Source organism: Bradysia coprophila, assembly GCF_014529535.1.
Source record: "Bradysia coprophila strain Holo2 chromosome X unlocalized genomic scaffold, BU_Bcop_v1 contig_12, whole genome shotgun sequence".
Taxonomy (NCBI): domain Eukaryota; kingdom Metazoa; phylum Arthropoda; class Insecta; order Diptera; family Sciaridae; genus Bradysia; species Bradysia coprophila.
This window is the reverse complement of record NW_023503293.1, coordinates 7,111,935-7,353,376: the sequence shown is the minus strand read 5'-3', so window position 1 is coordinate 7,353,376 and position 241,442 is coordinate 7,111,935. Positions and strand designations below refer to the sequence as shown.

At 34.9% G+C, this 241,442-nt stretch overlaps 15 protein-coding genes and 2 long non-coding RNA genes across 49 annotated transcripts; 9 read left to right on the top strand and 8 right to left on the bottom strand.

Annotated features, from left to right (window-relative positions):
- Nucleotides 1-6,222: 6,222 nt before the first annotated feature.
- On the top strand, nucleotides 6,223-14,342 carry LOC119067419 (dihydropyrimidine dehydrogenase [NADP(+)]). 2 transcript variants are annotated; one of them, XM_037170389.1, is made up of 17 exons: nucleotides 6,223-6,569; nucleotides 8,373-8,466; nucleotides 8,538-8,648; nucleotides 10,486-10,818; nucleotides 10,886-11,070; nucleotides 11,144-11,678; nucleotides 11,740-11,872; nucleotides 11,932-12,116; nucleotides 12,173-12,379; nucleotides 12,444-12,608; nucleotides 12,667-12,819; nucleotides 12,875-12,995; nucleotides 13,056-13,318; nucleotides 13,414-13,602; nucleotides 13,663-13,750; nucleotides 13,805-13,944; nucleotides 14,016-14,342. In XM_037170389.1, the coding sequence occupies exons 2-17, from the start codon at nucleotides 8,425-8,427 to the stop codon at nucleotides 14,241-14,243; spliced, it is 3,078 nt and encodes a 1,025-aa protein (XP_037026284.1). In that variant the 5' UTR covers nucleotides 6,223-6,569; nucleotides 8,373-8,424; the 3' UTR covers nucleotides 14,244-14,342. The 2 variants fall into 2 exon arrangements, with proteins under 2 accessions (XP_037026284.1, XP_037026285.1); XM_037170390.1 differs by lacking the exon at nucleotides 6,223-6,569 and adding an exon at nucleotides 8,077-8,250.
- Nucleotides 14,343-16,497: 2,155 nt separating this feature from the next.
- On the bottom strand, nucleotides 16,498-40,566 carry LOC119067412 (active breakpoint cluster region-related protein). 3 transcript variants are annotated; one of them, XM_037170360.1, is made up of 14 exons: nucleotides 40,023-40,565; nucleotides 29,111-29,598; nucleotides 21,489-21,799; nucleotides 20,916-21,408; nucleotides 20,714-20,840; nucleotides 20,551-20,646; nucleotides 20,078-20,467; nucleotides 19,901-20,020; nucleotides 19,323-19,829; nucleotides 18,849-19,235; nucleotides 18,615-18,784; nucleotides 18,402-18,541; nucleotides 18,067-18,316; nucleotides 16,498-17,992 (listed from the first exon to the last, which is right to left on the bottom strand). In XM_037170360.1, exons 1-14 carry the CDS (start codon nucleotides 40,287-40,289, stop codon nucleotides 17,812-17,814), a joined length of 3,927 nt encoding a protein of 1,308 aa, XP_037026255.1. In that variant the 5' UTR covers nucleotides 40,290-40,565; the 3' UTR covers nucleotides 16,498-17,811. The 3 variants fall into 3 exon arrangements, with proteins under 3 accessions (XP_037026255.1, XP_037026256.1, XP_037026257.1); XM_037170361.1 differs by lacking the exon at nucleotides 40,023-40,565 and adding an exon at nucleotides 31,158-31,536; XM_037170362.1 differs by lacking the exons at nucleotides 16,498-17,992; nucleotides 18,067-18,316; nucleotides 18,402-18,541 and having other exon boundaries at nucleotides 18,611-18,784; nucleotides 40,023-40,566.
- A 1,490-nt stretch (nucleotides 40,567-42,056) lies between these two features.
- LOC119067413 (zinc finger protein Xfin-like) lies at nucleotides 42,057-43,630 on the top strand. 4 transcript variants are annotated; one of them, XM_037170366.1, is made up of 7 exons: nucleotides 42,100-42,161; nucleotides 42,220-42,242; nucleotides 42,300-42,505; nucleotides 42,570-42,774; nucleotides 42,831-43,121; nucleotides 43,181-43,347; nucleotides 43,409-43,630. In XM_037170366.1, exons 3-7 carry the CDS (start codon nucleotides 42,327-42,329, stop codon nucleotides 43,596-43,598), a joined length of 1,032 nt encoding a protein of 343 aa, XP_037026261.1. In that variant the 5' UTR covers nucleotides 42,100-42,161; nucleotides 42,220-42,242; nucleotides 42,300-42,326; the 3' UTR covers nucleotides 43,599-43,630. The 4 variants fall into 4 exon arrangements, with proteins under 4 accessions (XP_037026259.1, XP_037026258.1, XP_037026261.1 ...); XM_037170364.1 differs by having other exon boundaries at nucleotides 42,057-42,145; nucleotides 42,220-42,505; XM_037170363.1 differs by having other exon boundaries at nucleotides 42,090-42,161; nucleotides 42,220-42,505.
- Nucleotides 43,631-43,834: 204 nt separating this feature from the next.
- LOC119067410 (zinc finger protein 227-like) lies at nucleotides 43,835-45,910 on the bottom strand. Its single transcript, XM_037170357.1, has 6 exons — nucleotides 45,532-45,910; nucleotides 45,364-45,438; nucleotides 45,139-45,285; nucleotides 44,846-45,074; nucleotides 44,518-44,717; nucleotides 43,835-44,458 (listed from the first exon to the last, which is right to left on the bottom strand). Exons 1-6 carry the CDS (start codon nucleotides 45,797-45,799, stop codon nucleotides 43,869-43,871), a joined length of 1,509 nt encoding a protein of 502 aa, XP_037026252.1. The 5' UTR covers nucleotides 45,800-45,910; the 3' UTR covers nucleotides 43,835-43,868.
- Nucleotides 45,911-46,171: 261 nt separating this feature from the next.
- On the top strand, nucleotides 46,172-47,066 carry LOC119067411 (anaphase-promoting complex subunit 10). The gene is made up of 3 exons (XM_037170358.1): nucleotides 46,172-46,399; nucleotides 46,500-46,736; nucleotides 46,798-47,066. Exons 1-3 carry the CDS (start codon nucleotides 46,291-46,293, stop codon nucleotides 47,007-47,009), a joined length of 558 nt encoding a protein of 185 aa, XP_037026253.1. The 5' UTR covers nucleotides 46,172-46,290; the 3' UTR covers nucleotides 47,010-47,066.
- Nucleotides 47,067-55,316: 8,250 nt separating this feature from the next.
- Nucleotides 55,317-60,388, bottom strand: LOC119067408 (carbohydrate sulfotransferase 3-like). 2 transcript variants are annotated; one of them, XM_037170356.1, is made up of 2 exons: nucleotides 59,755-60,388; nucleotides 55,317-59,673 (listed from the first exon to the last, which is right to left on the bottom strand). In XM_037170356.1, the coding sequence occupies exons 1-2, from the start codon at nucleotides 59,876-59,878 to the stop codon at nucleotides 58,631-58,633; spliced, it is 1,167 nt and encodes a 388-aa protein (XP_037026251.1). In that variant the 5' UTR covers nucleotides 59,879-60,388; the 3' UTR covers nucleotides 55,317-58,630. The 2 variants fall into 2 exon arrangements, with proteins under 2 accessions (XP_037026251.1, XP_037026250.1); XM_037170355.1 differs by having other exon boundaries at nucleotides 55,317-60,388.
- Nucleotides 60,389-60,503: 115 nt separating this feature from the next.
- LOC119067407 (zinc finger protein 490-like) lies at nucleotides 60,504-65,776 on the top strand. Of its 2 annotated transcripts, none has more exons than XM_037170353.1 (10): nucleotides 60,504-61,228; nucleotides 61,283-61,478; nucleotides 61,532-61,680; nucleotides 61,738-62,207; nucleotides 62,266-62,572; nucleotides 62,630-62,782; nucleotides 62,846-62,951; nucleotides 64,941-65,044; nucleotides 65,115-65,559; nucleotides 65,644-65,776. In XM_037170353.1, the coding sequence occupies exons 1-10, from the start codon at nucleotides 60,775-60,777 to the stop codon at nucleotides 65,720-65,722; spliced, it is 2,463 nt and encodes an 820-aa protein (XP_037026248.1). In that variant the 5' UTR covers nucleotides 60,504-60,774; the 3' UTR covers nucleotides 65,723-65,776. The 2 variants fall into 2 exon arrangements, with proteins under 2 accessions (XP_037026248.1, XP_037026249.1); XM_037170354.1 differs by having other exon boundaries at nucleotides 60,674-61,228; nucleotides 61,741-62,207.
- A 23,394-nt stretch (nucleotides 65,777-89,170) lies between these two features.
- LOC119067405 (cholecystokinin receptor-like) lies at nucleotides 89,171-145,883 on the top strand. Its single transcript, XM_037170351.1, has 7 exons — nucleotides 89,171-89,465; nucleotides 119,547-120,091; nucleotides 123,939-123,998; nucleotides 124,078-124,215; nucleotides 137,810-138,013; nucleotides 140,034-140,241; nucleotides 145,061-145,883. The coding sequence occupies exons 2-7, from the start codon at nucleotides 119,737-119,739 to the stop codon at nucleotides 145,398-145,400; spliced, it is 1,305 nt and encodes a 434-aa protein (XP_037026246.1). The 5' UTR covers nucleotides 89,171-89,465; nucleotides 119,547-119,736; the 3' UTR covers nucleotides 145,401-145,883.
- LOC119067406 lies at nucleotides 126,305-127,294 on the bottom strand. The gene is made up of 4 exons (XM_037170352.1): nucleotides 127,137-127,294; nucleotides 126,861-127,073; nucleotides 126,579-126,803; nucleotides 126,305-126,516 (listed from the first exon to the last, which is right to left on the bottom strand). The coding sequence occupies exons 1-4, from the start codon at nucleotides 127,219-127,221 to the stop codon at nucleotides 126,329-126,331; spliced, it is 711 nt and encodes a 236-aa protein (XP_037026247.1). The 5' UTR covers nucleotides 127,222-127,294; the 3' UTR covers nucleotides 126,305-126,328.
- A 12,776-nt stretch (nucleotides 145,884-158,659) lies between the features above and the next one.
- Nucleotides 158,660-189,699, top strand: LOC119067403. The gene is made up of 4 exons (XR_005085938.1): nucleotides 158,660-158,816; nucleotides 170,706-170,713; nucleotides 182,035-182,044; nucleotides 189,681-189,699. It is a non-coding gene; the product is annotated as an uncharacterized LOC119067403 (long non-coding RNA).
- On the top strand, nucleotides 158,946-163,079 carry LOC119067399 (DNA ligase 4). The gene is made up of 12 exons (XM_037170344.1): nucleotides 158,946-159,102; nucleotides 159,171-159,329; nucleotides 159,390-159,684; nucleotides 159,773-160,511; nucleotides 160,573-160,699; nucleotides 160,755-160,872; nucleotides 160,939-161,147; nucleotides 161,210-161,347; nucleotides 161,592-161,747; nucleotides 162,127-162,256; nucleotides 162,318-162,601; nucleotides 162,673-163,079. The coding sequence occupies exons 1-12, from the start codon at nucleotides 159,085-159,087 to the stop codon at nucleotides 163,039-163,041; spliced, it is 2,742 nt and encodes a 913-aa protein (XP_037026239.1). The 5' UTR covers nucleotides 158,946-159,084; the 3' UTR covers nucleotides 163,042-163,079.
- Nucleotides 173,209-183,206, bottom strand: LOC119067402. Of its 2 annotated transcripts, XM_037170349.1 has the most exons (4): nucleotides 182,368-183,206; nucleotides 179,792-180,005; nucleotides 179,572-179,728; nucleotides 173,209-173,670 (listed from the first exon to the last, which is right to left on the bottom strand). In XM_037170349.1, the coding sequence occupies exons 2-4, from the start codon at nucleotides 180,002-180,004 to the stop codon at nucleotides 173,258-173,260; spliced, it is 783 nt and encodes a 260-aa protein (XP_037026244.1). In that variant the 5' UTR covers nucleotide 180,005; nucleotides 182,368-183,206; the 3' UTR covers nucleotides 173,209-173,257. The 2 variants fall into 2 exon arrangements, with proteins under 2 accessions (XP_037026244.1, XP_037026245.1); XM_037170350.1 differs by lacking the exon at nucleotides 182,368-183,206 and having other exon boundaries at nucleotides 179,792-180,072.
- On the bottom strand, nucleotides 183,972-186,793 carry LOC119067401. The gene is made up of 8 exons (XM_037170347.1): nucleotides 186,465-186,793; nucleotides 186,263-186,399; nucleotides 185,959-186,201; nucleotides 185,712-185,877; nucleotides 185,075-185,244; nucleotides 184,705-185,010; nucleotides 184,470-184,632; nucleotides 183,972-184,399 (listed from the first exon to the last, which is right to left on the bottom strand). The coding sequence occupies exons 1-8, from the start codon at nucleotides 186,707-186,709 to the stop codon at nucleotides 184,078-184,080; spliced, it is 1,752 nt and encodes a 583-aa protein (XP_037026242.1). The 5' UTR covers nucleotides 186,710-186,793; the 3' UTR covers nucleotides 183,972-184,077.
- Nucleotides 189,700-191,303: 1,604 nt separating the features above from the next.
- Nucleotides 191,304-201,526, bottom strand: LOC119067400 (synaptotagmin-12). Of its 2 annotated transcripts, XM_037170345.1 has the most exons (10): nucleotides 201,312-201,526; nucleotides 199,545-199,870; nucleotides 196,300-196,507; nucleotides 196,012-196,235; nucleotides 195,167-195,948; nucleotides 195,011-195,068; nucleotides 193,692-193,836; nucleotides 193,109-193,238; nucleotides 192,817-193,034; nucleotides 191,304-192,725 (listed from the first exon to the last, which is right to left on the bottom strand). In XM_037170345.1, exons 3-10 carry the CDS (start codon nucleotides 196,471-196,473, stop codon nucleotides 192,399-192,401), a joined length of 2,058 nt encoding a protein of 685 aa, XP_037026240.1. In that variant the 5' UTR covers nucleotides 196,474-196,507; nucleotides 199,545-199,870; nucleotides 201,312-201,526; the 3' UTR covers nucleotides 191,304-192,398. The 2 variants fall into 2 exon arrangements, with proteins under 2 accessions (XP_037026240.1, XP_037026241.1); XM_037170346.1 differs by lacking the exon at nucleotides 201,312-201,526 and having other exon boundaries at nucleotides 199,545-199,873.
- On the top strand, nucleotides 196,773-204,364 carry LOC119067404. The gene is made up of 3 exons (XR_005085939.1): nucleotides 196,773-196,782; nucleotides 203,991-204,005; nucleotides 204,070-204,364. It is a non-coding gene; the product is annotated as an uncharacterized LOC119067404 (long non-coding RNA).
- Nucleotides 204,365-205,461: 1,097 nt separating this feature from the next.
- Nucleotides 205,462-208,584, top strand: LOC119067398 (nucleoporin Gle1). Of its 2 annotated transcripts, XM_037170343.1 has the most exons (8): nucleotides 205,462-205,613; nucleotides 205,647-206,011; nucleotides 206,154-207,104; nucleotides 207,224-207,304; nucleotides 207,373-207,482; nucleotides 207,540-207,724; nucleotides 207,809-207,961; nucleotides 208,395-208,584. In XM_037170343.1, exons 1-8 carry the CDS (start codon nucleotides 205,565-205,567, stop codon nucleotides 208,487-208,489), a joined length of 1,989 nt encoding a protein of 662 aa, XP_037026238.1. In that variant the 5' UTR covers nucleotides 205,462-205,564; the 3' UTR covers nucleotides 208,490-208,584. The 2 variants fall into 2 exon arrangements, with proteins under 2 accessions (XP_037026238.1, XP_037026237.1); XM_037170342.1 differs by having other exon boundaries at nucleotides 205,462-206,011.
- A 2,795-nt stretch (nucleotides 208,585-211,379) lies between these two features.
- Nucleotides 211,380-227,795, bottom strand: LOC119067396 (troponin I). 22 transcript variants are annotated; one of them, XR_005085933.1, is made up of 12 exons: nucleotides 227,640-227,795; nucleotides 224,862-224,903; nucleotides 224,104-224,337; nucleotides 223,872-224,000; nucleotides 223,673-223,796; nucleotides 219,645-219,745; nucleotides 214,867-214,910; nucleotides 214,665-214,806; nucleotides 214,315-214,519; nucleotides 213,789-213,830; nucleotides 211,660-211,696; nucleotides 211,380-211,594 (listed from the first exon to the last, which is right to left on the bottom strand). XR_005085933.1 is itself a non-coding variant. In XM_037170329.1 (11 exons), the coding sequence occupies exons 2-11, from the start codon at nucleotides 224,874-224,876 to the stop codon at nucleotides 211,590-211,592; spliced, it is 873 nt and encodes a 290-aa protein (XP_037026224.1). In that variant the 5' UTR covers nucleotides 224,877-224,903; nucleotides 227,640-227,794; the 3' UTR covers nucleotides 211,418-211,589. The 22 variants fall into 22 exon arrangements, 15 of the variants coding, with proteins under 15 accessions (XP_037026224.1, XP_037026231.1, XP_037026230.1 ...); XR_005085934.1 differs by lacking the exon at nucleotides 219,645-219,745 and adding an exon at nucleotides 221,231-221,331 and having other exon boundaries at nucleotides 211,416-211,594; XR_005085935.1 differs by lacking the exon at nucleotides 219,645-219,745 and adding an exon at nucleotides 220,156-220,256 and having other exon boundaries at nucleotides 211,416-211,594.
- Between the last annotated feature and the right edge of the window lie 13,647 nt (nucleotides 227,796-241,442).

The window sequence follows — 241,442 nt, the reverse complement described above, 5'->3', positions numbered from 1 at the left end:
GGATTTCAAGTTTAAAATCTCCTTTGTAGATTTAGATGCCTAATGCTCAAAACAAACGAGGCATTCAAAACGTGTTTTGGTCCTATTTTTCATGACGAAATTTTCGAAACTGTCAAATGAAGTTAGAACTTTTTCTATTCAAAATCGCGATTGCTGCATCTGTCAATGAAAACTATGACCAAAACACGTTTTCAATGCCTCGTTTGTTTTGAGCATAAAGTATAGTTTCCACTTAAAAAGAGAACTCCGTTTAGCCTCCGTTTACATGACAGTTGTAAAATAGAACAAAAGAACTGTCACGCAAACGGAGTGAAAATTGAGTTTATTTCAATTTTTTACTCCGTTTACTTGACAGTTCCTTTGTTCTATTTTAATTTTACAACTGTCATGTAAACGGAGGCTAAACGGAGTGCTCTTTTTAAGTGGAAACTATACTTAAGCCAGCTCACCATTCGGTCAACTGTCACTTTGGTCCTGGTTTCACTTAGAAAAGTAACGCAGTTAAAAGGCACGGCCACTTAGTTGATATTGTAGCCTACATTCGTGCGTTTCGATGATTTCTTTCAAAAATGTGCAACCTTTATTTCCAGCAGAAGCCTGTTAGATTTTTTAAAAGCCAATTCATTTCTGCTGGAAATAAAGGTCGTACTTTTGTGAAAAAGGATTTTTGTAAAAAGATATCATCGAAAATAAAATACGAAATGTAGACTACAATTTTAGCTAAGTACCGATGTCTATTAACAAAAAAGCTCTGATCAGATGGACATTTTTTATTATGGTTTTTTTAGCCAAAGTTTAGATCTTGGAGGGAACATAATTTTGTTTTCTTCGAATAATGAGTACTTGTCTGATAGGTATGACGGAGAAACCTATTTTGGGATGATCACTTTAATGAGATCCCTTCGTTGATCACTTGTAATCAACTATAAAAAACAAGAAAATAAATTTTTATAATAAAAAAGAAAAGAACTAAAAATAGAAGAAGAAGAAGAGGAAGATGAAAAGTGTTATACGAATAAATATAAATTAATTTTAGTGTTAAAAAGAATTATTATTAAAAAATGGAAGAAAACTATAGATGAAAATATATTATATATTCTCTGAATCTCTTAGAAATATTTATACATATTATTTTTACAGCATAAAACATACATAAAATAAAATGAAAAAAAAACTAAGTAAAAATTATAAAATTGTGTAAAGATAATGTTGAAAGTGTTTAAAGAAAAAACCAGAATTATACGAAAAGAAAATACAATAAAAATGAGAAAAAGTTTTATTTTTTACATATTTAAGATAATGTTTTAAAACAAAGCTAAAAATTGTGTTAATCTTATTAATTAATTTTTAAAAAACTGAAAACTAAAATTAACAAAAGGAGAAAAAAATAGAAAAACGAAGAAGTACATGGAGAAGAGCTTTAATTTTCGTGAGTTGTCTTGTGAAACTTTGCTTAACCTTTTTTTTGTGTAGAGATTTCATTCGAATACCATTTCAAAGACTAGACCGATGACTGCTACCGCTAAAATGAAGTTCATCATTCGTGATGTGAATTCCATTTTCGATGAGTTATTACCAGGGATTATTTTTGGAAACTTTTATTCGGAAAAATTCCATAAATTCTAGGAAATTTCTGAAATACATTTTAGAATGTTTTCCACAATTTTTCAAGTTTTTCAGAATTACAATTCACACAAATAAACCCGGGTTATTACAGACATAAAAACAATACTAATAGCAGACATCCTTTCCCTAAAAAAACCTTTAAAAAATTAAGTTCAAGAATTTTTTGCCTCTAAGAACGGCGAGCAATTTGTGCTAATTTTTCCGTATTGGATGTCTGTACAGTATCAATGGGAAATAGATTATGTCAACGCTCAAATATGTACTAAAATATTCAACGTAGTCCTAATTTCACTCTTACAAAGTTTCTGTAAAGGAAAATACAATTTGCGGGCACCTGTAAATGGCGATCTTAATTACCGTCTAGCTATTCATAGACGCTTACAAATAGTCAGGTGATCAGGGTACCAAAGTACATGCCACATTAATGTAATACCCGTTGTCCTAACTGAGACCGACGAGAGAGTTAGCAACAATGATCTATAAATCTGTGAGAAAAATTATGGAATCAGCGCAGCGAGAAGGGAATTCGCTGAACACATGACCTTTTTTTCGAAAATTTTCAAGAATTTCAAGAATACAAATAAGGGACTATACGTGAGAGCATACTCCGTACTTCGGAGTATTCGCTTCGAACTGTCATTTACTTGGCAAAAGATTTTTGATTTTTGAGTTCATGAAAAGTAACACAAAAATTTGAGACTTTTCTTTGTGGGTCAATGTTTTTCCTGGCTTAATGTGAACCAACATTTTCTTCCAGTTTTTTGTTGTTTTCATTGCATATATGCAAAAAGTAATGCGGATAAAATATACCGAATTTGAAAATTGACCAACAAGAGTTGTCTTCGTTTCACCGTGACACCTTCACGTTAGAAATTTTTTTTGGTGTTATATAACCTTGACTGCAAATAAAACAAAACATCCATCGTTTTAACGATCTTAAGCTCATTTTAAATGCAAAAAAAATCGTATGCAGATTGGAGGAGCTTTTATTTGCATACTTGTCAACATACACTCACAGAATTTTGAAAACCGACACATTTTCTGTTTTGTGGTTTACTGGTTTTTGTGAATTTTGCATGTATTTTTATATGGAGAGATCAGACATTCAAGTAAAACTCAGAAACAGAAGATGTGTCGGTTTTAAAAATTCCGTGCGTGTAATGAATAAAACAAAAAGCCTGAATAGATCATTGTTACAGCAGCTGTGCAAAATATAAAAAGAAAATGTCGAAGACGAAGTCCAATGGAAATAAGACCATTGGATACTTGAAATATAATTATCGCGTGCATAAAAGCCAGGACATCTTTAAAAGAGAGTTTTGATCTCTATGCATTTTTTTATTAGAAAAAGTTTATAAAACTCAAAACGAAAATTAAAAGAAAAAAATTAATTATGAGAAGAAAAGCTATAAGCTTTTCAAATCTAAAAGATTTTCAAAGCTAAAAGCTGAAAGCTTTTCAAAGCTATAAACTTTTTAAAACTTAAAGCTTTTCAAAGCTAAAAAACTTATCAAAGCTTAGATTGTCTTAATTTCAATAGCCTCATTTAAAAAAAACGATCCTCATGCGTTTTTCTTTACCTAAATGAACCGTTACACCGTTACAATTATTGTTTTTTAATTATTATTTTTTTCAACTGTACATAATGAAAATATTATTATTTAAATGTTGCCTAGAATATAAATTATATATGAAAAAAGGAAGGAAAAAAAACTAATTTTTACACTACTGACACATTCCAAAATGACATTAATTTTTTAATTAATATTTTATTAAAATCGCATATGTAACAAGAAAAAAAAAACAAAACTAAAACAAAAAAAAAACTAAAAACAATAAAGAAGGGAAAATGATGTTGTAATTTATTGAAAGCAAATGGTTCTTTTTATTTTTCATTTTATATATCTCGTTAAGTTTACACATAAAATAAAGTTTTTAAATTTAATTTAATACAAACAAAAACAACAGAAAAATAGAAAAACATTTTTTTATACCTAAGTTAAATGAAATCATCTTTTTTTTATAAAAATTAAAAAAAATATATATTTATATTTCTTCGCTGTTAAAAAAGAAAAGAAAATCTATGTTGACCTTTTTATGATGTGACAGAATAGAATTTTTGTTGTATAATCGAACAATTGGTAAAAAAAAGTCATTGGAAGTTGACAAAATTGAAAACATTATATGAACACAGAGACACAGATGGTAAAAAACAAGAAAACTAAATTTAATAAAAAAATGAAAATTACTATTAGAGGCTTTGTTTGTTAGTAACAACAAAATATATTAAATATTATAAAATAAAATTGAAGTTTTTCTCTTCAAATCATACTCGCACGTTATTAAGCGGGCGCGACGCAAGTCTGATAAACCGAAATAGTAAATTATGCCACTGAGTAATAATATATATTACACACTTGTCACGAAGAAGTCGAGACTGTTAGTGACAAGTGTGTACTCTATTTTACTATGCTGGTGCATGTAATAAGGCTATTACATGTATAGGCAATAGCTTTTACATCACTCGCATAGTAAAACGTTATACTACACACGGGAAATAAAGTGATATCTCGTATCATGATGAGTAAAAGTACCTCGGGCTACCGCCCTCGGATACTTTTTCTCATCTGGATACGAGATATCACTTTACTTCCCTTGCATAGTAATGTACTATTATCACATAAGCGAAAACGAGACAACAACATAGACCTGAAGTGAAATTTTTGAATTATTCTTCTAGTTACGTAATTTTCCGTAATCCGGACACCGCGCGCATGTGATAAAAGCTTTTTTTGGCACTAGATGTATAGATTGTCACTCGAGGCTGTAGACCGAGTGTGACAGTGCACATCTAGTGCCTAATTTTTTTATAAGCCGAGAAAAATTTCACTTTGCTGTTAATAACAGACGTACTTTAAAATATCCTTTACTCTCGCCAAAACACCATATTGCATTTGTGACCTTGCCTTTAAAAAGTTTTCTAGAGCTTTAATCTTCGTTTTTGTTCTTCTGAATATTCAAAAATTTTCAACCAAAAGAAGCTCAAAGCTCTCAAAAGCTTAACGCGGCCGTGCAACCCACAGAAATAATTCAATTCCTGACGACATTTTTGGAAATTTGTATTGAGATGGAAGTGTGTAGCGCGCAGGCAAGATAATCAAAAATTACTCTAGACTGCTGCGAATAAAATCATCCAAACGAATCTCATATTTGGACTGTGTTATACTCACATCAATTGCTACAGTGGAAAGCACTTCATAACGTAATTCCACCGTTTGCATATGAGGACAGCCCAAATTTGTATGATGGAAATTGAGTTGTCAAATAGTCGGTGGCCTCGAAGAGAAAAACCAAATTGGCTGTTAAACAGTATCCGAGAGAATCAGAAGCCTTTTTGGGGTTCCATTGTGACAAGAAAATATTTCTTTGAATCCATGAAGCATTTTTCTCAAAATGGCATATTGAAACTTGAATGGTTGGTTATTTTGTGAATGTGTACTGCAGTGGGGTGTATCAGATTTTAGTCAAATAGATTTCTAAAGTAAACCAAAGGGAAGTTTCTTCGGAATCTAATTCTGCTAATTCGGTTCATTCAAGTGAATTTTAACATGATAGGCAGGACGGACAAGAAAACCGCAAAGTTCTATTTTTAAATATTTAAAAGAAAGTTTGAACATCAAAAACACTTCATTACAATTATGGGAATGCAGAGCCTATTTTGAGGAGTTTAATTCTTAAAAATTCCTAAATTTGCAAATTAAAAAAGGCCATGGTTCAATGCGGTGCTCTTGATATTCACATCTTAAATGTTTTTAGAAACCCCATGACTCTTTCCAATGTTATCTTCGTGAACTCCTCGTTTTGTATTTCTTCCTAAAATTCTCGCCAAAGTTTTCTCTCTAACAAAACCTGTAACGATTAATTATGAAATCAAACTAATCAGAAATTTAAAAAAAGTCGACAAACGTGTTTTTACATTGAGTCTAGTTCTACTACTCAACCGTTAGAAGTAGTACGTTTCCAAAAGCCCTTCATAGATGTCATCAGTCGTTCTATTTTTCTGAACGATATAACACTAAATTTCAAATTCATGTCCGTTAAACAAATTCCACACAGTGGTTTCTCTCTCGCACTCGCATCTCGCATCCCAGTTTCAGTGGATGTAATATACCGATTAGATATGACCACAGCTCTCCTTGGTTCGATTGTATTCCACTCTGTCAAATTTCGTTTGTAGCGGACGCACCTATCACAAACAAACAGAGCAATGGATGGGGAGATAATATTGCTCATTGACGATGATAAGAAAATGTTTTCAACATATATGAGTGTCCACAACATCTACAGTTAGTCGAACGTTCCTTTGTTGTCTTATATAAACTGTCACTATTAAACTATTGACCCATACGACAATTCTTATCAATTTGAAAAGGGAAAACAGAACAACAAATCATTGATCACTCTAAATAATATTCGCATCAGATCCCCACTCATTTAATATATAGAAGGTTCGTCGAAGATATGTTGATAAAAAAAAGAAACAAGTTAGAATCTACGCTGTATGATGAATGAATATCGAAATTAATTTTTCTCATTTAGTTTAGTGTAGAGGCTTCCAGTGTGTTGATCTACGTCTTCTATTTAAAAAAAATTAACTGAACAATTAAAAAAAAAACGGAAAAATAAACTTCGTAATTTACAGTTTCATTGAAATTGAAAATTCGCATTTTTTTATCGAGTTGTGGCGGCTAACACAGCCATTATTTATGTGTAATAAAAATTAAGTGTTCGTGTTACATCAACAAATTGATTGATAATTTCAATTCGTGCTCAATACTTATATTCGATTTGCATAGCAGTACATGCCATTTCGTCATAATATATCAACAGCCTTAGCTATTATATTTCAACGCAGATAAATTGTTGTTCAGAAATCAGACCAGGTGATAACATATTCGTTACTGTTGCTAATTCATGTTTGAGATAATCATTATTATATACCCGTGTGGGCACGATCTTTTCGTAGGATTTTTGTCTTTTACGTATACAACGAAGACTCTCATACACCAATTTATTGATGGTCTACATTGGAAAGCTGAGAGTCCTCTTTAGAAATAAATGAAATATTTGCGATTTCGACAGAAAATTAATTTTTTGTATTTTTGCGAATATTAGATGAGACATCTGGAGATAGATAACGTAATGCTAAAATCTCCATTATCAAGACCTCACCTTCCCTTGTCACGCAGAATGTATTGGACTTTAAAAAAATGGTATGGACTATCGCGCCAGCCGTAGAGTCCCCTCTTGCGCTGCGCAATTGATGACCAGCCTTTATATAATTTTTGGTACTAATAAATGTTGACCAGTCCTACTCCTTAGCGAACAAAGAATTGGAGTCAAAAATCTTTCGTTAGAATTGACTGGAACAAATCTCACTTCATCTGAAATCAAAAACATTGTTGTCTATGAAGATAATCAGCAACATTGTGTGTATGTATAACGTCAGAGGTGATAATGAATGCTTTCCTTTAATTTCGATTTCATTTCTCACATTGAACTTCAGAATTTTCATTATTACAAAGTTAATGACATTTCATGTGTGAAATAGGGTGAAGCGATTTAAAAATTAAAATTAAACATTCGCGAACAGGTCTGAAAAATTCTTATAAAGACAATTTATTTTCCACTTCCAGTTTTGGGTCAGTACGACGTCACTTTTATCAAATATGGATAGTTGAATAAAAATGATTTAGTCAGAAAATATTTCATTTTTTTATACGGACCATAATGTCTTCGAATCATTTTTTTTTAAATAATTCCATCGTGTTTCGTAATCTAGGGGAGACGCAGTTTTTCCAGACCTATCCCGTTCGCAAGATTTTAAAAATTTACGAAATCGCTCCGCCCTAGCATAATTTGCGAGAGAAGAAACGGTTATCGTCGCTTAATTTTGTAACTGTTGAAAAACTTCTGATATGCTATCAGCAAGGCTATCATACATGGAGTAGAACTTTGACCTAAACACAACAACTTTCGATTTTGTTTTAGGTTTGTTGGTCAAAAAATTATTAACGCAGATTAACATTAGTGTAGCTTTGTGGGGTAGAATATTTACTGCGACCGGAGACCTCTCATAATTTAGTGCGGAACATTGTATATCTTATACCATATGAATGAGTTATGTGTCTGGGTGGTTATCAACAAACAGGACACTAAATTGATATAGTTATACGTCATTGCCACACCAATTTTAGGTCTTTTTTTGACTGGCTCCTAAAATACTTAACACAATTACATGTTAAGCACAGTAGAATCGGCCAAAACACAACGACCTAGTCTATCTCCAGCATTAGTTTTATTCTCTCCACCATCTACAAAATATTAGCGAGAACTTCTCACGATCTTGTGCTTTCGTTAAAAGCAAACTATCAACGCTCTTAAGTAAATTCGTTACACTCCACACTGCATGTATTCTTAATCGGTTCGAAATGAATTCTGAATCGATTCGGCGAAGATATACCAGCGCTAATCAAGAATTTTTGTCGGTGTTACTTACATATTACAGTCTGCTCATGTTGTTATTGAGAAATGATACGTAGAACTCGTAAATGTTCCGCCAAGGTCAGAGCTCAATCAAAACATTAGTTTTTGGTAAACACATCCACATACTTACGCACAAATATTTCGGAAACGAATCTTAAACCTCTTTTCGGTAATCGCATGAATTTATTACTTGTTTTCAGTGTGTTCCAGTGAATTTCAGACACATAATACACATACAGCTACAACATCGCTATGTCGAATTATCTTATCAGTAAAGAATTACCTGATATTGAGGTAGATTTGCTTGTTAAGCCGTCGATGACGACAGAAAAGAACAATAATAATCTCATGTTAAATGTTTACAGAATCTGTTGGCTCTAAATCCTCGAGTACAAACTAAAGGGTCGTTGGTGCCATCAATTGTTACCAAAGAGAATAAGAAATTTTGGAAACGAAATGCAGACAAATCATGTCAGGTTTGGAAATTTTTAATTTTTTTAATTATTTTTATCTACTGTATGGTCAGAGTCGATTCGTAGTGTTCTTAACTTCAATAGCCATTTTTCGATTCCCCTATCACAGCCTTGTCACCGAACTCTGTATCACGTTCCACGGTTCGAAACGTATATTACTTTTGCATGAGCATCGATTCGAAATAAAATTTCATTTTGCGAATGGACGGATCGCAGGGCTTATTACCAAAAAGATCCAGGTTCGAATCCCGTGTCAGACAATTCCACATGGAATTTTTCTATCGATTATATAGCACTGGTAACGTCCTAAAGTTCACTCTAGCTTCATAATTTGGGTAGTTGCAATGTGTTTGATGGCTGCAACGATATACACACTGAATGACTCGTATTTTGTCACCCAAATGCGATCAATTTGTTTGCATAGTGCCTTGCCTACCTACATTTACTCACAGAGTATTTGCATAGTTCGAGGCGTGGTTCGGAAGTCACGTTAAGATGCACAGATGCTTTCCTGAAAAGCAAAAATTTGGGCGTTTTTTAATTACTGGATTTTAGTTTACTTTTGATTACATGTTTCCACCAGAATTCATTTTCAAAAATGTACGACCGCAATAAGGACCACGAATGTATTAGCTTTCAAAAGAAAATACATTTGGCTGTAGCAGTTTGACTAGCGCTGAGAAATCTGAGCAGTTTATGAAAATTTCATTAAACTGCTCACGTTTCTCATAGCCGGTCGAACGACATCAACCAAAACTAATTTTTATTAAAAGTTTAAACATTCGTGGTCGTTATTGCGGTCGTGCATTTTACAAAAGGTATCATCAAAAATGAAATCCAAGACACGCAAATGTATAGGTTACGATTTTAGCTAAGTACCGATGCCTCTTAAGTCGGTGGTCCAGCATTTAGACATGAACATTTAAATATCTGAAGAAAATTCATGTCTAAATGTCCCTGTCGTTCCATGTAAAGAAAGTTATTCAGAATTGCCAGAGATTTACAAATTTTTCAGAAATTAAATTCCAAATAGTAAGCCCTGCGTTACGTAGCACCAGAATAAAAAATGTTTCAATTTTTCAACAATTATCAGTAACTTTGACCTAAGCGAGAAAAAAAGCGTCGATAACGACAATTTGATGCCAAAATTATCAACGCGGTTATTTGTTTGGTTGAGAAATTGTTGCTTTACAGCTCATTTATTAAAATTAATTATTGCAACGATGACATTTGACACGTTTCATCTCGCAAGAAGTCTACACAAACTAACAAACTAACAGCTTAGTAATTTAACGATTTCGATGCTCAGAATGTCCAAAAATTGATAATTCATAAAAGTTTCGCGCTGTAAAATAACACCAACTAGGGTAGACCTACCAGAGCTTCTGCTTTAATACTAGCTACATCCGTCGAAAGCCTTACCTCTCATAATTCGTGCACTTCTTTCCATGAAAAATCAATTGCATAACAGGGGAAACAAGTTTAAAAGTCACGATTTCGGGTGTTTATTGACTGGCACGGATGGATGCACGTAAACTCTACTTTTCAACTTGTTATCCCTTGTTATGTAAGTGACTAACTAGTGTTAAAATATCGCGATTTTGTTTTCAAGGCTTTTTTAGCGAATTCAATTGCAGCACTCGCCTCCGGCTCGATCATTTTAGAATGCGTTAGAAAAATAACTATTATCTCTTTTAATTGAGGGCTGCTGGATGCATAACAGACAATTTATAATCATCCCATCTTTGTCAAGATATTTCTTCTTCTGATTCCTCGATAAATAATTTTTGAAACATTCATGGAAGCCATTCCACTAATCTGAAGTCTCCCAAAAATACAGTCATGTACGCCACTGAAAAACGACTTTTCCGATATAAAACACACGACCTTATCGGAACGTGGTGCCCTAAAAGAAGCCAATCGATGTTTGAAGTGTGCTGATGCCCCATGCCAGAAATCGTGTCCCACTCAGTTGGACGTTAAAAGTTTCATCACCAGCATTGCAAACAAAAATTACTATGGCGCTGCAAAGGCCATTTTCTCCGACAATCCATTAGGTCTTACTTGTGGCATGGTTTGCCCGACTAGTGATTTGTGCGTTGGCGGATGTAATTTGCAAGCGTCTGAAGAGGGTGCCATAAACATTGGCGGACTGCAGCAGTATGCTACTGAGGTACTGAACGCCACAGAGAGTTAGAATTGATCGACATTTAAAAAATATTTTGATTGAATCACAATAGGTTTTCAAGCAAATGGGAGTGAAACAGATTGTGCCACCGAATCAGAAACCACTAGCCAATCCGAACAAAAAAATTGCCTTACTGGGTGGTGGTCCTGCATCATTGTCATGTGCAACGTTTCTCGCTCGTTTCGGCTACAAGGACATTACAATTTACGAAAAAAGGAACTACTTCGGCGGTTTGAGGTATGAGGATCGATGATCGTATTTTATATCGACAAGACGAAGCTCACAACTGACAACAATTCCGATTGTTTAGCTCGTCGGAGATTCCAGAATTTCGGCTTCCATTCGAAGTAGTCAATTTTGAGATTGATCTGGTGAAAGATCTTGGCGTAAAATTTGAAACCGGACGCAGTTTATCCAAGACTGACCTGACGATAAACAGTCTACTGAAAAATGGACATGACGCTATCTTTCTTGGCATTGGACTACCAGAACCAACCATTGCTCCAATATTCAAAGGCTTAGGTCAACAAAATGGTTTCTTTACATCGAAAGACTTTCTGCCAATGGTGTCGAGCGGCAGTAAACCTGGATTGTGTGCGTGTAAAGCTTCTGCTCCGCAATTACCGTCACTGCATGGAAATGTTATTGTACTGGGTGCTGGTGATACAGCATTCGATTGTGCTACATCGGCTTTACGGTGCGGTGCAAGGAAAGTGTTTGTCGTATTTAGGAAAGGCAGTTCTAATATTCGTGCCGTTCCCGAAGAGGTGGAACTTGCCAGAGAAGAGAAGTGTGAGTTTATTCCGTTTATGTCACCGACCAAGGTTATCCTGAAGGAGAATCGGGTAAATGCAAATCTAGAGTTCATCTAGTCAGAGATGTAAAGGCCGTTTATTACTTTACCAGATAGCGTATGTTGAGTTCTGCCGTACGGAAGAGACAGAGTCCGGAAAATGGATAGAAGATACCGAACAAACGACTAAGTTGAAAGCAAATTTTGTGATCTCAGCATTTGGATCCCGTTTAAGTGATAAAGACAGTGAGGATACAGACGGAAACTGTTTGAAGCACGTACTGATATTTAAACTACATTTTCAGTCATCGATGCCCTATCACCTGTGCCACTGGACTCATACAATTTGCCGAAAATCAATAGTAAAACCCAACAGACCGAACTGAGTCAAGTATTTTGTGGTGGAGATTTAGCGGGAGTGGCGGATACTACTGTCGAATCGGTCAATGATGGTAAAACTGCCGCTTGGTATATGCATTGCTACCTACAGGTAAAAGAGTTCGTGTGTGAATATTTCGCACAAACAATAATTGTCTTTTCTATCAGGGTCTATCGTACGAACTGCCACCCGAAATGCCATTATTCCACACTGAAATCGATTCCGTTGACATATCGGTGGAGCTGTGCGGAATTAAATTTGAAAATCCATTCGGATTGGCATCGGCACCACCGACTACATCTGCTGCGATGATACGCCGTGCCTTCGAACAAGGTTGGGGATTTGCCGTTACTAAAACGTTTGGCCTCGACAAGGTAAGTTGGCAGATCAGTTTTTTTTTTCTCATGACTTTCTCGCTGAACACCAACGTTGCCTTAGTTCATGGTCACAAACGTATCGCCCCGAATCGTGAGAGGAGTCACTTCCGGTCCGAATTATGGACCACAACAGGGTGCATTTTTGAACATTGAACTCATATCGGAAAAGTGTTGTGATTATTGGCTGACTAGCATTGCCGAATTGCGTAGGGATTTCCCAACGAAGGTAATAACAGACACGACAACTTTATTGAGGTGAAAAATTACATTGTTGATCCTCGTAGGTCATTATAGCGAGCATAATGTGCACTTATGACAAAGACGATTGGGTTGAGTTATCAACAAAAGCTCAAAAGGCTGGCGCACATGCATTGGAACTGAATTTGTCGTGTCCGCATGGTATGGGAGAGTCTGGTATGGGATTGGCTTGTGGTCAGGTAATCGGCTTAGTCAAATATTCAACAAACATCCAAATCAACGATTTAATTAAAGGATCCGGTTCTTGTTAAAAATATCTCGTTATGGGTCCGGGAAGCCGTTCAAATTCCATTTTTCGTTAAGTTAACACCAAATATAACGGAAATCGTTACAATCGCCAAAGCTGCTTACGAAGGTTTGTGTGGGTGTGTGTGAAACGAACGAGAAACATTTTTTAATTAAAAAAAAACTCCAGGAAAGGCTGACGGTGTTTCGGCAATTAATACCGTTCAAGGATTGATGTCGTTACGTTCAGACGGCACGCCATGGCCGGCAGTTGGAGCGGATAAACGAACAACGTACGGTGGTGTTTCCGGCAACGCAACCAGACCGCAAGCATTGAAAGCCATTTCGTCGGTAGCTAATAAAATTCCAGGCTTCCCGATTCTTGGTATCGGAGGCATTGATTCCGCCGAAAGTGCCCTACAATTTTTGCAATGTGGTGCTACCGTTCTACAGGTATGCGTTTTTTGAAACCTAATTCCGCAGGAACTACGGATTTTATACCTGCTTCACTCTCCTGTACACCTTTCAAATCGAATTTCACTCAACAGGTTTGCTCGGCCGTGCAAAACCAAGATTTCACTCTCATCCAGGACTACTGTAACGGGTTGAAAGCTCTTTTATATCTGAAAGCAAATCCACCACCATACAATCCACACCTTTGGGATGGTCAATCGCCTCCAATAGGAAAAATTCAAAGGGGAAAACCGGTGGTTCAACTGAAAGACGATGATGGAAAGGTAAAAATCAATCTTTTTCTTACTTAGTAACATTCCTCACTAGTCCATTTATTGGTGTAGCCGATTCTACATTTTGGTAAATTCAAAGAGAAACGCGATGAAATTACGTCGCAAATGCTGACTGCTGAGGGACCGATGTGGAACAAAAGTGAGTTTGGCTTTGTTTTAGTACGAGTGAGTTAGATCAAAATTCCAATTTCAGACAACATTACCAATGGAACGTTGAACGGGAACTCGAAACCGGCTCCATCCGTTAAGGATATCATTGGATTGTCACTTCCGCACATTGGTACCTATAAAAATTTGGACAATGAAAAGCAAGTGGTCGCTCTTATTGATGATGTATGTCTATGATAACTGATCCGACTTGAATGTTAAAACCAGCACGCTCTAACATTCACATCCATTTTCAGGATCTGTGTATCAATTGCGGAAAATGTTACATGGCATGCGCTGATTCCGGCTATCAAGCGATTACATTTGACGCCCAGACTCATCTGCCACATATAACCGACGACTGTACCGGATGCAATTTGTGCTTGTCGGTGTGTCCGATCATCGATTGTATAAGCATGGTACCAAAGACAATTCCGCATGTAATTAAGCGAGGCATTAAACCGGTGCACGCTTTGTGTCAATGAAAAGTTTTGTTTTGTCGATTTTTCTTATTGAAAATGCCGTAAAGCATTCGTGCCCATCGTGGCATTCATTTTTCGATTAATAAATTTGATTTTGGATTACTGGCATAGACTTTCATTCACTTAGCGACTTCTGATCAGCACAGTACCTTATGCAGATGATTATATTGTCATGGGATTGGGGTGAGTAAGTTTTCCACTTTAAAAACATATTCCGTTAAGCATTCGACGATCGAGAACTTTCGTCAAGTGTGGTGTGTCACCCGCGTATCTGTATCTGCGTGACCTCCCCAAAGTATACAGCCTTGGGTAAATATTCATGAAATGTCATAGCAGTGAGGTTGCAGTGGAATAGAGCGCTGGAGTTATTATGTCTACGACGAAATGTACCAGAAAGGTAATAATCGAATTAATTTTACACAAAAATCTATTACATTTGAACTTTAGTTTCTAAACAGCACTTCCCTATGTACTACAACGTGAGTAAATCGGTGAAATGTTTCTATTTTTTGGTCATTCCACTTGAATTCTACCGAACAAAATATTACTTCAAAAAACCCTTTTTTAACCTGTTACAGACGCCAAACATTTGGCCAGTATTATCTGGTCTATTACTTCCAAAGATAAAAGTAATTTTAATCTGATGATTTCAAATCTTGTACTTCAATTTTTTTAACAAAAATTTAACCATATAAAGGACCATATTACCCAGAGCTTGTCATTATTTTTGTCGTCATTATCGATAACAGATGATATAGCCGTATTTGACAGGTTAACTCACGCCAAAAAAATTTTTTTAGCAACTAAAGCTCTTAAAATTTAAGCTAAAACTACTAACATAGGAGGATTTTAAAGTGTCTGTATTAAATTATCAAACGAGAGCTTTTCTTGGAGCATTTCAATTAGGTTAAAATATCGCGGTTCGACATGCGAAAAACGATTCGATTTCCCACACTTCGTGTTGAGCATCTTTATTATATGAAAAAGTGAATCAAAATCATCAAAATTTAATGGGTTTTCATATTTTAATTATCCCGAAATTTTGACACAAGAAACAGTGACTTTTTCGGATAAATTTTTATTACTTTTGGCTGAAGATTTTTCGAACAACTAATTAACATAAGAATTTGCAAATCACATTACTAGCATTTGTAATGCTTATTTTTATGAATTCAATCTAAAATACGCGTGGAAAGTGATTATTTGTGTGAAATTATGTGTAATAAATACGGATCGTGCAAATCGTGAAAATTAACAATTCAATTCAGCCTATAAAACGATAGTGTTTTTGAACTCAAACAAAGTGATAACCAGCATTTTCCACACAAATTTGTGATTTTCATTTTTTGTTTTAAAACCTTTGAGAACATGATGTGTCGAACCACAATTTTTGCCATACTGCCGAACCACTATTCAAAACGTCGAAACCGGATTTCGATTAAAACCTTAATAATTAACTGAAATTAACATTAAAATTAACATAATTAGGCTAGTTTCGTAGAAAATTAATTTTCCCCATGATCCAAAATAATTCCCGCGCATATATCTACCAAGAAACGGCAACAATTGAGTTGAAACTCAGATTTTCAAAAATTTTGTCGAACCGCGATATTTTCCTTACAGTCTTTTCTCTCCTTCGGGTCGGCCTGTAACACCCCACTTATCAAATAACAACGTGGAACCTCCTAAGTACAATGCTTTACGTGATTAGGCAATGTAAATGAAAATGAAACATGCCGTAATACGTAAAGATATTTACGAAAACAGCTCTCTTTGCATCGGTCTATAGGAAATTAAGCATTATTTTGCTTATTTCTGTCATTTCTCCATAAACTCGTTATGGAGAAATGAGAGAAATTGAAGAAATAAGAATAGTACATTTCGTACCTAGGACTAAAAGTCTTTTTTAGCGTGTGAGAAGTTTCCAGACAGAGCTGAAGGCGAGGTCTGGAATCGAATACGATGTCGATACTTTTGAATGTTAAAAACTGTGTGAAAATTCCGAAAAATTCTTAAACAGTTCATAAATTCCGAAAAAAAAATCAGATTTTTTTTCCAAATTTTCAGACCGAAACTTCCCAAATAGGGAGCCTTACTAACCAAGCCATTACAAACGATTCTCAAAAGGCTAAACTTCTCGAAGCTGAGGCGATAACTTAACAAACGAAAACAAGGTTAAACGAGAAGATCAAACCCAGAAAATATTTTTTTCTTGGGTTGTAGGTTACAGGTCATGAAAAAAGAAGATTTTTTGATGTTTTTTGTTTTGTAATTTTTATTTCTTATGTATTCTCATAGACTTTTAAATTAATTATTGTATAAAGTATTTAATGACTACGTCTACAGCTAGGTAATGTTTTAATATCTACGAACGAATTGTAATGAACGTCCTACTTGACAATAATATTTTTTTATTTTCTTTTCCTTCTTCTGCTCCTTTCTATCCTTTTTTGTTATTTATTTAAAAAAAAAATCCTTAATCAAAATCAATAAATAAATATTCGATTTACATTTCAAAGTACACAATCAACAAACGAAAAGCTTTAAATGACATAATAAAAAAACGAATGTACAAAGCCTGGCGGCGACTTAAGATGGATAAACGAAAAAAAAGGGTATACGTATACCACACAAACATTGTCCGTTCCCGTACACACCATCAACTATTATTATCATTATCATCAGCAAAAATACTATCAAAACTTAAAAGTCACAATTTGCATGCTCCTTGAAACAAAACACAGACATTTCCACACAGTCCAGTCAATCGAGAAAAAAAAACGGAAAATTCATAAAACCAAACAATTGTCCATCTCTTTCCATCCATAGCCCAAGGCAGAGCCAATTTTTTTTTTTTTATTACTTTTAAACTTTGCTATTTACGCAGTGTTGGAGTACTGAGTGTTCTTAATGGATGACAACACAAAAACTCGTGTGTGTCTGCACTGAAACTGATTTTGCATTAAGAAAAAAGGAATTCCCATTGTTAGTCATCGGGTCATCCGAAAAACTGTTTGCTTTTTTGCATGCCGGGCCGACAAAAATATTTTGCCGGATCCTTCGAATTTAATTTATAAAATCACTCAGATGCAGCTGGAGTGACGCGCACGAATTTTTGTGGTAGTCTGTCTCATCATTCACACCTTAATTAGTTACAGTGACCAGTTAAGTCGAGCCTGACTTCACTAAAATAAGATTTCTGTAAATCAGAAACCGTTGCAATGTCATAAACGGCCAACGAAACACTGAAAAGAGTTTATTTTCGAGCCGATAAAGTACATCAAGGGTTACTTAACACGAGCAAGCATCCCATATGTGGGATACCACACAAAAACAACACAATCGAAGCTGTTCACAGCTAAAAATTTCGCTGTCTTTCGGCACACAACAAGTGCCACGAAGAAAAAAAAAACGCAAATTAAAATGTCCAAAAATTGGCCGACTGTCCCGGGCGGGATCGATCTCTCTCACTAACATATTTTATGTTCATCGATGAAATGTACGTTTTTGTTTTACTTTAATTGGCTTACCTAATGTCTAAAAAAAATGAAAAATGAAAAACTGATTTAACCTATTTCTTAGCTGAGAGGAAGCAGTATAAAATTCCAGCCTGAGCCATCACATCCACTGTGCTCGATTCCAGGCCGTCTTTGTGTTTGCCGGTGTGCGGACCCGGTCGCAGCAGAGTCGGGCCGAAAACCATGGCCAAATTGTGCAAAGACATTTTATTTTCAGCTTCCTGCTGATGAACTCTGTAAGGATGTAAGGAACGATGTTAGTGCATTTGGTGATACACCGAACATCGGACAGCAGCAGAATATTCTACCTAATCAAATGGTCCAATATGAAGTTGATTGATTCGCGATTCGGTTCGGGCAGTTCGGCAAATGCACGTTGCAGGTCGTCGATGCGTCCGGTTTCGTTAAAATTACTGTATTTGTTGTAAATATCAAAAAGTTTTGGATATAGAAGGTCCGTAAATAAGGCCTCGGGAAGTTCACGTAAATATGATTTCAAGATTCCTGTAACCGAATGGATGTCCACTTCTTTGAGCAATTGTTCGGCTTCGTAATTGTCTGCGTGGGAGTGAAACAGAGAAAAAGAAAATTGATGAAATTAAGTCATCGACACATTTAGTACGCAGTGCCATTTTCAACATACTCGTCTCGAATGATTTCTTCAATTTAGCCAAATCCGATGCTGAACCACTGACCCGATACACTCCGATCTCGTACATACCGCGACGTTCCACTTCTCTGATACATGCGCTTATGATGAATGGAATGTTTCGCTTTTCACGTCTGAAATTCGACAAGATTTTTGAATTATGCAAAAGCTCCAATGGGCTCTACGGTCGTCCGACCAATGGCTTACTTTAAAACCTGTTGCATTTTGGCCCCAAAGAGTGCACCTGGCTTTGATGTTGGCACACGACGTAATGATACTTCACCCGGCACGAAACGAATCGACGAACTCAGAGTCAATGAGTCGGACAATTTAACGGGCATGCTGAATACGCTCTCTTTCAGCCACTTTCGGCTCAGCTGAAATGTTGAAGGTCGAACGATAAAAGCCACTCTCGCGATTAAGAAAACAGACGACACTCACTTGAATGACATGCTTGGCACGTAATATTTGTCTACCGCTGTGATCTTCGTACAGCAAAAATCGAACATTTTGACTGCCCTCCAATTCAACGATGAACGATTCATTCCACACCGGATTGGCACTGCGACAAACTAATTTCGTCTTGGCCTTGCGGAAATAATGTCCGTACGAATCGACTTCTACGCATATGAAAAAATCGGCCGCACTTTCCAGGCCCGTTACTCCGTGCAAGGTCAGATGTAGATCACCGACCAATAGACTCTCGTCGCGGCTATTTCGTAGCAAATAGGAACCCATTTCCGTTTTCATCATTGTTTGACAGGCGGCTATCCAAGCTTGTAGATCGTAGATGCTGACCGGCTGGGCACCAGGCAAATTACACGATTGCTGTTTTGTGAGAATAACAATGAGACAAGAGAGACGTAAATTAGTTTCACATCTGCTGGATTGATGTAACAAGCAAAACGGCTTTACCTGCAACGACATAATACTTTCAATCCACTGTGTCCGTTCGAAATCCGAACTGAGGAAGAATGTCCACGTCTTATTCTTCGCCTTGTCACCGATGCGAAATACTAAATTCGGCGACGCCAATACCAACTGGGCTTCGATGTCGTACAATTTCTTCTTATGCTTGTCGCCCGCTCTCGAACCGTACGACTTTTGCTTCTTTTCATCCTTCTCCTCCATGATGATCTGATCGCGTACGATGCAAGCCTGCGATTTCAGGTGCAATATATTGACGGGACTGTTTTCTTTGGGATCGACCGCTGCCTCTTCGTACAGAAACACAGGAATGATGTCCTTCAATGCGATGAACCATTTCAGCTCGTATTCGAACCGGTCACGACCGCTTGATTTGTATTTTGCACACGCAATCACATCATTGAACAGAAACAGATGACGCAGTTTTCGATTGCCTTCGGCCAGTTCAACAATAAACGAGTTCTTGATCAGGCGACGCAGTGCTTTGTCTTCAGACTGGAAGGAAACGGTTTTTAGTTGCTTCATTGACCGATCAACAAGCTGTGTAGATTTTGCATTCAACTTACGGGAATCATGTTTTTCGTTGGAACAAAATTGAATTCGGACAAAAAGTTGCGGATCATCTTCTGAGATTGTTTTAACGGCAAATAGTCGGGATGGGTTTGTGGCGTTTCGTTAAGTAAATCCTGCGAAACAATTTATGTCAATTTTTCAGTTCATCAGCACCTCCATCATCAACTCACCTGCAGAACAAGCGCATTTTTCTGCACCCGGGCCACCGGTTTGTGCAACAAATCTTCCAACGTCAACGACTGTTCATTTTGCGAATTCAAAATGATATTCGAAACGATCTCCTTGAACTGTTGATTGTTCGAACCGCACTTTTTCACCGTGTCAATGGCTCTGCCATAATTGTGCAAAAATGCCCCATACAAATTGATGTGACCAGCCAGTTCTCGGAACGTTTCACCCACTAATATATCACCCACTTGGGACACTTTCTGTCGCAAAGCGCTCAAAAATCGAGTATGCACGGTGTAGAGTTCATCGATTTTGAAAAACATTGTCTGGAATTCCTCTTCAGATATCACAGGCTGGGACGTAGTTAATGTCGCTTTGATAGCTTTCATATACTAAACAGGTGAGAGAGAAGAAAAGGAATGGATTTGAAGGAATGTATCATTCGCCGACGATGGCTGATTGGCGATTCACTTACTTGCATCATTTTATTGAGACATTCAACGTACAGTGTCTCACTTGCTATTATACTGGTAATTATGTGTCTAATTAAAGTACTTCTATTGCCTTCGCCCTGTGGTAAATAAACAAAAATCTGGTGTAAACGGATTGCGCTCAACGACGGATCCAATAACATTTACCGATAATTTTCTTAACATTCCCGGTGTTGACGGTTGCTCATCATGGGATATAGCGCGCATTAGCGCTGGAGTGTCGGATGTTTCTCCGTCGCTATCAATCGAACTGCTCCTAGTTTCATGACTTTGCCTGCACAAAAACAATCAACAAAAGCAATGTGTCAACACGGATTCATTAGCAACAGAAACAAGAGAGTCCACTTACGACAAAAAATAGTCAATGTTCACGTAATTGGAGCTTCGTCCTGGAGATTCTGGTTCTGTGAGAATGCTTGTTTGGCTGCTGAAATTCTTAGGATTTGAGGGTAATGGTAACGTACTGCCAACATTCGATACATCATCACGACTCGATGTCGATCCGGTTCCACCAGCTTGTATATACACATAATCGCCGTCACCGTTGTCCATCGGAACGGTATCGTAGTACGGTTCGTGTTCCACATTCAAACCCACTTTCATACTGTCGGACGACAACGACGAAATGGACTCGTAACTTTTCATTCGTTCCGATATCAGTCCATGCGACGTTAACGACTCTTTGGAGCCAACATTTTCGTTGGCTTTATTGTTTGCCTTACCCAAACTACCAGTAGGACTGTCGGTGCTCTTGTCCGTGCCGAATTTGTTTAAACTACCCGTTGGTGATGAATTCGATGCAGCCTTTCCTGTCGATCCGGTCGGACTATGAGTTCGCTTAACTGAAAAGCCAAACGAAAAACGATTATGAAATCGAAGAACCTATAAGTGGCGCTTCAGTGGAGAAGACAGGAATACTCACTAGCATCGGGTCGGCGATTTTTCTCCAAACTTTCAGCCTTAATAACCTTTCGACCAAACTCGTCAGCCAATTCGGACGAAATGGAATGCATTCCGACATCCGGTGCGGTTCGACGGTACGCCGATGTAACTTTAACATCTAGTGCATCCGATGATTTTTGTCGTAATATTTCCGATGGTTTTATGTTACGCTCCAATGAACTGGATGGGCTGTCTGAGTCTTTCAATTGTTGTGGTGTGTTGGAGGAGGATACGGTTGGTACGGTTGGCGGTTCGACTGGTGCCGCTCTACGAATGTATTTCGGTGGCGGTCTGAAAGAGATTTAAGGGTTTTGTTTCGGTTTATTTGTCGTTTGTGATTTGCTTGCAATACGGCCACCAAGGCAAAGGGTAAAAATTCAAATAAGACTAACTTCCAGGCATCATCGACAATAATGTTCCACTTACATACAATGAACAGCTAAACTTTAAGAATGGAAAGTAGGAAACTGAATTGAAATTGGAAAGTGGAGAGAAGAACTTTCGACAGATCTTCAGTTGCGAGCACTTTTTCACAGAGCTTTTTAGACCATGGTAGTGAAAGTGGTTATTTTATCAAGAAGTGTGCACTGTCTACAAGTAAATCGAAAATCCCATTCGCAACTCAAGTCATTTCAATTTAAATTATTAAAATTAACTTTAGTTCGCTGTCCTTAATAATCGTTCGGTTATACGGTATGCACAACCTTCAGCTTTTGCAAGCTCAGTTAATTGTATTTTTCTCGATACGCTTGAGTGTGCTATGAAAAATTATTAATTAAAAGAAAAAATTGCTTTGTCATTAAATGGAACTGAATCCAGTCGCTAAAATGGAAATAAAATTGAAAATAACAAAAATGTCGAAACGTTCCCATCGTTCTTGACCTATGCAAAGTTTTTGTAGCCCGATGCAAATGGCTAGACAACATTTTCTCCGAGTCAGTGACAATGTGAATTAAAAGTTTTTAATTTGAGAACATCCACTACCAATTGACTCAGACTTTAGGCTTAAATAATTTTCACAAAAGTATCAAAAACATTTTTTGCCAATAAAAAAAAGAACACTAACAGGGGTCAAGTGAGTTCGTCATATGCATTATTAACGAAACTGTAACCAACTCATCCTGTAGAGATAGTAAAAAGTGCAATGCCTGCAATCTGTTCTGCAGCAACAACATTTTTTTTTTAATTTGTGTGCTTAGTCACACCTGACTTTCATTGTATAACCAGAAATGTCTAGTCCACAACACACACAAAAAAAAAACTCCATTTTCATAGCAAGCACATAACGTTAAGTTAGAGTTTCGTATATGAATAATTTATCGCCGTTTTTTATCCAGTTTTGTTTACAAAATATCAATATGTTGTTATATAACCGGTCTGAACCAACACTGCAAATGAATACCGAAAACATGACTGCATAGATAAACTGAATGCACCAATCTTTTCCCCATTTGACGGTTAATATATAGTGCAAATATAGCGTAAAATACGGAAAGGTCAACAAATTAATTGGTTAGAAAATACGGTTCAACTTATTCCGAGAGAAGAAACCAGTTGAAAACGCAGCACCAGATCGCTGCAGTGTTCGCCCCGTACGATTGCGTTCGTAGGCCTGAGTGTTATGCTTATAACGCATGTACGAAATCTTTTCTTCTTTCGATACACACATCAGGCAGGGATCTGGTTCGGGAATTTCAGTGCTGAGAAATTTTTAAAATTCCGAATAATTCTGGAATTTCTTCAGAATTTTGCCGAATTTTCAGAGCTAAACAAGAAAGCCCTGATACCATGTGCCCCCGAAAAGTTCATTTTTTCTGACAAAAGCTTTTCCCACTTGTGAAACTCTACGAATGAACCGCAAAGAATGCAGTTACGAGTTCGAAAACCTATGGGTATTTTTCCCTCCTGATTCTAAATCCAGAAAAAATAAATTTCTAGGACGTCTGGATCAGGAGATAGACCCGGTTCTAGGTTAGATGAGAATTACACTAGTGTGAGAGTGACAACAATATTTGTCTCACTCACACCAGTTCAATTCCCATTTAACTTAAAATAGGTCTAGCTCCTGATCCAGACGTCTTAGAAATTTATTTTTTCGGGAATCAGGAGGGAAAAATACCCATAGGTTTTCGAACTCGTAACTGCAACGTACGGGGTGTCCACCAAACGAAAATTCATTTCCAATTAAAAATGATTTTTTCGTAGTTCATTCGTGGAAACACCTCTCACAACTAAGCCTCCAGTTGCCTTTATATGGAGACGTTTCACCAACATCAACCTGATCGGAATTCTATCAAGTGTTACCAACGATAAATAAGCCTAATAGCCCCAGTACTACAGTACGGCGAGCTCCGAAACGATATGCAATGACGTCGAACAAGAATATCTACATCGCAACCGACATCCAATGTCAATACAATTTAACGAACATGAAGATGTCATTTAATTTTCCATTAACAAATTCTGATGATCGTCTCTCGTGAGTCATTTTTCTCTTTCAATTCGAAGACGCAGATTTGTTCTAAATAATTATGAATGCAGCACAAAGCATAAACGTTCAGGTCGTTGGTGTATAATATGAATGAGAATATCATAAAAAGAAAACAAAATTCTCGATAAAAAGACTCGGAGTATAATTGGAAATTTAAAAGACGAACAAAAAAAGTCCAATAAAATGAACAAAACGACTGGGTGGAATCACTTGTTAACAAGACGGGGAAAAAATCCTCCGCAATCAATGACCTCGAAGGACTGATCGATTTATTTTGTCGAATTTTCTGTAGCAATTCATTGTGACCATCATAATCACTCAAAATGGGGTCACATGTTACCGTCATTGCAATTAGATTAGCTTGATAATTATTATCAAATTACCCATACCCATCATAACCGCCAAAGCCATAATGATGATGCGGTTCAGATCATGTGCACATCAAATTTTGCATATTTTTTTCGGATGATGTCTAATCGGAAAACTGTGAAATATGATTTTAGCATATTCGAAATTTTAAATGCAGGTCCGTAATGGCAGCCCAGTTTTCAATATTATTCACATTTTTATAATGAGGTTGCAAACGTCGAGACATTTTCGGATTTTATTGGTTGAATTTTTATGAATGGCTTCAAATCACTTTGATTTACGATGACTTTTGAATGAATTAACGAAATGAAATGACAAATTAAAAATGAAAGCGGAAACAACACACAGTTTCAGTTCAGTTTAATGGATTGTTATATTGAATCCATATTATGGATATATAAAGCCTTCCCTGAGATGAATGATAATCGTTGTTATTGACGACGACTTTATGATGAATTGAGACACGTGTGGGCACTGTAGGTATGAGTATATATAGACGATGAAAATACGACATTGAGATATTTGCACATTTCTTTATTACGTGATGTTGGCAGCGAATATATTTTCTTTCTGTTATTTGATCTGATTTTCTGGATGCCTTGAAAAGTTGTATCGATTTTGTGATGTTATAATTGGAAAAGGCAGTGGTAGAATTGTATTACTATTTTCCGTGCCATTATTGGCAGACCGGAATCTAGTGAGAATTTGTATAAACGTCGACGAATACAAGTTGAACAGCCGGAGTTTGCATTTTTCCAGGGCTGCGCCAGTCGTGTTTTCTTTTGTAAAATTTCCAGAGCCAAAATTTCTTATGTCGTTCAAAACCAAAGTTGTTCATTTCAACTCTGCCAACATTTTTTCCAAATTTTCAAATTTATTCTGTGCACCAGGTACTTTGCCCAGGCCTATTTTAAGGAATTTAATTTCCAAAAATTTCCGAAAATTTCACAAATTTCACAAAAATTCTTAAAATTTCCAAATTTTGTTTTCTGTTAGATCTCGTTCCGAAGTAATCAATTAAGCTCAAAGACATGAAAAACAACTAAAAAAGGCAGTAAAACAACATTTACAATGCAATCTGTTGTGTTTTTAGATGAAATGACGAAATAGTGATGGAAAAATTTGAGAATTTTTGGAAATTTATTTTCCTTAAAATGGGCCCTGACTTTGACTGAACCCGCGCGTAACGGTAAGTTTATGATAAGCGCGGGTTCAGTCAAAACTTTGACTTTGAACGTCATAAGAAATTTCCATAATTGGTTAGAACAGTTGAACCTCGGTTTGCCAGGAAAACGTTTAAAAATTTCAACATTTAGGTTGAATGGAAACTAACGATTGCATGTAAATAGCAACAACGGAAATATTGGTTTTATGTTTGAATCTGAGAGTATTTGCAATTTAATTCTACCACTGTGGTCAACTAAATACCTATCCAATTTATCAATAAAAATGACAGGCAAGCCAGCGATAAATTTATGTTCAAAATTATCGTTAAGGTACAACGAAGGTCAAGTGGTGTTAACAATTACAGGTAGCGAGTGTTTTGAATTATAAAGTTTTGTTATTGAATGGAAATTGAGTTTACGAATTATGTATACTTGCTGGCGCCGCGGATGGTTTTTTGTTCGTATTCTCTTAGCCAAGCCAATATGAAATTCAAAGTCATTTGCCTTGTAACAAACTTTTAATCGAACTCAAGCTTCCCAGCACCCCATGGTAATCCAACACTGAGAATGGGTGTGTAGAGCGTAGTATCAATTCGGAAACAGAGTGAACAAAAATGTTTACTTGGTGCTGTTGTTATAATAATGGTGTTCTAGTCAGTCAAAGCTTTGCATTCTAGTTTAAAATATTCATAATTTTCAGCAAGAATCAAGTTAGCAAACGTAGTTGATTTGCAAACGTTGATTGTAGTAAAAGACAGCTCTGGAACACCACGCTTTATGATTTTATATAACCATCTGTTGTCACATGAAGTAATAGATTCACTAATTGTCTAACCAAAGAAAATTGCATGGCAACAAAAATAAAATTGCAAAATGATACTTTCGCTCAGTCGCCAGCTACTGGTTGCTAATAAACTACGCTAATCTTTCGATTTTGTGTCAAAAATCAGAATACGAGAATAAAAGGTGCGAAAGTAGGGACACCCAGAAAAAGCAGTTTGTGTATTGTTCACACAAGAGTCTTTAGAATATTATTCGTTCAAAGATGAGCGAACGACTTTTTTCCCAGGGCCTTTCCCCAAATAATTCATCAGACGTTTTGATGACTTTCGATTGCTCCAAGTACGGACGACTTTCATGGCCACATCAATAGATGCGAAACTTTTTTGATGTTTTCGTCGGGAATTCCAATGTTTAATCAAAATCAGTCCTAAAACTTGAGTTTTTCATCGAATACAGAATTGGACATTTAAGCAAATAATACAACATTTTGTACAACAATTTCAATGTCACATTATAAGAAAGTAATCGAACATCATCGACGCGTAAATACAGATACCGCTGATAAATCGGCTCATGAATAGTTGATTCTGATAATGTCCAATAAAATTTTTGAACTGTAAACCGATATTTATAATCCATCGATAACTTTCGATTTCTTTACTCGACTCGATGAATTTTTTGGTAGACCGCAGATTAGCAGATTTTTTCGTTTTTGTTGGGGTAAAATTCCATAGTACATACTGTGTAATACCGGTAATATCTTTCAGCTCATTTCTGACAATACCACAAAATGTCTTAGAACAAATATATTTATTAGTTGAAATGAAAAAACCGTCTTTCTGCGGATTGCCGTACCGTGTCATAATTTCATGATCTGGAATTTTGATTACCCACCCCAAAGCCAGTCAAATAAATCGACAAACATTTTAAGTGCAAATTAAACCGATTTCTGGGATACAATTGGAAATTCCAGACTTGTTCTGCTCGTTCCAAAGTTTTTATTTTTTTATTTTAAATAAAATCAGATTTTAATTAATTTAATTAAAGAAGTGGACGCGCGTTCACAAACACAATGGAAAAATGTACGATATACGTAACACCCAAAAAATACCCAATATAAATTTATCAAGTCGGCTGTCTGTAGAAAAAAGGCGAGAGAGAGAGAGATAACTTTACGTTTACGCTATGTGGTATGATGGTATTTAGCTCGATGATATTCAAGAGTCGATAAGTAAATGTACTGTGATTCATTCACAAATATTTTGGTTGAGCGAACCAAATTACAACAACAACAAGAAAATAATGTTAAGATCAACACGCCTAACCAGTTTACATTATTACTTTATCAAATTGACTCAACATGGAATTATTCAATTAATTTCGTTGCAAATTGTTATAAAATGCTCTTAACGAAAGCAAAAAAAAAAAAAATATGGAAAAAGGAGGAGTGAAGAGAGAAGGGAAAGATCATTACTTCACTCTTAATCTAATTAATAAAATCATATTAATTACCCGATGAGTTAAAAAAAAAGAAATGTTCGACAAAAGTGAGTAATTGATCGCGTGAAGCAGTTTCATTTTAATTCTTTTAAATGAACTTATGATTTCTATCGAGCATGAGAGCATACATACCATAACTTACATTATATTCAGTCGATTCAGTCACTGTTTGAATCAAAAATAATATTTATTTTTTTCTTTCTTTTCTTTGAATTTACATATGGTGCTACGATGAATATTTTATATTTTTACACTAAAAGCAAACGTTAATGAACTTTTAACGTAAAGGAAATCATAATGAACAACAAAACAATGAAGTTAACTATCATATGTACGTTGTGGTATCACATTTCTTCCGAGTTTATCGTTGCCTCGAATGGTAATATTAACGAATATTTATGCGCGTAATATTAGCCGTACATAAGAAACACACCATTTTCAGTTGAAACGTACAACGAAAGGTATAACATTTTCCGTTCCGATAATGTGATAGTAACTAAGGAATCTTCATTGATTTTTAGCCATTAAATGGAATGGCGGTGTACATCTCAATATCCGTTACGATGTCGGTTTTGGGAGGAAATTACGGTGTGTGCGTATAAAAGGCAATGAAAATTAATTTTCTACCTTTTTCGGTTGAACATTTTACGGGATTAAGGAGAGATTCTAACTATTCTAACTACACTCAATCTGCTGTTATGTTATGTTATGTTATGTTATGTTATGTTTTACCAAAACAAACTTGCCCGCCTGGACAATAAAAGACACAGATGCTAACATGGAGTGGAAAACTGTTTGCAAGTATTTGTTTCGCCGTCTAATGACCTGCATTCAGCCGAATATTTCTCAACTCCAAAGTTTAGTTGTGAAATCGGTTGAATGCGAATCATTAGAGTCTAAACAAACGCAGGCGAGATGTTAAATCGAATTGCGTTGGTCAGTTGAACAATGCAATTTGTGGTTATTCTGTTAACAATTCAGGAAATTTGTTGCGAATTTCGTGTTATTATGTTGTCATTGAGGTCGGGCAGTAGCAAGTATGCAATGGTGTCATTCCATCGGACTGACTCCAGAAAGCAGGAAGGAGACAAACTCATTTCCTCTTCAAATGAATTTACTTGTAAGGCTTCGCAACTAAGGCTACCACAAACATCTACAGGTGTTGTTGCTAATCTTTCAACGATTTGTAAAACTATCGACTTGCACGCCAAAGAAGGTGTTGCGAATCCAGTCCCTCCAAAATGGTTTAACTTAACTCAGTTTAATCAAAATTATCCAATTCACACTACTTACCGAGGCGGTACTTTTTTCCTTGCTTCAAGCACGGCGGCCAATGGTTGCGAAACTATTTTGTCCTTTTCCTTTTCCTTTTTCTCATCACCATCGTTAACAATGTCTTTTTCACTGTCGTTATCTAAAATTTTCTTTTCTTCCAACAATTCACTGCACACATTCTCTTTCACCTCGATCACCGTCACAAAATGTGACGGTGTTGTCACTGTTTTATTGTCACTGTGATGACTGTTTCGCCGGTTCGGCGATTCTTGATCACCACTTTTCACATTGTTTTCCGGCAATTCACTAACACATCGTCGCAAATTCGATGACAATTCGTTGATACACTGATTCAGTGCACCATCTTTGCGTAATTGCATCAAAACAGACTTTTCATTTTCAATATCTTTGATATCATCGTCAGTGCTGACTGATGAGCCATTGGCTTTTTTAGCGGCAGATTTTTCAGTTGCATCAGTTGAATGTTCTGGTGAGATCAAAGTGTTCTGAAAAGATTAGAAAAAAATATGGAAATTAATACAGCAGGTCGGAACGGAGTACAAAAAGTGTTGTAATAAATGGGCCGACGTGATCCCACAGCTACAAAAATGACAAACCTAGGACATCAATCAATTTTGAGCATAAATTCAAAGTCTTTTTCACTCAAAATCAAATCCGACAAGGTAAATAATGTAGCAACAATTAACAATTCCGACCAATTTGTTAGTTCGGTTTTGTCGAGGTATACACGGGACATGGTGTATACCACCATAATTCTTGGTTTATGAATAATTTCCGTACATAACATTTTGCTTCTACAGAATGTCTATCCATCTATCGCCCCGTTTCAAACGTTCAAAATTAATTAAAATTGCCTGTGATATGGAGTGGCTGCTTCAGTTGAATATGTAAACAGTCAGGAGATGTGTCTATATATTGTGTTAGCCAACGTGAATCGAACACATTTTTTTTGTTCAAATTTCATTCTGTCACGGATGTATGAGCAAATTTAATTTTGTGTCAATGAAATCTGTTCGAATTAATGTTGACCGACGACCGACTGTATAGTAGAATAGTCTCTTGCAGCAGATTGTGCATTCGATTTATTTTATTTTTTGTTTACTTTCGGGAAATAGATTGAAAATTCTTCTAGATGTAGCGGACACACGTAGATGCAACCAATCAAGCAACAACGGTGTGATAGTGTGTTGAGCAAAATGTCATTGAACAATACAGAACACAGATATTTGAATGGTATGAACCACAGAAAATATCGGCATGTTTCGAGTGCGTTTTTGTAAGCTTCGAGGTGCAATATTTATTTAAGTCTACAATGGCTATAGATGTACAATGATATTAAAAAGGGTCAAATTAATTGTACACAATGAGCAATGTGTGGTGCTGTTTTTTTTTTGTTCTGTTGTAAATTGTCTGCAACTTAGTTGAAATAATAATGTTTCAGTCGCTTGGCAAAGCAAATAGATAACAAATTTTCTAGCATATACACTATTCGTTTGTTTATAGTAATACAGTTTGGAATTTATTTAATTTTTTTTATTCTTCTTTGGTTCGTTGCTTTAATGGGTTTTGTTAATTATTGTGGTATTGTAAAAGTTTATCTCTTGCAATGCACTGCATTATCAATTAAAATATTAATAATTCACTTAAGTCGACGTTTTATTGTTATCAGCACAGAGTATCCAGTTCGTTCGTTTTTTTTTTAAATTCTATTTCGTTTGTAAAATTTATAGAAATTTGTAATGGTTGAGGTATTTTCTGTATAATATAAAAAAAAAAACAGCAACGAATGAATTGAACAGCACACTTGTGATGTACATCGATTAAATAAAAAAGAAAAGTTACGGCGTACATGGCAAAAACAATAAGATATCCCAACAAAGTGGATTTTATTTTTATTAATGAATTGAATGTTCAGGCTTCACGAAAACATTCAGTTACTGTTTGGTGTCCATTGAATGATTTTCTTTTTTCCGTCGATTTATCTATCGAAAATTCTTATCGGAATTCACAAAAATGATAACAATCAAAATAGAGTTGTGTGTACCCTTTTCTTCCATATTTTCAGCTTATCGGAAAATGACGCCATTCTACACGTTTAGACCATTTGAATATGAGAACACCACTTTGTTCGCGGTTACCACAGTGCTCAGTGTTAACCAGTGTTGGTACGAATTTTTGTTCTTCTTCTTTTTTTTTCTCGTTCTTTTTTGTTTTGGTTTTATTTTAAATGACTACCGTTCTACAAATGCATTCAAGCATCATTTACGAATCGAACACAAGAGAACAAAAATAAAAATTTAAAAATGAAAATGAACAGCAAAATCATTGAAAGATCGTTAGTAAGTAGAACCCGATATATATTTATTATGCAACGTTTGAAGCCCGTTTCGTTTAGATTATTGAAATAATTTTTCACCAGTTTTGATTCCAATAAGTTAACACGTCGAATGCCGATAAAAACTGATTCAATTTGAGAATGGAAAAAAATATTTTTTTTTTCGTTGATTAGATAATTGGTGTGATGCTATCGCGAGCTGGTGTTGATAGCGACAAAGATAATAGAGTATATATGATGTGAGTAGAGGGCGCTGGAAGAATGTACTGCATTATAGCCGGTGGACATTACTCACACTTTTTTTGGGTGATATAGATAAGGCTACATTTACTGAGAGATATGGTTTGGAAAACAAATTCAAAGCGATCGATGTAGGTGAATGCAGAATTTCAATTTGTGATAGTTATCGACTCGTAATTGCAGTGGATGTCCAAGTTCAAAAGTGGGTGGAAAGAAAATATCGAAAGAAAATCTTCGAAAACGATAATCTCAAGTACATTCGTTCGTGTTTTTCGTTTAACGAAAAAGGATTATTGAAATACCGAATGACAGAGTTTGTTTTCGTTCGAATAAAAAAGTGAAGTGGGGACAACGTAGAAGTGCAATCAATTGATCGACAAATTTACGTTCATCAAAACATGTACTTAGGGTGGGTCGATTTTACCTACTTTAAAATCCACCAGTGGCTTGTGTAGCTGGAAGAAACTAAACTTGTTGTCATCGTTACTTTGTCGTTTCCGCACACAAGCCATGCTTGTTTCGATTATACGACTCAGAAAATTTAATTCCCACAATCTTAAGCGGCAGATATTATCACTAAAGCGTCCAAATTTGACCATGGTTAATTCAGTATTAATGCTAGGAGCAGTACATGTCTCTGGGTACAATGAAGTCAGGGTCGAAATGTTTTGATTTTTGAATTTTTTATTATATTCTGTTAATTCCAGGAGCAGTGCCACTGTATGTGGATTTTAAAGTTGGTAAAATTGACTCACCCTAATGTACGTGTTCGTAATTGTCCCAATCTATATCGAGGTTATAAACTTGAACATTTTCTTGTTCGAAGAAGTTAGATTTTTAGCAGATTGAGTAGAAAAGCATGCAACAAAACTGAAACAAAAATTAATAGGTCGAATCCGTTGTACACATGTTAATTCAACAAAATCAGTTTATTCTTTCACATGTGTTATTCCTCGGACTGTAACACCACTGTAACCTTTTACCAATAACAATATGCGATAAATTGATCTGAAACATTTTGTAAACAAAACAAAACCAAAATGAAAAGGAAATCAATTTTGATTCGGTATTTTGAATGCAAAATTTTTTATTTCATCCACATTATGAATGGTGTCGTTTGCGTAATTCTTTTACATAATTTCTTTTGAAGCAGCATATGCAAACAAAACATCTTTTATATTAGAGAAGTTATATTAAATAACAAGCTGTCGGTGTTATATGTGTGTGTCTGTCCAACGAATTTTTCTTTGTTTTTGGATTTTAATATCAAATTTTTCAATGTTCGAGAATTAAAAGAAAATGTCAAAAAACAATTGATAAATTGATTCACAGACATTGATGATTGCATCTGTGCACCAGTTCTTGATTCTGCAACTTACAAAGTCGATTCAATTTAGATAGAAATTGGAAAGACTTTTCAAAACTTTTCGAAGAAATGAATTTGGTATTTTGGCTTTTTATAGAACGGATTGTGGACAACACGGATCAATCAATAAATATTGTGTTCATGTGTTCACTCAATTTTTCAATTGCTATCTAGGTGTATGTTTTGTAACAGAGTCCGGACAATGTCTGTATCGGATCAATTAGTATATTTTGGATCAGTTACTGATCATCAGTTCGCATTTTTCTGAACACGCTATCTTCATCTCAGGTTTTGTTTGTCACTAAATTACTGTGTGAAATTCCGATCAATTGAAGTTTCTAAATCACGTCGGTGCGATAGCAGTAAGCGCATTCAAGGTTTAATCTCCAAACAGGTCAAATTCACCTTTTAAATTGAACCGGAAATTGATCTTTTTAGAGATTGAATAGTTTGAATACGATCACTACAACTGCCGATACGATAAAAGGACAGCTAAGAGTAGTTGATAACGAATCATGCTAATAATGAGAGGTTAATTTTGAATGATATGCGTTTGACTTGACGCTAGATTCTGTAGAAAGTGGTCACTGTATACGTTTCCAAAATCTTTTGAAGAAAATAGATTTGGAAAAACAAATTAAAAAACTGATAAAATTTCGATCTGTGGAAATTTTTCCTTAAAAATTACGGAAAGACTGGGAATGAAAGCAAGACAATCTTGAAAGTGACCTGTAAATGCTGCCATAATATTGTATTTTACTGTACACACCACATCGATTTACATATGGCCTGAAAATCACTGGTATAAAATTGGAAGACTGTGTAATTACAACTCGAACACATCGTTAATGTATGGACTTTTATGAAATCTAAATTCAATTCACGCATTATATACATAGTTTGCAGTGCTTTTGTGAATAAGGTATGCAAATGTAACTTGTGTGTATGGTGTGTATGGTGTACCATGGCATAAAATATTTAACCAGACTTTCTTATTGTAACAAAATATTTTTTAGTTAATGATAATGAACGCCATTTGTAATTTGATAAATTTGCTTTGCATTAACTAAACTGGTAATGTCAGAAAAGAGAAAATCTCACGAAAATATATCAAGAATTCAACTGTGTATTGACTCTCATTCATCAACGAACGCTAAATGAAAATACTAACCGTGGAATGATGGACAAATTTAAATCCAAAAAATTTGTTTGATTGAGAAACTTCAAAAATGCCATCTTCGTTCAATTATCGATGTAATTTACAGTGAAAAAAAAAATGTTTTCGGCTAATAAAATCGAAAAACGTTTAGCGTGTCCAATGCGGACTGACCATATGGCTTCCTAATTAATTTTAAATGAATCAATCAAGCAAAGTTAGATAAAAAATCACTTCAAGTGAGAAAGTCTACGATTTCAAAAATCATCAATAATTTCAAGCGATCAGACGATTCAAACTTTTCAAACAATGAGTCAACGATTATCTGTTGTACGAAACAATGTTCTTGCTACTTTGCCATTAGCACTTCTGAATATCTGATAAGCGAATAAAACCCCAACTTTAGCTTTAAGCTTGGTGATGACTGTTAAAGTTTTCCAAACAAATTGTTGGAGCAACTGAATTGAACTATAGAAATCTGTATTCCACGTTCATAAATCCCATCAGTCGGTTGTGATGCTTTTTAGATGGTCAGAGTTCATGAATGAGTTAGATAATCCCGGCCTCAAGATTTGCAATATTTTTGTATGCTAACAGAGGAAGTATTTCTACCAATTAAGCTGATTTCAAGCTTTCGTTGAGTTGTCTTCCGTATCAATTTAAAACACAATACTCATCATGATTGATAATGTGGAGTATATTGGATCGGGATCATATAAAATGGCGAGAGTTACATTTCGGCAATGCTTCACTAAATCGCACTGGTGAGCCTGAACAATTCAGGGCTGTTCAGATCAGCTGGGTTGTCTGCATGTTATATGTTTTACTTTCCTTCTCTTTGTACAGTTGCCCTGAAGTCAAAGTATTCAAGCTTAGTCGAAAAATTGTATTTTAATGAAAAAAATTACGGACAGATCACCAGGTCGTCGTTTCAGATAAACCTGATCTGAACAAAGACCTGAAAACTTCTGACCTGACTTGTCATAAATTATTTATTTCAGTCACTGTAACAAATCATGAATAATGAAACATTTATCAATGGTTTGATTAGTTGAAAACGCAGAATACAAAACCACCGGCTCAGCTAATTTTTTTTTTAGTGATATAACGGTGCAAATATGCCATAAACAAATACAAAAAATATTTTTTATAAGGAAAAAAATAATAATGAATTATTGGTCTATGCTGACTTGTATTAGATTTGCATACATTCTAATCATATTAAGTAGACTACACACTTCCCACCCACGCAACGGCGAGGTCAAAATCAGGTTTACACAACTGCAACTTTAATTAACAAAATTCTTCAACATTGTACTCCGCACATAGAGACATTTGTATTTTCATTTATGTATCAATACAGTCATACGGGTATAGCAGCAAAGACACCACAGTGATGACAGAATAGAATTTATTTTAGTTTACATTTACATGACTTTACCATGTGGAAAATGAAGAAAGTTTTTGCATTTAAACTGGTAAGGGGCTGTCCACAAATGACGTCACACTATTTTAAAGGTTTTTTTCGACACTTCTCTCATCATGCAAAAATGGTCCAAATTTGTAAGAATCGCCACGTTTCCTTGAACTCCACTCCTTCCCTTCGCGTAATTTCATTTTTGTGAACCGTCCCCAATAAATAATCGAAAGAAAATTTTTTGGAAAAGTTAATAACCTCCGGACCTGGCATGTCACTACAACTGAACGTCTAAAAACGTCTTTCGATTCTGTGTGTAAGTTTGAAATTATCGTGTCGCTATTTTAGCGTTAGAATTTCGATAAACCGATATACAAATCGATATGAATACAAAATATGGTTTCGATGTGTCGACATGATGTAGAACACTTCCGTAGTGTGTCATCTTTATGTTTTTCTTTATGTCTTCAGATCGATTTTTAAAAGAAATTTCTTTTTTAAGCTTATCGGAACCTGTGGTATCTGCTCGAAATGAGGATTGTTTGCCCGGTTAATAGATTGTATTAAACATCCTGGCATGAGAAGAATATTTAGTCGAGACACTGAAAAAGGGACAGAAGGTGAACGAAAAGGTACGAATTGTATTTTTTTACAAAAGGAAAAAGTTTTTTTTTGCTAATAGTTACCGTTATCAACCAGGATAGAGGGTAGAAAAACGAACGGAAACAGAAAAATGAATATGGATGACTATAGAATTTCTTGTCATCGAATATCCTACATCGAGTGAATTAAATTCCGAATATATTTCAGATCTGAAGAAAAAAACGAAAGAAAATTTAATGAAGAACGTGCCATTTCCGAGGTGTCGTGGACAATGTGCAATAATCCAGTTCTCGACACCCTACACAATTCCTTGGATTACGGTCGACGTTCTTTGGAAAACTGTTTTTAGCTGAACTATATGTACTGTAATACAGTACTACTGTATGCATGTACACGCTGATTATGCATGTAAATTTCTTTTAATGTTCAAACGAATGGTGCAGTGTAGTACTAGTGCGATGGGGTTTTCGGGATGTAAGAGAGGTTTGCGAATTTATTTTAGGCGAAAATGCACGTCTTTGATTTGTAAATTGAATTTGAGAAGGTGAATAACGTTGTGCTAGCTATACTCAGCGGATTTAATGATAAAATCCAACCTAAAAAGTACTTTGAAACTAAATGTCAAACCGAAAATGTTGCGAAGGGTTTCACGGTTTCTTATTGATTTTAATTTCAATTTGTTTGCTTTAATGAGATTAGATACATTGTCTGTATCACGAATCGAGGCCCGTTCCAGAACAACAACAGCTGTAACATTGTCATATGATCATTATCTATTATGTATTTTCGTCAATTTCTCTTCGACCCCCCTGAGTTTGAATATATTTCCGAATACAAAAGTATCGAAATGTAAATTCTCTGCAAGATATCGGTGGCAGGTAGAGGATTTTTTTTTTACACAATAGTCAAAAGTCGTTTCTAATCGGGTGCAAACATGTAAACAGGTAGAATCGACATTCGAGTGCCACAACACATCGAAATCTGTAACAAGATTGTTACCCAAAATCATAGCGCGGACGGTGCGTGAATAATATGCAAAACTATACTTCGGATTCAAAATATAAATTCAATTAAAAGAGCGAAAAAAGTGCTAACTGTTTTTCGTTCGATTGACAATCTCTCATTGTGTTGAGCTTAATTTAAAAAAAATCAATTTTATGAGCACTCGATACGCACATGTGCATTCGACTTGAATGATCATCGAGTAGATGCCTATGTCTGTGATGGTGAACGGTGATCTTAAATTCACCATAAAATTGTTGTTATTAATGCATGTAACAAAAATTAAGCGGAGATTTTCTATAACATTTCTACATTACGAACAAAAAAAAATTAAATTCCAATTTTTGCTGGTTGAGTTTAAATTCATTGCCGTCGTCGTCGTCTTCATTCAACATTTTTATATTATTATATACAACATCGTCTGGTTGAAACATTTTATGCAACATTTAAACCCAATGAATGCGTACAATTTTCAACAACGAGACATTGTCGATATGATTGTCTCGCTATTTAACAATGGAATTTATAAATTTATAACACTTTTCGAGATTGAATTAAAATCAACAACAACAACAACAGCAGCACAATCGATATTCCCGTTGCTTTGACGAAAAATTATCACAAATGATCAGATCGAAAGTTTGAAATTGTCAATTCGTCGATGTATTTAATGCATTTGCATTTACAGTGATTTGTATTTTGCAATGAAGTGTGTAGGTAAAAGGTAGTGTACGAACTATGTAATAGTTTATTTCTCAACGCATGCTAAAAGGTTTTTTTAAGTGAATGAAAGGTTATGAGCGAATCGAATTCGCTAAAAAAAATACTTTTTTTTAATAGGGAGGGAAAATCGATTTTCCGTCCCTAGGGAAAAAGACCTCCTTCGTAAAAGAAAACGTCAAACTCGGGAAATAATTTGATATTTCGTATCACGATGAGTAAAAGCACCTCGGGCTAAATCCATCGGACACTTTTATTCATCTGGATACGAAATATCAAATTACTTCCCTTGTATAGTAATATACTATAGCATAAGTAAGTTAGGAACAACATTTTTCCTTAACAACGCTAGAAATACGCGACGAAGTCGCAATATTTCAACACTAGTTAGGAAATAGTTGTTACTATACAAGGGAGGTTATTTGTTATATCGTATCTGGATGAGTAAAATTATCTGAGCGCGGTAAAGAGTCTTCCCTAGGTGCGGATCACAATTATGATTATTATTTAAGGTTCTATTTCAGAGGACTTTCGGTTTCTAGGGAAAAATCTTTCCATCCTTCGTAAAGGAAAATCTCATACTACACTCGGGAAATAATTTGATGTTTCGTTTCACGATGAGTAAAAGTACCTCGGGCTAAAGCCTTCGGACACTTTTACTCATCTGGATACGAAATATCAAATTCCTTTCCTTGTATTGTAATAAACTATAAACTTTTACGACTCATCAGCTACGATCATGTAGGCAAAGGCTAACATGGGTTATGTGGGTTGTCTATGTCAATCTAAGTGCGAAACATCACTCACTTTGAAAAATGACAATTTTACACTAAAATGGGAGAAATGTGGAGGATATATGTCCTATATGCATGAGTTGTAATAATTTCCGTTACTCGTCAGAGTAGCGGATTAGAAACAAATTTCATTTAAAGAATTATTTCTACACATGCATGTGGAGATTCTTTCAAAATGATGTCTTCCACTGTAGATGATATCGACAACCCGTTACCTATGTTTCCCCGTAACTAAATCACCTCAGCTAACCGATGACACCATATTCCTCGTCACCTGTAGGAGGCAATCAGGTAACAACATTGCACTTTTTCGGTTTTCTGAGACCACTGCGACACAGGAACCGGATTTTTTTTTCAAAGTAGTTTCAGATTCAATGGTTTCAATTCCTGTCTGGACACATAAAAGAGATTCTACTAGACAATCGGCCCAGCTAAGGTAGGGTTCTTTTCAAAAAAGAATCCCTCACAGCCAAATTTATTCCCAAAGAAACCAGTTGCTCTATCCGGCGGCTCAGTTGTATTTTGACGATTTTCTGACTAAATAAGTATGTCGCCTATTGGCCGAAAGATATTTAAAGCGAACGACATCTCATTTGAATTTTATTGCTTTAACTTCAATGGTTTCTAATCCAACTTATGCGATTGGTTCCACATGCAAATGCGTAACATTTGTACTAAAAGCTCATGTGGAATGAATTGGATTGAACTAGCGCACTCACAATGAATGGAATTTATAATTTCTTCACTGTGATTTTCAAAATAAGAAAAATTGAGCAAAGACCTGTGTGTCACACTGTTGTTGTTGCAAATTGACTTTAAACAACAACCGTGTTTATAGTGACATTAAAATATGTTTGGCCTGTAATTCAACTGATGGGCAAATATATGGTTTGAAACACTTGCATTCATTACACTCATGTTAACGTTTGTGTCTACTCTATGGGAAAAAAATGAAAATTTCTTCCAGCACTTTTTCCAGACGTGCAAATAATTTTTTTTATTTATTTTTGTTTGTAAAAACAACAGTAAATATCCCAACACATACAATGTTTATTGTAAAAACAACCAGACCCATATATCCGTGTCCATATCGATGAGTGAAAAGAAATAGATAAAGTACCTCTTTGTGTAAGAGAGGAGAAAAAAATCGTCTACTTGTCTTGCCAAGAAGACATGCGATGTCAAGTTTATTATTTACAGTATACACACACCGCAGTTGTAAAAAAAATGAAAAATAATGAGAGAGAGAAAGAAAAAAATTGGTCAATTCACTCACCTCTTTGGTCTTGTCTAAATTTTGGGATGGTATCGGAATTGGATTGACTGCATCGCCTCCCGATTCACGATATTTTTCAACATCACTCAATAGCCGTTCCAAATATTCCACATACAGTGTTTCCTGTTCCAATTCCCTGGTCAGATCAGTTATCTTTTGTTTATGTCTGTCTAAACTAGCCCGAACATCCTGTTCCCATGCGTCTGACAGTGAACTTTGCGGGAACCGTTGCACCCACATTCGTTGGAAATCACTAAAAACACTCATAGTTTTCGATGTCGTCACAGTTTTGTTGTTTGCATTTCTGATTGTTACACAAACACATACGATAAGTTCAATTGTTTCATTTAGACAAAAATAGTGTTCGGTCTGTCCACTTATGTGTACAAATAATGTACGAACTACGGCAATCGATTTAACACTCAAATTAATAATTTTGTATTTCCAGCCGGATGGTTTGGAGTTGCCTTTTTAAACGCACAAAATATAAAACTTTCTATGGGCTGGAACGATTTCGGAATGGCGAATGATTACAGTGATCATATATTTTGACAAAACATATCTTCACTGGCAGTGTTGCTAGCTGCAAGCCGTCTTTATATTTACCGGTGCGGCATACTGAATCGCTTGAAATTAAATGAAATAAAGAATTGAGTATTATGAAAGTGACGTTAGGATACACACAATTCCAAAAATTCCACTAAAATTCACTTCAATCCTTGGAAAGATGTAAGTTAGAATCAGGTTGTTGAACTGTGAGGATCTTGAGATTGATTAAACTAAAATCTCTGAAAGGAAAGGTCAGAGAATTTAAATCGAGAGATTTTTGACATTATGCGAGATAGATCGGCATTCTGCTTTGGCTATCTAGGCTGTCTACATTTCAGCAATGAATGTACATACCAGGTATGGCCTATTCTTCAAAACCTGTCGATTTATCTTGAACATACTCATTATTTTTGTCAAAATAATATGAAAATGGGTGCGTTAGAATCCGCTTTTAAAATTGTTCTTTCCTCCCAGGTAACGTTTGCAGAACATATAAATTTTGAACTTTTTACATATGCAAGCAATGATTTATCTCGTCTAATGGCAAATTTTCTGTTCAATTTCTTTTATGCCAAAGTGGTAGCAATGGCAGTGGCTTACCTAGTACAGTAATTCTCAGTTCTTTCATACTTGGAATCAGCTTGATTACTTCAAACTGGAAATTAGTCAGGAAACAGCAATCATTTATAATTTATTTTGATATGTTGTTGAAGGATTATCTTCCTAAAATAGGTTTATTTTAGGAAGATAATCCTTCAACAACATATGAAAAAAAAACGCAATTTTTTATTTTTAAAACTGAAATGAAAATCCACAAAATTCACATAAAATTTAAAGCAGCAACAACAACAATCGGCTATGTTATGACATGGCTCCGATGTGCCTTTGTAATTATTTATATGTGTTAGTAAATGAAAGTTCTAAAAAAGAGACAGTCTCCTGACAGTCTCTTGACAGCCTTTTTGAATATTGAAAAATATTGTAAAAGTTTTGGCAGAATAAAATTTGCTTTCATGTTGGCGTTAGACAAGTCAAGCCATGGTCTCATTAATAGAGTGTTAGATGTGTTATGTGGCGAGATAGAAAGTACATTGGAATGACAGTTGGCTTCTATGGCAGAAAATGTCAGAAAGTTACATACACAGGCCTACCAACTTATCATTTTTCTGGGTGAAAGAGAAAGAGATATTTTGACAAGTACCCCAAGGCAAGTTATAATAAACTGGTCTTCGGTCCTCTCGCTCTCAACGTAAGATGTTGAAAGAGAAGCAAATACTTTGACAAGTACCACAAGGCAAGTTATTATGACTCACGCACCAACACACTCACGCCTATTACAGTAAAATGTGTTTCAAAATAGACCAATGCGCAAGCGGTTGAAAGATACGAAATTGTATTTTTCATAAAGTCTACTGGCTGTAGGAGAATCAAAAAATTGAAATTTCCGTCATATTTACATACAACAAGCGCACCAAGCCAACAACACTGTCCACTGGTAGATTCATGAACTGGCAACTCTGAAAACTTTGACTGACATTTGATTGATTTTTTTTTCTGCTCGAATCGCTTCAATCGTAAGGTTACCCTATGGTTATTATTTCGTCGAAAGATTTGAAAAAAATTGTTTCTTAACTTCTTTGATTGCTAGCTAAGCTATACTCTGTCGTGCGGGTACTGAATTTAGCTTATGACAACATAGAGTATGGTCAGATAACTTTGACATTACAGGCGAAATTTTGTTCCTTATAAACTACAATGAAGAAATCAGTTGAATCAGTCACAAAGCCCGCAAAAAATACGGTAAAAAATGAAGCAGTTAACAGAGCCCAAGGCCACTCGATTGATAAGAAGAGTAACGACAAGAAAAAGCTTTACAAATGTGTTTTGTGTGAAGAGAAATTTTCCGAACACAGCTTCATGATCGAACATTTCAGGTAAAGTGGTCATCTTAAATTCCATATACTGTTTCGAGGTTCGATTGAATCGTTTTATCGATAGAAAACACGGTGAACGGAAACAAATTGGAACATTTTCAGAGGCAAAAATTCCGATCAAAGATCAATCGTCGGATCTGATCCAATGTGAATGGTGCACCGAGGTGTTTGTCACCATATCCAAGGCCATTGAGCACAAATTCCGAAAGCATCGTTACGAGAGTACAAACTACTTTTGCTCCGATTGTGGCAAACTTTTCCCGCTCAAGGTAAGTTCAAGGCGATTACCTAGAATCCGTTAAGACAAAATGTGAAATTCGTGCAGGTGGCATTGGAACAGCACAATCAAGTTGAGCACAAGAAACCGCAAACACAACGAACCGACAATGACAAAAATCGCTCGTTTCTCTGCAAATTCTGTGCGGTGTCATTTTCCACTTTGGAAGCGGTAAAATTCCACGAGAATGGAGCCCATCAAATGGAACAGCGACTGCAAAATATCATAATTCTACCTCCTGCGTCCAAGAAAGTCAAACTCAACAATCAGGGTGAAGTTACCACTTTGTACTACTGTCATCTGTGTGGCAACGAGTACATGGTCAAGTTTAATTTAATGGTAAGGGCTACTGCTCAGGATGTATGGAAGTTGAATTTTTACACAATTCTGAATTTTAGAAACATCTGGACGTGTGTCACACAGTCGAAGAAAAATCGACTACTCCTACCGATGGCATTATCAAATGTCGTGCGTGTGAAGCGATCTTTTACAACAGCAAAGCCTACAATGTACATAACTTTCATCACAAGCCGGATGATTTATATGTGACGAGCGAGGAGCAGAGGTATACGTTTCTAGCAGTGCCACAGTTAATTACAGTTCATAACGAAAATTTTTTGTTGCAGACAAAAAGTTGTCAATCGAGTCGATCAGGATTTCGACATAAGCAGAGTGCCGCCATCTTTACCTGCCGTACTCAAACCGATTTCACTCAAGAGACTCGCTCGTATTCCTCCAAAACACAGTCCAATAACAAATAAAATGAAGAGAAACGATAGTTCACACGCAACGAAAAGTGTCGACAGCGTGGACTAAAATGACTGAAAAATAAATTTTTAAATGAAAAGGTAAAGAACGCCCGAACCTGTTTTCATTGAAAGGGCGCTGGTTGTGTATGGAATAGTTAGAGAATCTATGCAATTCTAATGGAGGGAACGGTTCAGTTTATAAGCGTTAGACCACCGAAAGCTTTGAAAAATCTGTAGGACATTGGATGCCATCCAGGAGGTCGTACAGTCGTTACGTAGGTGACGTCCAAGACAAATAGACGGTTGAGTATAAAAATAAGATTCTTTCCCGTTTTATTCATGGATCAACAGTTGTCGTGTCTACTGTCTGAACTACTTGCCCACCATCATCCTTAGCGATCAATTTTTCCGCCATCTTTCTGGCATATTTCTTCGGAATCTCAAAGATGCTATGCCTATCCGCCAAATGTTTACCGAATCTCCAGCGATGCGTAAACGCCATGTTGCAATGATCGCATTGAAACGGCTTTCCTGTGTGCAGCAACATATGCGACAATAGGCTCGCATAATGAGTTATGCCCCGGTTGCACACGTCGCACGTGTACGCCTTTTTCTCCAGATGGGACAGTTGGTGCACTTTCAGGTGCTGGAGCGTAAAGTAGCTTTTATCACATTGGTTGCATGCATATTTTTTCACCCCTTGATGCGCTCGCGTCAAATGATATTTCAGATTTGTGGAGGTGATGAATTGTTTGCCGCATAGGCTGCATTCAAAGTCTTTGCCCAGGTGGAGTTTCTTATGGTTTTTGTACGACTGCTCGTAGATGAATGATTTTTTGCACGTTTCCACTTCACATTGGTATTTGCGAATGTTCAGGTGATAGTTAATGTGCTCCTCCAGGGATCGTTTGCCCAGAAATTTTCGATCTAAAATCAAGAATTGGATTCCCAACAGTTCGAACAGTTTGATTTGCATCAGAAATTACCACACAATTCGCACTGATAAAATTTGATTTTGCCAATGGACGGATCGTGGTGGAACATGTGCTTTTGATATCCATTTTCATTTTTGGCATTGAATGATTTACCGCAAATCGGACATAGCCGTGGTTCGGATTGCTTTTCCCGCCGTTTTCTGGTGACTGGTGGGATTTGTGAGTGGGCATTTTGGATGTGTGATTTTAAGCTGAAGCGGAGCGGTAAATTGAAAGATTTTGTAACGGAAGAGACTCACTTGCTGCCGGTTCAATCGGTAAAAGATCGTACCGACAACAGGTATTTATAGTTGTAACTTCGGCCTGAAACACAACTTACAATTTCGACGATGTGAACGCCTCACCGCAATCCAAACATTTGAAATCTTTCCGTTTTTCAGAATTCTTCAATTTCAATCTACTTCGATGATTCGATGCAAGTTTTATCCGTCTCTCCACACTCCTTTTCGATTTCGTTTCCTTTCTTTTAGCTACGTCATTGTTGCCTGCAACATCTTCGATCTCTTCAATTGGATTCGTCACGTCCAGTTCAGGTATCTTGTTCTCGCCTGTTTGTTCGAAAAAAAAATGATTGAAATCTCTAGATGACCGAAAAGTGACCATACAACATACCGATTTCATCTCTCTGTTCTTCAATCCATACTTCGATATGCTGAGCCATCATCTCCGATTCATCTTTGATTGGTTCGTTGGTCATGCCATTACTACGTTCGTTCGAATGGTTGACACCGATGTGAATGTTTAAGTTGCATTCGAGTCCTTCATTAGAAACAGAAGGAAATTGAGAAATTGGTGCCAATAGTTCAGAAAACAAAAACTGATCAACGACCGACTCACTGAACGATGACTCGCAATGGTTGCATTTAAATTTGAAAAGATCGGGCGGTGTCTGTTCTTCTCTGCAAATAAATTCTGAAATGGAAATGAGACCAAATTGTACTACAACGTGTCGTCCGGATTGTTAACTCATCAGCCACAAAACGTCTGTATGTGACCGTAACCAACCGTTCGTCATCAACATTAATTTATCCCAGTTCCTTTGGCACGATTTCCGAAATTCGTACGATTCAGTTAGCCGGCGTGAACACGGTCTGCATATCTTTGATGCCGATATCATATCATCTTTGAGGCGGTACGTGTCAGGCGGTACACCAATAACATCAAACAAAATCTTCCACAGGAAAGTGTCAGTTCGAGCACATTTGTCGAACAGGCCGAGGACACTATCATCGGTTTTTACAAGACAAACGCAACATAACACATATTCACTCATCTTACATCTAATTTAGGCTCTAAACATTTGGTTCGACGGGTTCGACTAAAATATTGTCGCTTTAACCAAAAACAAAGTACACAAAAACTGGCATTTAAAAAAGGAATAACATACAGCGATGACAGTCACACGTTGCGCGATGAGTCGCCGCAAAATTACATTGTTGATGTCGTTGCTGTCAAAGGATTTACCATTCTGGTGACGTAACGTTATTGTTGAACAAAGCATCCCTTCACTCTTTCAAATAAGTCTTGTCGTTCTTTGTCAGCCATACAGGCCGCTAAAGGTCCTAAAGTTTATTGCCTCGAGTAAAACGACAACATACAGTTCTACCTTTATCCCTGAAATACCAACTTTACCAGCTCTTGGACAATTTGGCTGGCAACACTGAAACTGACCGCTCACACCGTTTCAAAAATTAACGTAAAACGTAAACATTGGCAGGATTTGTGTCTAATTTATACCCAAAACAAATCGTGAATTTACCACAAATGAGTGCAAAAACTGGTGGTGATGAAGATCCGGTGAATGAGGAGCGTGCCGGGATCGTTCGAGAAGTGGGGTCGCAAGCCGTTTGGAGTCTGTCGTCATGCAAACCAGGTACATACCGGCTAAAACATTCATTTCGCTGTCGTCTGTTCATGTTTATTCCGGTAGCAAACGAGAACAATTCTTTTTTTGATTTACATAAAATGTCCAGGTTTTGGAGTCGAACAATTGCGTGATAATTGTATGGACACGTACTGGCAATCGGACGGTCAATTACCGCATCTTGTCAACATACAATTTCAACGAAAAACTACAATAAACCAGATTTACATCTACACCGACTACAAGCTGGACGAAAGTTATACCCCAAGCAAAATTTCAATTCGATCGGGAACGCACTTCAACGACCTGCAAGAAATCGAAATTGTCGAACTGAATGAGCCGGCAGGTTTGTGAATAGCTCACTGTTTGCTTGACTGTATTTAATTCGCTTTATCCGCCATAATCAGGCTGGGTGGTGATTCCCATCGAAGATATTCGAGAGCAACCGATACGTACGTTCATGATTCAAATAGCCGTCATATCGAATCATCAGAATGGTCGTGATACTCACATGAGACAGATTAAAATTCATTCACCGATCGAAGGTCGAAATTATTTACTAGAGGAATATGGTCCATTCTCGACGCTAGAGTTTCAACAGTACCGAACTTTGCGATGAAACGAATGTCTAAGTCTAAGTAGAATTTTAATTTAATAAATTTACATTCGGAACGAATGACTGGTCCAATTTATTGTTAATATCATCGTCATGGTACTGCAGTTATTTCTACACAAAGTGGTCTCCGAATTTACAAAATTTAACAGGTTGCCGGTTGTTGCGACTCATCAACTTTAGGCACACCGGAAAGTGCTAAGGGAGTCGAGGAATACCTCCAAATAAATTTCTAAAAATAAAATATTTGACTTTTGATTTTTATAAATTTATTTGGAGGTATTCCTCGACTCCATTAGCACTTTCCGGCGTGCCTAAAGTGCCTGCTCGATCATTATCCACTACGTGTTAATTATGTTCGAGTAAAGCTGCAAGAACTTCCATACCAAGGAACTGGAAAGATGAAGATCTTAAAGGACATTTTAAGACATTGTTCTACAAAGCGCTATTGCAAGGTGTAGACAAAAAGAATTGAAGGAAGTTTTTAGTGACAGCATTGATAATAAGCGATGAGATCTGGTAAGAACTTTGCATAGATATTTGTGTATAACTTTGCTTCAGCTGTTTTACCAGTACGTCCACTCCTACACTTCACATTAGGGCGTTCTGTTATAACATTAGGGCCTTTTGAGTCGAGGAAATAAGTTTAATCACGTAACCGCACACATGAAATAGTTATTTGTCTACCTCTGCAAAAAAAAGGAAATTCTACCTCGAGCGATTCGCAAGCCTCACTCTTCTCTGGCCATAAATTTCCCATTTTTTTGCATCGGTTAACCTTATTTTTTTCGACTCAAAAAGCTCTAATAATATGTCTGATGACAATAGAGTAAGGAATTTTTTCTCTGATTATTCGTTCGTCGAGCGAGTCGCCACCGATCGGCAATGGGTTTTGAATTTTTATTTTTACAAGTTGGCGACATGCATTGGTACATCGGAAAATCCGTGCTGCCATCTACATAAAAAAACGCATTCTATGCGAGCTAACCTTCTATTCTGGCGAGATTTGTATATTTTCAGACCTTTCTCTTCAGATGGGGAGAAAATATAATTGTCATTCCCTGAAGAAAAGTTAAACCCACCATGCGTTCATCTCCAAACTCGTGTTGGAATATCGTATTTTATTCCAAAAAAAGCGCAACTGAATTCTAAATATATAACACTAATGATTGTAACAACTAAGAAAACCGGCACTATGAAAAATCGACCCGTACAATTTCATCTGTTACAAAATCGTCCAATCCAATATCATTTCTTCCAATATCGTTCTTTCCAATATCGTTCTGTCCAATATTGTTCACGGTATAATTTCATTCTGTCCATTATCTTTATGTCCAATATATTTCTGTCCAATATCGTCAACCGTCCAATTTCATTCTGTCCAATATCTTTCTGTCCAACATCGTTCTATCCAATATTGTTCACGATCCAATTTCATTCTGTCCATTATCTTTCTTTCCAATATCTTTCTGTCCAATATCGTTCACGGTCCAATTTCATTCAGTCCAATATCGTTCTGTCGAATATCTTTCTGTCCAAGTTCGTTCTGTCCAATTTCTTTCAGTCCAACATCGTCAAGTCGCATTTTGTTGGACTGAATAATATTGGACTATATTGAACGAAAAGATATTGGACTGAAAGATATTGGACAGTAAGATATTGGAGAGAATGAAATTGGACAGAATGATATTGGACAGAAAGACATTGGACAGGAAGATATTGGACTTAAGGTTAGTAAGTCTGTACATACTTTTGGCTATTTGTGTGCAAGCGATATTATCGTTCAAGAAACAATATTATCATTTCTGATATTATATTATCACCCGTGAAACAATATTATCGTCCGGGCGACGATAATATCATATTAGAAGACAATAATATCGTTTTCTGTAACAATATTATCGTCCCTGCAACGATATTATCGTCCATGAAACGATATTATCGCCGCTGCAACGATAATACACTCGGAGATTTTTCCCGTCACCTTATCAACCAGTGATTAACCAATTTAAAAATTGTAAGTCATTTGCTAATGCAAATGCAAATGGTGAATCAATTAAGAACGGTCATTTATTATTCATATGCTCTTTGTATCATCTAGGCCCAAAACAATTTCGTGGAATGGAAAATTTTAACTCCAAAAATGTCATCCAAAAAAGTGCACCACAGATAACAGATGATTCTGTCTGAAGATATCTCTATTAGTGAATTACAGAATCTATCCTATGGTCTCCCCAACATCTGTCATCTGTGATGAAATTTTTTGGATGACATTTTTGGAGTTAAAATTTTCCAGTTCTTTTGTAATTCACGACAGAAGTACTGGACTTGCGTCACGGCCCCTTACTACAGTGCGGCATATCTGTCCAATTTCATTTTGTCCAATATCTTTCTGTCCAATATCATTCTGTTCAATAGTGAACACAGCGATTGCTTTGGACAGAAAGATATTGGACAGAATGATATTGGACAGAATGAAATTTTACAGAATGAAATTGGACAGAATGATATTGGACAGAATGATATTGGACTGGAAGATATTGGACAGAACGATATTGGACAGAATGAAATTGGACGGTTGACGATATTGGACTGTACGATATTGGACAGAACGATATTGGACAAAATGAAATTGGACCGCGAACGATATTGGACAGAAAGTTATTGTAAAGAAAGATAATGGACAGAATGAAATTGGACGGTTGACGATATTGTGCAGAAAGATATTGGAGAGAAAGATATTGGATAGAACAATATTGGACGGTTGACGATATTGGACAGAACGATATTGGACAAAAAGATATTGGACTGTAGCAGTTAACGATATTGGTCTGGACGAAAATATACAGAACGAAATTGGACTGGGACTAAATTGTACAATGTGTACGATATTGGACGGGTCGATTTTGCGGGTCACCTAAGAAAACCATCACGATCTGCCGTCCATCATTTTTCAAAGTTTTGGTTTGATTTATCGACCCGTAAAAACTTCACAAGATAGGTATCCACACTCCGCACTACTTACATTAAGGGAGTATTCCAAGGAGCTGTCTAAAAGATATTTTCATATTGTTGGATCATCAGACATGATTTTACTGATGAAATTACCCCTCCAATATAATCCATTTACAAGTTCCAAGTGTGTTGACTGTATAGATGATAAATCATCAATCCATGCTAAAAGGGACCAGGTACAAAAGCAAAGAGTGTAATAATTTTCAATCCGTTTATTCATTTGAAAAGTGTGTGATAATTAACTCAAAAAGAAAGATTTGTTTGTAACACAAATTACTTTCAACTTAAATATAAATAAAAACAAATAATTTAAACAGACGCTTTTCTTGTGTGGTATTGGTATACCATTAAAATATAATTACAATAAATAAAAAAACAAAACATTTTATATCAAATCGTTGATCAAACCAAGCTGATTTGTTTTTCTTTTTTCTCGAATAGGAAATTAATAATTTTTTTAAATTTTTTTTTGCCATTCAGATACGAAATGATCACATAATAGCTTGGACGTTTAATGTTGTAATTGATGCATCTCATTCAGTTCTACAATAGTTATTTATAGCGTCAATTAGTGTCTAAAAGGACGTATATAAATCATGAATATTTGATTCAGACCCGGTGCATAATACCACTGCGGGACCAAAATAAGCCACTTTTTGACTTGACCGTTAACAAATCTGTTCTTGTGCCTGTTCTTGGAGTGCGTTGGCGGGCAGGTTGTTCATTTCGACAATTTGATGAATCAGTTTTCATCCGAGTGATAAGAAATTGTGACAGAAAATGTACTAATGTTACAGATATTCGTATGGCATGCCGCACTCTTGATGATATCATGGCAGTTTGAGCATACAGAAAATATACCTATCATCATGATTATCATTGTCATGATGATGTGGTGAATTCTTTTACGTACGTAGATGTAAAATCACATGAAATTCCGGTGTGTTCGATCATTTTCCAGTCCGTTCGTCTGATTTCTATGAAAAATTCAATTCACTGTGCTGAATTTGGATTTATTGCATTTAGCCTGAAGGTGACATACCGCTCAATTTACCGATAGTGGTTAACAACGCCGTTGGTCATCGAAACTGTTGTTTTCATTATTCGTTTCACACAATCAGAGAAGAAAACCTGAAAGCCTGTTACGGCTATCATCTGTTATCGACAATTTCTACAGGAATAAGCAACAAGCACTGACTAATACAGTCTTTTATAACAAAGTCATGTTCAAAACAATTGAAGTAGAAGATTTGAAATCATTCATTTGAAAATACTTAGGTCCGGTAAAAAAACTGCTGATATGCTTGCCGTCCATGAAAGGTCAAAATCATGTAATGAGGAAATGAGTTTTGTATCTGAATTGCAAAAGTTTTATGTAACACTTTGTATATAAACTAGTTATCATGCCCAACCTCGCGGTAAGCGATCAACTGTCTTCGTACAAAATTTGTCATGAAAATTATACTATTTTAGTATGAGCTTAATGCAGCTTGTGGAAATTATAAATTGGAAAATTGCACTCCTTACATGTTCACACTTTGGAATTGCAATTTATTAAATTATTATTTAGTTTACACCATCCACACAAGTAGTTGTAGTTATTTTAATATTCGATTCGCTTAAATAATCTAAATTGTAGTAGTTTTTGTTTAATATTCTAGGTAGCTTAAAACGACAGAAAGGCACTAAATACTTTCTTCAATTTTTCATATTTCTCATTATTTATTTCTTCTTAAAACAATCGCTATGACTTCTACGGGTCTACTATAGGGCACATGTTTTTATATATTTCATTATTCCATTGAACGAAAAGGATTAAAATCATGCACGCGATCAATAACTGAAAGGCATGGAATATCCGGAAGTCAAAACTCTCTTTAAAAATGTTATGTTTACGATACATTTGATATTTTATAAGTTTACTTTTAATTGAAAGAAGTTTTTTTTTCATTTTTTTTTATTAAATATAAATTGAGATTATTATCGGGTAGCGATTCGAAGAGAAATTTTTATTTTTATTACGAACAATGAACGTTGTGTTAGACTTCAAAATCCGCTACTAATTTTACTGATATTATTGTATGAGAAAACTTCGGTTCAAAGTAAGAAAAACAATAGAAACACCAAACCCCATTTCATTTATTAATTGAGCGACAAAATGGTGGCAATAGCTTTGTGTAATATTATTCTCTCTTCGAGACGTGTCGGTTTGTTTTATCTATCGTTTCGAACCTACCAAGAGAAGTTTTACAAATATTCTTATTATTATAGCCTAATGTTTACCCAAGAGTGAGCCATAATTCGATTAGTAGATAGATTACATTTTAAAGCGAAAATTATCAACAAAATAATTAACATAAATGTATGAAGAAAACAAAATATTGGATAACATGAACGAAGTAAGACATTATGATTGATCTGTTTAAACTTTTCGAACTACAGGGAACGTTATCGAAATTTAGACACTAACTTGTTCAGCTGTTTTTCAGCTGGTACGTACGTATGTAGTATTGGTAATACCGTATAAAGACGTACAAACAGTTTTGTTTGTATGATTACATCGTCTGGAAAATAGATGAACCAATTCATGTCTAAATTTCACTGGCGTCCCCTGTAGTTGCAAAAGTGTAAAATATTCGAATATTCAAGTTGGAAGTTAGTCACAGTAATAATGTCCAATTAAGGATGTAGGTCATTTTAATCGCGAAACTCCGAGGAAATGAAAAACCACCGGAAATTTCTTTGGGTAATGAATCATTTCCGTGCACTGCCGTGTTGTGCTGCGAGTAGAAAATTAAGAAAGAACTGCTGAAATTAGTCACCTGAGTTTCGTCATTTCATTATTGTGCATTTGGACTTTGATTGCTTTCGGTCCAATTGAGCTAGAATTGGTTTAGGGTATCGATAAATGTAAATCAAAGAATGATACCAGACATCGTAGTGGAATTGAACGACTGCAGTAATGTTTTTCATTAATTTAATTTAAATTTCTGAAACGATGTAGTCACATCAATGAATGTGTACAATACCATCGTTGATTGTAGAACTACAGAGAATCTTATCTACACAAGCGAATACTAAATAAATATAGTCGTAAAAAGGAATGAATTTCAAATTACAACCTAAGAATATTTGAACTTAAATCATTGCATGCAGAGAAAATAATGTCGACGGTAGACTTCACGTGGTCAAAGGACCAGGTTATCCATATTCATCCTCATGCGCCTTCTGACTTTGACTTCTACTTCTAATGTTCCTATGAAGCAGGCGAATTTTGACCTAGAACGCCTTCGATGTATCTACCGGCCAATCCGTCAATTTACAGAAATGTGGGCTAGTTGAAAATTTTGCGAGTTTTGGAAGTTTCGAAAGCCCGTTTTACAGTAAAGATTATTGAAATTCTCCAATTTTATCCGATACTTTCAAAGATAATTGATTTTTTCATTTCATTTTTGCTGAAGTTTTCTATACAAATCAAATTATGCATGCAGTCGCAGCGAAGATTGAGTTGTTGTGTAATGTAGTGTACTTCTTTTCATCTGTATCGCGGTAAGCTGTTTAAGATGTAGACAACAAAAATCTCGTCGTGCATATTTTTACGAAAACTCAGATAACGAAATTGTGTCAATTTGTGCTTTCAAGCACAGCTGACACAATTACTGTGCTTAAGGAATTCTTGTTTTTATCGATCGAATCTAAAATTTGCGCATAGTAGGAAAATCGAAAATTATTTTTGATTAAAATAACTGCAGAAATTTCCATCGGTTAGGAGAGCTAATACACGTCGAACAAAATCTTCACTCTGGGCTCGCATGACAAAATCGAATATTGTGCGAAGTAGAATATCGTTTCATTGATGTTTACGTTTCTGCTATTCAGTTACGATGTTTATTGCGGCACTAATGAGTTAATCAATGTCCTCAAAACCAATTATTTTTAATCAAATTTGAAACGATAATTCCATTGTACTGTTTTTGAACTTTTGAGTAGCAACACTACATAATGGACACTTAAAATATAATTGTTGTTGTATGGAAAACAGGGCCTACTTTTTGGAAACTAATTTCTTGAATTTCTTGAAATTTCTCGAATTTTCTCGATTTTCTTAAAATTTCTCGAATTCGAGAAATTCGAGAAACTTCAAGAAACTCGAGAAATTAGTTTCTTGAAATTTCTTGAATTTCTCGAAGTTTCCCGAATTTCTTGAATTTCTCGAAGTTTCTTGAATTTCTCAAAGTTTCTTGAATTTCTCGATTTTCTCTAAAAGTTTCTAAAAAGTAGGCCCTGATGGAAAATGATATTGCGACATTGTCTTGGACGTTATGTTGTAGATAGACATGTCGTCTGGTGTGCTCTATAACAAAAGTGTATGTAGGACAATAATTTGGATTTAAATAATGTGAAGGGATTGTCAACCAATGCGCCAAACTAATTTTTTATCTGGCAGTTTGCAAACTCACGGTACCACTTTCATTGATATGTCTCGTAAAGCGCAACGGACTTTGTCGATGAATACAGACGATGTTTAATGAAGTAAAATATTTTGTATGACGAGCTAACACTGAAATAAGCGATGAATAAACCAAAAATTTAAATCGAAAGAAGTAGTGGACTCGGTAAATTATGCTGGTGTGATATGTTTGCTCTTATTGTAACAGGTCACATACTTAATTAATTCGAAACGAAACACCCCTAGCCACGTCCCACATTAAGCGAACTATCACTTTTAATTATTAAAGATTTTGCGGTTGTGTTGTTGTTGTATTGCTGATCCAAAAAACTAATTATGTTTAAGTCTGTCGATATCCATTTTTTTCCATATCAGACCTCTTTTCTAGTTATGTAAAATGACACCAAATTATGAAAATTCAAAAACTATGAAAGGTGTCAACGAAAATTCCAGCAAAGCAATTCTGCCCATATGCGGGTTTTCATACGAGCTTTCATTTAATGGGTTTTTAGCATAGGTTTTCATTTATTTATTTTTTATTTTAATTACTTTGTGCTGGTTAAGAGTTTTCGCATACATGGAAAACAGTTATGTCACCAAATGTGTGTATAACTGAATGTCAACAATTATAATAAATTGTATTACTTGTCAACGAAGTAATGCAAATTAGTCTTTTGTTTTCATTAATTAGCGCGGTATTCATAGTTGCAAATGTCGATAAAAGTTTTTCTGTTTCTGTAACTTCGTCTACTTTAACTATTATTAAAAAACCAACATAAAAAACGACATTCGGGCTTATCTCCACGATATCTATGTCTTGCAGTGACAATAATTGTAAATAGTTTCAGAAATTTATTAGCTTTAAAATCCTCAATAAATCCCGTAGTCTCCAGCCTAATTGTCTACATAATTCCAGACAATGGCAATAAACGAACCATTGTAGAATATAGAAGCAAAAATAAACCCACTTCAGCGGTAACACTGACACCCCATGTATCTGCATAGCTACGACCGTTTCGCAGCTGGAGTATATTTTTTTCATTTTGCTAAAAGATTCAATATTACGGCACAATGCACAAAGAACGAATTTTACAGCATTTTTAATCTCTCCGATTGAAATCTTCGCTGTTTGTAGAGAATTGTATTTTTAACCATGGTTAATGGCACCAGTTACGAGTGCCTTTTTTGTCTCTCTCACACGCAGAGTTGTACCATTCGTTTTTCTCTTTCAGCGCTCGTAACGCGAGAGGGTTCGTAATCGGTGCCCTTACGCTACGTCATGTTTAACTTTGAGTTTTTGTTTTGCTAAAGAAAAGATATCCCTAATTGATGACACATTAAGATTCTGATTGGGTCTTTTTTCACTGAGTTTTTTTTACAAAGAATGTTGTGACAAAATGAGCATAATTTCTTAACAATATTTTCTGGTGCGTAACTAAACTGTTTTTTTTTAAGTTTGCTTGAGTGAAATTTAAAAGGTGACAGTACCCTTGAAATAAGCTAGTGAACGTGTTACAAGACTTATACTCAAAGTTGACCTCACTTCACATTGTGCTTTATAACGGCCTCTGTATTGCAAAACACTCTGCAGAATCTAATGATTAAGCGCTTAAGTCATAGTTTTGTTAGGATTTCTTTCCGTGTTAGGAAAGGTCTTTATTTCGAGAATGTTCTGTTCGTCATAAATTGTACAAATGTTCGCCATGGATTCTAACGGAACGAAAACAAAAAACCAAAATAGTTTTTCGATCAAAGCTCAGTTTTACCTTGATGATTTGCCACGGTAATGTGCTGTAAGGTCGTTCAACGATAAAATACACTCTCGTCAATATTTATACGATTGTTTGTTCAATTCAAATATATAACGTCATCAATCAAATAAAATTTACGAAAAAAAAGCAACAACTGAAATCATATACCATTAGACAATCATCACCGCGACCATCGCGACATTAAAATAACAACAACAACACTTCGTTTTTATCAAGCGAAATATTCAAGTTTTATTCTATCATCCGAAAGAGTTGATAATTGTCGTCGCGAAGCTGTTGATAATAACAAGAATTTTACCATTTGACATTAAAAACAACCAGATTTTCAATGTAGACATGAAACTCTACCTTGAACAACAAAAAGATGATCTAAAAGAAAGTTAAAAACTAATTTTCTAACGACATCATCGGAACTGCGGATTAGTTTTTTCACGTTCCACGTTGACGCATACAACTCTCTGGTTAACTTTAATTAGGGAAAATAATCTAATTTTGTTTCAGATATTAATGCGGCCCATGAGAGCGTATATGTCGTCGTAACACTGTCGTAACGAACACGTAGAGGAAAAAAATAATTAAATTAATTAGAGTTCCGACTTGATTGTTAGAAGAAATAGAAAATTAGTTTTTGATGACAAGATATTTCAGCCGTATCGAAATGTAACTGACAGGCATGTACGCTTCTAGCTAGCAAACTTTTTCTTTTTCCAGCAAATATTTGATCAGCAAGTCTATTAAATTGTCACAGTAATAGCGGACTTATTTCAGGCAAACATATAGCAACGCCAAAGACACCTTATTTAATTTTTTTCTTTTGTTATACTGTCACACTTGACACGAGAACAAAAGAAAAATTTGAAATAGATCTCTTTTGCGTTGCTATGTGTAGCTAGAGGAAGTGTTTTCAGTGCGTAGTTTTAATCATTTCCTTCGATTGGCGAATCTTAAAAGTGGAAAATGATACACTAAAAAAGGTCACACTTTAAAGGTATTTTTGATGTGTCTTCAAAGATTTCAATCGACATAATTGTTTTGCTATGAGACGTATTTTAAAAGGCATATTGCAATCTGAGGTCGATGAATTGGTGTGAGTTGGTACACGGAAAGAACTAAAAATACTGATGCCAACGTATAAAAGTTTAGGTACGATTGAGGTTTACGTTTGAAACTCAAATTTTATGTCTCGTGCGAAGAATGTAAAGCGTACATTTGTATATTTTCATCACAATACTCGTATAATTTGCGACTCATTCGCCGATATGACGAAAAATTGTACGACTTACTGTAGCAATGCGAAAGAGACCTAATTCAAATATTTCTTTTGTTATATTGTCGCACTTGCCAGAAAAGGAAAAGAAAAATTAGAATTATGATTCCTTCGTGTCGCTATAGGTAGCGATAAATGTACGTCGAAAAGTTACCGAACAAGATAACAATAGATATAACAACAAAGGAACAATATACATTTCTATTGTTCTTTTGTTTGATCTATTGTTTGCATGTCCGGCGACTTTTAACTACACTGCACATATTCATAGTACGAAGAATTTGAGTCTCATAAGTCAATCCTACATCTGACATGTTACATCGGTATTTTCGGTAAAGTCTTATCTTTAGGACATTAGTAAAGGATCTCAAGAAAGTTGTGGCTTTAACGTACATTTTGTGGAAGAAAATATCTGTAGTCGTAGTCGTAGCACTTTGCCTTAGGGAATACACTGAATTTACATCACTAACACTAGAGGAAGTATCTCCCTCCAGTGTGTCCGATGACCTTGAAAAATACGTTTGATGACCGTATCCACTTATAAGTCTGTCGACTGAAAGCAAAAACTTTCAAATAAAATTGTGATGAAATGGTCAGCATATTGCTGAGAGAAACTAATAAATTTTACTAAGAAGAGAATAAATTTGCGGACGCACAGTATAATGCAACCCAATTGAAAAATAAAAATTACAAAAAATAAAAACGGAAAACGAAAAGTATTATTAAAGTAGAGAACATAAAAAATCACAGCATTTTTTAGTATAAACTTAAAAAAAGATAAAATTATAGACAAAAGAAATAATAATTTTTTTGTTTTGTTTTTCTTCTCCTTCTTTTCTCTCCCTCTATCTATCTCTCTCATCTTTTTTTTTCTTTCTTTTTGTATGTCTAATATGCAAATTCGATAATATAAAACTTATGAGAATAATCGTGACTGGCTCATAAACTAATACATTCAATTGCATTTTGTCTTTTGTTTCTTTGCTTGTTGTTTTGTTTTTGTTTCGCTAAGAAGCCTTATATGTCATGATCTGCTCTAATTTAGGCACTAGTAACATTATTGAATTTTCATTTAAATAAATTAAATCACCGTTTCCTTACCAACTATCAGCACATCAAGGCTTCACGAAAACGGAAACGATAAAATTGGATTGAATAACTTATCCTCGTACAATTGCTGGTCATCCATTTTCTTATACCGCCACAGTTCCATTGCTTTCGTACAACTATTCTGAATCGTTTCGATTTCCTCAAACGTCAAATCGCGCATCCAATGGAACGGTGCCGATTTCGAGTCACGGAACGTCGACGACACGCCACCGATGTTGTTCCGGGTGTGCGTGTCCAAAAATTCCTCCACCATCGGATCCAGCGGCAGTCCGTAAAAATTCAATATTTCTTCGGTCATTTTGAACGGATCCAGTGACAGATCCTCGTACCGAACGGCTTTGAAATTTTGCGGATACTTTTTCGACAGAATTTCGGCCGCATAGTAATCGGATACCATGTCTTTGCATAAAATGTGAGCTTGATCGCAATCGGAATTGCCCGGGCACCAGTCCCGATGCTTACGTGATTGCATAGTACCGCGCGGATCACGTATCAACAGCACGATGCGCACATTCAAATGCGGATCGTTGAGCAACTGTTCGGCTAGGGCCAACCGAAGTCGTACGACTTTCATGCTTTGTAGTGGAAAAAGTTTACAGAATGGCGTCAGGAAATTAGGATCCCAACAGTGTTGCGGATACAAGCGGCAATACTTCCACAACCGAGTGTTGTGCGTGAACAGGTAGTCATGTTCGGCGCCAAAGTCTAAATAATCCTTCATGTCAGTGTAGTTACATTTCAGCAACTGCTTCAAATTATAAATGGCCCGTTTCGCATGCGGTGCGCCACGAACCTGGATAATATCAAAATCCAGCAACGGTTCGTAGTGATAATAATTGCCCGGCATTGCGTTCAGAATATCGCCCAGGAACGTTGAGCCCGATCGCCAAGTGGTGATGATGACACTCCGGAATGGTATGCCATTGGTTTCGGGTGTTAGAGCTGCCAGATTCTCACTATCCCGAGGATATTCGAAAAATTCCATTTCTTCGACAATTTTTTGCCGTTGAGCATTCAGTATGTCAGCAATGGTCACAGTCATATTGTACGTTGGTACTGTCGATTCAAAATTTTTGTTACTGTTATGCGTAGCTAAATGCTTATTCGACTTTGACAGCCTGTATCCCTGTTTATCACCTGGTTTGTAGTATTCCGTGGCATAGTAGCTATTTGATGCGAATCGTTGACTGGCGAATATTAGCAAAATACACAATAGACTTATCGCGAACACCCCGATTAAATTGAATCTCGGTGTCATCATTATTTCTACGGTTAATTAATTATACACCACAATCACACACGTTCCGAACACAAATTTTTGTAAATTTAATTTCGTTTGTTTGCTGTGAGATTCTGAATATTTTTTTTTGTTTAACTTGTTCGTACGCAACGAAACTGGTTTCTTAAGTTTTCTGCACAAACACGAATCTAGGACAACATTCGTCTTTCGCATTTATCGTCGATGCATTGCAGTATTATATTTTACATTACGAATATCAGAAGATGTTCCAATTTTTCTTTTTGCTATCCTTCAAGCGCATTCAATCCATGACTCTATTTTAAATATACATCGATGGTATCGACTCCCGACAATAGTCAACGTTTTAACGGGACGCAAAATATAAATAAAAATGCACAAAAGTCTCTGTTTTTTTTTATGTAATGATGTGTAGACGAATTTTAATGTTGGAATGTTTTGTACAAAAAAAACACACACTTTTCAACGAAACGATATACACACAGAGCGCTTACGGTCAGAGGAAAAATGCATACTGTCAAAATATAATGGAATTTTAACTTCAAAAGGTATGTTTCGATGCAGTGTTGCCAGCGTTGCGGTGTGCGAAAAATGATTGATTCCGTTTTTGGAAGTTTTTGAGTTAATCTGTTTGAGAGTCTAGCGAATGTGTCTAGCAGATTTTTTAATGGCACCCAGTCCAGTAATTTGCAACCGATGTTCATCTTTGAGTCAATTTTTCAATGACTAGATAAATGATTTACACTTGTGAACGCTCTCTTCAAAACATGACAGAGGTTTGAGCGACACATCTCTCAAATGAATTCTTTGAACAGTCCCCCAAAAGTCAAAACAAGTCAACTCAAAGTAGAGTCCGTCAATAATAAATTTTTAACAATAACAACCAAGTGTTATCTATCATGAATTCATATTTCACCGACGAAGAAACATTGATATTGTTGAAATTAGTTCACACAAAGGACTTGCAAGACAAATTCAATTCAAACAAAAAGAGACATCGCAAGGTCTGGGAAGAAATCGCCAAGATTCTGGAAAAACAAGGCATCCGAAAATCGGCCGCAAAATGTCAAAATCGTTACGAAAACACGAAGCGAACGTACAATACGATCAAACGGAATCATATCGGTCCACAGAAACCGAATTATCCGTACTGGGACTTTTGGGAATCGATTCTGGGTGAAAAGCGAGACATGCCCTTTGGTGCATTCGACGAACACCACGAAACTTATTTACGACTTAAGGAGGCTAGAGACGATGGTGATGCTGTTCCGCCGGACTGGGAACATTGGTCGAAATACGATGAATATTATAAACAAAAGAGACTTACTGCAGAATCGGATCTGGTTCAGAGTGGTAATGTTTCACGCAAAAGAGTGATGATCTGACACTGATAGCTTTTGCTTTCAGACAACGCCAAGTGTACACAGCTCTCACAAACTTTCACCGACGCAGAAACAGACGAATTGCTGTTAATAATGGGAGAACGAGCTACTAGGCAAATGTTCGTCAATCATCGAAAGAAGCACCGGATCGCCTGGAATTACATTTTAAAATGTCTGAAGAAGAGGGGAATTCATAAGACCGCCGAGAAAGTGAAAAATAGGTAGTTCTGTCCTTACCCGATGAACCCGATCTGAGTGCTTTTCTTGTTGCTAGATTCGAAAATCTCAAGAGAAAATACATGCACTACAAAAAGAGCTTAACCAGCTCCATGGATCCACCGGACTGGCGTTATTGGAATGTCTTTGAAGAATATATGGCCAGTAGATCGAGTCCATCAGACTCGGATTTTATGGCCGATGACGGTTAGTTCCATAAATTCTCCTTAAGATTGTCACGTTTCGACTTATAAAACCAAATAGCGACCGATGCGGATGAAGATGCTGAAGAAATGGAAACGGAAACTGATGATGTTGATGAAGCGATAACCACCAAGGAAGGTTTCCAGCCGGTAGAAACTTCGATCCACGCGGAATCGACCAACAATCAAATCGAGCCGGAATCGAGTGATAGTCGAACCGACGTTAACTGTGGTCGACAACAAATATTTTGTCGATTCTGTCTGCAATCGATGTGTAACACAAGCATCAGTTTATTCAGTCCATTAAACGCAAATATTCGCATCAACGAAGCATTGGCCATATGTTGCGGCCTGGAAATTTTCCAACAGCAAGACTCGTCAACTGTAAACGAAATTTGCTTAGACTGTGTACAACAACTGCAAACTTCATACAATTTTCGTAAATTATGCTGGGCATCGCAATTCGAATTGAAGATGACCAATCGAAAGCAAACCGATCGAAATGATGGCACAGCGAGTCCTTGTCGCCGAGTAAGAGGATGAAGTGTTCGATAGTTCCGATCGAAATGAGTTTTCAATGTCGTTTTAGCTCTTGCCAGATAGCATCAAGAATCCGGCCCGACCACATACATCTGCAGCAAATCAATCGCATTTTGAAAATGACGGAACAGCGGATAGTATTAGCACATCACCTCAATTTGAGATGACCTACGAATTTGTCGATACAGATCCCATTCACAGTGATGACTCAGCTCCTCAATGTGTTGACGAAAAAGACAGTGTGACGGAGCCGGACAATAGTGAAATCACAGACTTGGGGAAACATAAAAAGGGGGAGACTAACCGAGTCGAAAAACTGAAAAATTTCAAATGCTCACTTTGTATGAAGAAGTTCCGTAAGTTGTTCGTGAAGAACAGACAACGGCACATTTCATTTTCAATAATTTTTCCAGCGAACATTGAGTACATTAAGAAGCACCTGGTCAAAATGCATTCACTGATAGCCGAAAGCCAAAACTTTAAAAACCATTTGGAACTGAGCAACTGCGATTCGGACGATGAGCTGGATGATAATGTCAAATGCTACGTTTGCGGAAAGAGCTATGGTTGGTATCAGAACAAAATGCGGGGGTGAATTAGATGAACATCAAAGACTTTATGTATTTTAGTCAAGCGAGAGTACCTGAAGAAACATTTGAAGCTGATCCACAACATAACTGATGCCGACTACAATGTGTACGATAGAATCGATGAAGAAAATAAAACGAAAAAGCCGTGAGTACAGTTATTCGTAGTCATTAGTGCATGTCAGTTCCTCATGCCTCTAAAGATCAACGTTATCTACCGTCTTACACCTTGAGATAGAATAGAGAGTCTACAAATTGCCGGCATCGTATTCGGTGCTTGACTTCGGTTCATTCTTTCTCTTTCTCGTCGACGACTGTTCGCTTCCACGTGACTTTGGGCCTGCCCCTTTTCCGTGTTCCCTGCGGGTTCCAGTCCAGTGCGGTTTTCGCGATGCTTCCCGCAGGGCGTCGAATTGTGTGGCCGATCCAACGTTTGATCATTACTTTCATTTTCTCGAATTTGGTTTGGTTCCACAAGTCGATGTTTGAAATCTTTTCTGCCCAGCGTATTCTCAGAATTCCTCTAATGAATCGATTGACGGAGACTTGTATTTTGTTCTCGATTATCGATGTCATCTTCCAGCCGTTCGCAGCCGTTGAATAATACTGAGATGCAATTTGATTTGAAGAATTTCATCTTTTCTCGTTAGTTGTCTAGAGACTTTGAACCTCTAATGATGCCCCCATATTATTACATAATGTTAGTAGGTCTAGTGTATTTCTCACCCGTAATACTCATAGAAAATTCAAATTGGCAACAAAATGAACTATGAAATTTCATTTGCCATCTTGGATTGCTACTTCCATTTTAACACCTTGTTTTACAGGCCTGCACTAGGCCTGTCATGTTGTGAGTATATTTAGTCGATAGACTTCATCATTAATTCTCCGACTCATTTCTGACTCATCATTTGATTCGATTGACTCTCGAGAGACCGTTTACAATAAACAAGAACATTACACGCATATTAATCTTCCAATCTCGGCCTTTACTTACTAATTTGCGACGCAATTAAATTTGCTTACGGATGGTTACTCTTTGCGGGTCCTAACAAACGTTAAAGTCATTTGTTTAAAGATTGTTGGCCTTAGGTCAAAATTTTAAAAGCCCCAATCCGTTCGCGTTTCCCTTTCACATTTAAATGGAATCTCAGCTGCTAAATAACATTGCACAGCAGCAACGAAAGTGATATATTCGTTGCTAACGTTAACACATAAGATTGTGTAGTAACAGGAATATTCGCTTCTTTTATTTTGTATATGATGATCTTGAGCTTGACCAGAATTTGATGAATGGCTTCGCAGGTAGATTAACAATTAGAAAGTAACATCCAATGTCTAGGTCGGATGGACAATCTTTCTTCAGGGCCTATTCAAAAAGGTCCTATATCAAGAGCACAACTACATATCAGTCAAATATCAGTAAGGGCACATCGTGAAAGCTATGTCTATTCAATGAATGTACATACCAGGTATGGCCGATTCTTCAAAATCGGTCGATTTATCTTGAACGTATTCATTATTCATGTCAAAATAATATGAAAATGAGTGCGTTTGAATCTGTTTCTAAAATCTTTATCTCCTCAGCGGTGACATGAGACCATACCTGGAAGTTTATTTTGCCATTATTTCCATTCCTAAGACAAAAGATACTTGTTCTGTCGCCTTTATTTTTCAGCGTTGCCAGAGTTTGCCAGCTGAAAAGAGAAGTTGTAGAAAAGCCAAATTAGCGTGAAGATGAAAGTATTTGGTCTTACGTTAGGGACGTGGGACGTTAGTGAAATTTAGATGGTAAAAAACTTGTTTATACGGGTGAAATAGTTACCTGCACGCGTGAGGTAGTGATAAACCGTATGCAACGACTTATTCATGTTCAAATTGCACTGTTCTGTAAATTTAAAAAGAAATAGGGTTGTGGTGTCTGACGAGTCAAGCTATTAAATTGTTGACTTATTTATTACGACAGGCTTTTCAATAACAGTTTTTATTTTCAAATTTCGTTCATCTTGCACCAATGTCTTCGATTTGAATAAATGCTGACCTTTCCGCCTATTTTTTCTGTTCTGTCCCGTTGTCTGTTCTGCAAGTTTTCCGTCTTTTATCTCATTTATTAATTTAAGAACTTAAATATTCCTAGCTTATTATGCCACTCCTGCGGCGAATCCTTCGTACTAAAGCACATCTTCAAAAAACATGTCGAGCACCATGAGAGAGGCAGTTTGTTGTCTTGTGACTACTGTGGTAAGTTAAACTTTTATCGGTGCTGTTCCTCACATAATACCCATAATACCATTCAACTCTCACGTTACAGATATAAAATTGGTGGACAAAGCAGCCCTACAACGGCACATGATTTTGCATACCGGTCAACGGAATCACAAATGCATTTTCTGTGCCAAAGGATTTTTTACTCGAGTATCGCAAAAGCGTCACGAACACAACGTCCACACCAAGGAGAAATCGCACATTTGTCAGTATTGTGACAAAAAGTTTGTAATGTGGAAATTTCTGGAACGTCATCTGAACACACATACGGCGCAAATTGTCTATCAGTGTGATCAGTGCGATAAAAAATATCTGAACAAAAATCATTTGCGAGTGCACAAGTTTCGGCACGCCAAGGAGCCACCATTTAAGTGTTCCGTTTGCTCGAAGGCATATTTTGATCGGTCCGCTCTGAAGAAGCACAATTACGTGCATATTGGAAATCCGTATCAGTGCACGCACTGCGACAGAAGTTTTGATAGGCGTGATAAGTAAGTGAGATTGGAGGCAGATAAGACCTGGGTTCCTTTTTCATATTTTTCTATTTCGTTTACTAACGTTTACTAACATTTTAGAATGAATAATCACATGCAGAAGGTTCATGGCGCACTTTTAAGTCAAAATCAAGAAATTGCCGAACAAAAAATTAGTTAGACTCCCGAAGTGTTGAGTTTAATAAATTAAAAACGTTTCACCACCATACAGCAAGCTTGAGTTTTCCTTTCTCTATCTCTACAGTAAACAGGATGTAGTGATTTTCAACTTGATTTTAATTAAAACCTCAAGCCCAGCTGGCCCTATGTACGTTTTCATGAAGAATTACGATAAGCCAAAAAAAAACACCTTCTGCTCGATATTTGGTAAATATAGCTCTGGTTCCGCCATTCAACCAGATCATGGTCGACAACGGTTCCATTCCTTTATAAAAATAAAGGGAAAAAATGTCAGAGTAATTACTGGTCAATTTCACAAATTACTAACAACTCGTGCACACAATTATTGGGACTTCTACATAAATAGTAGTCATAATACCATATTAATCCAAAACAATCTATCGCATATGTGTCTTTGCTTTTGAAGAACTTTTGAGAGCTTTTAACTCCTTTTGTTTTTCACTGAAAAAATCCAATGGTATCCAAAGGTAGCTCAAAGCTTTCCAAAGCACACATACAATGCGATACGTTGTTAACACAGGAGTTGAGTATTCCAGTTCGTTATAACACAATTGTGGTCCGTAGTCTCAACTGTTCGAAAACTGTGCTTACTGTTCGAACTGGAACAGGAACAGTCTGTATGAGGCAAAGAAAAGCTTCTTCTATCGGTCAATTTTTTGCTACTGTTTCCAATATTTATGTTCGACACATAGTTTCAGCCATGATGGAACGATCTTGTATAAACCTTGCAGCAAAGCGAAGAAGTTGCAGAAAATGTATGAGCTTTCTGCCATTTTTTTGTTAGGTTTTAGAACCTTCTATTGACACTATATTCAGCTAACGCCACAACGACTGAATGGATTTTGGATATGCACAACTCCATGTTACTTTTACTTGACAGTTCTTTATCCTTAACTATTTTATCTCCATTGATTGAGTCTGAATTTTGAAAACAATCATCGCATGTAAGTCGTTTTGTATATTTTCGAACATAAAAAGGTCGATTCTTTAGCTGCTAAATACATAAATTGCTACTAGTTTTAAGGATCAATGACAGGCCGCAGAAGTGATTGAAAATAACGGTAACGGTATCATCTGTTAACTATAGCAACGACAAAAATAAATGGAGAACTCAGACATTGACGTTTTATAGCAAAAATGTGTCTAAACAAAAGAAGTAAAAGATTCTGGATCCATCTGTTCGAAAATACTTAGATCGAGAATGGCTAATCCGTTCAGCTTGCTATTTGTGTCTATCGAGAAGATTCCGTAATTGTTCCGCAGTCACTACATATTTTACTGGCGCCATAAAAACTGTCGAATAATATCGAATGCAGAGTCAGCGGGCTAAATTGCTAGTTAGGCACAATAGATTAAATAATTGTGTTCATTTCGCAATAAAATTATTCCGTCTACGAGGACGGTACTCGTTTCAGTAATGAAAATGACCCAATTTCTCGATTACCATTACTTTTTACGTACGGCTAAAGCCAAAATGTAAAGTACTCGAAAACGAAACGAAAGACGAAAAACAGCAGATTTTCGTTTGATGGCATTCAGTTCTTATTTTTTTCTTCTCTTTCAGGGGGCTTTGTTAAAATACAAAGTTCCTTTAGTTGGAAACCAAACCAAACATAATGAAACGGAAAAGCAAACTTTGTTCATTAGATTCTATAAAGAATTTTGTTCTTTACTTTTCATCCGGAATACCTACGCAAGTCCCATTTTTATGGCAGAGTAGCAAATTAATTCTATTATATCGCCGGTTGGTATTTTTGCTCGTAACATAAGTACTTTTTAAGTACTAATATAGGAATTGGAATGATGATGTCTTAAACGTCGGAGTGGAGTTGTATTATGTTGGAGGAGATCACTTTTTTTTCTGCTTGCACAGGTTTTTCAACGAATGGATGATAATAATGTAGTTCACTTAATATCCGATGAACATACACATTTCTCTCATTTTATGCGAAAGAAACTTTTGTCAATTGCTGGCTGGTATATAATTAATTTGACAATTTTTGATGGCGTTCAGTGTCGTTACGTAGAAGATTGTTCGTCTTTTTTATTTCGATAAATTTTGGTAAAATTTGTCAATTTTTTAAAAGACGAAATTTTACCGAAAACATTAGGCCATTCGGCACTGTGGTGGAATGCACTGATGGATACACAATTAGTTTGTAAGAAATTAGTAGTATAAAGGCTCACAGCGTCTCTGAAACACGGTGTTAATGTGATAGCGTTACCACAACCATAGCACTGCTCCTAGCATTAACACTTGTATTTTATTTCAGACGTCAAAAAGGAGCAGTATTATACCACCACAGAGCTACACCTCGTTTTTGAAAACCCAAAAAAATTACACACACAAATCTAAAAGGCACTTCGGGAAGTCACAGTATGGTGAGGAATACTTTAACGGAATTATGATCTCAATACCAGAATTCAAAAATCTTAAGGAATTGTAAGGAATTTCGTGATTTAAATTCCCTAAATTAGGCCCTGCAGTATGGCTCGTCCTGCACCTTGACCTTAATGTGTTGCATTACATCACTCCTTAAGTATTACATTTCATTACGTAGGAAGCAAAGTAGTCCGAAATCGGATAAAAGAAAATTTCGTTCTTATAGTCATAATTGCAAGTGGTCGTGGGGCCATTCGAACAACAATCAGCGATTTTTTTCTGTGAATCCGTCCCAAGACTATCGTGCATGAACATATTTAGCGTTTCTTTTGTTAAAATGACAGAATAAATATGGTATCTCCGTGCAATAAACAATAAACTAAATGACTTCCTCTTTCGCTTTTCATGAGAAATTACCGTCAATTTCCCCAGCCGATTTTCATTTTCTTTGCTTTTTTTCATTTTGCCAAAAGGCCTATACACGTATACAACGTTCACTACTTTGTTTATAACTTATGTTATCAATGGTTTAAAACCGAGTCATCCAAATCTCATCGCAACAGATACTTTGTATAAAGTTTTTATTTTATTATTCCGTAAAAAAATTTCCACGGAAAAATTATTCATGACTGCGAACGTCTGTATCAATTATATAGACGGCTGGTAGGTCGGATTGAGGGTATTGCACTGAATAACTTGAAGATTTACATTTGTTTTGCTGCCGAATGTGCTGAGTACTACATAAAAATGGATTCTTAGTTATCAATCCAACCGCCAACAGTCGACATTCTATAAGAAAAAATGCTGAATGTCGAATTGTTACAACTAAATTAAAATCAATCCAAACAAACACCCACTCACTATAAGAATGTAGGATCATGTTACTTATATGCAGGTTACTTAAGAAGAACGAAAGGAATATCAAATTCTATAAGCCACCATAATTTTTGGCGAGCAGAAAAGTTTTCATTCATGATAATGTTTACTGGTTGATTTATATCCATCCGAAACACTCGAATATAAAAGTCGAAAATGTACACCGTCATTTTCCGGATAATACAATAATTTTACACGCGAACGTGTTGTTTATAGCTGGAAGAACATAACTTTTCTTTTATTATTATACTTATAAGTATACACACATTTACGACACATATCTTCCCCTTATAAACGCAACTTTGGTTAATACATTTAAATAGAGACCGGGGTAGACGGAAACCGTAAAGAGAATTCGATTTTCTCTTATGATTGAATTGAGTAATCAGAGATTATTATTGGGAAACAAATAACTCAATAAAAGCGATGCGTTTCAACTATTTAGACCTTTGTAGCAAAATTCCCGAGCTGAGGGTAGAGAAAAAATATTTGTTTTTAAATTTGTGGAGGAACATTACTTTACTGTGCAAATGTGTATGTGTAGAGTTAGGATTTAGGTAGTGTGCAAAAACGATTTGAGCAGGGTTGTAACAAATCGGAACGGGTGATTATCCTGAATATCGATAATTCTATGGAGTAACCTTTCATAGACCGCAAGAATATCACACCACTAAAAAATCGAGGTTCTTAATTATTTCCTTCCATCTTAGTATATTAGCCATTAGCAGTAAACTCAAAAAGTCGTAAGAAAGTTTTTACTGCACCTATAAACTCCACCGATGCTGAAGGAAAATGATGATGATATGACAAGGACTTGTTTTGCGAAATCATTTTCCCATATTTTCCTTATTTTCCCAAAAATATTTATGGAAATATGGTGATTTGAGGATAGGGATTGGCTAGCGAGAATCGCGAAATGAAATTGAAAAATTTGAATTTTTAGGAAATTTCAAAATTTTTCGATCCACTTTATGATTGCGAAAATTCGTCGAAATTTGGCATAAGAGCACTTTAGTAAGAGAGGTATGCAGATGTATGGTTTGTTCACCCTAACCAACACGTGCGAAATTTCCACGAATTTTCGCGGGCGTAAAATGGATCTGAAAATGGTGAAACTAATTTATTTGGAGTAGCCTTCCTTAAGACAATGGTGGTCTAAACCAGAAAGAAAAAAATATCACAAGTCGATGTGAAATACCCTAATTGAACGAACTTATTCTATTTTTCATGTGTCGGGGCCGAAAATGAGGGAGCTTTGAGATTTTTCTCTGGTTTTCGACCCCTTACATGAATTTTTTTTGTGTATCTGTTTTGGACGATTGTTTTTAGGCACTTTCGCACTTCGTTCGGGCTACAACTCGCGAAATTGCCTAAAAACAATCGTCCAAAACAGATACACAAATAACTATTGAACTAAATAAAAAATGGATGTGAAACCTTCAACACTTAGAGCTTAAAAAGTTGTGTTGATTCACGTGCAAATATGGGTCAAATACATAGATATTTGAATTGATATTCTTACGATATTTTTTTGGTCCTTGCGACCAAATTGTATTGGAATAATGCCGCTTATTAAATGCCGATCGATCAAATGTCAACTAATAATTTATTTAAGAAACAACAAGCGCACCTGATGCTGGAGTAAATTAATACTTGAAAAATGTTGTATCTCTACCTCGCGCATTTTTCTTATATTGATATAAGACAAGATTGCAGGATTAAAATTGTCAAATCTATAATGCACTTCTCCCATAACTTTAATCCCATTCGATGTTGTGTTTGTGCTCATGTCTTATTTGAAGCAATATTTGTTTTAAGCTATGCAACTGGATAAAGAGAGCTACCTTTTGTTTACTTAATCTTCCTTTTCCTTTCCTTTCGTTCTTCAAATATTGAAAGTCTATGCACGAGTTCGTTTATGTTCGCTCATGAATTTTATCATCCCTATGCAATATAAATAGTAATCGAAATCATAATATTGCCAATTGTAGATGTATGGTTGTGGTGCACTCGTCATCGGTTCCTTCTTTTTCTTTTTTTTTCTATCGCTGGAAATTGCACCTGAGCTGAGCAATATTTTGTTCACTTTATCTGTTTCTATAAGCTCTGTGCACAATGCTTTGAATATAATTTATGAATTAAGATACAGTGTTGGTGCACACTGAATAGAGAGATAAAATAAAATATCTGAAATTATGGGAGAAATTTTATTGAAACATTTGAGTCTAGACTATTTATTCGGTGGTTTAGCACAACTACAGGGATGTGTTATGTCGTCATTGCTTTGTGAGAACCAATAATTTAGCTAACACTTGTCTCACCTAGTGGATGTAGAAACGATTCGTAGATTCACACAAACAATTATTTTCAGCACAGCTGAACATTTTTTTTTTGAAGCGAGACAAGTACAGATGTGTAGCAGTATAGACTTACAACTAAAATGCATTTAATTCAGCTGAGCAGGGCATCATTCTCATCTATCTTGTACATATTATAGCTCAATAGATAATAATACGGTTCAACAGTACAATAGTACTGTTCAACTACCACGAAAAATGTACTGATATACTGAACAAATTCAGGACAAGTACCGAACATAGCAGTACAATGTACATCTTAGCTGCACTTAGTGTGGTCAGTATGTAAAATGTACATACTTATATGCGGAACATACTATTCAGCTGTCTTGTAAAATAGTTCTGCACAGCTAACATCCTCAAAAAAAAAAATCCGTGTTCGTTTAGATTTTAGAAAATACCCTAAAATGTTTGTAGCCACACAAGTATACATCTAAAACAACGCATTTTTCAACTACGTAAAAGGTGAACTCGCACACGATTTTTCGATACCAAAATATTGTAAAAGGAGTCATTAAGTCGATGACATGGCTAAAAAGCATTTGTAGCAATAAACTTGCGTCTGCAAGAGCAAGTTCACCTTTTACGTAGTTTAAAAGTGCGTTCTTTTGGCACCGTGTGTCAGATTACCCGATACCGTTGAAATAGACACGAAAATTCGTTTAGCAACATCAGCTAGATCGTTAGACCAGCATAATCTATCTTGGAACCTATCCTCAGGAATCCATTCTCCACCAAACAATTTTTTTTCTAAAAATCTGTTAAGAAACTCAAGTTATCGTGTTAACAAAGAGTTAAAAAGGCTTGTTTTGAGACCTATTCGCAGATGGTTGAACTGATACCACTCATTTTCGAACTTTTCCTGAGAATTTTAATGGGTCATAGATTAAAAAAAAAGTTTTTGAAAATCGAGTTAGAGGTGCTCTAGCTATCGTGCTAACAAAGAGGAAAAAAGTGGTACATTTAAAGTTGTAAAACTCATGACTTACAGTCCAGGGAATAAATCAATAAATCATTACCAATAAAAATACTCTTGAGAAGTTCAGACAGTCAAGGAATATGACCCACCCAACACGAGGACCTATTTAACTATGAATTCGGCAGCGGTCTAATCTGCTGTATTGAAGATGTTCAAGAAACGAACATGAATTGATTTGCTAAAAATTGCCAAAATTTTCCAAAATTTGCTAAAAAAACATTTTTTTTAAAGTTTAGCAAATTTTGGAAATTTTTAGCAAATCAATTTTCAAAATATCCAAATTTCCAAATTTCCAAAATAAAAGGTTTTATGTCTTGACAACTGACATCCCATGAAAATATTGGACCAGATTAGAGGTGTTCGGACAGCTTAAAACGGTCCACCTGCTCTTGATAGGATCATCAAAAATATTTCGTGGAAATATTGCTGGAAACAAGACACAGAACTCAAACTCATTTTATTGTTAGATTATTGTTGGATTATTGTGTGATCCAATTGTTTATGATAAATGCTTGAACAAAAACAATTGCTCCAAAAACCACTTGAACGAAAAAGTAAGATGCTGTAGAGGTATTTTTAGACGATGGTTTCAACACTGATGACATTGAATTTTTGACGAAACTTTTCAAATGCAGATTTTTTACATTCCTATTTCTGTTTGAGATGGGGGTTTTCTTTCATAAATATTATGTAGGTAGTGGCTGTATAGCTGTAGCATTGATCAACTTATCCGTTAGATAGAAAATTCTGACACTAGCCTAACTTCGTACACTGTCTCTTACATCTTCACACTCAACTTCTTTTATAGAAATCAAACGCAAGTTTGAAATGAGTTACAAATACCTCATTGGAAAATGTAAAGCAGCAAACAATTGCCCAACAACTAAATTTTCAAGTTGCGTTATCCAAGGGTGTCTGTGTCGGATGATTTATGCTCGTCTCGATAAACTTTTTATTTTCCATATTTTTCGATCAACTTGTTTTCGAAAAGGGAAAGACCATATTGTTACAGAATTACAAAATATCAAGATTATCGACCAATCTGGAAACCATTCTACTTTCTCTCCTTTCTCTCTATATAACCGATATACAGTCAAAATTCGCTGTAACTTCTATCATTTTGTGGTGAACTAGGTAACATGTATATTTGATGCATAATGGCACAATATTTGTTGTGAGATTAATTGTGCGTAAAAATTTTATGTTTCCCAAATTGTCTGTACATCACCAGACTGAAAATATATTGCGGTGTATATTTTATTAACGTAACAATATTTCGATAAGATAATTCGTTTTGTGTTTCCATAAAAAGGATTTCCCTTTATTTGCATGAAATTAATTTCTAATGAAAGAGTTTGTCCAATTACCTATTACTTACATTACCTTGATTTATTACGGTATTTATTCAAGATGTAGAGCTGTACGATATATTTAAGCGAATCAGATTTTTTTTTGTTTATTTCGAACTCACGTCGAAATGTTTTCTATGGTGGAAAATGAACAAACACTGCCCATAGATCGGTTCTATTCGATATCGATTGTTTCTTAAACTGGACTGTGTATATGGTGTCTTTATGGCAAGTCCTGTTTTGTAACGGCGATTCAGACGATATTCGGAATTCGGAAAAATAATACCAACCATGTCAATCCGAAGCGAAGCTCGTGTCATAAGATCAAAACCGGTCATCCTGAAATCTATTCTTACATTTTCGCAGACGGTAAGAATATCAGCAGTTTTACTATCACATCTAAGCATTTTCAAGATTTTAATTTTAAATCTATTACTTCATTTTTTTGAACTTTTGCTAAGAACTCTGATCTGGTCGTTTGTTTGTTTATGTCGTTCGTTTGTTATCGATAACAGATGATAGCCGTCCGTAACAAATGTCTGCGGTAAGTCTACTGAAGCTCGTTTTGTGAGCAGAAAATTTTCTGATGGTTTTCGAAAGCTCTGAACGGAATAGATGCTTAAAATGCGATGGGCGGTGTTTTTTCAGCTAGTTCGGATTAATTGTAGTAACATAAGCTTTGTGTTTGTATAATACTTTCCACAATGATACCAGACACACCATACGTTAGTGTTTTTGAAGACGTTCGGTAAGCGACCTGTTCATCATCATTTTTCGAAAACTTTGTTAATCATGACTGCGATAATTGTCAAATAATACACTGTATGAAAATGACCGCAGATGAACACTGACATAAATTGAAAAATTTTATTCGCAAAAAATATAGGGCTACTAGATTATTCAAGTCCCAAGTCAAATCAGCGCTCCTGCCTGGTTAACTTTACTCTGTCGTGATATTACTAAACAAAACGACTATTATAAGGCAAGAACACAAGCTGAACTTTCGTTGCATATACTCATATGTGAGGATAAGATGAGATTTAACGATCATCTTTGCAAAAAGAAACGAGCGAACTTTCCGGACCAAGTAAGAGCTTTCCGTGAACCTAATTTGACCGTGACCAAAAGGATCGACTTAACCATACCTGATTTCGATTCAACCCAAACTTAAGAAACCTAAATTATTGATTGTTCGTAGATTGCGTTCACTTAATTTATATTTATCAAATTACTTCACATTAATTAAGGTCATGCCAGTTTCAACTTTACGCAAGAGAGATCAATAGAAAATCGAAATAGGTCAGGTCAATTGGTCAATCTAGGTCTTCGATTTTCCGAAATTGTTTTTGTACGAGAACATCCGCAACTTTATACAAATAGGTAAGCTACATAATCGAAATGACATCGCATTGGAGATTATGTCACAGTAAGGGCATATGTCTGTATCCAGGAGAATGATGAAGGCGATATGGAAGGTTACATAAACAGTTACATGAGGAAAGTAAACGAATAATTTTCAAAATATCTTACACATCTAACAATGGTTTTGTATTCCAAATAACAGTTTCAGCTGTGTTATTGTGCGGTAAACCAGGCCTGTAACTTTACGTCTATATTCCCCGCAACCATTTAATTTATATAATATAACATACATTCCGTTTATTTATATAAATAAAGAGATAAAATGTTTGCTGGTTCAGTTTTGGTGTACGGCAGAAAAGCGTCGGAGAATTTTGAATTCTTCAGCGAGAATAATTACGTGTTCAACTGAATGATATAACACGACATCCGAACCATAATAGGGTCAAATATGTCCGATGTTAAAATTTATTTTTATTTTATTTTTTTCATTTTTTTTTATTAAAAAAGGTGAAACGGTACAGTGAAATGGTTCTTAAATAATTAGAAACTTTTTACAGTGTTTTCGAACGGGCATAACTTTTTAGCAATCCAATTATTAGTTACTACGTGACATCGTATAGACCAGATTATAATACCACCACTGCTGAATGAAACAGTTATTGATATATGGAAATTAGAGGTCTGATAAAATAAAGTTATAGATTTAAGGCGTTTTCGGCGTGTTTTTCCCTTTATGTTCGTTTAATTTATTTCTTGGAACAGAACGTGCAACATTTTTTATTGGTTCTGTGTGGCTTCTTCTATTATATATACGTTCCTCCGTAGTTCAGTTGTTTTCTGGATCATTCAAGTGTTATTAAAACAAATATTAGTTATTCGTGCTTCGGTCAAAGTTTTGGTTTTGTTGTTGTTGTCGAAGGTTTTAATAGAATGGAAAAATCCTTTTTCGGTCCTTTTTCTCGCATTTTTGATTACATTTCCTTCGTCTGAGCGGAATTTCACCTTTACACATACCGTTTTCCATGTTTTTGGTAATAAAAGGGAAGTCTGCGATGATTTTATTAATTTATCATTTATGGCTAGACGTTTAATGAATTAATTGTGATCTTCTTATCAATATTAACTAACGCTAAGGGCGCTAATGACCGATTTTATCAAAACTGTGATAGATTTTAATGTAGAATGTTATTGACAGCGAAGACTAAAGCGATCGATCGGCTATGGTTGATGTCAACCTTGTAAAGCCAAAAATTATATCTATAAAGTAAATGGTTTTGCAGGCATCAACTGGTTAGAAATAGTTCAATGAAAAGAAGTAATAGATTCAATAAATTACAATAATGAAGGTCAAATAATCACTGTAATTGGAGTCCTAACCACTCTCATTGACCTGAAAATGTTTTTGTCGTGAGACCACATGTAGTAACTTTCAAATGACACCAATCCTAAGTTTTGATTCGAAAAAAAATTTAATTTTGGCAACATTTAGAGCTGCTGTAATTTGAATGAGTAAGGTTTTCAAAGGCAAAAATTATAAAAAAAAATCTCCAGTGATTTTGAGTCAAAGCAATTTTTTGAGAGGCTACACTCCAATGAATGTGTTGATATAAACTAATAAAAAAATGGCCTAGCGATCTGCTTGAAACTAGTCACAGATTATTTCTTACCGCTTTTACCTAACCGACTTTTTACTTGATTAACAAATCATTAGGAAACCGCTGCCTGTAGAGACGTTACAATTTTTTTTCAGTACTTCATTCTTTTCCCTCTATTTTATGCTGAAACAACTTCACCCTGATAAAATAACGAAGAAATGTCATAGCAGTGAAGTTGGTTCCAAAAAAAATTAGAGCGTCTGAATTAGTAACTTTGTGACAAAATGTACTAGAAATGTACAAAAAAAACTATTAAATTTGAGATTCAGTTTTCAAACAGCATCATCCTACTTATGTTATATTATATTGTTTGCTACCGTAGCGGGTACGTCTGCGGCTCTGTTTAATCTCTTTTATTTACTTAGCTAACACGTAAAAAAATGCTTGCCATCAATTGAAAAATTGATTATTGAAAATACACTTGAAAAAATGTACCATCATGGGCACCAAGAAGAATAGTATGGATAAGTATTCTTTGCATAATTAATTCAACCCCTAGCCCAATTAATCAATCTCCGTTTTTCTTATTTCGTTTGAAAACGTTCGGTACTGTTGCCACATATACATTTTCTTTCCGGAATCCAAGCAAATCGACACTTATAGATAAAATTGTTGTGTACCAGAAATTCAATGTGAATACATTAAAGAAACGGCCTGCAAATTAAAAATGTAAATTTTCTGTACGAAGAAACTCTTTTAGTTTATCAGTGAGAACTTCGTTAATGATTTTCATTTAATGTTTTTTAGATTGTGTAAAAGAAAAATGAACTCCCATTATTTACTGGGTCGACTGTGCGGAGACCGACAAAAATTTTCAATTCGATTGCGAGACATAGCGTAGAAATGAATATTTATGGTCAGTGTAATAATTTGGAATCGCTACACCCAAAAATGTACTTTAGAAACGTTCAAATTGTTTGGAGGGTCCACTTTTGCCGGAACCTTCTTTGCGAAATGTTTGATGCAATATTTAATTATCTCCAATCTAACCATCGTTTTAATTCTACTCACTACTTTCATCGTTTTTTTACTGGTTGCACTTTGCAGCCTTTTTTTCGCTTTTAATAAAGAAAATGATAACTACTTTCATTGACTTCACTAACTGTCTTTTTACTATATTACATTACGCGTATGTATTAAGCGAATTATTAAGCAGTAAACCTTTTTCACATCAGACGCGCATATAGAATCAAATATAACTTATCATCGTGCCACCTGATAAAAGACTCAAAGAACTAATTAATACTTTTCATAACTGAAAATTACAAATTCAGCTTTTGATGGAAATGACAAAACGGGTGTACGCTAAATCCGCTTCGATACAGCCGAGTTGTTGTCAATTTGGCTTGGTAAAATGTATTTTTAACTTTCTTTACCCGTACCACCACTTTTCTCCTCCTTCAACATTCTATTGACATTTTTCGTAATGTTACTGCTTCAACAACTTCCCTTAAATTAATTGCAAATAATTAGAGCAAACGAACTGAGCGTTGGCTATGAACTTAAATTGATTTGGATTGAACGGGCAGAATGTCCATGGAATTTTGCAAACTCTTGCATCCTGTTTTCTCATACTGGAGAGTCAGTGGAACAATTTAAAGCTAGTATTTTGGGTTTGAAATGTTTATTCGGTGATTCGTCTTCCTTTATTGCCTTAGTTGTTTTTAGAATATTAGTTAAGTCTATTAGAAGACAAGTTGCAAAGTTTCGTTTGAATTAATACTGTCTAGAGAAAAAAATCTTTTACTTCATTGGTTTTAACATATACATTTTGTTCCATAGGATCACGCGCGGAATACCTGTTTGTCGTTGCGGTTCATAACAAATGTTAGAACAGAGGAAAACGAGGGCCAAACGAGACATTTTAAGGTCTGAAAAAAGTAGGAAATTCACGCCGTAAGTGTGCCTAAAATTTGAATTTCAAGTGAACGAGTCGATGAAAAAGTAAACCGAAAAATATAAGTATAGGTTTTCAATAATATGTCATCATCATTGGTAAAGGATTCCTGGTCAGCGACAACAGCGACTCCGATTTCGAACAATCCACCATGGCTCCACCACAGCCATCAACATCATCGGCTGTAAAGTAGGGTGTAGCGGTTTTTACAAAATGTCGTAGTTCTTTTAAGGCTCAGCCGGAAATCCACTCATTTTATCCATCGGATCATTTTATGAGAGAAAAAAAAAATTCAAACTTTAATTTTGTGCTGCCGCCAGATCGATTTTCGAAAATTTCGTCGTTTTCGGTCCACGTCACATATATCGATTTTTTACGGTGGGCTCAGTGTACATAAAAAGTTGAGTCAACATGGTGATCTAATCTCCAGGCTTCACAGATTATTTTATAAAAAAGATCAAGTCTAAGAAATATTTTTTGAGTTCATGACTGATTGTCAAAGTTCCCCGATGGTGATTTTGAGACTTTAATCTCGCCACAAAATTTGATGAAAATGTGCAAAAATGTGAATTAAACTTTAAATATGCTAAATGGACCGCGGTGAGTCAAATACAACATCTGATTTGATTTGGGACACCTAAATTTGATATTTACCTAACAAAAAGTTGGGTTTTCGGTACATGGTGGCGAAAGTCGAATTACCTCAAATCAATTATTTTTTACGGCTACACCCTACTGTAAAGGAATGGCTGGTGAAAATGACAAGGGAGTTTAAGAAATCTGGTCGTAGTTGTCAGCCACGGCATGCAGTGACGACGCGCCCAATCGGTAAGCGGTCTTTGTAATTCAATCCATTCCGTAAAAATTTACTAAAATCTTTACATTTTCCGAATTACAAAACCACACCGATTAGATACGGATGACGACTTCGTTGATAATGAAGAGACAAGGAAGTTTAAGGAGATAAAGCGAGCCGCTTTCCATAAAGAGGTCCCGGAAAAGAATAAAAAGAAACGCAGATTATTATCGACTTCAAACTTCATAGACGTTTCTTCACAGTCTAAATCTTTGAATTCAAATTGTAACCAGTCCATTGCCAGTACGTCGATTGCAAGTCATCGACCATCCGCGAATCGTGTCACAGTGCCACAACCGTCTTTCGAGAAAATTTACGACGTTCTCTTCAATTTATGCAAAAATACGATGTCGACACAGAATTCGAGGAATGGTCTCAGAACGCGTGGAATTTCATCGTCGACACGTTCCAAACGAACTTCAGGACGAACATTACGACTCATTTGTATAAGCGACTTCGAAACGAGTTCCACTTCATGTTGCGCAACGGCAAAAAGAACAAGGAAGTGCGTGGGACCTTTCCCTTGGGAAGGACAATCGTAAAATTTTTGGTGACCAGGCCTACCACACAATGAATCTTAAAAATGTTCGGTGCTAAGCAATTTAACGATCAAAGTTAACGAGCAACATTAAATGTTTAATGAAATTGTTTTAGAGAACTAAGGATTTCAGTAAGATGTTCAGTGTGTGAAATTGATAGAGAGTAGTCGGACGCAGTCTTAAGTTGTTTCCTATCATCAATTAAACCTTATGTTAACGGACTAGTTTTAAACTAGACATTTTTAAGCTTAAATTACTTTCCTAAAGTAAACGAATTTGTAAGAAAATCGAGTTGGATTTGATTTGTGAAAGATATTGCTTAAGAAACTAGTCGAGAGATCACAGTTCGTTTTCAACATTCTTAAAAATGATCAACTGGAGTTCGGTATTTGGAGTGGTATTCGTACCACCGGGTATGGTACGTCTGCGACATTGGATTCCCGAATTGATTACGAATCGGAGCCAATGCGTCATCCAAAAATGGTAAAAACGCAAACGGAAATAAGGTGAAACCGAAAATCCGAAGCAGCGAAACCACTAAAAGCAACGAAAGTCAAACCTGAAAATCGGGGCGTCATCGGAAAAAAATCGAAACAGGAAAAATCGTGAAATAGACTATAGAGGCAATACTTACCAAACATGGTAGTCTACCTCTATGCCAAATATATAGAGGCAATACATTATGCAAAACTAAAGAATTTCATCGCAACACGATTTCCATCAAAAACACTTTGCCATAGACACAAAATCGTCGTATGACGTGGTGGAAGACCTTCCACAATCCAACAAATGCAAATACGAATGACGATAACGATTCCGGATCAACAATTTTCATCGGCAGATGCTTGCTCAACGCCATTGTAAACACTGTAAAAGGTCACATGCAGGCAACAAACCACTTGTTTGTTACATCAAACAATTTACAAACGAATATTTCTCGACAAAGAACTGCAGTCGATGCTACAATGAGCTACACACAGTTGAGTCATCGAAGAAATGGCTTAAATTATGCCATAATTGCAAGCCGGCCGATGATATTACATGTTGGCAAATGTTGCAAGTAACAATGAAAACCAACGCAGGCAAAAAAGGGTGGAATGGAGACCAAAGGCAAAGACCTCCCATACCGTCCGTAACATATGCTCAAAACACAACCGAAACCCAAGACAAGTTGTGGTTGAACTGTGACACGAACGGATCACGGAACATGCTGCATTTTGGACTGGGTCTCTATGGCGAATGCGTAAACATTAACATTTCGAAGAACGCGGCATTTAATCGGTCAAAACAAAATTAAACGAAGTGTGCAGCAAAAAAAAAAAACAAATAAATCAAGAAGAACACGGCGGTCTTCTGGGTAGTAATCAATTTGATTTTTGCCCGCAATGGCCGTTCCCGAGGCCGATAAAAACAATATACATCAGGGGTTTTTAATATGAAAAGCCCTGTATAGCTCATTGAAGAGGTTTTCTTTCTTTGGTATTTCGACTAAGAATTGTTAAAAACAGATTAAATGGGAACAATTATAGAGTTCAAAAGTCGTCGTAATAAAGGGTCACGAAGTGTAAATATCACAAACGAATAACTAAATCGAACAGAATCTTGAACTCTTGTTGACATTTCTGCAAAAAAAGAGGAGTGAAAGATAAAACCTTCCATACATTTTAGGTTGACACAATAAATCAATCCATCTTTTGACTTTGGGCTATTGATGTTTCCAGGCTTTATTAAATATAAAAGTGTGAAAAAAAAAATCCGTTTTGTTATGCTCAAGCTGTTCATATTTCACTTGCCTATTAATAATTACATTATATGAAATAATAAAAAATCTTGTAAAAGATATATACACCCGTTCAATTTTGAACACGAATGCACAGCCTTGACAGAAAGTAACGTGTTTCCGTTCCTTCGTTTAAAGTTGTTTCTAATGGAGTAAAGATATGATTTATATCACTGGGAGAGCAAATAAATCTTTGCGGAGTTTCTTCGGGTTTTTTTTTCTTCATGAACCTAAACCGAAAATGCCATTGTCTGTTTATGCGTTGATTTCAAAGCTATGAAAATATTGAAGGAACGTGAGCGAATTTTATGTGGATATATTGAAATACATTTTGAATTTATTGTCGTTTCGCATTACATAAATCAATGTATGAGTGAGTGTATATGGCTGTAAAATATAGGGAAATAAATACATAACCGCAGTTTAACATTCCATTGAGGTTTCTGGGCTTGATTGAAATTCTTGATATAAATTGAAATTATTAGCACATATTCCACACGTCATAATGGAAGTCACTTGATTTTTTTCAGGAATTTTCGGTAAGGAGGTTACGTAGCCACTTTCTTTCGCCCTTTGATACAGAAACCTAAATACGTTGATGAAATTAATGTAATAAAGCACAAATAAATTGTGGAAAATATTAAATTTACTCAATAGCAATGGTTTTGAAGTCATATGCAAGGTTATGGAAGAACAGGTTGATACACCCACATAGGCACACAAATTTTGACAATTTAGACAAGTTTTGTTAATAAACAGATTGTAACTGATTGCCATTCTAGTAAAAATGAAAATCTCCAAATCTTGCTGTATGTTGCTTAAAAATAACCCGGAAGCGAGTTGTAATTTCAACGTGTATAGACGAGTTTCCGTTGAGTAACAGTAGATTACTGTACCAGTGAAGGAATTTGATATCTCGTATCCAGATGAGTAAACGACCCGAGGTATATCAAATTCTTTCACTAGTACCACACCATCCCTCACTAGTAAAGTAAAAAAACATAGCTAACGCCGACCCGTACGAAACACCTATTCGTATCAAAAGCTTTTCACGTGAAACTCTTTATTTCTCTTACTTCATACTCTTCTCTACTGCAAAGCTATTCGCCCCTTAAAATCACTTACATTATCCACTCTTTGCCTTGTTATCATATAGAAATAAATTGCCGGAGGTAATATAGACAGCCCCGTACGAAGTCAACTTTCATAAATTCCTATTTAAACAGCTATATACCGCTATATTTACCTATATTTTCCTATAAACAAACATTTCATAGATGAATATGCTATTATATAGCTTTATATGCCTGTATATAGCTCAATATAGGTATATATATATATATATAGATGTCCATTTATGGAATGCCTGAAACACCACACACACTTAACCAAGTACTTCTATGTTAACAGAAACTCTCTAAGTACCATTTTTCCCAAGATATGTCACTTTTAATAAAATTCAATATGGCCGCCGGCAGCCATTTTGTTAGGAGACCGGAAATAGTACCGACGCTTTACATTCGTTAATACCTTTCAAACAAAATAAAATTCATGAAATTCGGTCAAAATTTACTCGAGATATTGACAAAATACTTCACGTTCACTGTACGGCCGAGTAGCCGGATAAGAGCTCACTCCAAGAGACCTAGCTCACGCTCAGATGAACCTAATTTCAATTTCTTTTTTTTTCACTGATTGGTACGGTCAATATCTATCTATTGAAGCGAAAGTAGTCGAAATCGGTTCAAATTTGGCCAACCTATAAGCAAAAACTGCGTCGAATTTCAACAGTGACAATATTTGTAAATTAATTTTATAAGCTTTGAAAGAAAACAAATTCACTCATAAAAAATTCCAACTTTTCAAAACGCGACCCTGATTTCAACCATTTTTATCCTTACCAAAATTACGTGTCCTTTTAGAGGGGATTGCAATGACATTCCACATAAAATTCTCAGATTTAGTCCGGAAAATTACATACAAGGGTGACGCTTTTAAGCATGAAACGGTCTCCTATCTAAAGTGGAAAAAATATTTTCAATTATCCAACTTCGGCAGAACTCAGAGGTAAATCTAAAAATTCAATTTTTTGCCTTCGAATATTATGTTGGTATTTAGAGAGAAAAAGTTGAAAACACTGAATTATGATGTGTCCGGATGTGATTTAATGAAATTTAAACATTTAAGTATTTTTTATATGAAAGCTTCACCGTACAATTTTTCGATTACAAGCCCCAATTAAAATAATTTTAACTTACGGTAGACTAAACTTAAACTCCTGTAAAATTAACCTGCAATTACACTCTGAAATGGAAATGTTAAATTACCGTAAATCGTAAATCTGAATGAGTGAGAAGTTGTACTCAAAAAACAGTTTCGCACATGAACGTAAACAATTTCGAGTATTTTCCTAGAATCGGTTTAATAAAAACTCCATTATGGAGCGTGTCGACTGATAACTGCCATTACATTTAATTTAGCATTCATCCATGTTAACACTGTTCACTCTGTAATATTATCGTACAACAAAAATGATGACATATCCTAATAGCAGCGAGTGGAAATTCTGAAGTTGATTCAGCACTTTCTTCTTCGTATACAACACTTAAACAGTATGGATGGACGAATCATAAAGCATTTTCACTTGATTTTAATAAAGCAGCTCTTCGCCAAAATGATTATTATAGTCTACCGACCTGGTGGATTCCATATGCATAACTTGGCAAATATATATTTTTCCTTTGCTATGCCATCTTTTCTGTGGCAAAACGGAAAGGTGATGTCGTAATAATTCGCTGTTTGTGTTTAATTATTTTGCAAAAATTGAAAAATTGTGAGACATTTCATACGTTTCCTTTTTATATTTAATTAAGTGGAAAACGAGATGGAACTTTAGACTATTCAAATATTTGTAATTCATATCCGGCGTATGCATGCTCTGCATTTTAATTCGGCTTTCATAAATATGCAAAGTTTTCCCTAGTAAATTGTAAATGGTGATTTCCCAGAGGCACTGTCGATGTGTGTGTATCCCCTCATTGAAATTAATATTGTGTCGTCAATATATCACCTGTAGTTCTGCTCGCAACATTCCACTTGCCAATTCATTGAATTTACATATTCGATTTAGATGTTTTTTAATGTAAGATTTTAAGGCTCGTGTCTCTTGTTTGTCACAAAACAGCCGAAATGGAATTGATTGCAAAACCATGTAGACTGGCTCTGTTGTAGACCGATAAATCATCTGTTTATGTTGGAAGCGTCTGGTAATTGAACAATGGAACTTTATTTTCGAACTGAATTCATTTCGCTGGCTTTACTTCATTGTTGTCTCATTTCTTTTTATTAGAGATAGTAATTTAGATTTTAACTTGTCATCTGTTATCGACAGGACAGGAATGAACGAAAGCTCTGACTAATGCGGTCTTATATAGTAAATGACACATTTAAAAAAAATGAAGTAAAAGATTTGAATTCAATATATTGATAATACTTAAATCAAATGAAGTAATAGATTCGATAGAAAAACTGCTGGTGTCCTTGCCGTTTAACAAATAAAATTATCTGAATCTCAATATTGCAGTAAACGTCAGTGAAACTTATACATAAATTCGCTTCAGTAGCTGTTTATCAACCACTTCACTCATACAAGGTGAAAATACGACTTTTCGTTGCTCAGTAGAGAGTAAGTACATAGTCTATGCCCTCCAAGAGCCAGACACAAAATGGCTAAAGAATAGCAGATTTAAAGTGAAACTGGGCAGGAGAATGAAAGATGATAGTTGTACTAAAATCATACACTGTAGACCATTCACAACAAGACCTAAATAAGATTTAGGATAGGCATGCATCCATAGAATATTTGCTGCAAACCCCTGGAAATGCAATTTTGAGCTTGCTAATTTCGTTGCATTGGTTGTCTACACAAGCAATACAAGATCAAGGAATTGCTAATTTCGAGTTTTATATTGAAAAACAAAATTTTTGGATGCTTCAAACTATTACTGAAAGAACAAGAACATGAATTGAAAGTCATATTTTTGTAACTTTAACTTACTACTGCAAATACTTACCAGCTTCGTAACATAGTCCCGATTCGTCATTACTATACCACACAAATTAACTTTTGTAAAACTGCATCAAAAGTATACATTTCTGCCGTTTCCCATTACATACCTCTATCAAAGTTTTCCGAAATACGTATTATTACACAGCACAGAGCATTACATCTACTGCTGGTTCATAAAGTTCCGAAACTTAATAGAAACATCCGTTCAACAATACAAACTCTCCTCCAGTTGGTATACATAAATTTAATTGAAAGTCGTGCCAAAATGCAATTTTGTGTATTACGTTTCGACAAAAATAACTTTTTAAGAAATAAATAAATTTCCTTCCACTTTACCGTTTTAATACGATCGTTGTCGAAACAATTTTTTTTCACTTTCCATTAAGATTGTTGTGAAAAATTGCGGTAACCACAGTAATTGCAACTTGCAAAAGAAAGAAATGAGAAGACGAAGACGAAGCCAATTTCGATATGTTCTTGATGAACAGACAATTTTCGTTCAATGAAAAACCAATTTCAAGCAAATCATTTATCTCACTTTACTGCACGAGTCGAAAGAGATATTGGTGCTGTTGGCACATTTTTATTTTTATTAATAACATAAAATGTGTACACATTGGCTGAGAGCTTTTGATAAAAATCAATCTACAATACCTTACCAAGAAATGAAACAAAAACAACAACAAAAAATTGAGAATTAATCGAATTACATGCTTAACATGCTTATTACGTTGATTTTTAAATAAATTATTTTGCACACGAAAAAAAAAATTGAATTAATTAGACATTGCGTCTGGCTAAATCGTACGACTAATCGTTTTTCTCTCACCCACGAACCAATTGTGTTGATTAACCCTTCTTTTGATATTTTCACCACAGACTCGACTCTCTGTCATGTAATTCACAAATTTAAACGTTTTAAAGTGCCAACGGCTTTCTCATATCTTCATTGCTGCGAATGTTTGTGATATAAATTGAAATTATTAACAATCTTTTTTCCTACGTTTTTTTTTTGGTTTCCTCATTGCCACCAACGTAATGTTGAAAATGTATAACCCGGCGGTACGGCGGGTTTGAAAATATATACCTTCGAAAAGCATGGGTAAGCATGTTTTTCCGACACTTAACTATATGTGAATAGAAAATACTTGAGATACCGTTACGGAAAATAATACACCCAATCCGAGAATACATATATCGACGAAATAGATTCTCTTTACAATTGAAGCGTTAACTATTCGTAAAATAGGAAAGGTACGGTGTACAAATGGCTTCTGTTAATCATGTATATATATAGGCAAACTTGACAATACGACCAGCAACTAATTGATTAAATTTTTCTTGCTTTGACTTTGTAAATTTTAATGAATGACATGATCTAACAAATATATCGTTAATTCGACCTTAGTAAATTGGGCACGAATTATGTAGTACTAGTATCCGAGCAGATGAAAAAAAACAGTTTCAATCACTCAAAAACAGTTAAGTCCTCTTTTATAAGATTTTTTATAATAGTAGGACGACCAAAGCTTCTATCACGCTACAACTTTTAAGAAAGTTTTTGGGTCCAGGGAAATAGTATCGGGCAGTGGTCCCTTAATGTTGAAATCGAAAATTTTATCAGCTTCATCTCGTACCTCTCCCTATTTTACCGAGGTTCCAAACAAAACATTTTTATATTTTATTTCGATGCCGAACGTTATTCAAAGCATTTTGGCATAATACAAATTCAGTCATTATTTAGATAATACTTCGGAAGAGAGTTGTAACTGCTATTCGGAGGTTGATGAGATCACAGTGAGTTTCTTCTATAGAGATTGATGACTTGTTTTCGTTGTGTGAGTAGAAACATACAAGAGAAACAATTTCAATACGTAGCTCTTATCAGTGAAGCCTCCAAATTTGACGTCTGTTAATTCAGTGTTAATGCTACGAGCAGAGCACAGTGCTTTGATAAATCACATTAACTAATCATTTTGTAGTGTATTCCAGTTCTAACAGTTAGCACAGTTTTCGAACAGTGGAGACTGCAGAGCACAATATAGTGTGTCAAAGCGAACAGTTATCACAGTTTTCGAACAGCAGAGGCTGTGAGTTCAAGTTTTTAATATAGTGTTCCAGTTCGTTATAACACAATTGCGGTCCGCGATCTTAACTCTTTATAACTGTGCTAACTCTTCGAACTGGAAATTTTTATATCAAATAAGCTCTATTTTCGAACAGATGATGCCAACATTGTGCCAGCATTGTGTTATTTATTTATTTATTCCGATGTCTTTAAAAACATTTAACATTCACATTGCAAAGAGCAAAGGTAGCAAATACCACAGGTGATCATATCTCAACAGGAAAATTTTCCAACCAGGTGATTATAATGAACTCGAAGTTCGAGTCTCGAACACTCTGGAAGTTGTGTGCAGAACAACTTTTCGGAAAGAAGAAGTGGTCGTTCAGCATCCCAAAAACCGAAAACTTCATTTCTATAGCAATACTTCATATTATTGGCAAATCAATTCTTGTTCACCGATTTTGTGGTTGCTATTAATAATATCCAAGCCACTACATCATTTCGTCATGGTTATAGGTTCGTGTCGTTCAATCTCCTATATACTAAAAAGTTTGATCACTCTTGAGAGTATAGTTCAGATATTTATATACTTGTTGCCATAACAGCATAAATTAGTTAGTTAAAGAATGTCCATTATTTATCTTGGTAAAAAAAAAAGAAGAAAAGAAAAACAAATTCCATTCGGGAACCATATTATATCAAAAGTAATAAAAATGACCTCGTTGCCTTTGTCCGATCATTATATGTATGTACAACTACGGCGAAAAGGAATATGACTATCAATAAGGTGGAAGGTTGCTGTTTTCATTCCTTTAGCAAATGAAATAAAAACATTTTCTTATAAAAATGAGAAGACAATTTCGAAACTCACCTGTTGTGTTAGATGTTTACTTTTTTTTCCTATTTCCGTTCTTTACACCTTAACTTACACACCCTTATACGTATTTAATACCGTCCCCAACATATGGTCGTACATAAACACCTATAATGTATAACTCAGTGTCAATTATTCCAATTTATTATGAGAGAAACAAACCGTCCTACCACTTAAGAAAAAAACATCCAAAGTACCGAAATTCTTGAATCATTCAAAAAAAAAAACACCCGAACCGTAGGGCTTGTAGGAGAAAAACCATTTTCATTCACAAATTTCATATAATACAACTCTTGTATACGTGAGAGTCAGTTTACGTCTATTACCTCTTCTCCAGTTTCTTTCACTTCAACATTGTGCTTTCCATTTCAGTTGTGCGGCAACCGTTAAACATACAACAACCAGCTCTCCACGGATTGAGAAAAGTTTTTATTTGTTTTAACTAAAAGCTGAATATAGATTCCTCGTTCATATAAATAAATAAATTGATCCTTGAATCTGACGCAAAATAATTTCAGTAAAAGTGTTGAGACATAAAGTGGACTGAGACTACAAATTAAATTCGACATTTTTCATATCGAATGTTATCTGATTTTAACTGAAGAAGAGGATAATATAAAAAAAAACCTTCGTGAAAGTTTAACGTCCATTTATTTGAACGAAACTCCAATTTTAATTGGTGAGCATTAATTACATTCGCTTAGCTTTTATGGCAAGAAAAAAAAAATAATTATTTTATCCGGTGGTTGTTTTAGTCAACGTCTAAATTTATGACAGAAACTGATGAAGCCGACTTTTGTTATAATGAACTTGTTGAATTGACCTAGAGGTATTTTGTTATGGCCTTTCGGAATAACAAGTATGAGGGTGGCGTCATTAGGAGCATGTAGAGAAAAGCTTTTAAAAATTTAATAAGCCGCTTACTTTTAATAAGAACGGAAACGACGTGTAAATGTCGGGGGAAAGTAACAGTAGATTATGTCCGCATTTCAAAAATGTTTATTTTGACGAGTGGGCCCAACCCAACGGGAGGTCAAAATAAACATTTAGAGAAGCATATAATGTACTATACTGTATTTTATGTTATTAAGCACAGGGGCTTATAGTGACAATAATTTCACTAACTTTCACGGAATTTGGTGAAATTTGTTGAAAGTTTTCCGCAATATCAGTCTTAATTGTCTCACAATTTTTCGAAGTTTTATTTTTAAGACATTGAACGTCCAATGCATCGTTCGATGGTTTGGCTACCATGAAACGCATATTGATTACAAAACTCACTGACGCGAGTTTCCCACAAAAATTCACGGGGTTTTATGGAAGTGATCTCGTAAGTTTTTGAGATCGGCGGGACGAGATGGTGTCTCTAGATACTTTAGGGAAAGACTTGAAAGTTAAAATTTTCTTTTTATCTTCGTTAACGTTCAAATTTGAATAAGACGAAAGGTCTGGCACTCCTTATTTTCCTGTAAATTTAAAAGCTGCCGATCCAAAATTGCCCAAAGTTTCGACTGCAAAAGGTACGAAGGAGACGTAATTCGCCATAGTCCTTGTTTTTCTCGAATTGTCCTAAATGTCTTAAAATCTATTGCTTTTTTAAATTTGTGGGTTTATTGTAATATTTTGAATATTCTGAAAGCTTCAAAGGTTTTAAATTTTCCTACACATCCGCACAAAGCACAATCCAGCATAGAGAAATGTAGAGTAGATGTTTTGAACTTTCATTTTCACTAGGGCATGATTTGATTGTATGTGTCAATGACGAAAATGTAAAAGTTTCCATTTAAGTTCACATGGAAAATTCTGTGTGAAATGAACTTCGAGTGAGACTTACCATAATTACTTTAACTTTGAGACTTGATATCGTACAAATGCAAGGGAATGGATAAAAACAGCATAGCGAAAACTCCCACTTAATCAGCCCCAGGAGTATAACAGAAATTTAGCTAAAATCTCTTATATTTTCCCTCAAAACATCTCAATTCAATGCCCATACAAAATCTTGCTAACCAAAATGTAATTTAATCTCTGGTTTACTGACAAAAATCTCCGGGGAACTGTTGTGAAGAAATGGTTTGCAAAAATTATCATCAATACGGATGTTGAAGCTTCCGTTTTCAGTTCGATCGAATGTGATTATATCAATACTGACATGCAATGCTCTGTATTACATCTAAATATACATTTTTCCATTTCAATATGGATGTACTCCGTGAACTCGTTTGCATTTATGACATATTTATTGTAAGAATGATTACATTTTGTAGAATTTAATCTTAAGTGCTTCGTAGAGCTAATCTCAACGTTATTCAATTCGGATTGTGGTGAATCAAATCGCATAACGTCGGAATTGTACAATATAATAATCCCGATGCGCCTCAACTGACTTTTAATAAAAATAAAAAATGTGGAAAAAGTGGAATTGTAGGAGGCTAATGCTAATCGCCTGTGCTGACTTTTAGTCACTTCGGTTTCAGATATTTTAGCTCGTCTCTACGAGATACTGGTCTTTAACGTTTAACGTGATAACAGGATCCATTTAGGTCAGCATACTACCAATATTATCTGTAAATTTCCCCTTATCGTTGATAAATTAAGATACTAGATCTCATTTTCCAGTGAGATTCATATCCCATGATTGAATTTACAAAAAAAACCTTTCGATTTTCGAAACAAATAGACTGTTCTAAGAGCACAAACGTTTATTCTGTATTCTGTATAGAAACCGTGCCTATTTTCAGGATTTTAATTCCAAAAAATTCTCAAATAAATTCTTTGATAGCATTTTAATTTAGTAATTTTTTAAGATTTTTTTTTTGTTAAATCCCTAAAAATAGGCCCTGTCTTCAAATAGCACAAATGTAGTAGGTACCCCCAGAGAGTGAACAAGGTTTCAAAATCACGCGCAAGTTATCGAACTTCGTAGTGTTAAGCAAACGTGTTAACCATTGCCATTGAATGCGTATAGTATAAAAACAGAATTCAATTCTGTTTAATTTTTAAGTACTAGGTCCCACCTTATGGGAATAAAACTTTTATTGTCTATACACTAGCTGAATACAAAATGTTACAACGTATCATCAAACAATAAACAGAAGGTCCCACTGTTGAAGTTATCAAAATACGTTGAACCATTCCTATATTTTAAGTGCTAAACTCCATTCTTTACATGAAGAGTGACGCTGTAACGATTTCAAAACGAGTGTAAAAAGAAGCAAAATAAAATCTAAGGCATAGGATACAACCAATGAAAGTCTAGAACAGGTATGGTCGATCGGCGAATTCGTCTTAAACGCACTCACATTTTATGTCAAAATAATATGAAAATGAGTGCGTTTAAGTACGAAAATCAAATTTTTCTGTCCTCCGGGCGGACAATAAACCATACCTGTTTTATTCTTTCATTGGATACAACAAAAATATTTGGCATTTTTAACTCTACTGCAAAACAGAAAACTCATTCAAAATCACTACTCAGTCAAGGGACCTGACCCACCCAAGATCCCTAGTTACATTAGTCTGGTGAAATTTGGAAAAAGAAAAATTCAATCGAAATATTTCACTAGAAAATGTACATCTACGAATTTGGCGTCAGAAATTTTATTCCTCGTCGACTCAAACCAAAATTTCCAAAAATTATTCAGATGAACTCATGCCACAAAAAAAGCAGTCAAAAACTCTTTTTGAATGACTCCTAGATAATTAGTCAAATGTTGTTCATTTCCCAACTTAACCCCTGGAATTTTATTACTCGTCAATCGAGGCCAAATTTTGTGAAAATCCGTTTGTGATTACTCACGTTATCGTGCCATCAAGCGTTACATACATTTCAGTATTTCCCGTTCTTTGCCAACACTTCACTTATCTCACAAAGTGAGAATTTCAATGCCTATTTTCTAACGTAAGACCCTTGATGACTTTACAGTCAAGGGAATAATCAAAAATGCAAAAACGTCTTCTATATGATCTGGATCACGACGCACTAATGCATCATGTATCCTATAATAGCAAAGTTTCAGAAACTTAGTTTCTGAGTGCTTTCGCTGTTCTCTTTTTGGGAAAATGGTGCAGACGCACGGGCCTGATACTATTCACGCTATTCTTCATTTTTTAAATGCTGCTATTCACAGAGTGTCCGACCCGTGTGCAGACGATTATTTTTATAAAGTGTAGTGTAATGTGAAGACCATTGCAGACTATGTCTTTATTCCCCTTTCAATAAAGGTTAAGTATCTCAAACGAACTCAGTGCAATATTGGTCAAATTGCTTCTTCTACTTGATTTGTGTGACATTGAAATCTTAACTTGCAACGCGTTTTCTGACACACATTAACATTGTCATATTAACATTTATTTTATGCGTCGCACTAAACCCCGACACGTATGGGGAGGATTTCTCAACGTCGATTTCTAGCTTTACCTGAATTCGAAATTGTTCATAGCACCATATAACGTCAAATGAGCAACCATAACAAAGTGTGAACCAATGAGCATCAAATGGATCTAATATAATGTTTAACTGCAGCCTAAAAAATACTTGATAAGGGTTAATACAACAATATAACCTAAATCACACCGTCTCCACCGACCGACCATTATACTCGTAAAACTCAAATTAAACGAAAATTATTGTGCAATTTCTCCAGATCCTTTTAAATACACACAAAAAGCAAGCTACACATTTACCACTCAATTTTCGTTGTTTGTTCAACGAATCTGGTAATTGTACAACAAAGTAAAACCCCAAATTTTTGTTTTACATCCAGACATTATACACCAGCCACCGTGCATATATAGGTTTTTACTGTGGTTTTTACTTTGTATGACATTTTATGTCAACTGGAAAAACCACGTCGTAATCAAAAAAGAGAAAAAAAGGGAAAAAAAGTTGTGAAAATCAACAGAACAATGGTTGCACTGAAACAGAATTGGTTACAAAATGTACAACATGTAGCAAAAATAGATGAAAGTACAAAAGCATAAAATGGAATGCTTCAACACAACACAACATAATATATGAGCAAATCCTATTAAGTTAATTTACATATAATAAGATACATTTGTATTTTCTCTCTTTATTAGCTAATCGAGAGGGGTGGAAGCAGATAAAAAGCAACCGCCATTCAAATAATTTCGTAATTAATTTCTTGAAATTATGTAAATATTAATTTTTACACACAATATCATATCGCTCTCTCGCTCGCTCTCACTCACTCTTGGAAAATATAAATATATTTTCGGTAAATAAAACAACAACCTTCCTTACAAAATATTAGGCGATAAATTCGGTGTTGTGTATTATACAAAATATTTATTGTTATAGATCTTAATAAGGTTTTTATAGATTATGGGCTTTGATGCTGTTGAAAGGCGTACGTAATGTTTATAGATAGGAAAGATTTCAAATATTTATCTCATACTCGTAATTAATATAATAAACAAAAAGGAAAATGTTAAGTAGGGTAGGCAGTTCGGGGAAAAAAGCGAGTGAAATCAAAAGAGGACTTTCTCGACTTCGAAGGAGGACGAAAAGGGACTGTCATAAATTCTTTTTTCCTACATTACACATACATATTTGTTACACAACAGTCGACCTCATCGATACCCTACGTTAAGGTGTGGTGTTTTGCTAAAATATCAGCTTACTAACAACGTTCTGACACACACTGATATTTTATTCCTTTTGTTTATGTCGTCGCATCATCATTTTTGTAGTATTCAACAAATTCAATCACATCATTTCATCCGTAGTGTTGCTGACAGGATATTAATTGAGTTATCTAAACGTCTTTGCGATACAGTTTTTTTAGTTCAAGCAACGCACTTCAAGCAAAAGTGCTATTAATGACAGCTGCCAAATAGAGTACTATTTTGTATGAAATTTTATTCCCCCTCTTTTTACAGTGTAAAATTTTGTAACGAGCACTGTCAAGTTTCAGTACCCTATTTAGAGTACCACTTTTGCTTGAAGTGCGTTGGTTCAAGCAAAAGTGCTATTAATGACAGCTGCCAAATAGAGCTGCCGACACTCGCGAAATTTAGAAAACCGACGCATTTTCTGTTTCGTGGTTTACTGTTTTTTTGTGAATTTTGCATGTATTTTGTATTTGTATGAAACACAAAATGTGTCGGTTTTCAAAATTCCGTTTGTGTAATTTGTATGAAAAAATTTTCCAGATTTTTTTACAGTGCCAAAATTTGTTCGATACATTGTCCAGTTTCAATACCCCATTTAGAGAGCCACTCATGCTTGCTTGAAGTGCGTTGGTTCGGAACACATTTGAGATTTTTTAGAGTTTTAAAAGTCATGTTCGCAGTCAACAAAATGTTTCCAGTTTCCAGGTTATGATATTTTGGCACAAAATTTGAAAATAATTCAAATTTCACGCCAAAATATCATAGAGGGGGAAGAACTTAAGAGGCACCGGTACTTTGACGAAAAGCATACATTAGGGCGGTTTTTAAATACTGGATTTTAGTTTACTTTTGATGACATCTTTCCACCAGAATCCTTTTTCAAAAATGTACGACCGCAATTTCGACCACGAATGTGTTAGCTTGCAACAGAAAGTAGTTTTGGTTGCAGCAATTTGATCAGCTCGGAGAACAATGCACAGTTTATGAAAATTTCATTGAACTGTTCATGGTCGGAATTGCGGTCGTACATTTTTCAAAAAGGAATCTGATGAAAAGATATCATCAAAAATGAAATATGAGGCACACAAATGTAGGCTACAATTTTAGCTAAGTGCCGGTGCCTCTTAATTGACTGGGAACATCGATGACTTAAAACTCTGATAAATCTAAATTGTGCTTTTTAAAGATGTGATTTAGATATTTTGTTAAGGCGAAATGACGATGAAACTGTGTTACAATGTCGAACTGTTGTTACCCATTGACTCAATTACTGTGCAGAAGATAACGTTGCATCCAACAAAGTTAGAAGCATTTTCAATTTAAATAAATTCGACAAGTTCCATCCAGAGTCGCTCATATTCTTAGACTTCATTTCGCACTTTCCGACGAAATTTACCTTCCACAGACTAAAGACAACAACATAAAAATGTGGCAGCAACTGTAAGCTGGAATACACAAAAGAAGAGTACTTTTTGGTCGCTAGCAATGCTGGTACAAAGAGTAGATAAAAAACTAGTAAGATTTAGAATGTAGTCTTAATTTCTGATAAACATGAGTATAATGCTGTATGGGATTGAGGTGAATTTACTGTTGGACAAATAATTGGTCAAATATATTGCCGGAAACCAATGTTCACTGTGATATGGAAAATTCGTTTAACGGTAGCTACTCATTAGGGAAAAACCATTACAGGCATTTAATTTACCGTATTAAGCAATAATCGTAACGTTATATTAACCTTCTCGCAGACGACAAGCATACATCACTAATGAAGTTGTAGTGTCTGTTACTTCTTTTGATTTTAGTTTATTTTTACCACATTCAGTGAAAATCTATTACTTCAATTGTTCTAACATAAGTAATAAGTTGGAACAGCAAGAGTGTATCTACTATTTTTGTTATCGATGTCATATTCGTCTGAAAAAGCCCCGATTTTTTCGTTCTCAAAATGAAATCCAGAGCATTTGTCTATGTTAATATTACCACATGTTGTGTACGTTTGCTATGCGCTTACGTTTTGCACATAAATTCTGTCAAATAAGTAAATATTTGTGCCATTTATAGTACAATATTCTAATTAGTTTGAAAACGGTTTCGTTCACGGGACACAAAATTCCTTAATCTTCGTATTCAGTTTTGTTATCTTTTCCACTAAGATTCGCGCGTAGATACATATCCTTGTTTGGCTACACATTATAAACACAAAAACGTTTTGAGGATATGTTGTCGGCAAAGCATAATTACAACAAAATCAACAAATTTTAAGTTTCCCGCTTTCGCTTTCCATGGAGGGTTTCAATATGTGTAATAAAATATGTCTGTCGATGGGTGGAAAATGGTTTTGTTTTCGTTGTAAAGCCCAACGAAATCTATTGTTTGGAGATATAGGATATTCATTGGGCGTTTCGAAAATCATCTTCCTTTTTGCGAAAATGTTTTCCTGATTTCTCGACGACCCTGCAATAAAATTGCAAAATTACGAAATCCGCACAAGCATTTTAGAAAATTCAACATTGGTTAAGTCACACATAATCGCTTTCACATATAGACCGGGTGTCTTTTGGTTAATATCGCAACAGCTTTTTTTTAGCGACGTACAAAGTACATTCTGTTTGATATGCTATGTCGTTTGTAATATTGGTGAATTTAAATCCCGCAGTAAGGATGACACTTTTGTGGTGACCAGCAAAAAATAGTGTGTCTTTCAGCAGTAATTATGCAAGTCCTACAGTGCAGGACACGTTGTTCGTAACTAGAAATCGGTTGATATGGTTGAGTATTTTCGCTGGAAACGTGTTTGTCGAATTTCTAATTACATTGCGGATAATTTATTCAAAAATAAAATATTTTTCGGCTGTAGGTTCACATATGGCACTGTTGGTATGGCATGGGGCCGCCACTGTGTAGCTGGCCTGTTTTTATTCACTGTAAAGCTGTTTAGTAAGTAATACGATATGATATATCCTACTATGTCTTCGTACTACGCTACGAAATAACAGTTTTCCAAATTTTGGGTTCGACGATTAAATTAAATGTGTCGACATTGACTACACAGTTTAAAGGCAAAGCGATACATGAGAATGTGATCCGTTTGTAAACTGTAATTTTATTCATACAAAATCGAATAGCCTTTACCTTACCAGACATATTGGATTGGTGGATAAGGATGTGAATGTTACAGAGAGAAGTTCAATTTGGCCCGATTTGCCCTCTAACATTTCGTGGCGAAGTATTAAATGCTTATTACCAGTTAGATATGTTCGGTTACTCTGAACAAATTTGATATATGCATTAGAATAATATGTTTTATATAATACAGCACTGTACCGTGTAAGTATGGTAGTATATATTATAGTAAATGGTATGGTATGGTATGCCTATTTAGTGGTCGAAACGGTTTTGCTGAATTTATTATGAATGTAAATTTTGTAACATGAACACGATTATGCTGATTTTCTTTAACAACATAATCTATGGCTTAGAAAGCGTTTCGGCAATTAATTCAGAATTATAAGATGATTTATAGCTACTTAGAGCTTTTACGCTTCAATGCAGACAAAGTATTGTTGACGCTCGAAATTACAAGAGCTCTGCGGGTGTAATGAAACTCACATCGACCATGATATTGACCCCATGGAATATGATTCAATTTGTATTCCGAATGTAATGTACATATAGTTGGTTCAATTATTGTGTCATCAGAATTTTTTTCTTCCTTTCTTCATTCTGTGGCCATGCTACGATAAGATTTCATTATTATATTCACAGACAGAGATAATTCGGCCATAATTTTTGCATTGAAATGACAAGGAATTCGGTAGCGATTTTAATAAAATCATTTTATGGAAGAAATAGTTTTACGGGGGAAATGTAAATAATGTTTCTTTTATGTGATAAACAGTGTCATTGAACGTGTATTATAGAAATACAAAATTTTAACAATGGCAGCTATTTATGCACAAAGTTATGTAATAGCGTTGGCCCGCTGTATTACGACTTAAAGAGAGCAACCTATATAAAACCATCTATCGTACTGGACAGTATGAACTTTACGTGTTTGCGATATGTAAATCTTTCATTACTTTTGTCAGTACTAGTAGTGATTTTTTACGTTTATTTTCACAAACAAATGTTCGTTTTGATTGTACTTGAATGGGAAATGTTTTTCAGGAAGATGGAATGTGTAGCCATTGCCTTCGGCTTACATTCCACAAAGCATCGGATTTAAAAACAAGATTCATTACTATTTTAGTTTCGCAGCTTATGGATGTACTCTCTGAGTACATTTCATGACCGTAATATTGTATGCCTGCCTATGCATGAATGCGTTGGTTTTCCGCCTACATGTGCGAACATATAGTTCAGGTTATATCGCTGAAAAGACATCTTTTACCCCACATTTTTTGTTCAATTTTTTTTTTCCCAAAATATCATAAAACTCTTGATAATAAAAGAATTTACGAAAATAGCATTAATGTTGCTGCGTTTGTGTGGTTTTCTTTCTAATTTTCGTTGAAATTTGATTGTTTCCATTGTGCTGACGAAATTATTTCCTTTCTTTTAACCAAATAATAGCAAATTAAATCAATTTACCAGCTGGTTTTTCATTCAAATTTATAGCCACAACGAATAACACAATATGTTTTGGCCGCATTAAATTAAATGAAAAGAAAAATATTCAAATTTTTGAGCGACCTAGTGTTAATTACAACAAACGAAAATCGTTTATTTGTTTAAGCTTAAATTTTTCGCTGAGCATTGCAATTTGAAGCGGAAAATGTTATACTGTAAAGTTTACAGTGTAAAAATAGTTACATTTAAGAAAATTGGTGATAAAAAGTGGCGGAAACTGCAATTACTCTCTCGGTTATAGTTAAAACAAACAGGACGAACCTTGTCTAATTATCTGTGTTACATTCTTGTTTAAAATACTTACAACATGCTTTGAGAATATCGTGTCGTACATAAAACAAAATTATTCGCAAAGCTCTATTTTCGAGGGGCATATAAACGAGTAAAATTCTTTTGCTCACAAAAGAAAGTCTTTTGTTTAGAAAATCCACAAACAAATCCTTAAAAATAAAGCACAAAGCACAATACTAAAAAATTGTGTCAAAATGCTTTCGAATCCTAGAAAATCCTAGAAATTCCCATGACGATTTTCTTTTAAAAATCCTTTGAGGATTTTTTTCTAAAACACTTTGAGGATTTTCTTCTAAAAATCCTTTGATGATTTTCTTGTACAAATCCTTTGAGGATTTTCTTCTAAAAATCCTTTGAGAATTTTCTTCTAAAACACTTTGAGAATTTTCTTCTAAAAATCCTTTGATGATTTTCTTGTAATAAAAATCCTTTGAGAATTTTCTACTAAAAATCCTACGAGAATTTTCTACTAAAAATCCTTTGAGGATTTTCTTCTAAAAATTCTTTGAGAATTTTCTCCTAAAAATCCTTCGAGAATTTTCTTCTAAAAATCCGTTTGTAATTTTTGCACTCAAAATACACGATTATCTGCCCCTCGTCTATTGTTAAGTAATCTCCACTGAACAGCGAATATCCCCACGTGTGCAGAGATTAGCAAACTTTTCATTTTATGTCGAATGCCGAACTCTGTTTTCCAAACGCACAACCAACCGAACGTTACAAACTCTTTATGTTTCAGCTACGAAGCATTATTATTCACGTTGCAATATGTGCCATTCGACGGTATAACGATAAGGGAAAAATAAAACATGTCCATTAAATGTTTAATGACAAAACGAGGGATAAATCCGTTGTTGCTCTAGTATAGACTAAAGTGTTTCGTTGGTGAAACGACTATTGTTGCAGCTACAACCATAAAACAAAATTCGTACGATGTGTTAATTTGGTGCGGTTACACGTGTCTTCCAATTAAAGCACAGAGTTTGTTGCTTTTACCACCATGAAAATCACTCAAAAATGAACAGTCCTAGAAGTGATTACATTGCAAGCACAAAACGCGTCTACTTATCTGGTGGTTTTGTTCAATTCAACATTTTTGAACCATGAAAGAAATTCTATCTGGGACACTTTAGCGCCAGTAAAACCTTCAGGACATTTTATACGTTGTGATAAGGGAAAATTATGTGCAAATCAACGTGTCCCCACAATTAAGATAGAAAGTTGATTCTACATACTTGAACACCAGATACGAAATTTTGCATTTTCAGCTACGCTTTAGAAAGCGTTGACAATTGTGATACATAGATTGAGCCACTGAAAACTCTTTTATGAAAATAAAGTTCACTGTTGCATTGTACTACAATATGTTTGTTCGACGTTTATACACATTATCAGCAAAATATTCATTCGTCAACGATAACAAGTGGGATTGATAATCGCTTCACAGAGATGATATTCAATGAACATGTATAAATGTCAAAACGTTCATTTAGTGAATTTATCTTAGTTTTTGTTAATTTGTAACAATACGATGAAAAGAATATTCGCGACTCTAATCCTAATCCTTTTAATTCATAAGGGATATTCAGGTAACATACTAAATAAAATCTGTGCGATGGGTATCTTGGCCAGAAATGTTAGTGGAAGTGGACATAATACTAATTTCAGCTCTTTATTTAAGTGAGAAAAGACCGAAATTGTGAGAATTTAACTTTTTTACAAAAATTGTCAGACAATGTTAAAAAATGTACGTGCATTGTCCTCGTTAAAACCCCACTTTCGGTCTAAGCTGTTGCTGTTGTTCCTCACTGTTTCTCTTATTTCATTTTCATATGCTATTTCAAATGGAGAGAAATCTGAGAAACCAAGGAAAACAGCATTGGTATTATAGCATTTCAGTGTTATCAATGCACACACGACGAAAGTAACCAAAACCTTGGCTGTATAAATGCTGATCTCAAGCATCTACAAAATTGTACCGATGGTAACCAAGCAAGTAATGGTGAAAATTGCGTTCCTAGTTTTTTGTAGTGAATATTACCAGAATTTCATTTTTAATTACAAATAGTGAGGCAAGTAACCGATTGGAGTTGCTCCCAGCAATTTAATTTTACCTCCACAACTCTCTTAACGGTTGCACGTGAATGCATGCCGCGAATTTTTACATCTGGATGTACATCGACTGGAAATTTCTATGAGACCTTTATGACCTGTGTCTGTGATACAGATGCTTGCAACAATTTTGTGCTCGAGTTACATGCTGAGACAACCACCATGCAATCGACGATCACCGATGACGACGTAACGACCACCGTTGAAACTACGACAGTTGCAAATAATGACGGTGTAACTCTAGATTTGAAATCGATTTTAGTTAAATGTTGTCTTGTGGTCTCGAGTCTATTTAGTGTCTTCATTAAGCCTTAACAAATAAATCTGTTACTTCTTTAACTTAGATGAATTTGAAATCGAGATTGTTGCAAATAATTTAGTTCTTTCACAAGTGAACAATCGCTTGAGCTCCATACTTTTTTGGTGATTGGCAAAGCACGCCTAGAAGTTCTTGGAATGCGTTGTGATTAGCCGTTTCTCTAAACTAAACTAAACTAAATAGTTTGCTTCGACTTTTCTTTCTTAGTGTGTATAGGTAGTTCATACCTGCGAAGTAACTATTATCTCACATACTATATAATTAGTCGGCACATACCGAAATCGAAACGGTTAATCCGGCAATTCGACTTTGCAACGATGCAATTTATCGGCAAAATATTCGAAATCTTAGCCGCTGAAGAATGCGTTTTATGTCTAATCTAATCTAATGCATTAAAAGAAGGACCATTTCAGATACATTTTTGCGTCTGATGAATGGTAACATTTTTAGCGATGAAATTAGACTTTACAATCAAAATATATTCCTTCTGCACGGCTTCAAAACGTGTCGGACAAATTATTTGAGTTGTGATACAATGTCTATTGTTTCACAGCTCAATAACTACACACAGTCTACCGCTTTGAAGTTTATCAACCAGTCCATCTGATATATAATAATTAATTATTTCGATAGCCATGAATGTTGTGTGATAAAGTGAAATAAATACCGAAACTGTAAACGATGTATGGGTTGTTAAACATTTGGTATTGAGTTAACAGTGGACTGTCCCATCATCTAACTTTATTAATGGTAACTGGATAAAGGCGATTCATATTCTGTACATATTCAACAATATTCACATACAACGAACAAACAAAAAAAAAGACAATTCAATTGTAGTCTATTTTAATTTGCTGTGGTACTCGGTCTATTGATTCATGTAAATGTTAAAACTAATGAAGTAAAAGATTTTGTGTGAAATGATTTGATCAAAAGAGGTAAAAGATTTGATAAAAATACTGATACTGACATTTTCTTGGCGTCCGAGAAGGCTCATCATTCCTGACAACGATTTTCTTTTTCGTGTTCCGATATTTTTCTTCCTTTTTAATTGTTACCATTCAATTTACTTCCCCAAAAATTCACAATTTCGAGTGACACTCAGGATATGGAAATAATTATTTTGTAAACATCCTCCCCCTCAACCGAAACTTATCTTTACGAGTTTATCAGAATATGACTACACTAAAAGTTTTTCAATTAAATTTCTCTCTCTCACGTATGTTATAACTCCTGCTTAGGACTACTTTGTTTCGATATCCAAACTTTGATACGGCTGTAAATGTGTTCTTTAGCTTTCCTCTTTGTTGTTTCGTGAAATAACAAGATTTAAGACATGCAGATTCGAAAACTATAAAACGTTACACTTTATAGCCAATAAAACCTTAAACAAATTAAACTTTCAGATAAGATTCAAATTATGCAAAACACGAGTCCGCACTCAACGTGTCCCACACAATTTAAGATTCGAAAATTTATTTGCTAAAATAATAACCGTCTCATTCATCCAACAAAATTTTCTTGTAGACATAAAAATGGGAAATCAACAAAAACCGAGCCGAAAACAAAATATCTTCTGAATTTAATTAATGTCATTCAGTGAAATTTTCGCTAAAAAGCTCTCTCGATGCTCCCCTCCAATGTATGTATACATAAATAAACGTTGTCATAGTAATTAAAAATAAGGCAAGTAAAACGACAAATTACCCGATGAAATTGTACCGAACAAAAAAAGAGTGTAGAGATCTCATTGTTATTTTGGGTAAAAGAACATTTTTTGGGTGGCTGAGTCTCAAACTGCTGTATTTCATTAGATTAAATTGGGAATCTTCTGAATGCATATAATACAAAGTACGTTTAAGACCATACAAAATTACTAATTCAAATATAATTACACAGTCTGGTTTAGATGTGCTGAAATTGTGTATATTGACATATCTTTTTCGGTACAACATCGTTCTCGTTTAAGGTTTTGATTGCCCATTAATTACCAGTCATGAATATTACATAGCCGATTATGTTAATTACGTGATATTATGATTTATTTGACGCTGTTTTATACCTACAACAGTAACAAGTATAGCCCTGGCTGAGGTCGTGCCAATGATTTAAGTAAATTTAATGAACGGCAAGCATATCTTAGTATTGAGACTGGTGAAATGTTCGTTGATTGAAATATTTTTAAAAGATTAAGAATCTTTTACTTTATTTGTTTAATCATTCATTTTACTGCATAAATATGACCACTTTACCAAGTGACGTTCTCACACACAGAAGGATTGGAAAAGTTGACAATCAGATCATTCAAAACTAACTTAATCGCCATGCAGAGAATATAGTTTGAATGTAGTTTGCAGACGGTGTCAGTGGTGTTACCTGATGTAATACAGACTATGTTAAATACTGAAGAGTTATCTAAAAGGTACATTTGTTTAACTTTACTTTAACCTTTACGTAGCATTAATATACAGACTCAAGCTGTCTGCCTAAAGCATTTCATATTTCTGGAAACACAACATGTCAGGACCTACATACTGAGAAGATCTTTCGTTTCTTGATCAATTTCAAATAGCATAATAAACACGATAGATGAAGTGACTAGATGTGCTTAATTTTGCGAATACTAGGCCGTTATCGCAGGTTATGCTCGATTTAACATTTCGATATTACTTCGGTGACGAGAATTTCTGCAGTAGCATGAACAAGAAACTAATCGAGTTTGTTTCCTAAACTTAGTCACTGCCTTAGTCGATTTTCTGCGGAGATGAATTAATTTTATGGATAAAATATACGTAGCCAACGCACGTCAAGCATGAGTTGGTACTCTAAATAGGGTGTCACAGTGTGTCACAGAACTGCAAAAGACTGTAAAAACAATTTCATCTAAAATAGAATACTTTCTACAACTGACCACTAAGATCACTTTTGCTTGAAGTGTGTTGACTGACGTAGCCAATGTACTGCAAATACATGGCAAAGCAACAGATTTTAATACTGTCATTTGCCCTCTTATTTTGTATGGAATGTGAGAATTTCGAGAATTTTGGACTAATGCGCCGTGGAGGCCTCTTATTTTAATTCTGTTCTTTTGCTGCTTCTTGGAGGGCATCGACGTAGCACCTCACATTATTATTGCTGCCGTTCTATCACAGTTCCTTATCATGGCTTCGACCTACTTCGCCTAACGTAGTGATCGGATCTGTCAATAGAAAATAACTTTGAAGACACCAGGCTACATGTTTCCACCAAAATTTTAGTTCCTTTTGCAGGCAGAAATTACGTCAACCTCGTATATCTAGGCTAAGACTGAGAGATGGCCGCAGAAAAATTGAAAAGCTTCAAATCAACTCATTCCATCATAAACAATTACAAAACGAATTAAAGAATGTCGCAATGTGTCCGGTAAAAGACTATTTTTGGTTATCCCCAGCCCTAGAAACCTGAACCGAAACACTGGGAATGTAAGTCATACAATGGACCCACCACACTCAAAAGCAATTAATATTTCCATTAAATAAAATCAAATCAAAATGACGATTAAGCTTAAAGAAATTTGCCGGATTGGACCTAAAAGGCCGCGAGTTTAATTATTTGCCATGAAAATTTAATTGAAAACAGAATTTGAAATTGCTTTGGTTAACCGAAACTCTGAGTTAATATGTTGATTGCATGTTACGTCATGTTTTATGTGTTTAGATTATGTTCAGCGAAAATGGTTGGGCATTAATCACATATTTATCTGCTATTAGCGAAAGGGTTTATTATGCTCTAAAAGATTTTCGGTTCCTTTTTCGATATGGGGCCGACGACTTTTTTTAACTCAATTAAAATTTAAATTGTTTGAGCTACGCCTTTCTTTACTAATTGTTGGGCCTATAGCCGGCAATGAATGTCGTGTGAATCTTACCATTACGGTCGGTATAATACATATTTTAAGATGCGAAAAATGAAAGGAAAACCTGCGCAGAACTTTTCTATTAGTTGGGAAAATTCCCATCGCCGTTTCGATAATTATTTCAATGATAAAATGCGTAAAAAATACTGGCAAGAAAAACATTTAATTGCAAATTACATCCAGTTTTACGATTTGTAACATCGATTCAGCAACGTGAATATATTTGAATTATTGATTCGGAAACACCTAATGTACGAACGGTAATTTCGCACAAATGCTGAATAAATTTGAACCATTTTCCTGCAAGTTGTAAGGAGATGGTTTTGTGTTGCTGCCTGAGGTACGATTTATTAATTAGATTTTTTTTGCCAATTAAATACAAAGAATCGAATCAAAAACTAAAATAGACTTACTTGCTCTGACTGATAAACGTCCCAACATTTTTCGTCAATTATTCTCATGGACAAACCAATAATATTTGAAACTTAATTACACTCGTACCACTCGTACCTTGTACACAACTTGGTCCATATAAAGAAAAACACTGACTCGTTCCTGTGATTCGAAAGCCAAAAAACACAGAACAACCGTACCGTATTTGGAACCGTTTTGAAGGCATATTGGTCCACATAAGTCTCCGAGATCTGATATTACAGATTAAAAATTATTTTCGACATGCTACTTGTGTCATCCTTTTCATGTTTCAAGCACTTCACTAATCCACGCCATTAGTCGTATAAATTTATACGTCAGAGAGACCTTTTTTCTCCTTTGTTACGATCTGTCAGCTTTTTTATTTTGCGATTTAGTATGGAAATGAAAACTAAAATTGAGATATCTTCGCTGTTTTAAGTGGTGTTTCATATTTTTTTGGACCAAAATGTTTTAAAGTGTGTTTGGAATCGATTGACATTAACAAAATAATAAAATAGAAAGAAATATTTTCACACAATCTGTTAATGCCAATCGATTCCGAACACATTTTAAAACATTTTGGTCCAAAAAAAAAATATGAAAAACCACTTAAAACAGCAAAGATATCTCAATTTTAGTTTTCATTTCCATACTAAATCGCAAAATAGAAAAACTCACAGATCAGAACAAGGGAGAAAAAAGCTCTCTCTGACGTATAAATTTATACGACTAATGACGTGATTACATAACTCGGCATAAAAATGAAAAGTATCGTTTAGGTGTCTTTATTAACCTCAGCTTCGCCTCGGGTCAACAAAAGGATTTAAGCTTCTTTTGTATTACATTGAAATATACCAGTTTTTGAATATATTCCAATAGAAGATCAAAGCTTACAAAAACTCCCTAAAGCACACAAACAATACAATGCGGTTTCTTAGATTAACACCGGAGTCTACTAGCTCTGCGATAAAAAACTAAATTGTCAATGTTTTAACCAGTTGTACGAACGAGCAATTAACACTTTAAACAGTAAATAAGGATTAGAGAAGATACAATTAAAAATTTGATGTTTTAAATGGCAATTTACACAATTAACATCAATCAAAAGCATTACCTTAACTGAATGCAATTGATCTCCATTTTCAAGGTAGAAAAGATTATTTAAAAATGAATTTTTCATGCAGCTACCGTTGCACAACAAACGGTAAAAATAAAGTCAGGGCGCGTTATTTATATCTAGTTTCAACCGATACTCTTTGTGTAATAAGCAATTTATTTACCTGAATCGTTTTACATTCACATTTATAACTTTAAAAGCATTTGCTTCCATATTTTCCGTTCCATTGTTTACCTACACCGATAAATATTTAATTTACTTTGTAAATTCACTGCTCCTAAACTCAAACTTTTTCTTTTCTTTAATAAATCAGCGATACGTGTTCGTGTATAGAAACACTCTGTATTCCGCAGAAAATGTGCTTGAGAAAATGACAAAAAAGAAATGAGACAGCGTTAATACGATTGAATGCTGCTTATTATATTACAAATATGTACAACATATACACTGTATAAGGGTGGATAAGGATATACGCACAGAGGATGGAGCTTATGCAGAACAACTGATACTTATACAAACATTCGGGATTATTCCTATGAGTGCGAAATTTGGAAGAAAAAAAAAATCGCTCTGTGGCACAATTCCCACACGACGTACATTATCTGAGCATTTGTTCGGGGTATTATGTCCCCGCTTATTTTATTTATGTTTACTACAAAAGTTATATATATACAGAGTTTGTTTTGAAGGAGAAGGTCCTTTTCTTAGATTTTAGAAAATTTGTGGACGAACGGTAAATACATTTTGTTTACTTACAAAAATAGCACACACACACCCACCCAGCCACACATCTTGATGTGTTTGAAGAGTTCGTTCATACGATTGCCTCTACCGCACTTTTTTTTTAACTTTTCATTTAAAAGTCTTTTTGAAGTACCGTACATCACTTGAACTTTTCTACCCAAATAGGTGTTTTGGTTGAAATTAAGTTAGCGAATAAAAAGAGTCTAAGAACGTAAATGTGTTCTACCGACATTATGGACCCAGCATTCCATCATTTCAAGGCAGGTATCCCGGTTCATCTACTTTTCTGTTGTTTTCTTTTCGTACTAACTGAAACTCTATTGTCCTCATAAAATTGTTCGAAGTTGTACGATATCATCATTTTCAAATTAAAAATAAACCCACCCCCACCCATACCGATTTAATATCAAAACCCACAAAAGCAGCAAAAGTGTACACCGAATTAAAATACAAAATGAAAGTTTTATTTTCAACTTTTCTGCTGTTTCTGCGGATTGAAACGGCTATGAAATTTTGTTTGAAATAAAAAGTTAATTTTGACCGCAGCTGTTCAGCGAAAGAAAAAAGAAAAACAATGATTCTACAATTGTGTAATATTTCACTGTTTCCAGTTGTTACCGTACCTTCTAGCCGTAATGTATTTCCCCGGGTCCAGTACAGTTCTAAATTTGCACATCTAAAACGGAGAAAATTGAAATTTGTGTGATTTTAACATTTCAAAATCGGCGCGTGTTTGTTGACCGGTTCTGAAACTTTTTGATTAATGCAATCGTACGAGAAAGGTCAAACTAAGGTTGCTGTAACATTGTTGAGTTTAGTATAAATTAGCCGATATTTAAATGCTTACAAATCTTCAAATTCATTAACAAAGCCTCATTACTATTCAAAATCTTATAACTTCACTTATTCACTTATTGCAGTAACTGGAACTCATACATTATCAAAATTAATCGAATGACCTGAAATACTTAATCGTTTTAATAATGGACATACTATCGTCATCGTAACATTATACTACAGCTAAGTTTCTGTTCTATTTGAATCCTTTTTCTGGGGACATGCGTGTGTAATTAATCGAAACTGTAAACCTTTTCTGATACTCCTTCAATCGAAAGAAGTTTGTACAAGATTCGTCAAATTACACAAATTTCAGCAGACTGATACAACACCGTCATTGCGTTAAGATACATTTTGATATTAGAGATCATCATACTATCATAATTCTACAGTGACCCATAGCGGATGGGTACACTAACCTATTAGCGTAACGTTACCAGAAACACCGCAATCTTTCTCGTCTGTACATATACTAAATTGATGCAAGAGTTTGTTTTCATAATCTTTTACTTCATTTTGTTGAAAATGCGTTTTGTTACATAAGACCTCTGCAATAATCAGAGCTTGTCGTTCATTCCTGAAGTCGTTATCGATAACAGATGATAGTCGTCCATGTCGTCCCTTTTCTGCATGGTATGAAGAAGGTCTGTTGGTGGATTTTGAATGCTATGAACGGAGTTGAAGGTTAAAAGGCGATGATTATTTCGACTAGATCGAACTATGGCTTGCGTCTTTAAATTATTTGATTCGAATCGTGTTCTTCAATGTTATTTAACAGTTTCTGCAATGATATCGGACGCTTATGTTTTTGAAGATGTTTGGTGAGTTATATCTGTTTTTAACAGGTGATCACCGTCCGTGACAGGCTGCAAAATACTTGGAAGTCCATTCTTACTTCGAGGGTGACTTGTTCAAATCTTTATTTTCGTTGAGGGTTACGTCATTTGTGAACGACAACTCAAAGCTATCCGTTATTAGACATTTCTCCTATTCGTGTTACACAGCATATCCTAGGTCCATTTTTCGTATATAATGTGCGAATAATGTGTTCCAATCAGCTACGATATGAGGATAGCAATTCGTAGAATGCGGTAATATGTTTGGAGATTTGCTTTAAAGAAAACTATAATACACATTGTGCCCACGTAATAGGTATTTTATGTTTGAATATAAAACATTTTGCACAAATATGAGCCACGTCATCTCCGTTGATATATGATCGACATTATGTACGCTGAAGTAAGCACCATGTCAACAGATGATATGAAAACGGTATAGGATTTATTTTCATTCATTTATTCGAATATTGGCAAAAATAAAAATAATACTTTGTTGCGGATAAAAATATTAGTAGAGTATAAAAGCCACAACATATTGGTAATATATCAAACGGAGTAATACACATCGTCTCAATGTTTTTATCATTTTTCATAATATTTTCATTTATGTTTTGCAATTTTTTTTTCTGGTTTTGTTTCGCTCTGTTTTTCTTCTCCATCTTTACGGTGTCGATAAATTGTTTGAAAATAAAAAGTTTGCAATAAATAATTCATGGTTTCCTTTCGATAGGCATCACAATCTGACTGCAATGTGTCGAAAATTAAGTGAAAGGTACAATAGCAAAGCGGGATGATATACAGCTTGAAAGTTTTATCGTGGAATTTACACACGCTCGCCTCATATTATGCGTTGTATTTAAGGGATATTTATCTTTGACAGAGCGACTTGTGTATTGGTAAAATGATGAACTGTTTGTGGCTGTCTCCTTTCATAGAACAGGAATGGGACATTGAACTTTTGACATTTTTTGTATTTTGATTAAGAATGTTATTGCAAACAAAAAATTGTTCTACACTATTACAGAATTTTCAAGTTTTGTACTTTTAATTCATATTTGAATTACGGCTACGACCCAAATTCAACCTAAAAGCAAACCTTTTTCGTGAGAGAATTAAGAAAAAATGACATGAGAAGAAAAGAGAGGCATATAGAGACGTATAGTCTTTTTTATGTTTGACTGATCCTTGAAAATCAGAAAACAATTAATTAAAAATATAAATGTTTATAATTTTGCGATAGTTTAGAATAATTTGTTGCTTAGAATAATGTTGTCTATCGAAATTATTGAAACTTCAGTCCCCCATTCCAAATTTTATTTATTCTCCATTCAAAACATTGAAGGCTCAGGACCTGCACATGTTTATTTTTGAATCAATTAAATACTGTTGTTAATCAACTAAATTGATAAATCCGTCATAAATCAATCAATGACACCCTTCACCCAAATAGTACATTGAATGACAAGGGGCGAAAGTAAAAAAGTATTTTAATCTTTCAAAGACATCAAAACTAATCTGTTACTTCTCTCATTTTCAACAGTTTAATCTAAAAAAGTGTACTTCATTAGTTTCAACAAGTAGTTTTCTATATAACAACACCACATTACCTCGAACTCTTACATTCTCTATGTCGCTTCGCCAGCAATAAGAGATGAAATTTGTAATTTTTTGTTATCCTGTTTTAGACCCAAACGTTCCCTAAAAATTGAAACGTTCTTGTTTTGATTTAGAGCCAGTTTGAACGTTGAATTACCCTATACTTCCGTCATTAGACAGAATAGATTCGATTGTAGTTTGACCATGCCTTAAACTTCCTTTTTGAGGGAAAAAGAGGGTCGGGTTGTTTGTCATTAGGGTCGGTCGATTTTTGAATATTTTCCATCCGAGCTTTTGGACCTAGCTGATCCGACTCAGCAAAGTCTAAAAAAAATTTTAAAACCAAAAAAAATATTTTCAAAAATGTTCTATGCTTTGCCCTATTTTTTAAAAATCTTCTAGTTTTTCGAGGTATCAACACTCTGAAGGCTTTCTTGTCTATGCCAAAAAGTGAATTGAAAATGCAAAGCAATGTGTGAAGCAACTTTTTGGCATAGACAAGAAAGCCGTCAGAGTGTTGATACCTCGAAAAACTAGAAGATTTTTAAAAACTAGGGCAAAGCATAGAACCGTTTTGAAAATATTTTTTTTTTGGTTTTAAAATTTTCTTTAGACTTTGCTGAGTCGGATCAGCTAGGTCCAAAAGCTCGGATGGAAAATATTCAAAAATCGACCGACCCTATTTGTCATGAAGAACAGCGTGATTCAACTTCAAGTAAAAGAAATTTTTGGTTACAAGAGCAGTACCAAGCAACCGAGACTGAACATGAGTATTCCTTCTGTACCGAAGTACAAAAATCTTTAGATTATACGAGATTACCTGCCCGAAGGCTTTACATCTCGTCCTCTCTAAGAGGCACTGATTGAGATAAGCTCAATCAGCTCATCAGATGACTACCTTTTTATGCCAGTGTTTCATGCACCGCATACCAAAGGTGAGGCCAGAACCTAACTGTGAGCTGAACAATAGGCAAAGGTTACTGGAACCTAGTGTCTGAACCATGTGATCTTAATCCTAACTTCAATCACTTCTAAAATGTATCAAGAACTGCTGAGGTTATATTTGCATATTAAAACCAATCCTGAGTATCCTGAGTTCTTTGTGATGTTTCCTTGCTTTCACACACTGATATATGTTCCCATTTTCAATATGAAAAAAGACGAAAATTTTCTACAGTAAATCAATTCGAAATCAATCAACTACAAAGAGACAGACACTGTATGTTTACAGTCACACTTGTTCACATAATAAGATACAATCGCATTAAAACATGTGAAATTGGAATCGATTTCCATAATACGATATTAGAAATATTTCGAATTCTCTGCTTTCGAATGGAGAAATGTGTGTACAATTCTAGCTTTCCTCGTATTCATCCGAGTTTTCCATTATGTCAGTTCGGTGTGGTTGTTTATGGTGTATATTCTCAGCTTTATAACCACTAAACCGTTGGATATATGCATGTGGTGGCGAAATCACGCTCTATCAATCAATCTGTATCCGGGAATTTTCTTTGTCATTCTTATCGGTCGAAAATTCGGCCCTTATCCAAAACAAAAATAAAATAGAGAAATGTACACATACGGACACGTGGTGCGTGGTTGGTTATTTACCTTAAAGCTTCAACAAATAATCGAAAAAATGTTTTGTCGCATGAAGTTGAACGTTGCTCTCTCGCTGATAAAAGCTATACGTTTATCTCTAATCCGCATAATATAGCTGGAAATCAGAAGGGAAGAAAAATATTTCCAGATTTTCATTTATAAAAGTGGGCATTGGATATCATTTATTTTCATCTAACAGAATTCCCATTTTTTTTTTGGTGGAGATGGGGGACATGTTGTGCCTGGTCCCATGGCACAGACATTTCCGAATCTATATCACAAACTGTAACAGTATTATAGCACACCCAAACATAGAAAGTGCGTCTATTAAATTGGTAAACCGAAAAATTGTTTTTAGATCGATATAAATTTGAATCGAAAGAAGGAATAATAATAAAAAAGCCCAGATGAACCCGAACATTTAAAATCATCACATACCATTATGTGGGTATATTAGGAGTACATTGTAATCATTTTCCGAAAAAAAGTGTGACGTTTGTGACATTCTAACGTTGGTTAATAGAATTTCTTTTACTTGTTTGTTCGTTCCGTTTCTTTTCCATTTTCGAGATGTCGTATAAAGATGTTAATGGGACGCACATTCGACCGGAAATAATCAGGGAAAAATCTCTGGAAAAAAAATGTTTGACAATAGAGCAGCCGATAACTTTTAAGTATTCCGTTCAAACAGCTCAGGTGAACTTGAAATTTTTATGGAATGTTAGCACAGGTACTTTTATTCGATGAAAAGCTATGTGGATAACACGATATTGTCTTCAATTGAAAGTTTCATTTAACTCAAATTTCAAATAGGCGTCCATTTCATAGAGATCGGCCGATAGACAATTTTTAGAGACGGGACATCAGTCGCAGATGGGCAGAATTAAAGTTTGATTTCAATGTTATAAGAAAAAGGTGGACGCCTTTTATAAATGACGTCCTGATGAATGGTCTCTCTAGCTTCGGTTCTACAGAGAGCATTGCTTTATGAATCAATAATCGTATTAGTACTATTGAGCGAACCAAGCAGATGGCAACATTTTGGTTTTTCTATGTTCGTACCAGACACACACATGTTCAAGTTGGAGCTTCTGAATTTCTTGAACTTCATTTTTTATTCTTGTACAACATTTGAACATGTAAACCAATTGGAAAAAATGATATTCCATTTCGTTTATGATTCGCCAGACATGCACATGCGAGAAGATAAGACATACTTTGTAGAGGCGGATCATATCTTCGCCACTGATATGATATGGCCTGATGATATATGACGCGTTGAAACTTGCATTGTCAAATGTGAGAAGGTGCGGAATACATTTCATAGATAGAAACCGCGGCTAGGCCGTTCGTACGACGGTGTTCCTTTGTTTTCTTTTTCGTAATCTAATGTTCAAAATTATGTGGAAACATACAAGCGACAATAAAGGGAAACCACAAACCGTTCTTATTCAATTGGAGTCACATGTAGATTGTCACAACGCCGTCTAGCACCAAGACAATTTATTTTCCAAGGTATATTCATTCTTCCGTCGCATACTTTCATGCTGTCAGCTGTCAATTCAAGCGATTTCCATTACGAAAAAGTAAACCTGTATGAGTAAATGGTATCCAGGTGTTTCATAAAATAATTGTTTCTCCCGCTACGAGCCCACCTAATTACATTCCGAATAACTCGATATCTGTAGGATCAAAGAGAATCATATTCATTCATTTCATCAATTTAAAATTTTCTGTCTCATTTACTATTCATTCGGCGAATTGCAAAACACTCCCGAATCCATTGAATTTAACACCGACACAACGCACTAACATAACAGTTCATAAATTTATTATATTCAAAATCAATTTTCCCAAAAAAAACAGACCGAATCGAGATAAATGTAATCTCATTAAAATTATGGCTAAGCAAACATAAACAACAACAACAACTCCACCATAACCATCTCCACCAAAAAAAAGGAGTCTTCGAAATAAACAGTTTCGAAATTCCCGAGATATACAAATTTTGCGAAAATTGAATCTCTTTACCAACATTTATCTTTAATACACATAATGCGAAGAATTTGTGTACAAATAACACAAAATGAATCTTTTTGATGTGTTTTTAAGGTTTTGTTCCAAGATCTTCAAATAGCACGGTAGCAAAGCTTTTGTTCACCGTAAGCTTTCCGAAGAATTTCTTACAAATCTAAAGGTAATCAAAGTGGTTTAAGTGCTTGTTTGATGTGAGGATAACGAAATAAAATTTATTGCTTCAAAAGCTAAAGTAAATAAATGCTCTCGAAATTCCATGTTTAAATTATTAATTTGATTAATAGAAGCCGAATGGATCCACAGCTTTTTATTGCCGTAGCAAAAAAAAGAACGATTCTCTGTTGTCTTTAGTCAAAAGAGCACACACAGCCAGCGTAAGTTTTGCGCTGGATGAAATATTATTTTAGTTTAGCAACGGGAATATTCATTGTCTCGTAGATTAATTGTATAATTGGTGCAAGAAGTTTGCTTTTAGTTCATTTGATATTCATAATAGAAAGATGAATAATGAACTGGCAGAAGCTAGAACTAGTCAAATTGCATTGAGAGGATTAAAATTTATTATATTGTCGAATGGAACAAACTTCAAACCAAGTTCTTGAACAGATAATTATTTCGTTCGTTGTTGGTTTGTCCAATTTGTGAGAAATCATTTAGTAGAAACTATGGATCGGTAAAACGAATGGGAATTATTGGAGTTAGAAGATGCAATAATCATCTTAGCAATTTTCGATTATTCATTACTCAAGGCTTTCGCACTGCCGTTTAAATGATTTTTCAGAATATTTTTACTTTCAATGGCACTGCTGCTTTCGATAAGGCAAATCGACAAAGGATCATAAAAATTATCTGTACTTCTTCTGTCCATGATGCAGTTTACTTCATCGAATACTAAATTGCATCAGCAATTGAAAATCAAACATTTAGATTCAAAGTTCGTTTTTATGAGTCGTAGGTACGCTTATTTCAAGTATATACAAACTACTACCTTCACTCGATGCAGCAAGATGTGTGACACATTGAAACTCTAAACGTGTCCACAGTGCAGTTATTTGTGTAGCATTGGAAAGCTGAAGTAAAGTGATTCTGGTACAAATACTTTTTATGATCTTTTGTTGGCTTTTGTTGGAGCAGCAGCAGTATCCTTCAAACATTAAGATGGATGGTAATAAAGGATCGATTGGTTTGTCTGGTTGAACGTTATTTTTATTTCTCTTTACGAATATGTTTATCAACAACTAACAAATTTCGGCTTACAATACCTAGAGCATAGCTTGCCATGTTTGAACTGTAAAAAATATTCAAACAGGATGTGATAAACTTAAAGTATAGACGAGCTCGGGAATGGAGTGTGAATTTTTTTGTTTGGCAAAAACAACCCACTCACTCTGTTGTGCAAGTCATTAGAAACATTTATTTTTCAACAATACAACGCCCGGGTGAAAATTTCAGGGCTCGTACTGAAATTCGATTCGTCCTTATAAGGAAATAAGGACAATTTAAATGCAAAAATGAGGACATTCTAAGGACAATTTTGAAGTGAAAATAAGAGCAATTTCGCTTGAAAGAAGTATTTTATTTGCGAAAGAAAGTTGTAAGGTAAGCGAGGTAGTAGCTGACCGTCTAAGCAATTTTTCAACAGTATCGCAGGATGATTTCGATGAAGCTAAGTTTTTCCTTCGTCAGAATTTAATTTGATCTGTTCCCATTCTGTAGAATATCAGGAATATTGACAATTAATTAATTTTTATTGTAAAAAACTGATTTTACTGAAGCACTGTTTTTGATGCAGTAGCTGACCACTAAAAAACGGATGTTTTTATACCTGACCAGTCTTGTTGCAGTAGTTGACCGCTACAAAATTAAGACATTTTTCACATTTTTCGCAACAATTTCGCATTATTCGACACATTTTCACTCTTAATTCACTGATATTAACCAATTTCAATGATAAAAACTCATAAAAACACAAAATATCAACGAATTTTGATCACATCATTTTATACACAACAATGCACATGGACGGAGAATTTGTCACATGAAGAAAAATGTACGGAATTTGGTGCGGTCAACTACACAAACATGGCATATTTTTGATGCAATGTTTTGACCACCATGTAATTAATCAAATATTAACTTTTAGACGCTATTTATGTTAATAATATTAATTGTCGAACTATTTACTACCTAAAAACACCAAAACTTTGTCCATTTTTTGTCAATAAAAACCTTAAATTAGACCACACCGATCTTACGATTTTCTTAAGAACTTTGTACTGAGATGGTGCACTGGTTTCATTTTATGGTTGTATCAAATAAGTAAACATAATAATCGCATTATTTTTATGAAAAAATTAATCTTTAGGCTCTAAAGATTAATTATAACGTTCATTTGTAATTATTTTCCAAAACTGATAAATAATGTAGCTGGTCAGGTACACCTGCACGGTCAGCTATACCCCCGCTTACCTTATAGTAGGGCTCACTAGTTCAACAAAATACATTTTTTGGTGCATTTTGGTATAAAAGCGTGAATTTTCTACCATTGATAAATATACATTTGGGGAATCAAAAAGAATTAGGAGACTTTGAAAAAGTGACCTCTAGCGCCATCTACATCCGGTTGAAGTTTTCGATGCAGAGGTAACTTAGATGAATTTCTGTGTAGCAAGAATCGAAGCTACGCAGGTGATATTGGTCTCAAACGAAAGCTAAGGGTTCAAAGTTTTTTTTAGTGCAAAAAAATTTCACGAATTTTCCGATTTTCCCGTAGTTTTTCCGAATTTTCATAAAAATGATATTTTAAAACTGAGGTGAAACTTAAGTAATTTTTATAATTGATTCAGAAAAGTTTTTTTTTCTTCGCTATTATCGTTGCACATTCAGTTTCCAAACTTTTAACGATGAAAACGTTTTTGTATGTTCCGCAGCAGTGGTACTAGTTTCAGTTTTCATCGAAAATTTGATCCCTTTTGCATGGCGAATTTTTTTCGGCGATTTTTTTTTTCGTAAATTTAATGAGACTAGTACTGGGAATGCTAGGCATGATCTAAAAACAAAATAAAACCAGTTTTTCGATTTTTAAAAAAATATTAAGTTTCCGAAATCTGCTAAAATCTGTAAATTTTCCTCCTTCGGCGAACTTTGACAGACCCTAAAAAATCCATAAACGTTTCAAACAGCACAATTACGATTACTTATAATGCTATGCTGGGACCCTCAGCTTTCAAACGATACCAAACCCTCCACAACCGGATCAAAGGATGTATGACCTGTGATGTGAGATATGTGGTTGGACCCGATTTCAAGCAAATTTCGAAATATATGAGAGGTTACAATTTTTTGTTTCAGTTATAGGGTGCCTAATTTTTTTTTTAAATCACATTTTGATTTTTCCATACAGATGTTGCGTTGGAAAATTAAAGAAAATAAAATTATTTAGAGCTACTCATACTTTTATCTATTTTTGATTCTGTTCTGTGAACAAAAAAAAATCATAAAAATGCAAACAGAAAATAAGGACAATTAGTACAGTAAGGACAAAATAAGGACAATTCTCGAAAAGTAGGAAAAATAAGGAAATAAGGACAAGAACGACCCCTGAAATTTAAGTCTCAAAAGTTCGAAAGCTTAGACTTTCATTTTTCACTATGGCGTGCTCTGTATCGTTGACAAACTTTAAGAACTGCTTGGAGAACTTGTTATGAGAAACAAAATAAGCGATGATTGTTTACTGGGCGATCTCTTTTATAGCAAAATGTATCCTAAAGTTAATTAATGAAGTAATAGATTTTTCATCAAACACTAAACAATTCTTTGAACAAAGAAGGTGCGAGGGTAATTACACTAGGCAACAGAGGTCATGTATACGGATGGTGACATAGTGTGTTGGATAGGTCTTGGTGCCCTGAAAATGGAACACACATCCAGATAGGTGATCGAGACCAATGGAGTTGTTATTTGAACTCAGTAGTTCCAAATACCTTACCACACCAACGGCCGACCGGATTGGTGCACTTTTATCGTCATAGATTATAGTTGGTTACCTCTCCACACAGACGTCACAGGAACGAACAGAGGTGTGTTCCATATTCAGGGCACCAAGACCTATCCAACGCACTATGTCACCATCCGTATACATGACCTCTGATGCCTAGTGTTATTAGCAAAACTCTCAACCGCTATTAAATAGGCGTACCCGCGGGTACCCGCAACATCATGAGAATAACAAACAGAATACCATCGCGCGACAATGATTTATTTTACCACCCAGTTAATGAGTGCTCAATATATTTGTTGAATGAATAAATGAAAACCTATTTGAAACTGCGCCTTTAAGCTTTTAGCGCTTTGAGAAACGTAGTTTTCGTGGTAATTTACTGCTTTGCTAACAATTATAAAGTGTTGAAAATTCAATTTGAGTTTCGGGGTTCGCACAATCAAAAAGAAACCCAAACTCGCTCGTTTCGACTCATTAACATAAATTTGGTAATCGTGTTTATCTATGAATTTCATATTCGCTATTATTCGCAAACTCTGTATTAATTGCTTCATCACTTCCGCAAAACACCAAAACCCAAAAAAACAAGGAAGTGTTTGAGCCTTTGAAAGAAGAACAATATTTTCTTTTGAACCGAGAAATTTGCAATTCAATTTTTTCCTTTCTTTTTTAAATCTTCTTTCAGATGTCACGCACAATAATCATGTTCATCGGCTGAGTTAATCTCACTCATCTAAATTATCATAATACGTTAAGACATAAACAAAGGAAAATTCATCGAGCTGACGTAAAGAGGCAAAAAGCAAACGAGAAAATATTTTTCCATATTTTCACCCAGTCACCACAACACTAAAATACACGTACCCATCAACGATATGGCAATGGCAATAAATCAAACAACTATCGATTATGTGGAAAAAGTTGTGGAGAACAACACCGTGTTGGCGAATCCAACAACAACAGCCACACCGGCTTGGTTGAACACGGGCCGAATTCAAATCCCTCTGTACGCAACAATATTGCTCCTGGCTGTGATTGGAAATTTTTTAGTGATTTTAACGCTGGTGCAGAACAGACGAATGCGAACGATAACGAATGTATTTTTACTGAATTTGGCTGTGTCCGACATATTGTTGGGAGTATTGTGCATGCCGTTCACATTAATTGGAACATTGCTGCGAAATTTCGTGTTCGGCGAATTTATGTGCAAAATCATACCGTTTTTACAAGGTGAGTTTTGATTTGTTTCTTCTTATTATTCCTCTGGGAAATGCATTTTACGGTTCAACGAAATCATTTTTCGGTCAGTAATTTTTCAACCTACGCCCACACACAAACATGATATCAGTACAGCGCTTTGTCTGTGCCAAGAGGCAAATGTTGCCCTTTTTTTTATATAAATATAGCTTTGACCATCATTAAAACATAAAAATAACGACAACGAAATTCGACTTTTTCCAATTCGAAACATCAAAGGATATCAAATACTCTAATCCAATGTATCGATTTTGGGGGCATTAAAAGATACAAACTCGAACAATATAAGTGAACCATCAAGCATGTGTTATATCTGCAAAGGAATCTCAATTATGTGTAGGAGCGCGTGCAGGTTAACTGCTGAAAACATCATGTTTATTCAATATGATTCATAGTCAACGAACGCGTTAGCATTAAAAAAAGTAGTCCTGTTCAATTCTATAGGGTGACACTTCCATTCTAATTGTTACCATAAATATATCAATGTAGTAAGGAACACTGGAAGTGATTACCCTTTTTATCTGCAAATGATAGCCCATGTAGCAAACGACATTCTGAAATTCGTTCATTGCAGCACAACCTCAAACGAGGCTGGATGATGTTACAAAAAATAATAAATGGATTTACATTTGTAACGAAAATAGCGAAACTTTGTTGTCTGATTAAAAAATGGAAAAAATAAAAGGGAAAAAAATATCCGTATAAATCGAGCAGACAACGAGTTAAACGAAAGAAAAAAAAAGAGAAAAACTTTCGAATGAAAATAATCAAAGAAAAACAATTTTAAAATAAAAAGGATTTCCTATACATAAACCCCTCCTCCTCCCTCCTTCTTCCCACACGCCCGAAAAAAAACTTTTGTTGTTGGATAAGAAATATCTGTGTTCTGTTTCAGATTAGAAATTTCGTTATGTTTATCGATAACCGTCGATAACATATTTTTTGTTTGAGGGTCAAACTTTGTCTCTTTTCCATTCAATTTTACTGCAAACACACACAACACGAAACACTGAAATTTCCTAAATAAACGTTCATGCTCTTTTTCATTTCCAAATCGACAACGACGGACGATTCAATTTCACATCATCTTTTAAAGATAACAGACAGAGAGTCCTTTCTGGTATAGTTAATTGTATTTAAAGAAAAGGGTTACATCAATATTGTCCACATCTAAACTGGATACATAATAATCTGATGGATCTTGGTCATTAAATCGCGAACACAATCAATTCCATTATTGACCGATGCAGACTATCGTTTGGTAAAAACTGAAGCGGAAAAATCCGAAATTAAACAAAAGCAGACAGAGCGTTTAGTTATACATTCGTCTTGTTTTCAATTTACTTTACTATCTTCATCAAGCAGTCCATTATAATAATAGTAAGCAATAGTCCCTTGACAGTGGACAAATTGTGAAGCTGACAGATAAATACACTTTGTGGCAAAGACACTCAACGCTTTATGCAATTACGCTTGAGAAAACGCAAAATTCCGATTTTTATTTCCCTACAAATGACCTGTTATAAACGGGAAGTCTTAGTCATTAAATCTATTGAATGTGATGGACTGACACGCAAGGGGCATTTACCATTTATGAACTTGTTACTGCACTGTAGAGCGTGCATATTGACGCAAATTTGAGAAGATAATTGTTTTATCAGTTAAAGCAAAAGATTTTATTCCCTTGATTGAAGGCCAGAGTCTGACTGATCTGTAGAACCACGTCGGTCCTACTTATGTGGATTTATTGGCTTAAAAAACACAATCCCACACGCTTGCATTGGGTTTAAGCCAACCCTAAAAAGAAATCAAACATTCGAAGGTATAGATTGCAAGAAAATGACGCAGGTAGTGGGCAAACATTCTGAAACAATCGGTATTTTTAACCGCTCTTTTAGTAGATTGTTTTTTCAACGAAATGACAACAAATTGAATGACCTGTAATTGAATAAAGAAAAGATCATATCAAATCTTAATCTAAATCTAAAACAGATATTCAGGTTTATATTAGGTAGGTAGGTGGGTGTACTGTTGGTACCGAATCGTACGTAATTTAATTTTTAGATATTTTTCTTCGATATATTATTCACATAAATTAAAAGTAAAAGGAATATTTCAACAGGCAAATTTGTAGATATACTTTGACGTATACACACCCACTAAAAAAAACTCTAAGACATTTTCACCACGAGAAGAAAGTGTTATCAATTTTCTTCAAGAAAAACTCAACGAAACATCTGTCTATTCGAAATGGGTCCCTTTAATATTGACGAATGTCACACGGAAAATTCCGGATTTCCGACAAGGGCTGTGTATTTTACAGTATAGCTCTACATGATTGATAAACATAATATATAAAAACGCATGTTATAATCATGTGGGTAATCTATATATCAGCAGCATTTTGCAATAATTTAAAGACATTTTTAAATGGTAGAAACTTGGTTATTACAAAATGGTGTCCATACTCATCACTTTTATATGTATGGGCCGAGTAATGTAAACTGAATGTTATTGAAGAATCAAAACCGAAGAATTCAGAGAAGTTATTCTTGCTGACTGTAATCATTACAGTAATGAGATTCAAAGAATAGTTCAAAACTTTAAGCGCAGAATTACTGCACAATCTTGTAGATTTACTAAATAATTTGATTGTTAAAATCGTCATTTCTCCTCCAACTCTTGAATTTAAGGAAATAATTGGAATTGCAAAAAATGTTGTTTTCTCATTGTCGAAGTAGTACAAGATTTAATATGCAAAACACGGCTATACTATAAAGTACATACTAAACAGCAAAACAGCTTATAGGGGAGTTGCGGGAAATGATACAATTAAAAAAAATCAAGTGATCAACTCAGTAGTGGAACAGGTCTAGTTCACAATTCAAGTCATGCGAGTAATAATGCACTCGCTCACAATAACAGTTACATACACACCATATTAAAGATAACATACGATTTAACAGATAAAGTGTCAAATAAATATTGCGAATGCTAAAATGTATGAAGTATTGGCTATATTCTTAGTACGATTGTGGCACGGCCATAAATTGAATGTGGTATGATTTGTCGTCGACTGGACATTGAAAATCGAAATTATAGTTTCCTTTGAAACAAATTTGTTTGAAAGATTTTTCCATAGAGCTAAACTACCTAGCTCGTTCAGAAACTCTTCGTTAAGTTTCACTGGTGAGAATTTTGACACTTCTTTCATATAAAATATGTCAAAATCTTCACTTTGGGTAACGAGTTATTAGTTCCTGATCCCTTGGATTTTAAAAATATTTGTTAAGTATTCGCGGCTCTGATTTTGTTTTTCAAATATAATTTTCGGATGACAGATTCTGGCTATTTAAGAAATTCTGCACTGTTCGACTATACCATGAAAGCACGAACATTAAATTTCCAACCGGAATGTACAGTCGAAAACTGCAAAATAATTTTTTTTTAAACAATTGTTATTCACAAAGGCTCTAAATGCTTTCGTAGCACTAATTTCGAGTTTTCTAATCTAAAAACATTTTCACAAAAGCAACACTTATGCAACACGTGTGCAAAATTGGGTGTTTTTGTCACCGAAATTGTTTGCAAATTGTTGATGCATAAATGGAACTATTGAAAAGCGAATGATAAAGGAACAGCATTTCAGATGGTATGAATTCCGCACAAGTTGGACAATGTTTAAATGTGTGACAAACCAGTTGTAGATAATTCTTAATTGTTTTTACAACACCCAGTGGGACAAGAAGCCCCGGCTGATTTATTAAGTTTTTAAGTTTGATGATGATTTATACAAAAAAAAAAATCGGTCTCTTTTCAGCATCATCGGTGTCAGTTTCAGCTTGGACATTAGTTGCTATTAGTTGCGAACGTTATTATGGTTAGTATGTTCAAATAACATTCTTTTACTCAAAAACTTACGGTTCTCTTTCATTATTTTGTTTTTGTTCAAACTCAAGCCATATGCCATCCACTACGATCTCGACGATGGCAAACTCTAAAGCACGCGTATAAATTGATTGCACTTATATGGAGTGGCAGTTTGTTGTGTATGTCGCCCATAGCTGTTTTAAGTAAACTTATACCGACAAGAGACGGTAAGTAAAATCATTTTCTTTTTGTTGGTTTGTTGTTTTCTCATTCATACTGCGGATGATAAGGAATTTTTTATTATGCCACTTTGTTTTGTGAATAAAACATTTTTCATATTGATGATCCATCAAGTATGAAATTCTGTTTTGGTCTAGATTTTTAATAGCGAAAAGGCTAGACGCACGGTTATATGCCCTTTTATTTTTATGTAACAGCAATGACAGCAAGTCATTCTTCTAAGCAAATTTTGCAAAAACAAATTTTGTTGCAAGTTCTCAGACTGTGTACCATTTGTGTTTTTATTGTTTATTTGTCTCAAAACACATTTCGAGTTGGACATCTTACGTAAAAATAGCAAACGAATGGTTGGAGTCTGGAGTTGTTACATCTTAATCGAAATTTAAGTGATTGTGAGGAGCGTACGGTAGGTAGGCAAAAAAACAGCTTTCATCCTTTTTGACTTTATTCTCGTTCCAAGCGAATATAATATGCTATAAATTAGGTACGACTCTTAAAGTTGAATGTTAGTCGTGTAAATAATCGTCCCTTTACAACCTAAACTAAATTTTGAAGAGACACCTCTCTGGACGACCATATCTTAAAAGTTTAGAAACAAATTTTTGGACCAAAATATCTCTAGATACAATTATTAGCTTGATTCCCGTCTGTATTTATCGACGCTGATAAATTGAACTCTCAGATAAATTGATAAATGAGTGGGTAGAATGATAAGTTTGTCGAAATAAATTGATATCTGAGAGTTAAGCTGCACAGGAAAACCCTATGACCTTATCAAGCATAAATTCGGTGGACATTTTTTGTGAGATTTTTGTTTCTAATTTAACGAATACGTATCTCTTACCAAAAACATTCGTTTCATACAAAAACTATTACTTCAGTACTTTTAACATGTATTTTGTTATAAAAAAGAACACCAGCTACAGCTCCATCAGCTCTGTTGATAGCAGAACTTTGCTACAAAACGACACTTATGTGTCTCTCAATTCTCGGTACCCTTTAAAAATCGATGGACAATTTATTCAAATAAAACATCCGGTCACATGTCGAAACGGATGATGTACGTTAACCTGGAGCACACAAATTTACATCTAAATTTGAGACCTTCTTTTTTGGTGTAAATGTTTTCCGACTTTATGTTACATCACAGTTCCGCGCTTGAATAATATGTTCACCTTAATTATATAAGAAGTAATTATGCTGAATATTAATCACATTAATCACGACCATAACTTGAAGACATGTGCAAAATTATCAAAGAATTACGAGGTATATTAATTTTCATTTCTCGATGCTGGTGTAACTCTGGCATTGTGTTTTATCAGAGAGGGATAATAAACTTAAACATTTTACTTAGTTTGCTGGAAAATTATTCAATTTAATTAAACCGAGTGGGAACTAAACAGGCAAAGTTTCCACACATCAGAGAACGTCTAATTACGACTACAAATTATAATGTTCTTAAATTGTATCATCATTCTTATATAAATATCCAATTATTGTTTCGAGGAAGCGACTTCAAGGTTACAGTTCATTGAATGTGTACAGCTGCTATTACTAACACAAATTCTGGTGATTAATGTCGTCAAGATGCAACCATAGTGATTTGTGATGGGTTGGTGATAAAATTTTAGTTCACAGAATGGAACGACGAACGGCGGAAAAGTTTCTCATAAAGCGCATTAACCGTGGGTTGTACAATACCGTGAATTCCGCGAGTCGAGGTTAAATCATCAATCGAGTCATCATTACTAATGATTCATTAGGCAGGTCTTTTACCTGAAGTCCACGTAGTTAGAGAATTAGAGTTTTAAAATTAAATATGTGCCCTAACATGTTCAACGGAAAGTCACTGACACCGTCCGCAAATTGGCGAACAAAAAAAAGGCTATTGAGTTAACTTTGACCTGAACTTAACACGTGCGGTGACACAACTTCCTTAAACACAGTCGCAGCAAAATTAATCGAAATTGCTATTTTGTGGGTCGATTCAACAATGAATAGCGAACAGAAACAGAGCGGTATTTTACTGTTCTATAGACTTACAATCCAAATGGAAACATTAAAAGTCAGAGATTTGTGTTGGAACGTAAACATTTATTAACATTTATCTGCCGGAACACATTTACCCGCTGCATTCCGAAGTTCTCCGGCTTTGCAATAACATCTAGGCATGGGACCGATAGCCATGCAAACAACTTCAGGTCCGTTCGGGTACTCACAAGTTGGAATAGCTTCGCATATTTGTCCAACTCGATATATTTCCTGACCACGTCGCCAGCAGTTCGCTATAAATGATTTTTTATTGTAAAAACAGCTCCATTACCTAAGAAAAGAATTCTATACGCACCGACTGATGGCTGATATTGTTTCATACATTCTGGATCCGAAACTGGCACACATTTTCCGTTCGGTAGTCGAGCATAGTCCTCTACGCAATCGCACCACGGTTTCCAAACTGGAGCATATGTGTACACATTTCCGCAGTTATAGTCGTAATTTGCACATGTGTTTTCACATTGACGGCTGTCAGCATACTCTTTATAAACTTCGTTTGGCCTGCTCTGACAAACCTCTGAAGTAGGTCGTTGGGTTAGGACACGAAGTCAAAACTAAGAAAAATATAAATTACCGGGTGTTGGGGGTAATCTTTGTGCACAGTACGGATGCGCAATTGAAATGCAGGGTCCTTTAGCGAAAATACGCGCATATCCTTTTTTGCAGTAACATTCTCCAGTCGATGAGCTTCCTGGACAGGTAACTTGGCCATAACATCCGTAATATTCACATGTGTTTTGTGGGCGTCTTGCATCTACTGCATACTCCTCGTTCAGATATCTGCACGCTAAGGGGGAAAATGAAAGTTAATTTCGAATGTACAGTCAAAATTTGACCTTTAATTATTTACAGGAGCTGCTAGAGTTGCAAGAACATTTTCCAACTATCCCACACAAAATGATGGAGAAAGTGGTAAAAATTATCGAGCTCTGCATTGTATTTTCTGTTTGTAGGGCGTTAACTTCGTCACTGACAACAGCAGTTCAAATTGAATCCGTATTTATATCAAATGGTATCAGACTAGACGCGTTACCTGCTGTATTGTCAGTCGACAAAAAATAAGTTGAGTACTCAGGTGTTCAAATGTTTTTGTTTACTTTGACTCAAATGGAACAACTTAAAATAGCAATTAATTAGCATTCGAGCTCTTAGCGACAAAGAGTGAAGTAGTAAATGTACAGTGTCGAATTTAGACTGCAGCTGTGGAACACCCTCGAACGTAGCAAGGTATCATTAGCGTAGGTGATGATGGGAATTTTTCTGAATAATAGCTCACTGTCATGTAGATTTAAGATCGTAAAATTTACCCGAATTGAATGCAGGGATTCCACCGAAAATTTAAAGTAAAAAAGTGGAAAAGTGAGTAAAAATAACGAAAATAGTTGCTAGAAATAGTTGATTTTCTGATGAAAAAGTTGGTAAAAAAGTGAGTTTTTAGGAACTTTTGTACCCTATTCTACGTGAAGTCAAGGGTTTTACCATGCATATGTTTCCCCTGCATGAAGTTAGGTCATTAGAATCGTAGATAACTTTAATTTCACCAAACCGGATGGTTTTTAGCGATATAGCAAAAAAAATTAAATGAAAAGAATATACTGCAACCAATGAATTTCATAGACATGAGACAGCAGAGAAATGATAAGTTGGTACGCCTGTGGCGAGATGGAATGCGCATGAGGATGACAGCTGAATTGTATGGGAGAGAATTTCATACAATTTTAAGGCCTGTCTCTCCCATAGCTCCTGTGATCCTCATGCGCATTCTATCTCGCCACAGGCGTACCAACTTATCATTTCTCTGGTAGACAGGAATACGTCCGAATCGAATGCCGACGAATCAGCATTTACAAAAACCTGAAGCGTTACTTCGTTCATTACTTCAAGACTTTGCTTGCAGAAAGTGGCAAAACATTAAAGAGAAATCAGTAGATAGAAAATGCTTTATTCTCCTTGCAGTTTTGTGAAAGTCCTAACAGCAACTGGCTCAAAAATACGTAGAAGGTAAAAATTCCAATCTGAAATTGGTAGAAGAATTATGTACAACACGAGAGGTTAGGTCGACGGAATTTTCGCTAAGAAAATTTAATGCAGGATGAATGTTAGGAACTTTTTTAGGATCATACTTCAAGGGTAGTTTTGTTCCTGTAATTTTTATGTCAATTTAACATCCATCGCAAGTGACTCAGGTGGAAGTTATTTGTTTTATTTTAGACACTTATAAGTCAGTAGCAAATTTTAAATTTGTTTATAAAATTTCAAAAATGTTGAGGTTGAAGTTTTTGGATGTTTTGAAAATTTACTTATAAGAGCCTGACTTATAACTTGAAAGCGTCTTGGTTATAACGTAAACCTTCCACCTTATACGTTAATTCAATCATTTGCGCAATCCTTCTAAACAAAAAGCGAAAAGAAGGTGCACTATCAGTTAACTCTTTCAATTAAAGATTTCCATCCTTATTCATAAGGATTCCAAAAGGAATTGCAATATACTAACAATTTTTAGAGCTTATGATTTTTATAAAATCTTTTTTTTTTGTGTGTGAACTCGTAATATCAGATGCAAAGGTTAAAAAATATAGCTATTGATGCATAAATGCAAATACGCAGCGGAGATACGTAGATTCATATCAGAAAAGTGCAAAAACATAAGAAGTAGATGCGGAGCGACGGCACGACGTTTTTATGTGCTCTAGAGTTTACTCTGGTATAATGCCTTTTGCAAGGTAATAGAATTTTTATGGAAGTAAAGAAAGGAAATTTTCCAGCGCCGCAGGCGAAACTTTACAATTCTAACATTTTCTAATCTATTTTAATTGATTTAAAAAAAAAAAGTGAGTAAAGGGTCTGAACATAGTTGAAAAAAGTGAGAAATAGAGCAAATAGTTCCTCACTTTTTCAGATCTTGAAAATAGTTGGAAAAAGTGAGAAAAGTGAGTGCGTGGAATCCCTGTGAATGGTAACGTTGTCGAATCCGTTGATGGTCTCAGAAAGAATTCTTCGTCGAATGCCTGGATCGAGTTACGTTTTCCAAGTTCTATATTTTAGCGAATTTTGATAGGCTACGGGAATTCTCATAAATATTGTAATGATCTAAAATATTTCCAACTTTGTTCGGTAGCAATACATGATTAAAAATTATCACGATCAAGGAAGGACAAAAAAGTCAGACTTTCTAACGTGAACCGAGCGAGATTGTATTGATGTCAGCAATTTTATTTTTTGGATTTTTTTTTTCAACAGAATGTTTTAACAACTGGTTACTCTGTGCAAAACAGCGACACGTGCATCACATTATAAAAAAAACAAAATAAAAAAAAATTTCCGTCGTCAAGAACAAATAAAATTTGGAAATTAACTCAAAATGTAAAGGCTGCCGCCTAATTTCTGTTTGATCAAGCCAATTTGTTGGGGTCCGCGAGACTCGTACACACCTAGTCATACCTAGAGTCGATTAATTTAATAAGGTGATTGTTTTTATGCGTGATTATTGAACTGTTCAACGCACTTCAAGCAAAAGTGAACATAGTCGACAGCTGTCAAATGGATTACTTTTTTTATGAAATGGATTTTTACAGTGATGTGACGCACTGTCAAGTTTCAGTACTCTATTTAATTCGTTTAACTGCTACAAAACGATCGCCTATCCATTGAAAAACCACTTATAGCATTGTAGCAATTACCATGGCAATAGAATTTTCGCAGTATAAAAATATATTTTTCTGTATACGCGAGAGTGTATTGGTGAGCTATGATATGAATCGGTCGGTAGGGATAGTAAACGGTCTAGAAGGAAAGTAACAGTTGGGAAGGAATTCACCAACACACTCTCACTATTACAGAAAAATATCTTTCAAAATACCCCAATACACCAACATAGAAGTGAAGTGTAATTTTTGAATTAAACTTCTAGTTAAGTAATTTTGACATCCGAACATTGCGCGTATGTGATAATAGTAGATTATTCACCTCTGTCCACATGTTTATTTAGACACTTGGGGAGTTATTGCATGAGCCGAAGGCGAATGTTATAACCCCAAGTGTCTAAGTAAACATTTGGAAAGAGGTGAATACGCTATTTTATCTACCGACGGCGAAATAATAGCACTTCTTCACTGCTATTATTTCACCTAGGTAGATAAAATCCATTACTTAACTCTTGATAGTAATCTACTATTTTAGCAAATGTTCTAAGTTTTTCATACGAGAAATCAACATTACAACACATGTAACACAGCATACCATTCCAACATTGATTCTGTTAACATATTAGCCACATTTCATCAATTCACCAACTGTTGGTGACCAACAACTTATACAACTGTTCCGAAAAATGTTTTAATGTAACTAATGGAAAGTTGATCTAAATTGGCAAATTCCAACTTTAAACTTAAATTTCTCCGCAATTTTGGGGCTATGTTACATGATGAATTGTCCCATATACAAACGTCGTAGGACAACTCGCGTTAATTCGCGTAGGACAACTTAAGATCACTTTTCCACTATCGAGGGCTTGTCCCTGACACTGGGGTTCTGTATTTTTCAAAACATTCTTTGAATTGTTAAAAAAAAATGAAGTAGAAGATTTGATTGAAAATACTTCCGTCAGAAGAATTATAGCTTTGGCCTTGCAGAATCGACAATTATACAGGTGATATACTGGAAAAAGTCTAATGGCATAAAGTGAAATGAAAACCCTTACCAGTGTCACGATTCAACTGGACCGTCGAACTGGATCCTTAACACTCGGTGTTAATATTCAAATGATAACTCTAAAAGATACATAAGACGTATACACTCAATTATAATTCAATTGAATACCTCTGAACAACTCTAGACATAACACATAATTCAAAGACTGTTCTCTTAACCACATATAAAGCGTGTACCGTACGTGCCTAGCAAAAAATCATCGCTACTCCACGTGTACAACTTTTCGAAACGTGTATCGTCTCATTTTGTTTTGTTTTTTTTTATATTTTTTTGTAAACAAAACGACAACAAAGATCTATTGGAATCAATTATATATTACGGAAATTTATCATTTCATTTAATATTACTCTTTGTCATATCTTCGAGGAACATTTGTAACATCACATTTGCTGCCACTCTAAATGATAATATCATGTATTTCTTTATGGGAGCAGCGATTATGTTGAAAGTTTCATATCGAAATTGAGTACATTTATCTGAGGTTATACAGCCTAGGATGTGTAGCTTAGAGCGCAATGGTATGCTTAGGGCATATCGTATAATGTTTCCGATAGAAAGATTAAATCGAATACACATCCTGTTGTGTACGGTAGGATGATGTGCTTGTTTTTTTTTTGTTCTGAGGAACACGAACAGTTCGCAATTGAATTGAACCAAGAAAAAATTATTTTTTTCATACCCCAAAAAGATGATCAAATTTCGCGAATAATTCACAGAGTCATATTCATTATTCAATTCTCATATACCATGCACTGTTTAGCGCGACAGAAGCAGAATAATAATGAAATTGCCTAAACGTCCATAAGCCACATACAAGTACATTATGATGGTGTTACCATATGTAAGAACATTTATGTCCTAACAGTCGTTATTTATTTCCAACTTTTTTATGGATAGAACATAACGTAAGGAACTTTCATAGTAATTTATGCAACAAGTTTCGGTATTATGATAAAATGGAGTCGTGCGAGACGTGATGCTTATATGAGTTGTAAGTTATGCAAAAGTGTTAGAGTTTAGTAAGAAGACGTATCATTTAGTATTTTTTATTAGAAATTAGTGGCAGAGCAGGAAGGGTGGGTCAAAAGTTCTTTTTTTTAAATTTAGCTGGCTAGAATAGAAATTGAGTTCTGGGACTATTCTTGGGGAAACATTTTTACATATTTTTCTAAATTTTATCATATTGAAATATATTGAAATAGATAAAAGCATTTTTGAAGAAGAAAAAGGTTCGAATCTGCGGTAAATTTAAATTCTAAATTGATGGTGTGGGTCCTTGCAATTTTTTCTTCTTCAAAAACTACAATAGAAAGTTTGCGATGATGACGTACAGGCTATAAGTCAAAGTTATAAGGCATAAGTTTTTGGTCGACTACGTATAAAGTAAAGGTTATAAGTTCATAAGTGTATAGGACAAGAGTTTTTGAGTCGAAAGTTCTAGAGATGGTGATCGGCTGGTGGACCATGTAAAAAAGTAACAAATCTTTAGGAACCAATGTAGAGTCTCGATTCAATAATCACAAAAAACATTGTGCTCCTCAAAAACTTCAGGATTTTTCAGATTTCTGCTGATAAAGTAAATTCCTCGTTCAAGACACGTGACTACAGTATTTTTATGGATTTTTACGATTCTTGAATCTACCTTATGTGTGCTACTTTACATGGTCCACTAGGTCATCATTTCTAGAACTTTCGATTATTTAAAAACTTTTGACATCTAAACGTATGAACTTCTAACCTTTTAGTAGTCGACTAATAACTTATGACTTATACCCACGTGACTTATAACTTCTAAATTCGGATTTATAAGTTGACTTATAGCCTATACGTCATTTGCGCAAAATCTCTGATCGAAATCCACTGTTAAAACCGTCAAAGTGTAAATGATATTAATGCGATTTTATTGGCATAGTTTGAGGTTCGTAAATACGCTGAAAATCGCGTAAACATAACTAAGTGTCGAAACGATTTTCTCCATGCTACCACTACGTTAAGAGCTTTATTGGCTGAAACGATTCGTTTCAAACGATCGAGTGACAAATATCAACCAATCCGAATTGTTCATAGAGTGCTAAACGGAGTATAAAATGTAATTTTGTTTCATGTTTAAAGCTTAAAATGCTGCTAAATCCGAACATATTCGACTCGTCAAAGTCTCGACCGATAATACTTTGTTTTTCTCTGACTGTTGACTTTGAGGCTATTAAATGTAATACACAACAATGCATAACGGTTCGAGGTTTGTGTAAGATGAAAATCGAAAAACTGTTCCCACATTCTCACATCCAACGTTTCATATTTTTTTATTCGCAATTGAATGTGTATTACACGCTACAACATCTCAACAAAGATTTATGATTTAGTTTCTGCAGAAAACGAGAGAGCCATAAACTGAACTACACTTACTACTCTTTTTTTGTAAATATAAAGTCCGTTTATCGGAGATCTATGGCTACGTTCAACTTATGCTATTAAGCCAAGTGATTCGATGTGGAGAAAAAGAGAGAAAAAAATTATATTTTTTTATCGATATGATGGTACATGGTACACACTTTCTTTATTGATTTATTATATTCGTTCAATTTTATGTAACATACCCCCACCCAAGTGTAGACGTTTCTTGTTTTTCTTTTACAAACAAAAATGATAAATAACACTTACTCTCAAAACAAGAATGAATGAATGGGGTGTGAGTGAGTAAGGATCGAAAAGCTTTTTGAAAATTAAGTGGTAAATCAGAATTATTCCATGGGTCATGGCACGAATGTCATTTGACTTGTTCCTTTTTTTTTCCCTTTTTGAACCGTATATACAAAGACACGAAACATTCTCCTCGCAAATTTTATATACCTTTCAAAGTGATTCGGAACAAATCTATCGAAATTCCAATGAGGGAATTTCGTTACTTTACTTGACTTTTTCTTCATTCAACACTCATTCCAATGTAATGTCACAGGATGTGTTGTAAATTTGGTATTTGAAGAAATTAACGAGTATACAGAAGAAAAGTGTGAGTTCACGGTCGAAATTGAGAAAATGCCAAAATACTTATCGATTACAATTGATGGTCTCTTCGATTGATACTGCATTTGCTGTTCATAATCCGGTGCGATCATTACAATTTTCGAATTATAAGAACCGACAATTTCAATTCATTCACGTTAGCCTTGTCTGTTAATGTATATTGAGCCAAATGTACACACTTAAACGAAATAGTTATTTTCCTAACGAATGGTAAAATGTTTTTTTTAAGCGAATGAGAGGTTTCCAGCTCGAGCCGGAAGCGAGTGCTGGAATTGAATTAGCCAAAAAAGCCTTTCAGCAATAAGTTAGGAACAACGTTTTTCCTAAATGACGTGGGTGATGAGCTACTAAGTCGCGATATTACAACACTAGTTAGGAAAAGTATTTTATTTTTTTAAATGGGAAGACGACAAGCTGGTATAAGAAAAATCGAAAAATCCTGATTCTTACTCTTAATGAAATCACTCGATTTCATCCCTAATATTTACACTCATTATCATACAGGGACTATTTTTAGTAAACCATTTTCCAATATTTTCTTGCATTTTCCCGAATTTTCCTACATCCACTAAACCATTGGCTTGTGCTGCATCATCAACAGCTGAACATCTCCAGCTGGTCGACAAAGAAAATACGTTTGTATTGGAAACAATTCAAAGGCATACATCCATACATATACGTTTAGGTCATCTACGTGCGCACATAGCACGTATGACTGTAGTAAACTCATTGTTTAGAATGTGTTTTGATTGTATATTATACACGCAGAGTTTGCTTGTTGATCAGCTAGCAAAGTTCAGCTGTTGCTGATTCGGCACAAGCTTCTGGATTAGTGAGTGAGTATTTTTCCAAAGTATGGCAAAAACTAGGAAAATGTGGAAACTCAAAAAAGTGAGTGAAAATACAAGAAAATAGGGGGAAAGGTTTCGCAAAATATATTTTTGGTATAACGTTCTCGAACTTTTCCTACATTTTTATAAATTTTCTAAAAAATATTTCTTCATAAAATTAAACAAATTATGGAAAAATTCAAGAAAATGTGGGAAAATGTTTTCCCAAAAACGGTTTCCGTATTATTCTCACCACAACATACTTCTTCTCTTGGAAACCATTATTCATTCAATCCGAAAACCGAAAATTCAACCCGCTATTCTCTTTCATACCGTATACATTTTATCGAATGGCTTTTCTGGTTATACCTCTAATGTACTGAATTTCACAAAAGAATTTCCATTAAAGTTTTTGTGTAGTAAAACTACAGTGCATATCAGAACAAAATTTTATGTTACTTAACATGTACGAAATCAACTCAATCTGCCGGTTGTGTGAAAACATTTTTTTTTTTTCATAAATACTATGCGAAAAGAAAATTCAACTTTCTTAGATTATTAGCACCTGAAGTGTGTTTGCATGCATAAAAAGGCTGTAATATGAAGGGGAAAAAATAACTGACCTGAACCGAACGTTACTTCTTTAATCTTATCGCCAGAGTTATAAAAGAAAAGAAAGTTAAATTTAAAGTTAAATTTTGTTGTTGAGATTTATCATAAGAAAATGTATTGTTGATGCGTGTCTCTGCTCGCTTCAGTTGTAGTTTAGTTATACATTAAGTCCCAGACATTAAATGATGCTGTCTAATGGATCATACATGTCGAAAAATTACAGAGTGAGAAAGAACCAAACAAACAAACAACAACAACATAACCTAATAAGACGGATAGTGTATAAATAATGTCTCTAATATCAAAGTATTACAAAAAGCCCATGAAATTTAAGAGTCAATTCGCCAAAACTTCAACCAAGTTTTATGAAACATGAAAACAAGCCATCAGTGATTTTCGGCGGGTCCACAGTAATCGATTCAAGTGACCCTCCTGAGTCATTTGCAACAAAAAAGAATCCTCGAAATAATTATGTTTTCACGCCGGAAATCATGAAAAAATGATCTGCACTAGGGTGACCAAAATAGTTTTTGTTGCATATCACCAAGAATGCGTATGCGTAACACATTTATCTGAAATTATGGTCATTGGTAGAGGTGTTGACGCCGCATAAGCTGGCCTTTAAAACATTTCGAAACTTTTCTTGTATGTGGTGCAGTAGCCACTTTAGAGGGAAATAGTATATTTCAACATACCCCAATACACACAAGGTGTGTATGGATACGAGGGCGAAGCCCGAGTGAAATACACACCGCGTGTGTATTGGGGTATTTTGAAAGATATTTTTCTGTAATAGTGAGAGTGTGTTGGTGCTTTCCTTCCCAACCGTTACTTTCCCGCTCGACCGTTTACTTTCCCGCTCGACCGATTTATATGACACCTCACCAATACACTCTCACGTATACAGAAAAAATTCAAACTTTTGCAGAGTGTTTTCAAAACGTAACAACGGCAGACTTCTAAGATATGGGTGTCGTTGGGTAGGTAATGACATCTACTATCCATGACACCATGAACCTACCGCGGCACGAATTTCGTTGAGCTTCAGTTTTGATTGAAAAGTGTACTTACACAAAAATTCTCTAGAATTCCAATTTTCTTCGCGTCTATTTCAATTTTTCTGACGTATGAGACAATTTTAAATCAGGGCTCCAGTTACTGCCACCTCACACTTTGGGAAATTTCGTTTAGGATCTATAAAATTTGAAACAAAACCAACTGATTCAATTGTGTCATATGTTCCGCGGATGTCTAGCGACTTGCCAGTATGGCCAATTGTATCAAGTGTTTACTAGCATATTATAATCATATTTTACCACTGCTACAATTTGTTCTTAATCCCAACGTGGCTTATTTAAACCGTTGTTTCAAAGAAACTAAATCCTGATGGGATTAAATCAGCTCAAACGTCACTATTTTTTCATGATTTTTATTTTCATATTCTTTTATAGTTTTCTCCTGACTTTTCTCACCATTTTTTATAAAGTATTTAACCATTTAAATTCAAAAATGTCTGATTTAATGATTTATTGATACTACTTTACAAACCGACTTGAAACTTCTATACGTAGCCTGGTTCTGGTATCGCAAGGCAGAAGAAAGCATCGGTAGTCCCATTGAAACATTTTAGGACCAAATTATGTCCGTTTCAATAATTTTTTATCACATAACCGTATCTTGTTCTTAAATTGTGTTCGAACTAAATTAACACAAAAGTTTGATTTCAAGACAATCAAATTAAAGACGGAAAATTCTAAGCAGCAGCATCATCGTTCAATCCCTAACATTGTTGTTTAGTCCTACTTTTAATTCCTGAAGGAAATCCATTTTTTCAATTTCTAGCGAAGTTTGAAAATCTAATCCCGAAAGAATTACTTTTTGAAAGCAATCCACTCGGACCTAAAAATTGTAATCCCATATCTTCATCGAAAGTGATACAGGAATTCGGTTGGTTTTTTTATCAATAAGACTCTCCCGTGCGCCGTATGCCTCAGAATTTTACTCATAGTTTTTTTTTAAAGAACTTTTATAAAAGTCTATTCTAAGCACGAAACACGAACAATGAATGTCTCTAATAAAATTTGCAAAGACATTAAATGTTTGGGAATTGTTTGAGGGTGTTGTGTAGTACTTGTTTACGTTTTTGTTATACATATAACACACATCCATTAACACGTTAACGTTTATGGGAGGAATAAGTTTACGGATTCACCCAAAAATTGCTCTTTATGGTAAAAATTAATAAAAAAAAAATCCGGCTCCGACTGTTAAATAAATAAATTGACATTGCACTCCTCTCGTTTTGTAATGAAATTCTTTCACCAAAATAATAAAAATATCCTTTTAGGTCATCATAAATGCCGAGAGCAATGGCCAGCCGACACAAAAGACTATGAACGATCTTTTAATATACTGTTGGATGTAATTTTGTTAATTTTGCCGCTAATGCTGTTGGCGTCGACATATTCTTTAATAACTAAAACTTTGTGGAAAGGTATGGTTGTGGAGACGACTTCGAGACGACAGACACAAATAAATATAAAACAATTCGGTGAGTTTTTTCTTCTTCTTCGCTCGCTCTTTTTTTCTGTGGGATAGAGGGTCTTATACACAGTAAATATTGAATGTAACAAAACTATGATGTCATCTATCAACAACTCTTTTGTCAATTAATCTTAGGCGAGCAAGGGTAAATTGTATATTTCGGTACGAAGTGTATCTATAAGTCCTAGAGAATTATTTGTTAGGATTTTGTTTTACCCGATTTACCCGTAAAGTTTTTCAGTTCATTTTTCCATTTAATTTCTTTTCGAAACTTTCTCTTCTGGGACTGTCGGTAAAGAAATTTAAAATTCGATAAATGAAGGATTTTCGTGCTACCGAAAAGTGTATTTAAATCACTGGAAAATAAGGTGGTCGTAAACAACGTTTTTAGTTTCTCGTGCCAAAACACCAGCTGAATGTGGGTCAAGTTTAGCCATAATCACACCGAAAAATATATCCCACGTGTAAGATGGTTAAATGCGGCAACTATCCATTGCACAGCACAATGGACTATTCGGGGACTATTTTTGGGAAAACTTTTTTTTCTACATTTTTCCATATTTCTTTTCGAAAATTTCCTAAATTTGTCCAATTTTTCACAAAAATATTTTTTTTAAGTAGGAAAAATTTAGGCAAATATGGAAAAATAGGAAAATCTGCGAAAATATGGGAAAATTCAAGAAAAAATGGAAAATGTTTTCCCTGGTTATCGATTCAGTTTGATTTATTGATCCACTGTAGTATCCTCAAATAATATTTTCAATCCTTAGATGCTGTTTTCAATACAAGTAACGGAAATTCCCCTTGCTTGTTCTGTGTTTTTTTGATGTGAGATTGTGAATAACGCATGTCATTCAACTCGTTCAATTTTAATTCGCAATCTTCGCAGTTTGAGAGTGCGAGCTTTGTAATGGAATTTAAATTGAATAGCCCTCTGAAGCCACAATAATCGAGTTAATAGAATATTCTCTCATACCATCATCACGTAACTTAGTACAATTGTTTTTTACACCCCAGAAATGTGTGGCATTGAAAACCGTTTTTTTTTTCGTCTTCTTTTTCCTTATATCATGGTGACATACTAATAACACTCTCTATCGTCGCCTGTGTGTAAGAATGTATTATTTTCTGTACGAATTTTACCTCAAAACGCGTTTTAAATAGAAATATAATGATCCTATTACCGAAAGGGAACGGAACGTATTTGCCATCCACGGTTGAGGAAACTCGGGTGATTGAGGTGAATGAACATTTCGAATTTTTTTTATTTTATTTTGGTTAACATTTCGTGGCTATGACTACAACCGACAGTGGAATAATTTTATTTTCATTTTCAGTTTCTCTTCCTTTTTCGTCATTTTCAATAAATTGAAATTTTCCATTTGAATATCCTTTTTTGCCGGTATTACGTTCGAGTTATCATTTCACATTTATTATGCGATTATGCCGGCATTATTTCGGTGTTTACGTATTCATTGAGCTTTTTTTTAACGGTTTTATTTCCCTTAAATTAAGCTCGGATCGAATACATTGTCTTTAAAACAGAAAACTTTCATTCTGCGTCATTCGAAAAAACTGCAAAAGTAACAACCCTCCATCGAATTTATATTCAGTCGATGAATTCTAATCTACTGCCCTTTTATCCCCATAAATACATTTTATGGCTGTTCATAGGTGGATGGAATGTTCGCCTAATAAAAATCGGTCGTAAAAATCATTTCGAAATTTTTCTTATTACATTTCCTCTATTTCCTTCCCTCCATCATAAAAATACGTTCCTAAGGACTGTATATAACTCGCGAAAGTCACATCCTGTCGATATTTCTTTAAATCTTTTTTTCTTGCTTTTTATTTTCTTAAATTCATATTTTTGTTTACACAATAATGTGCCGGAGGTGTTCTATACAATATGTGTGTTATTCGTTCCTTTTCCACTTAAAAAACCCACCACCGTCGCTATTCGAAAACCCGAGATTTTTATATTCCCATTACCATATGCTGCGTTATTTATATGCTTAAAAATATAGCCAACAATCCGATGGAAATCTACTTAAATACGAAAGGAAAACCACGAACCAGATGTCCACCACCGCAGTTGCCAACAACGTCCTACCACAACAATCATCACCATCATCATCAATCATCCCGTGAGATTGCTTGGCATCAAATCCGAGAAGATTACATTCATGATTCGCACATAGCTGGCTCGAAAAAGCTCAGTTTCGGTTTGAGAAGGTATGTGCGGCTTGGTTTTTATTACTACTCGTTTGCATGACCGTGTGTAAGTGTATATAATATGGATGGACGGATGGATGGATGGGCTTATCAAAAGAAAGAAGGGAAAATATTAATATGTTTTAAGAAAAATTTGATTTGTCATTCTGAGATTTAAATTACGAAACTTTTACCGGAAAAGAAATGGAATTTTGTGTGTGGGAAAATGTTTTCTTTTCCTGTATACGAAGAACAAAAAAAAAAGAGACATCAGTCGTAGGTGCCACAGTAATTTACATGTTTAAAAGTTTTCCAAGGACTTTCCTTCGTAAAAACCAATGTGACTGGATTATTTTCAACCTGTAATTCAATTCGAAAGTTTTTCTACCATACAAGGCCCAGATTTATAATCTAATCAGCTTGAGCCATTGGGTTTATCCTTGTAGTGGTTGGTTGGCTAAGAATAAATTCCGAATCTTCACAGTCAACCGTAACCTTTTGGTGATATTAACGAGAATTGATAGGAAGATAATTAAATTTTGAATGGGGTATTAATGTGTCAGTTAAACTTTTTTATATCTTTTAATCGGCAAAACTTTCAGTAGTATCAAGGTAAAAAACCCCAGCAAAACTCGGTTTATAATAATTTTTCGTACTACTCGTATACGCATTCATTAAGCATCGTGAATTTTCATCTTGTAAATCTAGCTCAAATATTTTTACGATTCGATCTGGTTTCCTTTTACTTCTTGTGTTTTCAACATAATGTTCACACAAAACGCAAGTTAGTATGTTTAATGAATAACGTCTAGGTATCGTTACAACGTTGTTCCAATGTGTTAGGTCATATAAACTTTTAAACCTTCGACTAGAAACGTATACCCAGCTACATTCTTTTCATTTTGCTAATCTTTCGTTCATTCATTACTTGTAGCCTAGGTACATGTTGCAGTTGCAAAAGATCCAGAGATAGATTTGTGTCAATCTGTGTACATCGATCAGAAATGGTCCGCCCTAACCGACGAAATCTTCATTTTATAGTACGAAACGCAGAGACTTTTTTGGGAAAACATTTTCTAAATTTTCCTGAATTCTATCAGAATTTTCCAAAAATAATTTTCAGGAAAACTAATGAAAATAAGGGAAAATTCAAGGAAATATTGGGAAATGTTTTACCAAAAATAGTCTTTGATTAAACCAGGTCATTGCTGTTGATGACAAGATTAAATTGAGATAAAAGAACTACCCATTTCCTGTTCTGTGTAAATTAAAATTTCAAAGTGTCTATTGTTGCTTGAAGCATAGTACTAACAGAGCAGACCAGTTTACTGTAGCACTCAAAAGTTTCCCATTTGTCGGTTTCTAATTTTATTAGTTAAGCTTTCTTTCTGGTAAAATAATTTATGTCAAGGCAGTTTCAGATGGACTCCATTAAAATTCACTAATTTGTCGACAATATTATTTTAACTTCTTTGGGTTTCCTTCTTCCCTTCACAATATGCGCAGAAGTATGTATGTACGTATAGAAGACGTTGAATGGTATATTCGACAGCAAATAATAAAATTATTAATTTAAAAAACCATGATCATCAAAGCAATTTTGGATGGTAAATTAAACTTTTAATTTTTATGTTCTCCTCGCACACACAAATAAAATTTTCCCGTCCAACGAAATCCTCCCGGCCAGCTTTTTTTTTGCCCTATAAACAAATTTCGTTGTATTTATGCAAACACACATTATACTGAAAAATGAAAAAGAGAAGAAGGCAAAAAAAAAATCACAAAGCAATAAACTTTGAATTAAGAAATTTGTTGCCGAGTTTATGATGTTAAAATGTGAAAGCCATGAGGTAATTTGATGAGTTTTAAAGTTATGCCATTCATTATCTTAACCCTTATTAGAGTTTTGAAAGATGATTAAAAGTGTAGAATGTGGGATTTAACTTGTGCTTTTTCGGCATTGTGGGTGAAAGTATTAAATTGGAATTTTCAGCATTAATGGAAGTGGTTGCTACACATTTGAAATCATAACGTAATTGCATACCACTTGTCGTTTTGATGTTAATTTGTGTGTTAACATTTAAGTTGACTTTCATTTTACTTTAACATCATTCTTTGCTTGTTTCTTGCCGTTTTTATTGGGGACACACCAACCGTTCATTATAAATTTATTATTATTAAGCATATCACAACATTAGTGGAACAGCGTACAGCGAAATGTGAAGAGCCGCTTGTTGATAGTGTAAATAAAATGTTATTACCCTCTAGAGCTTCTGATATGTTAAGGGTTTATCATCGCAAATATTTTTCCATCGTTAAAATTCACCTATTGTCTTTTGCATTATAAAGGATTAAAGTTGATAAGAATACAAAGTTAACCTTAAAGGCACAGATTCCTCGAAGTTAGGCGTAAACACCTTGGTTCCATTGGTTTACGAAAAAAATATTTAATAGACAAACATCTCTAAGTGGTCCTCATAAAGTCATCCTTTTAAAAAATGTTTTTTTTTCTGGTAAAATATTTTGTTTTTTCACGGCAGAGTTAAATAAACCAGGCAGTAGCGGTTCATTTTCGAAGCGTCAAATAAGGGACCTAATACACTGTATGAAAATGAACTCAAATGAACATAAATTGAAAAATTTTATTCACAAAAAATATAGGGCTGCTAGATTATTCAGGTTCCTAGTCAAATCAGCGCTCCTGCCTGCCTGGTTAACTTTACTTTGTCGTGGTTTTTTCAATCAGAGAATATTTTGAATTAAAAAAATCTTGAAGCCCCAGAACAACTTACTGTTACGGTGGCCTCAATCCACTCGCAAATACTTTTTTCGGCACAAGTAACGAGTTTCTAAGTACTAGATGTTGGATTAAAAACTCGCTACAACCCCGGAAAATAAGTCATTATTTTCTTGATATACGCTCATGCTTCTAATGCATCTCACTTCCTCAGGGCTTAGTGTCTTCGTGTGTTTATTGACAATTTGTTTTTTGTTCGTCTCGAATCAACAAAATTCACAAGAAAACTGGACTTTTCAACTTTTATCACTTGTTATGTAATGGATTTTACACAACAAAGCAAGGCTTTGCACATACGTATTATGTAGACAAAGGAAAGTCTTTTCAAACCTTCATAAGTCCTATCATGGATTTTACATGTTAAAGCAGTCGAAAGCGATCGAAAGTTCATGAAATTTGATGAAAAGAATGATTGTCGACCCGTAAACATGTAACAGTCGTTTGTATAACATTTGCATCGAATAAAAAGATGAAAAGTAGAATTTTCGTGTGAACTGTGTTGATCCGAGGCGAAGCCGACTTAAATAAACACGCGAAAACGCGACTATGTATGCTGATGCCGTCATAAGTAGTGCTTGAAACACAAAAATGGTTTGCAAGTTGATATACGCAGGAATGTGTCAATTAAATTTCAATAAATACATTTCGGAAACATGGATCCCTGTCCAGCGCAAAAATATGCAGACTTCGCATCTCCCCAATTCACACCAAACTCTTATCCTTAAATCTAACTTTTAAATGAAGAAAACCCGATTTATCTCCGCTATACATGTGTTGTAAAATGACAACAGATTGTTTGATATTTGTCAAAGTCTGGATATTCATAGAAAAAAAAATTCTGCGAGTAAAGTCGTTGCGTTGGAATTTATAAACTCAATTTTACTTATATATATCCGTGCTCGTACTAACAATTGAAACACAGACGACGATGGACGAATCACAAATAATTGTCACAGGAAAGCATCAACAAAATAAATTGTTTTAGGTTTAGGTTTACCTTCTGCCGGGAGGAATATTGAACATTACTTCTCTCTCCGTTTAAGGTGTGAGTGTGTTCTTACATCTCGCTGTCAGATGAAATTCAGTAGGAACGGATTCATAGAATGTGGTTTTGGATAGTGAATAGTGGTCAGAAACAATCTGACCTAGAAGCCTAGAATTTGCCATTCATTTTCCGATTTTAATGTAACTTTCCCGATTGTCACACTGTCCGAGTTACACACGCATGAAAAAGTCTTTGAAGTAAAATTGCGTATGCAGATACGAAATATACTATTTTGTCCCTTGAAAGCATGACCGCGTCTGGAGACCGAGTCAAAGAAATGTTCTCTGATTTCTTACATTAATTCAGAATGATAAGAGAAATTCCTCAGATTTAAGAAATTCCTCGAATAAGTTGTAAACGACTCTTCGGTTCGGTTTAGGACCGAATTTCATTTTGTTGTTTTTTTCTTTCTTATTTTGGAAAAAAAAGTTCTTCGCGAAGAAAACTACTTATCGTTTGGAATTGAATTTTGAGAGTAATTTCACCGCATCAGGTAACGCGTTATACATACCAGTGCAGCATATTGTCTGTATATAATACGATGACAATCATAATATATATATTGGCTATGCCAGAAATTCCCTTTCTCTTCAGCTGCTGATGGTATATACACAAGTTAGCGTGTATCAAAAGGAAATAAGGAAAGCAAAGTCAATTGAAAATATGAAGAAGACAGTTTTTTTTGCTGATAAAGAAAAACGATTTGTGTTAAATTAACTGTAGATAATATCACGCACGACTACAACTGTTTCCACATACAATACACGCATCACCGGTATCTATTTCGGTATAGAAAAGCTTAACATAATCTTCTACATTGCATCAATATTGAATAAAATCAAATTTTTTTTCCACATGAACGATGCAGCAAACCCAATTTTTGGTTCTGTTCATCAGCTTAAATAATTAATGATCTTTTTTCCCCGTCTGTGTTGGGCATGGGAACTGAAAATATATATTTTTCTCGATTTTCTTCTTGTTTTTCTTGTCTCTTCCAGAACAAATACCGAGAAAAGTTTACAAAACAAAAAACGAGTCATCCAAATGCTGTTCGTGGTTGTGTTGGAATTTTTCATCTGTTGGACACCGCTATACGTTATCAATACCGTGGCGCTGTTCCATCCGCAATTGGTCTACCAACATCTCGGATATCAGACGATTAGCTACTTTCACCTATTGGCCTACAGTTCGAGCTGCTGTAATCCGATCACTTACTGTTTCATGAATCGAGGATTTCGGGCGGCGTGTTTGAATTTGTTTCGATTCTGTAAGAAATTTGATGAGACACGTCGCATCAGCATTGTTGGCGGCATGACACAGAGTAGCGAGGTAACATAGTTGAACCGGATTTATAGGGAAGCTAAATTATAGGATTATCCGATTTTTTGTAAGAGAAAGCATACGAGCATACGAGCTACCTCATTGTAAGAAATGAATAAATTGCCTGGAAGAGATATTTCCATATAAAATGAATTGTGTAAATAGCAAGATTGGAAGAGAGAAGAAAAATGCCCCCCGTACAGTCGGAACTTCCAATTGCGATTATTTTCTTTAACCGAACACAACGAGCAACTTTTTGTGTACATAAGACCGTTCGTCGGGTTTAAATCGAACAGACGCTAAACGATTTATATCGATGATGTATCGATGGCTATATAGAATTATACATATTCCACCTTGTGGCTATCTTTTTATTAGCTTACAGTCCGTTGTTGATGTTTTCTTTAGCAACAATTCTACAGTTTACTGGTAATATGTGAAGAACTGTTGTTTGTGGATTGTTGTGATTTACTAGCATGAAGTCAATGAGTCAATACTATAGGGTGGGTCATGTTTCCCACAGCGCAGAATGGATTTTAGATTTATGTGATTCTGAGTAAGGTTTTATGAAACAGCGAACGATTTCACTGGCATGAGCGAGATTGAACCAATTTCTTACTACCACAAAAAATCTCAGGTTTCGACCTTGAAAAAAGCGAGTGCTCGAGTGCGTTTAAAGTCATTTCAAAAAGATAGCCTCTCCTAGATTCTCCGCATGAGCTTAACTATTCGGGCATACATCACACGAATTTAAATGAGATTTTTATGTCTAGAGTCTAGACTCTAGATTGGGGAATGTAACGGACTTAGACATATCGACTGGAGATCTCTCGTACATGATAGTGCTTATGCCAAATTGAAGCTTCATTCAGCTGTTGAGTCAATAGGGAAAAGCTGTTTGGAAACTAAGGTTCGATTGTAATAGATCTTTGTAAAATTCTATTACATTTTTCTAGTACATTTCTAGTACATTTCATCATAGAATTACTACCGTCAGCGATCTATTTTTTCGTGAACGAACTTCACTGCTAAGAAATTTCATGGATATTTACCGGGATGAAGTTATTTCACAAGAAAATAGAGCGCAGGTACTGAAAAGAATTGTGGCGCCGCTACAGACCAACCGAGGTTTCCTATAGTAATGATACCATCTCGGATATGTCAGATAAATCATTCACCGTTATATGCACCTTCAATCTACCACCACGAAAATCAAAAATTCGTCTTGTGTCTTGATTGGCTACCTGACGGCCGATCTCTGAAGCGACATCCAAAATATTTCTGTCGACCCGAGTTGCATGTATGTTGCATTTCGTTTGTAACCAGGGGTCAAGTTTTTCGCAAAAAAAAATCAAAGTTAAATTATGACCTACCCTAGACAATACTACATCGTAAACAATTCGAAGCACAAAAAATTTAATAAATGAAGCGAGTTCATCAACAATATGGAGTCTGAATACGATCCTATCGAAAGAGGTATCTGACCGAAAATTGCAAGGCTGAGAATTTTTTAGCCCCGTACGAAGTACGAAGGGGCTTATAGGATTACGATGCCGTGTGTAATTGATGGAATTCGAAGCAGACGGTAAGGGCAAAGTGTTTGCCTATGTTCATAGATAACGAATCCGCAATAAAAATTTTGTCTGTCCGTCTGTCCGTCTGTCCTTCTGTCCGTCTGTCCGTCTGTCCGTCTGTCCGTCTGTCCGTCTGTCCGTCTGTCACGTCGATATCTTGAGTAAATCAAATCCGATTTCAAAAATTTTTTTTTTCCCTGAAAGGTAGTTGAAATAGTGAGGCTAAGTTCGAAGATGGGCGATTTTGGGTCGACCCCTCCAGAGCTGGGGCCCCATAAGTGCTTTAACGTTTTCCAAAGATTTCTCTGGCCATTTAAAGGCTACACTTGTAACTGATACATCAAATGAAAGGTATTTACAATACCTATCCACAAAAAAAAAGTTTATGGAAATTGGATGACCGACTCGTGAGTTAGACCCCTTGGTGTGAACTAGGTACAGGGCGGCAAGCCGTTTTTGCTTGTAGGTTAGTCATATTTGAACGGATTTAGATGGATTTTGATTTATTAGATAGGTATTGACCGTACCAATCAGGGAAAAAAAAGTTTATGAAATTCGGTTTACCGGAGCGTGAGCTAGGTCTCTTGGAGCGAGCTTATATGTGGCTACTCGGCCGTACAGTGAAGGTGGTGTTTTTTGTTAATATCTCGAGTAAAATTTAACCGAATTTCATGAATTTGTTTTTGTTTGAAAGGTACTAACGAATGTAAAGCAGCCGTTGTACTTTCCACCTCCTAACAAAATGGCCGTCGGCCGCCATTTTGGATTTTTGTAAAATCAATATAAATCGGTGAAAATGATAATTCCAAAATCACTGATCAGTGGGAAGTGTAGTTTGTGTTACTTTTGAAAGGAACGTCGTACGGGGCTTCGTAATTGCGCTATGCGCAATTTTTAAGACGTACACATTGCATAAGAATTTTACGACGTTTACGGGCGCAATAGGCTTACGGTAAGAGTAGGGCGACGGACGAAGTAGGGTCACGTGCGCAATAGATGTACGGGTTTGTACGGGGCTCAGTCGCAGCAAACGCTCCGACTGTTCTGACGGCTCGTTTATAAAGATAATTAAGGTACTCACTGTTGTGTAAACGTTTTTTTCTTATTTCAATTCCTCTTTAAGCTTCTTTTGTTCAACCTAAAGTTCTTCAACATTTCGAATATAATCAGCATCAGTAAAGTCGTTATTTTGTGTGTCCACGAAAACCATTTTACCGTTGCAGTCTCGCGATAGGAACACATCCAATGAATGATTACATTAATTTCAAAAAAAAAAAAAAATATTTTATCAGTTCAATGGTAGTATTTATAGAGAGAAACATAAAATTAATAACGAAAAAGGTCTTGTTGATGGTTTATTGCGAGGGTTGACTATAATATTCATTCAATTCAAACACATTAGTGTCAAAATAAGACATTTCTTTCATTAGCTAAACACCAAGTCGATTTTTATCGCTAACGGCTTATTTATGAATGGACGAATCCAACCCAAATCATTGGTTTAATTAACTTGTTAATGTGCCTAGACTAAACTGACTCCTGGGTATTTTTATGCTACAGCGTTCACAGTTGACGTCACTGTCGAGGCGTAGATAAAGTGTTCGGAGAAACGTGATCAATGTGAACAAAGCGAGGGAGGATGTATTTAGTCAAGCATGACTCGTTACAGAAGCCAAATATCTAAAAATTCTGTCGTTGTCACACTACAGTTTACGAAGTGGAAGTGCTCTTTTTCGCATAGCATCTGTCGCGAAGGTAGAAAAATTCCACTAATTTCTTGTGACGACGTCATCTGTGAACGATCCCAAATTTCCGACGAATGATTTCCATCAAATCATTTCCAGTGGAACTGATGATGGTACGCAAGTTGATGATATTTTCAGAAATGAATTCAAAGTTTTAGAATTTCAAAATTAAATTTTTTTTATATCTCCGATGAGTAGTCACACAGAAATTTCATAAGATATTGTTGAATATGACTGGGGATTTAAATCGGGCGATATTATCACCGCAATAAATATGCTGACTGTCTCAGCAATATCAATCAGAATAACTTGAGACTTAATTTGTTGGCATTCATTCAGAAAATATTGCTTTTATGAATGGAAATCCAAAATTGTAGACATTTGAATCGAAAGCCATCACCGTGCAACGGTGTACATAAAAGCAGACAGTTTCATATATGAAACCCTAATAAATTACCAATGTCAAGCGAACCGTTTTTATTTTCTTTATTAATTATGTTCTCAGACGATTTGAGTGACTTTGTAAATCAATGCAAGGAATGTATGCCACTGACGAGACAGACACACCAAAAGTTTTCGGTTGCTAATAATAAATAATTCAGAGGAGAGAATGTATTGACTAAATAATATTGCGGGACACAGCCAAACATTTTAATATTAAAATTGTTATTTTTCGTTGAAAGTTTATAACTCAAACGGATAATGAAAAGCAGATTCAAATTTTGTTTACAAGGAATGATGAACTCTTCGAACCCTTGAACATTTTATGTGCGTTGTTAATGTTGCTTCTCTGAAGCAGTCGATAACGTTTTCAATGGTTATCTAAACTGTGGCATCTTGATTATAATCTCAATAAAAACCACCGACGCATCTAAATTTTGAAATCTTCTTGATCCGAGACGGAACCAACAACCAGGGTCAACAAAACAATTCAAAGCTATACGTATCGTTTTTACCTCGAATCATGTACAGGATTAAATTCAGAGTTAAAATATTATTGGTTTAAGACTCACGGCTTCTCAAATAATTCGGAATTGCCGCGATGGTATTTTTTGGTCCGACCTCTATCAAAAACTTTCTTTTAATTGCAAATAAAGTTAGTGTGATTAGTGTGACATTGGAAATTTGTTGAATAATTCTCAGTTCGCTTCCGAAACTCTTTTGAAAATTCTTCAAAATCTTAAGGTGATAAGACTTTGACCTTGGTCATTCACAAGTTCTTATTTCATTTATTCCAATTTTCCAAAATATTTTCATTTTCGCAATCAGCTGGTACCTAACTGGTAAAAAGCAAGCAGAATAATTAAAAAGAAATTCCAAAAACAAGACCGATCCTAGACCGATCCAGAAACCAAGAAATTTTGTTGAAATTCTTAGATTTCTTACTGATTTCTTACGATTTTGCCCTAAAAAAAGAAAAGCGTCGCGTTGGGTTGTCCGGCATAAAATACTTGATATTTAATGGTTAAGCCAACGGGGTCAGTTGTAGGGAGAGTATACTTTCACTTACAAAATATTACGCTCGCATGTAAAAATAAGCTTTGAAATTAAGAATTTAAAATCGAACTCGAAACACAAAAAGCATGAATTTAAATTGACTAAAATGGTGAGGGATCTGAGTCTGATATCAGATGCTAACTTTTTGCACAGCCCTGCTACTAGCATGCTAGGAGCAGTGCTGCGCTTTATGCCATCTGAGTCTGAGTTTAAATATATTTAGAGTTAAGCGATCAGAAATGAATTTAGAACTAAAATGTTCAACTACGTTGCATGTTTAAAAGTGCAACGCTTACGTGTTGTCAAATACCAGCACTTAAAAACATTACAAGCAACATTTTACGGAGTTCTTGTGGAACCACAAATTAAAAACAAACAACAGTTCTGTTCTGCAAGTTCTGTTCCGTTTTTGCGGTCAATTTGGCAGTGTCATTGACCCAAATACTGTTAACTTCATCCTTAGTTTATAAAAATGTTACAACTTGTCGGCACACAGAACGCACCGTTTTATTTATGTAAAGTTGCAGCTCTGCTCCTAGCATGAACATAGGTCCTTTCTTTCGAAAAGACAGTGGTCATGATTTCTTGGTGTGAACAAAAACACACAACACATGCAATCGTAATCGCATACATGTTTGAAAATTGGGGGGCTCTTTGACGTTTGAAAAATGAGTGTTCGCGCTAGGAACAGTGCTATATGGTACAGTGCATATTTTCTAGAATTAAATTTTTCTGAGTTTCTGGAAAAATCTAGAAAATTCTTCTCGAGGATTTCAAGAAACTTCAATTCTCGAAAATATGCTCTGCTGGACATAGAATGTGTGTGTGATTCAGAATGTAATCAAGAACAAAATATTTCAGCTAGAACCAAGGCGAAATTGGTCAGGACGATCTGTATCGTGTCCCTCTATTCGCCTCCTAATACTTTTAGTGCTTATAGAACGGGGATAAAGTCAAACAATACCGATTCAATTTATGTTATTCATTCCACATCTTCCACATCCATTGGGCAGGGCATAGACATTACCATTACGTATACATACAAACCAGGGCATATTTTACAGTTTTTTTTAGAAATTCTAGAAAGTTCTAGACATTTTTGGAAATTTTAGAATTTGCAATAACTGTGTAAACTACTAATTCTACAAAATTTAAAAATAGAATATTTGAAGAAATTTTAGGATTTTGTAGAAATTGATAGAATTTTTAGAAATTCTACAAAATTCTGCAATTTCTTTAAGTTGTAACATTTGCAGAAACTTTAGAAAATTGACGAAATTTATAGAAAACTGTAGTCAATTTCAGGAAAACGTCTTGCAGAAAATAGGTGCTGGCTGATACAAACCCATATAATATAGGTACATACGTACCAATGCTCTCTCGAGAGCATTGTACGTACGTGTACATAATATCATCGTATTACTTAATATTGTACTCATGTGGAATGAATAGAATTATCTGGACTAAAATGGTTGGGTCTTCTTAATTTCTTCCCTGCAGTCAATAGATTTATTTCATGCAGAAGAAAACGGAACGCTTCCAAGAAAAGCTTCTGTTCTATTTGTTTTTCAACAAAGCACAGAAGAAAAACAAAAATGGAAATATAATTTGGCAGCCTATTGTAGTGACTGTTGTTTTAGAAATGGAATCAACATTTCAAAAGTAGAAGACACGAAACTTTTTTAAGTATAACGAAATCGATAAATATTTTTGAATGATTTAGAGCAAATTAATGATGGAAAATCGAAAACCGTTGCAAGGGTATTTGGTGTGATATGCGTAAAAATGGTTGTTTTAAGGGAAGGTTAAACAGATTGACAGGGAATAATTGAAAATAGTGCCATCTATCTTTCAGTCAAAAAAAAACGTTTGTGTCAAAGTTCCAGACAAATGTATCAAGACCATATCGCTAAATTCTGAACAAAATAGATGCAAAACTATTCAATGAGGCAGTTGTACAACTGCTCCTTGAATATCGGACAGTTACAGCCGAACGTACCTTCAAAATATTCCATATCCTACATTCAAGAAACGTTCCGAAGCCATTGACCATAATTTTCAAAACAGCAACTTTCGATTTCACTATTGAAGTAAATACCTCCATAAAATATTTCACTGTGGTCTAGCATTGCAAACCAAATTGACAAGATTATTTTGAAACTGTTTCCACTCTCTCACATTATTAGATGGGCCACAAAAATCGCGATAAACTTTAGGTTCACAACACAAATATTTTTCCAAACAAACATCGACATTGAATTCCATTTTTTACATAACGGCTACTATGATTTTCTTCTTCGTTTTCTTTTAGCTTTATTTTATAATGACTACTATGATAGCAAATAAAAAATTGAAAATGCACTCTGGAATCACTTCCAGCTAACCGTACCCAAAAACATTCTCAGTCAATTTACATAGCAACATGTGGACCCTAATCTGCCTAAAATTTTCATTTTTTTCATGCCAACGAACAACAGAAATTCGCATTCGGTGTAATCTGCACATATAAAGTATCTAATATTTACAATCCGCAATGATTTCTTCATGAAAATTTAGATTGATCGACCACAAGAAATTACACGATTTCATTTTTGTAATTATTCGCTAAACAATTTCGAGTTTGAATCACTTACTATGCTCTGCATTTCTAAATATTAGTCACAAACGGTTTCGAAAAAATCTTGTCAATATGAAGCCTTCGGGCAATATATTTTGATACATTTTTACTCGTGTGCTTGTACCAATTTACAGTATAAGTACACACAAACTCTGAGAAGAAAACTTTTTGGCAAAATGATATAATTCACTGTTGTTGTGTCCTTGTGGACAAAAAATGTGAAATGAAAAATTTGTGGCAGGGTGTGAGACGAACGCATAATCTACGCCTTGCACATGAAATTACTCGATTTCATTTTTATAATTGTTCGCTAACAAAAGTCAATCCTTTTATGTTTCCAAAATGAAAACAGTTTCAAAAATGTAAACATCGGGTATTATCCTCATTTCTAAGGTACCACATTGGTTGTGAGTGTTATTTATTTTCCTAACACTCACAACCAATGTGGTAAAAATCTTGTCAATATAAAGCCTTCTGGCTGTAAGTTTGTAATTGAAAACATCAGCCAAAGAGTTCTTCCTTTTCAGTGCATGAAGACCCACACACATTAGTGAATTGTTAGCAAGGTGATTTTCAATACGTGGTAGCTAATGTGAAAATATTATTTTCATGCCTTGTGTGTAAATTACGGAATTTTTCTTGTAATTTAGGCCCTCAGCATGAAAAGTTGTATACGCACCTGTTTTGGACAGTATATTTTAGGCACTTTCGCTTGTCGCCCTCATTTCGTTCGGGCTACAATCCCCGAAATTGCCTAAAATATACCGTCCACAACGTAAACAAATAAAGTCCTGAATTTACATTCGTGGGCGCCGTCAATAAACATCGTATAGAACGATACGTGTAATCTCAGAATGAACAGCGAAAACATTGAATTGTCTCAGTAAATTAAATGAACGAACATTTTGCTCATATACATTTCTCATTGTATTTTCCTAATAATTTACTAAACTTTGTGCTTGGGCTTTTAATGTAATGGAGCGTAAGCGCACTCATAAACTGTACAGGAATACATTGCCGATGGCATTGTATTGACAAGATTTTTTTGAAACCGTTTCTTATTTAGAAACACAAAGAATCATAAATGATTGGGACGAGTTGGCTCAGAGGTAATGTGCTAGCCTTATCAAGAAAATGAGGTGAAAATCAGTATTCGTTTTTCGTCAGTGTAACGATACTAAGCATACACAAAGCAAAGCATGCATGACGTCACACAGACACGATGCATAACAAAATAACTGAACCCATTGTGGCCAAATAATTCACACACATTCGTGTTCCATGTGATATTCGTAGCGCTCATCTGTAAATGTTATTCAGTAGGGCGAGCCTGTTGACGGTGTTGTGTGCTTTTTATTCTTTGAATATGTGATGTCGTTTAGGGAACAACGTAGATTCGTGTAATTAATTCTACTTGTACAACCAATGTCTAGCTGTTACGATCAATGGGTTTTAGATATTAGGTAACAAGTACGTTCCGATTGGCACTTGAGGCACATTTTCTGACAAAATAGCTATTTTTTACAAAGGTGAGCGCAACGTTCTTTTTGTGTGCATGGTGTGATGAACCGTTTTTCTAAATGAAACGAAAACTTCAATTCGCTGTACCATTTCTCAAACATAATGGGAGAGAGAAGTACACACATTTCTTACTAGAAATATCTTTCGGTTAATTGTGAACAGACGCAATTATCTCATGGCCATGTAATTTTTGGGTGCCGATTAGCATCGTCAGCTGATGGTAGAAAATAAATTATTGTCACGGTGTAAGGGATATTCACCGGCTATTTCACGGATATTCACATGTAATTCTTCGGCGATTGACCGGCGATTCACAGGCGATTGACCAGCGATTCACAGGCGATTGACCGGCGATTCACCGGCGATTGACCGATGATTCACCGGCGATTTACTGGCGATTTACTATAAGTTGTATCAGAACGTTACAATGTGGTAGTACTTTATCAAGTATGCAGTGTCTAAACACGTATTGAAAGGCATTGCTACGTATTGAAACGTATTGGTACGTATTGAAACGTATTGGTACGTATTGAAACGTATTGGTACGTATTGAAACGTATTGGTACGTATTGAAACGTATTGGTACGTTTTGGTAACTATTGATACTAATTGGAACATATTGGTACGTATTGAAACGTATTGGTACGTATTGAAACGTATTGGTACGTATTAAAACGTATTGATACGTATTGAAACATATGGGTACGTTTTGGTAACTATTGATACTAATTGGAACGTATTGAAACGTACGAATTGGTACGTATATGTACGAATTGGTACGGATTGCTACGAAGTGGTACGTATTGGTACGTATTGGTACAAATTGGTATTGATACATATAGGTATGAATTAGTACGTATAGGTACGAATTGGTACGTATAGGTACGAATTGGCACGAATTGGCACGTATAGGTACGAATTGGTACGAATTGATACGAATTGGTACGTATAGGTACGAATTGATACGAATTGGTACGTATAGGTACAAATTGGTACGTATAGGTACGAATTGGTACGTATAGGTACGAATAGGTACGTATAGGTACGAATTGGTACGTATACGTACGAATTGGTACGAATTGGTACGAATTGGTACGTATAGGTACAAATTGGTACGTATAGGTATGAATTGGTACGAATTGATACGAATTGATACGAATTGGTACGAATTGGTATGTATACGTACGAATTGGTACGAATTGGTACGTATAGGTACGAATTGGTACGTATAGGTACGAATTGGTACGAATTGGTACGTATAGGTACGAATTGGTACGTATAGGTACGAATTGGTACGTATAGGTACGAATTGGTACGTATAGGTACGAATTGGTACGAATTGATACGAATTGGTACGTATAGGTACGAATTGGTACGAATTAGTAAGTATAGGTACGAATTGGTCCGTATAGGTACGAATTGATATGTATAGGTACGAATTGGTACGAATTGGTACGAATTGGTATTGATACATATAGGTACGAATTGATACATATAGGTACGAATTGGTACGTATAGGTACGAATTGGTACGTATTGAAACGTATAGGTACGAATTGGTACGTATAGGTACGAATTGGTACGAATTGGTACGAATTGGTATGTATAGATACGAATTGGTACGTATAGGTACGAATTGGTACGAATTGGTATGTATAGATACGAATTGGTACGTATAGGTACGAATTGGTACGTATAGGTACGAATTGGTACGTATAACTACGAATTGATACGTATAGGTACGAATTGATACGAATTGGTACGAATTGGTACGAATTGGTATGAATTGGTATGAATTGGTATGAATTGGTACGTATAGCTACGTATAGGCACAAATTGGTACGAATTGGTACATATAGGTACGAATTGGTACGAGTTGGTATGAGTTGGTATGAATTGGTACGTATAGGTACGAATTGATACGAATTGGTATGGATTGGTACATATAGGTACGAATTGGTACGAGTTGGTATGAGTTGGTATGAATTGATACGTATAGGTACGAATTGATACGAATTGGTACGGATTGGTACGGATTGGTACGTATAGGTACGAATTGATAGTAAAATAGAACTTTACTGCTGATTTACATAGCGGTGCAGATTACACCGAATGCGAATTTCTGTTGTTCGTTGGCATGAAAAAAATGAAAATTTTAGGCAGATTAGGGTCCACATGTTGCTATGTAAATTGACTGAGAATGTTTTTGGGTACGGTTAGCTGGAAGTGATTCCAGAGTGCATTTTCAATTTTTTATTTGCTATCATAGTAGTCATTATAAAATAAAGCTAAAAGAAAACGAAGAAGAAAATCATAGTAGCCGTTATGTAAAAAATGGAATTCAATGTCGATGTTTGTTTGGAAAAATATTTGTGTTGTGAACCTAAAGTTTATCGCGATTTTTGTGGCCCATCTAATAATGTGAGAGAGTGGAAACAGTTTCAAAATAATCTTGTCAATTTGGTTTGCAATGCTAGACCACAGTGAAATATTTTATGGAGGTATTTACTTCAATAGTGAAATCGAAAGTTGCTGTTTTGAAAATTATGGTCAATGGCTTCGGAACGTTTCTTGAATGTAGGATATGGAATATTTTGAAGGTACGTTCGGCTGTAACTGTCCGATATTCAAGGAGCAGTTGTACAACTGCCTCATTGAATAGTTTTGCATCTATTTTGTTCAGAATTTAGCGATATGGTCTTGATACATTTGTCTGGAACTTTGACACAAACGTTTTTTTTGACTGAAAGACAGATGGCACTATTTTCAATTATTCACTGTCAATCTCTTTAACCTTCCCTTAAATTAATTATCTTCAACTAAAACATTTAAAAAAACTGTAGTTTCGTTGCATAATCGAAGTGAGAAAGAAATTATAAATCGCTAAAATTGCGTATATTTTATGTGGAATGAAAAAACCAACTGAAATTAAATAATTTTAATAAATCAGTTCCTAGGAACTAGCCCTACTTTTAGCATATTATTATGTAACTATAAGAAAACCCAAATTACACAAATTCATCATAATTATAAATGTTAATAAAAAAAAATTACAAATTTAAACTCGTTAAATGCAATGTGTGAAACATATGATAAATGAATGTGTTTAGCTTCTAACAATTTACTAAGATTATTATTAACGTTAAGTTATTTTATATTCAGAACCATTTTCAATAAACTCCTTAATCTGTGTTTAAATAACGTCTTTTGTTTTCTTGGGAAACCAAAACGATCAGACTGAGCCAAACCACTAAACGAGCTTGTAAATCTAGCACGATCTAACAATAGGAATTGGAGTGCGAGATATTTGACAACAATAAAATTCTTGTTTGAGATTAAGCTATAGTACACGTCAATGTACGAGCAAGTTACCTCGCAAGTCATTATCCAGACAGTATAGATTAGATTAGATTAGAGTTTTGGAATTCTATTAGGGGAACTTGCATTGCCATCTCTTCGAGTTCATGATACCCGAAGATGTGAATCCCGAGATTGGTACATAGGGAACAATTCCTAATAATATACACACCAGTCTCAGGTGCCAAGCCACAAGAACAGAAAGGATCGATAGAAAGATCTATTCTGTGGAGATGATCGTTAAGCTTGCAGTGGTTCCTGATGGCACCAACTACTCGCCTTATTTTCGATCTTGCCAGTCTTGCCTGCAGGATTTCGACACAAATAGTCGTAACAGCTCGGTGTGAATTCGTATCACAGACCAATACACAAACCAGAATTTCAAACATACTCACCACCGTTTCTCAATTAGTTACCACCAACTTTGGGATGTCACGCAGATACAGATACGCGGATGACACACCACAGTTGATGATAAAATGGCCGAGATGATGTGGTGAATGTTTTTACATGTAAAATCATCATAAGTGATGTAATACAATTGCGATCTGCGTGACCTCCCCAAGTTGATGTAGATGTCGCCTTGATTTCCACTTACCAAAAAAGTACTCCGTGTGAGAGACAATTTTTTTTATGTTTTTGCTTACGTTACTTGACAGCTCGCTCTCTCACGGAATACTTTTTGTTGAATGGAAACCATACTTTACTTTTATTCTTTTTTTATTTTATATTCCATGCGTCAAGATGCGAAGGTTTCTGAGTTATACAGTGTTTAAGGAGAGCGAAAACCAGTTAAATTTAATTGGTCTCGAGGTCAGCTGTCAAATATTCATCAATGAAAATAGAAATTGAGAGTTGAGCCCAGTTTAAATTTGTATGTGATTTCTCTCATTTTGACGTGTGACCCCGAGACCAGTTTTAACAAAGTGGTCAAAAATCGATCTCTTTAAACACTGTATACAGTGTTCAAAGAGAGTTCTCATTTTGACATATCACCCATCGAGATCAGTTGAATTAACTGGTTTTTTCCCCTTTTTTCATACAAACTTTGACGTATCACCCATCGAGATCAGTTAATTTAACTGGTTTTTTCCCCTGTTTTTACGCTCTTTGAACACTGTATAGTCAGGACCGCCAGAAAAACAACTCCGTTACTCTTAACAAATTTTTAAATTTCTTGCTTGTCTTACTGCGCCATCTAGCAATTATCATAGAACCAACCCATTTTATCGAAAATGAACGCACACGTTTTTATGACGTACACCATCATCTGTTCAGCAGGTTTTCTTGTGTTTTTGTTTACCAACAATGTGAAATTCCGTATATCAAAATCAAAAGGTTCGGGAAACATTTATATTTAGAAAACAGAGTTCTCCAAAGTGTCTAGTCATAATGGATGAATTATCAAAGGTTTGTTGTCCGCATTCTTCCATCCTGACAGCATTTCCAACATTCTAATTTGTTGCACAATTGTCCAGGCCAACATATCGGCAAATATCCTATTCAGTACCGTCACTAGTACCCTGGAACGGATTCAAAATACAGCAGGACACGCAAAGAAAGTAGCGATTTTGTCTGGATATTTTGAAAAATTCGCCAAATTTCGCGACACATTTGCCAAGTCCAACGTTGATTGTGTAATGATCAAACAACTGCTTTGCACTGTCCGTTGCCAATAAAATGATTTCGAATTTCAGAATTCGAGCATCTATCCCGTGCTCCGTTTAATAATTCCGAAAAAAGACGTGGACAGAGACAGATACGGCATCCAAACGTACACATTCGGACAAATTTATGTTCGCATTTTGGGTGTTCAACCGAAAAGTGACGTTGCTAAGCGCTTAACAGCAAAATGTTCGAGCAAGGATTACCCGAATGTGGTGTACGATGTAATGAAAAATCGTTGCTGTGATGTGTGCACATTGACGGTCTACGATGTGAACAAGCATTTGGATACGATTGCCGATTGCTACAACAATAACAATCGCAAGAGTAAGTCTCACGTCCCAATGATGACAACGTTGTCATGTCTCGAACAAGCCCGGAAGCCGTGATAATCTCACCGCAATGTTTGTTTCAGAAATCGATGACGAAATCATCAAAATGGTCCAACGAATGACTGCCATCGACCAAAAGTGGCTGGTTCGCATAATTCTCAAGGACATGAATCTTGGCGTCAAGCCAGGTACAATACTGACGACATTCAACCCATCGGCAAAGGAGTTCCTAAATCAGTACAGTAGCCTGTCACGTGTTTGCCTGGCCGTCGAAAATGGTGAGGTATACGAGGAAAGTGCATCCGTTGTGGAATTGTTTCGACGTTGCAATCCGATGCTCTGCCAACGCGGTACTGTCGAAAAGCTTCAGAGTTTGTTGAGCCACAAGGAATATTATCTCGAAACGAAAATGGACGGTGAACGGTTTCACATGCACATCAAAGACGGAGAGTATAAGTACTTTTCGCGTGGCGGTCACGAGTTCAATTCATTTGGATCTAATAAAACCAGCGGCTCATTGACTCCGTTCGTTGATCCTTTGTTTAAAGTCTCGGTGAAAAACCTCATTTTGGACGGCGAAATGATGGTCTACAACAAGGAGCACCTTGTCTACCACACAAAGGGCGAACATTTCGACGTAAAAGCGATTCAGCCGAACGATTCTACGCGTAGACCATGCTTCGTCGCCTACGACATTCTGTACTTCAACGACCAGTCTTTGATTAACAAACCGTATGCGGAGAGATCGCGATTGCTAGCTTCAATTTTCAATGAAAAGCCGGGCGTTCTCACTATGTGCAAACCCATCAAAATCAGAGACAGGTAAGTGTTGAGTGTTGACCCGCGAGGGAATTTCTTTGTACTAATCAAAACATTGCGTCAGCGATCACATAATCGAGTGCCTAAACAAAGCCTTCGATCAGAAGGAGGAAGGTGTTGTGATCAAGGAAAGTGACTCCGTATACGCACCGGGGAAACGTGTTTCCAGTTGGATTAAAATTAAGCCAGACGTAAGACGACAAAACAACACCTTTTGTGGGAAAACATTTAAAGAAATTCTTTCAGTACATCGATGGGTTGGTGTCTGATTTCGACTTGCTAGTCATCGGTGGGTACTACAATCCGTCGAACAAGTTTATCTACAAATATTTGCTGGGAGTGCAAAAGAAGCTTTCTTCATCTAGTAAGGCTGTCAGAGATTTTGTTGCGTTCAAACGAATTGAAAATTGTTCCCATTTCCGTTCCACAGAAAGCGAATTCGTGGCCGTTTGTAACATAAGTTCAGGCCTGAGCACTTCAAAGCGCATCGAAATCAACGAAAAATTGAAACCATACTGGAAGAACTGTGCGCACACAAAATCCGGCCGATCGACGGTGGTCAACAATCCGCCCGGCATGGATTTCGGATCGCAGACACCGGATGTCTGGATACAACCGGAACATTCCATTATATTCGAGGTGAGATCATATCGAAACATTTAATTCTCAAAAATCTCAAAGTTCTGATTTGGCCCCGCTAGGTGAGAGCCTCTGAACTGGTTAGCAGTACTTCATACGGTACACCTTACACGTTAAGATTTCCGAGAATCGAATCATTGCGAACGGATAAATCGTGGTACGATTGCTGTCAGTTGGAGGAATACGAAAGTGTTTGCTTGGTGAGTCGATCCATCGTATCTCGAAACTATGCACGAACTGAAACACTTTGTCGTTCAACTGAAACCTTCGTTGAACATCGAAGTTTTAGGTTCGGCACAGTGAGAATTACGCAGATTTTGTTCGTTTCATTCAGTTTGTAAGTGAAAGACCTCCTTCAAAAACAGACTTATGCTGTTCACGCGTCGCTACATCAATCACCATGATGTATCATGGCGTAAATTAAATTAATTAAATTTTCAACAGTCAAACAACAAAGTGGAAAAAGCGGTTAAGCGGCACATTACCGACACCGACATAAATGCAATGCCACCGAAGCGAACAAGACAATCGACGAACGATAAGAAAACGAAATTTTCAGCCCCATCAAACGTTGGCAACATTAATCTCCTTTACGACAATGTGAGTATACTGCTCATTTAATGGCCCAGTTTCAATGGAACCCATTCTTTGCATTAGATTAATTTGCGTTTCTGTTGCATTCACTGCGCCGATAATTAATTTCTGGTTTTTGTTTCGATTCAATTTTCTACTCGATCAAACGCGTTCGCATAATTGAATTTGTGAGTTCATTTCACTGGTGTGACCTTTCGTTCCATTGTTTTCGTACAACGAAATTCTGATGGTACCAAACCGTGAACGGTTCACTGTACAGAAGCAATGAAATTCGAAAAAATTGCTTTTGTTTCTTGCAATCGTCCGACACTTTTGTTTCGTCTTAGATGTTATATATGATCAGATCACACAGCCCCGGACATGATAAATGTATTGACTCCAATAGGTGCCGAAAGTGGATCGCATTTGTGAAGGCAAAGAGTTTTGTGTGTTGAACACGGCCAACAATCTGCCCCCATTGGAAGAACTCCATAAAATGATTTTGAGGCATGGTGGGAAAGTTGTACAGAATCCCAGTAAGTAACCGCCGTTTCATTTTACGATCGAAGTGTTTCCACGTTCCGTTTCCCTTCAAAGCAAAGCAGACATTTGTTGCCATCGCTGCTACTGAGTCGCTTCGTGTGTCGAAGTTGAAAGAAGCGAGAATGTGCAACATTGCCACTGTTAACTGGTTGATGAAGGCGGTCGGTGTAAATATACCATTAAAGAAGCTGATACGATTCCATCCCAGTGACATGTTGAGCTACACCGACGAGACGGCAGATGAATTTAGACGAAAGTATGACAAGTATTCCGATTCATTCACCAAACAGGTGTCGGTTGGCCAGTTGAAATCAGTTTTTGATTCAATGGATGAGAAGGTATGTAAGCAATCGAAGAAGAAAGAACCTGCCGTATCGAACACTTAATTTTAATCTTCCTTCCATGTAAGGATCTTGACGTGTTAGATCGAAACGGAATTTATCAACTGGAAGCAGAACTGGAGGGTGACCAATCGAAACCGGTTAATATGTTTAGACTGGCAACCGGTCTGTTCTGGAACCCGGGAAAATGTAACAAACGAATGGATTTGGCTGAAGAGTTTTTCAAATTTCGAGGTGGCAAAGTAAAGGATTCGTTTGACAATCTGAGTCACATATTCGTGGATCCGGACGGGTTTAATGTCGAACAGTTACTCGCCGAACACAATGCTAGTAGAAGAGGAATCGAAAAAATCCGATTTGTGAGCTATGAATGGGTGATGCAATGCTTTAATCTAGGTAAGAAATGTAGCGCCAAATCGTTTCTACTTGCAATATGAAAACTGTTTTCCCAGTATTAAAATTATGATTAAGAAATTAAAAAGGTTGACGACATAATCCTCATTTGTGAATAAGAATTCAGGAAGTAGAAATAAGGGCAAATATTGGTGCAACAAATTTACGATTGCAATACTTCCACTCGTCCGTAATTGTCATTGAAGTAAATCCAGACCCAGACATTATGTTAAAAGAGAGAATAATTGTTGATGAGGTAAGTACATCTTAAACACGAAGCGCACTACACTCCGTTTAGGAATCGATTCATCCGTAATGAAACAAGAGCCAGTGAATCAAAATGCATTTTTCAGAGAAAACGGCGAAATAATTTTGTAAGTTTTTTTTAATCTACAATTATTTCTGAATTTTTTAGTGATTCCCTGGAAGGTGAAGCGGTTACCAGATTTAAAAATAAATTTTAAAACATTTCCTGAGTCCGAAATTTGGACTCCAAATCAGTAGAGACACTTTTTTAGAGTGTCGTTTAGGAAGCAATGCACCGACTGTAACGGCGTCAGGAGTGGGGTTAACCGACGTTACCATAGGTGTACCACAGGGTGGTGTTTTGTCCCCATTGCTCTTCATCATCTTTGTTAACGATTTGTTCGCATTGCCGCTCAAGTCGTTGCCGTTCAGTTTTGCAGACGATACTAACATGTTCAAGTCTTCTGCTCTCGTTGTAGATAACATCAGAGATCTCTCCGATAACCTCAAAGTCGTTTCCGAGTATTTTCTCGTCAACAAGTTGACTTTGAACTTGAGCAAGACTAAACTGGTTCACTTCCGCAAGCCCCACGTGAAGGTCGATAACTTGCCTGCCCTTACGTTTAATGGCGTGACGATCGAAACGTGTTACTCGGTCAAGTGCCTGGGTTTGGTGCTGGACGAGCATGTCGGTTGGAATGAGCTCATTGTCAATGTTAGTAGCAACGTCTCTCTTGTATTATTAAGAAGTTGCGTTTTCTCCCGTAAAAGATCCTCAGGGTTATTTACTTATCGACTGTGCAATATCTCGCAATATCCATCCTTCACCCTCACCCTTTCTTTAGTTAAATTTAACTTGTTTCATTTTGTTTGTTATCTTGATTTTTTATATCTTTGTTCAGTTAATTTTTATTAAAAAAAAAAAGGTTTTATTTTTCGCAGCTCTTTCAAATTGACTTCGTCACACTAGAGCTACGCAGATGTTTTTTCTTGTATTGTAATCTTGAAACTGAGATGAAATAAATGATACCATATTTTCAAATTTTTGAAAAATGGCTCGTCGTTACGACAAAAAAAATTACTCATCATTGAGTAGTAATCTACTGAATATCAGAAACATCAGGGTAAATAAAAAAAGTGCTAAAAAAATCACACATTTGTAGGTTTCAAGGGAGAAAAGTTTATGAAAATCGGTTGAATAGCTCCAGAGGATATGCTAGTTCAAGCCTTTAGTAAAATTACCCTCGATATATTATAAACAGCAACAACAAAAGTAGCGAGAGATGACAGTTAACTGCAATTAACTTGTAGACTTGATGATAATATATCGGCACGCTTGCCATTTAAAATTTTCAGTCAGTTATCGTCTGTAATAGCGACGTACAAACAAAACAAAAAAAACCTATTTTTTGACAGTACCTTTTCTGCACGCAAACACATTTTAAAACATGTTGGTCCAAAAAAATATGAAAAACCACTTAAAACAGCAAAGATCTCAATTTTAGTTTTCATTTCCATACTATATCGCAAAATAGAAAAACTGACAGATCGCAACAAAGGAGAAAAAAAACTCTCTCTGACGTATAAATTTATACGACTAATGGCGTGGATTGTGCTGTGTTTTCGCGCCCCTTCATTTGTTTATATTATGTCTTAGTTCCCCGTTTTATGACTATAACGAAATGAAAGACAAACCAAAAGAATGGAAATGAGGCGTCTTACGTATTTACCGACCTCGGCTTCGCCTTGGATTGGTAAATTTCACACAAGAAATACCATTACCATCACTTTTCCCATTGATACCTTATGTTCTATTTATCCTAGTTATGCAAATGACTATTACAATCGAGTGACAGACTGAATCCCATTGCATTGATAACTTATGTGCTATTTAGGTACAACAATCGGGATGGAAGGAAAACGCTGTACCTAGTTATACCTAATTTATCGTAAAAAAAGCTGTACCAAGCTAACTTCAGGCACATCTATTTATCCTAGTAATGCAGATGACTATTACAATCGATCGACAGACTGAACATAAAATAATTGTGTCTTAATAGATTAGCGGGCACAGACTAAACAGCCTCGATGAAGCGGGTAACAGTGGCAGAGACGGGAATTTGCGACATGAGAAAATGCGACAAAGTGGTTCTGTCGTAAAATTACCCGCTTCATCGAGGCTGTTTAGCACAGACGTCTTACCTCTAGATAAAATAATACAAATTTATTTCACCTCCCCAACCAAAACAGTATCCGTCTTTCGTCGTTGCAATTTCTCTGTTCTGTACACAAACGTTTCCGAAGACATTACCGGCAATATACACACAATCATAGCATACACGTTGGTTAAGTTGTTATTCGCCGCAAATGTGTTGTCTACATGTTCTCTATTACAAAAACCATAAAACTATCATCCCAATGATTGATATGTTGACACGTTCAACTGAACATAATGTCAATAATCTTAATAAAAAGCACTCTACAAGAATAACAACACCAACATCGCACACCGAATAATAATAACATTATTACCAAATGAATAAAAATATACAAAAAAAATGTTGTTAACATGATCCGGTTGTTGCTTTTAAAAGATATCATTACTCAAAAGTGAGTGGTGTTATTTGTAATATTATTTTGTTGCGCGTACATACGAAATTGTTTGCTTTGACGAGTGCCTTCCGAATAAAAATAGTTGGGACATTTCTTCATTTTTACCCGAAATTCCGTTTTAATACTTTAAAATGTATAATACAAACCAACAATCTCTTACTTAAATGTCGCAACATTCGCACTACTTTAAGTAACGTGTTTCACCTGTCTGGATAGATGTTAGACATGTAGAGACTAATATGTATTACAGTCTATTTGAAATAACATTAACGCTTCACACGAAAATGACTGATCTATTTTTAATGATGCATTTGAACAATTTTGCGGGCTGGATATTCGACTGAAGACACAAAGCTTTATAATTTAGAGAGTTGCGGGAAACTGTTACATTCATGATTAAATTCCAAATAACTCTTTTCTTTTTGGTATTGAAGTTAATTAATTAACATTTCGAACAGGTTTACGCCAAAACCCTAAGTGTGCCCATAAGTCGACTTGTCAATCATCTTGACTTTTTTTAACACTTTTAACGTTTGTAACTTTTGTATTGGCTGACGTCAGCTCCTTGACTGCTATTTTAACATGCAAAACTTGAGTGATCTTTATTTTCAGCATTGTAACTGCCGTGATATGATAGCACGAGAAGCTTCATATATTTTCTTATGAAAAAATACGCTATGGCAGACCACTTATGTAAAAATTGTTGACAACAAGAAAAATTCTTTAAAATTTAATGGCGAATGCCACCGCTTCCCGCGACTCTCAGCTACATTTTATACACGCGCTATGGAACAAGGCTTGGGAACGACTAGGTCAACAGCATGTTATTGCTGGAATTGATGATAAATGGGTCACTGATGAAGGATAGTTTGGGTGATATGCTTGATTTTTGGTCATTCTCGGGAATGCGCATCCTAACCTCAAACATTGTGTTTTTTCACATACTTCTCATCACAGAGCGGAAAGTAATAAAAATTAAATTATTTGGCAATTCGTCAGAGTATTAAATTCTGTACAAAAGTCTCTATACAAGTTCAAAAAACTTGATTTCGTCATCTTTAAAAAATTGTATTGACCACCCTGTATTTTCTACAGGGTAACTTTTGAGGAAACTTATGTCCAAAATTTAATTATCTAACGAACAGTCGAAGAAACAATATTTTTTTCATTGATATCTGAGGTATAAATGCTAAAATCTGAGGAAAAATGAGAAAAATCGATTTTTTACAATATCGGAGCATCGTACTGACCACCCTGTATTTTCTGCGAATTGACTAGTATGGAGACTTTTGTACAGAATTCAATACTCTGACAAATTGCCGAAGAAATTAAAATTTATTTTTTATTACTTTCCGCTCTGTGATGTCAAGTATGTGAAAAAACACAATTTTTGAGATTAGGATGCCCATAACCCGAGAATGACCAAAAATCAAGCCTATCACCCAAACTATCCTTCATCAGTGACCCATTTACCATCAATTCCTACAATAACATAGTAGTTCCATAGCTTGTGTACTAATTTAACAGATGGTCCTTAATAGATGAGAGCGATTAGAATTATTCTTTTTAGTTGCTCAATGTATAATCGTGCTATAACTAGAGACGAAAAAAGTCTAGGGTGGTTAATCAAAGATGAGTACATCAGGGACGCGTGTTAACAATGAATGTTTTCCGCCACGCGACCGCAACTTTTACACACATATCATGTCCGGAGCGATAGCGGAGGACTTGACGCAGTCTAACTTCCAAAAAAAGAACGAAGAAAATTTTTTGAGACGCGGCAACTATATATAGGCGAGAATTTAAGTTTCTTTCCTTTGGCCTGTATCACCACAAATCCTATTCTATCTTATTCGCGCTTCAAATACGAGCAAAACGAGCTATCACTCGACTATGTAACTTTAAAATTGCCGGAGATACATCGTTTTGAAGTTGGTCATTTTGATAGAAAATGCACCAAATTAACGTTTTCCAAACAATCAAAATCTTTCAACTTACTCTGTATGTTTCTATCTGTCTATCTGTCTATCTGTCTATCTGTCTATCTGTCTATCTGTCTATCTGTCTATCTGTCTATCTATCGACGGTCGATCTCGGAAACTAGTCAGCCAATCTCCATGAAATTTTGCAGGAACCTCGGGGTGGGCATAAAAATGAAAATGTGATACGCCACTACCCCAGGAAAAACCAGAATTTTGTTTTATTGGCCTCGAAGTGGTTTCTGAGTGTGGTTTTCGAGGGTCGGGAACGCGTTTTCAGCTGTAGCTCAGCTGTATTGAAACCTGCAGGGGCGTGTGACCCATCAAATGAAAGGTATTCGCCACACGAATCGAACAAAAAAATAATTAGAAAAATTGGTGCAGATTTGGTTGAGCTAGAGTGGTCAGAGTGACCAAATTTTGAGCTACTCGAGCGTAGGATGAAAGGACTAATATTTTTTGGCTTATGAGAGATAGAGATTTACTTTCTTCGGCAAAGTCTCAGAGTTTTACGAGTAGAACACATTGGCATATGTGAAAAATATCGAAAGTTGGAAATGGGTGGGTCAATTATGTTTTTAGAGGTATTTCTTGAATGGTGGCAGATAGAGAGTTACTTTCTTCGGCAAAGTCTCAGAGTTTTACGAGTAGAAAAGAAGGGCATTTGCGAAAAATGTCGAAAGTTGGAAATGGGTGGGTCAATTGGGGTTTTGGAGATATTTCTTGAATGGTGGCAGATAGAGAATTACTTTCTTCGTCAAATTTTCGAATTTCGTCAAATTTTTTAATTTTCGTCGAATTTTCGAATTTCGTCGAATTTTCGAATTTCGTCAAATTTTCGATTTTCGTCAAATTTTCGATTTTCGTCAAATTTTCGAATTTCGTCAAATTTTCGAATTTCGTCAAATTTTCAAATTTCGTCAAATTTTCGATTTTCGTCAAATTTTCGATTTTCGTCAAATTTTCGAATTTCGTCAAATTTTCAAATTTCGTCAAATTTTCGATTTTCGTCAAATTTTCGATTTTCGTCAAATTTTCGATTTTCGTCAAATTTTCGAATTTCGTCAAATTTTTAAATTTCGTCAAATTTTCGATTTTCGTCAAATTTGCGAATTTCGTCAAATTTTCGATTTTCGTCAAATTTTCGATTTTCGTCAAATTTTCGAATTTCGTCAAATTTTCGAATTTCGTCAAATTTTCGAATTTCGTCAAATTTTCGAATTTCGTCAAATTTTCAAATTTCGTCAAATTTTTAAATTTCGTCAAATTTTCGAATTTCGTCAAATTTTCGATTTTCGTCAAATTTTCGAATTTTGTCAAATTTTCGAATACCGTCAAATTTCGTCAGATTTTCGAATTTCGTCAAATTTCATCAAATTTTCGATTTTCGTCAAATTTTCGATTTTAGTCAAATTTTCGATTTTCTTCAAATTTTCTATTTTCGTTAAATTTTAAAATTTCGTCAAATTTTCGAATTTCGTCAAATTTTCAGGGAATAGTCAACAAAGCGGTCACTACACAGCTTACATTACAATTCGGAATCAATGGCACCTTCTCAATGATACAAACTTAACGACAAAACGTTGGCCACGTTTGGCTAAAAATGTATATGTTCTATATGTTCTATATATGAAAGCGTTTCTACACGTTAAGTTATATAGAATTTAGGTTTTCATATTATTTGCATTTGTAATGTGTGCAACATTTACAACGATTTTAATAAAAATTTGGAATACGACTTCAAATGTTACTCTTACAATGTTCATAAACATATTTCAAGGTTTCATATGAAGTAATGAATAAATTTATAGATGAAACGATATTTATTGATATCTTTTATTTTTGCATAATTAGTATAAACATTTTTATGCTCAAAATAGCGGCAGAATAAAATCATTTGCATACATAGTCCATAACTTAAAAAATTAACAGTGTCACATCTTCACAAGAAGACGTAATATTGCACCAACTTTTTTACTTCAAAGTAAAATATGGTTTCATTGAGCGGCGTCTTACAACTAATATTGGTATCCTATGGATATAGATCGTAAGTGCGCTAGGTTAGAATGGTCCGGAGCACTGAGTATGAGTATACTAGATGCGGCACTGCACACTACGCATTTTATGCAAAGATTACTGTGTAGAGGTAGACTTTACTATTGCGAATTTTGACAACATGCACATACTTGAAACATTTCAAATCAAAGATGTGCAAAATTAGCGTAACAAAAAGACTTTTGAAATTTTTGCATATCCTAAAGTGTATAAAAAGAGACAAAATGTGGAGCCTTGATTATCAACACTATTTTTGTTCACAATTATAGACCATTTCATCATTGGTACGTACTAGCGTGTTACTAAAACAACTTTATGCATCTCAGCATCACAATGTTATCAGCTGAGTTCTTTCGAAGTTTGACACTAAGTCAATGTGCCGTTCTGAAATAATTTAGCCGCCGCCGATCCCTTACCAGTCGGCGCACCGCCGCCGACTATTTTAAAACCGGCACACACCTCTAATTTTCGTCAACTTCCGACTTAACTTCTAAAACGACTGATATCCCGGCAAAAACTCTTTCAGAGCAAAGTTGGACGCAGTCTACAGTCTATATGTGTGATAACTTCTAAAACAAGTGATATCGCTAGAGGTGACGCTGTCAGCGTCGTTACGCAAAATTGAATTTCACAGCCAATTAATTGAAATTAGCTGATCTAGTTTTCCAAACCATTCGCCAATTTTTTTTTTCAGAAAAAATTTTAACCAACAGAATTTTGACTGAAAAATTTTCAACAAAAAATTCTGCGTCGCATGTGGCAGATTAAATGTTCTCGTAGGTTTGTCCGTGAGCATCTGCCACTTTGCGACGCAGAATTTTTTGTTGAAAATTTTTCAGTCAAAATTCTGTTGGTTAAAATTTTTTCTGAAAAAAAAAAATTGGCGAATGGTTTGGAAAACTAGATCAGCTAATTTCAATTAATTGGCTGTGAAATTCAATTTTGCGTAACGACGCTGACAGCGTCACCTCTAGCGATATCACTTGTTTTAGAAGTTATCACACATATAGACTGTAGACTGCGTCCAACTTTGCTCTGAAAGAGTTTTTGCCGGGATAGAGAATTACTTTCTTCGGCAAAGTCTCAGAGTTTTACGAGTAGAACAGAGGGGCATATGTGAAAAATGTCGAAAGTTGGAAATGGGTGGGTCAATTGGGGTTTTGGAGATATTTCTTGAATGGTGGCAGATAAAGAATTACTTTCGTCAAATTTTCGATTTTCGTCAAATTTTCTGAATTTCGTCAAATTTTCGAATTGCGTCAAATTTTGGAATTTCGTCAAATTTTCGAATTTCATCAAATTTTCGAATTTCGTCAAATTTTCAAATTTCGTCAAATTTTCAAATTTCGTCAAATTTTCGAATTTCGTCAAATTTCGACAAATTTTCGAATTTCGTCAAATTTTCAAATTTCGTCAAATTTTCGAATTGCGTCAAATTTTCGAATTTCGTCAAATTTTCGAATTTTGTCAAATTTTCGAATTTCGGCAAATTTCGTCAAATTTTCGAATTTCGTCAAATTTCGACAAATTTTCGAATTTCGTCAAATTTCGACAAATTTTCGAATTTCGTCAAATTTTCAAATTTCGTCAAATTTTCGAATTTCGTCAAATTTCGTCAAATTTTCGAATTTCGTCAAATTTCGTCAAATTTTTGAATTAAAACTGTAAACTGTTATAAAAAGCAGTGTTGACTACACTTCTAAAACAACTGATATCCCAACAAAAATCTCTTCGTGAAAAGTGTGACGCAGTCTTTGAAATACAATTTCTAAAATGAATGATATCGCTAGAGTTGACGCTTTCAGCTTCGTTACGCAAAAATTAAATTTTACACCCAATTAGTTCAAACAAGCTGGCTTAGGTTTTCTCATCATCTGCCAAATAATTTTTACAAAAAAAAATTTAGACTGGAAACTACCAAAATTTTACCAAAAAAATCTGCGTCGCAAAGTGGCAGATGTTCAGGAACAGACCAGTAAGAAAATTTATCTGCCACATGCGACGCAGATTTTTTTGGTAAAATTTTGGTAGTTTCCAGTCTAAATTTTTTTTTGTAAAAATTATTTGGCAGATGATGAGAAAACCTAAGCCAGCTTGTTTGAACTAATTGGGTGTAAAATTTAATTTTTGCGTAACGAAGCTGAAAGCGTCAACTCTAGCGATATCATTCATTTTAGAAATTGTATTTCAAAGACTGCGTCACACTTTTCACGAAGAGATTTTTGTTGGGATTTCAATAATTGAACGGTAACTAGTTAAACTTGTGGACATCATCACCACACGGAAATGTTTGTCAATGAGACTGTGTTGCTTACATTTTATGCTATGTGGCTACAATATCTTCGGAGATACGATACGATTCACACGTTCGGGTGGCAAATAGTTAGAAGTCTTATTTAATGAAAGAGTTTAATTCAAAAACTTGCACTGACAATGCTATGAGTGTTCCTGGGGTTTTGGTCTGACATATTCCCTAATATTCGTGTACTACTTTACTTATGTTTCTAATACTGAGTTTTTCATATCGAAGTCTTATTAACTTTGTCGAAATTTTCCATGATTTTCTTATTGCAGAAAATCAAAAATTGTTGAAGGTTTCAATACTTCGAATCGCGTGGGCGTGGGCGTATTAGGCACTTATGTGTTACACATAGGTACGCAGACTCTGGGTTTAGTGTGTATAAATTGGAGGAAACCGGGCAAATTTTTGAAGCTATGGCTGAATACTCTAAGTCAAACATTTTTGTTAGTTTCTCTTTATGAACTCTAATGTCTCATCTCACATCGACTAAAAATCAGTACACACGTCCTATATGAAAATGCTTAAATTTACTTACATCAAACCAACGCACTTCAAGCAAAAGTTGTACTCTAAATAGGGTACTGAAACTTGACAGTGCTCCATACAAAATTTTACACTGTAAAAAGAGTGTGGATAAAATTTCATACAAAATAGTACTCTATTTGGCAGATGTCATTAATAGCACTTTTGCTTGAAGTGCGTTGATCAAACCTAATTCTATGTAATGAGAACATGTTTTCGTTGATAAGCAAAGAGAAGTTATCATCTAACATCTGTTATTGATAACGACTCCAGGAAGAAAAAATGACAAACCATGACTAATGTGGGTAATGTATAGCAAAAAAGCACTTTCAATATATGAAGTAAAGGATTTTAAAAGTATCTCTTGAAAATATATATGAACGAAGTAATAGATCCGATAGTAAAGCTGCTGTCATGCTTCCCGTCTGTGAAAGGTCCATCAAAAAGGAAAACATTTTATATAATTTTCAAAAAATATAATTCTATTGCACTGCACAAACATTTTTTTTTTTTTTACATTCAACACAAGCGTAACGTTTAAACTCAATGGATCCCAATAATGGAATCGATTGAAAATGAAATTTTCGGTTTTGCATTGGTCATATTATAGTCTGAATGGCACCGATCGCTGTACGCAGTTTCTTTTAACTTTGATTCGTCGACGATACGAATTTTAGGTAACAATTTCTCTTTCACATTGTCCTCGTAGAAATGGGGATAGGGTTGTGTGGCCGGCAATTTTGATCGTACATAATGCTGATTATGATCGTATATTGCTGTTATGTACGGTGTTGGTTCTCGAGATAATTGATCGTAATTGATGCCGTATGGTGGTATCGATATGGCTGATGCTAGGATGCATGATGATGATGAATCTAATTCGCGATCAGCGAACGCTTTTCTCTTTCGCAATCGTTCGGACAATGGTGACACGTACATCGGGTAGGGTTTGTAACCTAGAAATAATAAAAGAAAGAGTTAGCCAACCTGAGAGTATTTGCGTTCACACTTTCATATCATCTGTTATGTTGTCGACAGTAACGATGGAATTAAGCAAATTTATGTTAAAACTAATGAAGTAAAAGATTTTTCAACAATGTCTTATGCATCGATCAAAAGACATTACAGACATTACCATCTTCACCTGGAACCATGCCCAAACAAAACAATGAAATGGTCAAAATTTATTTTATTTAATTTCTCGTCGTTTAAACGACACAAACATATCTACTTCGCCACGTGCACATGTCGGCCGTATGCTACATAAAGTAATAAGTTTGTTTTGTAACGATGCAAAATCTTATTCAATTACTCCATAAGTGAGTAAATAATTTTTCGATTCTTTAAAATAACACACATGTGTTGTTCTCCTAAACCCATTGCCAAAATAAACATTTCGTTTCGTTTGTCTATGGTTACATTTATTATTTTTTCGTACAATATAAACGGAATAACAACTAATATCCTTCACATCTGTATCGTATTTCCATTTAGAGACATATAGCACTACTGTAGTGCAAACGCGGATGAACGAGACCTTAAGTATAGATTAGTAGAACTTCCTGTAAGACAATATTTTCTCTTGCATTTTGGTCAGGCGTGAAATGTACCTTTGTATACAACACACAAAGTTTAAATTAAAACTTTTTTTTTACCTTCTCTTCCAAAGACTACGAATATTGTTGAAACACAGAATTGTAACAATTTTTTTTCATCCGGAACAGCATGATATCGAGCGTAACTTGAATGGTTAGCAAGACTTGTTGGGCCTCATATAATCGTTTTTGAGAGAAATAGGATTTGTACCGTTTGGTACAAAGTAGTGGTATGCGACTTCCTCGTTTATACACAACAATAATATCGAATAAGTAAAAATTTAAACCTGTTATAGACAAGCATATGACTAGTATTATTATCGAGTTTATTACTTCCATCGATCAAAGTTTTTTTAATCTGTTGATTTCAAATCTTGGACTTCAATTTTTTTAACATGCATTTTACTATCGGACGCATTTTCTAGTGGAATTTTGTATAACTACCCAGAAAGGACTTCGACCCTAGAACCCAAAACCACTTTCAAAAAAAAACTTAGAAGCTTGTATAGCTGGTGAAAGGTGATCAAAAACCGAAAACTTGTACTGTTCTTATAAATATTTCTCCAGTTACACGAGCCGTACACTGTACGGCGTACAGGCCCGTGTGGTGTGTCATTTGAAAGGTAATCACATGTACTATTGAGGAGAATAGGGACATATTGGTCTTAAAATTCATCAACAGTATAATATGTACAGGTTAAGTTAAGTTAAGTTTTCAAATGATACCCCACACGACCATGTACGTTTTGTGTAACTCGAGAAATTTCTGTAAGTGTAAGTCTTCGGTTGAAAACCTAACCTGCACAAAAGTGTTCGGTTTTTGATGACCTCCACTAGAAAATGCGTCCGATTTCGGTGGGCTGTTTTTCAAAAGAATCCCCCTGAATAGTACATTAATTGTATACAAATCGACAATCATCACAAATATCAAACCGTTTCTCCTTAATCTCTTCAGATCAGAGTTAATGGTAAAAGAAAACGTTTTACGGCTTTTACATTTCCGAAGGATCAATGGTCTATCAATCAGTTTGAATCCCTTAACTGGAGGAAATTATTTTTCGGGTTCTTTTTATAGAAAAAATTAAACAATATTTAATGGCCTTAGCTCTTTGTTTTGAAACTAATCGAGTTAAAAATACGAAATTTCGGAATGAGATTTTTATATCTCCATCTTTTCCAATTGGACTGTTGATGTTTCCATTCAATCAATTATTAACATTGTTAGATGAAATTGTAAAATCTTTTCATTTGTAATAAATAAAGAGTACAACGTGTAAACCTCGCGTACTTAAATAAGAATCTAAAATTTAAATTGTTTTTATATTTAAACAGACAAAGAAATGGTGTCTAAGACAAGTCGTTAAAACGATTTTTTCTTCTCTCTCTCTCTCTCGTAATTTTAGCCACTTGTTGATGGATATGGCTTATTTGTACCAAATGAAATTGAACATTTATTTACAAATATCAAAATTCATGTTTCAAAATCCATAAAAATCTGCCAAATATTCCGTCTATCATCAGACATTTCACAAAAGATGAAGAAAAATTGTTTATTTCTGCACACATACAATAAAAAAAAATTGGTAAAACCAACAGTGAAAAATTATCAGAAATTTTATCACCTCTTAAAAAATTGTTTAAAAAATAATTTACGAGTAAATTCCATTCCCAATATGAAACAATCAAAAAATGAGACTGTAAAATTATCCATTCTTTTAAAATATACAAAAAGTAAAAAACGAACACGAAGCCAGAAGAGAAAAAAAAAATCCCAAAAACTTATAAACGGAATAGAAATCACATTAGGAATACATCAATAACAAACAATATTCATCAAATCATTTTACACTCATTTTGATTTGATTTTTTTTACTTTTATTTTCGTTGAAAACTTAATTATAAACATCAATTAGTATACAGAAACGCATCGATGGTAAATGAGAGCGCATTTTGTTTTGTAAAGGCGCAAAAATATGAAATAAAGAAGAAGAAAAAAATTCACGTAATCGGATATGTTAACATTAGTTTTGTTCATCATAAAAATGATCTCTAATTCAACACAAAAATTAACAGTTTTTGGGTTGAAAAAATAAATCAGAGGCAGGACAGTTGGTAGCAGCTGGAACATTTAGTATTCTTTAATATTATATTTTATATTTACAAGTTTTTTTACTTCTTCTTCTTCTTCTTCGTTCTCTCTCCTCAAATTTTATACTTTTATATTTTGTGCATGCACCATAAAAAAGCGTAACTTTAAGACATATTGAGTGTGTCATTATGATTTAATTTGAAATTAGAACGTTTTAATTTTCTGATGAGAATGCGTGACGATTTAGATTATTATGCGATGCGGTTTGTTGACGAAGGAAAAAAAATTATTATTAAAAAAAAAACTCACAATTTTATGCATATTTTATCTTTCAAAGGCACTGGTTTCACTTCAAAGTGAAATTTTGATTTCCCCTTCATTCTACAGTATACGCATTAAAGTTCCTCACATTCACAGTGTCTTTTTGGGAGTCCATTTAATGATCAACCTGCCTACGTTAACCACATCATTTGTTGACGACAAATTTGTTAGTTAAGGGCTTCCTTATTTACTTGATGTTTTATTAACCATGATGAACACTCTTGAACACTCTCGTATGGATATAATTTGAATACAACGCGTTGATTTTGTCAGTCCAAAAAGGGTTATCTGCTGTTAGCTGTTACATTTCTAGATTTTAGAAGTTAGCCATGGATAGTCATCTGATATCGATAAAATGGCAATGAGTGTTCTTATAGTGAAAAATATAGTGAACGTAAAGAAGTACTAGATCTGTCATACATCTAAATATGATGCTTTAAACAGAAGAAGTAACAGACTTAATCGTTGTATATATGGCGATGGGATGCACTTGCTGTTGTACAAGAGATTTAATTATACTTTAGCACATTCTTTCGTGCCATGCGGGTATGGATAGATACTCATCCTAAGCCATTTATTATCATTCAAAAAACCTCTGATCGGAATACAATGCTATTCATACGTTCATGCTAAAAACGTACATGCCTGAGAGACCCACTACACTACAACTGTAAGTGGTTAAAGAATATTTAAAAACAACGTTAGTAAGATAGACGCCAATAAAAAAATTAATATTTGACACTATAACATTACAGCTTGCACGTGTAGCGTAGGAGTTTCTTTTTTTAATGTTTTATGAACAGTGGACAATGTGACTGACTTTACTTTTCCGTGTATCTTACTGTCGATAATAATCAAATAACAATAATTTTGATTCCTTTTGCCGGACGGAGAAGAAACATTAAAAAAATGCACCGAGATCACTTACACTTAATTGGTCAAAATACTCTCTGCTTAAACACTGCGAACTGGAAGTGTTACAGATTCCATCCTAACCTTATAGTAGAGCGTTATCAAGAGCCAAACACATAAGTTGATTAGTAATTCATTTCGTTATGTTCACTTCTTTTATTGAATAAAAGGTTTCGACATTTTCAAGTTAAATAGAGAATATCATCAATCACTTAAAATTGTGTGTTCAGTGTAATATGTCCAGATGTTTGATACAAAATCTATTACTTCAATACTTTTATCATATAGTACGCTATACAAGAGTACACTAGCCAGAGCAGAACACTTATTCGTGTCTTTATCGTCGATGAAAGATGTCTAGCCGTTTCTATAAATTTGATAGGCATTTTACTAATTCTAACAAAGAAAAATCTTTTTAAAAAATACGAGACATACTTGATCCAAAGTGGGACACTCACAGTTCTAAAAAGGTACGAGTTCATGGAGAATTGTACGATCTAATGTAAATTGTAAATTCAGGAGCTCAACGAAATTCAATTCATGGATATTTTCACTGTCGAGCCACACAACTTCTACAAATCGAATAATGTGCCAACAAATCTTTAATTCCAGGCTAACAAACAACAACAAATTGTCAATCTAAGTTTTATGTCAGATTCTGAAATGTGGGGGGCATAACAATTCTATGTTCTCGAACTCAATGTAATTTTGTGCATCAATTCATAAATTATGCATAGTAGCGAAAACATATAGTATAAGTGTCCCATATCACTTGAAATAAAGTCAACATTCCATTGACTACAACTTTCACATATGCCAGGATTTTGTTAGACGATTTGGCACCGAAAAATCTTCTTTTTTTGCTGTCGCTTTACTCTGACCCATATAAATTCACAAAAAAAAAAAAAAATTCTCTTCCATAAATCACAAAATATATATTTTCAATGTAAACACTCCCAGAAAACCATAAAATCTTCCAACAAGTTAAAATTAACAGCTTGATTTGTTAAAACTAATTAACATATGCTGTGGATCAAATTACAAGACCATAATATCGGCAACATATATCCAATCCATCCATAGATATTATTGAAATGAATGTGCATGTGAACGGTTATAGAGATGTGATACAAAAACAACAAACCCTTCTTGCAATGGAAAAAATCACACACACGACAAACACACACACAGGCAGTATTGTGAACTAAGGGTATGGTAAATGGCCAGAAGAAACGCTGTTAGTAGAAGAAAACTATCGAATTTCATTTCACTCTACTTTGTTTCTTTTATTTAAATGAAATTTCAACGTTGTAGGTTTGATTATTGCCAATTTTTCCAACAAAGGTGGTTGTGATTCATCCTATTCCACTGATAAATTATTCGAACAATCTCAGTCTCAACGAATTGATTTGAATATTTACCGATAAAATTTTTGGCGATGATTGCAAAATTGCAACATTGTAACTTATCTACTTCCAACCGTATTTTGAATTTTTTGTGGCATATTCAGACTTTATTTGAATTTCCACAATCAATTCAATTTAGCAATTGAAACAATTTATGGTCTGCCAGTGTTGTGAGTCATCGTTGATTTGCACAAATTTGTATGCTGTCTTGATCAGAGATGAGTCAGTTTTGTTTTCGGAAACGTGTAGATCAAAAGTAAAATTTTGGTTTTAGTCATAGCACTGCTCTAGCGTTGACCCTAAATTAACAAGCGTCAAATTTTGAGGTTGAAGTGATAAGATAGATCTACCGTTTAAGATTGTATTGTATGTTACACTGTTACACTGATTACATCAGCCTCCAAATATTTCCTATATTAATGCTAGCAGCTGTGCTATATTTAATTAAAAGACAATCCATAATTTGTACATCAGATGGTAAGCGTATTGATCAATGTTGTGATAAAGTCATAAGTAAGAAAGCTCAAAAATTACCTTTTAAAATGTCTCTAGCTAGCGATGTCTGCTGTAAATTCCTGAGATGCTTCTGGTACACCCTTTTCTGAGCCAGGAGCGCTTCCAACGTCTCGGTTTTATTGGCTACATTAGTTGGATCAATTTCTTCAGATGATTGCTGCCTTCGCAGAGCCACCTGTTGGACAAAAAAATTTTCACTCTATCGTTCAATTTAATTGTCTGCTAAATGTAAACCAACCTGGGCAGCCATGACTCTTTGTCTCTCAACAACCAATTGACAATTTGGACAGACGCATTCCTTCCATCGGCACAGTTTTTTGTGACCTTTTAAACATGATATCACCCCGTGATTCCGGCATCTGGCGCATTTAGGTGTTCGCAACAATCTCTTCGATTTATTGCTTTCGGTGGAGGAAATTTCATCACTCTTGTGTGCTGGTTGATCGGTCATTCTGTTGATGATGTATGAAACAGGCTGTTTGTGGAATTGAATGGGATGATATTGTAATATGAATTTTAAGAATTTCAAATTATTTGACGACGATCAATTCAGTTCAGTAGTGAATCACTACCTACCACAGCAGAGCCATATTAATTCCCAAAAAATTCCATTTTTTTTCTTTGCCTGTCCAATGTCTATAGTTTTTAAACGTTTTTGAACTTTTCTTGATGTTTTACGAGCATTTAATTAAAAAAATGGGAAGAAAAAATGGGAATTTTTAGGAAATAATTCCCAAATATTCGGCTCTGTAACCACAGTGTATTATTGGCGGAGAGAATTTGCATACATCAAAATGTTACGAACAGCTATCATCTGTTATCGATAACGAGTTCAGCAATAAACGAATTAGACTAATTTGGTCTAATAAAGCAAAAAATATGTTCAAAAAAAGAAGGAAAAGATTTAGAATGAATCTCTTGAAAATACTGAGATCAATTGAAGTAGTAGATCCGATAGTGAAACTTCTTACATATGCTTGTGGTCTATTAAAATTAAAAAAAAAACATCCGTACTGGCCTAACAGTTCAGTTAGTTTGTGTCAGAAATGATCACCCTAACTGATGAAATCTAAAAAAAAAAATCTAGTTTGTGGCTTACTCGACATGTCTTAAGTTGAACTAACCAGCCCTAGCACACTGCTGATTCCATCACTGATTCCATAATTTACAAATTTGAGATCTGATGTATCTCAATATGTAGATTTATGTTGCAACATTGCCTTCGTCTCCGCTATTTATTTTATTTATTTTCAAGATTTCTTGAACACAGTTGAATAAACAAGCAAAGTCTATTTGGTTCCGGTAAAAGTTCAAGTACTGCATGCATATTAGCCAAAGAACGATATATGAGAGGTCGTCATTATTATACGTTGTCTCAATTCGTCTAAAAATTGTCTGTCTAGTTTGTTTGAGTGGAATTTAATAAATTACTCAAGACAGATTGCAGCCACTGAACACTGAGGTAGGTAGGTTGTCCTAATCATATTACAAAAACTTTTTACTTTAAAAAGTGAGCAGAGAGTGAAAGGATGGCAGGCTGATTTTTGTTGACCGGCAAAGCAGCAATACCAAGTTTTTTAGGCTTTCACCTGGGACACAGTAGAAATTTATGAATCGTTTGTGATCCCTATTGCTGAATACCGAAATTGACAATAATCACTTGAAAATGCAAAAGGAAATCTCGTCGTAGTTAGAGACATGAGTTTATCGTTGAATTGTATTTGTTTGAACGTCTTCGGTCATATTTGTTATATTTGTTATATAATAAACATATCCACCCGATCAACCAGTTCCTTTACTCGCGAAAATGTTTTCACAAATTTTCTCAAATTTTCGCGATTTTCTCAAATTAAAAAAAAAACTTTTTGGGAAAATTCACGAAAATTTGAGAAATACGTGAAATTATGAGAAAAATCGTGAAAATATTTTCGCGAATATAGGCACTCCGATCAACTGTTGATAAACCAATAATAAATATGACTATAGCGCTCCAGACTCTTTGGTCTGGATTAGCATCTAGCACTAGATTGCTCTAATATTACCGATTTTAGGGTTGAGCTTCTGCAATGTTTGTGGATGTGGACAGGATTACTCTACAAGAATGAGTGGAAGACAAAAAACATGAAGAAGGTCATTCTCATATGCATTTACTAAACCAAAGATTGGTAATCTAATATTTTTCAGTAAGTCCGATGAAGTTATGCATCCGTATTATGAGAACTAAGTTATCAACAGCCAGGCAATGCAGAAGGAGTAGAACTAAGAATACAGTCACTACGCTCAGAGTCTTTAGATGTTCCACAGATTAGAAAACTTTTACCAGATGAATCAAACGAACAGCGTTTTCTAAAAGTTTCTTGCTGGAGACAGTCTCAAATTGCGAGGACGTGTCATCTAAAGACAGATTTAAACTAGATTTGATTGAGACTATTGGGTGGTATTACTGATACCCTAAGGGCTTAATATATAAGATATACTGAGGAATAGAGAAGTAACTCGCCGAACGATAATGTATCTTTGAATACGCTCGAGATGAGTTACCTATATTGTGACATGATTGAATATAGTAAGCCCTGGGTTATTTTGACCACATTCATTTTGTCGGGATACACAAATGCTGTTTAATACAATTTTTATTGCTGACGATAATGAACCGAGCACGTTACGAACACGAGAAAAAACTGAAAGCAGAAATATTGAATTTTTACTCTTCAAGGACGTGTCACCTTGACATGCTAGTCACACTTTGAAAAAATTCTTAAAGTCTAAACATTCTAATAATCTAAATTGAAGAGATCGAATGAAACGACTTACTTCAACTGGGATAGAGTATCCGATTATTCCTTTGATTGCACCACCGTAATTAATGTCTCAAATATAAACAAATTGATGAGCTTTCACTTTTATTAAACAAACACCACACAGTCAGCAATTAACAACCGTTTCGCAATATAATATTGTTTTTAAAAACGAAACAAGTGATCTTTAGTGTCACTACTCAGTGAATACACGAATAGCACTAAATAAATGATCTACACTTTCAAAATGATTCAAAATGTATTATTACTATCCGACTTCAACGTATACTTATAACTATCCGTATAGTTTCTGTTTAAATCTCTTCTAATTCGTTGAGTTTTAGTTATAAGCAGATCTCTATATGTTACTATTTATGCTGCATGTAGATCAAGAAAATGTAGTAAAACTAACGAAGGAATTTTCAAAACAAATTGTGAGATTAAAAAAAGTTTTTTTTTTAATGGGAAGAGGAGAGACTTAAAATTGTGGTACTGTGATTGGTTAATTAGTTCGTTTGTAGGTGTGTCTCGGCGAAAAAAAAAATAATTTTTTTCTCTCTCACAATGTTTTATGGAAATATTTTATTGAATTAGGTATAAGTACGAGAAGATATGCAGTAGAAATGTGTCGGGAAATATGATACGAAATTTGGTGATTGGTAATTTTCACATTTTAAATACATACGGATTCTCTAACTAATATTCGGGTTAATTAACGAAAATTGAGGCGATAACACTTTCGATTTTTACCGTTAATTGCTTGAAGGTATAGGAAATAATATGCAGAAGAAGAAAGAATCGTAAAAAATGTCAAGGCAAATGGTTCGTTTTATTGATTTCGTTTCTTTTCTCTTTACAAAGTTAAAGGTGTCTTCTTAGGTGATGAGGAAAAAAGCTTTATTAAATTAAAGAATAAGTGCATAGTAACAAAAACTTAACTTTAGAATGAAATTTAACTAAATTTCTGGTCATTTTGCAAGGCTTACCAACATACGAGGGAGAAGTCACTTAGCTATTTTCTACCTCGCCAACCAATGAAGTTCCATCGAAACATTAGTAAATTTTTACCATAAGGCGAATATGATGATGTCATCTACCCTTCTCCTTTGTTAATCCAAAAACGCCGTTCCGTTTAAAGGAAGGATTAGATTTGATAAATTAACTGACAATTTCTAACAAAGGAAAAAGTCGCTGGATTCAATACTGTTGTGGATTCTCTTAAAAAAAGTATTTGGAAAATATTGTTAGAGAGTAGGAAAAACACTACACAGGAAGATTAGGCAACCAATTGAAAAATCTTTTCAAAAAAAGTCAAAAATACAATTGATCTATTACTTCTTTTGTTGAAAGTTTTCTTTCTTTTACTTCACTAGTATCAATCAACGCTTTATGAGGGTATACTGGCCAGAATTCATCGTTTATTTTTGTCGAGTTGTTGATAGCAAATGACTACCGCCGATGGTTTTTTTACTTAAACTTATCATTTACGCTTCGCGAACTGAACTTACATTAACGTTTGTCATCGTCTGCATTTCACCTGTAGCGACATCTCTCAGTAGAAACCCAGACTTCCTTGAGCCGTTAAACTTTGAAAAAAAATGCGCTAAGATGAGCCGTGTCTTTGGTGCAAAGTCACCGAGAAATTTTTCTGAGCAACATTTCCGAGCAACCATACAACAAATAATTACAACAAAAAAAATCCCGTTCCACAAATCGTCACGAAATTTTATTCCATGTCTATTCCACTATTCGAATCATCCTCCAACAATCGCCGTTGTCTTCTTTTATAACCGTGGATGCCAATCGCTATTACGCCAGCGAATATAAATGCAGCGCCTAGCACCATTCCAATAATGGAAGCCACCGACAGTCTATTTTCCAACACAAGAATCGTAAAATCATCGAAACTTTCTTCATTTCTTCCGGTTACTCTCGCAGCACAGGTCCACAATCCAGTGTGGGCATTGGTCGCATGTTTTACGATTACGGAACAGTAACCATCTCGACGTTTTCGGTTCGGATTGAAGTAATACGTTTCGAGAATTGCACTAGATACCATAGAACGAAAATAAAATTCTAATTCGACCAGGATTCTGTGGGTCAATTAATTGAGTTTACTTGTTTGTGGTGACGTTCTCATTCAAACTGAAACCCGTTCCATCTGGTAGAACATATCTGCAGTGTTCGATTGGCAGATTAACTGGAATCGATGTACATTCGATTATAATTGGCGAACCTATCATAACATCTTTTGTTATCGACGAAGCGACCAAGTGAGAGTCTGAGCATTCAACATAGAAATTTTTGTTTTTAAATCCTCAAGCAATTTCTGATAGAAGATAGATTTCCTTACCGGATATTCGTACGGTGAAATCTTTTTTCGATTCAATTCTAGCTATGTCCGTGTTCCCCGCATGACACGACCATGTACCGCTATCACTTATATCTGCATCCATCAGCTTAACCCCACAATCACCCAATTTCAAGCCAGTTCCATAATACTGATATTCATCTGAATCAATCAATTCCGACATATCGGATACAGATATTCGTCGTCCGCTGGGATGTGTAAACCAACAATAGTCTATAGCATGTTTGGCTTTGCATATTATCTTGACAATCGTTCCATTCAGTGCGTAAACATTTTCTGCAGTTAGTTCTGAACGATTGAAAATCAAGAATAAGAACAGTTACACGGCCGAGCGTTTCGATACAAAACTCACCATCTCCTGGATCCAATATTGTGTCACTTGCGTCTAGAATGGCACCCATAGTTCGCAAGTTAGAACCTTCAGTGTAACCAACATAGCATTTCCATTCGGACCGATCGACGTCCGTTGGCTCCTCAATTGTCATACCACAGTCGTGTTTATGAATTCCGTCGCCATAATACCTTCCAATCACAATTGAGTCGTAAAAATGTGCAAATGTTATTGCAATCAGTGTGTCTTCAACAGTTCAAAAATTTAAAATTCAAATCCCTCATCAAAGGTGATGCCATATCATCGACGTAAAATAGATTAGATACGAGACCAAACAATGACTGGACTAAATACACGGAGTTCATAAAAGTGCCAGATTCAAATTTGACTTCAGATAGTCAAGTCAGATTGATAACATAACAATTTTGCAGGTGCATATTATGCACGAAATGTCCGGTCATGTGCCCTTGTAAACGGTCTTCGCAATAGCCTCGTCCACTCTTCATGTACTTATAAAATTCGCGAGACTTAATAAAACAATGTGAATTAAGGATGAGCGGGTGACACTATTTTACCGATTCGCCTCCAGGGTAAGTCTCCTATCCGCTCACCCTGAACAGACTGCAAACACTTAGTGGTTAATGCTTCCATATTTTACCTGTATCCCGTGTTCCCTATACCCTCGTCCATGTTAAATCCAACATCGTCGGCCAGCCGAAGAAATCGACAAAATGTTATGACCTTTTTCGAGTTAATTAGATTGCACCGTAAGTGTATCTTATTTAGTTCAGTGTCACGTTCAACGCCAACATCGAGCTTTTCCTCTAAATAATCGGAAAAGCGATAAGTGTGATGTGAGTAGATACTTCAAACAACAAAACGTTAAACGAATACGATATACGTACGTTTAACATCGACATTAATTTCAAACAAATGCTCGTCCGTTTTCCCATCTATGCCTGCTATCACTTTCCACACACCGTTGGCATCAAGTTCTTTATCAATTTCGGGTATCAAACATTCATTATGTTGAGGAAATTCGGCTCTTTCCTCATCTGGCCGTAAAACGTAACAGTATCTCGTTCCCTCCGGCGAAATGTCCTCTGACGTTGAATAGATTTGACCCGGTGAATTAGTTAAATGATTTTCTGAAATTCCATGAATCAAGTGACCAGTTGACCGACGACATATAAGTTTGGTTTCATTTACCAATCACATCAACTAAAGTAATACCACGAGCCCGTGAATTTGAATGTGATGATGTTAAACGCCAGTGTCCAGCGTCTGTTAACGACACATTCGTTACTCGAATGCCACAGGTTTCGGTTGTCCACTTTTTTATTCTAACATTTTTTGGTTATAAATATTAAAAAATTAACGATTCGAGGGACAAGCACAATCATTTTCTAACTTATTCGATGTTATGTTTTCCACGTCCACATCATCATTGCCGGGAGAACGAAAGTTACAATTTGTTTGACCGGTTACAGGTTTGGATATTTTAATGAATAAATCTTCTCCCTCCAGCAATTGAACTTCATAGGGAAGTGACAATCCGTCTGCCACATCTGTACGCGTAAAATAATTCTGACAACGAACTGATGCTGACCAGTATCCAATGACCGACAAAAATATAATTTTTTTGATCGAATCCATTTTTTATTTCTTTTCAAATTTACAGTTCCATTGACGTTCTCGATTTGTTGCATTCAACCGTATCGTTTCATTTGAGCTTGAATTTGTACTTATTCATTGATTTCGATTAAATACTTGCAAATTATGTGATAATGGACACAATGTTGCTATCGGACAAGCTTAATTTTTATATAGCAGTTAGTGTGTATGTTTAATCGTGATCGCAGTCCAACACAATTTTGAAGATAATTCACTTACCTCGTGAAATGATAGAAAATTTTCTTAACTGAATTATCATTCCGTCCGGTGATTGTATTGTATAGTCCATCACAGACGTGAATTCCACGTTGTGATATCAAATGCATCCAATCTTAAATTGGGATTACTATTCAGTACTGTTTGATTTACTGGTAAAGCTTATCTCGACGTCCCTACAGTTCATTCCAAGGTCATCGGTGATCACTTTATGGGGATTTTTAAGCTTCAGAAATTAGTCCAGGTGCTAATGTGACGACAAGCATCTCCACGGAATTTAAATTTACTTCAACTTGTGGTGGACGTCAAGCAACACACCCAGATGAAGTTCAACGTGTTTTTTACGTCTACAAAAATTGGTGATAGAGTATGAAAAAAATGTGCAGCTAAATTTTTTGCCCGGCTAAGGTAAACCGGTAGTTCCGGTAATTTTTCCGCTTTGTTGTTTGATAGGCACACTCTAGTGTGTGTGTGATAGCTTCGTGTACAGACAGTAAAAAGGGACTCTTAATGTCAAAAGTAAAGGGACTCATAATGTCAAAATAAAGCAAAGTTGACGTTTTCGTGTTAGTGGTGTGTGTGATATCATTTTTCAATGAATTTTGGGTCATAATTCCTCTACGTAGTCTACCTCTATGGGCACACTCAATACCGAGTAGTGTCACTATCATAGTGGTCAAAATGCCTCAGCACAAAATATTTTCGTCGATATTTTCGGTTCAGTATAAGACAAATGGCTAAATGAAAATGCCAAACTATAAACAATTGCATTGTCAATATTATTATGTAAGCACACCACTTCGACCTAGGTCATTAGATCGTCAATCCAACACATGTCTAGCTAATCAAATAAAAAAACAACAACAAATTATTGTGTAAAAAATAAACAACTTTTAAAACCAGGAGAAACTTAGTCAGAGGAGTATTTCCGTAAAACGGTCACCTATCCAATTGAATTAGTTTTTCACAAAAAACATTATCTGAAATATACGCATTGGGTGTGAAAAACGGTAAATTACCGGAACTACCGGTTTACCGAAGCCGGAAAAAAATTGAGTCATGCTCTGTAACCTGTTCATACTCTATCACCTATAGGTGATATAGGTGAAAATGTTTCCTGAATATTCAGAACTGCTCGAAAAACCCAACATTAGTCGTAGCAGGTAATCATTGAGAGCGGCTGCTATAGGTAATTTCTTAAAAAATTACCGTCATTGAGTAACTTTTTCCAAAATTACTCACCACAGGTAATACGTTACTTTCTATGGGTAATTTTTCCAAACATTACCAATTACAGCTGATCTATTACCTACTGCAGCTGTAGTTTTCAAATCTTTTTCCTCAGTGTAGGACAGAAAATTAAATTAAGATCTTGAATCCGACTAGATGGCGTAAATGTTCTCATCGCGCCGGAAAGTATGCTGAGTACCGGATGTGTGTTCCGCCAAGGTATTCGGAGTATTAATGTTAGATGCAAGGACTAATTTAGAAAAAAAAAATGTTTTTCTAATTTTTCCCTAATATTCCCAATGGGACATTGAACTTTTGACATTTTTTGTATTTTGATTAAGAATGTTATTGTAAACAAAAAATTGTTCTACACTATTACAGAATTTTCAAGTTTTGTACTTTTAATTCATATTTGAATTACGGCTACGACCCAAATTCAACCTAAAAGCAAACCTTTTTCGTGAGAGAATTAAGAAAAAATGACATGAGAAGAAAAGAGAGGCATATAGAGACGTATAGTCTTTTTTATGTTTGACTGATCCTTGAAAATCAGAAAACAATTAATTAAAAATATAAATGTTTATAATTTTGCGATAGTTTAGAATAATTTGTTGCTTAGAATAATGTTGTCTATCGAAATTATTGAAACTTCAGTCCCCCATTGAAAAAATTTCAGAGTTTTTTTTTACTAAAAATAGTGTCTGGGTGGACATCAATTTTGTTTTGTATGCAAATTTATAGGTCGGCCCGAATACTTACTGACTGAATTTATTTTATTTTCAATTTTCTCATTACAATTCTCTGTATAACATTATTTATAATTCCAATATCTATATAACAGGTAATTATACTTCTCTTCTCTTAAACATTACAATAATTTTAATTTTATCAAATTTATTTATTAAAACGGATGGAGGAGAAACGCTATTGACTTTGAGACAGAGAGAAATATTGATTAAAAACCAGTCGGAACCTGTATGATTGTTTTTATAGTAATATCTCGGTTCACCGTATCTTGAAAACATACGGACAAACTTTATCACACCAGTTAGTGTTTGTATGAATTACTGAAATGGAATTGTATGCACCGAGCTGCAAATAATAATGCAAAGCGGTAACGAAACTCCTATATATTAAATGGTAAAATGTTTGTTTTCCGCTAATATTATCCGATCATTATGTTGCTATAAGTAGGAGATACTTGAGTTAATAGATGAAAAGTTCAGTCCACTTTATGATTTTACAATGCACTTCCATAATCATAAAATGGATTGAACACAACTGAAAAACGCTAGGGTATGATGGTTAAACAAAGACATTGGCATTATAGCAGCGGGTATTTATGTATGGCCGATTGAATCAAAAGGGTGATTTTACAGAAACTTTGCAAAAGTACAATAAGATTCAACATTAGGATGACACTTTTTCGTTTTGGCTGACCGTTTCCTCTGTTTTCACACATCAGTGTATAATAGGAGCGTCTTCTCAAAAAATCTTACGTGTTAAGAGAGAGAGAGAGAGAGAGAAAGAGAGAGCAAGATGTGAAATAGTGATTTATGCAACAAAATGCGAAATGGTGTTGGTCGTATGAGACGGAATTTCGTAATTTTGTCGGGGGAAAATGGATTTTTTCAATGGAAATCATATCTCTACCGAATAGTGACATAGAATGTTGGTTGTGGAGTCTACCTCCAACATTCAATTTTACAATTTGCGGTAAAACCATAGATTTAAAAACTGGTGTCGATAAGTACTCCATTCTTAAGCATCATGAATTCAATAGTATTTGTGTCTACTGCTTGGAAACGTTTCGAAATTGTTCCGCAGATCAACATTGTTTCTCCGAATGAATAAGATTGTCTTTCAATAGGAAATTAGATTAATATCAAATTGTACAAAGATTTAGAAAGATATTTTGTTTTTATTACGTTATTACTAAAGTAAACGTATATGTTGAGTGAGTTGCGGGAAATGCGACATTCGAATACGGACAACATTGTCTGGAAGGGCCTATTTTCGGGAAATTTATTTTTGAAATTAAGGTTAAATCCTCAAAAATAGGTCCTACTATTAGGTCAATGTTTGTTCATCAATTGCAAACACTAAGCCATTGTTGATTCTTCTTTTTCTTCTTTGAAATTTACATGAGTTACAGCAGATATTAATCCGTGCCCACATACCGAGAAGTTTTATATTTTGGAGTTCATTTGTGTACATTATGAGTGAGTTGTTCAGCAAATTCCAAATCTGCATCTATCCTCACATTCAGCAAATTATTGTGAAAACAGTAAGTTGACCTCCGGCAGTAGTTGCTGTGACGCTAGGTCAGTGCAAAAAACACAGCAGAAAGTCAACAAAGGTCTTTTGTTTGTAATTTACTTGACTTGGTTTTCTATGTTCGAATGTTCCACATCCCGCCACTCTCACTAAATGTTTTTTGGTAGACGAAAGAGTGTAAACGATGTGGATGTATATTGGAATGTATTGTATAGTGTATATTAGTGTATACTAATGGAAATTAGCTTTATATAAATCCAATGTAAATGTTAAAGTTTTATTGTCTTATAAATGTACTTATATTTTGAAGTTTTTCATTTTTGACTTTACTTCTAGTTTGTTCTTATCAGTTTAATTGTTAACATAATAATGTTTCCAAATAATCTCAGAATTTTATTTAATTCTTTAAAACCATTCACATCAATGGATTGGTTCTTTTTCATTGGTCGTAAGTTTTAGTTTAGTATGACAGATAGTAGATTGTAGTGAATATTTCGGGAACACGTCTTTTTATTTTTGTATAACATTTTAAAGCTAAGACTCACTAGTACTACATAAAATCCTGTCACAAGTGCGGTCGAAATTCAAAAACTTTGTCACGCAAGTCTTTCTAACGCAGCGTCATTTTCATACAATAAAGCGTTGAAATGTACTTTTCAGTTCACTTTTTCATCGAATTCAAATTCAAATTTTAAGCACACTTACGGCGCGGCGTGATTATTTTTTCTGTGAATCCAATAATGTGAATACAAAGGCTCAGGATGTCAGGGTTAATTTTGGGAAATTAATTTTCTAAATTTTTGGAAGTTTAGAGAAATTTTAGCAAATTTAAAAATTATTTTCCCAAAAATAGGCAAAAAGAGATTAAATATCTGACGAAATAAATAAATCACTTGGTAAAAGAATTGAATAAAGACCCATAGTGACACATTCCGTCGAAAGTAGTGCTTAAAGCATGAAACGTACGGTTTTTGAAAAATGTTTTAAAAAATGTCGCGGCCAAACATGTGTCACTAAAAGTTCTATGGAATAGAGAACAATTATATCATTTGTTTGTTCTGAGGATTGCTGAGGTCAGATTTATCACTGAACATAATACTGGAGAAAAGTCAATTTAGTTATCTTAAAGGGACCGGCGACACACTAAGTAAATTTTGTTGCAAGAGCAAAGAGCGAAATTTTGCCGCTGCGATTGAATGTTCGGTCACAATACAAACGAATTCACACTGACACAATAGTATATTACGCTCTTTCTTCTAAGTTTCTCGTTTTGACAAATGTGGGTTTTGTGGAACGAGCCGAAGGCGTGAGACATTTTACGTGTTACGGCAATGTGAATGGCGCTTTTCTCATGAAATATGTATTTTCATTGCCTAATCACGTAAAGTACAACACGTACGTGAGTCCAAATTTTTATTCCCACCCAACGTCCCAACTCCTCAAAATATAAATTTAGACCTACGTTTACAATGTACTATTACATGCTCGTGAACGGTAAGTGAATTTTTAGTGTCACAAATAGTGACGTAGAGTGCACTTTATCGTGCATACGCAAAGCAAGTATGTAAACCAATATAAACTCTGTTACGATAATTATAATGAAATGCTTGTTATATCATCACAACCGCCACCCCGAAATATGTAATTTTTTTTGCTTAACCTGCAATGACAACAGTAGAATCGAGAAAAAAAATCACATATGGCCTGAAAAATAAAATTATAATTTTCCCAACACATAAAAGCATTACGCCGGGATTATCCCTTTCACTTCAACAGGATATGTCCCATAGAATTCTTATACATAGAACGGAGCCAATTATGTTTTGAACGCTTAAAGGGTTATATTCACGTACATATATATCCATCATACACATTCGGCTTAATCCCGGATAGCTGAAAAATGTTCATCGAGGGCACCACGTCCCAAATATAAACCATTTTACAATTTTCAAGTTTTCCTTTTCATTGATTGCCGCAGAGCATGCCACATAGCCACTGGTTTTCGTAATGATGTTAACATTTGATTCCAATGCCTCAGTCCCTTTCCACTGGCATTGCCGCCAACAATGACATGACCTATAGGAATGATTTTGATTTTGTTATTATCGCCGTTAATTTCAGCACCATTGACCACGGTCAGACGAACTTGAATGGAATTTAACATATACGGTGGTACACTGAACGTCATCGATTCGTTGAATATGGGACTGCGTTCGGTACGTTTAATAGACGTCTTCTTTTTGAACACTTTCCGATCGCTTTTGAGTAGATAAACCTTTTTTGTTGTTGGGGGAGTGGAAGGAAATGGAACATAGAGGAAAAGTTAATCATTTGAGATCGTTCATTCAAATGTGAAAATTGATTACTTTTACAAAGACATTGTTCAGTGTATTGTGCTGTTCATCGTCATGTAATTTCAGATTTCGTGCTTTTACCACAACCACGGTAAGTCTCTCGGCTGTTGGAAGATAACTTATGGAAAACATTAATTCACCCCACACGCTATTGTTGTGGCGAGAGTCTGACAACGATAGCCATGTCGTTATTGGTTTGGTGACGTCGCTAATTTTCAATTCGGCTTCGCCTGTAGATATGAAAAAAAAAATGGGAAAAATCTAGAAATTTGCTACTTTACTGTTGGCTGCATCGAATTCATACCTAAAAGCGTATGTACACTCCCGCTATGATATAAATGAAACCACAGTGAACGACGTGCTCGTTTGTTTGTATTTTTGAGCCAAAAACAAAAAGTTTCATTGTAACTAGGACACATCGAGTTTTTAAATAACTAAAATCGATTGAAAATTAACCATTAATTCTTTTTTTGGTCATACAGTTTGCAAAGTTTTCCCACCACCCGGTTATCCGAAAAACAGGAATTTTCGGTTCGGTTTGAAAATTCCGGTTTTCCCGTAAAACAATATGAATAAAGCCAGACTCGTCTAAATTGATTGATTTGATTATAAGCTCACCAAAAATAAGTAAACGGAGCAATAATATACAATTTGTGTGAGAAATGATGTTCGAGAGATTTTCTGATTTCAGTGCAATTCGTATACAATTGCCTCGTTTACATATTTTCGGTGAGATTATAATCAAATCGATCAATTTTGACGAGTCTGGCTGCATTTCATATTGTTTTTCCGGGAAAACCGGATTTTTCGGTTCATGGTTCGGTTCAAACCGCACCGAAAATTCCGGTTTTTCGGGAAACCGGCTCACGTCAGACCACCTACATTACCTTAGTTTGTAAAGCTCCCGTTTCATCAGGTACCAAATATATTCTAACAAAAGTATCTACATTTTCCGAATTAGGAGGTCGAATGAGTTCTTTGGCTTCCATGACAGTGACTACTAATTCCACTCCTTCATCAGTTAACGTATTCCTGGAATTATGACAAAAATCAGATTTTAACCTTAAAACTCGAAACAGATGAGACTTTGTTATACTACAAAAACGCCCGATTACATTGTGTCTCTCGTGTAAACAACAGACATTAATTCCGTATTTTACTTTACCGAAATCCATATTTAATTTTCTTGTACGTTAAGCCGTAATTCTAAACATTTTCCACTTTTTTTTTCTTCGTCTTCTTCTTCTTTTGTTCCATTAACCTGTTACAGACGGCAAGCGACCATTTTCGGGTCTATTACTTTCATCGATCAAAGTATTTGCAATATGTTGATTTAAAATCTTGTGCTTCAATTTTTAAATTTTTACAATATAAAGAACCATATCACACAGAGCTTGTTATCATTATTGTCGTCGTTATCGATAACAGATGAATAGCCGTCTGTGACAGGTTAACAAATTCTTCTTTTGAATGAAATAGAAATCCACAAATCCGTTCTACTTCTTACAAATATAGACGCCTAAGGGGCTTATCATATACGTGTATAGACGAATCCAGCTTATTTTATTACTTTCCATTGTCGCACATTACAAATGAAAATCCTCCGCACCAATTTTCCTTTAACTTTGACATTGTCGATGCAAGAGAATTTCTTTCTTTGATGCTTCTTCTTCTCCTTTTCGTCGTATATATCGTCTCACTGTTTATTTGTGTAAGTAAACACTACATTTAGTTCGATAAAATTGGGCATGGGATCGTTAAAAATTTTGCAAATATTTTGACATTGACCTAGACCGACTTTTCACGTAGGATGACGGTACCAGTCTCCGGATATGTAGTCGGACACCAATTGTTCTTTGATTAAAAAGTAAATCGATGAAAGAACAATTGGTGTCCGACTACCGTAATCATTTCTTTGTGACAGAAATTGTGATGCTGGTAGCAATCTAGTCCTAAGGTAACACCAATGATTTGTCATACTTTACCGCACTTGTTTCGAAATGAATGACATAAATTTGCATTAGTCTATTGTAGTGGAAAATCGCGAAAATCATATTGTGCGAAAAGCATATTGTACACCTCGTTGCACAGGTCGATTTTTGTAGCACGTGTCCTAATTTTGTCCTAGTGTTACAAAAAACCAACGACTTTGTGCAACTCGATGCACAATATACTAATAATACGTTTTGTAAGGAAGTAAACTCACTTGTCATATTGCAAGCCAATGCACAGCATACCAGTCACGGCTGGCGTTTCCAGGTCGTCTAAATTGGTGCAAAATTACAACAACAAGAAAAATGAATTAAGCAAAATACGAAACTCCTCAAGACTCTTGAGTCAAGAGCTTTAAATTAAAATTTACCTAAAATGACCGACGACTCGGAATTGACGGACTCACAGGACATTGCCCGGATCAAATTGGCATCACTATTTTCCTTTCCAATTGCGAATTGAGATCGAGTTAAACTCGAATTTGATCCTTGTCGTGATAGTGACCTACCGAATGTCCACGTTTGTGACGCACTGCGATTCCGTTGATTCATCAGATACTGTTCCAGATACGTTTCGGAGAGAGTCTTGTGCAAGTTGTTGCGGAACGGATTTGTTGAATCATTGCTGGTCGGTAAAATGATTTCCGATTTTGTATTGTCCAATGGCTCCAGCATTTCCGTTTCGGATAGTGACCGATTGCGAAAGTTTGTCGGTCCACATGTGACGAAATTGTTTTCGAATGCATTTGAGAGAGACGAGTCCGAACATTTTCTGGCGAAATCGAAAGCGGTAAGTGGTAGCTCGTTTCCATTCGGCTTCGTTTTTTCGTCACTTTTCGCTTGAAAAGCGTTCGCCACATCGGCATTGCATTCGTATAAAGCTTTTTCTTTTTCTACCGTGAATATCGTTTCGCTCCAAAATGAAACCGGTTTATCGACTTGGTCAGAAGAGATTGTCTCGCCAGCATCATCGTGTTCGGTAATTGACGCGGTACCATTCAAAAATGGATTCGTACATGAGCGAGGTCCATTCGTAATTTTTGCAACCGCATCCGACAAATTAATGGGCGTTATGGTTCCAGCTGGACTCGACATTTGTCTTTTAGTGACCGGACGTGGAATTATCGTATTTAACGGCACGAATGCATCACAACTGAAGTAAATTTTTGTTGGCAGGATAGAAATTCACTCAAAGGAAAGAATCATGGACACATACCTCTGCTGCTTGACTGGTCGATCGATCGACGATTTTCTTCGATTTGTACTAGGCGCAGGTGCTGGTCTCAACGGCTGTGGCGGAATATCTACTTCGGGTATTGGTATATTCCACGTCGGCGTAGTGACCGAAGTTTGACCAATTTCTTTGTAATCCCGATCAATTGAATCGAATCTTCGAAAACTGCCAGTCGAACTGAGCAATATATCGGAACCAGAATTGATCTGCGAACACACAGAATTGACGCTTATGATTGATGCGATCCAATAATTTCGCAAATGAAACTACCAGATAGCCGTTGGCATTGAAGATTTTATTTTGTGACAGGCCAATTTTCTCCTCCTGATTCGAGCATACCCAAGATGTGGCCTTAGGACCAAATAAATGGCACACAAACATGATCATTAATAGAACTACTACAATAATAGCCGCACTAGCTCCTACCGCTTGAATGCTGTCCATTTGGAAAATATTTACCTCAAATACCAAACTAATCCTACAAATAAACAAAAAAAAAATGATGTCATAGGTCAAGCAGGGAAGCACTTAATAAGAGACTTCATATACACACACTGTAAACATCCACTCTCCCACCAGCAAAACCCCTGAACAATATAAACCAATTATCGATCGAAAACCGTACAGTTGATGAGTTTTATTTAATTAATTTCCGGAAGACCTTGCTCCCCTCATCATTGAGTCAACGAGAATGCCACCTGTGAACTAACAAGCAGACATCTCGGGCAAAGAAAACAAAATTCGAAAATAACAGTGTTTCTATTGCGTTAGACAAGTACATCTTCACACTAATTGAACAAATATGCCAGCCTTATAGTGCCTATATAGAGATTCCCATCAAGGAAATTTTTTGTTTACATTCATCGTACGGTTACATTTATAGCCTACGATGTATAAATATATTGTGCACCGTACGATGGCAATAAATTGTAAAGTTTGATATTAGAAAGCTACTTTATTTTATATAAGACTCTGAGTTGTATACCATTTGTGTACTATATGCCTGAAGTATGAACGTTGAAGTGTGTGCTTTTCAGTCTTTTTTTTCAAGAGCATCTCTTAATTTTATTGTCATCGTTTCAAAAGAACAAATCTCAGACTGCTAGTGGAAGTTTGTTTTCAATTGGTTCGGTTAATTCAATTCGTATTGTTTCGCAGATGTAAGAGCCCCGTTTTTGAAACGGTTGCGCTATATGCGCAAAAATGCTGCTCTAATTAAATACGTTTCTCCCATTCATTGTTCTTAAGTTACGAACACAAAAGTCTTTAAATCTTCAAAAGGTCTTTAAAAACATTTTTTCAAAGTTCTTCAACGTTTTCAAAATCTTGGATGTTTGGCAGTAAAAACCTTTATTTGCGCAATTCAAATTGTACGACTTTAGCAGTTGAAATGTAGAAACCTTCGCTGAATTTGTAGCCTACATTTGTGCGTTTTCATTGTGTTTTCGATGTTATCTTGACAGGGAGAGAAAATTGAAACTCAACATGTTTTATGTTCTGTGAAGTTGTTGTGGTTTGTAAAGGCCAACACACACTAGCATCTAGTGTCAGTTGGGAATATGATATTTCTATTGTTAAAACCGGTTTTAACCGATTTTAGCTGATTTAAACAATAGAAATAACACTAGATGCTAATGTGTGTTGGCTTTAAGCGATTCCACACAAATGTTTAAGACAAATCGACTCATAACGCTTTTGTCCGAAAAAATAATATGTTTTCTATCCGCTTCCTTTCTGGAAAAAGCAGGACCATTGTTCTGCGTTAAAATGTGTTGGCTTTTAGTAAAAATAATAAATGTTTGTGGTAGTGTAACCTCAACTACGAGAAAACGAAATAGTTCACTAAATTTGGCACAAATTCTGAGTTTTCTCATAGGAGACAACATCATCACAAACAATTATAACCAATTCTGAAAGCCACCAATTCTTGACTCAAAGCGATGTACCCACTTTTTCCAAAAAGGAAGCGGATATGAACTTATCATCGAAAATATATTATTTTTATTCACAAATTTAGGTTACAATTTAGCGTTGTGTCGATTCGTCTAAATAAATGAAAATCTAGATTTTAGCATTTCATTCTTGTTGCAAGCGCGTGTCTAACCAAAATTCAGATAAGAAATTTTTTTATTCTTATTTCATCAACGAAATTCTTGTGGAGTCTTTTGAAAACTGTAAAATTCCGCAATGACCTTAGTGGTAGCTTTCAGTATGGCTAGCTTCGAGAAACATTATTAGTTTCGCAGGACCCATTTCAGGGAATATTAGTTACTCAAAGTTACCCAAGATTATCACTTTCAGTAATTTTAAATATTTTTAACAACGTAAAGTGCGATGGTGGTGATTATAACTGCTTTACATTTTTTAAAAAGATTTTTCTAAAAATGCATAATCAAAACGACAATCAGTAAATAAATTTCTTGTGAAGAATTGAAAACAGCTGGTTTATACACTAGCTTACTTGTACACCATCACATGAGTACTTTGTTTACACAAAGGCGTTATCAACCACTTGAAGTCAATGTTTTTACATTTTAATTTTAGCCAAAAAATCTCTAACAACAAATAAAAAGTCTTCATAACCATACAAGAAAAATACGTTTTGCGAAGAAATTTCATTTCACGGACGACTTTGACTTCAACTTACTTGTTTGCGAAAAATTCAAATGTAAAAATATTGTAGAAATTGTGTACAGGTGGCGCTGTCTCAATTTTCATGATTAATGCTTATGCATAAACAAAGTATGCACTCATGTGGTGGACAACCAGCTGTTGCTAATTCTGTACAAGAAATTCATTTAATGATTGTACAACTAAAAACGCACAAATATAGGCTACAATTTCAGCAAAGCATTCACTTCTCTTTAGCAACTTTGGAAGTTGGAAAAACTTTTAAGAATTGTAAGTTACTGGAGAATTGCAATAACTCATTTTGAAAAATGTAATAGAAAAACGTCCATCAAACGTCTGCTCCTTCTCAGAACCCGTTAGCTGAAAAACACAGTCATGACATGAACTGGTACGTTTTGACTAAATATATTCAGAGCAACGTCGAAAAACTGCATAAAAGTGCTTAATGCGTTACCCGAATCGCATTCAGTGTTTTCAAATTTTCTTTCAGATAGATTCACAAGAGGTATAATTAAACAGCGTATACGTGACCGAATGTCTTATTCTGCAATATCACAACTAACTGGGACTCTGGGCCGCACTGGCTGTCAAAGGGCACACCTAGTGTTGAATGTAAAGAAAAATACAAAATGTTCCGTTAAACTAACTATTAATAAAAAAAACATTTAAAAGCTTAAAGTCAAAGGTGCGGCAGCCCAGTATGACCAGTTCGGACCTGTAAAGGACTGCAGTGTGTAATATCACTGTCCTAAATTTATATTTTCAATTTATCAGAGAAACATGCTGCCGCATTTCTTTGAAAAATTAAATCAGCGAGGAAAAATGGTATCTACAGCATAGACGTTATACGTAGATCAGCGTTATACCACAACAAAAAAATTTACCTTTTTTCCTATCTAACAAAAAATCCTGTTTCGCTAACGCGAAGAAATGTGTGCTGTTATACGGTTGAAAGGCTCAATTCTTAATACATGGTTTTGTTGTTGCTTTCTTCAGAACACTTTTCTGCTCACTACATTTACTTTGTATCCACATCTCGTATCCACAATACATTTTAATCAAAGGCTTTTTTATGTTCCATTTTTCACAGTTTTTCGTTTTGTTTTTATATTCAAAGATGTTTTGTTTGTGCCACTTGAATTCATTGTCACTACATTTTCGGCATATTTATTTCATTTGGATTGTAAAATATATCCCTGCTGTGGAATAACTGCAGAATAACCGATAAACACAAATGGAATATGAACGTAGCCCGCACTTGTTTCGTTGCAAAAATAGAAAGTGTTTGTTTACACGCTGGGAGTCATTAGTTTAGCTTATATATATGTACAACATAGGGCAGTTCAGATGAACCGTTAATTAAGAATCCATTTCGTTTCGGTATTCCTAAAACCTGCCTACCCCAACTAACTAACGATCCGACAACGGAAAGCGGATGGTAAAAAAAAATTCAATAAAAGTTTTCTCTTTCTGTAAGCGGAAATTAAATTGGAAACTTTTATATGTCCCTTTGACCACGGTAACAGAGTAATAACAAGCAATGAGGGAGATGAACCATATTACACTTTGCGGTGTTTTAGGTAATAGTCACTGCGTCAGGAATACATTAATACGCAAGCTATTGTTCAGGTTAATAGCAGTAGTATTCAGTAGACACTCATTTCGTTGCCAAAATCTAAACATTCCATTTAAAAATGAGATGCGAGAGTGCTGAATTATGCTTCGATGGAAGGAAATTCTGTGTTAGAAATTTAAATATTGAATTTGTCGCTTCAAAAATCACTGAACTTCATAAACACCACTAATAGCACTGTAGCGAACTACATTCGATTATTCAAATGTGCAGCAATGTGGTGCAGAAGGTAAAATAGTATATTACTATACAAGGGAAGGAATTTGATATTTCGTATCCAGATGAGTAAAAGTGTTCGAAGGCTTTAGCCCGAGTGCAGTATGACGGTTTCCTTTACGAAGGAGGGAAAGACTTTTCCCTAGGTACGGAAAATCCATTTTCCCTCCTTAGTAAAGGAAAAAATATTTATCTCCTAAACACCTCCAACACCTCCAGCAGTCACGTTTCATTTAATGTGTTTGATACTGAACCCTTTTTTCCCCGGTAAAATACACTCTCCATTTCCTCAGTTCGGAGCAAAAGCAAAAAAATGAGTTGCAGAAGGATTTTAATTTTGTTCGTCGACCTTTTCCATTTATTTATTGTTTTGTTTGTTTATGTTCGTTCGGTGGGTATACCAAACCGATGATATACCAAACACATCACCGATTCGTCGACAGTCTCGCAGTGAAGCATTAAAATGCAGCGAAATGTTTATATGAAACAGGATTTTGCATTTTCGGCAGTTCGTGTACGTTAAAAATTAGGTCAAACACAGACATTGAACGCCATATGTATCGTATTATGGAAAGTTAATTAAACCGATGATGTTTTATGCAAAAAATATAAACAATTTCAGAACGCTCAGAATCAATGGTCCCACTAGGGGTTTTTCTAGACATATTATTCTTATACCATTACCGTTTCCTTGGGACGTGTATGCATTAAAATTTGCTACTAACACTTTCTATCACATTATATTTGCACGGGGTGTATTTATTATTTCGCTGTTGGCTGTGCAGTTGATAAGAATACCAACCAGTACAATTCTTTTTGCATTCAATCTGAATTTTTGATTTATCAATGACACAATGAGCCAATGTTTGATTTAAAATAGACAAAACTTGCCGTCTTGCCACTTAAAATTAGATTTTCAAATTTACTAAAATACAATTTCTGGTTTAATGCAATGAAAAGAAAAGAAAAAACAATAATCACAACTAAGACATGTAAGCTCCGTGCACTTTTCACGCCCTTAGCCGTACAACTAGGGGAATGCTTTATTTTGCTATAGTACCACAGTTCAACAGATCAAGATTGTTTTTTGCGCGCATGTCCGTTAATGGAATAATTTTCAAACAATGTTACGGCTGCTTCACATCTTTTGAAATACATGCAATTTGTGAATGTACTGGACATTAAATTATTTTTTAATTTGTTCATTTGCAAATAAAAAACGTTGCATCGTACACACAAAGGAAATCAGTCGAAAATTGATATTTTTCAACGACGGAAATTGCGTTTTTTAGTGTTGCAAACTTATTGATTGCAATTCTAAAAACGCTGCCCCACTGATGATGTAAAGCATCCTTAAACGTATTTTTACAGGATGTTTCTAATATGTTTCTAAATTGTAGGTTTTTAAAAGCCCAATTTGGAACCGTAATATTTCGATTTTCTTTCGATTTTAAAGCTTTAAACATTTGGTGACGCTTCAATAAAAATGTTAATGAAATAGTCACTCTCGAGGTCACCCTGTATCCATATACTACACTATCGGCATCTTGACATTTTCAACAGATGTTATGATAAAAAAGCTTTTACAAACAAAAATATTCAATTCGAAAGCTCTACTGGAAATCACAGAAAAGTTCGGTTTGCCGGAAGTGATGGCGTTGCTTTACTACGAATGGTTATGCACACCATAGTATAAATTTTTACAGAGACAATTTTGAAATGTTTTGACGAAAATTTTCGTCATTTTGATGATATAACCCTTTATAAGGCAACGGAAGATTACTTCGACAATTTTCCTGACTGCTCCGAGGATGACTATGAAGATGAAATCGATCCTCTTCTTTCTGTACCCAACGATTTTCTTTATGAAGATGAATCTGATTTAGATACCTGGGGGTACGAAGACAACGATTCGGATATGGAAGAGATGGAGTGGAAAAAAAACTAAATTCGATGAAAAACATATATCGGATTCCGATTGTGACGACGTCATGGAATTGATAGTTACGGAGACGAATCGTTACGCTCTTCAGACAAAATCAAAGAACTGGAAACCTGTATGTAAAATGGAAATGTATAGCTTCTTCGGCATGCTCATACTTATGGGTGTTCACCCATTACCTGTTGTCGATTTGTATTGGTCGAGCAATCCTTTATTCTACGTGGAGCCCATTGCAACAAATATGACATCGAAGCGATTCAAATTTTTTTTTGTCAAATCTGCATTTGAATGATAATGAGAGCATGCCTGAGCCAACAGATCCCAATCGTGACAAGTTGTTCAAGATTCGGCCACTTCTGGATAAATTAAATCAATTGTTTGGATCTTCTGCTGTTGGTACGTTATGTCAAAGCATAGACGAAAGTATGATACTGTTCAAAGGTCGTACTTGTACAAGTTTGATGTTTACACTGGAAAATCATCGGCTCTACCTGATGGAGGATTAGCGGCTGCTGTTGTGCTGTCACTGTGCGATGACATCAAAAGTCAATTGATCCACGTAACTTTTGACAACTTCTATACATCGTACCATTTGATGGAAGAACTTTTGTCAGATGGAACTTATTCGACGGGAACTGTTCGTAGCAATCGTAGAGACCTGCCAAAAATAGCGAGAAACAAGAAGAATGATATGAAAAAAGGAGAATTTAAATGACGGGTAAAGAGCAACGTAGTAGGCCAAAGTGACACTGATCAACTCACTGCTCCTAGCATGAACATAAGAAATATTTGGATGCTGATGAAGTCACAGTAGGCACTGCGTTTCTTTCTTGTGAACGAATACGATAGAAGCAACTGAAGATGGGCAGTTCTGTACTGTCCTGTGACCGCCATCGTATTCGAAGGTCGAAACATCTCTCTCTCCTTTAAATCATTCACTTAACGTGAACCGTGGGTAAGGGAATAGCGCTAAAGCTCTGTTTGTTCTCCTTTTATCCGTTTTGTTTTCTTTTTCTTTTTAGACAGGAAAATTCGACAAGAATTGCATTAATCCTTTGGAATTAGGAGTTTAAGGTTTGAGGAATTCCAGCTTTGTAGTTAAAATGGTTAAGCTTACGGTTTTGACAAATGAAAGATTAATGAAAGCGCTCTTTAAGAATCAATTTTTTTTTTTATAGTCAAAGTAGTTTAGCTTCTCGTTTTAGTTGGTCTACATTGTTGTCTGTATAGTTCGTTGCCAAATCGCAACGTTAAAAAGACCTGAAAGATGCTTTGTAGCAATCTATTGTTATTAGATGACTTGTTTTCGTTGTATGAGTTAAAACAGACAATACAATCAATCTTAGGCGGTAGCTCTCATCACAAAAGCCTCCAAATTGGACATATGTCAAATGAGTGTTCATGCTAGGAGCAGTGCGTTGTTGTTGCTGAAACATTTCGCAACACTCAAATTTAATCGATCTACAGAAAGTTGTTTCTTCCACTGCAGTCATTCGACAGACTACTTTTAATTTTGCAAAAAGCGAAGTTGCTGTAAAGACAATAATTGACCTGGTGGAAAGATGAAGAGGAAATCATTTCTCATTTTCATAGATAACTTTCAGGTCACGATAGTGAGTCAATAAGGGAGGTACCGCATATACTTTTTAGTTGATTTTCTTGAAGAACTCGGAAAATAAAGAGACCCGTGTTTTTTCTTTTCTCGAAAAAATCAAAATTCGAAAAATTATCACTGGTTGAAGTTGAAAAAATTTTCACACCCGATCACACCCGCCATACAAATTGTTGTTGTAATCGTCATTTACATGGGAAGTATAAAGTGCCCTATAGAGGGTACTATTGCTCGAATCAAGAAAGACAAAAACACGGGTCCTTTTATTTTCCGAATTCTTCAAGAAAATGTAAAAAAAATGGAAAAAAAATCTTTTTGTACCTCCCTTATTCGGAAATACTATCGGCTCACTAGTTTTTCATTCATATGACTTTCATTCTCTGACTCTAAGTGAATCTTTGTTTTTACCGAATAAATTCAAAATTTAACGGATGTTGTCGAGACAATGGAGCAATTTTATTTGGCTTGGCCTAAATTTAAGCTGTACCTTTCTTCTGCAGGTCCAAAAACAAGACTAGAAAATTTGGTATCAAAAATCTTGAGCGAAAATACAATCGACCCTCCAGAAAATGTGTTCGCGGTTAATTTCTGGTAAAGAAGGGCAACGCACACCAAGAACAGATTTTATTAACTGTCATTTGGCCTCTTATGTATTTTGTGTGGAACGTCCGTAATGACATTGTATCAACATAAAAAACTGAATTTATATGTAAATTTAGGACTACTGCCAAAGAGTTGAGAGTTGATGACGACAAAATCGCAAATGACTTTTTAAACTATTAGAGTTTTACCTCTTGAGACTTGTATACAATGACAAAGTAGGGATAGACGGGCCCTTCATAGGTGTTTTTGTAAATTAAAGTTACTGTATTTCTAACATCTTTGCTTCATCACTTCATTCTTTGCGCTCTTTTTTCGGGTGAAATAACTTCACTCTGGTGAATCCATGAAATGTCAAATGGCAATTGATTTTTGAGTAATTCTGATTGTTGATACCCTATCTAAGTGATACACTTAGACACAAAATATTTTGAAACCAGTCAGAACCAAGCGGTAGACAAACTGCTCGCACACGAAAAATCAAGTCTGCACTGATTCCCATTTCTTTAACCTACCTTGTCTGGCAAAACCCCTGAGAATTACTCACCTCTATTTTGGTAATTGAGTTGTGACTGCTATGTCGACTTAAATTGCGGTGTATAAATGTTTCATCCTAGTTTTGGCTATAGCAAAAGCACCGCCAATTTTCAATCGTAATTTAGTCAACACCTGATACATTTTGAGTTTTCCGCTCAAACTCTTGTGCTCAACCATGTCACTATGTTAGTATTGGTTAGTATATACGTATGTACACAAATCATCAATGTGAACGCATACCTGTAATTTGTATCTGTCAAATCCGTCAAATAACACCGTGCGCCTGAACAAAAACAAAAACAAGAAAAACACGCCACAAAAATACAAAATCGAAAAATCAAGTTTAATTTATAAGAAAACGAAGATGCGAACGAAAATTGATGACTGGGAGGGATCTGCATTGGCGAATGCAGCAAAAATATCGCACCTGGTTAACGAAACCACAATCGGTGCGACTGTCCAGTCAAATGTTCCAATTGAGCCAGTATCAAACAATAGCAATGTGCAGCGAGAGCAGTCTAAAGATCAGTGGAAGCGCGATGTTTGGCACACAGTTGATTTGGAAACAGAGCGAAAGCGCAGCCATGGAACCGCATTAAATCTTATAGACTGCCGAGCTATTCAAAATAAACTGGCATTGAGAAATGCTGAAAGAATGCGCCAAAAGCAGATTCGGTTGGAAATGGCTAAGCGTCAGGATAAAATAATTGAGTTGGAGGATATGATGGAAAATATGAGACTCTCGAATCTTGAGAAATCGTCGAAAAAATTGCAGAAAAATTTATTGGAAAAGGAACATCAAATCGTGCAGGTAAGATGAGCAGCCAGTTCTAGTGGCAATCCTTATTTCTTAATGACTTGGTGACAAGTTGACGTAAAGTTCTGTACATGTTACTGCTCTGCAATTGAGAGCTTCTAAGAGAAAACAACAACCCATTTTTTGCTCGTTTCAGCTGGTTGAACAGATGGAAAAAAATGCGCAGCTAGCCGAAGAGCAAGCCAAGCGCGAAATAGAAGACCACAGCAGAAAAACGACAGAGAAGATCAATCGTTTAAAACGGGTTGAGGAAGTCCGCGGTTATTTCCAGTCGATCAAATCGTTAAAGGACCTGTTCATCATAATTTTCGAGAAGTTTGTGAAAACGTGTATTTCGAACCAGCAAAAGCTTCCAAATATCCAGAAATACATTGAGGCTAGGGAACGATATTTGCAGCGCTACGAAAACCTAATAAAATCGGTCAATTCCGGAAACATTACGTCGAGTGAAGTTGATACGTTGGAAGCAATTTGCGATGAAATCAAAGAGATGCAGCGCTCTGTTGACGAGGAGGTACAATCTGCAGAAGAATTGGAACGCACAATTGCCGATCGGAACGAAAAATTGAGACTTGAAGAGGAGAAGCAACAATTGGAGCAGCAGCAGCAACAACAGGGACTACAACAGCAACAACAACGTCAGCAAGAATTACAACAGCAACAAGTTCAGCAACAACAACATCACCAAGTTCAACAACAACAAGTGCAGCAAAGTAGATCTGACGTGGACACAGCCGATGGACCCAGCCAGATAGCTTCGTTGACCGTTTCGCATGGATTTGCTAGCGATGATAGACTTCGTCATTATCAATCAACAATGCAATTCTACGAAAAGTATGCAGAATCCGTAAAACCTCTACAGAATGACGGTCAAATGAAAAAATTCAGATTCGATTTATCGAAATGTGTCAACATCCTGGCAAATTCCATATCGTCTGTAACGCCGCGACATTTACAAGACAAGTACGATCGGTTTGCACTACTTTTATCGGGCAATAGCATTGAAATCGGTGGTACTCGCGTCAATCCTCAGGAGCATCCGCTAGGAATCCGATACGTTAATTTGTTGGTCGCGAAAATGTTCGTGGTAAGTTGAGATAAAGACGTTTACTGTTTCTAGACCCTCTACCGTTAGACTCTCAGAAACAACTAACTAATCATAAATCGACGAAGCTTACAAAAAAAAAACCCATACAAACTTTACAGAAACAGGCAGATTCTTCGTTGGCTCTTCTCAAAGCTAATCCCCATACCATTGCATCTTTGATTTCGGCACTATGGCAGAAGGTAATTTCATCAAGAATATTTGTTGTACCAATTGATTGTAGACGATCTCACTGGTCTCTTTCAACTAGTTTCCAGAATTTGGTACCCTTTTTTTGGCCTATTTATATAAGCATAGCCCGTTGATTGTACCATATCATATACAACGGAGACCGAACCAGTCACATGAAGATTATTTAAAGTAAATGATTTTTCAACTACTTAAGGAACGTTACTTATAATCGAATCTGATTTCCAGATCGCTGGGCTATACGTTCAAGGACAATGAATGCGAAGACAAGGTGAACTTTCTAAAACGTCTCACCGGTTTGGTTCGATTATATGCTTCGGTAATTATTTCCAAAACACGACGGTCTGCCAACAAACCACATCCGCACAGCATCGAATTTGCCTGGATTTGGCTGTCGAACGAGCTCAATTTAGGTATGACACGAATACGAATAAATTCACACGCAGTGTCTGCAAATTTGTTAATTGAATTGTTAACCGACGCAAACTTTTTCATAGATCCGATAAACGACATTAGTGCAACGATGTTGTATGAATTCATTGTCATCACCGGTTCACAGCTGTGGACCACTTATCAACTTCAGTTTGTAAAGCTGATGCAATTAGTTCGAAATGCATACATGCCCAAATTGAACGAGACCGATTCGGGTGGTAAGTAGAAGTAGATTCTAGTGAATTATACTGTGCATTGGATATGAAAGCTAGCGTGTAACTGTTATTAGAGACAAATTAACACTGATAATGGAACACGATAATGAAACAATTGATAGAGATCACTGTCAACATAGGTCATTCGTCAGACTATTTCCCATTTGGAGAAATGCGATTGGTCTGTTGGAAAGATAGAAGGAATTTGGCACTTAGCTGCATTAAATTTTATTGGATAACTAACAGAGGTCATGATAGTAAATAAATTCTCCGAAATACTATCGACTCACAAGCTTTTCGTTTGTGTGAATTTTTGCTCTTCCCTAACAAATTCAAAATTTAAGGGATGGAGTCAATATCAAAAATAGAGACAACCAATGGAGCTATTTTATTCGGCCTAAATTTATTCATCGAAAATTGTAACTTTCTTCCGCAGGTCCGACAACAAGACTAGAAAATTTGGTGACAAAAATCTTGAGCGAAAATAAAATCGATCCACCAGAGGATGTGTTGGCGGACAATTTCTGGTGATGAAACCCAATTCAACTAACTCTTTATTTTGTTATCAGAAGAATGAAAACGCTGGGGAAATAAAATTGTTGACGACAAAATCTCTAGATTGCAAATGACTTTTGTTTAATTTATGACTGGACTCCCGCTGCTTTTAAAACTACTAGAGAGCGTACATCAACCATAACGAAGAAAAGTACACAGATTCTAAGCATATTGGTAGTTACTGAATTTCAGCATTGAATTGTATGCTTTGTTAAATTTGTGTAATCTGACACGAATTCGCCATTTCATGCGAAAAAACGTCCAGCGGAAATGACGTCATTTTTTAAGAAAAAAGCCTATAGACACCAGCCAGACCTTTTCCGGCTTATTTATTCCACTGATTTCTTGATCTGTACGAGAATTCAATTAGCAAAATTTTTTTTTGACTTTGTGCATTTTCATCAAACCAGGTTTGGAGATGTCTGTATTGAAATGTTGGAAGACCGATGGTGAATAGCTAAATGTATCCCCCAAACAAACCCTAAAGGGTGAAAGTGTGACGCAAGTCCATGTTTCTACTTACAAAATAACTGATACCGCTGAGGGTGACGCTTTCTGCGCCTCAACGCAAAACTTTTATCAACAAAAAATTGACCCAAAAAATTTAAGAAAGAAAATTTTAGAAAAAATTGCGTCACATGTGGCAGATGTTGAGGAAACTAATGTTAGGAAAATATGTCCTGATTCTGAACTTACTATTACATAAACTTTATTCAAGCATGCCAGTGTTTTGGTGAATCTCTCAGGAGATCGGATGAAAAACAAAGTGTTGATGGTGAATCTGTCTGGACAGCTAGACATGATCCGATTTTCTTTTAAATGTGTAGTTAGAAACTGAATTCACTCCGTAAGTGCGGTCGAAATTCAAAATGGAAAGTGCGGAGGTCTTTTTAACGTAGCGTCATTTTCATACAGTAAAGCGTTGAAATGTATTTTTTGGTTCACTTTTTCATCAAATCGTTCACTTAAAATTCAAATTCTAGGCACACTTACGGTGTGAATAACCTAGTTAGTCGGACTCTACGCCAATTGAGGGTCAGCTCTTTGTGTGATTGTCCTTTACCACTTACCTGGTTGGCCTAACGTAATCTAGGAGGCATAGCAATTGAAATACATTGCTTGCTAGGTATGGCGAAGTCGGAGTCGGAGTTGGAGTCCGATGAACGAGTTTCTTAGTTCTTTTGTTTCTACTGATATTTGACAAAAAACGAGCCGTCAGAACAGTCGGAGCGTTTGCTGCGACTGAGCCCCGTACAAACCCGTATATCTATTGCGTACGTGACCCTAGTGCGTCTGTCACCCTACTTTGACCGTAAGCCTATTGCGCCGGTTAATGTAGTTTAAGTAAAATTATTATGTAATATGTACATCTTACAAATTGCGCATAGCGCAATTACGAAGCCCCGTACGACGTTCCTTTCAAATGAAACAAAAATTTCAAATCGCCCTAAAATTTTATTTTTTTGAAGGGCCTAGTATCGGCCTCAGTCCGAGGATCCAAATTTAATTTTTTTTTCAACTACATTCTATTCGGCCTTTGATTACCTCCCAAATGAAACAAAAATTACGAAAAACGGATGAAATTTGCTCGAGTTATATGTAAAATACACATAGGGCCCTAGTAGTGGCCTTAGTCCAAGGACCCAAATTTATTTTTTTTTCAACAACATTCTATTCGGCCTTTGATTACCTTCCAAATGAAACAAAAATTACGAAAAACGGATGAAATTTGCTCGAGTTATATGTAAAATACACATAGGGCCCTAGTATCGGCCTCAGTCCGAGGACCCAAATTTAAATTTTTTTTCAACTACATTCTATTCGGCCTTTGATTACCTCCCAAATGAAACAAAAATTACGAAAAACGGATGAAATTTGCTCGAGTTATATGTAAAATACACATAGGGCCCTAGTAGTGGCCTTAGTCCAAGGACCCAAATTTAATTTTTTTTCAACAACATTCTATTCGGCCTTTGATTACCTTCCAAATGAAACAAAAATTACGAAAAACGGATGAAATTTACTCGAGTTATATGTGAAATACACATAGGGCCTTAGTAGCGGCCTTAGGCCAAGAACCCAAATTTAATTTTTTTTTTCAACAACATTCTATTCGGCATTCGATTACCTTCCAAATCAAACAAAAATTACGAAAAACGAATGAAATTTACTCGAGTTCTATGTAAAATACACATAGGGCCCTAGTAGCATTTCACTTCTAAGGCCCTAACTCACGGTCCACTCACCCGATTTTAAAAAACTTTTTTTTCCTGGATTGGTATTGACAATACCTATCATTTGCCGTGTCATTTACATTTCCATCGTTTATTTTGCCATAAATATCACCAAAAGACCTTAAATCACTTAGGTGGCCCTAACTCACGAAGGGCCGACCCGAATATGCCCATCTTCGAACTTAGCCTCACTATTTCGACTATCTAAAAATTTTTGAAATCGGATTTGATTTACTCAAGATATCGACGTGACAGACGGACAGACGGACAGACAAAATTTTTATTGCAGATTCGTCATCTATGAACATAGGCAAACACTTTGCCCTTACCGTCTGCTTCGAATTCCATCAATTACACACGGCATCGTAATCCTATAAGCCCCTTTGTACTTCGTACGGGGCTAAAAATCGATACGTCCCTTCTTCATTCAGTATATGGACGGTTGAGTAAGCCAAAACACATGGAAATGGCAGTATTGAGTATGTGGAGTCCTCAGTTAGTCAAATTATATGGAATTGGCAGAATTGAGTGTATGTGCTCAGTTAGCCGAAATACATATCAATATCAAGTTAACTCCTTCAGCGATGTCCTTCGTTCAGAGCAAGAGACAAACCGTAGTTGATAAAAACACATTTTCTTCATTAATTAATATAAATATAAATTTATTTTAATAACCGAAAAACATGATCTCAGTACAATTGTGACAATTAAATTGAATTTTAGAAAATAAAATCCAAATCAATCAATAAAAATTAATAAAAGGATTTTGCGACAATGGACCTGAATTCTTAAATTATAAATTAAATCAGCAATTAATGATTGGTTACGGTTGATGGTTATTTTTACGCTAGAAGTAGAGAATAGAAGTTCGTATTTCAGTTGAGTTTTTATTTTATTCAATACGATTCTCACCATAGAGCCCTTCATATCCACAACAGCATTCACATTCCTATTCAGTGTTAAAAATTGAATTACTTTTGTGCTTCAAGAATTTTATTTTATTTTCTTTAAAGTAAATAATTGTACTGGGTGTTAGCTAGGTTTGATGGATAGGTCGACTCAATTAAAACAGAAAAAAAAATACCTTTGTTCTTTAATTGCCAAATTACTAATTTAGAAGTGGGTCGAACAACACCAATCGTGCAAAATGGGGTAGACATTTAATCACGTTGTTTTTCTCAACCTCTACGAACCGTAATGTCAACGATTTCCCAAAATAAATTAAATAGCCTTTCCCGATAACTCCGTAATCTCACTTTGGAAAGCACGTTTCTGTCGGCCATTCTTTCTGAGGTAAAACTGGAACTTCTCGGCCTTCATTTCTCTTACAGTTAGAGTCAGTGGTATTTCAGCATGAATTTGACTCAGTTATTTCTCAGGTGATCCATACATACAATCAAAACGGTGACGTATAAATAGTTTTGATTGTATGTGTGGATCAGCTGAAAAACAGCTGAAGCAAATTCATGATGAAATATCACTACCTCTGGCTGTACAAACAAAGAAAATGTGAAATTTATTCCATTTATACTTCATATGTCAACTATTATTCTGCGACATAGAGCAGTCCCATTGTTGCTCACTTAGAGGACTCTGTTACTCTGCTTACAATCTGCTGTACTTACTACCTCTATTCTGCCGTAGAGATGTAAGTGGAATTAGAAGAATAATTGCGGTACATTCGCTACCTCAGTGTACGTTATATAATTAGTAGTGCTCCCTCAAAGATTCGTAACTTCTGCTTAATTAAAGAATAGTGGATTTACATTGAATTTTAGAGAATTCCTTTAATATCAGGAGCCACTGGGGTGGTGAGGACGATTACTGAGACGATTGTCAGATGATTCTTAAACTTTACCAAACACAACGGCTCCAGTTGGACTAAACCTTTTTTTACGCCTCTTAATACCTTTCGAGACTGTGCCACTGACATTAGAAATACATAGATAGTCAGGTCTATGTATGACATGGTCCACATAGTGATATGTTGTTACGTAATTTATGGCACTGTACACCGATGGAAACTTGTTAAATTCGGAAGAAATTTATGGATGTGTTGGTGATGTGTATTATATACATCAACACGTGCGTTCATTCGCTTATATTTGACTGTGTTGCTTTGGGTAAGAAAATCCAATCCAGAGGTTCCTATATTGATGGTCCGACCACAGTTACGCAATATGTAACTAGTAATCTACACTCACCCCAAAATACTTAGCAATATTCATTCGACTCTCTGTTTTCCTTAGCTCCACACGTTTTATGCGTAGTATCATTTATACTCGGATTTACTGTTCACATGCGCACGTGCCGTGTACACAACTGTTACATGTGCATACAGTGTATTTAAAACCATTCAGGACATGAATTTCTTGCTAGCCATTTTGAGGTGACTGTAAAACGTTTTACGACTTAGACTCTAAGAAAAGTTTATCATCGCTGTATGAAGTCATGCTCAGAAGGATTACCCATAACCACCGATTAAATAATCGATTGTAAATAAATAACATGAAAATGAGTAGACCTATTGAGCTATCGAAGTGTGGACGAATATTTTGACGCACATAAGTTGATTTTTCTAATTAAATACTTTCACATAGCACGGTTGGGGCTGACATTCATTAAGGAAATAACTTGGTTACGATACAGATATGAAACAAAATAAACAAAAAAAAAATGTGGAAAGGAATATTTCGGATCAGGTAACAATTCAGAGACAATTTCGGATACATTACAATGTGGGAATTAATTACCATCGCTGAAAATAATCTGCAATAACACAAAGGTTAATGTCATCGATGTTTTATTAATAAATTCTTTTCTGTATTCATCTGTTGTTAAAGTTTAATTTTAAAAATTAAAATTGAATGAATGATATACATAGAAACGTAATTATTAAAATTTTATTTTTTTTGTTCAAAACATTTTTTTTATATATCGGGAAGATGTTGATTTTAATGACATTACAATAGGAAAGACAAAAATATATTCATTTGTTTTCGAGTCGCTTAGGCTTCGACACCTTCAGCTTCTTCCTTTACCTTTGCATCGCCAGGTTTGCCTTTTGACCAGTCGGGTTTCTTCTGCAAATTTTTCCAGAAAAAAATTGGATTAGCTTTGCGTTTTGAAACAGAACAGCGACATGCGAGAGGTAAACAGCACACCCAAAAATCGACAGAATTTAATTTATCGAAATCAGGGACTATTTTCGGGAAAATCTTTTTTCATATTTTTCTAAATTCTTTCATATTTTCCTTAATTTTCCCAAAAAATATTTTTGTGTAAATTTGGAAAATGTAGGAAAGTCCGGGAAAATGTGGAAAAATGTTTTCCTGAAAAATAGTCTCTGAGTATTTTCACAAGTTTATCCGAATGGTCAAAAAATCTCATGGTCTAATTTTTCGAAGCTGTTCAACCGCCGCCGCATAATTGTTTACGTAAAATAGTCAAGGAATGGAAAATCAACGGCATAAAGCTAACAGACACATATTGAATTCATTTCCGTTCAAAAGGGAAGACACCACAACAGAAATGGACGTAAAGTTTTGCAATGCGACATTGCCTTACACTTCTTCGATTTTGTTGGTGTTTTCTCCTTTGTTGGCGTTTTTTCTTTTGTCGGTGTCTTCTCTTTCTTGCCGTGTGACGAAGAATGCGCTTTTTTCTTTTCTTCTTTTTTCTTTTCATCTTCTTCCGCTTGCTTCTTAGCTTCTTCTGCTGCCGCTGCTGCAGCCTCTTTCATCTCTTTAGTTTCCATTACGATTTTTGGTTTCTTTTCATTTATTTTTTTTGTTCGATTTGTATTAATTGCAGCAAATTTTTAGTAAAAAAGAATTTTTTGCGTTAATTTTTTAGGATATAAAGCTTGAAAAGTTCCATTTGAATGTGAAAACGAAAAAATTTTCTCGCATACGAACCTCCTTTTCTTCTTCTTCCAGGGTGAATTCCTTCTTCTTGACAACTTTGAGTTGGTTACGGAAGTTAAATTCAGCTGCCTTCTTTTGGAGTTTAGCGAATTTGTTTTCGTATTTGGACACCTTCTTCAATGTTGGTTTGACGCTATAATGACACAATCATTGTTAACCGAAAGGTCAAGAAATGCTTAATAGACGAACTTACAATTTACCACGAAGATCATTGACTTGGGCATTGAGGTCGGAGATCTGTGTGAACACAATGAAAGGGTTAAAAAAGTAATCCAAATTTTGGTAGTGGGATGACTGAATTTTTGTAAGCATTTTTACATTGAAATAATATTTTACAATTTTAGTTGCACAACTTCAAATTGTTCCCATTTCTTTAAAAACAAAAATTAGTAGCATTACAATTGTGACAATAAACACAACATAAAAAGCTGAATTTTCTTTCATTGGAAGAATGAAATATTCTACTTAAAGGAACTACAAAACAAAAAGAAATTTCTAATTTACAAAGATGATTTAATCTAAAATGTCTAGCATTCATCTATAATTATCCGCAAAAACGTTTAAGTGTTCTCTACTTTTTGCATTAAACATACCAACAATTTAACAACGAAATGTCTACCAATGAATGTATGAGCTGAAGGAGTTTTTACAAGATCTGGATCTGGTCGGATATGCAAAGTTATAATTTAAGAATAAAACTTATAGCCTTATGAATCTAATTCACATTCACTTCAACCCTAACAAAGTTCATGAATTTTACGAAAGGTTGATGGACATTCGAATCAAATCTCTTGATCTATGGCTTTAAGGAAATTATATTTACGGAACGAGACACACCGAAATTAGAAAGGATATACGGAACCAAGTATATAGTTCTGTTGCGACTAATCAATATATAGATCTGACTCAACTAATGGCCTGTAACTTAGTAGCTTTCCACTGTATTAAGTTCTGAAAATAAATTTTTGCAACGGTCCTTCCTTGCTAGGTTTCTCAAAAGATGTCTGAAGATCGGATAATTTTTAAAAGAACTGGCTGGATGTAAAAAGTGGCAGCTCTTCAGCATATATATACAATTGGATTCGAACATTCCAGAAGTATGCAATTTCTACATAACACCCTGCTAAATCTGATACATAGTACCCTCTACTTCCTTGTTAATTTTAAAATTTAACTCAAAAAAATACTAAATTTTTAGGTTAAAAATAAAGAAGATTTCATTCTTACAATTAAATTTTTAAGCAATGCATCTGCGTCTATAATTCTATCTTAAATTAAAGTTAGTGGATCTACCATACACACGACTTTAAACTCTAAATTTAAATTCACGGCAAAGTACAAAAAAACACAAAACATAAAATTTAACAAAACCAGGAAAGACAGACTGATTGTACTCAGTTTTATCGAGAAAAAATTGTTTTGCGACAATCAAAGACACGTATGAAGGACACACTAACTGTTTAAAAATTTCCGTTCTGTGGGACAAAAAATCATTTTTCATTTTGGTTTTTTTAACAACAACAAAAAAGAAGTTAGATTAAAGTTTTTTGGTTACACGATCGTCTTGATGTTTATCTTAAAAAATTGTGTTTCTTTAAATTAATTAATTAATTACAACATTTCTTTTGTTTCGAAATTCAGACATCATTAAAAATAAAAAATAAAAAAAAATTGGTTTACCAACAAAAAAAAATTATTTCAAAAATTAGAAAAGAATTATAATCTAAGCCGGTTGTGAAGGGACACATCAAATGAAATTCTAAAAACAAAATCTATTGAAAAGAATTTTTCCTTCCTTTTCTCAGTTCGTTTTTCCATTTTGTTCGCTCAACGAATGAACTTTTCTCGACGGAATTTTCTTTTTAAAATTTCTTTTTAAAACATTTTATAAAGTCAACAAAAAATTCATTTTAAAGACAATAAAGGTAAAATCAATGTTCTACAGTAATAACACGAAAAAAAATTGTTTCTTTTTTCGTTTAAATATAATTAGGGACATTTATGGGATCTTTGAAAAAAACGAAGGTACTGCACAGTATGGCACATTTCAAAATGAAAATAAAAAAAATTAAAGAAAAATGAAAACGAAATGATCAGGTGCGTATGACATTTTTGTGTCTGTGTATGTTGTATGTGTATTTTATACTTTTTCCATTGTGTGTTTGTAGTTTCATTTGCGAAAAATATTAATAAATCAAATCAAATTGCGGACGAGTTTTTTGTATTTTGCGGACTCGTGTACGAAAAGAAAGGGCCTCTATATAGACAACATCTAATATGTTTTAGACTGTAGAAGACTATTGGTTTTACTGAATGGAAAAACCACCATTACCCATGAAATACCGTATCCTCTTGACTTCATAAATTTAAAAATCAAAAAGTAAACCAACAATTACCCGGTTCAAAAATGCAATTTAATTTTGTCTGATGTTGTCTATATAAAACTCACATGAAGCTCCACAAATTATGAAACTATGCAATTGGTTCGGATTTAGCAATAAAAATAAAAATTTATTTTGAACAACATTAACGTAAAACCCACTTCAATTGTATATAATATTTGTTGTAGGTGTCAATTAAGGTCAGTACACACATCGTGCAAATTGCCGGCAAAATGTACGTCGATCATCAGAAAAAATTACTCTGCAAGATGAGTTTCATTGCATTTTCAGAGCTTTCGTAAGCTTTTCTTGAAATTTAAAAGTATCGGAATGTTTGCGAAAGCTGTACAAAGAAAATCTTCTTGGCGAAATTGATATGACGTTACATTATATGCAACGAAGTATATTTTGTATGCACTTCGCCCGAGCTACGTACTCGTCTCAAAAGTATAAATTGCGTGTGAAACATTTAATAAAATTCTAATCTAGAAAAAAGCGTTTTGTTTAAATGTATAATTCATTTTTTAAAAGATTCGTTCAGTTTTAAACCTAAAAAATGTTATAGATTGTTCACATATATAAGTCTAATTAAATTAAAAATAATAATTAAAAAAAGTACCAGCACACGAATAATAAAAAAATAAAATAAAAAATCAATTAATAATGAGCAATTTGGTGTGCCATACTGCTGGACGCGAGGTTTGAAAGGGATTACGATTATTTTTTTGTTTTTATGCTGAATGATTTTTTTATAAATTTGTTTTAAAAATCAATGTTTTTTTTTGATTAAGAACAATTTTATTGAAAAAAAAGTTATTTTTATTAATGAAACGAATTGAGGAAAATTTTGGTTTTTTTTGTTGGTGTTAAAAATAGAGAAATAGAATAAGACAATGCAAATAAAATTAGCCATGCGTGAGTTTGTATAATATGTCATCAATAAAAAAATAAAAAAAATCAATTTTTTCTAATTCATCAATCAGTTAAAATCCTAAGGATAAATTGAGTAAATTGATGCATGCAACAAACTGGTTTTCTCATAGGGTTCAAACGCAGCAATTTGATTTTTAACAAAAAAATATGGAAATATCTAAGAAAAATATTTGTTTTTTTTTGTCTCGAGTAAATTTTTTATATAAAACTACCAGATTAAACACTAATTACTTTAACAGTGTATGTAAACGTAATGTCAGAAAACGTCTCTTTGTTCTTTTATATTTCGGGTATATATTTCTGCCATTACATCTATTTTCCAACCCCAACTAAAAAGAATTAGATTTTTTTCTCGATTTAATTTTTTTTTTGATTTGTTGTGTAAAATTTTTAAATCATTTTTGGTTCGGTTTTAATTATATACTTTCGTAGTGCTTACTATCAGAAAAACCTTTTTTAAACTTGCAAAAAATCATAATTCTATGCTAGCAAAATTATTTACAGAACACAGTTTCTTCTTGTTATTTACAAAGTTTCTTCGTTTCTTCAAAAAATCAAAATTGGAAACACTCGGAAAACTGTAATTGTGTTGTTGTAGTAATAGTAGTAGTAAATTTTAAGTTTATCTGATTGTTGTTGGTTGATTGTTTTTAACTATTTGAATATATAGTTTTGTTTGAATGTAATTTTGTCTTTCGGTTTGCATCACTAGACGTGCTTGTAATTGATCCCTCCTTCGATTCGAACTGTTTTTGTGTTTTTAATGCTTTATGCTTTATAAAGCATAGTTACAGTAATGAATGAAATTGATTGTAATTCTTCTGTCCAAGGTAAAGTCTGAATAAATGTTTTTCCTGCAAGAAAACGCATATTGACAACTTCAATTACATAAGGTCCCTTTCATTGAATTTATTTTGTGTTGCCAGTCGTGAGAGCCTATGAAACCCATTTCGTTTCAGCCGAGTAGCTGAAAAACTGCTCAAAAATTGTCTTGCAAAAACTCGCATTTTTTTTATTTGAAATTTCTTTTAAATTTTTTATTTGTTTTTGTTTTTTTTTTTTCTTATCAATTTTAGTCAAAATTACAATTTTCCAAACTAACCCCACATTGATGTAGTTATACAATTTGTGTTCGAAATTGTTTTAATTATGAACACCGTAGATATGAACATTGGTTGCAATAACTATATATGATCAGGACCGATAAAATCAATTTGTAATACAAATTGTGATAACACTTTTCAGGGGAACTGTTTAGGAAAACTGAGGAATCGCAAACGAACATGTTCCCGCATCATTACATTTTGCAACAAGAAAACGAAAAATTTTGTCGGTGCCCGTAGCATAGTCAGGAAAATGACTAAAAAAAGGCGAAGTCAATGAAGTCACACAAGGATCCAGTGCAAAAAAGAAAATATTCAAATGTTTTTATGTCGTGTAATGTTCAAGTGTGTTGGTTCGTGTAAGAAAATGCATATCATTTTGGTGGAATTGAATTGTGCAATATATCAAAATAATGTTCAATGAGTTTTTCATTAATCAAAAAATAAAATAAAAAATAGAGAACACAACTTAAAAACATGTAAATAACATTATTAATGAAATGAAATTTTGTAATTTAATTTTTTTTTCGTTTTTTTTTTTTAAATTGCAGTACCTCCCACTCTCTTTTCCGGACTTCGTATTCCAGATCCCATTTTTGGCCCTCACATAAATACATTCGGTCGAAATATTCTTGACAGTATTCCTTCAGCTCGTCTGTAATCGAACGGACAGGATATTTTAAATTGTATAACCACATTTTCGAGAGAAGAAAAATAATATGATCTGGACGCTTTTTTTATTTGTTTGATCAATATTATAATGAACGGATGTTGGTTTTTCTTTCCCTTTTTTTAGCGTAAAAGAAAGAAAAGAAAAGAAGACACGAATATATTCTTCTCATTGCTGACGACAGAGATTTTATTATTATTTTTTTAACCGACGCAGGTGACTTAAAAATTGAAGAAATAATAAATAAAAAAATAAATAAAAAACAAAATCAAAAAAAAAAAAGAATTGTGCGATGGTTATTTAAAATAAATAAAAGTAAATTGTAAAAGTCACTAAAATTATTAAAAAGTAAAAAAAAAGAAATCTGGGATAGCAGCCATAGTTTGCAGGGTTACCTCATACTGTTTTAATCGGCCCTGGTATTCTAAATCAAATTTGTCACCTTCCAAATTATATATCCGTTTCCAATATGTTTGACAAACTGTTTGCAGTTCAGCTATATTATACGATTAGGTTTTATTACTTTTTAGAATCGTCTTTTTTATATCATTTTAAAAGAAAAGTTTTTTTTTTGTGTTCTTTGGCGGTTTATAATGTATTCTTCATCTAGTCAAATTCTAAATTTGTTCTTGTTTCTGGTGTCCATTGAAAAATTGTTTCCATGATAATAAATTGTACGAAAAATTGAATCATCAACACTTGTCTTGGTCCCCCGTTTATTAAATCGTATACGGCCAACAAATTGACGTTAGAAACTTTTTCCGTGATTCTAAGTTAATTTCGACTCATCAATACTATCCGCTATATATGTCGAAGTACTACATTCAGGTGAAAGCGCATGGTTTTTTGGTAGGTAAATATCGAATCTAGTACTTCAATCATTAAGCAGACTGTGTGACTGTAGATGTAATTTTGATTTGTAAATTATTAGGATAATAAAGTTTCTGGCGTCGTTTTGTTGGTTAAAGTAAGCTTTTAGATTTAATAAAAAGCTAAAGCTTAATTTCGAATTATAAATATTACTCTCCACATACCAAAACATATAAAAAATATAAAAGCAATTATACTTTCACGAACAAAATGTTATTTGATATCGAATACGCTCTGTGAATACGCTTTAAGGAATTTATAATTTTCATTTACTTCTACCATATCTACAAAATACAAAGAAAATGTTGATTACAATTAAAGTTAACGTTTTACTTTCCAAAAAAAAATTTTGTTTAATTTTCCTAAATTTGGATAAAAATAAGCGGCTACAATTAAACGAAACAAAAAATGTAAAACCATCGGTTTAGAATAATTGCCTAGTTGTACAGCGTAAAATTTTCGGTTATTCGTTAAAAAATAAATAAATTTTTGTTTAAAAAAAAAAAAAATTAAAACAACAAAAAGTATAGCCTTTTCTACTTCAAAATTAAAAAATAGTGATTATTGGTTCACTCTTTTAATCATATTCTAATTTCTTGCCTCCATATCCTTTGTGGCTACTTTATATTCGAAATCATATTTCTGCTCTTCCAATGTACCGATTCTCGAATGATATTGTGTGCAGACGCTCTTAAGATTCTCTACATTGTAAAATATTTTGTTTGATTTTTGCTTTTAAAATAAATTACATTTTTCTCTTTTCAACTTTTGATAATTTTTTTGTTTTCAGAAACTAAACCATTTTCCAATTTTGTCGACTAAATGCAGAAACAGAAGAAAAAAGAAACACTTGAATGGACACACACACATTTAATAATTTTTGTCGCCTTTTTCCTGGCCACAAATCTTAAATCTAAATCCAATTTTTAATTCAAATTTTCCTAAATGGTTTGGTGTTTAGTCTAATGAAATGTCACTGCAGGTCAGGTATATTTACTCTCGTCATTGCTACTGTTCAATTAAGAACGCCCAAATCGAGAGGATTACGATATTTTATGTACTGTGAAACGGTCACGTTCCATGTGGCCGATGACATTTCCTCGGGAAACATATTAAAAATAAATTTTTGGTGTGCAAAATTCAAATGTCGTGTCGTGGAGGTTGTGTGTTTTTATTTTTTATTGTGAGTTTTTGTAAATTATGATTGTTGTTGATGTATTTTTTAAAACATTTATGGTATTTTTGATGTGAAAATGTGTCTTAGTCTACGCTTAAAACTACAGATTAAAACTTAACGTTATGATTGAGCTACGTAACTAAATTTCTTTTTACAATTGGACAACCCTGTTTGGAGAGATTTTTATTTTATAAGTGAAAATGAAACCAGTCTCGACGAATAAAATTTGTTAAAAATTGGGTTAAAAAATTGAAGCAGAAAATTGTAATAAACTGAGCGCATAAATTTTGTTTCGTAAATGGTTTTCAATTGATGTATTTAGATGTTGCAGTATTCAGCAAAAAATAAAATCAAAATCGAGTTTATTAAGTATATCATCAGTTAAATTGACTGTTTGTTTTTTCTTGAAAAATACAATCGGCCAACTATAAATTTAACATCGTTTTTCAGCTGCTTTCAGTGGCTGATTCATAAAATCAGCCGGTGAAAACCCCTAATGTAGAATTAATAAATTGGTCGACTGTAATCTGTGTCAGTATTCAGTTTTATGGTTAGTGTAGATTTGTAAAAGCTATGAAAAAATAAATAAAACGAAATTGAGTAGAAGAAAGTAAATTAAAAAAAACGAACTTCGGACAACACGAGCAAAACCACTTTGACTGACAGATCAGTGAACATTGGACAACAATAAAAAAGTAATAAAAAAGAGCAGTTCAGGTTAAGACTTCCATCGTTACCGGAAATAACCAAAAAAAATTAGGAAATTTTTCAGAGACATTTTTTATTTAAATTAAGATTCACTAAACTTCTACATAACTGTATGACATAAGATGCCATCATTTAAAATGTTTTCTCGAAGCAAAGTCCGTGTCTCATCGAAAAGTTTTCTAATTTTTGAAAGCATCTCATCCCAGTCACGACTTTAAAATGCCTTGATAGCGCAATTAAATGGTAGAACATGTTTTTTTTACGTAAGCATCTTTGTGTGTAATCCAATACCTCAACATCTTTCCGTTTGACGACATATTCAAAATCGTATTTGAGGTCTTCCAAAGCATTGATCCGTTCTTTGTATGCTCGCAAGATACTTTTAATTTCCTCTAAATGGGTAGTGAGTATGTTATTTTTCAGTGTTTTTTTTTTGTAAGTATTAATCGATATATAATATTGTGAATAAGAATGATTTTAAAGTGTGTGAAAGGTTTGTGGTTTTTTCTTTAGTTTCGGATTAATTTTTTGAACTTTTTACGATGCTTGTTTGTAAACTGATTTGATTTTAGTGCTACTTTATGATTGTCGAAAAATTTATTTACAAAAGCCAATTAAAATTAACGAACGAAGATGACTGATTCGATTTTTGAGACACACACGAACACACCGTTTTATGCTGGACCTCCGGAAGAAAGGTGAAAACAAAGAGAAGGTACGTTTGGGCTTCTGAAAGGTTTAAGACATTCGAAATCTGCTTAACGAAAACAATTAATATTTCAAATGTAAGGTCGTAGGCGAACTGACATTCGAACTACTTCCTTTTTACAGAGAGGCTTGTGACTAGGACTGAAATGGACAACCAATTTCGAAGAATGAGCTTTTTAAGGGTGACTAGGTCAAGGTCAGCGAAATAACTAAGCCTTTCAGAGGACAGCAATGATGATTTAGAAGACAGGGATTTTATAAGCAATTTAGGTCCAGCATGAAACATTTTGGCGTTTGTTGTTTAACTTTACGACTCTATTTGTACAGTGATTTTCTTAGAAATAATTTCTGAAAACCACAGGTTCGACGATTACTCATTAACCAAGTTTAAAATATTTTCTTTCTTTTTTAAATTAAAAAATTGTAAATTGTTAAACATTCTCATTTACCTTCGCTGGCGCTGGCAATGTCCTTTGGTCTGCCACATCGTTCTTCAATGATGCGTCTACGTTCGGCGGCCTTGCGTTCCTGTTCTTTCTTCAATTCTTCAGCGGCTTTCTTACGAAGCAACAACTGGAAAAATCCAAACAAATTGCAACGTTCGAGTCACATTCGCTTCGAAAGGAAAACCATTAAACTACTACTCACTCGGAGTTTCTTCTTTCTTTCTGGGGTCATGAAACCTTTCTTTGCCTTTTTGGCTTTTGAGGCTTCCTCCATACGCTTGCGTACTTCAGCACGCTTGCGCTCAATTTCGGCTTGCTTAGCCTTCTTAGCCTATATTGTTGATGGAAATAAGAGTTACGTTAAAATCGTGTAAAAATGTGTCATAAACTGTGTGAGCGTGTGTAATGTGTATGTCATCATGTCGTCATTTAACCTCCTCAGCTTTAATAGTTGCTTCATCTTTCGGCGGTTCAGCCGGTACAGGAGTTTTTGTACCCGATGGCGTCTTAGCACCAGTAGGTGTCTTCGCTCCAGCTGGAGTTTTTGCTCCAGCTGGAGTTTTAGAACCGGCTGCGGCTGGCGTTTTTGCTCCAGCAGCAGCTGGAGTCTTCGCTCCAGCAGCAGCTGGAGTCTTTGTGCCCGGTGTACCAGCTGGGGTTTTCTTTTTCTGAAAAACGAACAATTTTTTATTAGAATGACGAAATTTGAGCTGCAAGAATTTTACACTCTACAACTAAGATAATAACCACTAGGACATAGACAGACATGTACATGTAAAAGTAAAACGGACATCACTGATTACTCCAACATTTAGTATATTTCGTACTCACAAAATCAAGGCGGTTATAATAATAATTATATTTAAGCTTTACATTACTGTTCTCATTTATTTCTGTTTTTTTTTATGCCAAATCAATCAATTCACTTTAAATTAAATTGAATTATAAAAAGAAAAACAAAAATTGCAAAGCAATTTTGTCAGTTGCCAACTTTTTAAAGCAATAAATAAAAATATTAAAAATGTTTACCTTGATTCGACGAATGATGAATACTCCATTTGCTCATACTATTCGATGAAAAGACATTGTGTAGATGGCAGACAAGAAATCGAAAAAAAAGTATATGAGAAGAATTTATTGATATTAATTTCATAGATCAATGAATAGTGTATGATGTCGATACATACCTCACCTCATCATCAGCCATGGTGAATTATGTTATTAATAGAAGCTACTAAAATCGAAAAAGAAACGAGAAATTTAAAATTAATTATTGTGTAGAATTGCGAATATTTTTTATTGAATGAAATATTGAATTGTATTCTATCAATCAGTGACGATAATTCCTCAGGTACATTTTAATGTTTGTCGATTTTAAATACACTTTCTGCAGATTAACAAAATAATAAAATCATGTTAGTTAAACCTACACATCGAATAAGCAAAGTAAGGCTAGCCGAAAATGGCACTACCTTTAAATCGTCACACTTTCGTACAATAGGATTGGATACAATAGGGGCCAAAGCTTACGAAGTCAAATGATGTACGAATTTAAGAAATCGGTGGAGCTTTGGCTCTACATGTGAATAAGTGAAAAATATAAAGGGAAAATAATGAAGTAAAAGATTTTGTATCAATTTGTTGATAAAACTTAGACGAAATGACGTATCAGACTCGACACTTATATTGGTGACATATTTACAGTCTATGGAAGTTTTGAAATTTTATTTGTTTTTAAAAATTTTCCTATGAAAATCAGATATGTCTAATTTTAGTTCGCATTGACAACTAATTTTATTTGGAAAATTTCCAAGAAAAATCGGCAAATTAATAAAGTCCACCAAATGTAAGACATTTTTTTAATAATTCTGCGGAATTTTTTCTATGAAATCAAATGTATTTTTGTCTACAATTTCATATATATTGACCAGTGTATTCTGATTATGGTCTGAACACACAATTGTGTGTTTCAAAAATATCGAAGAGAGCAATCTCAAGAGGAGCAAACTGTCTCAATTGCATCGCTCTACAAGATGAACATTTTCAATTCAAATTAACGTTGATGATAAAAAAAACTCCTACAAATTGGAATGAAAGAAATCCACTTTCGATGCTTCACATTTGGATAGTGCAATTTAGTGCAGTTTTTCCAGTAATCTTTCAACTTGTGATACTCGTCCACGTTCATTTTTCATTGTACAAGGCTTGTACATTGTACAAACTCAATACCGCTGATTCGTCTAGCTTCCTTTTCGTTTAAAATTACTGTTATTATGAATCGTTAGAAAGGGGTGATGATTTTCAGTTCTAAACTTTAGGAACGAAGATAAATCAACGAAATTTCATTTTTCTTATAATTCGTTATTGTGACGGGGAATTTCTGTAAATAACTGTTCATAAGGAAAGAGTCTCATTATAGTTTTACAACTTAATAAAAATGAAACATTAAAGTCAGTGCAAAGTGTTGGTACGATAGGTCGTAGAAGTGGTTCTCACATCTATCAAAATCTACTGTGTAGATATACAGACTCCTCAGATTCTAAATGAATATAATGGATATAAACCTCTGATGATTCGACTGAACTTTGAGGAAAACTATTTCGATGTTTTAAATGTTGATTCTCATCGTCATCCATGCACACAGAGAGGTAATATTAGACTCATTTTGAATGTCAAGACACTTCATTGTTCATTCATCGATATTTTTGAACGATTTTCAATGCATAACATTAGCACCATTCGCGTTTTATTTACCGGAACATGGTACGGATTACCGACATTCGAGTGCATAATTTCTGGTAAAAATAAGAATCATTCACAAATATACACTTGCTGAACATCATCCTCTGGTGTTCAAAAATAGATTTCCATAGCGCACGTATTTGGATATAACAATAGAACGCAGGCGCACACCAGTGATCGTATCAAATTTCTAATTTTGAAAATGTATTCATAAAAATGATGAAAAAAGAAAAAAAAAGTGCGTGGAAAGCTAAATAACCATTTGCACACACCGCTGTTCAAACGCCTAGTCAATGTCGACACATTTTGTTATACACCCACACACTTAAATTGAAAAATTTTCTATTTTTAATGTCGTAAAATTGAATCGAAATGAAATCGAAGACAGGTAATGGAGAAGAATTCTTCAAAGCAATTTCATCTTGTTGGCTAAGGAATCACAAATTTCTTGTTTTGTTTTAGAACCTTCATTTTCTGGCAATCAGATGAAATCGCCAATTTAATTTCATTTATTGCTTAAGGTTCATACAACATTATTGCACTGATACATATTATATTCACTTCATATATGAGTTGCATTGATATAAATTTTCGGGCTGATACGAGAACTTTAAATTTTCTTCTTCTTTTTATTTCATTCGATGGGCTGAAAATAAACATTTCAAAAATATTTACTTTGGCCGGTTGCCAAACCAACGAATTTTTCACACTAATTCACAAGTCGTCTAGATCTAAAACATTTCAATTGAAATAATATTCCGATGAGGCAACGTAAAATCACGATTACGCATCCTAATCGAACGATTGGATAGATAAATTCGGATCACTGAATCAGGGATAGAAATGATGATGATAATGAAACTGAGACGTTTCGGTTAACTTAATGGAAACATATTGAAATCACACACGTATTGCACACCCTAAAACATTGATACAAATTTTCACATGTTCTGTAAACGGATTAAATCAAAATCCTATGCCGATTGTAGCGATCTTGATTATATAATTTTGTTAAATGCGTGATAGGATCAGATCCTTTTTCTACAATAGTAGACTTTCGACAATTTTTTTTTCTTAATTCGAAAATTCCCACATTTTTTTAAAGATTTTTTTTTCTCCAATTCAATATTTCTTTCAACACAATTTTTTTTAAAGAAAAATATTTTTTTATAGAATTTTCCCATTTTTTTTTTTTATTTTCGTCACTACATCACAGTATACAACTCACCTCAAAAAAGAAATTCAAATACGATTTTTATTAACACGATCGAACTGATCTATCCGACGGTTAAAGGCTGACTGTATTTTTCAAGAGATCGTCTATGGTTCGCGGAAGAATATTTTTTTTACGATTGCTTTGTAGCTTGGGTCCCCGGCTAAAAATGGATTGCACTGAAATAGATGTGTGTAGTGTGTAGATTACATGGCAGGAGGAGAGAATGGGGGGGCGAAGAAAATCTATTTTATTCGCTTAATGTGGTGTCATTTTTTCTTACGCACCGTATACTGGTTACAATGGTTAACAGGTCAATGGTGATCATTTCTTTTATTGCTCTCTGAAGTTCATGTAGGGATTGGATACAAATATTGGTCTTTTGGAAAAATTGAACTAGAAGTTGCAAGTTTTCATTTTAAACCTTCACAGACGGCAATCATGTCATCAGTATAACAATCCCAATATGACAATCTAAATTAGATTATCACTAATCTTCTACTTCTTTTTCTGTAATGTCTTAAACAGATTTTTACGAAATCTTGTACTTCATTTGTTTCAACATTCACACTGTCACTTACTTTTGCCGTTCTTGTCATTAACAGATGAAGCAGATGTGGCTATACGTATGAATTGCCTAAATCTCTTTCAAACAGATTTTTCTTTGGAAAGTCCTTGTATTAGCTAATACTGAAATATTCACAAATCATCTGTTTTTGATTCGTTCTCCCCATGAAGTAGGAATAATGCACGACTCTGCCTCCATTTGTAAGAGGAGAACTACAGTAAAGATCGGAAAAGAAATAAGAAATCGGGCGGGTCACCGCAGTTACTGTTTTTCATAAATTGTTTTTATGTTCGAAAACTTTGGTAGCTAACGGTAACTATACAACCACACAAACATGAGAAATTAGTAATACGAAATGTTTTTTTTTATCGAAATACTTTTTTTTCTAAATATCTGCCAAGGAAATTCCGTGTGTAAATTTATAAAGTAGTTCAATGTACAACTTTCGTTACATTTTCTCATTGAATTTTTTTTTGTCAAATTTGATACTTCTAAGGTTATACATCTGATTGCAGAATATTCTCGAAATGAGGGTGTCGTTCAATGTTTGGACATGAGTCATATAGACAATCTGATGGAGTGATAGAGGGAAAAATGTATTTTTTTTTTATTTGTTTAAATGGTACAAATTTTTAATCTGACTACCGTTCATTTGAATGTTCCTTTTTGGTGTGTGTGAGAGTAGACACAGATTCAATTCTAACAGATATAATGAGGAAAACACTCTGAGGAAAATATGTCCTGATTAAAGGCATTCAGATGAAAACTGAATTATCTATCGAACCTAACAAGAGGAACAGGTGACACAGTTTAGATCCGTGTCAACTTCCAAAACATTTAACATCGGTTGAGATGGTGCATTTTATGATAATTTCCGGTAAATATCGGTCAATGGAAGAAAAAATTTAAAATTTTGCCCATGGTTGCCTATTGTTCCCTGGATTAGTTGGTCAACTTTTTTAGAGGAAGTCAAAGCCTCCGCTAACGCTAACGCCTCCGCGTCGAAAGATCTTCAAAAAATAAACCACGAGCGATGTTCAGCTTAGATGAACATATTATAACACAAAAGGTAGTTTGCACACACCATCATTTTATAAATCAACCGAGTTAAATGCGGATGGAATGAAGTTTGTCAACCGTCTGTAGGTGGATTGTTTGAATTCTGGTTTCAGAATAAAAATAACTTTTTAAAATTTTGATCAGCACTGCAATATGTCGACAACAGTTTCAGTAGAATCATCTCAATTTCAAAAAAAAAAAATGGAAAATCCAATTTCGTGGAATTTAAAAAAAAGAGTTCGACAATAGGAAGGTTCTTCGTTCAATTTTTATTCTATGAACGTCTAAAATTTTCGCATTTTTGTAGGCGTAGTAGATGACGAAAAAGTAATTGTAAGTTCTTTGGGGGTCGTGAAGACTTTGTCTTTTCAATAAAAATATTGTTGGTGGATGATAGGATGATAAAACCAAAGTCAGTATGGGTTGGGTATTTATGCACTAGTTTTTGCAATTGAACCTTTGTGAGCTGTTCAACAAGAGTCTCCCGAAGAATCTTAGATGAAACTGTCGGTAAATTTGATTCCCTTAAAATTGTTTTTTTTTGTCTTGACAGATCTATGATATGCTAAATGGTTATAGACTATTCTATGCCCACGAAATTACTTGGAGTAATAATGTTTTAAGTTAGATGTTTCCTAGACCTACCAACACTATCCGCTTCATGTCCTGGCCTCGATCTCTCGACGAACAGATGAATATGTTGTGCCATAGTCGGCTTGACAAATCTAGCACTTCAAAGTGTAAGACACTTATATTAATGCTTTCTGAAATTGTTAGCATTATTGAAAAGAAAAAACGCTTCTATAACGCAGTCCAAAAGTGGCCTTTTAAAGGTGTATTTTGTGGTATACAAATTAATCGAGAAAACGCATCATCTACCTTTTTCCCGAGATAGACACATAATGTATCACGACAACGGAACCCAAAGAAAACATGGCTATAAATAGTGGTTCGTGGTCATTAACTTTTTCCATTTAAATATATATTTTCAGATGTGCATTGTTGACCGAGGTAATTGTGCGGTGTTCGATCTGAGCTTCGCTACATGGATGATTTATCAATATAATTCCATCCCATAATATTCCGATAATAAAATCGTTTTCTTCGATTCTACCAAAAAACAAGAACGAAATGTTTTTCTAGTTAACTCAATTTTTTCCTAACTAACCTCGACGAAAATCGTCCTATATTTTATTAAACTGTACGAAAAACGAATGTAGACTGAGGACATCATAATGCTGACGTCATGACATTACAATACAAGGATGTTGTGAGATATATTCGGCGAGTTTACAGACGCGTTAAAGGTGAATTCTATCTCTACACTCTCTCACAATACACATAGTACGCGAATCCTGTAGGAAAGAGTGCTTCACCACGGAGGGATGAAATTTTGAATGGAGATAGTAGAAAATGGAGAGAAAATGCATCACATCAATACATTCACAACATACATTTTTCGGTGATGAGCATCGAAGGCAGAAAAGTGGGTCACACACATCCATGCTCGGAAATATTTTTCAATGAAATTTGCTAGTAATGAATGGATTTGCTATGCTAAGACAGTAGGAAACGAATAATATATAAATGATGTGAATGGTATCATTTTACGCAAATTTCCATCGAATACATTCAATTTTTGAAGAAGAAAAAAGGATCTGCACTAAAACCGATGGAAAATAATGTCGCTTAATTTTCGTCAACAATTAGAGGAAAAGAGGAAATAAATTAGACATTCAATGCAACCGGGTCAAGAATTTAATTTAAAAAAAAGAATTTTAAGGCTTCAGAAACAAACTCTATTCATGCTCAAGAACCTAGATGGGAACCTTTTGAGATTTCATTGCAAACTTTAACAAACAAAGGTAGTATTCAAAAACGACGTCATATTCAGTGGGAAGGGCGAGACGAGTCAAAGGACGCAGTGGAATATAGGTCGATAGAAAAAATAAAGGACAATGGCCTCCAAGGTTTCTTATGATCAACCTTCCCCTTGGTAATTTCCACACAGATAAAAATTTGGTATTAAAATTTTAGGTCCGCGTGGGATTACATTCGATTTGGTATTAAAGGACGTATTTTAATCGAATTTTCTTTCTGTGACAACGGTTCGAAATAAACTCCTACGTAATAGCCTAGTGCGAAGATTCGGGGCCGGTGAGTTGTAGGTCCCGGATTCAAATCTCGTAAGGTGCATGAGCGACTAAATTTTAATTACACAAAAGATTAGGTCTATTTTAAAAGATTTAAATCTGGGTCCATATTTCTATCTGTGCACACATTGTAATTCCACATTTTAAGATTATTTTCAAGTAAATGCCACCTCGTCCGGAAATGACTTAAAACTGTGGAAGCCCGGATGTCATAATGAAGACTGACGTAATGTTACGAAAGTCATTTTAGGTCACTTTGATATCGAAATGACCTAATCTTTCGCACTAGTGATTTTTCGGAGTGCTTAGTCTGTCTGTTTTAAGAATTTTTACCGTTAATTGTAAAAAAAAACATCCTCTTCGGCACTTGTATCAAAGTGATGTTTTACGCACAAGATGCATTGCCAGACTTGCCTTCGGCATCCAGTGCTATTTTTCGTTTGAATTTATAAATTTTTGGATAGTTTCACTACATTTTATTGTCGGGTAAGAAAACATGAATCACACTTTCCGACTTTTCAATATGTAATAAGGTAATCGATTCTACTTTCAGTATTTATTTATTTTCAACGAAACGACCGTGGTTACTTATTTGTAGCAAAATTTTCTTCTGATTTTTTTTCTTTTTCATGTATGAGTGAATTATTTCCATTCATAAAATCTAGACAAAAAGATATTCTAACATAAATGGTAATTGGCTTGTTTCTTTGGGTTTTGTACATATACTGTTAGAATTCGCTCCACGGAGCATTACTGTGTACCGAATAATAATAACTTATTTTCGCGAATAATTTTTTTTTTAAATGTAACACAAATATGCTACATGTACTACAATATCCATTCCGAATCCATTCATACATACAGCAAAAGTATAAAATTCAACAAAATCTATTTATAGAAGCAAGAGTTCCCATGGAACATGATTTCCACAGCACATTATGTATATGTATATTGTACGACATACATATATACGTAATATCATTCACAGTATATTTAGATGCTCTCTGGCACGAATCAACGATTTCCTATATTACAGAATACTTTGTTCCATTCTATATACACCGATGATGACGTCAATGAATGATCCCGTTTTCAGATGAAAATCTTTTGCAGAATTTGGCCGTCCAGCGAAAATAATAACGAAATTGGTTAAAATTTGTAAAAATCACCATTTTCATTTTGATTCTCAACTTTTGAAATGGGCAGCTCAAAATCATTATGCTGTATTCGGGAATACGAATAAACAGCCATTCTGGTAACCATTTACGGACAAAAGAAGGGCACAGAAAGGTATTCTTTAAAAAATTCGGCACTAGTGCGATAAAGCGATATTTCGAAATAAGAAAGTTTTGCGCACACGATGTTTTGTTCAACTCCAATTCAGCTCGTGTGGTGTCTCGTTTAGTGTACAAAACAAAGAAATGTTAGTAGATATAATGTGATTACGATTGTTTATGCATGTCCTTTTAGTACCGAAATGTAATACATTTCGAAACTATTGTTAAAATAAGATGTAGATTTAAAGTGACATTTTCGACACTGTGAGAATGTTGTAAACATTGAGAAAGAGAATATCCATCTCAAGGAGGATTCAAGACCACTTCAAATGTTTAACCATCTGTTATCGACAGCACATATAAGCGATGACCTACGATTAATGAGGTCTTATATAGTAAAATAAATTGTTAAACAAATGAAGTAAAAGATGTTGTGTTATACCCTAGCCAAAACAAAACAAAAAAAGTGATTGAATGATTCTGTTACGATACGTTGGCAGTTCACAAAAAGGTTAAGGCTGACAATAGCATAAACTTGACGTTAAACTCCAGTATCAAATCTGAAGGAAAAGAAATCGCACAAAATAAAAGGGAACCTTTTTTACTGTCGTCGCAATGGCAAATGGTACATAAGATTTTTGAATTGCTTTTGTGGAGAATTCGGGAAAATCGTTGCGTATTTTGAACGTCGTTTAGAAAAAAATTTGTGCTTAAAGGCTTTTTTTGCGAATGTTAAATGTTTGCAGGATTTCCCGAAGACCTACGAGCTGCTTCATATAGTCAATGAATTTTACAATGTCAACAATTCTGTTATAGGATAGCTTAGATTGTAATTCACCCTATTGATCCTAAGCCATTGAATAACGAATTTCGGAATCAACTGAAACCTAAAAAAAACCTCAAAATTTAACAAAGTTTAAGAAAATTAAATGAACCAAAACAAAAAAAAACATTGAAACGAAAAAAAACCCTCTTCCTTCCCATCAAATAGAATACACGTCATTCATGCCCTACATTCATTTATATGATAATATAGTACGCATGAACCCAGCCAAAAGGTGCACAACCTTTACGAATATTATACACAATGTATAGTGTGGCTCAGGAAAATATTCAGTTTTCCCACTGACCCAATTTCATGTAGCCGATGACGTCAAACGCCACCCATCACGTATGACCGTTTTTCTTATTCTTTAAAGAAAATGTACATGAATAAAAAAAAGGGAATTTTTATATAGAACATTTTTACCCGCCACCGTACAATGCTGAGATGCTGTTACACTTAACTTGTTAGAGAATAATTACAACAACAGCAACAACAACAAGAAACATTTCCTTCGAAATTTTATTTGTTTTCTTTTGTTTCGTATTATATTTCTGTGATTAACGTTTTATTTCATAATACATTTAATTACACTGTAACCGTGTCATATTCCTGTAAATTGCAACAAAAGTTAAATGGGAAATAAAAGACAACAAATGAAGGGAAAGAAATTTTCTTTTCCTTTGCTGCCGTTTTTGTTTTTTATTACAACTAAATGTACATTTGTACCTGCAAACTATATATTATGGGGAAGTGAGTTATGTACACACAGTATTATATTTGCACTATGTGTTGTATAACCCGGTTCTCTGTTTTGAGAAAATGTTTCCCGTGACGTCGGTGATTATACTGTTTTGACGTCATGTCATTCATTTGCGAGCGGCAAGGTCTAATAAATATTGAAAATTCAAGTGTACTTTAGAAGCAATATTATTTAACGAATTAACTTATTTACACGTTTGTCCTTGTTGTACAAAATCATAAATTTATTGAAGCAGATTTATGTTCGCTATTTTCGAGGTTAGTTTTTTTAATTTCGTCAGCATTAGCATTTACAGACAGAACTGAAAATCTTAATGACATCAAAACTGCATCATAAATTACATTTGTTCGTAATAAACACCTTCAAAACTGTTAACCACTACTGTAATACGAGTCTTCTATTGTCTTTCTTTTGTTCGTTCATATGAACACAAGAAGAAACAGTGAGACCTCGTAGTTTCAGGGTGAAATCCGTTGGTAGGAGTAGAAGACACATTATGTACGACACAATCTCCGCCACATGTCCTATATTACATTACTTATATCGGCCTCGCCTCGGATCGGTTAATTTCTAACAAGAAATTTTCATCATTTGTCACATTAATAAATCATGAGGTTGTATCAGTGGACCCTCTGAAAAACGACTGAATAAAATTGCGTCGGATTCGTCCCACTAAATTGTCTAACTATATTAACACCAGAAAAATAAGCTGGCTAGCACAATAAATGTGGCAGGCGTTGTTTCAAAAATGTAGATCTACAATTAGAAAGTTATGTTCCTAACGCTGATTTAAAGCGATTACTCAAGAGCACTAAATTCATATTTTTCAAAACAATTAGCTTAAGACGAAAAATAACGCACGATCCTGTCGATCATCGTAAACATGCAACGAAAAATGAAAAATTTTAAAATACATATAGACAACTGAAACGAACTTGAAGACATTTGCACTTCAGAGAAACCAGTCTTCAATCTCATCACATCGATCCTCTGAAAGAATGTCTTAGCACCTACTCTCTTTGCAACAACAATCAATATTAATATTTACAATGTTTCAAGAGCCAATGATGATCATCAGTCATCAATTCACACTCTACAGTTGTCTCAGTAATTAGTCTTCGCAAACTAATTTTGTTTTTCTTTCCACAAAAAAATATCTCAGTCTGAGGTTGGCGAATTGCCCTGATTGTGATAAATTGAATGAAAGCAACCACCGATGCGTTTTCCTTTTAGAAAATGAATTTGAATTTGAAAGTCCAATGATTGTAAATGTGATTCAGAAAATGCTGATCATCTGTTATCGACTAAAATAAGCAATGACTTCCGTTTAGAGTTGTTTTTATATAACGAAGCGTACGCTAAAACAAATGAAGTAGAGATTCTTCCATCAAGCAGGTGGTGATACTTTGAACAGAAAAGGTACTAGATTCAACGATTATGTCGCTTGCCTTTTCTGAAAGGTAAAAGGAATCAAAACCGTAATTGAGGAAACTGTATGAATGCATTTGATTTTTGGTTAATTAGTTGCATTCTTTTCGATTGGAATTTGAATTAAAAAAAATATTTTCATTTTTCAAAAAAAGTTTCTATTTAAAATAAATTAGAGTTTATCAACCTCTTCGGTTGCATTCAGCATTTCGACCCAATAACCCACTAGTCAACTCGTAATAGTATTTTCTGTTTCATTTACGTCATCAGAAGCTAGGAGAATGGTTTCGTATGAAAACCGAATTTGCGCAGAAGAAAATTTACCCCATCCCTCATCGATATGATATACAGAAAAAAAAACCTCAAAAGCAAGAATGAATTAGAGTTTATCTTACGAAAATTTTTCGAATAATAAAATTCTCTTAAAATCAAGACAATGTCGAGAATGTGGAAAAATGAAATTTTACCGGATAATGTATGGAAAAAGCAATGCAATGCGAAGTTATTGCCAATTTGTCTGATTGATATTTTCTGTTTCAATTAAATTCTTGCTCTGACCTTCCTTTAAACGGTAAATTATTATTATTTTTAAACTGCAACAAGTCTTTTTTGATAAAAATTGAAATGACTGTTATGTCAATGGCGCTATGGACTTTACGGTAGATTTTGTACATTATCACACAGGGTCACTAAGTAGATTACTGTTGATTGCCCATAATAGAGACAGCTGTTAATTATTTAGCACATCTTTTAGCAGTGCTGCCTTCAAGTTGGTTTTTGTTTGTGTTTACATTTCCAAACGAATCTTAATGAAATATGACGTCAAGCGACATAGTAAAGTCACAGGCAGTTGTAGCTGATTTGAAGAAATTTTCTAAAATTTTCCAACATTTTCCAAATGGATCTATTTTTTGGGAAAGTTGAGGAAAGTATGGTAAGATGTCCAAAAAAGTCCTTCTTTGAAATTCATTGTTCCAAAAATTAACAGATCTGTTTAGTTCACTATATCGTGACGATGCTTATGTCAATGAAGCAATGACTCATTTTCGGTGAGTCTTGTCTGGTGGTATTATTTCTCAATCCCCGAGATACCAAATGTGGTACTTGAAAAAAATAAATTTAGATTACCACAGATGAAACGTTTTTCTTGTACGTTAGCTCGTTATAGCTGTCTACGCTTCGGCGTTTCAACTATATCAAATCTATTTTCTATTTATCTAACTTATGGAGAATCTAAAGGTTCTAAAGATTCTACTTCCTAACAGACATCCTTAAAAAAAACATTTGGAGGATGAGTGAAAATGTGATATTCCATAATGATTATCGAATTTAGAGGAGTGGTGACAGTACATTTTTCCTTCTACGCTGAGTTAACCTTTGCTCTTAAACAACAGCGTCTTCTGAAAAATATGTGAATTGACAATGATCCGATCAGGTAACCTGGTCAGGTTAACAGCTAACGGCAAACGTTGAAAGCTCGGCCATAGTTCTATTATAGGTTATCTGACTACATCTTCTACATTTCGTAGGTAGAAGGAACTACCTTAGTTTTTATTAATTTTGCAAGCCTGTTCGATACAATAAATCGTACAGGTTACCTTTGTGTAACAATTATTGTCAACGATGTACACAACAAAAAAATGTCGACAAAAGAAGAACACGCAACAAAACCAATTTGGAAAAAGTTTAATTGTTGAAAACGTAATATCATTTAAAAATGGCATTGAGGTACGAAAAAGCATATAACAAGTAGAGGAAGAAAGAATTAATGACATACACTAATATTTTCGACACATAGAGAACATAGAACAAGCCGAAAAGAATATATCAATGTGATGACGTCATCAAGTGAATGGACCAATCAGATTAAAGATTCATTCAAAAATATGCAATACAAGTACACAGAGCGCGCCTGAGTTTGGATAATACACCAAGAAAATTCATGTATCAACATTCGGAGGGTATTGAAAAGCTCACCAACTCTCACCACCATCCGAAAATGTATATATACGGCAGAAGTGGATGGTACTCTGTGCTGAATGTTGGGGTAAAAAAAAGAAGATATATACAGACGTAGAGCAACCCTTATCGCTTGTTTTGCCATGATGTGAATGGAATCAGTTTAGTTTTCAATGCGAAACAACAAAGTTCTCTGGAATCTTGGAGCTTATTTTACGGATGAATGTGACTAAGAAATTTTGTTGTTTGGAAAATGTGCTATGTTCAGTATGATGTGTGATCACGTTTAACAAATTTTAAATGTTAAGTTTAAATAATTTTAAAATAAACGAAAGCAAGGAAAAAGTGAGAAAAACAAACTTTATTTTTGGTCTTGATTCTGTTATCCGAAAATCATTTTATAAGAATTCCATTTATTTAAATGAATCAAAAATAATTTTTCGAAATGAAAAGGTAAATTCCTATTTTTACATAAAATATTTACGGACGAAAATGTTCAATTTACACAAATTATTTAAACCTTTATTGACAACAAAATACCGAAAAGCTGAGATAGCAAGGAGGCATGAAAAATTCAAAATTAAATGTTTTTCGTATTTTAATTCGTTATACCACCATTTCTTGATGATTTCTACAATAATCATACACAATTTGTTAATACGTTCAGCAATCATCTATCGCGTACAATTTACAGGTATTTCCGTTAATATTTAAAATTTTAATATCCCTTACCATACTCAGTATATAGATAACATTCTACATTCAATGTCATTTCTTGAGGATGGATCTACCGTCAAACAAAAAAGACTTTGACTTGGGGGAAAAATAGATTGTTGGTTTCCATTCCTTTTAATTGTTTTTTATCGATGCAAGAGATGTCAAGCAAATTTCTTATCAGACAGTACACTCTCAACGACGTCTAATATTTCATTCTTGAACAGACTCTTTAACACTTAGTTAACATTACTACAGACAATGAAATCATCATTACAATCGTCAAATCTATTACTTCACTTGTTTGTTGTGAGTTTGATAAACAATCTTTTGTCTCATAGTTTTAAAATTAGTTTTGCTTTTTCATATCAGTCGAGGGTTAGTATACACAATTAACTTCACGACATTATGGGGGGAGGTGTTGCTCAAGAAAATGTGATGGTTCTAACAAATTTGTGTTAATCATGACGTTTTCGACGTGACTAAGAGGGAGAGTACATAGAACATAAAATTCAATAGAATAGCGTGACATCATTTGGAACCCCCGAGTACCCAAGACTAATCGCTTCATTTTTGTCATCGTTGTCGGTAACAGATGACAATGAAAAATCTTTCAAACGACAGTTTAACGTTTTGTCTGAAATAGATGCGTCTTGAATCATTTATAATATTCAACGGAATCATATAAATGTTCTCTCCTTTCATTCATATTTGAATGAACAGAAAAAAAAATATTACGAAATATCATATTCTCCACATTATAAGGTGGTGGTACAAATATCTAACATGACCTCGTTTTTTTCTTCTTTGAATGGGGCACTAACCCCGAATGACGTCATTCTTGCGAACTGAATTTTACACCACTAACCTACTGCGCGCATTGACAACATCACATTATATAGGTCTGTGTGTGTGTTCTCTCTCCACCATATAATATCCTAAAAACGATTGTTTTGTGTATGAATGTGCAAAATCTATTGCTTGTATGTAGTGTTGTACGTTCACGATATTTAATAAAATGTGTAATGCGCTGAAGGACTATACCAATTTTATATTTTCCTCCAAAGTTTATTTGTTTCAGGAATAACGGTAAAGTAACACAATTTTCCTCATATTATTTCCGATACATATAATGATTATGCTAATGTTCTCAACAATACAACACTTGGTTGCGAACAAAATTTTTTTGTATATTCTATAAATATCTCACATTTTAAATGCTAAAAATAGAATATGATCAGAACGTTCTGTGTTCGTCCCCTTTAGTGTATCAAACTGTGGACAATGTTTAGTTTTTCATTTTAGTTTTTTATTTTCTGTTTTTATTCTTTCTCGAGCCTACAGCCAAGGACAGTCAAAAAAATGTATTTTTATGATTTTCGTGTTTATCGATTTCAGATGAAACACGTATAGAATAAAAATGCACTTTTTTGACTGTCCCAGGCTGTACAAAAATTATAAATTATGTCTTACGCCAACGTCCTTGTTCGATTGAAATTCGTTCTTTATTTCATCATCGAAATTTATTATAACGGTTCGTCACTGTTTTGTTGAAATTATAACTGGGAACACTTGCTTGTAGTAACTGTGATAAATTCGTTTTGATGACGATATTAATTGTTCTACAAAACCATTTCCATTCATGCCCTTTCGTATTCCACCGCGGCGATGACACTCCTAAACGCTCAAATGTTTTCCAAATTATCGTGAATTTCGATTTGGCAAGTTAGTTTTTCTTCCATGCACTGTCTCGTGCAAACAGATCAAATTCAAATTATTATGCTGCACGATAAAATGTGATTACAATAGATCATCTCCAAGGGCGTTCGAAATGTCATCCAAGTTTAAAAAAGTCATACAAATGAATGAATGAACGAAATTTAAGTGAAGTTACGTCTGAAAGTACAGATTGAAGATGATCTATAGTTGTTCAACTAGGGAAAAAAAAGTTGGCAATTTGCTTTCGAGGAGCCGCTACCGAGGCCGCTACTTGAGTCATCCGAAAAGATGCAACTTAAAAAATTTTCTCCAAGGTGAACCAACGTTTTTCACGGCAAATGCAACAAAGGCTTGCGAAGTTTCAGTGGAGGGAGAAAATGACTATTTTCTTGTCTGCGTTGTGAAAGTAAAAATTATAATCCTTGTCCAACGCACTTCAAGCATGAGTGGTACTACATAGTCATTTACGTCACGAGGACAAAGGTCCGAAAGTACTTTTCCGTGTGACGTATTGAGTTTTTAATGCTTGCTATGGGAACCGAAAGTGAAAAAATGTCAATTTTGAGGGGCGAAAGTTTACTTTTGCCCCTCAAAATTGACATTTTTACTTTCGGTTCCCATAGCAAGCATGAAAAATATAGTGAAATCAGTGAAAAAAAAGCGCACGCAATTTGTGTATTCTATTGAACATTTTCACGAACACAGCGGGATTAGGGATTGTAATAAATATACGGGTTCGTGCAGCGTTGATTTAATCATTAAATTCAAAAGACACCATGTCCGAAGCGATAACGGAGGACTTGACGCAGTCCAACCCACAGAAAAAGAACGAAGAAATTTTGTGTCATTTTAACTAACGGATGGGAATGTTGAAGTGTTTAATCACAAGTTCTGCCAATTCCTTTGCGTTCTCTTTATACTTTATAAAGGTGCTTTAAGAGAAAAGTTGGTTGTCATATCTGGTGTGTTTTTGTTACTTTGTGATTTTAAAAGAAATAATCTTTCTCGAAACAAAAATCTGCTGTCTGATCTCCGATTTCCGTCGATATTAAATTGCTTCAATACATCAACCACGTCCTTTATCTTTTCGTTGTACTTTGTCACTGGAAGGACACCATTAGCCTTTAGACATGCAGTGACGATTACTAAAACACGTTGTGTTGTGTCGAGTCTATTTAAATCAACTTAATCGTATAGTCCAAAGAAAGCGATCAGCTCCTGAGAGTTCTCTCTGTAAATAATTAAAAACAATTTTAAGTGTGTCGACGTTAATGTCAAATTCCTTAAGGCAAGGCTGTTAACACTGGCTTCACAAAATTTTCTTTTTCAGTGTTCGTGGATCTTTGAAATTTTCC

Coding starts and splice junctions, on each gene's coding strand:
- LOC119067419 (XM_037170389.1), top strand. CDS start 8,425: ATGTCGAATTATCTTATCAGTAAAGAATTACCTGATATTGAG. Junction 10,819..10,885: donor TGCAGCAGTATGCTACTGAG/GTACTGAACGCC, acceptor GAATCACAATAG/GTTTTCAAGCAAATGGGAGT. Junction 11,071..11,143: donor AACTACTTCGGCGGTTTGAG/GTATGAGGATCG, acceptor CCGATTGTTTAG/CTCGTCGGAGATTCCAGAAT.
- LOC119067412 (XM_037170360.1), bottom strand. CDS start 40,289: ATGAGTGTTTTTAGTGATTTCCAACGAATGTGGGTGCAACGGTTCCCG. Junction 21,800..29,110: donor AGGAAAAAAGTACCGCCTCG/GTAAGTAGTGTG, acceptor AATCTCTTTCAG/ACCGCCACCGAAATACATTC. Junction 20,841..20,915: donor AACATTGACTATTTTTTGTC/GTAAGTGGACTC, acceptor GTTTTTGTGCAG/GCAAAGTCATGAAACTAGGA.
- LOC119067413 (XM_037170364.1), top strand. CDS start 42,327: ATGAAGAAATCAGTTGAATCAGTCACAAAGCCCGCAAAAAATACGGTA. Junction 42,506..42,569: donor TTCATGATCGAACATTTCAG/GTAAAGTGGTCA, acceptor TTTTATCGATAG/AAAACACGGTGAACGGAAAC. Junction 43,122..43,180: donor TGGTCAAGTTTAATTTAATG/GTAAGGGCTACT, acceptor TCTGAATTTTAG/AAACATCTGGACGTGTGTCA.
- LOC119067410 (XM_037170357.1), bottom strand. CDS start 45,799: ATGAGTGAATATGTGTTATGTTGCGTTTGTCTTGTAAAAACCGATGAT. Junction 45,439..45,531: donor ATTAATGTTGATGACGAACG/GTTGGTTACGGT, acceptor TTTCCATTTCAG/AATTTATTTGCAGAGAAGAA. Junction 45,286..45,363: donor CCATTGCGAGTCATCGTTCA/GTGAGTCGGTCG, acceptor TTTCTAATGAAG/GACTCGAATGCAACTTAAAC.
- LOC119067411 (XM_037170358.1), top strand. CDS start 46,291: ATGAGTGCAAAAACTGGTGGTGATGAAGATCCGGTGAATGAGGAGCGT. Junction 46,400..46,499: donor TCTGTCGTCATGCAAACCAG/GTACATACCGGC, acceptor TAAAATGTCCAG/GTTTTGGAGTCGAACAATTG. Junction 46,737..46,797: donor CGAACTGAATGAGCCGGCAG/GTTTGTGAATAG, acceptor CGCCATAATCAG/GCTGGGTGGTGATTCCCATC.
- LOC119067408 (XM_037170355.1), bottom strand. CDS start 59,878: ATGATGACACCGAGATTCAATTTAATCGGGGTGTTCGCGATAAGTCTA.
- LOC119067407 (XM_037170353.1), top strand. CDS start 60,775: ATGAATTCATATTTCACCGACGAAGAAACATTGATATTGTTGAAATTA. Junction 62,573..62,629: donor ACTTTGTATGAAGAAGTTCC/GTAAGTTGTTCG, acceptor TAATTTTTCCAG/CGAACATTGAGTACATTAAG. Junction 65,560..65,643: donor AGTTTTGATAGGCGTGATAA/GTAAGTGAGATT, acceptor CTAACATTTTAG/AATGAATAATCACATGCAGA.
- LOC119067405 (XM_037170351.1), top strand. CDS start 119,737: ATGGCAATGGCAATAAATCAAACAACTATCGATTATGTGGAAAAAGTT. Junction 123,999..124,077: donor TAGTTGCGAACGTTATTATG/GTTAGTATGTTC, acceptor TTCAAACTCAAG/CCATATGCCATCCACTACGA. Junction 138,014..140,033: donor AATAAATATAAAACAATTCG/GTGAGTTTTTTC, acceptor TTAAAAATATAG/CCAACAATCCGATGGAAATC.
- LOC119067406 (XM_037170352.1), bottom strand. CDS start 127,221: ATGCAGAGCTCGATAATTTTTACCACTTTCTCCATCATTTTGTGTGGG. Junction 127,074..127,136: donor TTGCAACTCTAGCAGCTCCT/GTAAATAATTAA, acceptor TTTCCCCCTTAG/CGTGCAGATATCTGAACGAG. Junction 126,804..126,860: donor AAGATTACCCCCAACACCCG/GTAATTTATATT, acceptor GACCTACTTCAG/AGGTTTGTCAGAGCAGGCCA.
- LOC119067399 (XM_037170344.1), top strand. Junction 161,148..161,209: donor AACATTCCATTATATTCGAG/GTGAGATCATAT, acceptor TGGCCCCGCTAG/GTGAGAGCCTCTGAACTGGT. Junction 161,748..162,126: donor TTAATCTCCTTTACGACAAT/GTGAGTATACTG, acceptor TGACTCCAATAG/GTGCCGAAAGTGGATCGCAT.
- LOC119067402 (XM_037170349.1), bottom strand. CDS start 180,004: ATGACCGATCAACCAGCACACAAGAGTGATGAAATTTCCTCCACCGAA. Junction 179,729..179,791: donor AAAGAGTCATGGCTGCCCAG/GTTGGTTTACAT, acceptor TTTGTCCAACAG/GTGGCTCTGCGAAGGCAGCA. Junction 173,671..179,571: donor AGCTAGAGACATTTTAAAAG/GTAATTTTTGAG, acceptor TATTATTTCTAG/GTTACAAACCCTACCCGATG.
- LOC119067401 (XM_037170347.1), bottom strand. CDS start 186,709: ATGGATTCGATCAAAAAAATTATATTTTTGTCGGTCATTGGATACTGG. Junction 186,400..186,464: donor GAAAACATAACATCGAATAA/GTTAGAAAATGA, acceptor ACCAAAAAATGT/TAGAATAAAAAAGTGGACAA. Junction 185,011..185,074: donor AATATTGGATCCAGGAGATG/GTGAGTTTTGTA, acceptor TCAATCGTTCAG/AACTAACTGCAGAAAATGTT.
- LOC119067400 (XM_037170345.1), bottom strand. CDS start 196,473: ATGGACAGCATTCAAGCGGTAGGAGCTAGTGCGGCTATTATTGTAGTA. Junction 195,949..196,011: donor CGACCAGTCAAGCAGCAGAG/GTATGTGTCCAT, acceptor AATTTACTTCAG/TTGTGATGCATTCGTGCCGT. Junction 193,035..193,108: donor GAGTGTACATACGCTTTTAG/GTATGAATTCGA, acceptor TCATATCTACAG/GCGAAGCCGAATTGAAAATT.
- LOC119067398 (XM_037170342.1), top strand. CDS start 205,565: ATGCGAACGAAAATTGATGACTGGGAGGGATCTGCATTGGCGAATGCA. Junction 207,725..207,808: donor GTCGAACGAGCTCAATTTAG/GTATGACACGAA, acceptor ACTTTTTCATAG/ATCCGATAAACGACATTAGT. Junction 207,962..208,394: donor GAACGAGACCGATTCGGGTG/GTAAGTAGAAGT, acceptor TTTCTTCCGCAG/GTCCGACAACAAGACTAGAA.
- LOC119067396 (XM_037170327.1), bottom strand. Junction 224,001..224,103: donor CAACTATTAAAGCTGAGGAG/GTTAAATGACGA, acceptor TCAACAATATAG/GCTAAGAAGGCTAAGCAAGC. Junction 214,807..214,866: donor AATGATCTTCGTGGTAAATT/GTAAGTTCGTCT, acceptor GTGTCATTATAG/CGTCAAACCAACATTGAAGA.